This window comes from Onychomys torridus, chromosome 9, assembly GCF_903995425.1.
Source record: "Onychomys torridus chromosome 9, mOncTor1.1, whole genome shotgun sequence".
NCBI lineage: Eukaryota > Metazoa > Chordata > Mammalia > Rodentia > Cricetidae > Onychomys > Onychomys torridus.
In genome coordinates, this window is record NC_050451.1 from 58,857,102 (window position 1) to 59,141,140 (window position 284,039).

The following is a 284,039-nucleotide window of genomic DNA, read 5'->3' on the forward strand; positions in this document are numbered from 1 at the left end:
CCAATGCAAGTGTGTGTGTGTGTGTGTGTGTGTGTGTGTGTGTGTGTGTGTGTGTGTGTTTCGAGACAGAGTTTCTCTGGGTAGCTCTGGCTGTCCTAGAACTCGCTCTGTATACCAGGCTGTCCTTGAACTCACAGGGATCCACCTGCCTCTGCCTGGGATTAAAGGCGTGTGCCACCACCACCCGGCTTGTCTTTTCTTTCATTCTGAATTCCTTTCCTTTTGTTTGTTTGCAACAGTGACAGTGTCATGATATATCTGTAGCCCAGCCTGGACTGGTAATTCTCCTGCCTCAGCCTCAGGGGTTCATGTGTGCGCCACCACATCCAATTAGGAGTCCGGGTTGTTTTTGTTCCTCTTATTTTTCCGTTGTGACTTTCCACCTGCTAACCTTTCAGACTTGCAACACTATTCGACCTGTGGCCCCACCTCCGAGACGCGCGGCGCATCGCCGCTTTAAGGGACTGGCCTTTTGTGTCCGTGACCTCGCCCCGCCCCTCTGAAGGCTTCGTTGCGCCTGCGCCTCGAGCTTGAGCACTGGGGTTGGGCAGAACCAGGTTCCGTGCAACTTTCAAGTGAGTTACAAACTCCGCCCCGGACACTGCTGCAGGTGGTCAGCCACCCCGGACCCCGGCGGTCCGTGAGAGCGGAGATCCGGACCTGCCACCCCGACCCGGGACTAGCAGCGGCGCCCTCAACAGGCGAGCGCGCGGTTCTCCGCGACAGGAATTGTCGGACTTGATTCCGCGGCGCGGGGCGGAGGAACGCACCCGCCCTCCCCGCTCCCAAGTCGGTTTCCTCTTCAAGGCCCCACGTCCACTGGTTCCGGGTTCTCCAGGCTTCTCGCACTGTGGGGTAGGAGGCAGGGGTGGTGGTCTCTGCCTGCACCGAGGGACAGGTGTACTGCAGCGCCACTCGGCCCCTTGCCCCTGGTCCTGAGTGAGCGTCCCTCCGGTTGTCTCTTGGGATCGTCTCTAAGGCTATCAGGATGGTGTCCTGGATGATCTGTCGCCTGGTGGTGTGAGTATGGCCCCTGTGAGACCCCCTCTGATCCCTGGTGCTAGCCTGCCTTTGGGGTGGAAACCGGGAACGTTTGGTAAAGAAGAGAATTTTCTGAACTCCATCAGCCATTCCCCAACACACACTTAACGGTCCTTGAGCTCTGAAGTGGGACCTGTCACTGAATGCCTTGTTCCCAACCCGAATCCTTCTAGGCTGATTGGGGACCCTTCCTACTTGTGCACACACTGCAGACAGGTGCAGGCAGGGCTCAGGCTTTGCCACCCACAGCCCAGAGAGAAGGTGATAGGTGCTGCTGTGGGCAGAGAATCCAGGTGCCTCCTTCCCATCTGAGCAGCCACATGACCCACCACCACCCCTAGCTTCAGCCTCTGAAGTCTACCCCTCACTTTTGGATATCCCAATACCTGGCTCAAATGTCTCTTGCTGCATCCTGGTGGCCCTGGGCCTGATTGCGTGTAGTGGGAGGGGATGGACAGCTTGGTGCTCTCACCCACTTTGTTGTGTGTTCTCAGCCTGTCCTGTACCCATGGGCCACCAGTGCAGGCCTGAGCAGGCTTGGGATGTTTGTAAACAGCCGGGTGGGGAGGCAGCCTCCAGGGCACTGACTCAGGCACCTTGGGTTGTGCAAGCCAAGCGGGAAAAACAGGGCAGGCACTGCCACCTCGCATCCAGGTTGGGGGAATCAGCCACCTGGCAGGAAGAGGGTGGGGCATGGTGCCCCTCACACTTCCTATGCCTACTGTTCCAGGCTCATATTTGGGATGCTGTATCCTGCATATGCTTCCTACAAGGCTGTGAAGAGCAAGAACATTCGAGAATATGTGAGTGTAAAGGATTGGTGGGAAAGCTTAACTAATGTGATTAACCTTGAGGAGTCATCAGGGAGGGCCTGGTAAGACTTGGTGATATAGAAGAGGCCTGAATGGGCCTCTCAGACTCCAGGGGCTCGATGGTGTGGCCCATCTTGGGTAGAATAGTCAAGTGAGTATGGAAGGAGAGCCAGCCATTAGCATGCCCATGGAGGATCTTGTGGGTGAAGCATGCTGAGGTGGGCACTGGAATGAAAGGCAGTTTCTCAGGGGCTCCTGCCTAAGCAGACATGGGGAAATGCAGCAATGCAGTGGGACTGGCTCTCAGGAATCTCTGGGCGGGGCCAGCCGGGGGCGGGCGTTGGCACCTCAGGCTCCCAAGCTGAGCTCTGTGCACTCTGACCCACAGGTCCGGTGGATGATGTACTGGATTGTCTTTGCCATCTTCATGGCCGCAGAGACCTTCACGGACGTCTTCATTTCCTGGTTTGGCATGAGGATTGGCAGGCCATGGGTTGGGAAAGCCTACCCCAGTACCGGGCTCCTGGCTCACATACACTCCTCCCCTGCTCCCCCAGGTTCCCTTTTTACTATGAGATCAAGATGGCTTTCGTGCTGTGGCTGCTCTCCCCTTACACCAAGGGGGCCAGCCTGCTTTACCGAAAGTTTGTCCACCCGTCCCTGTCCCGCCATGAGAAGGTACCCCTGGGGGAGATGGAGGATTAACACAGAAGGGTGTGTCGGGGAGAGGGTGTCAGACAGAGCCCTGTATCTCAGGTTCAGGGAGCCTGAGATGCCTGGGTCCAATTTCCTGTCCCACTTCAGTTTTGTTATGGTCCTGGGAAAGGGGTTGGCTTTCCTCATCTACCTGGATGATACATATGAATGAACTTTAAGGGGTGTGACATGCCAGCAGGAAGTTGATGTGGCCATGGAAACATGGAGGGGACACTCACCTCCGAGGTGTGGAGTGGGTGTGTGGGTGGGGAACCCTGCTCATAGCTTTTGTTCTGAGCCTATATCTGTGGCTCCTGGGCCCTAGGTAGGAGCAGGCTAGGGATTGTGACAACCAAGGGCTTCTTGGGGTCTGCAAGGAAATGGCTCCTTTGTTGATCTGAGCTCTCCACTCTGGGTCTGCAGGAGATTGACGCGTGCATTGTGCAGGCAAAGGAGCGCAGCTATGAGACCATGCTCAGTTTTGGGAAGCGGGGCCTCAACATCGCCGCCTCGGCTGCTGTGCAGGCTGCTACCAAGGTGCTTTGGGCCCCAGGGCTCACGGTGTCAGCCCCAGTGCCAGTACCCTTTGAGCCAGCTCCGTTCTGAATCTCCTGCCCTAGTGATTAGTGGCCCGACCAGACCAGCTTCCCTGCTAAAGCCAGCCAGCACCCACCCCCCCTGTGTCCCTCTTCTGCAATTAATACAGTGCCTCCCATCTCTCACCTCCTAGAGTCAGGGTGCTCTAGCTGGGAGGCTACGGAGCTTCTCCATGCAGGACCTCCGCTCTATCCCTGACACCTCTGCTCCCACCTACCAAGATCCCCTCTACCTGGAAGACCAGGTGCCCCGACGCAGGCCCCCAATTGGTAAGTGGAAAAAGAAGCCAGAGCTGACCCTGAGAAGGTCCTCCTCTCTGAGGGCTAGAGGGACGGTGGGAGTGGCCAATCCACCCACCCACCCCACCACCCCACCCCCTCACCCCCGGCTTGGGGGGATGTTCAGCTTTGTCCTCTCTTCCACAGGGTACCGGCCAGGTGGCCTGCGAGGTAGTGACACAGAGGATGAGTGTTGGTCAGACAATGAGGTAGTAGTACCCCAGCCACCCGTCCGGCCCCGAGAGAAGCCTCTGAGCCGCAGCCAAAGCCTTCGGGTGGTCAAGAGGAAGCCATTGGTGCGAGAGGTCAGTGTCAGTGTGCCAGTGTGAGGGAAGGACAGTGTGTGAGGGATGTCGGCTGAGCTGCCATGCTCATGCCGTTCACGGTATGTTCGTTGGCTTTCTCTCCCCAAGGGCACCTCACGCTCCCTGAAGGTCCGAACCCGGAAAAAGACAATGCCCTCGGACATGGACAGCTAGATTCTGCAGTCAGGCCACCTATCTTACCTCTGGAGCCAGCAGGGGACCTTTTGCTGCTACACCATCGGTTGCCTGGGCTCCGCCCCTCCTGGCTTCTGCAGCTGCCTAAGGGGCACTCGTGATGTGGTACCCGGCATGGGGATGCACCTACAGTATACCAAAGCAGGCCAAGCCCAGGGGCCTATTTATTGCCTTCTTCAGCGTTTGCCTTTTCCAGACATGGGACCAGAGCTCCACTAGTCCCTACAGATGAAATCCAAAGTCCAACCAGTTGTGTTCATTCCCTTTTACTTCAAAGGACTTGACAGCCTTTTCTAAGGCCTGGTGTGTGTGTGTCCTGGCTGTGTGTTTCACGTTGGTGAGTGAGGTCGGGCTTGTGAATGTTTTTATAAATAAATACCTAACGGTGTTTGGCTTCCCTGATCTGTCTCTTCACTCCTCACCTCTCATAATATTGTAACTAGCAGCCCACTGCAGGCTCTGGCAGAAGGGTGGGAAGACTACCAGATCTCTGTGCTTAGAAGGGGAGGCCACCAATAAACGGTCACAGCAGCAAGTGTTCTCATGGTTGAGCTCCCTGTGGAGTCAGGCTGGAGCCTTTGATCCCAACGTTATTGGGGGAGGGGACAGGATCTCTGAGTCCAGCATGGTCTACATACCAAGTTCCAGGACTAGAGAGACCATGTCTCAAAAACAAAACGAAACAACAACCCCAAAAGAGTCAGACTCTTGGAGAGGACTCAGAGACAGTACTGGCCCTTACAGGAAGAGGCAAAGGTATGGAGACGGTGTGGAGACTGCACAGAGCCAACCTGGGAAGGCAGGCTAGGTCTTCCATAACCTGGAGGGAGGGTCCTCAGTTCTGTAACCCTTTTCTGTAAACATTCAGGTATAATCAGGGTGAATTTGCATTCTAAGCCACTAGAGGGCAGCAGCTGCCTGGGGCCAGGCTGCCCCCACCTTCCAGGTCAAGGTGGGCGGGGCTCGGAGGCTGGCCAAAGCCTCGCCCTGCTGAGGCCTGGCTGCTGATGGGGCAGGCCAAGGGAACGATGCCGAACCCAGCCGGACCAATGACAGCCCTTCTCTGCTGCTAGTGGCTGATCTGTGGCCTGCTCCATCTACAGAGACCCAGGCTCTTGCCCTGCACTGGCTCTAATCCATCTCCTCTGATGCCTGGGTCATCTGCCCCTGATGTTGGGGTGACATAGTGCCCTGGGGTGCCCCCTCCCCACACTCTCTCCCATCTGCCCATCTCTCCCACTTCAGAGCGAAGAGGTGGATGAGAATGCTGGTTGGAGGAAAGGTATGAGCTGCTAAATTGGAGCAGCCTGTGAGGATTAACTCTTGGTGTGGGGATTATCTGGGTTTTATTGGAGGGAAGGCATTTAATCTGTGTGGCTGATTTAGCCTCTCTCGGATTGGGATTCAGTGGCTTCCTCATGACATTCCCTCTCATTGTGATGCTGATTTGCCACCTCATTAATTCACTCAGATGTGTTGCTAGATAGTGTAGGGGTGAGAAGACAAGGAAGTCGATACTATTATTATAATCCCCATTTTTCAAAGGCACATAAGGGCAAATGATTTGCCCAAGGTGGCCCAGCTACTAAGTGGCAGGATTGGGCTTTGGACCAGGCAGTCTGGCACCAGAGTTGATGTACTTAATCACTATTCAGTAAATGAGCTGTTCCTTGCCTGGGAGGCAGGGAGAAGGAGCCTGGCATGTATGGAATATTTGTTGCATGCCTGACCTTGTGCTGGGCATTTCGCAGAGATGGTTTCCTTAAATTCTCTCAAATGAGCCCATACCCATTTTATGGATGAAACAGCTTTCTGCTCTACAGAGCACTGCCTGGGAGGTGGGCAAAGTCAGTCCTCCAGGAAGAACAGCCGGAGCCAGTATCCCCAGGCTCTGCAAAGCCCAGGCCTGCATTCTACCATCTCTGCTCTTTCTTCCCTGCCCGACTTTGCCCTATGCAGATTTATACTCCTACCCCAGCCCAGATATGTGAACCCTCTGCAGGCATGCCTCTGCCTTGCCTTGCTCATTGGGCGTTCCTCCCATTGCCGTTCATGAAGAGATTCTGTTTCCATCTTGAGTACGTCATAATGTTTTGCCGCTCCTCAGTCGTGACTTCAGAACCAGCCTTATTTTACTGTTGTATCCCAGCCCAGAATAAGTGGTTGAGGTATTTTTAGAACTGTGGGATTTGGTGGTAATTGTCTGACTTCTGAGCTCACACATCACCCCGTCCTCGTCCTCTTGGAAGCCTCTTTAACTCCCCAGCACAGGGTTAGAAGTCATTTGCCATCATGTTCATATCTCCAGGAGTGGCTCCTAGCCTCAGCCTAAGGCCTGACACCTCCGAGAGAGGCCTGAAGGAGGGTTGCTACTAAACCAACACAAACATCAGTGCCTTCACCCTCTTCAGGGTGGGAGTGAACTTGTGCTTTGGTGTCTGTGCCCTGTATCACCTCAGTTCCGCCACACAGCTTTCAAACCACCAGCGTCTCTGATATGGCTTGATGAACAGCTGGCTAAAATGTAGGACTACCAAGGCATCCTGAGGCCACACAGGAAGAAGTGAGCAGAAGTCCAAGTTGTAGGCTGTTCTGAGCAAGCATACATGTGAGCCTGAGACTTGGGGCACTGTGTAGCATATGGGCATACCTCGGAGCCGCTCTGCCCGTCTGAGAACCACCCAGGCACACCCCCAACCCAGCACTATCCACCTCTGCAGAGGGTCCCTGGCCCACCACTGATCCTCTGGCCTGGCCTCTTAAGGGGGTGGGTGGGTGGGAGTTCAGCTGTGCTCTTGCTTTCCAAGGGCCGCCAACCCACTTGATACCACAGTGCCTGGTCTCCTCAGGTAGGATCAAGGTTGGAAAGGACCCGACTCCATGAAGGCCAGTCCCTAGAACATACTTTCTGTGGGGTCCTGGTCCCGTTCCCACTCCTCAGCCTTCCCCACCCTTCCTGGCCGGTTACCTGGTTCCCTCTCTCCCTCCTGCCTCCCTCATGCCCCTGTCACCGGCTCCATCACTGACCCTCTGACCTGTGGCCCTTCTCGGCCTTCTGTGTCATGACACACAGGAAGCCATGACTGTATTTTTACCTACCGTTCTCAGCAGCATACTTACTAAGCCTCTAGATCCCACATGTAACCCCCGGCCCAGGCTGAGTTGGGGGGGGAACCTGGCAGGCGCTGTCCTCCACTGGAGGGGATTCAGGACATAACTGCTCGGGTCCATGTCCCCATTTCTCACCCAGCATCTAGGGCTGGGGCACACTAACAGGTGATCGTCACCTCGGAAGGCTGGTGCCTAGGGCTGGGGCGGGGGGGAGATCCTGGGGGCAGAGCTGACATTGCCGGGCACACGCGTCCCCAAGCTCAGCCTGAAACACATTGGAAGCTAGATGGCAGTGGGGGAGGGCTAGAGAGAAGGAGGGTTCCAGAAGAGGAATTAGGTCAACGATGTGGGTGGGTGGGCCAGAGGAGAGGATAGCATCTACCACCGAGCTTCCTCCTGGCTCCAGCAGCATCTCCACACTTCCCTTCCCTGTCCCCTCCCCCTGGTCCTGGGAGACTTCTCCCGGTATCCCCTCCCCTCTGCCGTGTCCCCCACCTCAGGCATGGCCACAGGGGTGGGGGTGGGGTGGGGGGAGGCCAGCCTCAGCTGTCTGAAGGATGGAGGGGCTGGGGAAGCAGGGCTAGGTGCCCAGACGGCCGCGTGTGTGGGAGGGGATGTCCTCAGATGCCCTCCACCCGGCAGTCCCCGCTCTGACGTGTGTGCCCCCCCTCTCCCCGCCCGGATTAGTGGCAGCTTGGCCTGACTCTCCGGGGCTCCTTCCCCCTCCCTGCCTGCTGCCCACCCCTGGGCAGGGGGCTACTCTGCCTGAGGGGCACTGTGCTTGCCCAGGTAAGGGGCTCTGGGGTGGAGAAAGGGCAGCCGGCTGTGAGTGAGGCTGTGCCTGTCAGCACGAGTGTGTGTGTGTGTGTGTGTGTGTATGTGTGTGTGTATGTGTGTGTGCATGTGTGTCAGTGCGTGAGGGGTCGGTGCGGGCTAGGGTTGGACCCATGAGAGTCTGGGGGTGCTAGTCAGCTTGTAGGTCCATGGTCTGGTTTTGTGACCACACAGCGGGTGGCTTTCTCTGTGTTTGTGTCTTTTCTGTGTGTCCTCAGGCTGCTCCATCTTCAGGCACAGCACAGCCAGCTACAAGGACTCTGGCCTGTGCCACAGGCTCTCATGGAAAGATGGGGAATGTGGTGGGATGCGGGTGGTACTTCTCTCCACCTTCATCTCTACTAACTCCTAAACATTCCAGAAGACTGCCCTGGGAGCTCTGGTCTAGTCCAGGCAATATAATCTGACAGGCAGATATGGCAGCTGGGAGGTGTAGGGGTGGGGATCTGTTCAGTTCCCCTGAGACAGTCCCGATTACCTTAGGGGAAGACAGCCACAGGCCCTTGGGACTCTGGATAGCCCAAGCTTCTCCTCTTGGCCACATCCAGGCCTCAAGCCACAGGACTTTCCCCTAGACGACCACTCTCCCACAGGCCTCGGCTAAGGCAGGCCAGAGGCTTAGACAGGGACCACAGGTACAGCCCAGCCCAGCACCTTGCCCAGGAGCCAGGTTGGGGGCTGGAGGCCAGGCTGAAGCCTTGGGGCTCCAGTTCCTGTTAGACCCTCCTTATTCATTCCACAGCACACTGGGGTCAGGCCACCTCCAGGGGAGTGGGTAAGAAGAGGGCTATGAAAATCTCAGTCAAGCAAACAATCCCTGCCGGCCTGTCCCCACCAGACTTGGCCTCTGGGAAAGTGAGGGGCTAGGAAGATCTGTGTCAATAAGGCCCAAGTCTGAACAGTTTCCACGGTATGGCCCTCCTCTCCCAAGTACCCATCCTGTCCTCAACAGTTGATGAAAGGCTCCTTGCCTTCATCCTTGTCCCTTGGGAGAGGAAGACCTTGGGCTCTTCATTGTACCCCTCTTCAGAGATGGTGGTATGACTTGGGACCAGGTTGTGGCTACCACAATTCATCCCTTCCCCAGGGATGGGGAAGTAAGTGGTATTGCTTCTGTTTCGGACTGGGCTCAGAGAGGCAGGGGAATAGAGGGGCAGGAGGTGGGTGCCTTCAGGGAAGGGAAGCACCCGTTGGGCGTGTAGGTTTCTGTGTGTGTCTGTCTGAATCTGTCTGTTTTGTGTGTGTGCTCTGGAACCACCCCCGCAGAAGAGCAGGGATGCTTCCTCGGGTGGAGGGTGCCCTGTTTGCCCATTTCCTCTCCTACTCCATGTTCCCTCCCAGGAGCCACTCCCATGGGCTCCTCTCCAGGCTGGGCCTGGGAGCACCAGGAACATTGAGGATGGGGCAGCCCAGTAGGCAACCCCAGCTGTAGATTCGGATGCTGGTGTGCTTCTGGTCCCATCACTTCTCTGGACACTTGGTAGAAATCAAGGCCCTTAGACCAGGGAACAGACCAGACGGCAGGCCCTCCCAGATTCCAAAGCAGAACACTTTGCGTAACCTTGTGCCCTGAGAGGGATGCTGGGAAGAGGGGCTTGGGCAGGTGAAGATGAAGAATGAGGCAGGGAAGACACCAGTCACTGGGGTGTGCCCAGAGCTGGAAAGGACAGGGAGAGAGTGGTCCAGCAGGCACGGGCCTGCTGGCGTGGGTCGCGGCACCCATCACTGACCCGTGAGAACCCGACTGCCCCTGCCAGCTCTGGCACTGACCCCTCCCTGCCGCCCCGCCCTAGCACCCCGGGGGGCACCCCGCCTCACCATGGCCTGGTCCGGCCCCTCCCGCCCTTTGCTCCAGTTCCCGGGCTTGGCACCTATAGTGGGGGTGCTGCCCGCCTGCCAGGCTCCGGGCCGGGCCCACGGGAGGGTGGGGCGGCTGGGAAGCTGGCACACTGCCCCAGGGGAGCCTCTCTCGGCAGGCGCCCGGGTGCCGCGGGGGGGAGGGGGAACAAAGGGCTCATTCTCCCCGTGCGCAGCCGGTGGCATCGCCGGGGCGTTGGCGGAAGCCCCCGGGGCTCAGAAGGGGGCAGGCCCAGGCGGGGCCGCCGAATCACGGGCTCCTGTTTCCCGCAGGGTGCTGGAGGAGGAAACCGGCGGAGCAGCTTCCCCACTCTCAGTTGCGCGTCTGGCGATGGCGATCAGAGGTCCTGCTGCGCTCTCCGCTGCGCTGTCCCTCCATTAGCCGCGCTGCGCGGTGCTGCGCCCTCGCTGGTGCCTCTCTTCTGGCTCACGGGATCGGCCCCCCACTTCCAGGCACGACCCCCTTCCCCGGCCCCTCGGCCTTTCCCCCCACTCAGCCATCTCCGACCCGGGGCGCGCGTTCCCCCCGGCCCGGTTCCTTCTCTCCCTCCGGGGACACCCGCTCCCTAGCCCCGGTCCGACCCTCCCCAAAGCGCAGCACGGAGTCTCGGCGTCCCATGGCGCAACCCACAGCCGTGGCCCAGAAGCTGGTGCGGCCCATCCGCGCCGTGTGCCGCATCCTGCAAATCCCGGAGTCCGACCCCTCCAACCTGCGGCCCTAGAGCGCCCCCGACGCCCGGGGGGAAAGAAAGCGCGAGCGCGCTGAGCAGAAAGAGGGAGAACGCCCCGAAGCCGGCCCATGGGGAGCGAGTGCCCAGCGCCGGCCAGCACGACCGCCGCCCACACCGCGCCCGGCCTGTGAAGCCCAGGTAAACGCCGAGAGGGGGCGCCTTCTGGGGTACTTGTAATGGGGGGCTATGAGCCCATCCCAAGGTGCAGGGGGGAATGAAGTGCCGGTGCCACTCTGGACTGGACCTCACTCATTAACATGAAAAAGTTAGAATGCCCAACTAGGGGGGGCTGGACCGCATGCAGGCTGCAGCTCCAAAAATTCCTGGCGCCTCCGCCAAGGATCCCGTATATCCATCCCTCTTGGGGCTTCCTCGAGCCGGCCAAGGGGACCGCTCCGGGAGAGTGCAGCTGATCCGGTGCCACCTGTCATCCTGGTCCCTCGCATGCCTGTTCAATTTTCCCTCGCTTGCGTATCTCTGGGGCCCAGCCTGCTTTCCCCGCCTCCTTCCCTCCCCCCATCCGAGCTGGAGTTCGCAGCGGTGCCCAGCACTGCCCCATCCAAGTCTGAAACCTCTTAATCCTTTCTCACAGGCTAGCTTACTCCTCCCCTTGGGAGCCGAGATCCTAGCCCCCAGCAGTTGTCCTGGTACTGTGTTGGAGATGCCAAGACACTAGAGCCCACCAAGGGGCAGGGGCAGGCAGCCCAGGTGTAGGGAGAGACACCAGCCAGCAGCCCTGGCTAGCTGCCCTGCCCAGGGACTCCGGCCTGCCAGACCTGAACATCCCAGTCTTGCAAGCCTGGTGGGGGCTGGAGATGGGGGTGGGAAAGGAGCACCCCCAAAACCACAGACTGAGGTTTAGAAAGGGTCCTCTGTGTCCCAAGTCCCACTTTTACACACGGGGACACTGGAGCCCGGAGGAGAAAATAACCCTCTGAACATCTGCAGAGCAGGTGACACAGGGTCAAATCCAGCCTCCCTGGCCTCCCAGTTGAGTCCAGCTAAGCTAGACTTTTGCAGTCTTGCTTCCTATCCATTTCCAAGACTTGTAACCAGATTTCTAGCTCCGTAAGGGTAGAACCTTTCACCCTAGAAGTGACAACCTTCTGTTGAATTTGGACCCCCAAATTCAGATAGGGGTCAGAACTTAGGAAAAGGTATTAACTTCCGGCCATGAAGCAGAATCTCTTTGGCCACATGTGGAAAGCTGCTTTGTGCCATACTGTAGCCTGGCACTTGCTTTACTGGTTTGTTTGAGTCACTTTGGTATTCCCAGGGTGGTGCCCATGGTAAAGTACGTGGGGCATGTGCCCAAAGAGTTCATGCTTTGTCCTTATACTCCAGGACCCTCCCTGGGAGAGCCCCATGAGGGCAGGAGAGTGATGGAGAGTATGCCCAGCTTCCTGAAGGACACCCCAGCCTGGGAGAAGACAGCCCCCGAGAACGGCATTGTGGGGCAGGAGCCCAGTACCCCACCACAGGATGGCTTGCGCCATGGGGCACTGTGCCTAGGAGAACCTGCTCCCTTTTGGAGGGGCGTCCTGAGCACTCCGGACTCCTGGCTCCCTCCTGGCTTCCCGCAAGGCCCCAAGGACACGCTCTCACTGGTAGAGGGTGAGGGTCCTCGGAATGGGGAGAGAAAGGCCAGCTGGCTGGGTAGCAAGGAAGGACTGCGCTGCAAAGAAGCGATGCTGGCCCATCCACTGGCCTTCTGTGGGCCAGCGTGCCCACCTCGCTACGGCCCCCTGTTACCTGAGTATAGTAGTGCCCATCCCAAGAGTGACCCTGTGGCCTTTCGGTCCTTGCACTGCCCTTTCCTGCTGGAGACCAAGATTCTAGAGCAAGCTCCTTTCTGGGTTCCCACCTGCTTGCCGCCCTACCTAATGTCCAGCCTGCCCCCAGAGCGTCCATATGACTGGCCTTTGGCCTCTCACCCCTGGGTATATTCTGGGGGTCAGCCAAAAGTGCCCTCTGCCTTCAGCTTAGGCAGCAAGGTAAGTGAGGGAATTGCGGGTGCATGGGGTTCAGTTGTCCCTAGCCCTAAAGACAAACCTAAACACTGGGCAGCTCTACCTCCGTGCCTTTCCCTGCCCTGCCCTTGGGCCACTTCAGCCATTGACTCACCCCTAGCTCACCTAGGATCAGGACTTAGAAACTGCCCGTGGAATGTGTAGCCTTACCTTGAGGGCCAAGAGTGGGTGAGAGGGGCAGTCCTCCTAGCCTGTTAGGAGGGCTCCTTCCTGACAGGCTACCCCGGATGCCTAGAATGAGATTTTTCAGTGTTTGGAGAGCAAAGATGGGCATCATAGTGTACGCCTATGAGGCAGTAAGATTGTGAGTCCTGTGCTCGCCTGGACTACAGAGAAAGATCCTTTCTCCAAAACCAAAACAAACAAACGCCCATGTGGGTCAAAGCGGAATTCTCTAGTAGGTCCTGATGTCCTGTTGCCGTGGCAAGCATTAGCCCTTCAGCCTCTGGATACTGGAGGACTCTAAGAAAGCCTGGGAGAAGATCAAGGGGGAACCCAGGGTGGTAGGGGGGCCTCCTGGAGAGGCACCACTTGCCTGCCAGTGCATGAGTTCACCGTTGATGCCTTATACCTGTATTTTATTGTTAATAGCTGCAACTGTCAGTCCTGCTTGTTTCTTTTAAGTGCCGAGAAGCTACGTTAGCATTAACTTAGCCCTTTCTCCTTTTTCAGGGCTTTTACCACAAGGATCCGAACATCCTCAGGCCAGCAAAGGAGCCCTTGGCAGTGTCAGAGTCTGGGTTGTTGGGCTTAGCCCCTGGTGGGCATCTCCAGCGAGCTTGTGAGGCAGAAGGTCCCTCACCTCACCAGAGGGATGGGGAGACAGGCACTGGCAGGCAGCAGAATCTTTGCCCACTTTTCGTGGGGTACCCAGACACTGTTCCACGGACCCCCTGGCCCTCGTGTCCCCCAGGCCTAGTTCACACTCTTGGCAACATTTGGACCGGGCCAGGAAGCAATAGCCTTGGGTATCAGCTGGAACCACCAGTCACACCAAGATGCCCGTCCCCTGGAGCTCCGGTTCCTACGGGAGGCTGTTGCTCATCCCACCTAACTGCCAGAGAGGGGGATCTTGGCCCCTGTAGGAAATGCCAGGATAGCCCAGAGGGAGGTATCAGTGGGCCAGGTGAATCCAGCGAAGAGAGGAACAAGGTTGGCTCCAGAGCCTGTCCCCCAAGCCATCACACCAAGCTGAAGAAGACCTGGCTCACACGCCACTCAGAACAGTTTGAGTGCCCAGGTGGTTGTCCTAAGAAGGAAGAGAGTCAGGCCACCGGGATCCGGGCACTCAAGAGGGCAGGCAGTCCAGAGGTCCAGGGAGCAGCAAGGGGCCCAGCTCCCAAACGCCCATCCCACCCTCTCCCAGGCACTGGGAGGCAGGGGGCCAGGGCTTGGCAGGAGGTACCAGACACATCCACAGGAAGCAAGGCGGAGGAGGCCGAGCAAGAAGAGGAACAGAGAGGTGAGGGGATGGTAGGCTGCAGGGGCCCCGTTGAAGGTGGGACAACAGGGCTGGGCCTTTACAGGGCACTGAAGTCCATAGGCCTTTGTGATGGGTCGTACTAAGATGGCAGGGTTCCTTCCTGAACCACCATAGTTCTCTGGCTCCTAGGATTGGCCATCACAGATTTCTAGCCAGCAGTTCCCATCCCCACCTTTTGGTGAGTCGTTGTTGGCAGTTCAGTGGCCTGGTTCAGAGCAGGGGCTCCAGAGACAGTACGTGCTTCCTGACATGATGGTCAGTACCTGCGACCTGAAGAAAGAAGTAACTTCATCTCTGAGAACCCTAATTCCCTCATCTGTAGTGGGAATAAAGATGGTCCCTACCTTATGAAGACTACAGGAAGGAACAGACGGCTCGTCAGGACACCGAAGATCTCACGGCACCTAGTAAACAATACGTGCTCGATGCCATGGCTATTGGACCACAAAGCCTAATTTAGGCATTACCTCTCCTGAAGGACCACTGTCAGCCTCTCTTGGCCAGCTGAATCATGGAGACTCAGTTTGGACTTTGCAGCATGACAGCCTTTTGGGTACATCATGGATTCTTCTGCTACACTGTGTCCTTCACAGAGGGTTCCAGCAATCCTGGAGCCAGATTGGTTTCTGCAGGATCACCTCATTCTCAGCCTCTTGCACTGCTGGGCTCAGAGGACTGTCTCTATGACCTGACCTTAAAGCCCCGGCACCTGGCGTGGGTCTGTCTGCATCCTTGCACGCCTCAGTCTGGGCTGGGAAGTTGTTGGCTCCTCTGCCGTCTTGGGTTACAGCACCTGTGTTCTGTGTTGAAACTCTGGCCTTCTCGCTTTCCGGTGCCCATCCATCCATGTTGGAATCATCTCCTCAGGATATCACATAGCCACTGAGCTTTTAGCCATCCTATCCAAAGCCTATACTGGCCGGATTCTGCACGTGTACAAGGACCATTGCTCAGGCTGCCCAAAGCTTTGGGTTGAACCTGCTAAACAACCCCTCAGCCTCCACCCCTGCCAGGGATATCTCCAGCTACTCTTCAGCCCTCCTGTGTGTGTGTGTGTGTGTGTGCGTGTGCGTGTGCATGTGTGTGTGTGTGTGTGTGTGTGTGTGTGTGTGTGTGTGAAACTTACACTTGCCTGGTTCTCTTTTGAGTTCAGAATTAGTCCTCACAGATCTGGGAACCAGGGACTGAATTGGCTGCACATGGACAGGGTGGGTGCTAATTCAGGGCATTGGCTAATACAAGCCTCAGAAACCAGACTCCCTAAGCAGCTGTATTGTCTCCTCAGGACCCCAAGATGGCAGGATTAGCCTCCAGGAAGCCAGGCTTCAGGATACATCTTGCCAGGCTCACTTAGCAGGTATCACTCAGTGCCAGAGTTGTGTCCCGACAGCTGGAGATGTAGGAGTACTGACCAGCCGCTCCCAGAAATCACAGAGGTGAGTGTTGCTCCTGACGGTCACAGCCAGCAATGCCCCCACCCTCCCCCCACCCATGGGCTCCCTCCTCAAGCCCCCTTTCCTCCCCTCTCCAGGTTGCCCCTGGAAGAGAAGCAGTTGGAGGAGGAGGGTTCCTTGGCCAGCTCCGAGGAGGGAGGAGGGTCTGACCCAGAAGCTCCCTTCAACAAGGTGCTGGCCAAGCACCTGCTGAGTGGTTTGGGTGACCGGCTCTGCCGCCTGCTGCGGAGGGAGAGGGAGGCTCTTGCCTGGGCACAGCGTGAAGGTGAGCTGACCCCCCTGGTGGGCCTGCTCCTGCATGCCTCTCCCAACCCATGTTTACCAGTGCGTCAGGGTTCTCTGGCCTGCTCAGGAGAGCTCCGTCCTTCTTTAGCCCCATTCCTAACTTGGACTGAGGTTTCTGGCCCTGGGTGAGGATCCTGCTGGGAAGTCTTAAAAACTTGACTCAGGCCGGTTCTCTGAGAACAATAGGGCTTGTAGGGAAACAGAGCCAGTACAAATGTCTCAAGAGCCTGGAAGGTGACAGTGACAGGCTTCAGAGAGGTGAAGGGCAGGGAAAGCCCCTAGAGTGATGAGTCTCATGGGCCTGGAAAGCTGATGGAATTTGGGCTGAGGGTAGAGACTCAGTATTCAGCTGGGTCCTCAGATCCAGGCCACCCTTTCTGCAGCTCTTTCGAGCAATACTATGATCTTTGTAAACTACAGCCCTGGGGCCCACGAGTTAGTCCCTGCACGAAGATCCCCAGGGTCATCATCGTCCTCCAGACAGGGCAGCCCTAGTTTGTTCCGTCATAAGCCAGCTCCTATAGGATCCTGCCACTCCCAGCCTGGATTCCTGGCATACATGCCACCCATCTTTCCCTTCCCGGATCACCAAGCTTGTCTGTGCCCTGGGGCCTTGGCGCTAGCTGTTCCCTCCATCTGGAATGCCCTGATCATCCCTTCCTACCTGGTGGATAAGGACTTACTCATCCTCTGGGGCCACTTGTGAAGTTCCCCTACACGTCACCCTCATCTCTCCATGGTCTTTTCGGCCAGGAGCTCTGGAGTCATGATTCTGTGGGTTGTATCCCTGAGTGGGATGTGAACTCTGGGAGGGCAAAACCTATTCCTGAGAAACTCTTGAGTCTCCTGGGCCCACTTGGATCACCTTGACTGTATGCTCGGCGGGGCCCTTTCCACCTACCAAGTCTGAACCTTGGCTTTAAAAAAAAAAAAAAGAAAAGAAAAAAAAAGATCCCTTCCTGTGGGTAAGGGCAGGAGTGGCCTCTGAGGGTTTCCTCTTTTAATCTGCTAAGTTCCCTGGAGGAAAGGCCACCTGAGTAGCTGCTATACCTTTCCATTTCCAGTAGCAGTAGGGCTTGAGGGGTGGGGAGGTGGATGGAAAAATGTACTGGAAGTGGTGGTGTGGCTTAGTAATACAGGCACACTGAGGAGATCCCTGTGGCAAGGCCGGGGTTGGGGCTGGCCTGGGGGAGCTGAGGCCACTACTGCCCTGGGAGTGTGCCCGAGAGGATGGCTACTGCCAGACAAGTATGTGGAGTAAAGTATGAGGAATAGCCACAGAGCTCAGTGCCTTCTTCTAGTGGCTCCGGGTAGAAACTGCTCTCTGCCTCTCCCGTTACTTCCGATTTGTCAGTGGTTCTCAACCTTCCTAATGCTGCCATGCTTAAATACAGTTCCTCGTGTGGTGGTGACCCCCCCAACCATGATCGTATTTTTGTTGCTACGTCATAACTGTAGTTTGCTTACGGTTATGAGTCCTAATGTAAATATCTGGTATGCAGGTGGTCTTCGGCGACCCCTGTGAAGGATCATTTGACACCCCCCCCCAAAGGGGTGTAAACGCACGCAGGGGTTGAGAATCACTGCTGCCCAGGGGGGCGTGTCCTTGAGCCCTCTGACCCTGTTCTGTGGTCAGCAGGCCAGGGGCCAGCCATGACAGAGGACAGCCCAGGCATTCCATACTGCTGCAGCCGTTGCCAACATGGACTTTTCAACACCCACTGGAGATGTTCCTCCTGCAGCCACCGGCTGTGTGTAGCCTGTGGGCGCATAGCCGGAGCTGGGAAGACCAAGGAGAAAGCAGGTGAGGAAAACCAGATTTGCTTTTTTTTTTAATTTTTGGTTTTTCGAGACAGGGTTTCTCTGTAGCTTTGGAGCCTGTCCTGGATCTCACTCTGTACACCAGGCTGGCCTCGAACTCACAGAGATCCACCTGCCTCTGCCTCCCGAGTGCTGGGATTACAGGCGTGTGCCACCATCACCCGGCCAGATTTGGTTTTTTTTTTAGATGTGTTTTATTTTATATGTATGCGTGTTTTGTCTGCATGTATGTGTGTGTACCACATGTGTGCCTGACGCCTGTGGAGGTCAGAGGATGGGGGTCAGAGCCCCTGAAACCAGAGTAAATAGACAGTTATGAACTGCCATGGGCATGATGGGAATTGAGCCCAGTCAACATGCCACCCATCTTTCCCTTCCCGGATCACCAAGCTTGTCTGTGCCCTGGGGCCTTGGCGCTAGCTGTTCCCTCCATCTGGAATGCCCTGATCATCCCTTCCTACCTGGTGGATAAGGACTTACTCAGTGCTTTTAACCACTGAGCCATCTCTCCAGCCCATTTCTTATCCACTTTTTAAAGAAGTCGAGTGCCTGGGCACCGGGGGGTATGAGTTCAGTCAGTTCTGACCAAGCAAGCAGGAGGCTCTCAGTTCAGATCCCACATTAAGTCTGGACATGGTGGCCTAGCCCTGAGGGGCCAGAGACAGGCAGATTCCTGAAGCTCATTGGCCAGCCAGCCTGGCTGAATTAATGAACTCCAGGTTCAGTGAGAGATCTAGCCTGAAAGGATAAGGTCCACACACATACATGCATTTGCGTATATACACACAAGTGCGCGCACACGCAAGTGCGCGCACACACAGAAGTCAGAAGCTCTCTGCTTCTCGCTTTGATCAGCTTCCATGTTAACACAGTGAAATGGGTGTGACTGTCTTCATTTTCCACTAAGAGTAACTCAGAGAGGATCAATGACCTGTCCAAGGCCCCAAAGCAAGTCAATATTATAGCCAAGATTTTAGACTCAGGTCTGCTGATTCAGTTTCATCCTTGGCAAGGTTTTAGCTTTCACTCCCTGGGCTCAACTTGACCACCTCAGGTCTTGGAGTTTCCCAGGGGTCCAGTAGACGTGGCTAAAAAGAGTTCTAGATCAGATACATTCTTTTTATTATTTATTTATTTATTTATTTATTTATTATTTATTTATTTATTTTTTGTTTGTTTTTTTTGTTTTTGTTTTTGTTTTTTTCGAGACATGGTTTCTCTGTGTAGCTTTGCGCCTTTTCTGGAACTCACTTGGTAGCCCAGGCTGGCCTTGAACTCACAGAGATCCGCCTGCCTCTGCCTCCCAAGTGCTGGGACTAAACGCATGTGCCACCACCGCCCAGCCTCAGATACATTCTTATATGACCACCCTGGGATCTTTAATTAAAATATTTACTTATTTATCTATCTATTTATTTATTTATATTTATTGACTTATTTATTTGTGTGTGTGTGTGTGTGTGTGTGTGTGTGTGTGTGTGTGTGTGTGCACATGTGTGGCAGACAAGAGGACATCTTCTGGGAATCAGTTCTTTCCTTCCACCATGTGAGTCTTGGGAATCAAAATCAGGTCCTTAGGCTTGGTGGCCGGCGCCTCTACCTGCTGAGCCATCTCACAGACTCCCACCTTCGGATCCTGCAAAGCATGCAGGATATGCATTCCAAAACCTCTGCATTCCAAAAGCAAAGAATTCTACGATGTTACCTAGACCCAGCCTTCCCAGCAAGCACTTGTCCTGTGGCTTGCTGAACTCCTGATTTAAATACCGTGTATTTGGCCTTCTTCCTTGACCTTAACCTGTGGTTACCTTGCTTTCTGGACCTGCAGCTCCTCTCTTCCTACCCCACAGGCTCTCGGGAGCAGCACACGGAGGAGTGTGCCCAGGAGGCTGGGCATGCTGCCTGTTCCCTGATTCTGACCCAGTTTGTCTCCAGCCAGGGTGAGCCATCGTGGAGGGGTGGGGCATGCAGTGGGTGGGTCCTGAGGGAGACAGTCATACTGTCTCTCGTTGTTCCTGCCCCTGGTGACATGGTCTCCTGGTTGGTGAGGTCAGGCTGCTCCATCTCCACCTCTCTTCTACATACTCAGCGCTGGCAGAACTGAGCACTGGGATGCACCAGGTCTGGGCCAAGTTTGACATCCGGGGGCATTGTTTCTGCCAAGTTGATGCCCGAGTATGGGCCCCTGGGGATGGGGGTCAGCAGGTAAGAACCAGGGTGTGATCTGTGGGACAAGCACCAGTTGGTGGGCCCCAGGATTGAGCAGTGTGCATGGAAATGACTGACCTCGGGGAGGGGGAGGGGTGGCCTTCCTCTGTTGGTGGGGATGAAGAGGGACATAGAAGCTGGTAGAAGCTATTTCCCACGTTTCCAGGAAGCAGGATCCTAACACTGATTCCAGCATGTGCCTTTTCCCTTCATCCCCTACCACAAATCCTCTCACCCTGCTTCCTAGAGTTCTCTGCCTCACCTGGTCTTCTAGGCCAGTCCTCACTACTTTCCCTCACCAACGCCACCCCAGCCACAGGTCCTTTCTGGCTCAGTGTCAACCCACCTTCTCAGCAGCCCTGGCACCTCACTCGTGACAGGCACTGTACAGACACTGAGAAAAAAAAAATTCACTTGAAAAAAGTTATTCACTTGAGAATTAAGGGTTAATTCTGGGTATGGACACTTTTAACATTTTTTTTAAATGTTCACGTGGGGGAGGGGCACAGCCCATGCCAAGGCACACACGGAAGTCAGAGGACAAGTTGGGAGAGTTGGTTCTTTCCTTTCTAATGTGTGGGTTTCGGGGATTGAACTCAGGCTTGGCAGGTGCCCTTACCTTCTGAGCCATCTTGCTGACCCTATAAGAGTATTTTATGAACTAGGCATGATGGCACATGTCTTAGATGGTGGAGGCAGGAGAAATAGGAGCTTGAGACTAGCCTAGTTAACACAGGGAGACTGTCTCATAAAAACCAAGAGCTGGGATGTAGCTAGGTGCCAGGGTGCTTTCCTGGCGTGCCTAAGGCCCTGGGTTCCATCCCAGTGTGGAGAAAACGAAAGGTACATTTTATTGTTGTGTGGAGTTTGGTTTTCTTTTGGGGGGGGTTGGGAGGGGTTGAGACAATGTTTTTCTGTATAGTTTTGGTTCCTGTTCTGGATCTTGCTCTGTAGACCAGGCTGGCCTCGAACTCACAGATATTCTCCTGGCTCTGCCTCAGAGTGCTGGGATTAAAGGCACGCACCACTACCCACCCATCAGAGTTTGTTTTTTCAAGATAAGGTCTTTCAGCCTTGCAGTCCACCTGCCTTGACCTCCAGAGTACAAGGATTACAGATGTATGCCACTATACTTGGCTGCAAAGTACATTTTATATTCCAGACATTGCCATATATCCATTATAGACAATTCTGAAAATATAGATAAGTAAGAAAATAATGCTGACCTCTTAAGTTGCCATTAACATTTTGACTTTTCCCAGTTACTTGTCTGTGCATTTATTTGTGTCTGTTTTAACACATGTTTAGACCATGCCCTGTAGAGAAGTACACAGCAGTTTTATTTTCTCTGTTAACGCTACATACCCTAACGTTTCACTCTCTTACAAACAACTTTAGGACTTAGAAGAACACATTGTTAATTCTTGAACATTGAATTCAGCTATGTCTGCCAGTTTTAAAATCTCTGTTTGGGTTCGGGGTGGTGCTGGTTTATGGGTTTAACAGAAAGAACCAACAGAGAAACCCCCCCCAGCTCCACAACCTTCCTGCAATGGAGATTCCAATAGGACCAAGGACATCAAAGAAGGTGAGTGCCTGCCCCTCCCCCCATGGGGAGTACAGGAGGGAATAAAAGTCTCCAGAAGAAACTTAGCAGCACTTTGGCCATCAGCTCCCCTCCCCCTCACAACACCTAAAGCAAGAATCTCCATCCCTCATCTCAAGACTTCTAACTCCTCCAACCAGGCCTCCTACTATTTGTTCATTCACTCATTCGTTTATCCTATGTGCGTGGAGACATCGGGTATCCTGATCTATCACTCTCCACCTTAGTCCCTTGAGACAGGGTCTCCCTCTGAACCTGAAGCTACTAGGTTGGTGGCCAGCAAACTTCAGCGATGTTCCCCATCCCTGAGTCACCCCCTCCCCAACTCAAGAGCTGAGGTGGCAGGCATGAACATGCCTGTTTTGGGTTTTTGTTTGTTTGTTTTGCCGTGGGTGTTGGAGATTTTGAATTTAGATTCTCATGCTTACACAGAAATGCTGTGCTTACCTGCTGAGCTGTTTCCCAGTCTCAGACTCCCATTCTGACCCTTTTTTTTTTATTTTTATAATTTGTTCATTTTTTTATTTATGTGAATTGGTGTTTTGACTGCATGTAAGTCTGTGTGAGGATGCCAGATCCCCTGGAACTGGAGTTACAGACAGTTGTGAGCTGCCATGTGGGTGTTGGGAATTGAACTGGGGTCCTCTGGAAAAGCAGCCAGTGCTCTTAACCTCTGAGCCATCTCTCCAACCCCTGAGCCACCTGTCTTAGAGGCTCTGCAACGTTTAGGAAGGCAGTGGTGGGATTACCCAGACAGAGCAGAGTAATGTTGGGGTAATGCTGAGCAGGCTTGGCCAGGGGATGAAAGGACACCTCTCTGAGATAAAGGCCAAACAGAAAGTCGCTCACCATTTTCTTCTCCAACAGAGACCCCAGACTCCACTGAGACCCCAGCAGAGGAGCGTGCTAGCCGATCACCCCTTCCTTGTCCCTCTCTCTGTGAACTGCTAGCCTCCACTGCTGTCAAACTCTGCCTGGGGCATGAGCGGATTCACATGGCCTTTGCGCCCGTCACCCCGGCTCTGCCCAGTGTGAGCAAGGGCTCAGAGGGAGGGTTAAGAGCCTGAGGAGCCCAGGCTGGGTGGCCATGCCTATGTGGCTGAATGGGTCCTGAGCCTTCTTGCCCCTCTATCCCTGCCTCCCCACAGGATGACCGCATTACCAACATCCTGGACAGCATTATTGCCCAGGTAGTAGAACGGAAGATACAGGAGAAAGCCTTGGGGCCAGGCCTTCGAGGGGGGCCAGGCTTGCGCAAGGGCCTGAGCCTGCCCCTGTCACCGGTGCGACCCCGGCTGTCTCCTCCTGGGGCTTTGCTGTGGCTGCAGGAGCCCAGGCCTAGGCATGGCTTTCACCTCTTCCAGGAACACTGGCGGCAGGGCCAGGTAAGCTGGCCTGCCTCTCCCTTCCGGGGGCTATGGCCTCACTGGCCTCAAAGGGTCCTGGTCCCCAGGCTCAGGGTGTCCTGGTTGGTCTGTCCCCAGCCCCTCCCCCACTGTTCTGGAGCTGCCACAACATGCCCCAGCCTGACTGCCATGAGCTTCTCCCAATTCTTGTGTCCTTCTGTCTTCTCCTCCGCAGCCTGTGTTAGTGTCAGGCATGCAGAAGACGCTGAGAGTTAGCCTGTGGGGAATGGAAGCTCTTGGGACACTTGGTGGCCAGGTACAGACTCTGACTGCCCTCGGACCTCCCCAGCCCACAAGCCTGGACAGCACAGCATTCTGGGAAGGATTCTCTCACCCTGAGAGTAAGTATTCCTGACTTGGGATAGAGGGAGCTGGGAGCATGTCCCTGAGGGGTCAGGTATGAAGGGAACCCTTGGTAGCTCTAGAGGCAGCTAGAAGCTAGGTTTGAGGTAGAAACTGAACTTAGGCATGGCTGCCACAGGGACAGGAAGGAGTCTCTGGGCCAAAAGATTCCAAAAGATAGGGTCACTGGCATCTGTCTCTCCCCTTAGCACGTCCAAAGTTAGAGGAGGGCTCCATCCTCCTGCTACACCGAACCCTGGGGGACAAGGACGCTAGCAGGTATGTACAGTACCAAAGACTAACCCTATCTCCCAGGCACCAGCAATCTCCTCCTCACCCTTCACCCTTAATGGCCAGGCTGTCTAAAGGGGCTTAAAATGGAAGTCTAGTTAGAGGAGGGGATGGAGGGTCTCTCTTTGGGGGAGTGATAGAAATTCCTGGGGGGGGGATGGACTTTGCCCTCTGAATGTGGGAAGCTATGATGGGTCTCAGGTGTCTGAATTGGACTTCCTATGCATGATTCCCATTCCCAACCCCTATCCCCAGGGTGGAGAACCTTGCCTCCAGCCTTCCACTCCCAGAGTACTGTGCCCACCAAGGGAAACTCAACCTAGCTTCCTACCTCCCCCTGGGCCTCCCCCTGCATCCATTGGAGCCCCAGCTCTGGGCAGCCTATGGTGAGTGCCCATCCCTCCCTCCCTACCTCTGCCCTATCTAATATCTTAGGGCACAGGAGCATCTGTGCCTTAGGGCTGAAACTACGTCTCTTATTTAATCCCAACTATCCTCGCTCTACCTCCATGTAGGTGTGAGCCCACACCGTGGACACCTGGGGACCAAGAACCTATGTGTAGAGGTGTCTGACCTAATCAGTATCCTGGTGCACGCTGAGGCACAGCTGCCTGCCTGGCACCGAGCGCAGAAAGGTAAGTCCTTGGGTTGGAGACACCAGCAAGTCAAACTGTCAGTGATAATGTGTGCCTTTGCCTACCCTGGGCTCACCTGAGCCTTCTTTCTCCTGCAGATTTCCTCTCAGGCCTGGATGGGGAGGGGCTCTGGTCTCCAGGTAGCCAGACCAGCACTGTGTGGCACGTGTTCCGGGCCCAGGATGCCCAGCGCATCCGTCGCTTTCTCCAGATGGTGAGGAGGGAGGGAGCTCAGAGCCCACCCCTTTGTCCCTGCATAGCCAGGATGTTCATTGTCCATGTCTTGTGTGTGCTCCCATCTCCTGTGACCTCGCTGCCTACCCTAGTCCTGAAGGCGAGTTAGCCAGACTCAGGTAGACAGGTGCCGAGAGAGCAGATCGGAAGTCTGATTTTCCGGTGGGGCTCCGAGAGAGGAGAGGATATAGCAGGGAAGTCAGAATCTAGTGAAGAGATGAGGCAATAACTGTAGAATGGGCATTGTGTTAGGGCCTTGGTGCATTGTCTCTGTTAATGGGTATCCTTCTCCTCTTCCTCACTTCTGAGCTAGGCAGGGACAGCTACTTTCCCATTTTATGGATGGGAAAACTGAGGCTTAGTGGTAACCCTGGGATCTGAGCTTACATTTATTCTGACTCTGGGTTACTACCCTGTATTCCTCTTGGGAACAGGAAGTCTCTCTCCCCTTGCGCAGCTCCAGGGCTAAGAGACTGGCAAACAGCTGCTCCTTTTCCTGTAATGCATACTGTGAGGAGAGACCTCTAGGGGAGACACTAGCCATGAAGAGAGCTCAGGGAGGAAGTGGGTGCACCTGCCTACCAGGATAGGTACCTAGTGGTAGAGCAGGGAGAGAAGAAGGCACAAAACTCCAGAAGGACAGGGGAGATGGGAGGCCAGCGTATGGTAGGTTGAGACAGAAGAATCATGCACTCAAGGCTAGCCTAAGCTATATAATGAAACCCTGTCTCAAAAATACATGAACGGGCCAAGCATGGTGGCATATGCCTATGATCCCAGCACTGGAGAGGTAGAAACAGGAGGATTAGAAGTTCAGGGTCATCCTCAGTCTACAAGGTTAGTTTTAAGCTAGCCTGGGCTACATAATCCACCCCCCCCACACACACACCCACACTCTCCCTGACTATCACCACCAAAAATAATAATACTAAGTAAAACAAATAAATGGTTGAGGTGGGCCTGGTGGTTTCAAAGTCCAGCCGAGTCCCAGTTGTCCTAGAGAAAAGACTAAGTGTCACCCCTGCTAAGATGCACACAAACATGCAGATGTTGATGTGACGTTGTCCACCATGCACTGCACACCAGCGCACACATCTGCAGATACAGATGTTGTGACTTGCAGAGAGGAGCCGACAAGAGCACCATCTTGAACAGATGGCCTTGTCTGCTCTGGGTGTGGTTGGCTGTTGGCAGTCCCATATGGCCCAGTGGGGTGACTCATGGGGAGGTCTGAGGGGCGCTTTCTCACTGGGTGGCCTGTTACTGCTACAGCCCCAGGATGGACTCGAGTCTTTGGAACCAAGGAACCTTGGCATCCTCCTGGGACTCCTCTAGGGGATGTTCACAAGCCTCCCACCCCCACCCCACCCCTGCCGGTACCCTCTCCATCCAGGGACAATGGCTGAGGTCCTAGCTGAAGGGGGTGAGTTTAGCTGGTGGCCAGTTGGAGCATGATGCTGGCGCTCACCTCTGCAGGTGTTCCCTGGGCACCTCTTCCGGCCCCCACTTGTCCCTACCTGCCCACGGAGCTCTGACTCTGCCTGGGCTGATGATGGCTCCCATAGCTCTGCCTGCTGCCGGGGCCTCAGCCTGTCCACCCACTGCGAGTCAGAACTTCTGTGTGGCCCTGCCTTTTCTGGATCCTGGATCATCTCCCCAGGGAAGCTACAGTCTCTCCACAATGTAGCTCATGATGCAGGCTGTTTACAAAAACTTAAGAATTCCTTGTGAATACGGTTACGAATGGGGCTTGTGCAGAACATCTTCCTGGGTTTTGAAGAAAGGGACCAGTGCAAGAACAAGTGGACAGGCCAGGGTCACAAAGGCTATGAAAGGCACTTCCTAGGAAAAGCAGAGATTCAGATCCCTCCTCCCCAGCTTGAATGTCTTTTGCTCTAAGGTTCTTTCAGCCCAACCTGGACCTACCCCCATCCTCGACTACCAAAACCTCTCTCTCCTACCTCTTTCCTCTTCTGCCTGCCCTTCAAGACAGCTTCAGCATCCTAGTGTACCTGGGCCTCCAAAGAGACCACACCCCTTCCTCTCTGGAATCCCCGCCTTCATTCCCATGGGTATTCATGTCTGTCTGTCTGTCTGTCTGTCTGTCTCTCTCTCTCTCTTGATTTATTTATTATGTACACAGAAGAGGGCACCAGATCTCATTACAGATGGTTGTGAGCTGCCATGTGGGTGCTGGGAACTGAACTCAGGACCTCTGGAAGAGCAGTCAGTGCTCTTAACCTCTGAGCCATCTCTGCAGCTCCATCTCTTTCTCTTCTTTAAGGTGTGCCCAGCTGGAGCAGGGACCTTGGAGCCCGGCGCCCCAGGCAGCTGCTACTTGGATGCAGGATTGCGACGTCGTCTAAGGGAGGAGTGGGGTGTGAGCTGCTGGACTCTGCTGCAAGCCCCTGGAGAGGCAGTGCTGGTGCCTGCTGGGGCACCCCATCAGGTGCTTCCCTGGTGGGTGGGGCTTAGCAGACGATCAGAGGTATCGAGAACAGAGAACACTGTATTAGAGTCATGATCACACAGCTTTCCATACCTGACAGAAAGCTAGGCAGGGCAGGAAGCCATGGAGATGGCAAAGCTGAGGGTCTGGAAGTCTTCAAAGCTATGTGGAGGGGTTGGGGATTTAGCTCAGTGGTAGAGCGCTTGCCTAGCAAGCACAAGGCCCTGGGTTCGGTCCTCAGTTCCAGAAAAATAAATTAATTAAAAATAAAAATAAGAAAAGCTATGTGGAACTCTCTCCAGAGATCTGATCTAGTCTTAGCCAACTCACTCAGACACCAGCATCCCCCAGGTCTTGTTCTGGCCATGTCCCATGGAATGAATGCCTGGTACTGTAACCAGGGCTACTTCTTTCTGAAAGTTGGATGGGAAAGTAGACTTCTGTGGTCAGAGGGATCAGGAGAACATAGCTTGAGCCCCAATTCACTTCTTGCCTTTGTCCCCCACGGCACAGGTGCAGGGCCTGGTGAGCACAATCAGTGTCACCCAGCACTTTCTGTCTCCTGAGACCTCTGCCCTCTCTGCTCAGCTCTGCCACCAGGGAGCCAGCCTGCCCCCTGATCACCGTATGCTTTATGCCCAGGTGAGTGTGATACTGGCCCGAAGGCGGAATGTGCCGCTGCCCTAGTCTCTTTGAGGTACAGCCTCAGAGGGCAGGACGGATCTATCTGAACCGAGTGGGCCAATAGCCTGTTGGTGCCAGATGAAGGTGTCCTTGAGAAGGGTAGGGAGTGGGAACGTGAGGGTGGGGGCTGGAACATGACTGAACATTCTGTCGTTTTTTGTTTTTTCTTTTTCCCAGATGGATCGGGCTGTGTTCCAGGCAGTGAAGGTGGCTGTAGGGACATTGCAGGAAGCTAAATAGGGGATCCTAATGCCTGGAGGGGTGGTGGGCAGGTAATCAAGTGCTCAGTCTACGCATAATTTCAACAAGGAATGGTACCGGGGAATTTAGAGGGTATGGGTCCATTCCACAAATATCACTTTGGGCATAAGCAGGGAACCCTGTTCCTCACCCTGGCCCCGGCCCTAAAGGGAACAACTTTGCCACTCGAGTGTCCTCCTGCTCCACCATGGCCTCCCTCTCCATGGTGTCAGGTTCATACTGGGGGTAAATGACTCCTTCCAACCCCTGTACTCCACCCCGGGGGATGGACACCCTTCCTTGGGGAAGCTGGGGAATTGCTTTGGCTTAATCAGCACCCTCTTCTGCTGCCTCATCCTGTGACGTCCCTGGGCCCCAGCTATGCTACAGCTCACCATCATCCACACGAAGCTGCTGGATAGCCCTTCTGACTGTAGGTCTGCCGGCTTGGGAGCCTCAGAACTCTTCCCTTATGGAAGAGCAGTGGAGCTGGGGAGGTGCTGACCTCAGTTAACGGCCCAGGCTGGCTGGAGGGAACGACATGGGCCTGCCATTGTGTTCCTGCTTCTACCTCTCTGTCCCTAGTCTGGATGAAAATCAGTTGTTTGGTGACTACTGCCAGCATAGGTTGACCTTTCTCTGTCGGCCAGAGGGCTGGGGAGAGAAGGGTAAATACAGAAATCTGCTCTGGAGCAGAGGCCAGTGGACAGGGGGGATAGAGACAGGGGACCTGGTGACAGGGACCTCAAATACCACTGCCAGCTCTTTGGGAGGCCTGACCCTGGAGCTTTCTAGGGACTGAAGATGCTCCTGACTGTCAGCGGGAAAGGCAGAGTTCTAGGGTGCACTGGGACGGCCTCCCTAGGTGGCATCAGCCTGTGGAGATTACAAATCCCCCTGCCTCTGCCCCCCCTGTCCTGTGTGCTCTGACCTGGAGAGACAGGAGAGCCCTTGCTCAGCCCAACTACTCTTGGTGTCCAGGCCCCTGAGACAGAGCTTCACTGCCTCAGACAGCTGACCCCCCTACCCCGTGGCCCTCCTGGTAACGCTTGGCTTTCTACCTCTCCCCTGTGTATCTCAGCCGCACAAACGCGCCAGCTCTTGTTATACTTAACTGTTCCTGCTGTGGTTTGGGGATTTTTTTTAATTAAATAAACATTTTTATTATAAATATAACATCTGTTCAGAGCGTTTAGAAAACAACCGAGTCACCCACAGTCCTCTCTCGCCTAACCCAAGCGTGGCTAGATTTTCCTGTATTTCCTTCTAGCGTTTTCTTTCAGGGGATCTTGACTCCTTTCTTTCATGCTGTGTTATGGATGGGTGTGATGGGACACACCTGCTAAGCCCAATAGTAGGGGAGATGGAGAAGTGAGAGGATCAGAAGTTCAAGGCCAGCCTTGGCTACTTTGTGATTCTGAGACCAATTTAAGCTTCATGAGACCCCATCTTAAAAGTTAGGCTTCTTCATTTTTTTTTAAAGGATTAAAGGAGTGGGGGAACTCTAGAGAACAGCCATGGTTTACTGTGCCCTTTTTCATTTAAACCATCTCATTCAATCCCTGGTGCTATTTTGAGGTACAGACAATCTATTTCCATCTTACAGAAGAAACGGGCAGTTTGGGACTAAATAAGCCACCCAAGGTTACCCCGCCATTTTAGTGACAGAATGGGATTTGCACCAAGTTTGCTGACTCAAGACACTTCGCTTATGTTCTAGTTTTACTGCCTCACAGAGTTTAAAGACAGGCTTTTCTGCTCCTCCATCCTCATGACTGTTCCTGACCGTGTTCCAAGTGGCACTGAATGACATGTTCTTACTTAACACTTTACCTTCTGCAGCCTTGTCCTGATGGCACCCTGAGCGCAAACCACAGTGGGAAGATGTACCACTGAATTTGGTTAATTGGGGATGGAATGGCAGGGGCACGTGGGCAGTGGACTTCCCTGGACACCCCTCCCCCACCATCACAGCCTCCCTGGGGGGTGGATTTGTCTGGCCTTTAAAAACAGCAGCTGGACCAGTGCTCATTTATTCTAGGATCGGACCAAGAATAGAGCTAGCCCAAGACGTCTCTGACCCTGAGACGTAGGCCGGGGCCCTTGGCTGGCACAGCTCCCAGCAGAGGTCCGGGGGCCTCTGCTTTTGTCCACCTTCAGCTCCAGTACTTGTCTCAGACACACCGTGACACCAGCTAAGAAGTTGGAAGTGAGCTCAGGGGTGTATCTCCATCCGTTGGCTGCTTTTCCCTTTTTCTTATAAAATTCTCCTACATTCTATCTTGAAATAATTACAGATTTACAATCAAGTTACAAATATAGCACATAGCCTACCATGATAGCACATATCTTTAAACTCAGCACTTGGGAGTTAGAGGCAGACAGATATCTGTGAGTTCAAGGCCATCCAGAGTTAAATAGTGAGACCCCTGTCTCTAAAAAAATAAACAAAACCCTCAAAAATCAAAACAAATATAGCACAGTTACTGCCAGGCAGTGGTGGTGCACGCCTTTAATCCCAGCACTCGGGAGGCAGAGGCAGGAAGATCTCGGTGAGTTCGAGGCCATCCTGGCCAACAAGGACAGCAGAGCTGTTACACAGAGAAACCCTGTCTGAAAAAACAAAACAAACAAACAAAAAGCTTTCATTACCTTTACCTAGTGTCCCCTAGCGAGGATTGCTTTTACAAAGTGGTACTTTTATCAGTACCAAGACCTTAACATTACTATAATCCTATCCTGGAAGCCACAGCTTCCTAAGAATTTCACTAATACCCCTTTTGTGTCCCAGGGTCTAGAAATGCCTGAGTCTGACCTACACTGTGTCTGTGATTCCAAAGTCTTTCAAGGAGCTTGTAGTAGAGCCCAAGGCCCATCCTCTACTGGCCTTCTGTGGATCTCTTCTTTGTCAGGACACAGGATTTGCTACATTGTAAAGGACGCTAGCATCCCAGACACCCTTGCCTCACCCTGCCTGCCCAGCCCTGTCCCAGTGTACCTGACTCTACTTCAGAACTCCCTGCTCACAAGGCCATTTACACATGTGCATGCATGCACCCTAAGATGGCCTTCCCCCCTTCGGGTGCTGGGAGAGCTATACTAGTCAGATTGTGCTTGTCCACGGCTGCCCACTCCAGGAATGTTTCCCCGCTTCAGAGAAGACAAACTTGGAAGGTGGTCTGTCTCAGTTTCCTTCCCTGTCTCGAAATCCCCTCTCTGTCCAGGACTCACCTGTCTCTGACCCCTGCTTTTCCCCCCAAGGCCCTGAGAATCCCAACCTTTTTGGTTGCCTCCCCAGGCACTCTGGGAAGGACTGTACCCTCTTCAAATGCCTCCGGTGTTTACAAGGGGCTTTTGGTGTTCTATTGCTTCAGTGTGGCTTATGACGAGGCAATTAGGCCCTCCACAGCAGACGAGTGTTTTTCCCCCGTCCCCCCCCCCCCATGATAATGGGGGAATGGAACTGCGGTTGTGGTAGCCTTTGCTCTTCCAGGCAGTTAGGCTGTCTGCTGTTTATCTTAGGACGCCTCTGCCGCTCTCCCAGCCTGCCCAGACATGACCTCACCCTCTCCCAAATCATCCCTGGGAGGCAGAATGGAGTGTACCACCAGGGCTGCCTCCACTTCACAGATGGGAAAACTGAGGAACTGAAAGATCTAAGCAAAGAGTGTTGAGGAGAGGAGAGAGGAGAATAGAGGAGAGGGAGGGGAGGAGAAGGGAGAGGAAGGGAGAGGAGGAAGGGGAGGAAGTGGGGGAGAGCTTTAGCAAGTGGATCGGCACCCTAAGGCCTGATCTTGCCTCTCTGCCAGTGACCATGGGAGGCTTTTCAGTGGCCTCAAGCAAGCAGTGTTCAAGTGCCTCAAAATACTGTGGGCCACTAGGTGGGTCCCACCTCAGATAGACGAGTCTCCAGGGAGTTTGCAATCCGCATCCGCATCAGGCAAAAAGGCTAGATGACCGGTCCTGTGGAAATGAGGTCCAAGGAGCATAGAAGTTTTTGTTTGTGGTGCTGAGTATCGAACCCAGGGCCTTACACACACTAGGTAAATTCTCTACCGCTGAGCTACACTCCCCAGTTTCACAGGGGCTCTATGGGTTGCCCTTTGTGTAGCAACAGATGCTATGGCTTTGACAGCCTAACTGGAGAACAGGTGGGCTGCCTGGTGACAGAGCCCAGATAGTCAGCTCCTCCCAGGCCATTGGCTTCTCAGCAACCAGGGACAAGGAGGGTTGTTACAGACCTACTCTACAGATGGGGACATTGAGGCCACCCAGGGCACAGAGTGAGCCAGCCAGCAGTGGCTGGCTGGCTGGCTTCAACTCCAGAGCTTTGTCAGCACCACTGTCCCCCAAAGGAGGTACACAGAGCCAGCAGGAGGGAACAGGAAAGGGAGCTAGGATGGGGTGAGGAGCCCAGACTTGGCCTGCTTTGTGGATTCCTCCCAGCTGGCCCTGCCTCCCTGTCCTGAGCCGAGGTTGAAGAAGCTCAGAGGAGGAAAGGTCAGGCTGGGAGAGAAACAGGAGCTGGCCAAAACAACCCACACCCTGTTCCCCATGGCCAGGCCCTGCATGCTGGGTAGGAGGGCACCACCCCTGCCCTCTAAGGATGCAGTCTGCAGCAGAAGCCTTGAAACTACAAGGCAAAAGCATTGAGCAGGGGGAACTGATGAAGGTCGCTTTGCCATCGCCAAGCTTTTTCATCCCCCTACTCCCTTTCCCTCGCCCCCAGTCTTGTTCCACCTTGACTCTACCAGTCCTGTCCCATCTCGCCTCTGAGCCTTGTCAATCACTTCTTTTGCCCAAACCAATCCTTTAGCCTATGACTTGCTGCTGACTTTTTAAATGTCTGTGTCCTTCGATCTCTACAGATCAGAATCGCCAAGGCAACGTTATGTGCCCCGACCCACAGGACGTTCAGACCATTTTAACGATGTCAGAAAGTTATTTGGGGCCTATGGGTCTCCAACACTTCTCCAGTTTGTTTATGATAAAAGCTGGACAGGGGGAGCTAACTGCGGAGCCTGGGCTTCCGTAATGTCATCGGACGAGTGACGCTACCGACCCTGGTCGCGGTGGCGTTCAGCACCCTACAGGCAGGATGACATCACCGTCGGAACCCGCGCGGACGTGTGCGTGCTAGGTGAATTAGCTAAGAGCTGGGGATGATGGTGAGGAGTGAGCGACTAGCGGCTGAAACCCGGGAGAGGCGGGTGGGGTGGGGGTGGAGGGGACAGAGGGCGGGTCCCCGGAGCCCCGCCCCCCCGGTAACCGCCGTGAGCTGGCCAATCCGGGCAGGCCGTGGTGACGCGCAGCCTATCAGCAGCCCGGACTCTCCTGGAGGTTCCGCGTTAGCCCTGGCCCCGAAGGCAGGGGAGGGGGCGAGGGGCTCAGCCGCCCACCGCAGCTCTGGTCCCCGCCGCCTGCCCCTGGGGGTCTGGCAGGTCCCGGCTTGCCACCTCCCGGAGACTTGATGGCCTCGGAAGGCCTGGCGGAGGCGCTGGCCACCGTGCTGGGGGGCAAGGGGTTGCTGGTGCAGAGCTGTGACTCGGAGCCGCCTGGCAAGCCGCTGTCGCCCGTGCGGCTGCGGAAGAATGTCTGCTACGTGGTGCTGGCCGTGTTCCTCAACGAGCAGGTGAGCGTCCGGCCGCCGGCCTTCAGCTGGTCTCGGGAGCGCGCCGCCAGCCCTGGTGGGAACAGGCGAGCCAACGGCCGCTGCCTGTGCGCGGCGCTTCCCAGTGTTGCAAAGCACTCTGACACTAGCCGCTGAGCGGAGATCGTCCCTAGACACTCTATATAACACAGAGGGAGAAGCCGAGGCCCCGGGGCGGTTTGTCTCATCCACTAGACCTCGCCTCCACTAGGAGAGGCCTGCAGTATACTCCCTTCCTTACTGGGTGCCTGGCGTACTGGGGAGGGGGGGTTTCCTAGCCCTTCCCAGCTCCACCGATAGTTACCGGGAGCTTACAGGCAAGCATCTGACCCCCTGGGAGTTCTTTTCAGTGAGCATCTCTGTACAAGTCAACGTAAAAACACCCTGGCCGAGTAGGGGTAGGAGGTATGGGAGGGGGGGAGAGCTGAGTTTCAAAGCGTAGACCCTAGAGTAGGGACCCACACAAGCTGATTGTAAGTCCTATGGGGAAGTGAGCAACACAGTGGCGTAGATGGGAGTCAGTGACAACGTTCAGGATAGGGCCTCCTTGGAGCAACGCCCCAGGGACCTCAGCCCTTTCCCACAACAGAAATCCCTCTGAATCCAAAGTTGAGCTACAGCAAAGAGGAGGCGGCGCTCAACCACACCAGGGACTGGCTCCCGAGGATCCAGCATCTTGAAGGTGTCTACCAAGAAGGGAGCTTTGGGCCACCATCCAGCTAGGGGGCTGCTTTTCTGAAGCCCCACCACTGGCTGGGTAGCAGTGAAGATTGCTTTGTTTCCCCTCTCAGGATGAGGTGTTGATGATCCAGGAAGCCAAGAGAGAGTGCCGGGGAACCTGGTACCTCCCTGCTGGGAGAATGGAAGCTGGGGAGACCATCGTGGAGGCGATGCAGCGGGAGGTGAAGGAGGAGGCTGGGCTGCTCTGTGAGCCAGTGACGCTGCTGTCTGTGGAGGAGAGGGGTGCCTCCTGGATCCGTTTTGTATTCCTTGCTCGACCCACAGGTACAGCCCACCTGGTGGCATTCCAGAACGTTCTCAGCTTGTTCTCCTTAGCCAGCCATACTGTGGCTTCTGCAAATTGCCATTGACCCTATTACAGTCTCAGAGCTTGGATGGGGGTGGGGGTGTCTTCCCCCTGGAATGCTTGGGTGGGGACTCAACACTTTTCATATTGACTGACCCTCTCCCCTTCCTCCAAATCTACCCTAGGTGGAGTTCTCAAGACTTCCAAGGATGCAGATGCTGAGTCCCTACAGGCTGGCTGGTACCCGCGGGTCTCTCTGCCCGCTCCACTTAGAGCCTATGATGTTCTGCACTTGGTAGAGCTGGGTGCCAGATTCTGCCAACAAGCCATGCACCCTCTCATTCTGCCTCAAGAGCTTCCCTGCAGTGTGGTCTGCCAGCGGCTGGTGGCCACCTTTACAACAGTCCAGTCGGTATGGGTGTTGGTGGGCTCAGTGGGGACACCTCACTTGCCCATCACTGCCTGTGGCTTCACACCTATGGAGCAAAGGGGTGGTGTCAAGGTGGCCACCCTGCGGCTGCTACAGGAGTGTCTCACTATGCACAATTTGGCAGTGGAGACCAAGGGGTTGCTTGGACTGCAGCACCTAGGCAAAGACCACATGGATGGTATCTGCCTGAATGTGTTAGTGACGGTGGCTTTTCGGAACCCAGGAATCCAAGATGAGCCCCCAAAGATTCGGGGTGAGAACTACTTTTGGTGGAAGGTATTAGAGGAAGACTTACAAAAACAGCTTCTGCACAGACTCCAGGAGTCTTCTGTCATTCCCCTGAGCAGATAGAGAGGTGTCAGTGATGACAGAAACTGAGCATCCACCCTCCCTCTGTGGGCAGGAAAGAGGTGGCGATCTGAGATCTCACTGCACTGTGTGCAGGGACCCCACACTGAGCCCAAAGGGAGAGTGCCTTGGATCCAGTACTCAGAGGTGTCGGTTGTTCTCAGGGTACACAGTGCTTCTCTTAAGATGGCGAGAAGCTTTTTGAATCCCAAATGGCATCATCTTATTTCCTGGTCCACTTTGGTAAAAGCTGCATGTTAATTCATCCAAGCCCTTAGGAATGTGGAGAGGGATGGGACACGGGCACTGGTCTCTCAGGGCAGAGTCCTCGTTGCTGAGTAAAAAGATGTTGCTTAACTCGCCTTCTTGCCTAAATGTCCGTGTGGGTAAGATGTGGGGCCACCGCCCCTCCCACAGCCACCCAGGTCCTACCTCTTGATGTAGACACTGATGTTATGCAGGAGTGTAGGGCTTCTAGGGTAGGCAGGGCTGTTCACTGAAGCCTCAACCCACCCAGGCTCTCTTTAGCTTTTCTGTCCTGCTGGGGTGGGTGTGGTGGGACTTTGAAGTGACCACACCCCTAATAAAAACACAGCTCAGACCTGTCCAGGTGTTGGAACAGTTTGAGCTGGTGAAATTGCATGTGGGACACCTTGGCCTCTCAGCCCAAGTTTCTTTCTCTTTGACCTTCTGGGCTCTGAGCTGTTTCCATGTGCGCTCTGGTCCTGGCTTTTTAGTTTGTTTTTTTTTGGTTTGGTTTTTTGAGACAGGGTTTCTCTGTGTAGCTTTGCACCTTTCCTAGATCTCGCTCTGTAGACCAGGCTGGCCTCAACTCACAGAGATCCTCCTGCCTCTGCCTCCCAAGTGCTGGGAATTAAAGGCATGCGCCGCCGCCGCCGCCCGGCTTGTTTTTTTGTTTTCTTTCTTTCTTTTTTTTTTTTTTCTTTTTCGAGACAGGGTTTCTCTGTGTAGCCTTGACTGTTCTGGAACTCACTTTGTAGACCAGGCTGGCCTCGAACTCAGAGAGCTCCATCTGCCTCTGCCTCCAGAGTGCTAGTATGCACAACCACTATCTGGTGACTTTTTAGTTTTGTTCAAGTGCTTTCCTCGGTTCATATAGCCCAGGCTAGCCTCAAGAACTCTTATAATGTAGCTAGTGATGACCTTGAATTTTTAAACATCCTACTTCTGCAGAACTCAAGCACTTTACCAACTGAGTTACAGTCCCAAGCCATAACAGGATTTTGTTTTCTTGAGACAGAATCTACCCATATAGACCAGGCTAGCCTCAGGTTTGTTGCAATCTTCATGCCTCTGATTCTTGAGTCCTGAGAATACAGGTGTGCTTCAGCATGCCAGTGCCAAGCATTATTTTGTTGTTATTATTATATTTGATGAAAACTTTGGGGCTGGAGAGATGGTTCAGCTCAGCATTTAAGAGCATGTTCTGCTCTCTTGCAGAGGCCCTGAGTTCAATTCCCAGTTCTTACACTGAATGGCTCATAACCACCTATAATTCCAGCTCCAGGCCATCCAACACCCTCTCTGTCCTTTGTGGACACTGCAACTCAATGTGCACATCCCCCTCCACAGATACACATAATTAAAAATAAAATTTATAAATAAAAACCAAAGGCAGTGGAAGCAAAGGAAATGTATTGTGTGTTGCTAATCACCAGAGATCCACCCACCTCTGCCTCTGCTGGGATCAAAGGTGTGCAGCACCGCTGCCCAGCTGGTAGCACATGCCTTTAACCCCAACATTCAGGGGGATCTCTATGAGTTCGAGACCAGCCTGGTTTATATACCAACTTCCAGATCAGCCAGGACTACTTAGAGAGAACTTGTCTCAAAAAAAACCACACCTTAATCCCAGCACTCGGGAGGCAGAGGCAGGTGGATCTCTGTGAGTTCGAGGCCAGCCTGGGCTACCAAGTGAGTTCTAGGAAAGGCGCAAAGCTACACAGGGAAACCCTGTCTCAAAAAACCAAAAAACAAACAAACAAACCAAAAACAACCAAAAACCAAACCAAACCAAACCAAACAAACAAAAAACAAGAAAAATGATAGTCTTTTCTATTTTTTCATTTTTGTAGTGCTGTGGGTTGAACCTAAGGCCTCACACATGCTAGGTAAGCAGGCTACCTAATGGTCCCGACCAGAAGCAAAACCCTTTATTCAGTCCAAGACTCCTCCTCCAGTTTCTATACAGAGAGAAGGGCAGTGACATTCACTCCCACTATTGAGCCTGGTAATTTTCAGTCCTGGGTACACATCACCATCACCCAGAAAGCTCCCAGACAATTCTGTCCACCCACTATACTGACTAAGCTGCTGAAGCCAGTTGGGCGCTGGCACTTTTTATCTGTGTATGTGCACACATGCGTGCCCATGTGCAGAAGCCAGTGGAGGATGATGGGAGCCCTGTTCTATCAATTTCCACCTTATTCCCTTGAGACAGGGGTCTCTCATTGAACCTGGAACGAGGCCCCAGTGAACCTCTTGCCTTCTTCACCCACAGTGCTAGGGCAGCCGTACCTCACTTTTTCACCTGGGTGCTGGGAACTCAAATTCATGTCTTTGTAAACAGTTTCTCCCACCGACTCTCCAGCTTGGCACTGGTACCTCAAAAAGAAACCTACAACAGTGGTTCTCAACCTTCCTCATGCTGTGACCCTTTAATACACTTCCTCCTGGTGTGGTGACCCCCAACCATAAAATTAATTTCACCGCTACTTCATAACTGTAATTTTGCTATTGTTATGAATCATAATGTAAATACCTGTTTTCCAGTGGTCTTAGGTGACCTCTGTGAAAGGGTCCTTCAATCTCCAAAGGGGTCTTGACCCACAAGGTAAGAACCACTTGTCTAGATTTACTCTCAAAAGAATATTTTAAGATTTCTTTTTAATTATGTGTGTATGTCTCTATGTGTGAGTATGTGCACATGAGTGCAGGTGCCCCCCAAGTCTCGAGACATCAGAGCGCCTGGAGTTGGAGTCAAAAGCTGTTGAAAGCTGCCTAATGTTGGTGCTAGGAACCAAATTTCAGTCCTCTGCAAGAGCAGTGTGTGTTCTTAGCTATTAATCCACCTCTCCAGGTGATTTTACGATGCACCACTGGAGCCCTGCCGAAGACCTGCTTCTCTAGTCTGATTGCCTGACCTGGCACTCTGGATGACTCAGAACACCCATTCCCAGACCATTTTTTTTTTTTTTCCTTAAAGCTGGGAGTTGGACATCATGGTACACACCTGTAACTCCAGCACTCAAGAGGATGAGGCAAAAAGATTGCTGTCTAGTTCAAAGCCAGCCTGAGAGCACGACCCTTTCTCAAAAAATCCAACCCACCAAACAAACATAAAAAGCAGTGTTAAGGATTGAACCCAAAGGCCTTAGGCATGCTAAATAAACACATTATGTTGTTGAGACAGGGTTTCTCTGTGTAGCCCCGACTGTCCTGGAACTTGCCCTGAAGACCAGGCTGGCCTCAGAGATCTGCCTGCCTCTGCCTCCCAAGTGCTGGAATCAAAGGTGTTTGCCGCCACTGCCGGGCTAAATAAGCACTCTTATCTCTGAACTATCCCTTCAGATCCCCTCTCCAAACCAAGTTTTCACCAGTTCCAGTTGTAACTGATGTGGTCACACAGCACACAGCCACACACAAGATGAGGCTTGCACAAGCCCTGCCACGGCCTGCTGACTATTGCTGGAAGGCTGAGTTGGAGGTGAACCGAATTGAAACAATGCTGCTCAGCCAAGAGTCAGTTCGGGGCTGGTCCCCGGGAGTATCAAATTTGCAATGTCTACCAGCTCTCTCTCCTCCAGTGCTGGAAAGGGAACTGAGTTTGTCTTCCTTGGGTGAAAGATGGGCTGGCTCAAAGGGGACAGAAGAGCGCTGGGAAGAAGCCAAGCAGGACTGAGGCGCATCGCGTCCACACAATCACACTGTTTATTGCTGTGCTGTTGTGAAGACATCATGCAAATGCCGAAGTGCATTATGGTCCAGACCCTCCAACAGTAAGAATCTCAAGAGTGTAGACCCACTCCACCAAGATCTGCTCTCACACCAGCGCCCATGTACACTGACACACACGCACAGCTAGTACACACAGGAGTGCATGATGTTCTCCGGAGCAGCAGACAAGTCCTCCCCCGCTGGGAGGAATTCGGGAGAGGTAGAGGTCACTGAGTTTCCTCCTCTTTCATGTCACCTCCTGGCAACCTGTGCCCGGCTTCGAGAGGCGGCATGGGCAGGAAAAGGAAGCAAAAGGGGCTTTGGCCTGCTCCTCCTTGCCCAGGAGCGAAGCCAACGACTGCAGGCCTGTTGTGAGGTAATGCCTGGCACCGCCCGTGTGTTCTTGCAGGTTGAGACAGATTCAGGCCGGGTGGGGTGGCGGCCCCAGCCATGAAGGACACACAAAGAACAATACCAGAGCTATCTGCTTGTGTCTCAGCCCCTCCTCACTAGGCCTCAGGGGTCTGGAGTTGGGGTACCCTATCCCATCTGTACCTCGAGTGCCTGTGCTCCCCAGGAGTGCATTTCACTGGGATCCCTGGGTACTGGGCAGGATTCAGAGGATAAGACCCACCACCCCTGGTCAATGACCTCTCTGCCCAGGTGTTGTGGACTTGCTGAGACAGGTTCAGAAGGCGCCAGAGAGGAACCAGCTGGAGCTGGAGCCTGGCACCCAGCACCCAGCTCCAAGGCCCTCGCCTGCCCTGGCTGCAGCCGAGCCAAGGCTCTTGTTAGCAGCTGCCCCCGCCTGGGCGCGGAGCATGCTTTGGGCTTCTGCCATGAGGCAGTTGGAAATTTTGCAACTGTCTCCAGGAGGGCAGAGCAGGAAGAGGGGGCTTCCCCACAGTCCCTCTCCCTGTCCCCTTCCCTACTGTTCACACCAAGGAAGCCATGAAGAAACCGGCCGAGTCTCAGCAGCTTCCATGATAGCTAACGTGACAGACAGGGTTCCTGGCCCTGTCTCTCTGGACTGGATTTCCAGCAAGCCTCAAAGGCAGCAGTTCATCTCCCTTGCCCCTAGAGTTGTCTCATGTTGTGGCCCTGGTCACAGTATAGCAGGGTTAGGGTCTAGATGCTCACTGGCCATCCTCCAGCTGCTCTAAGAAGGCCCCAAGAACACCACGGCCTTAGAAGCCAGCTCTTTTGCTCCGTGACACCACCCTGAAACCTCAGCTCACGTGGTCAACAAGTGAGGTCTCCTGCAGCCGAAGTCCCCAGTCTGGAGAACAGCGTGGCAGCATGGCCAGGCAGGAAGCCGCCCTGTGGGCAGAAGTACAGGCAGGCGTCTTCCCCCTCCGCCCATCATGCTCCTGGCTCAGACTTGCCCTTCCGGGGGTGGAGAGAAGTTCAGGTAAGGACCATGTGGGGGAAACTTGACAAACGCAATGGCGGCCAGCTCCTTGCAGAATTCCTCAAGCACTACCACGCCCTGGAGTAGGGTCTGATGGTCCAGACTGAGGAGAGACAGTGGTGGGTAGGGGGAGATGGTATGGCTGGGAGTCAGCAGGTGTGCCTATGGCATGACAGCCCATGTCTACAAGGCTTGACCCAGGAGACTCCTCAGTGCTGCCTCCCCAACCCTGGGCACCCACTTCCCTGGTCTACTTACTGCTCTCCGGGAATCTGGCCCATCAGTTGCTTGCGCACCAGGAGCAGTTTGCCCGGAAACTGGGGTACCCTCTGAATTCTTTGCATCAAGTCCCCGATCACCTAGAGTCCGGAAAGGACTAAGATGAGAACTGACCGTGTCCCACAGCTGTCCCTGGCTCCACCATTCCATAGGAGGTGAGAGACGGGATTGGAAAGCCTGCGCTTTTCCTGGCACTGGTATGGGTGCCTACTTCTCCATTCCCACCCCTTGCCCTGCTCTGTCCCTCCTGTCACACCCTCATCCTTACCCTGACAAGCACAGAGAACAGGCTCCTGCAGCCAGGGGCCAGGCTGATGTAGGGATCCAGGAGGTACTCATGGATATGGGGGTGGGGGAACAGGGCGAGCCGGGACAGGACTGAGGTCACTTGTAGGTTCAGGCTGTATGGCTGTAGAGAACGAGATGGACAACCCTGAATGTTGGCAAGGGGTGGTGAGCATTTTTTTGTACTCCCCAAGCAAGGCGCCTGGCTGGTGTGAATGTGTGCGGGGGTGGGAGACTCACGTGATATGTGTATGTCATGGATTCCCTGGGGCTGAGGGCCAGAGCATGTTAGGGCGTGTAGAGAACAGGCGAGACAGGGCTTCCCGCCTGGGGAAAGGTAAAGGGGCCGTGGAGCTGAGGAACCCAAGAGGGGTCCACCCTGGTCACCAGCCCCTACTGGTCACAAGGCCCAGCGCGGAGCTCTCCTAGGCACACAGTCTTTGTGGCTACCTGATCCAAAACCCGGGCCATGCGATCGAAGAGCACTTGGAGGAAGCGGCCTTCAAAGAAGGGCCTTTCGGGTTCGTGAGAGTCCAGGGGCGCTGGGCCCAGGGGCCAGCCCCAGGGGGCTACACGAGAGCTGCATTCCTGGAACTGAAGCAGAGGGGAGAGAGGGTCGAAGGAGTAGGCCCAGAAAGGCCTAGTTGAGGGACCCCATGAAAACAGTGTGGGGTCAGGGGGATGTATCAGGACATCGAAGAGCCTAGAGGAGGAGGGGAGCCAAGGACCTTCACTCACCAGGCCGTAGGCATCGTGCACGTATGTGTCATATCCGTTCTCCTCCAGGAAGGCTGATGTCTTGGCTTCCTCAGGGACCAGGCAAAGGAAGCTAAGAGACAGGGGCCTAGGTGTGGAGGCGCCTCCCCAGGTTTCCCCCGCTCTCTCTGCTGTTCACAGGACCCCAGTGACAGAAGCGAATTCAGGCGACTCCAGTTGCCTAACCTCCTCCCCACCTGTTGACGATCTCGGTCACCGCTGTTCTGCCGTCCGAACTGGTGGCAGGAGCCGCGGGAGGCTTTGTGGAGGGCTGAAGGCCAGAGTCAAGGAAGCCATCAGTGAAGTAGGGGTCTTCCTCCAGATCTCTGCAGGCGGGGAGACCAGCACGCACCAATGAACAGCTGGATGCGTGGTGTGCACTGTTGTGCTGAGTCCTGGGCAGCACACACCCACCCACCAACCCACCCTCCCCCCATCCCTCCAACCTTCCCTCCTTCCCTGTTCCACTTACAGGGTGTCCTCATAGTTCTCAGGCTCTGGCGAGCCCCGGGCCACATACAGGCGGCCCTCAAGGTTTTGCAGGACCAGATTGCGGATGACTCGCTCATGGGGCTTCTGCAGCAGCTCCTCAAATAGCCTCAAGGTGGCAATGCTGATCTAGAGTGAGAGAGGGGCAGCAGAGGACCCTCCTGTCACCCTGTAGGCTTCTCTCTCTTTCAAGACAGGGTTTCTCTGTGTAGCCCTAGCTATCCTGGACCTGGCTCTGTAACTGAGGCTGGCCTTGAACTCACAGAGATCCTCCTGCCTCTGCCTCCCGAGTGCTGGGATTAAAGGCGTGCACCACCACCGCTGCCTCCTCCTGGTTTCTCAGTGCCTGAGAACCAATGCCAGACAGGGGTCTCTAAGGCAGGGGTCACCTCCCTTGTCGGTCAGAGGCTAGAGCAAGTGTTCCATTTCTCATTTGATGTACCATCTCAGGCAAACCCATAGGCTTCTCTGTGCCTCCATTTCTGTACTAGAAAACATGGGACTACTTCAGAGTGCTCAGGTTTCCGGAAGGCTGAATGAATAGAAAAGCAGTTGGCAAAATATACAGAGAGCCATGACAGAGACAGCATGGCTGCACATCATACACTGCTACTGCTTTGGCCTGAGGGAGGCCTGAGGCTGAGCTATCTGGAGCAGGAGAGAACCCTCTGGAAGCCCCAAGGTTCACATGGCTGTGGAGCAAGCTGAGATGAAGGCTCTTCTGCTTTACCTCATCAGAGAGATGGTCACAGTGCATGATGAGGTGTGTGCCCAGAGTATGGGGGCTGTCCTCTGGGGCTGCAGGCTGCTGGTCAGTGCCCAAGAGGAAGGTCATGGCCTCCTGCAGCAGTGCAGGGGAGCGCAGCTGGCGCAGCAAGGCTGTCAACAGGGCAGTGGACGTCAGGATGGTCTGCTCAGATCTGTAGGGAGAGAGGGAGAGCAGAGGAGGGTGTGTGTGTGTGTGTGTGTGTGTGTGTGTGTGTGTGTGTGTGTGTGTGTGTGAATGGGTGTGGCAGTGCAGAGCCTTTCTTGTTCTCCTTCCTTTATAGCCTGGCAAATCTCTAGCTACCTCCCCATCCCTTGTGAGGTCCTAGAGTTGGGGTGGGAAGCTACTCTCCAGTCCATGGGGCTTAGAGCCATATGCATGTTAGATCCAGCAAGCATCAACAGGTAGTCCCTGGCCTTTGTTCTGGGAAGAGGCCTGGTAGGGTGGGCCAGACACAGACCACGGCCAAGGGACTGAACAAACACTTACACATGCAGGAGCTGGGGCTGCAGGGTCTCTACAAACAGCTTCTCTGCTACAGCCTTCGCCAAGGCATCTGCAACCACCTAGGAGCCAGAGAATATATCTTCTACATTCATACCCCATCACATTCATTCCTAAAAAAAAATAATGGTGTCTTCACACAGCCCCAAATATGTCAGAAGAGCCTGGCTAACCAGGGCCAAGCTGGCATCTGGTCCCAAGTCACCGTACATCAGCTCAACTCCATCACTGAGATGAGACACCAAAGGGAGCCTGCACAGAACCCAGGTCACACCTGCCCCTGCTCACCGTGTGTGCCTCTGTGATAAGGTGGTCACAGTAATCAAACCAGCCCAGGAAGGCAGCCAGAGCCTCCTTGCCGGGGAAAGAGGCCTCATCAGATGGAGCACTGGGTAACCTAAGAGAAACAGAAACAGGAGTCTGGACGATGAACACAAAGCTTCCAGGCCTTCCTGAACGACATCCGGGAGCTGGTCTCCCCTCTATCTAGAACCTCTGTTGTGCTCAGATTGCAGAAGTGAGGCTTCTGGGAGGCTGGGAAGGGTCCTAGGGACTGGCTCTCCCGCCCAGGAGAAGGTAGCTAGCAAGGCTGACTACTCTATGTAACTACTAGCCCCTGAAGGTATTTCCCAGTCTCCCCAGGCCGGGGACCTACCTCCAGCTGATGCCCTCTAAAGTGGCAATGTCTGCCGGGTCAAGGAAGGCAGGCATGGACCGGTACAGTTGGCAGAGGTGCTCGGCTATCACCACACAACAGGAGGTGCTTTGTATCAGGTAGGTGGCAGCAGCTGGCGAGGCCACGCTTACCAGCAGCAATACATTCTCCCGTGCCTTCAGGGCCACCCGACTCTTCTAGGGGATAGGGAGATGATGTCTGAGATAAGAGTTCTCTTCACCCACCCTACCCCTGCCATCTCGGGGCGGCCAGACCTTGCTCTTGCACAGCCCAAGCAGGAAGGTGATGAGATTGCTCTCCCCAGGCCCATTGTCTGGCCCCTCAGTCTCAGCAGGCAGGTCGCTGCTCAAGGTTGGGACACCACAGTGCCCCCTATCCAGTCCAGGATTCCTGCCGGGAGCATCACTATGGGGACAGTCCTTGTCCCTGGAGCCAGTCAGGTCTTCAGGCAGAGCTGTAGGTTCTCTGGATGTCTTCTTGCCTATAATTTTTTTACCCTGTAAAGAAGGGTGGGGTGAGGCCAAGGTCAGAGAGACCCACTCCATCCCACAAGGTGCTTCCCTGAGAGTGCAGGGTAAGAGCCAGGTGTGGTGGAGCATGCTGTAATCTTGGGAGGCAGAGGGAAGAGGATCACAAGTTCAAGGCCAGCCTGGGCTACACAGCCTGCTTGCTACGTGTCTTGCCAGGCATCATGTAGTACATACTGTAATTCCAGAACCTGGGAGGCTGAGGCAGGAGGATTGTGAGGTTGGGCCAAACCTGGGGTGTACACATAGAGAAAGCCTGTCTCAAAAAAAGCCAAAATAGGAGCCAACCAGATGGCTCATCTGGTAAAGGCATTTGCTACAGGAGGTGTGGGACCTCAGTACGGTCTTCAGACCCAGACCCATGTAAAAGTGGAAGGACCAGCCGGGCGGTGGTGGCGCAGGCCTTTAATTCCCAGCACTCGGGAGGCAGAGGCAGGTGGATCTCTGTGAGTTCGAGGCCAGCCTGGGCTACTGAGCAAGATCCAGGAAAGGCGCAGAGCTACACAGAGAAACCCTGTCTTGGAAAAAAAAAGTGGAAGGAGTGACTCTACAGAGTTTCACCCTGACCTAAACACACGCACACACGCATGTGCACACATAAAGGTCAAGACGAGCTGGGGATGTGGCTCAGCTGATATAGTACTAGCCTAGAACATGTGAACCCCTAGGTCCTATCCTCACCACCCCATAAACTGGACACAGTGATAGATGCCCATAAACAATACTAGTGAGATAGAGGCAGGGGGGTCAGAAGTTCAAGGTCATCCTTGACTACTACACAGTGAGTCTGAAGTCAGCATGGAGTATATGAGGAGCCGCCGCCAACCACCACCACCACCACCTCAGCCAAAAAAAAAAAAAAAAAAGTTCAAAATGCAACAAAAATACAGAGTAGGTAAAATAAATAAGTAAATAAAATAAAATTTAAAAAATGCGCCTCATCCGTGAGTGCTTGTGAGTACCATCCCCTCTTGCTTCCTCAGCAGGGATGGGAGGGCTTGCCTCTGCACCACACCCTGTTCCCCCACAAAAGCACTTACTTCCAGAATATAGGCCAGCAGCTCTGGATCCTGCTGGATCTTAGAGCAGAGGACACTGGTGAACTGAACTTCTTCCTTTTCTGTGAGGGATCCAGGGCCTGCCCCACCAAGTCGGAGAAGTTTCTAAAGGAAGAATAAGGAAGAAACCCAGAAGAATGGGGTGTTGGGAAAAGGAGGTCGGATGCCCGGACACCCCATGTCTCCTTGATCCTCACCTGCACAGGCCTGTGGACACTCAGATAGTGTAGCAGTGGGTGCTGTACCTGGGCTAGGACCTTGCTGAAGAACTGGAACACTTGCTGTCGCATGCCTGGAGGGTACTGAGATGGAACATACTGTCAGAGGTGAGGCTTCAAGCCAACAGCCTGAAATAATCCTCTCCAGAGAGCCACAGGATTTCATGCCTCCCGAGTCCTGACTCAGAGGCCTTCTTCTCTGGGAGGCCTCTTCCACACAGTGTGTAAAACAGTTCTTCCCTTTACCTCCCCAACTCCCTTTCCTGAATTAGTTCCTTTTATGACGGGGTCATTACTGAACACAGTACAGCTGGTCCTCCAACCATATCTACTGGTTTTGTATGTATAGGTTCAGTTAGCCTCAGATCAAAAAATATTCAAAACATTTACAGACCTTTTTCTTATTACCTAATTATTGTAGCATCATGAGTTTCATAGTACTTACATTTATTAATTTTAAGCAATCTAGAGATGATTTAAAGGCATTACAGTCATCCCTGGGTATCTGTCTGTCATCTACCAACCTATCCATCATCTCTTTCTACCTATCGCTCCTTATGAACCCTATTTAAATTTTTATTTATTTACTTAATTATGTGTGTACGCACTTGCACACATATGCCACGTTGCACACGTGGAGGTCAAAGGACAATCTCTAGCTCTCTCCCGCCATGTGGATCCCAGGAACTGAATTCAAGTCGTTAGGCTTGGCAACAACTGCCTTTACCCACGGAGCCATCTTGCTGGCCCCCAGATCCCGTTTTATATAAAGGACTTGAACAGCCACAGATTTTGGATCTGAGAGGAAGGGTGGTGGGGTCCTAGGACCAATCCTCTGGGATAACAAGGGCCCACTGTGTGTGACTACCTGTCCCTCAATTCCCAGCACCTAGCACCTACAACAGACTCCACAAAGCGGCAGGTTCCTCTCTGCTGAGTGATGGGGTGGGCTACCCCAGGTAACACAGCCACAGTACTTGCTCCATCAAGGGAGAGCAGCACAGACAGAAGAGCATGGAATAAGGGTTTGCCTGGCATGGAAATTTCCAGATGCCCCAGGAGCATGCCCACCTCTGCTTTGCCCAGAGTGCACAGGGTCTCCAGGATCTTGTGCTGTAGCAAGTATTCCAGACAGGGTCCAGCCTCACCAGAGGATACCTGCTGCCTCTCTTCATACACCAGGATGTCCAGCATTTGCTTCAGCCGCCAGGGAATATCTGTTTTCTTGGCTGGGGTGTTTTCATCTAATCAAGAGTCAAGACACAAGGGTAGGCGACATGAAGAGCGTTAGACCCTCTCTCGCCAAGCCCAGAAGGAAGTCACACCTGAAATGGGCTGAGGGCCACCATTACAGCTGATACTTGCGTATTTTAAAAAGGTAAGTGGTAGAGGATAAGCCCAGGATACAGCCTGCTGACTGACAGTGTGTGTTTGCCCCAGTGTGTCAATGTAGGTGTACCAAAGTGAGAACAGGGACCCCCTCATGGGCCCAAAGGAGGACATGGGTCCACAGGAGATGTTCTGAGAGCTGCCTACCTATTCCAGGTTTAAGTGAGCAGCTATGGAATCTGTCCTGTGATTGTTCAGGCTGTACTTCAGCAGCTTCCTTCCTAGCTTCTCCTGGGGCCTGCTCTTATCCCCTTTCCATTCAGGGAAGTCAGAGGAAAGCAGACAACCTGCCAGTTGACTCTGAGGCACCTCAGTATAGAGAGAGCTTTCTAAGTGGCCCAGGAGCACCCCCTAGCTTTCCTTTAAGGCATAAGCTGTTAAGCAAGGAGCTTGTTCCACCCTCTCCCTGTAACTCTGGTCTAGAGCTGACTCTGGAAATTCAAGGCCTAGCTGCACTGAGTCGGAAGACTCCAAGCTTTAGGCTGGGCTTGGTGACACAGGCTTGTAATCTCAGCTTTCTCAGGAGGCTGGTGAGACAGAAGTATAGTAAGTTCAAGACCTGCCTGGGCTACAGAGTGAGTTTGAGGCCAGCTTACACAATTTAGTGAGCTCTTGTTTCAAAATAAAAAGTAAAAAAGGCTGAGGGATGTAGCTCAGCGGGGGATGGGGTGGGAAGGCCTGCCCTGGGTTCAACCAATCCCCAATACGGAGAGAGACATACAGCATATGATTTTTAGTCTAAAAGAGTGGCTCCCAACTGGGAAGAAATTCCCCCACCCCGAAACATTTGTCAGTGTCTAGAGACATGTATGGTTGCCGTAGTTGAAAGAGAGGCCAGACAGGACAGTTATTCCCCCTTCAACACAAACAGTCCAGTCTTGGCCTTCACTGTGCCAAGACTGAAGGAGGCCTGGTCTAAACAATCCTCCAAGGCTCCCCCAAAGTGGTGCTCAAAGGCCATTTTAATTCCATGGGCTGGCTCACGATGGAAAGGAAGCCTCTAGGAAAGTCATAAGCCCAGACATGGTCTGAACTCAGGGAGATGGAAAACGAGGGATACAGAACTAGTTACCCGGCAGCCAGGCTTACTGACCACAAAGCAGCCAATCAGATTCTGACCTTTGCTGAGTCATTATGGTGGGCTAATGCATGAATGCTTTGGCCCTCAGAGACTAAGAGAAAAGGGGACCCAGGCATGCGCCACACCTCAGCTTCCCTACTTGTACGTCTTAGGGTGGCCAAGGCAAAATCATTTATTGAGCATCTTTCTCCTCTCCCTGACCTGCTCTCCAAGACAACGTCTCATGTATCCCAGGGTGACCTTGCACTTCTGATCCCCTTGCTCTCATCTCTTAAGCACTTGATCACAGGCATGCACCATCACCTGGTTTACGCACTAAGGACTGAACACAGGTCTCTGAGCTAGGCAAGCACTCTAACTAACTAAACTACATCCAAGCCCTGTTGTATTTCCTTTAATCAACAGTCCTAGTGACAAGCACTTAGGACTGAAGGCCTAGGGACTGTATCCAGCTGGAAACTAAAGCAAAGAGGGCCACCTTTACCATGCAGCCAGGCCAGTGAGGTCCCCAACCTTCTTGTCCTTACTTATTACTCACACAACTCCTCTCCCAAAAGTCAGAGTGGCGCCAACAATTTAACCATGAAGACCAGCAGTGGTTAGGACTCTGGGTCTTGCTCCCATCTGTCTGTCTCCCTGGCTCAGCCCAGAGATGTCCTGTTGTCCAGGACCCTGCCGTCACCTTCCTAAGACACCGGTGGTCACTCTCTGCCCACTCTCCCCAGCTCCCCCGCTGGGTCCCAGGCTGGGGAGCAGAAGGCTTACCTGTGCTCTCGATATAGTAGTGTGTGATACCCTTCCAGTGCTCCACAAAGGCCTGCAGCAGGTCAATGCTGGGCTCCCGCTGCAGACAGAGTAGACATGGTCTTTGTGGGAGTGCCAACCAAGGCCCCACTAGCACCCGGCACTCAAGGGACCAGAAGCCCACGTGCCTGTTCAGTGTCCAGTTGGGTGAGTTCTAGGTCCTAGAGAAAGCGTTCTGTTCCCAGCTTTCAAAGGGAAGAGTAATTCATTTCTCCAGCACACAGCATCATCGTCTCCCCAGAGGACTCTCTCTCCCAACATGTCCCCATCCCACAGGCTCTGTCCCCAAGAAGTAAGCATGCTGAAGGAGAAACAGAAGTACTTCTGCACAATCCAAAACCCACACATACTACAACAGGGAGACTGCCAACCGCACAGGGGCACCTGAGAAGAAAATGGTACACGTGGGGAAAGCTTTCAGGCCCTGCTGGAGTCTAAAAGCCTATGTCCAAGGCCATGGCAGGCTCTATTCAGATGGCGGACACTTCTACACCCTACAAAGGAGGTGCTTTACTTATGGAGTACTTCCATCTTTTGTCCCAGGCCACGGTCTGCACCCCGAACTCCTGCCCACCTCCTCTCATTGCCCTGGGGACCTCTCACACTGCTCTCTGCAAGCCTCTCCAATCCCCTTCCCCCAAAGTAGTCTCTCCCTCTAGGCACTCCAGCCAAAACTGGCCTTGAACTGAGGGTGAGCGATTGTCCTGAAAGCATCCTCTTTCCCCGTACAGTAAATGTTTACAGGCAGAGAACAAGAGCCCTGATTAATACATCCACAACATACCCCTAGACCTAAGGCTCGGGGATCACTGAAGAAGAGGGGTGGAAAGACGGGAAGAGCCAGAGGACCAGGACATCTGCTGCCACATAGTGTCTGCTATAGGACAGGGAAGCTGCGCCCATCAAATCCCAACGGTATGGTCACCTAATCAAGACCTGAACAATGACAACATCAGCTGGCATGCCAACACGGATGCGGGAAACGTTCAAAAGGTCCCACCCCCAGATAAAGAGCTGCAGACAGTTAATAGCAGCTGTGTGTGTGTGTGTGTGTGTGTGTGTGTGTGTGTGACAATAATAACTAAAGGAGAGGTCATGAATATGAGAGGGGGTGGGGCATAGAAGAAGTGTGGGAGGAGGGTAAGGGGTAGAAATTATCTAAATACAGTATTTTTTATGAAATGCAGAAAAAAGTTATTTTTTTTTTAAAAAAAGGAAAAAGTTGTTAACAGGACAGAAATGTATCAACAGTCCCTACCCTGAGTGTTTATTTCCTCTAGGTGTCTGCTCAGGTCACAATGTCCTGGGGTCCATCATTCCTTTACACTTGTCTAGCCCTAAGACTCCACAGTGAGGTCAGTGAAGGACCAGGCATGTCCAGAGCAGGACGTCCTCTACAGTCATTCATTTGGTACGCATCTCGTGAGTGCCTCCTAGGTACGGGGCGCCATGCTCCATGCCACGAGCATCTCATGATAACTCAGCCTCCAGTAAACGTGCTGCCACCAAGAAAAGAATATAAAGTTGCAAAACACTGATCTATGAAGAAGTAGCAGGAGTGGAAAGGGACCTCTTAAAAGGTGTCACCTCTAGGGGCTAGAGAGATGGCTCAGCAAAGAGCATTTGCAGCTCTTCAGGAGGACCTGAGTTCGGTTCCCAGCACCCATGTCAGATGCTCCCCAACTGTCTGTCACTCCAGCACCAGGGGATCCAACATCCTCTTCTAGCTTCCACAGGAACCTACACACGTGACATAGATAGGCATATATACAAAGTAAAAATAATAAATGCTTGTGTGTGTGTGTGTGTCTGTGTCGGGGGTTCAAGACAGGGTTTCTCTGTACACCATTGGCTGTCTTGGAACTTGCTCTGTAGAACAGGCTGGCCTTGAACTCACAGAGATCTGCCTGCCTCCTGAGTGTTGGGATTAAAGGTGATCGCTGCTGCTGCCGCCGCCGCCGCCGCCGCCGCCGCCGCCGCCAACACCACCAGGCAAAAATAGTAAATCTTTAGAGGGGCCACTAACAAGTTCCTTTCAAGATCCTGCCAAAGAATAAGAACTCCAAGGGGCTCAAATTTCAGCAGTGCAAGGAAGATGTTCCCAGCAGAAAAAACTGGGCAGAGGGCAGCGGGGGAAAGGGCGTGTGGCCTGTGGGTCTCCCAGGCCAAGCCAAGAAGCCTGTTCTGGGTTTTTGTTGTTGTTGCTGTTTTTAAGGCAGCAAGGTCAGTGTCACCTCCAAAGGAATGTTTTGGAAAGATCTATCTGGCAATGTCAGGCAAAAGAGGAGACAGAGGCAGGAAGGTATTTCGCTGGCCAGGGCAAAGTGGGTGGGTGGGTGGGTGGCGGCATGACACAGGACCCACACGGGACCAGTCAGAGACTTTGAAGCACTCCCCACCCACCATGCAGGTAGAAGACTCAAAATTAGTAGTTGCAAGGTGTGGTGGCACATGCCTTTAATCCCAGTACTCTACTCGGGAGACAGAGGCAGGATCTCTGTGAGTTCAAGGATAGCCTGGTCTACAAAGCAAGTTCCAGGACAGTGAGAACTACAAGAAGGATCCTGTCTCAAAAAACACTAAAATAAATTAGATGCAAGGTCAGTGAGTCTTCCAGAAAGGCACTGCCCAGTCCTTCAAGACACTCCACCCGAGATGGTAAGACGGCTTGTGTTAAAGACCTTGCTGCTGAGTTTGAGTCCCAGGACCTTCGACCTCCACATGCCTGCTTGTGGCATACCCCCAAACACATATATACTAAATAAATGTAATAATAAGATACCCCATCCACAAGGAGTGACTGACTGACTCATCATGCTCTCACATGTAACACTGAGTCAGGTTCCGATAGACTGAACTTCCCAGTGGCCAGGGCTGGCTTTTATCTGTAAACCCCAGAAGGGCTTTTTACCAACTCTTAGGGAGCTCCTGAAGACACTCCTGTCATACTTTCTTGACCTGGAAAGTCCTTGGAGCTTTGGCCAGCACCCCAGTGACCTCACAGTTTCTGTGATAGGGTCTCCAGCTAGCCTCAAATTTCATCTATGAGTTCCAAAATCCTTGGGCCAAACTTCATAGAAAAAAAAAGGGGGGGCTATTCACATAAGAACAGGAGACCCAGGGAAGGCAGGGCAGCCATCACAACCTGGTGCACAGAAGAAAGAGGGCCAAAATCTCTACCTGAATCTACTACTAGATACCAGACCAAAGAAAACGCTAAAAGATAGCAGTATTTTTAGAAAGAGCCACGAGGGTTTCTATTCTGTTCTGCCAGGAGGGGGCAGAAAGAAGCATTCTGAGTGGGTCATAATGACTTGGTGGTCCCCGCTGAGGGAAAACCCACCTCCACCACCAGCACCACCACACCACCTCCACCACCACCACCACCACCACCACCACCATCACAACCTCCACCACACCACCAGCACCCCACCACCACCAACAGTGGGTGGAACTGAAAAGAGGGAGTACTGTGTAGTATTAATCACACTTCCAGGACAATTGTCTATATGATGCACACTGCAGGTCACCTGCCTAAAAATATATCCCTCCACTCTGTACCTTCAGGCCCTGGTGCTCAGCTTTATGCACTCAGAGTGTAGGATCAAGGAAGTTTAGGACTGTACACCCTTCCAACCCTCCCTGTAAATCGAGCTGTGTCCAGAAGTATCAATTAGTTTATTAGACCATGTTCTAAAATGACAGTTGTTTTTATTTGGGACAGAAAGGAGAAGAAAGGGTCATTTTGGAAACTCTCCCTCTTGGGGTACCCTAGACCCTGATCCTCAGGACAGAGCAGGACAGGGGTGCTGGGGAAGGTAGATTACAGATGTGTCTCCTTCTCCTCTACCAGTTTTTCTAAGGCTGAGCTAGTTTTTAATAACAGTAATAGCCAGGCTGTGGTGGTGCACCTTTAATCCCAGCACTTGAGAAGCAGAGGCAGGTAGATCTTTGTGAGTTCGAGCCCAGCCTGGTCTAAACAGCAATTCCAGGACAGCCAGGACGACACAGAGAAACCCTGTCTCAAACACACACACACACACACACACACACACACACACACACACACACACACTAGTAATAAATGCTCTGACTGGGGAGGAGGAGCAGAGAAAGAAGGGGAGTCAAACCCAAAAGTGTTTCTCTAGAGACAATTTGATAGACTAAACTAAACAAACAATTAGAGGGCGTTCTTATACAATGAGAAAAAATAATTAACTTTCCAGATCGTTTCTTGCAAGGCTGCTGAATGAGGTGATCCACACACAGTGGGCTGCAGGGACCTGCACTCCCAGAAAATGGCCCAAACACAAACTGACATTTGTAAAAAAGACAAAAACAAAACACCCTTCCTTCCATGCAAGTCCCTCAGGCAGGCTGACCTTCCCTAACTCAAAGTCAGCTGCGATCAGTGGCCTGAGATTAAGTGTTTTGCAGAGGGCTGCTTCCGGGATCCCAGGACCACCCACCCCTGCAATGCTCTCTATCATTCTGGGGATTTAGTCACTCAGGGCCCCAACTCCCAAGCCCTGGCTGAGAAAGAGGGAACACAGTGCATGAACTCCTGGTCGCGGGAGTTCTCTAGCACGGAAGAGAGGACCGGGAAGGCTGTTTTCAATCCCAGGTGAGGAGGAATGGAAGAGGGACAGGAACGAAGAAGGAGGCTGACAGGGGCTGGGGAGGAGGTGAGGGGCAGGTCCGGGAGGAATGGGCTGGTGACAAGGGAGCGTCTGGGGAGAGCAGAGTTAGAAAGCTAGCTCTCGAGCGCAGGAAACCAGAAGCACTGCGGCGAGAGAGCAGGATCCCGAGGAGCGGGGCGCAAGGGAGCATAACAGGAAGCAGCGCGGAGGCAGGATCAAGGGATCCGTCCTCAGAACCAGGGGAGCGTGGCTCAGGATCACAAGAGCCGAGCATAGGATCACGAGAGCCGGGAGCAAGATCGAGGGAGCCGGTCGGTCGGTCTGGAGAGAATCCCGGCGCTAGGTGCTCCTGGGCGGCCGGGACTATAGACACGACCCGGAGACACAGGCCCGGAAGCAGCGTCGGGGCCCGGGGAGGGGCCCAGCCTAAGGAGCCCGCAGACCCCCGTCCCCCGCCCCCGGCCCGCGCCCTCCCCACTCCGGTCCGCCCCGGGCCCGGGCTCACCGCCCCCACGGCCTCCTGCAGCAGTGCCCCGAGCCGGCTCAGCATGATGGCGGCCCGGCCCGGCCCGGCTGGCGGCCCGGCTCCGGGTGGCGGTGCGGCGGTGGCGGAGGAGGCCGCCCAGCGGGCGGGAGGCGGGACCCGGCCCTGGAACCCCGCCCCTGCCGGAGGGCTGGGGGCGCTCTAAGCGTCGGGCTAGCTAGGTCGTCTGGGAGCCCGCCAGGGAGGGCGTCCTGGGGAGCTGATGACTTGCTAGTGACCTAGCCTTTCAAGGCCCCTTGGAGTGACACCCAGGGACCTCTCATTTCTCATGCCTCCCCACAACCCTGCCTAAAACAGTCGGCCTGGCCGCACACGGCTGTGAAGGGTTTAAAATGTCCAGGTCTTGTGTCAAGGACACTCCCGAAGGTGAAGACATAGTAGGGGGGAAAAAGATGAGAGCTTCCCAATTGATATCGATGGCGCGTTTAAATGTAATCAGTTAGGCATAGTGGGTTAGTCTACGGCTAATAATACTATCACCTGTTGTTCAGTTCTTTTTCAAAGGTGGTTATCGGACAAGACGTTCGATATGGTATGCAGTCGGATTAAGAGTCCCAACCGAATCCGACTCTTACATCCCTACAGTAGAGGGAGAGAAGACAACAAGCCCTGAATTTTGGCACATCTGTAATCAATCCCAGCACTCGGCAGTATCTAGAGTTCAAGGACAGCCTAGGCTAGATAGTCAGAGCCTGTGAGACACACACACACACACACACACACACACGGACGGACGGACGGGAGGGGATAAAGGTGTGAAAAGTTAAAAAACAAAAACACCCAAGGGCTGCATAAGGTCCTTGGTTCAACCCCTGTACCAAATAAATAAATAAATAAACAAATAAATGCCAGGCATGGAAACATTAAGCCTATAATCTCAGTCCTTGGGAGGCTAAAACACAAAAAATGGTGAGGTTTAGCATAGCCTGGGCTGCATAGTAAATTCCAGGCCAGCCTCAGAAACAGTGAGACTTCAAAAACAAAGAATTGGACATGTAAATTGGGCCTGGTGTCACATGACTTTGATCCCAACACCCAAGAGGCAGAGGTAGACAGATCTCTATTAGCTCAAAGCCAGTCTGGTCTACATAGCAAGTTCTAGACCAGCCAAGGCTACATAATGAGACCCTGACTCAAAAACAAACAAACAAACAAAAACAAAAACAAAAAACCTGTGTGTGTGTGGTCATGAAGGCACTCAGCACTCAGAAGGCAGAAACAGGTGGATCTCTGATTTCTAAGCCAGCTGAGTCTACGAAGAGTTTCAGGACAGCCAAGGAGACACAGAGAAACCCTGCCTCGAAAAACAAAACAAAACAATAACAACAACAAAACCAAAAAACTCAAAAGTAGAGTTGTCATATTTTAAAAAAATTATCAAGCCATCTTCGTTGCCCATTGATTCCATAATTAACTGTAAAGTCAACTCCTGTTTTCTTTTTTTGAGACAGGGTCTGATGTGAACCAGACTGGCCTCAAACTCACTGTGTAGCCGAGGAGGACCTTGAACTCCTGATCTCCCTTTCCTTGGCGTTGGGGTTCAGCATGTGCCTGGCTTAGGTGCTAGAGAGAGAGCCCAGGGCCTCATGTGTGGTAGGCAAGCACTCTTCCAACTGAGCTACATTCTAAGCCCTCAGCTCATCATTCTAAACCAAAACAAAAGCTTTGGAAACCACTGGAATGAAGTTTCCCAGGTTATATACATCTGCGTGTGTTTTGAGAAAGAAGAACAGAGGACTTCCCTAACTCTCTGCTTTAGGGGCCAAGAGCCTCACATGGAAGGATTCCATATTCTCCGGCTTTTCAAATCCTTTTTTTTGAGCTGAGGGTCGAACCCAGGGCCTTGTGCTTGCTAGGCAAGCGATCTACCACTGAGCTAAATCCCCAACCCTCAAACCCTTTGGGGCTTAGTATCAAATTGAGTCCCGTCACGTTTCCAGTCAATCTGATCATGTTGTTTCCAGCATCCCTTGGTAACCAGTGAACTTGACTGGTTCCACAGCGGCCTGTGAGTTCCAAATGGACCGGGTCTGCACAGGCCCCAGCACAAGGAACATCTATCTCCACAGTCAATGGATGTCTGATAGCATGTGGGGAGCCCAGTCCTGCTTCCCCTGGAGAAACAGGTATTCATTGCCAGTCTGGGCAGCTGGGGGTGTAGCCAGGTGATAGTGTATTGTCTAGCATGCCCAAGACCCTGGATTTGATCCCCTGCAGTGACCACTCGCCTGAAGCCCCTCCCCGCAAGGAGGCAGGAAACTGCCCCCTACCCCAAACACATACATTGTCTACTCATTGGTTTTATGTAGTTTTGGGGTTCAGATAAAATGTTCTCTCATTGTTGGAAGGAGTCAAACTAACTGTCCTAATTAGTCTTACAGGTTTGTTTCAAGGATAAAACAATGCTGTAGACGTAAGACAACTTTACTTAAAAATCATTCTTCAGGGGCTGGGAACGTAGCTCATGAGGCAGAATGCCTATCTAGCTAGCATACCCAAAGCCCGGGGTGGCGCCCCAGCACTGACTATACCAATGTGGCAGCATGTACCTGTCATCTCAATGCTTAGGAAGGAGAAGGAGAGAGTCAAGGCAGTCTTCAGCTATACATCCAGTTCGAATGGTAATAAAATCACTGTTTCATTTTGAGTGATTCTGATCTACTTGCTCCCTTGGCCAACCCAGTCTTCTCCGATGCGCCCGCATCCCTGGCCTCTCCTGGATCTTCAACTCAAACTGCACACTCCCCTGAGGCATCAGCTCATGGTGCTTGCAGGTGGAAGGCCTCACCCAGGCAGGCAGAGGGGTCACCACCTCCCTCCCTGGCTCCACCTGACCCTCACTCCAGTTCCTCAGTCACTCATTCTCCATTCCTGTTTCCTCTGCCTGATGCCTGGCAGTCAGCTCACCATGTACTAACCTTTTTCTGTTCAGCTCGCCCTGCTGTACAAGCACCTCGGGTCCTGGGGAGAGCAGTGTATTCGAGGCAATCCTCCGCAGAGCCCTCTCGAGTGCCCTCCAACCATGAAACACAGGTTTCTGTCCCATAGAGCCCCTGAAGAAGTGGCGAATAGCACCCTGTCTAGGCTAGCCCTGACTTTCGTGTCCTAGAGAGAGGAAGTTACTGTGGGCGATGTCTCTCCACCCTCTCTAGCTCATGTGAAACCTCTTTCTCATGGCTTTCTCAACCTGATGTCACCTGTCCCTCTAACTCAGGGCTGGTGGCTTATAAAGAAACAAATGTGGTTAGAGGTGTTGTGGGTAAAGTAGACACACAGCAAGCAGGAAGCCCTGGGTTTGATTGCCAGCACTAAATAAACCATACCTGTTGGTGCATGCCTGCAATTCCAGCACTTGTGAGGCAGGGCAAGAAGGACCACAAGTTCAGCCTTAGACACGAGGTAAGTTTGAGGCCAGCTTGAGCTACAAAAGGCCCAGTCTTAAACAAGCAAATAAATAAAGCCCACAAATATGTGGTAGACGCTTGTGATCCCAGTACTTAGAAGGCAAAAAGCTAGATCAGTTCAAGGCTAACCTTGGTTACGAGGCAAGTTCAAGGCCAGCCTTTGCTGTAGGACATTTTATCTCAAACAAAACAACAAAACAGAATAAATGAATAGTTTGGGCTGGTGGCCCAAACCTATCCTCCCAGCCACTTGATACGGAAGCAAGCTCAAACCTTCCTGGGCTGTGGAGTGACAGGTCAAGTTCAGCCTAGGCTACTCAATGAGAGTCCGTCTCAAAATTAAAAATGTCTTAAAGAGGTAAGAATATTCACTGTGAGCCGGGCAGTGGTGACACATGCCTTTAATCCCAGCACTTAGGAGGCAGAGGCAGGCGGATCTCTGTGAGTTTGAGGCCAGCCTGGTTCACAGAGAGTGTTCCAGGACAGCCAATGCTACACAGAGAAACCCTGTCTCGAAAAAACAAAAACAAACAAACACAAAAGACTATCCATTGTGGTGTGTGTCTAGCATATGTAAGGGCATGGATTTGACTCCAAAGGGGGGATGGAAACAAATAGATTTAGGGACCCAACGCAACCTTTTAATTCCAAGCAGTTATCCCTCCAAACATGATCACACACACAGTGGACAGGGAGTGCCAGGATCTGGGCAAAAACAAGACCCAGACCTGGGCAAAATATATATATATATATATATATATAATTATATACACATACATATGTGAAGAGACGGACTGGGAGTGCAATTGGGTAGGGCAGGGAGTCAGGGAAAGAAAAGCAGCAGAGGGAGCCCCAATAAATTACATTCTGTAGAGAGCACAACAGGGGATGCATGGCAATGGGGGGACCCGGGAGCCTGGCCTCCCAATCCCATCTAAGGAAGGCCGAAGCCTGGGCTCTGTGGTCCCTGGACAGGTGCTAGAAGGATGCATCCTAGCTGGTTCTGCCTGGAGGCTGGTGGTGAGGCGTTGTGTGAACAGCGTCTCTGCTCTTAGCCACAGCTTTACATAGGCCCTGGGTCTTGAGCAAGAGGCTTGAAGCTGAAGGTTGCAAAGTACAGGACAGACAAGCTGGCCAGAGGGAGATCTCCCAGCCGGAGGCCCAGGTAGAGCCTGCTTCCGCCAGTCAGAGAAGCATCAGGCCCAGGTGCAGGGTGCTGTCAGGAGTGCAGTGGGCTGGAGCCTTTGGGTGGACGGGCACGGGGGTCCCTGTGCCCAAAGCTGCCGCTGCCTGGCCAAGTCTACGCCTTGTGCAGGACAGCAGACAGACCTTACCACTAAGTGCCCCTTCATTTCTTTTCATCCTCTTCTGGGGACCTCCGTGTGGGGAGACAGACAGGAAAAGGGGATGCAAACATTGACTGTGTGCTGGAGTCCAGGCTGGGTTTGGCTAGGCAGTGGCGCCCAGGGAAAAGATAAGGCCCCCTGGCCCATGTGGGTAAGGAAGTCCATGCCTCATGACTCTGGGACGGTGCACATCTTGGCTCTCTCTCTCCCTGAGGAATGGAGCCCAAAGCTTCTGCCCTGCCTCCTGCTGCTCCCAGCCTGCAGAGGAAGAGGATGCTGTGGGGTCTCACAGCCCCAGCTTCAGGGCCTTGAAGCAGCAGAGGGAAGGTGCTGTCACACATGGCGGCGGCGAGCGGGCAGGGATGTCAGAAGAGGGATGCCTTCTTCTTGAGTTCATTCCGCTTCCACAAGGCCAGCTTGCCAAACTCCTCGGGAGACATGGCAAAGACCCTGGAGAAGTCCTCTGCAGACAAATGCCTCTGTGGGACACACGGGCATCTGAGTGACTATGGAGGTAACCTCTACAGCACCAAAACCAAAGGCCACCCCCCTGGGTGGCTCCTCTACCATCCCCTGCATCTTTCTTGCTTACCTCAAGCCTCATGCGATCAACACCTGGAGGCAGCTTAGTTCGCCCCTTGTTCGTCACCACCAGCATTTCATAGGGATAGATCTGCAGAGGCAGAGAGGGCCTCCTTAGGTTTGTAGTCTCCAGTCCTCATAACCCTCCTGACTCCCCAGGTCCCCCTTTGAACCTGCAGAGGCCACTGGGATTCATGCCATCTTGCCATTCATGTCCCTCAGCCGCCCTGCTGCCTCCCCCCTGTCATCTCCAGGAGCACCCTGAGCGCATTCGCTTGGCGGGCTTCACCACCACCCCTGAAGCCCACCCCACTGTGGTGGTCAGGTCCCCTGCCCTCACCTTCTGCTCCAGTACACAGGGCAGGGAGGTCCCCCGATCCATCCTCCCCCTCTGGCCCTCTCCGTTCTGGGGAGACCAAAGCCGCAGTGAGCCAGAGTGGGTCAGGGGGACCTTCCCAGCCTTACCCTAGGTGTCTTCAGTCTTCACCAGGCAACTTCTTGGCCCATACCCCCTCCCCCACCAGTGCCCATGCCCGGTCCTGGCTTGGGGGGGGGGTTTTCCTGCTCCCCTCCAGGGGGCACTCACCTGCAGGCCTAAGGAGACAAGAGCCATAGTTTAGGGACAGTTCCAGAAGCTGATCATAAACAAATAAACCACGACCCACACTGGACACAGGCTGCCCAGGACGTCTGTGGAGACCCCCTTTCCAGCAACAAACGGCCCCACTGCTCACCTGGGCTCCCAGCCTCACTCCCCGATGGGCTGAATTCTGTGGACTGTAGCTAGGAAATGACACAAAGACATCAGAGAGAGCGGAGGCCAGCCCTCAACAGTCTCCTTTACTCTGAGGCCTCCACACCACCGAGGGCCTCCGAGTGCTTGTCCACACAGAAGCACTGTGCGCACACACCTCCCATGCAGCCCCCGCTTGGTCAGAAGGCCTTACCCGGCTCAGGGCGGTCCTGCCATAGGAAGGAAGAGAGGAAGACTTAGATGTTCCCGAATGCAAGGCTGAAAGAGAGAGTAAGAGGGACCGGTTCAGTCCCTTGGTCGCAACAGTCCTTCCTGAGAGGGTTGCCTCCCTGGCCTTCCCTGGCCAGAACCCAGTAGGCCTCTATGGACTAACAGCGAGTGTGCTGTGGCTTTTACTGACTCTACATCTTCCTTCTTCTCTAACTAGAAATGAGCCCAAAAACCTAGTATGAATCCCAGGCAAAGCTGAGGCTTGAAGAAATGAGTCTCGAGAGCTGCTGCAGGAGACGCTAGATCTACAAATTAATGCAAGCTCTAGAGGAAATCACCCAGTTATTACAGCGGTATTAACAGCAGTCAGATTCTGGACATTTGACATTACAGTTTAGACACAGTGATGGCCTCGGCACAGTGAATGCAGTCAAGATAGTTCCCTTTGACCCTACGGAGCTGGCTCAGTGGGTAGGAAGGCTTGTTCTGCAAGTCTGAGGGCCTGGGTTTGGATACTAGCACACACATAAAAATCAGAGCATGACTATGTGCACCTATAGCCCCAGCACTGGATGGAGTGGAGGCAGGGGGATCAATGCCAGTCTAGCTTCTAGTTCAAGTAAGGCAGAGAGAAATAGTTCAGGACACCCAGTGACCTCTTCTGGCCTCCATACATGTCCATACCTGTTTAAACTACACACATGCCTGGGAGTGGTGACACACACCTTTAGTTCAGCACTTGGGAGGCAGAGGCAGGTGGATCTCTTTGAGTTCAAGGCCAGTCTGGTCTATAGAGAGAGTTCAAGGGCTGCCAGGGCTCCACAGAGAAATCCTGTCCAAAAAAAAATATCTACCTGTCTAGCCCCCCAAGTGCTGGGATCATAGGCATATGTCACCATATGTAGAAACCCATTCTTTGGGGTTTTTTTGTTTTGTTTTATTTTTTCTGAGACAGGGTTTCTCTGTGTAGCTTTGGAGCCTGCCCTGGAACTTGATCTGTAGACAAGGCTGGCCTCGAACTCATAGAGATCCTCCTGTCTCTGCCTCTCCAGTGCTGGGATTAAAGGCATACACCATCATGCCCAGATAGAAACTACCATTCTTAGTGTGACCAGCCTCTTTTTTTTTTTTTTTTTTTTTTTTTTTTGAGCTGAGGATTGAACCCAGGGCCTTGCACTTGCTAAGCAAGCCCTCTACCACTGAGCTAAATCCCCAACCCCCGTATGACCAGCCTCAAAGCTCCCTTGTCTCCAGTCATTAAAAATGGTTGCCATTCTATGGCAGTTCCTTTGACAAGCATCTTGTTAGATGTCTAGCCTAGGTACATTCAAGACCACAAGCATCAGGTCCTCTAAGGTCCTTCTGCTGGAAGTTTAGGGGGTGAGAAGAATAGGTTTGCGGAACCTATCACTTATTTTCAAATAAGTTTAGCATCTCTAAACTGAAAGCTCAAAATCTGAAATCCAGTCTGCTCTGAATTCCAAACTTCTTTTGTCTTGTTGATATGGTTCTCAGTTTTGGATTTGGAAGTGTTTGTTTCAGATTTTCAAATTGGGGGGGGGTCTCTATTTTGGTTAGATTTATTCAAATATTCTAAAATCTGGGAAATAAAACCCTCTTTGAGTCTGAAACCTTTCAAATCCGAAGCATTTCGGAGATGGCTCAACAGTTAAGAGCACAAACTGCTCTCCCAGAGGACCCAGGTTCAACTCCCAGCACCTACATGGCAGCTCACGACTGTCTGTAACTTCAGTTCCAGGGTACCCTAGGGAAACCCAATAGCAAAACACCGATGCACATAAAACAAACAAACAAACAAACAAACAAACAAACAAACCCTTTCCCTGCCAAGTTGCTTTTGACCATGGTGTTTTATCACAGCAATGGAAACTTCAACTAAGAATATCTGTGTTTGAAAGCGACAATTCCAAGGTACTGCCTGTTTGTGACTCTGAGCTGTTAAGCCTGGTTAGATCTGTCAAGAACCTACATGAGGCCGGGCGGTGGTGGCGCACGCCTGCAATCCCAGCACTCGGGAGGCAGAGGCAAGTGGATCTCTGTGAGTTTGAGACCAGCCTGGTCTACAGAGCTAGTCCAGGACAGGATCCAAAGCTACAGAGAAACCCTGTCTCAAAAAACAAAAACAACAACAAACAAACAAACAAAAGAACCTACATGACCACATGATGCATACATCTGGGGACTCGTTCCAAGGTGATGGCAAAGGAGGCCCTTGACTAACTTTACAAGGCCAAGATGGAAGTCACAGTGCTCATTTTTTTTGGCCAAATAGAATAATCTAAGGGTGGGGGGACTGGAGAGATGGCTCAGAGGTTAAGAGCACTGGCTGCTCTTCCAGAGGTCCTGAGTTCAATTCCCAGCTCCCACATGGTGGCCCGCAACCATCTATAGTGGCATCTGATGCCCTCTTCTATCATGCATGCATATGTGAGGACAGAGAACCTACACATTAAAAATACATAAATAAATATTTTTTAAAAGAAGAATCTGGAACATGGGGACTGAATCCACCCCTCAGGACGATCTTCCATCAATCTCATTCTCCAGGCCTCAATTACAGACTTTTCATCAGTGGTTCTCAACCTTCCTAATGCTGCAACCCTTTAATACAGTTCCTCATGTTGTGGTGACCTCCAACCATAAAATTATTTTCATTGCTACTTCACAACTAATTTTGCCAATGTTATGAATTGTAATGTAAATATTTTTGGAGACAGAAGTTTGCCAAGGGGGTCATGACCTGTCAGTTACCTAAGATTTTCTCCAAGCAACCAAACAACCCCCAAAATACCACTACCACCACCACCACCACCACCACCACCACCAACCAACAACAACCCCCAAAGCAGCCAGGTGGTGGGGGCACATTCCTCTAATCCTAGCACTTGGGAGGCAAAGGCAGAGGGATCTCTGTGAGTTCTAGGCCAGCCTGGTCTACAGAGCATGTTCCAGGATAGCCAGAGCAACAGAGAGAAATGCTGTCTCAAAAAACAAAAAACAGGGCTGGAAAGATGGCTCAGAGGTTAAGAGCACTGGCTGCTCTTCCAGAGGTCCTGAGTTCAATTCTCAGCAACCACATGGTGGCTCACAATGATCTGTAATGAGATCTGGTGCCCTCTTCTGGCGTGCAGGCATACATGCCGTGTACATAATAAATAAATAAATAAATAAATAAATAAATAAATAAACAAACAAACAAATAAATAAATAAATAATTCTCAGCAACCACATGGTGGCTCACAATGATCTGTAATGAGATCTGGTGCCCTCTTCTGGCGTGCAGGCATACATGCCGTGTACATAATAAATAAATAAATAAATAAATAAATAAATAAATAAATAAATAAATAAATCTTAAAAAAAAAACAAAAACAAACACCAAAAAAACCCAGAGTAAATAAATAAATGCCCAATCCTAGTGTGTCTCTGTTCCCCATCTTCTTTACCCCTCCAAAGAACCATGCCCATTGCCTAGCACTTCAGTCCCTCAGCCCTTCCTTGCCAAACACTAGCACTGGATCAGCCCACACCTCTGCTACACCCACGGCCGTGGGTCAACACCACCACAAAAGTAAGATCTTGCAGTATTTCCCAACAAGCAAGTGAGTCTTGCCATCCGTCCTCGGGCTCAGCAGCCCCAGTACTTTCTTCAACAGAGGAGGTCTTTCAGGGCTGTCTCCTAAAACCCAGGGTTCCATCTCCTCCCCATGCTCCTCTCCAGTATCCCTCACACTAGATTTTTTTTTTTTTTTAAGCAGGGTCTCGCTATGTAGCCCTGAGAACACATTGATCATTCCTGAGCACCATATCTAGGGCATCCATCTACAGGCCTGGGCATCCGATTTTACTTTCCTTTCTCCATGAATAATCTTACTTTCTCTTCCCATTTCCTACACATATTAGCTACAGACCCTCCAGCTTCTGGCTTGTCAAACTCAGTTCTCACTCATATGCTCTACATTCCTGAAACCAGTCTCTCCCTACTCCTCCCAAACTCAGCTCTTAGTTATCTAATTGTAAACTGTCATTCACTAGCACCCAGGATAAAGCCCTTAGGGCTTTCTCTTTCCCATATCCACCCCCTTCTAATGGGTCATGGGATTCACTTAGTGGCTTTGATCTGTACACTTCTCAGATCTATTCCCTCTTCTCTGAACCCCAAAAGATGTGTTATCCTTAGAATATGGTTTGAGCATATCGCCAAGGCTTCAAAGCATGAGGTTTTAGGAAGTTAGGAACAGGGCTAGTGAGATGGCCTTGCAACTCTGACAATGTAAATTCAATCCCTTGAAACAACATAGGTGTGTGCCACCACTGCCCAGCAGTAAATACATTTTTTAACAGGGTCTCACTATGTCACTCTGGCTGGCTTGGAACTCAAAACCTAGATCATGGTGGCTTCAAACTCACAGAGATCTACCTGTCTTTGCTTCTGAGCACTGAGATTAAAGGTGTATGCTATCAGACTACCCTAATAGGTTTTGTTTTGTTTTTTGTTTTTTGTTTTTTTTCGAGACAGGGTTTCTCTGTATAGCTTTGGAGCCTGTCCTGGAACTCCCTTTATAGACGAGGCTGGCCTCGAACTCACCTGCCTGCCTCTGCCTCCCGAGTGCTGGTATTAAAGGCGTGCGCCACCACCGCCTGGCTCTAATAGATTTTTATTTTGAAACAGGGTCTACTAAGTTGTCTAGGCTAACCTTGGACTCAATCTGGAGCCTTGGTAGGTGTGGTGGTTTGAAAGAAAATGGTTCCCATAGGGAGTGGCACTATTAGGAGGTGTGGCCTTATTGGAGTAGGTGTGGCCTTGTTGGAGGAAGTGTGTCACTGGTGTGTGTGTGTGTGTGTGTGTGTGTGTGTGTGTGTGTGTGTGTGTGTTTGAGGTCTCCTATGTTCAAACTACACTGCCTGCAGATCAAGATGTAGAACTCTCAGCTCCTTCTCTAGCACCATGTCTGCCTACATGCTGCCATGTCTCACCATGAAGATAATAGACTAAACCTCTGAACTGTAAGCCAGCTCCAATTAAATGTTTTCCTTATAAGAGTTACCATGGTAATGATGTCTTTTCACAGCAATAGAAACCCTAGCTAATACAATAGGCCTTAAACTAACTTTCTTTCTTTTTGTTTTCGAGACAGGGTCTATATAGCCCTGGCTGTCCTGGAACTCTCTATGTACCCCAGGTTGGCTTTGAACCCACAGAGATCTACCTGCCTCTGCCTACCAAGTGCTGGGATTAAAGGCATGCACCATGATGCCTAGATGACTTAACTGCCCAATTCTCTCGCTTCAGCCTCCTGAGCAGGGTAGATTACAGGCCTACTCCACAAGGCCTGGCCAGGCACGTCCATGTGGTGCCAGAAAGTTGACTAATAGTTTAGCTACGGGCAAGTATGGCAGGTTGTTTCCAAAGATGACTTGTAACTCTGCTCCATCCAGCTTACTTGGTTTTTGCAATGAATCAGGGGCAGAAGCTATTTCCATCTTGAGTCTAGTTTCTAGAAAACCAATTTTTTTTTTTAAGATTTATTTATTTATTATGTACACAGAAGAGGGCGCCAGATCTCATTATAGATGGTTGTGAGCCACCATGTGGGTGCTGGGAATTGAACTCAGGACCTCTGGAGGAGCAGTTAGTGCTCTTAACCTCTGGGCCATCTCTCCAGGCCCCCATTTATTTATTTATTTTTTTTAGGAGATAGGGTCTGTGGTAGTTCGAATAAGAATGGCTTCCACCCCACCCCACCCCCATAGGCTCACATATTTGAATGCTTAGTCATCAGGATTAGAAGGACTGGAGGTGTGGCCTTCTTGGAGGAACTGTGTCACTGTGGGTGAGCTTTAAGGTTTCAAAAGCCCATGCCAGGTCTAGGCTGTCTCTTTCTCTGCCTATGGATCATGATGTAGCTCTCAGCTACTGCTCCAGCGCCATGCATGCCATCATGTTCCCTGCCATCATGATGATAATAGACTAGGCCTCTGAAATAGTTAGCAAGCCTCCAACCAAATGCTTTCTTTTATAAGAGTTGCCTTGGTCACGGTGTCTCTTCACAGCAATACAATGACTACATAGAGTGGGGTCTTTTTTTTTTTTTTTTCCAGCCCAGGCTAGATTCCCAGTTCAGGGATTAGACTTGAGCCACAATGCCAGCTTTGGTGTCTTGATGGGGCATGGCTCCCAAGGTCAAGTTTTAAGAGAGCTCATAGCTCTCTTTCGGGGAAGTTAGCTGTGTTCCTCACCTTTCCAGCTCCCAGGCTCTCAAGAAGTCTAGGCTAGACAGTGGTGCCCAGGGGCCCAGCACTCCAAGCCCTCTTCACCCATTTCTCTGCCTCACTTCAGGGTCCTCGGCCCATGCTCTCTGAGCTGCCACACTGGTTCAAGCTCCCTGCCTTCGCTCCTATGCTCTTCTTGATATTTGGAAGGACTTTCTGTGCTGTTTATGTGTTTCTCTCTTAGACTCAGGGGAGCCTACCAGCCCTTCTCACTGGCCTCTCAAAGTACCCACTGATACTCTGTCTCCCTCACCTGCCACACCGCTCCAAGGTAGATTTACATGTCAGTTTTCCCCTCACTGGAGGAAATAGCTGAATTCCCCCCCCATGACATCCCCAGTGTTTAGCATGTCCTAACCCACAGTAGGTGTTCATTGACTGAAGCCAGAGTTCTCATCCTGCCTGTACTGCTGTTCTCTCTCTGTTCCGGCTACCAGCCCTAGGCGAGCACACATGTGCCCCTCACACCAGGACGGAATCTATTTTTGTTGTTGTTGTTGTTGTTTTTGTTTTTCGAGAGGACTGAATCTTTAAGTACCGTGGTTTCAAGGACCACACACACACATCCCTCCACCCCACTGCCACCTCTGGCCAGGTGATCCTGAGGCCACTCCATAGCACTCACAGGTATGGAAGGGTGTCCGGTCGGGCAGAGAGCGTGTTTTCCTCCGAATGGGCAAAGACTTTTCCATCTCTTCTTTCAAGATCATCTTTCCCAAGTTGGAAGTAACCTGTTTGGGGAGGAAGGAGAATGGTGTCAAGCCTGAGACACCAGCTCTCCACCTCGGAAAAGTGCAAAGTTGGGGTGCAATCCAAGAGGACCAGCAACTGTTTTCCAAGGTAGCTAGTCCACACCTGAAGCCCCTTACTTAGTCTTCCTGGACATTCAATCACGTTAGGTTTGTCGGAGATCCTCAGTGGTACCCTTCCAGGGCGGCTTCTCTATCCCAGGTCACCATGCCAAGAGCACAACCAACAAACAGCCTTTCCGTGATTCCTAATTCTCTCTCCTCCCCTAGCTCAGCCTCCTGGAACCTGGTGCTGGAGGACCCTCCCGTTCCCGTGCTTTGGATCACCTCTCCACAAACCGCCTAAAGCCCAGGTGTACCTGGGATCCTGGGAGAGGAGAGGTACCTCCCACCTGTTCAAATGTGAGTGCTTCTGTAGCACAAGGCTTTCAGACTGGCTTTGGGGCCAGAACATTGTCACCTAGATGACACAGCAGCAGAGGTGGGGGGGGAGGTGGGGGTAAGATGCTACCTTACTGAGTTCCTCTTTCTGCCGCTCCCTGATGGCCTTAATCTCCTCTTCAGAGTCATCGTCTGCCTCCTCCTCCTCTTCCTCTGCCCCCTTTCGAGACGCCTTCCGTTTCCTCCATTCTGTCTCTAGGAGACATAGGTCCAAGAATCAGTATGGGCACTCGGCCACTCACTCCTCCAGCTTGTGGAACAGGGACCTAAAAAAAAACACTACATATTCTTTTTTTAATTTATTTTTTGTTTTTAGAGATGGGGTTTCTCTGCGTAGCCCTGGCTGTCCTGGAACTTGATCTGTAGTCTCGAACTCAGAGATCCACCTGCCTCTGCCTCCCCAAATACTGGGATTAAAGGGGTGTGTCCCTACCACCTGGCTAAATTCTTTTTTATTTTTATTTAATTAAAAAAGAAGAGCCGTGTTGAAAGAAGAGGAGGAGGAGGAGGAGGAGAAGGAGGAGGAGGAGGAGGAGGAGGAAGAGGAGCCATGCACTGCCTTAACCACTAAGCCATCTCTCCAGCTCCCCCTGTTTATTGTTTAGTCACTTAACAGACATTTCTCAAGTTTCTGCTATAGTCCAGGCCCTGTGATAGAAGATTTGGAAAATAGAACAGTAAATGAGAGAAGGTCTTGGTTCTTAGAGCCTGGGCTACACAAAGAAATCCTGTCTTAAAAAACCACTAAAAAAAAATAAGATGGGGTCTTGCAATGTTGCCCATCCTGGCCCTGACTCCTGGACTCGGGTAACCTTTCTGCCTCAGGCTCCCAGGTAGTTGGGGTATAGTTATGTGCCACTATGCTTGGCACTATAAATTCTTTAAAAACAAGCAAACAAAAAGGACAGGATACAGGGGCTCATCATTTAAGAGCATTGGCTGCTCTTGCAGAGGACCTGGGTTCAGTTCCCAACACCCACACGACAGCTCACAACTGTCTCTAACTCCAGTTCCAGGAGAGCTGACACCTTCTTCTGGCCTTCCTCAGCACCAGGCACATAGGTACGTAGGTACATAGGTACATAGGCACATAGGTACATAGGTACATAGGCGCATAGGTACATAGGCACATAGGCACATACATACCTACCTACATACATATATCCATACTGGAAGAAACCACTCTTACACATAAATTGGAAATAAAGTTTGTTTGTTTGTTTGTTTTCGAGACAGGGTTTCTCTGTGTTGTTTTGGTGCCTGTCCTGGATCTTCTTCTGTAGCCCAGGCTGGCCTGGAACTCATAGAGATCCGCCTGGCTCTGCCTTCTGAGTGCTGGGATTAAAGGCCTGTGCCACCACTGCCCGGCGGAAATAAATATTTTTTTAAAAATTAAAAAAAAATAAGCACAGAGCTGAGAGTGCCCGGAACCGTATGTGCTTCGTGTGCAGAGGGCCCAGGACAAAAATAACGATGCTCATAAAATCAATAACCTGACAATCAAAATGAACAAACTAGATAAGAAACACATGTAAATTATCTGGGGACCAAGACCTTCTCTCATCTATTTTTCTCTTGTTGAAATCTCCTACCACAGACCTGGGCTGTGGCAGAACCTTGAGAAATGTCTGTTAAGTGACTGAAAAACTGAACAGGAGCGGGAGAGATGGCTCAGTGGTTCAGGCTGCTCAGTGCTCTCCCGGAGGACCTGAGTTCCGTTTGTAGCACCTACATGGGTGCTTCACAGCTTCCTGTAACTTCAGCCGTGGAGTGGCCCCTTGCCTCAGGCCTCCTGGGCACTGCACTGTCGTACACATTACCCCGCCCCCCCCCCCGCCCCCACCCCAGGACACACACACACACACACACACACACACACACACAGTCACACATGCGGTTCAAATAAAATAAAACCTTAAAAAAGAAGAATGAACAAGAAGGGAGGAAGTGCTTAGCAGGCAGGCCCTGCACAGCGATTCAAAGAGGTGCAGGGGAGAGATAAGCAATGGATCAGGGACAGAGGAGAACGTAAAGGCTGAGAAGTAATAGGTGGGCTGGAACTGGGTTCCCGGGACCAAGAAGGAGTAGTGAACGGGGATCCCAATCTCTTTTCCCCAGCTTTTCCTACCCACAACGGCCAGCGACGGGGGACATGGCCAGTAGTCGGTCTCTATCTTGGCTGGCTGGTTGGGGTCTGGGGGCTGTGCCGCAGGGAACTTGGAAGACTCAATGATGAGGTCCTCGATGAGGTGCTTGCTCTGAGGGCTGCCGCCCGTGGATTCTGCAGATGGATCCAGGGTCAGTCCACACACCACCCCAGCTAACCCTGCAGCCAGCCAACTTGGCCCACCCTCAGCCCCAACTCCCTCACCTCTCCCTTCCCACCCATGAGACCTCAGGTGTAACAGTGATACACATAGGAGCCTTGCAGGCCTTATGAAGTTATCTATCCCTGAATCCCTTGCAGGCTCTCAGACACGGCCAAGCACCACCACCCCACCAGTAGGTGGCAGCAGGAGAAGCACCCGGGAAGTCGGAGGAACCCTCACCTCTCTGCTTGTAGATGGGCGGCTTCTTGTAGATATTGGAATCCGGACGGGTGGTCTCTGAAAGAAGGAACCAGAGCAGATGAGAAGGGGGACATGATGGCAGGGGATGGTGGGTCCGGGAACAGAATAGAGACAAACAGAATGGGGCCGTGACAAGACAGCCGGCATCATGCCCCATGAAGTAGAACGTCCCATACTTTTCCAGATGCATAAGAGGGGAAGACATAACAAAACAGCTGTTGTTGCTAGTTCTGTCTGGCATCCTGGTACCACAGGGTCCAGCTAGATCTAAACCCACAGAGCAGGGGCTGAGAGGGAGGCGTTTGGGGGTGCTGAAGGAAAAGTGAACGGCCAGAGAAAGAACGTAGTTAGGCTGACAGTAAAACCTACCGGGGTGGTGGAAATGGGGCAGGCTGGTCCTAGGGGTCCCTGTGGTCCTTGGTGTTGAAGCCTGAGAGATGAGCCCCAGTGTCCGGCTCTCTGCCCACACCTGCGGGGAAGTATGCAGCGTCCAGGTCCTCCCACCAGACCCTTCCTGTTCCCGTGTATGTGCTGTTACCTCAGACCGCCTTTTATGTCCCCCCACACCAGCAGCCCACATCCCAACCCCAGGTCAATGTCATGGTAGAGGAAGAATGTCAAGGGCTCCATCCACCTGCTCAGGGTGCCTACCCAGAGAGAAAGGGTTAAACGAGGCCCTGGGTCTGGCTGTGTCACAGATGAGTTGGCCAGTGACCAACCAGCCAGGATTTGCTGATTCTATCATCCCCTGGACTTTGCTGAGCTGAGACTGGGCGTGGTGGGGGAGGGGAGCCGGGGGCCCCAACAGAGCAGGGACTTACCTCTGGGGACGGTGGGGGGGGATGTGGATTTGGGTGACAGTGAGCACTGTGAATGGAGAGGATTATCAGAGTCACAGGGAGGACTAAACCCTCGAACCTCAGAGGGGCCATCTCACCCCCACTCACTCAGCTTCACCTACTTTCCTAGCTAGCTCGCTCCCCTCTTGGGTCCCTGCCAATCTCTGACCTGCCTGCCTTCATCCTTCCTTTGCCCGGGATTCTCCCAGTCCTGAGTCTTTTCATAGGAAGCGCAGCTCTGGGAGCCGCATGCTTCATGCCCTGAGGGTCAGCCAAGAAGTAAATATGAGCCCGACTTCAGAGCCTGGCAGGCAAGGAATGGCGAAACCCGACCAGCAAGCAGCCATGATGGAGTCAGTTCTCCTTGGCTCCTTGGCACTTGGGTTTTCCGGTCTGACAGCCTGTCCACTCCAACATGACCGCTTTCTTTTCCTAAAATTCAAATTTTACTGCTTCAATGGTTACTTTGTGTGAGTATGGGTGCACACACACCACAGCACACGTGTGGAGGTCAGAGGACAACTTTCAGCAGTCAGTTCTCTCCTTCTACCGTTGGTTCTGGGGACCCACCTAGACCATCAGGCTTGCATGCATGCAAGGGCTTTTACCGCTGAGCCACCCCACCAGTGCATGACCCCCTTCCTCCTCCCTCCCTCCCTTCCTCCTTCCCTTCCTTCCTTCCTTCCTTCCTTCCTCCCTCCCTCCCTCCTTCCCTCCCTTCCTTCCTTCCTTCCTTCCTTCCTCCCTCCCTCTCTTCCTCCCTCCCTCCCTTCCTCCTTCCCTCCCTTCCTTCCTTCCTTCCTTCCTTTCATTTTTGTTGTTTTTTGAGACAGGATCTCACCATGTAGCCTTTGGCTGGCCTGGAGCTCATTAACCAGACCAGGCTGACTTCTGTCTCTTAGAGATCTGCCTGCCTCTGCCTCCCGACTGCTGGGATTGAAGGCGTGTGCCACCATGATCATGACCCTTTCTTGAATACAAGTGACAAGTACCTACCTAACCAAGTATTGTTCCATGTGCTACCTTCTGGGGTGCACACAAAGAACTACCATTTCTATGTGACAGAGGGTAAAAAGAGGCTACAATGTCACACCACTCCCTCAGCTAGAATTTCTGGAGCTCCTGCTTGTGTGTGTGTGTGTGTGTGTGTGTGTGTATGTGTGTGTGTGTGTGTTTCCCTACCATTTTCCACCCTTCCCCTACAAGACCTCTCTCCATGTTTCCACTGTTCAGCTATGGCTGCTCCTGCCTGTTTCTGGGCCACACCCCAGTCTTGAGCCTGGTGCTCACTTTGCCCAAAATACGGGCTCATTCCTGTGCATAGCCTGTCTCTGCCTCCAAGGTTGCCAGGGGGGTTCCCTGCTCATCACTTACCTGGCTCCCCTCAGGCCTGCACAAATGACCCCTTCTTACCTCCCGGCTTCTGGGCAGCTCCACGTGATCCAGGAGGGAATAGGTAAAGTGAGGCTCATAGATCATGAGGTCAGGTCGCTCAATGTCCAGGATGGCCTTGTCCTTGGGGATGGCAGCCAGGTCTTTGTAGCCCAACACCTGGTTGTCCATCTTGGCCTGAAGGGAAATGGTCCAAATGGAACAGAGTTTCCCCATAGTATCACCTAAGGACGGCCAATGGCCTCACTGGCTGTCTTTGGTTATCAAGAAAACATTTTCGATGTCAGCTCTCATTATGTTACTTTTAAGGATCTAGGGTGAACACTTAATTTTGAGATAGCATCTCATCTAGTCAAGGCTCTCCTCAAATCCTCTCTGTAGCTGCTGCTGGCCTTGAACTTCCTTATCCTCCTGTTCCCACTTCCCACATTCTGGGACTATAGGCTTGCCTCACCATTTTGATCTAGACCGTTCCTTTAAAAAAAAAAAAAACCTCTCTGCCTCTGAGGTTCTTTACAACTAGACCAGCTTTCCAGGGCAGCAGGAAGCTTTCACTGGGGACTCTGGGGTCTTTCCACCTGCAAGAGAGTTCACAGGACCTCTCTCCATGTGGGGGTGGGGGGTGGGGTGTCAGGGGAAACAGGGGTTAAGTGGGTCCCGCCCCTCCCTCCTCCCAGCTGAGGTGCAGGTGGCCAACACAAGTACTCACCACGATGCTGGAGGGAGAGCCCGGCACACTGGAGTCTCGGGAGGAGCTGACGCTCCCCGGGGAGGTAAGAGGTTGCTGGAGAGAGCGAGAAGGTGGCGGAGTGGGCATGTGCGTGGGTGCGAGGGTGTGGGCGTGGGTCTTGCCCTAGACCTCAGGATGGGGGGAAGGGGGTGTTGGGGGGACCCGGCATGCTGTGCGGAGGTGGCCACCAGGTGGCGCCGGCGACTCCCGAGCCGGCCCGGGAGGGCAGCGGTCCCCACCCGGGTCCGGGGTGCAGCCCGCTCACCTTCTGCAGCCGTTCCATGAGGCAGCCACTGGCCGGCCACTCCCTCGGAGGCCGGTGCGCACGCGGAGAGGACGGACGTCAGGCTCGGCCTGGCTCCTGCAGCGAGGGCGTCGCAGCGCACTGTGGTGTACTCATCCCTTGGGCTTCTCCAGGCTGCTGACCGCGGGTGGCTGGAAGGACAGGGAGGCGCGGGGCCGTGCGGGGCGTTAGGATGTCAGGTTCCGGAGAGCTGGGCTCAGCACCAGGGATGTGCGTGTGGCCAGACAGCGGCTACGCGGATCCGCTGCATTTGTTTTTTAAGCCATTGTTCTCTCTGGCTCCAGAGGAAATGACGGCAGGGGTCAGCTGGCATCCCAGCATGGACAGGCTTCCATATCCCCAAGCCTGTCACTCCTGCCCTGCCCTGCTCTTGCCCGGGCCCTCTCCCAGGCGGTGCTGGCTCCTCCTACTCCAGCCACGGGTGCCACTCCCTGCAGTTTGCTCAGCCACCTCGTTTTCCCCAGAAGGTTATCGAGGGAGACAGAGTCATTAGTTAAGATTGGAAGCATAGGGAGCCAGAGGCTGGAGGAAGAAAATCCACGGGGTGGGGGGGGGGGGGGGGGGGCAGGTAAAGTGGTGAAGCCGTGACCTAGAGCGGGTGCCGGGCCTCAGAAGCTGGCTCACTTGGACCTTTCTCTATCTACTCCCTTCAGTCAGGCAGGGTCCCCCGCAGACACTGTGTAAAATACCTCTGGGGCCTGAACCCCATCTTTGTGGCCACAAAGTGCCCAGAACAACCTCAAGGGGCTGCCATGCTGCTCCATGAATGCCTGGTTGGGCCTGCTTTCACTGTCTGTTCCTAGGAACTTAGGTCGTCAGTCTGTGTACTAGGTGGAGACCATACCCCATGTGCTCTCTCTCTCTCTCTCCTCTTTGGTCACTCCCTCAGCTACCCTCCTTTCTTCTTCTCCCAGTGTAGCCCTGGAAGCCACAGAGTGAGGAGAGCTGTGAACAGAAGAGAAAGGAAGAGAATAATTGGCACTTCCAAGCAGGGCCTTCCAATCCAGGAGGCCTGGAGCTTAAGAAGTAAACTACTCCTCGGATGCTGTGTGGCCTTGGGTGAATCCATTTGCATTCCGAGCATGCTTCCATCCTAGCACTTGGGAGGCTGAGGCAGGAGGATTGCTTTGAATTTACAGGTTGGCCTAGGTTACATAGTGAGTTCCAATCAGCTTGAATTATAGTGTGGGACCCTGTCTAAAACAATAACAGCAAAGCTGGGGAAGGTAATGATAGTTTCATGTCACAGACTTCTCGGAGAAGTCCTTAGCACTTATTTATTTTTATGTGTATGGGGGTTTGGCCGGCATGTATGTCTGTGCACCACATGCATACCTGGTGTCCACGGAGGCCAGAAGAGGCATCAGATCTCCTGGAACTGGAGTTCCAGAGGAGGGGTCGTGTGAGTGTTAGGGGCCAAACCTGGGTCCTCTGAAAGAGCGGCCAATGCCCTTCACCACTGAGCCATCTCTCCCGCATCAGAGTAGATACATTAGGGCATATATAGTACACAGAACACGATCTACTCCATGTAGAGGGTCAGCTACGAGTATTATTTCTATCTCCCCAGGGATTAGTGAATTTAGGGGGGCTTTTCTATAGGCAGTCACGAAAGAATGAGACCATTGGTTTGTTCTCTCTCTTTGGGGGTGAAGCCGTGTCCTCTTAAGTTAGTTCTCTCTCTCTCTCTCTCTCTCTCTCTCTCCCTCTCTCTCCTCACAGAGTTTCACAGCATGGTCCTCTCTCCTTCACTGCATGGCCCTGGCTACCTTCAAATTCTCAATCCTATCTTAGGTCCAGACTCTCAGATGCTGGGATTCAAAGCCTGGACCACCATGCCTGGCTCTCCCAATCCTTTTCACCTGTACCTCATCTCGACCATCCTGCTGCCCACGTGTCAGTGAACTGGTCAGCAGCCCTTGTCCTCACTCACCAACCTTGGCCCACATCTACTCACCTCCGTCCACCCCCTGCCTCCCTCAGACCACTCATCCTCCGGGATCCACGGGAAAGGCCCTGCCGTCCTGTTCTCGTGCTAACCCTTTTCTGAACAGTGACTTCACAGGGAAGGTGCTGTTTAAGCACTGGCTGATGTACTGGAGCGCTTTTTCTCCCTGAAATGAACGGGCTGCTGACTTCCAGAGGGCGGCTTCCGTACCAGAGCCGTCACTGCTGAATGCATGCATGTTATGTGCTAGACACTCTGTGCATGAGATGCCAGAGACTGAGCTTAGCGTGTTCTCCTACTGAGCCACAGACTTGGCCTTCTTTGTTTCATTATTTGCTTTGAGACAGGGCCTCAATCAGTTACTCAGGCTAGCTTTGAACTACTCTGTAATCCAGGAAAGCCTTTTATCTTGTGACCCTTTCCTGCTTCAGCTCTCAAGTAGCTGTGCTAAGTACCATATACTAGATGCAGGTAAACACTACACAAATATTATTCTACTTTATCTTACTGCCACCCTTCAGGGTAGATCCATTTCACAGATCAGGAGACCAAGGCTTGGGGAGGTTAAGGACATGTCGAGGGTCAAGTAGCTCACATTAAGTGCCTTTGGCCTGATGGCATGATTCAGGGTGCCCATCCAGTGATGTGTCCTGCAAGTTTTTTTTTTTTTTAGAATTCTAGAACCAGGGAGCTGGAGAGATGGCTCAGTAGTTAAGAGCATCGGCTGCTCTTCCAAAGGACCCAGGTTCAATTCCCAGCACCCACATGGAAGTTCATAACTGTTTGTAACTCCAGTTCCAGGGGATCTGATATCCTCATATAAACATATATGCAGGCAAAATCCCAATGTATGTTAAATAAGTTTTTTAAAAGAGAATTCTAGAACCAGAGGCTGGGTGTGGTGGCCCATGCCTTTAATCCCAGCATTCAAGACACATAGACAGGCAGAGCTCTGAGTTTGAGACCAGCCTGCTCAACAAAATGAGTTCCAAGACATAGGGAAGACCCTGTCTTGAAAAGCAAATTAAAAAAAAAAAAAAAAGAAAGAAAAGAATTCTAGAACCTGGGCATCTCCATCAGGCACACAGGAGGAATTTGGTGTTTGTGGTAACAGGATTCTCTTTCTAGAGCATCACACTCCTCCAGCCTTCTCAGAGCTGATTTTAAAAAACTTAAACCAGTGTGTCCCGATGAGCAAAATGCATTCTGGTACACACTTAAGGGCTGTCAATAGGCAATAACGGGCAGATCTCTCTGAGTTTGAGGCCAAACTGGTTTACAAAGCAAGTTCCAGTTCACAGCCAGACAGTGAAACCCTGTCTCAGAAAAAATAAACAAACAAACAAACAAACAAACAAACAAAGCTGTCGGCTCTCTCGCGCTAAGCTCTGGTTTTTACTTTATCAACAGCCATTGTTGTAAGGTCTACACCTATGGCTTAGCTCTACAGGTGAGTGCTTGTCCATCCACCCACCCCTCTCCAGTCTAGTAGGAGATCTGCTACTGACTTATCCACCCACCCACTCCGGATCATCTCTTCCCCACCGAACAGCGCGCCAGGCTCGGTGTTGAGCATCATGAACAGAAAGATGAACGAAAGGACCGATGTAGGCCCCTCCAGGAAGAGAGCTTGCCCATAGATAACTTCTACACAGTGGAGAGGCACACATCCCAGATCAGGCAGTGGGCTGCAGGAAGTCAAGGGAGAGGTGTCTGTGGGGGAACGGAGAAGTTTCTCAGAGGAGGCACTTGTTGGAGGCCTTAGAGCCGTGGTTCTCAACCTTCCTAATACTGTGATACTTTAATATAGTTCCTCACATTGTGCTGGTCCCCAACCATAACATTATTTTCATTACTACTTCATAACTGTAATTTGCTACTGTTACAAATCGTGATGTAAATATCTGATATACAGGATGGTCTTAGGCGACACCTGTGAAAGGCGTCATTTGACCCCTCAAAGGAGTTGTAACCCACACAGGTTGGAACCACCTCCTTATAAAGGATGCCCAGTTTGAGGTCATACAAAAATTGAAAAGAGGGGCTGGAGAGATGCCTCAGAGGTTAAGAGCACTGGCTGCTCTTCCAAAGGTCCTAAGTTCAATTCCCAGCAACCACATGGTGGCTCACAACCATCTGTAATGAGATCTGGTGCCCTCTTCTGGCCTGCAGGGATGTGTGCACATAATAAATAAATAAATAAATATTTTTTTTAAAAATTGAAAAGAGGAGTTGTTTGTTTGTGTTTTTTGTTTGTCTGTTTGCTTACAGACAGGTTTTACTCCGTAGCCCAGGTTGGCCTGGACTTCACAGTCTCGGAGGGCCTCTAACTTTATAACCTTCATGCTTTAGTCTCCTAAGTGCTGAGGCTACAAGAATGGGCCACTGCCACCAATCCCAGCTTTAAAAAGACAGGTGTTTTGAGACAAAGTGGAATTATGCAAACCAGCTGACTGCAAAGAGATCCACCTGCCTTTGCCTCTTGAGCACTGAGACTAAAGGTGTGTGCCACCACCTCAGCAAAAAAAGAGGCTTCTTAACAGAAAAAGGCGTGAACAGAGGTGGGGATATGGGGCACACTGGGTCTGTCTGGAACCAGCAAATATGGTTGGATTACATACAGCACTCGGGGACTGAGAGCCATTTGAGACAGGAGTCTGGTCTCAGGCTAGAATTAGAGCATATTCGGTGAGTGACTTCTGTCACTGGAGGGTTAAGAACTTTTGAGCCAAGAAGTGACATGATCTCCGCAGTGCTTGAGGCCAGTGAACCAGACGACAGACAGAAGCAGTGTTCAGTGAGGAGGTGGGCAAGGGCTAGACTTTGACACGGGGCTGAGAACAGGAGTAAGCAACGTGGAGAAAATGGAGCAGCGGGTGCAGGCAGATCAGGTACTGGCTGACTCAGGGCGTGGGGAGAGAAGGGGGGAGGGAGGGGATGGGGGGCAGGACAGGGAGAAGCATCCGTTTCTGACATGGCAGCTGGAGGACAGGTGGCTATGTGCAGAGGAAAGGAGGCACCAGGCGGGAAAGAGTGGCCTGGGGACTGTTGGCCTAGACACTGGTTCTCAGCCTTGCTAATATGGCAACCCTTTAATACAGTTCCTCATGCTGTGGTGACCCCAACTATTGCTACTTCACAACTGTGATTTTGCTAGTGTTATGAATCATAATGTAAGTGTCCGTGTTTTCTGAAGGTTGGAGGAGACCCAGGACCCACTTTTGGGGAGTGAGAGCAAAGGGGATCTGGTACTCCACAGGAAGTATGCAATAAACATTGAGGGGAGAGGAAGGAGAGCAAAGAGATGAGAATGCCAGAGAAGCCTGAAACCATCACTGGGAGGAAGTGAGGGGGCTCCCAGAGAAGTGACAGAAGGCTGTACACACAGGAGGAGTGGAGTCTGTGCAGGGCTCTAGCAGAGGGGCTCGTTTGTTTGTTTGTTTTTGTTTTTCGAGACAGGGTTTCTCTCTGTAGTTTTGGAGGCTGTCCTGGATCTCACTCTGTAGCCCAGGCTGACCTCGAACTCACAGAGATCCGCCTGCCTCTGCCTCCCGAGTGCTGGGATTAAAGATGTGAGCCAGACACCACAAAGGGGCTTTAAAGAAGGGAAGCCCTGGGCTTGTGGTTGCAGCAGGGAGGTGTGGGGTGGGGGGGGGAGGGGGGGGGGGGGGGGGGGAATGTCAGAGCCCAGGCGGTGGACAGGCTCTGGAGAAAGCACAAGCTTCTCAGAAAGAAGGGGAAAGGACAAGCGGTTGGGTAATAAGAGAGCAGGGCATTTGAGGGAGCCAGTCAGCGGGCTCCTGTTTTACCAAGGAAGTGAAAGTTTATGCAGACTGTAAGGTGGCCTAGAGCAGAGCGCAGGGGAGCTGGGAAGGGACACTCTGGAGGGCATGTACAACTAAGCACAGATTGGCCGGAAGAACGATGTTCTAGTGCCCCCCCCAACATCAGGTGTGGGGTGCATTATGGAGCAATGGCTGCCCATCGGAGTGTTGAGAGCAGGAAAGTGAGGGGTCCCAGGGGATGTGGCCATGTGCACAAACACCAGCACTGTCGTCCGCCCCCCCCCCCACTCAGGAACATGATTTCAAACACCAATGGGCAGAGTTATAGTAATAGTTGTGTTTGCAGACTGTGTCGTGAGTGGCTCTGGCCTCACACTTCACAGGCACTTCACCCTGACATCCTAGTCCTGTGAACTGACTATTACCTCAGGTCTGTAGAGGAGGAAGTACTGGGTCAAGGACACACTTAAGCCCACTGACCACAATACCAACTGCATGCAAAACTTCAGCCTGAGTTACTGTGCTCCTCCGTCCCTTCCCCCTCCCAGACCCTCCAAAGCACTGGGGTGCCTTCCTGCTTCATCGGGTCTGGGTCTGGCATCCCTTGGTGCCAGAGCACACAGATCAGCAACTTTGGGGAAACGGCTTACCTCTGTGGGGACATTTGCATTTGAATGGAAGGTTTCGTGGTGGGTGTTTTGTTGGTTTCTTTTAGGCAAGAGCTCTCTCGGTAGGCCAGGCTGGCCTCCAACTATATAAATGTAACCTTATCAGGGATGACCTTGAACACCTCAAGAATGCTGGACCCATTGGCCCCACCTGGCCTGACTTAACGTGATGTAGGAGAGCAACCCAAGGATTTCATGCATGCCAGGCCCTCTGCTAAGCTGCATACAATCCCAGGCTACGAATAAGGCTCTTCCCAGGGACATTTTAGGCTGTCAGAAGGCCAGCAGGGGGAAGATGTTTGGGGGTGGAAAATGAGAAAAGAAAGAAAGTGGGAGGGAAGGAGGTGTGTGTGTGTGTGTGTGTGTGTGTGTGTGTGTGTGTGTGTGTGATTTTTCAGCTTCTGCCAAGTCGCACTGCACAGGCATCTGCCTACGGCACCCACGTGGCGTCCTCTCACCCAAGCTAATGTCTCCATTTGCTTCTGGGCCTGACCCCTTTCCCATCCTCGGGCACAGTCCTGCTCCTCTTCAGGACACTCCTGTAACCTCTGTGGCACAGACTGACAAGCCAGGCTGCAGCAGGAAGGGAGGGAGGAGGGAAAGGAAGAGAGGCAGAGCACCATGGAGGAAGCTAGTCCAGGTGTCGGAAGACACCCTTCAACCTCCCAGGTTCAGGTCAATAAGCCAGCAGGCTCCCCATCCTCCCATCTCAGCCGCACCCACCTTCAGCTGGGCGCCCCAGCCTTATCTGAGCCGCCAGCCAGGCCCCACCTCAAACCACCCACCCTCTCATCTCCACGGCAACCAGAGCTTTGCAGCTCCCCAGGATGTGGGTGATAAGACTTGCCCAAAGGGACCTCCAAGTTTGCAGGCACCCATCCCTGGGCTTTTGTTTCAGGCAGGGATGAATCGAGATTGAGGCCCCTGGACTTGTAGAAATGAAGGTTCAGCAGGCAGGCAGATCCACCATCGCAGGTGGGCTCTGGTCCAGCCATTGCTTCCATCCTGTCCATCCTAAGCCAGTTGCTACTTTCTCTGTGTGGGTATTCGTATAGCCTGGGGGTATTTATATATCCTGGCTGGACTTGACACATTGGCGTTCTAACTCACTTTGAAATAAGGACAAAAAGGGCTGAAAGTTTCTGAACTCGCCCAAGGCCACCCAAAGGAAGCCAAGCTGGAATTCTACCCCAGGCTGTACTTAAACCAAAGGAAGTTCCTGTGCTTCCCAGTGCATCCCCAAAGATCCTGTTTTAATATGAACTTGGGCCTCTCTGCCTCTCACCTCGCCTGTAGAGCGGGAGCTGGGAGTCAAGGATTGGATGAGATTGGAGGATCTGGTCCTGGAGCGTCTGGCATCATCAAGCCACGCTGGAGAAGGCCACAGACAGTATGGAACAAGTAAGGCAAGCCGGCCACCTGGGCTGGGTCAGGCAGGTGGGAGGTCTGTCTCTGTTTCATTCAGTGTCTCTGTCTCTCTCTCTTTCTTCCTGTCCTCCCTTTCCTCCCTCCCTCCCCCCCCCCCTGCTGCCTTTCACCCTCTCCCTCCCCTCCCAGCCTCACTTGCACAGTTGCTGTGGCAACAACTCAATGCCAGAAATAAAGACAGGCTCCAGCTAGGTCACCAGTTCCCAAAACAGCATCCTAGGGTGGGAGAAGGGCGGTGCAGCCAACCAACAGGGCAGGGACCAGGCGTACTACAATGAATGTGTGTGTTGTAGGGTGGGGTGGGGACACAGGACAGCGGGGTTAGGGCCTGCATAGAGCAATGGCTCACCAAAGACCTCACTTAAGCCAAGCTTACCCCTGCCCTTCTCTCAGGCCAGCAAACTCTCTTACTTCCTCTTCTCACGAACAATTTTTTTCCTTAACCTTCTCCTAGTGCTTTGGACTAGGTGCTCCTGTTACCAACACAGTATGAGACTTGCCACATGACTGTTCCAGGGCCTGCCCACCCACTCTTAGTCACAACAGCCTGAGGCTCGGTGCCCTTTTCCTGTTGACCCCACAACTATGTCTGGATTCGCTTGAGTTTTCTTAGGTTTCTCTCTTGATCAGGCTGGCAGACCATTTCTGTTGTTGGTTTGTTCCCCCTTCCCTCCCACACACACAGGGTTTCTCTCTGTAGCTTTGCGCCTGTCCTGGAACTCACTTGGTAGCCCAGGCTGGCCTCGAACTCACAGAGATCTGCCTGGCTCTGCCTCCTGAGTGCTGGGATTAAAGGTGTGCACTGCTGCCGCCACCACCGCCCGGCTGGCAGGCCATTTCTGTACACTCTTCCTTCAGAAGAGGTAGGTCCCTCCTTTCTAGGTCCCTCATCCCTTCAAGCTTGCTTGGTCCCAGCATGTTTCTGCTCTGGCCTTACAGGCCTGAGTACCTGGGGTTCAGCTGATTTGAGAGATCTGGGGAGAGGGGAAACATCCACCCTAAATCCAGAATTTCAGGGTTCAGGAGAGGTCCTTATTCCACTCTCCTCATACATGAGCTCTGAAAGACATTTCCCATCAGTGGCTAGATGTTGTCCCAACCTCAGAAAGGCCAGGTGTCTTGAGACGAGCCTCACAGGAGCATACAAGGAAGAAGAGCTCCATGCCCGACACATGGTTGCTGACAGCACTCCTGCACACGGGTGCACACAGGGACTCTGCAGCCCTCCTTGCCAGAGAACTCGCCCACTTTCCCTGCCAGGACCCCCGCCACCCCCTCACGATGACACATAGCGCTAAGGACAACTACTTGCACCTGCCCACTGATGCCTCCCTTGGCACCCGTTACTCTGCTCACAGCCCCTGGCATGGTCTGCTGAATCTCTTCCCTGTGCTGAGCACGCGGACCCCAATACTCACAGTGCCCTCATCTGACCCATCCCCTGGGGCCTCCGCTACATCTTCCACAGCAACACTACCTTTCTTCTCCTAGACCCACAACAACCTGGCAACCAGTCCCCTGGGAGGAGACACACAGGTGTGCCTGCCCAGCAAAGGGAGCTTTGTGTGTCTGGTGCTGGGAAAGGAAGAGCCCTTAGGACCCAAAGGACCTCTAGGTCTGTTTCAGCACCCGTTCCCCTTCATCATCTCCCCCGGCCGCTCCGCCCCCCTTCCCCGCCGCCCCGACAGCACACTAGCTGTCGGGAGGCTAGGACTGCGGTCACACCCTGCTACACAGCCTCACTCTTCACTGAGTTCCCACCCCAACTTGGCTAGCCTCAGCTAGGAGGGATTCCAGAGCCGGCTGTAAACCAACAGCATTGGGCCCCTCACTGAACCTTTGCCACTCCGGAGGGCGCCTAACCTGGTGGGAGGGAGGCTGGCAAAGATTCCTTGCATCACTGAGCAAGAAGATAACAGTTCCCTCCGCCGACTGTGCCCCCACGACCCCACCCCTTGAATTCTGACCAGAGAAGCTAGGTAGGCAGGGTGGAGGACTCAGGAAGCAGGTGCTGGGGGCGCGCACGCGCGCGCGTGAGGGGGTGGGTGGGTGTGGGGGTGGGAGAGTCGTATGGACTTTTTGCATGACAATACCCTAGATCCTTCTCCCCAAATAAGGAGGGGGTTTGATCAGGTCAAACCCAGCTAAGCTCTGATCGAGCCACCTAGACCCAATCTTCCACTGACCAAAGGGTCCTCTGCTAGCATCCTTGCTACTACCCAAAGCCATGCCCCAAAGCCAGAGGTACAGCCCAAAGTACCTACGGAAAGAAAGAGAGGCAGAGGACCCTGACACCTACCTCCTCCCAGACAATGGGGCCCAGGCTCTCCAGGAGCCCCGAAAGGCAAAAGGCCTAGGCCCTGGTCCACGGGTTGCCGCCTTTTCTCAGGAATCTAGGTAGGAGGCGGCTCTTCCAGGAACCCAGCCGCGCTTTAGCAAAGCACAAATAACAGGAAGAAAGCCGGCTTAGGGTGGGTGGGGTGGGAGCTGACGAAGGAGGGGAGCTGGTCTTGGCTCAGCGGTCTGGTCTTCCTTCTGAACCCCCACCCATTTCACCCATCCCCTGCTGCTCTTACAAGCCACCAGCTTGGGTACCCAACGCTGGGGAGTCCGCGTCTGGTGTCTGGTGGGCGGGCAGGACAGGCGGTCGCTGGGCGGGCGGGCCCCTCCCCACCACCAACTGATAGTGGCCGGCCCCAGGGTGTGTGTGTGCGGGGTGTGTGTGTGTGTGTGTGTGTGTGTGTGTGTGTGTGTGTGTGTGTGTGTGTGTTTGGGTGTGTTGCTACAGCTGATCCATTTGAAACAAGGGGCGCATTAGCCGGCATCATGACGAAGCAGAATTGACCGCGCTGCCTTTTCTCCCTTTCCCACAGCCCGGCTCTGCAATATCCACACTCACAACCCTTCCAGCAGAGTTCAAGTGGCTGGGGGTTAGAGGCTGCTTCTGATAACGGAGGGGAGCTATGCCTAGCTCTCCAGGCACCTGCAACTCAAACCCCATTCATAGGGGCTCCACCATCTTCCAGCAGCGGTTGAGGCTCTGTGAGGGTCCCCACCTCTGGGATGAGGGAACAACTAGGGTACCAGAACTGATCATTCAAGGATTAACCCTCTCCTAAGGGGGGTGAATGGAAGAATGTAAGGAACCATGTTATGAATATGTAAGATTCAGAGTGGATTTTCAATAACCTTGATCCCCTGGGAACTGTAGTAGGGGCCAGTGGGTAGAATGAAGGACCTGGCTTCCCCCCAGGGAAGATGTTTTTGAAAAGGAAGCTTCCTACCAGATGGCACTCACTCCAGCACAGAGGCATGCCTTCCCTCCCTGGCAAAACTTCAACCATTTGGGGTACAACGAAAGCCTAGACACGGACCCCTATTAGCATTGACTGGCCTGGTCCGCACCTCCATGTCAGCTGCAGACTTGCCTACCTAGGCAGCCTTGCGTTGCCCTGGTAACTGCTGCCCACAGCCGGTCAGCTGATGGTATCAGCAGCTCCTGGGCAAAGCTAGGATCTGGAGAGGGGGCTCTGGGGTTCCTGAATGGAAAAAAAAAAATCTCAGGGAGAGGGGCTTGAAAAAGACAGGTAAAAATATGGCCCCGGCGTCCTTTTTCAAAGGGAGGAGGACGGGAGGGGACAGGAAGGGAAGGGATATCTCGGTTAGCAGAAGACAGAGAAGACTGTAACCTGCAGGTGGCTTGGACACAAGGAGAAATGAGGCAAGCAGTTGGCTGAGTGGCTGAGAAGGGGAAGGAGGGCAGGGAACCCAAGCTTAGCTGCCTGGGTGCAGGCAGGGTGGGTCCTGTGGAAGGTAGAGAGGGAGAAGAAAGAAAGAAAAAAAAAAAAAAAACCTGGGGTGGGGGAGGGACATCCAATCCACAGAAGCAGGGAGAAAAGGCCAGGGGAGCTGCATGGGGTATACCTTTAATGGCGGGAAGGGGGGCACAGCTTTGGAGGAGGAGCTACCAGGCTTTTTCTAGCTAGTCCTGGCCTTTGCCTAGCCTCTCATGGTTTGTCCCTTCAACCCCACCCTTGTCGCCCTGAGTCTGGGTCTGAAAGAGTGGGAGGGAGGGGAGGCCCTCCTCCTAAGCCTTTCTCCATCCTTTTGGGAGACCGGGTACCCAGGGCTCTGACACTCAGCCCTTCAGATTGCTGACTTTGCTCCTGCCTCGCTTCCTCCTCCCTTGATTACCAACCCCTTTTCAGACCCCACCCAGGGAGACATGTCTTCCAGTAGAAGGAAAGGTCTCCCGAGGCACGTTGTCAGAAAGGATGGCTGTAGACGGGAGCCTAGGATGAGGTGGGTTAGGAGCCCTGGGTAGGAGTCAACGATGCAGAAAGAGGAGTCCCTTCCTGGTGGGAGCCAGCCTATGAGGCAGGGGGAAGTGGGGAAGAGTCCAGGGCAAGGCCAGGAGGAGGGAAACTTGAGGGGAGGGTTCTCAGTACCTTCAAGGGCCTGGGGCGTGGGGCAGGAACACAGCAGCCTCCGCGGTGACATACACCTCCATCCCTCAGCGCATCTCCTCTCCGCCTCCCGTTGCCAAGACAACCTCCTGCAGCCCAGGCCCAGCTCAGCAGCGATGGGAGGGGAAGGAGAAAAACGGACTCCTATTGCTTCTTCCTCAGGGACAGAGGGAGAGGGCCTGCAGAGTCTATGATGCTGGGGCTGTGCCCCCAGCTGTACCCTACCAAGAGTACTCCCCCCTCCTCTTCCTCATAAGCCAGGATTGGCTCCAGGAGTGGCCTGGAGGGAACCATAACTCAGGGCCAGACAACAGGCTGGTTGGAAGGCTAACTGCCCTGTTCCAGGCAGGCCCTGGAGTGGGTGGGGAAGGTAAAAAGGACCAGGGATTCACAGCCCTGGTGTTGAGGGACCACATCCCAGAAGGTCACTGGCTGGGTGGGACATGTGGCCGTGGGCTCCTGCTTCTACCATTTACCTGGGTACCTCTTTCAAGTCTCAAAACCTCCCTCTCTCTCCTTGACCTGGACGAAAGTCAGAGCCTCTTCCGGTCCCTTAAGGCCCAAATCCACTCCCCCAACATATCAGTCACATGGTGTTTGGAATGTCCCCGTCCCCCCCCACACACACACCAGCCAGACACCTTACGCAGGAATAATCTAGGGTCCAGTCAGACCTGGAGCCTAAGGGTCCACAGAGTTAGGGCTCCCTCTGTCGACCTCAGGTTGTCAAGGTCATCCCTTGCGAGGAGAGATCCTGGTGTGTGTGTGTGTGTGTGTGTGTGTGTGTGTGTGTGTGTGTAAGGAAGGATTAGTGCAGGTTGGAGGTGGAGGTTCGCCAGGCCTGGAGACCCTCCTCTCCTTTGCCATTCTCTGCTCATCTCTGTCCTGCCCCATCTGTGGAGAACAGGGTCCCCTCCAGCCCAGTCCAGGGAAGGCCCAGTTTCCTTTGGAAAACCAGTTGATCTGAGGCTCCTCTTCCCTCTCTATCATGTACATTTTCTTCCCAGGGAGCTGGCAACACTGACCCCATGTGCCGGTTGACTCTGCCCAAAGTGGGCTTCTTCCATACCCTCAGCCAACCCAACAGGCAAAGAGGCCTCCCTCACACAGGACCAGTATACCTTCTGAAGCTCTCAGGTCTTGGGAGTAGGCATCTGCAATCCCAGCAGAGGGTGGAGGCGCTTGCTTCTCTCAGGAAGAGGGCTCCAGGCCCAGACACCTACTTCTGGGCTACTTTCTCCAGAAAGGTCACTGGTGCCAGACTTCCTGAGAGGACTGTGGCCCAAGCAACAGGCCTCTCTGTCCACGTCTCACGCCAGTGCCCAGGCCCCACCCCATGCACTGACATGTTGGGAGGGGTAACACCAGGGGTGCCCTATGCCGTCTAAACATTAACTCCTGGAAAGGTTGAGCCAGGGCACCTGGACACTTGGACACATGGGGAGGAAGCAGAGAGGACAAAGACCCAGGCAGAGGAAGAAAAGAAGGAGGAGGAGGAAGGCCAAAAGTAGCCATTTTAGGATGGGTGTGGTATCATATGTCTACAATCCCGATACTTGGGAGGCTGAGGTAGAAGGATGCTGTGAATTTGAGGCCAACCCAGGCTACATATGTGTTTTTTGTATTTTTACACATATATATGAAAGAAACAAATAATTATAAAGTGACTCTTTAGCTGGGCAACGTCTTTAATACCAACACTCCAGAGGCAGGTGGATCTCTGAGGTCAAGGCTAGCCTGGTTTATAGAGCGAGTCCCGGGACAGGCAGGGCTACACAGAGAAACTCTGTCTCAAACCAAACAAACAACAACAACAAAAGTGACTCTTTCTCAGCAGAGACTGGAAACCTTCCTTCTAGAATCTGGACTCCGCGTCTGAGACTTCAGAGCCTCAGCACCGCGGACGCTGCCACCAGACCACCGAACCTGTCACTCCCTTCCCAAAGCCCTTTGCAGACTCCTTCTTGCCACAGCACCAAAACCAACCTTCATCCTTTGACCGAACATTCTAGCTAATTCTCCATGTAAGCTCTCGGCTCCAACCACACTGGACCTGGGCAAGGAAGGGGGCCTTGTGCTAAGGCGTGCAGACGGCAAGGATCCGGGCGGCAGGACTCAACTGCATCCAAGTGAGAATCCTTTCCACAGCCTGCCTGCATGCTGCCTGGCATATCTCTAGAGCTTAGTACATTTCAGTTCCTTACTTCCAAAACTTTTGTCCTTTTGAGACTCTGTAGCCCAGCCTCATGGGTACAGCAGTTCTTAAGCTTCCATGTTAGTGTTACAGACATGAGGACAGTCTCAGATTTATTCCCAAAACTTTTTATCTACTCTTTTGGGATATATTTCTTTTTCTTTAAAAAAAAAAAAAAAAGACTCTCATTATATAAGTAGCCCAGGCTGGCCTTAAACTTGAAATCTTCATGCATTAACTCCCTGCTTCCCAAGTGATAGGATTACAGGCTTGTGCTACCACACCTGGATGCCTTTTTATCTTCATTTTAAGAAAGAGAGAGAATTCCAAAAAGATTCCCATGAAAGAACCATGCTTTCACGGGTTAATCCCTCCAATTAAAATTCAAGTGCCCCGAAAGCAGCTCCATCTTCTCCAACATTTTAATTAACCGGAGGATCTGCACAGTGCTGTGGTACCGAAGGGAGGAAATGAATACTTATTTAATTCACAGTGACTGCTCAGGACCCCTTCTTTCCCGAGTACACCTGAGGGTTCTGGCTTCCCATCCTGCCTGTGTCCTGAGGAACAGACAGTATGGTGCCGGGGAGCAGCCAGATGTGGGCACACGAGCGGCAAAGCTTTCAGAACTGAGAGGTGGGAACAGGATTGTGGTGCCTCACACCTGGAATCCCAGGACCTGAGAGGCTGTCAGGATAACGGCTCCACGTTTGAAGTTAGCCTGGGCTACGTAGTAAGTTCTAGGCCAATGTGCACTGTAGAGTAACCCTGTCTCATGAGACTGTGTGTGTGTGTGTGTGTGTGTGTGTGTGTGTGTGTGTGTGTGTATGCATTTGTATATATGTATGTATATATGCATAGAAAGTGACAGAGGAAGACAGCAGATCAATGTCAACCTCTGGTCTCTTATACTTACCACACACATGTCACACACATATACAAACGGACACACACTGATACACACACAAATTAATAAAGACAAGGGGCTGGAAAGATGGCTGAGCATTTCAGAGCACTTTCTGTTCTTTTGAGGAACCCAAGTTCAGTTCCCAGCACCCATCTCAAGTGACCTACAACTGCCCTTGACTCTAGCTTCAGATATCTCCCACTTCTATTCTCTGAAGGCACTAGGCACATATGTAGTACACAGACATACCTTCAGACAAAACACCCATACATATAAAATAAAAACAGATTTTTATTTAAAAAACAAAACAAAAAACAGCCGGGTAGTGGTGGTGCACGCCTTTAGTCCCAGCACTCGGGAGGCAGAGCTAGACGAATCTCTGTGAGTTCGAGGCCAGCCTGGTCTACAAAGTGAGATCCAGGGCAGGCACCAAAACTACACAAAGAAACCCTGTCTCGAAAAACCAAAAAACCAAAACCAAACTAAACCAAACCAAACCAAACCAGGACCAGTGAGATGGCTCAGCAGGTAAAGACACTTGCTGTGCAAGCCTGATGACGTGATGACTGGAAACCACTCCAGGAATGCTGTGGCAAGAGTGTCCACACACATAACATAGCATGCGTGCACGCACACACAGTAATAAACAAAATAAGCGAAACAGAAGGGGGTGTGCTTGGTGAGTGGGGGGCAAGTATTGTGCCGTATTTTGATTGCATTCTAACAATAAAGCTTGCTTTGAGTCAGAAGGCGGAGCTAGCCACTGGCTGACCAAAATTAACCATGGAGGTTTTGGACGACTGAGGATGGAGAGGAGTATCTGACTCCCAATTAGGCAAGTGTTCTTGTTTTGCTAGTGTCTGTAAGGGCTCCACATGGAGGCTGGACAGGAGGTTTGAAAACCATGTTAGTGATAACCCTCGCAGACCTGTGTGTTTGGCAAGTAAGTGGATGTGCAGAAGTGCATAGGCAGAGACTTCATTTATACAGAACCTAGAGAGCCCTGCCAAAGCAATTGTATGCAAGGGGTGCCCATGGCTTCCAAGGTGACGATACTGGGGGGAACCCATAGAAGGACTTAGAGGTTTTTGTTTTTATTTTTTCCAATTGATTTATTTTTATTTTATGGGCACTGCTGTTTTGCCTGCATTATGTCTGTGTGAGGGTGTCAGATCTTGGAGTTACAGACAGTTGTGAGCTGCCATCCATGTAGGTGCTGGGAATTGAACCTGGGTCCCTTGGAAGAGCAGTCAGTGCTCTTGACCGCTGAACCATCTCTCCAGCCCCACTTAAAGAGGAACAAGGCAGTGAAGCCAGGAAGCATAGCCTACTACAGAGCAAAGCTGTGGTCTGGAGCAAGACTCTGGCTTGGTAACTGGGAGGCCACTGGCCACTGGCATCCAGGGGACGTCGCTGGACAATGTGACTAAACTCGAACCAGCTGTGTGGTATCTGACGTGAATGGACATCGTTCCTGACTTCCTTGCACCAGCTCCTTTAGAGTTTAGAGGACAGGACGGTGAAGGGAAAAGATGGAGCAAAAGATTGATGTGGAGGTTATTCTTAGAGTGTGGTAATACCACATCACACAGGATTTGAGTTGGGTCCCTGCGGCTCCCTGCGGCTCCCCTGCACCTTCTCTCCTCGGATGGCCTCATCTTGTCCCCTATTACAAGAAGCTATTGTCAAGAGTCTGCTTAGATCCTTTAGATACCAGAAGCAGCCAGGGCTGCTGAAGTCTCTATGTGGATCTGAAATCCACTGAGAAGTCCCTTTCCTGCTACAAAACCCCTTATGCCCTCTAAAGTGTCATTACCAGAGACCAGGTCCTTTTAATCCACTCCTTTTATTCATTTATTTCTTTTTGACAGGGTCTCTTGTAGTCCAGGCAAGAACTCTCAATCTTCTTGTCTTAGCTTCCCGAGGGCTAGGATTACAGGGGAATGCCACCATGCTTGGTTCTGGCTTCTTCACCGGAACATTTTCATATTAAACTTGTCCAGAAGGCTCTGGGATGTGAGAAGCTACCTAGGGTAGGGAGCCTGTGGGCTGGGCAGAGGCACTAAGAGGTGTGGTGAGGAGTGGGTTTTGAGCCCAACCTGGGATCAGATGGATGGAAGGCTCTCTGAGATGCCCCTGGCTTCCCGTTTAGTCCTGCCCTCCAAAGCTGTCCCTTTACTCTTTGGCATGCTCTGTCCTTGCCTGCCAGGCCTCACCTCAAAAAGCAAGAAAGGAAACAGTGAGAGCTTTCTGGAGCTGGCCCCGAGAGGCTTGTCTGTGCTGGGGAGGTCAAAGAGGGAGGGAGGGGCCGGGAAAGGCCTGAGAAGAAAGCCGAGGCCAGACAAAGGGCCCAGTCCACCTTTGAAGCTGCCTCTAACCCAAGAGGAAGGGTGGGGGGTGGGCCAAGGCCCGGCTGGAGAGGCAGTCTAGAGTCTTAAAGAATGTCTCAAATTCCTGCGATAATCAGAGGGATCAGAGCCCCCTCCTTCTCAAAGTCCTCCCAGCCCCCCAAAGTCCCAATACTCCACACCTTGGGGGCCCCAACTCTTTGTCCTCAAGTAATTGCTGGGTGTTGCCCCAGTTTTAAAGTCCCATTGAACTCACCAGTTATCAGCTGCAGCCCCAGACCACCCGCCCTACACACACCCCAGAAAACTACCCCCAGCACGTCCGGCGGTCTTCACTGGGATTAAGGCTCTTTGTGATAGGGGGACAGAAAAAAAGCAACCTGGTGAAAAGCAATTATGACGAGCTGGAAGGAGAATGTCAATCCTAGGCCCGCGGGACCTCCCTCTTGGCTGTTGTCGGCTCCACCTTCTAAATGGCCCAGGGTTGGGGGGTCAGGCCCTGTTCCAGCTCTGAGCTGGTTCTGTCTGCCGCAGCCCACCTCTGGTTCAGACTAAACAAGCGCCCCGGCCCTACAACTTCTGTTCTGGACTTTTTGAAATAATTCTTGGGAGAAGTGGGAAAAAAAAAAAAAGGTTAGCTTTCATCCCTTTTTCATCTCTCTTCATAGTACTCCGCCCCAACGTTCTCCTTAAGAGGGGGAAACTGAGGCCGGAGTTTCCAGGAGCGGAAAGGAGGACTAAGAGGAGGGTCCCAGACACAATGACCTCCCCCTTGACAAGATTAAAAGCCGACGCACCGTAGGAAGGGCGGGTTTACGGCTTCCACCCCCAGGCACACCTGGAAGCTCTGGGAAAGCCCACCCCAGAAGCTCGGTGGGGGCTGGGCGCCCTCCCCCTCCATTCCCAGCCTGCGGCCGCCTCTAATTGAGGCTTGCCCTCAGGTGTGGCCCCCGCCCCCGCCCCCAGTGGGGACCGGGGAGAACAAGGGGACACATTCTCGACCCACCCGCTTCCGCTGGTCCCAGACCTCCTCCCCCTCCCAGCCCTGCTCACCGGAAAAAAGCAATCTTGCTCCCCGCGAGGTGACTTCTGGCGTCCCCGGGCCGCGCGCTCCTGCCACCGCCCCCCTCCCCCGGGCCTGGGCCCCACAGGACGCCTGTCCCCGGCTCGGGGCCGCGCCTAGGGGTTGGGTTTTCTTCTCTCCTACAGGTAGCCTGGACATCGGAGCCCGCCCGCGGAGGGAGGGGCCGCCGGTCCCCCGGGTCTGGGCGAGCCTCGGCCTCCCCGCACGCACGCACGGCACAGCGGGGACGCGCTGGCTGCTGCACCTGTGTCCCCGGCGCCCATCTTCCCCAGCTAGCATCTGACCTCTCGGTGCCGCCAGCCCCAGACACTTTGCAGTTGAGTTCTGTGCTCTGATTGCCCACTTTTCTTCAGCGGACCCGGTTGCAGGAAAATGGTTTTATTCTGGGGCTTGGGATGGGGAGGCAGGCCTGGGGCAAGACATGAGAAGAGTGGCTGTTTTTTTGTTTCTCTCCGTGTCTCTGGAAACAAACCCCAAAGTCCCTTCCTACTGTCTGGTCAGGAGTTTGGATATTTGGTTCAAACTGAGAGAGATGCCGGGAGCGAAATTTGAGAATAGTTCTGCAAGGCCTGAAATCTGCTGACCTGCCTGCCCACTTGTTTCAGGCGGACGCTGGGAGACAGGCGTTTTAGGTCAGGGAGACCCTACTTCTTTCCCCAGGATCTGGCCCTGGCCTCAGAAGAGCCTGTTCCAGAGCGTGGTGCCCACCCTGGGGTACACAAGTACTGTCTTTTCCCAGCTGGGGATTAGATGCTTCATGCCCTTTGGGTCCTTCTGGGGTCTGGCTCCCCACCTTCCACCCCAGCCCCCATCTTTGGATGAGTTAGAGAAGAGAGAGAAGGCTGCTGAGGGGCATCTACCCAGCACTTCTCACTACGGCCTCCCTGACTACGTTTGGGGCTGGGGCCTCCGAGTACGCTTGGTCCTGCGGGTGGGGGCTGAGCCCACAAACTCGAACTGCTTCTGCCTCTCGGCATGGTTGGGGAAAGGCAGCTGGCCCTGGTAGAGGCGCTTGATGAAGTGGGCCTCTCGCTGGTTCTGGCGGCTTCGGGAGGCCTGGCGCGGCCGGCCCTGCCGAGTGAAAGCCATGAACCAGCCCTCATGCCGGGCGTTCTGGAAGGCTGTGTAGTTATTCTCCAGTACGATCTCGGTGAACACGCAGTCTTTGCTCTTCCCACTGGGCTATGGAAGAAAGGAGCAGAGGAGGGCAATTTGTCCACTCACCCTGGCTGAGCTGTCTGCCTTTCTGCAGGACCCAAGTGGGAGCAAGGAGTCATTGTGCCCAGCGAACTGTCTAGTGAGACGGGCACCCTGGTTAGTGAGGCAGCAGTGAGCGGTGTACACCGGCTGTGCTTGGTCATTCAGCGTTTGTGAACCTAGAGGAAGCCTCGAGAAAGCACTGAATCTCAGTTTCCCCAAATGTAGGGCCAAGATCAGGGTAGACCGAAATTCAGTGCTGGGGGTGGGAGTGGGGAGGCGTGGACACGGCTCATGAGAATTCTAGGCTCTCTGGGTGGAAGCAGTCACAGGGTGGAGAGAGGGATCAGAAAGAGCCAGCCGGACACTTGACCCCACATGCCTTGCTTTCTTACAGGTGAGAAGTGCGAGGGTACTCGGTGAGCACCAGTCAGAGCTAGAAGTCAAGACTGGGCAGTTCTAAGGGGCGTGCAGTGCTCTGTACCCACAGTGCTTTGAGGCTTCACCAGTAAGTGCTTAGTATGCATCTTCCTAGTCACTGTCCATGAACCCCACTGAACTTAGGAGAACCATACATGAATGCCCCAACTTGCAACCCTGATCGCGTTTTGGCCCTCCACATGGGCTGCCACACCAACACATCACACGCAATATCCTGTAGTGGATAGATTCTTCCTGACCGCTGCTGGAGAAATAGTCCTTATATCAGCACCAGATTCCTGTGGCCCCTCTGTCACTTCAGCAGGCCGGGAGCCACAAGAACCCCTTTAAATAGATAGCGACTGGGAGGGGAGGAAGGGGGGGTAGAGAGATGGCTCAGTGGTTAAGATCACTGGTTGCTCTTCCAGAGGATCAAAGTTTTGATTCCCAGTCCCCACATGGAGGCTAAAAGGTGTCTCCCCAGTTCTCAAGGATCAGACACTCTCTTCTGGGTTCTACAAGCCTGTGGTGGTGCAGACGAACTTGCAGAAAAAACATCCATATACATACGAGAAAAAGAAATATTTTTAAAAAATTAATAGAGATCCAGAGCGATGGTTCAGCGGTTAAGAGCACTGGCTGCTCTAGCAGAGGACCTGGGTTCAGATCCCAGCACCCACATGGCAGCTCACAACCATCTGTAACTCCATTTCCAGGGGCTTTGATCCCTTCTTACCTCCATAGGCATCAGGCGCACATGTGGTACACAGACATACATGCAGATTAAACACTCATACACATAAAGTAAAAACAAGTCTTTAGAAAAGGAAAAGAATTAAATCAATGTTGGGAGGTGGGGAGATTGTCAAGCGAAGACCTCCCCCTGCCCCCCAGGAGCCCCAGCTCTAACCTTGCCTGCCCTTATGCTAGTAGAGAAGACACATCTATCTGCTGCCCTGTGTCCCAGGCCTCACCTTCCCAATCAGTTTGCCCTTCTTGTTCATGCAGATATACTTCTCGCTCTCCGCCCCCTTGATGCGGACCCGGCTGCCAAATGTATCCGTCTCCACGATGAGCTTGGCTATGATGAGGGAAAAGAAGAAAGACCTTTGTCTATCGGCTGCTGGCTCAGGGGTGTGCAAGGGTTCCCCCCAGGCAGTCTGTCTTTCAAAGTCAGGCCAAAGGGATGGTGTACTCTCAGGCTTGCAGGACCTACCCACCCTACCTCAAATCCCCTAACCCAGGAGCTGGGAAGAAACCTGGAGGCCAGGCTGGGCAGGATACAAGTGGTCTGGGGCATGGGCCAGGTCTCACCGAACTTGTTGCCATCCTCAGCGGTGGCGGAGATGCGACGCCCGGTGACTTGCACGTGCTTGCCACTTGTCCGGCTGTACAGCTGGTACTCACGGATTTGACGCCTGCTCAGCTGGTCAGTCATGGCACCCTGGTCCCTCACGTACTGGTTAAAATTAGGAGACGGGTGATTCTCCCCCTTTGCGGTTACCAAGGGAAAAATAGTGTCAATTTGCTTTGGGTGACACCACCATTGGTCCATCTGGGGAGAGGGGTAAGGAGGGAAGTGAAGTGGGGCTGGCTGGGTACCCTGCAGTATAGGGTGCAAGGTGAAGACTGCCTATGTCCATGATCTTCCCGGGATGCTGCATGAACCAGTTGTGACTTTTGGGGACTTGTGGCTGTCAGTCTTGGGAAACACAGTGAGACAGCATACATCCGCAGTAACAGGTTGCTAGAAGAAACCTTCAAGGTTGTGTGTCCTGTCTTTGTGTTCTGTAGAGCAGATGCATGGGACACACAACTCATAGCCAGGACTCCTTGCTCTTTCTCAGGGGTCTTGGTTCCATTAATCAGGACCACTAGATGCTCCCACCGCACCCCACTAAGCCTTGAAAGGTCTCAGCCCCAGCACACATGCACAGAGCAGATGTGTTACTGACTTAACCACTGGAGGGCATTTGGGGGTCTCTTAGGTCCTTATCCATAGATAGTGTCTTAGAGATGAGAGAGAGGAGAGAGAGAGGAGAGAGAGAGAGAGGGAGAGAGAGAGAGAGAGGGAGAGAGGTACTTCCCTAGTGTATGGGGGTAGACATAGCAGTAGAAGGTGGTACAGTGGCTGCTTTTGTGGTCCCCTGTGGGCCTGGGGCAGTTACCTAGGTATTTAGTGGCCTGCCTCCTTGGGTGGTGAAAGGGGCCATTTCCACCAGACAGCAAGCCTGTCCAGTACCATAGCTCCACATTGGGGCTCACCTTATCCAACCTTACCTGAGTAGGACAGAAACATTACTTACTGTCCTGTCTCCTCCAAGGTGCCCTCTAGGGGACAGGTGCCAGCTGCTGGTGATAGCCTCATCTCAGCATGAAAGGCTGGTGTGGGGACAGCCCTTCCCTGTTCCCCATGCTCAATTCCACCTACAAGTGTCTCAGGCCTGATCCACGACAGAGCTAGGCCCAGCTCAGCGTGTATTAGAGGCCACTCTCTCTTTACATAGAGGGGTAGGACAGATCAGGGTGGTGGTGGTGAAACCTTCATGTCAAGGCCAAGGTATAGCCTGCTCAGAGTTGACCCCTTTCAATTCTTCTTTCATTCCCAGCACCTGTTCCTAAAGGTCAAGGGTTGCCAGGACTCTGGGAGATTAAGAACATCTTAGGGACCTACCATGCATCCCACCCTAGAGAAACTTGAGGCTAGCATCTATGGTGGGGAATATGCGGCTTAACCCTCACAGGCCTCCCTGCCAGGGGTGGGTTCCTGTCTATCTCAGCCTTAGCCTCCTGGCCCAGGTTCAGGATGTCCGCCCCACTTGGCGGGCAGCCTTCTCCTGGCAGTCTCTTCCAGGTCAGGGGCAGATAGCAGCCCCCCCCCCCCAAGCCCCCTCCTCTCCTTGTCCCCCTTCAAGTCTTTCACAAAAGTAGCCCACGCCCTCCCCCAGCCCCCCACAGCCCACAGCCCACAAGTCCCTCTCCCACAGGACCTTGCCTGTTCCTTTCATGTTCCCGCTGTGGGGGGACCTCCCCTTCCACCTCGGTAGACAGCTGCTTGTCAGACAGCCCCTCAAGCATGGCTGTGGTTCAGCCTGTTGCCCCCCCTCCCAGGGGGGTGAGGGGGCACTTCAAGGGGAAAGACAGCCTTGCCACCTTCCCTCAGTCCTGAATGGGGCCTCAGCCAGGCCATAAACGCCCAGGCCAGCGGCACCATTGTGCTAATTCCCTTTCCAGAACAGGTTGGACCCACCCCCAGCCCCCTCCCTGCCAGGCTGGGGGCTTTCTTCTTACTCTCCCTAGATGTGTGAAGCAAAAGGCCTGGAACCAGCCAGAGCAAAAGGGGGGGGGGAGGAAAAAGGAGGGTGTTGTCTCTCTCCCACCCCCCCACTGCTTCAAAGGCAGTCCCTTCCCACTCCAGAGAAAAGGCATTTACCTTAAAAAAAAAAAAAAAAAAAAAGTCCCCAGTGGATGGGAAGAGAAACAGGCCTCTCTGGCCTGGGAAAGCCAGGCCATCTCTCCCCAGAGCGGTTCTGGACCAGTGCATTTTAATAGCTGCATTTTTATGGGGGATCACAAAAAAGGGTCTGCGCCTCGCCTCGAGCTGGGGGCTGGGGGGGGGGTGGGAGGTGTGTGTGTGGGGAGTGTGGAGAGGTAAACCCCGAGTTCCATCCCAAACAAACCTTTAGGCTTGACCTAGGAACGCTATGGGTAATGGGTCTCCCTATCCAGCTGAATACTCCGACTGTGCCCCAGTCCCTGGCCACCTATGGTCCAAGCACGTTGGGAAGAGTAGATGGTGGGTAAACGGACTGAAAAAGTGGTTTCAAATCCAGACCCTTCAGGTACCTGCGGGCACAGTCCTCACCTGAGCAGCCGCCCCCACTGGCTTCTAACTGCTCCGGGGCTCTATCCCTCAAATATAAACACAACACCCTTAACCATCCAGAAGCCCAGCACAAAGGGATGGAGAGAGTAGAGACCAACAGAAAGCCAGCATAGTGGTTAGTAGGGCCCAACAGGCAAACCTCAGTCTGTCTGCCGTCCAGCTTCTGTTCTCCAGCCCACCTTCTAAACTGATCCTCCAAACCTCAGCACTTTGTTGGGTTGGGAGAGGCCGGTCCTGCCTCCCCTTCTTTGAGGTGAGGTGGGAAGTGTGTGGGGTGTGTGTGTGTGTGTGTGTGTGTGTGTGTGTGTGTGTGTGTGGAAGGGGGGACTAGGTAGGGGTGCCTACCTGCGTTTGACAGCAGAGAATCAATAGCTGCAGGCACCTGTTTGGGGAGACAAGGCAGTTGCAGGTGTGGGCACCCCAGGGCACACCCGTCCCCCACCTTTTCTTGCCCCACCTGCCCGACGGTAGTCCCAGGGAGGTATAATATTCCTGGGGCCGGAAATGGCAAAAGCACACTTACAGAGTAAGGTTAGGCAGCAGGCGGGCGGCTCCCATCGCTGGAGAGACTTCTTGGGGCGGTTGCCCCTCTGCCCCCCAAACTCAGGAGCGGATGTGGGCAGACCCCTGGGGCAGAGTCCCAGAGAAGCCAAGGTCTCTCGGAGCCACAGGTTTTCAGGGATGAAAGGAGACGGAGGGAAGGAGGAAGCAAGCCGAGGGGGATGCGGGAGGGGGGTCGTAATTGGGAGACTGAGGTGCGAGGTGTCCACCTTCCGGGCCAGTGAGGCTGCGAAGCCGGAGGTGGTCCGATTGGCGTACTCGCACCCTTGGGCTGCCAACCTCGCGCGGGGGTCCCCGGGCGCAAAGGATGGAGCTACGGGAGTGTCCTCTATCAGGAGGCTGGCCCCTGCGATCTCTTCTGATTTATTCCTGACCCGCACGGACCTGCCGGCCTCGGTGAAGTGCAGGGCGTGGGGCAGGCACAGGGAAGGAGGCGCCTTGCCCTCCCCCTCTCAGGGTCAGCTGCTCCCGCCCTCAGGTTTGATGCCCCAACCTCATCTCCTTAAGAATGAGCTGCAGGTACCGAGCTGGGGCTGGGGTCTCGAGTTCTGGCTCGGGGTGGGAATTCCCAGAAGCAGCCTTAAAAGGAGGAGCCTCCCTCCAGGGAGCAGGAGTGGGCTTGGCTTGAGAGGCTGCGGGCTCCGATTCTCTGCTGTCACCCCTTGCCACCAGGAAGGAGGGGTAAGGCTATGAATAGTGGGTGCAACAGGTTGGGGCCAGAGGTGGGGAGTTAGGTGTAGCTAGAGGTTTTGGAAGGATCTCAATGGTCACAAAAACTGGTCTGAGACGGAGACCCCACGAAGAGTGGGGTGTCCCTTTTGCCTGGACCTCCATGCGGAGTCTATGGAAAAATGGGACAGTCATTGGAGTATTGGAGGACCAGATGAGATGATAGTGAGCCAGCGTGGAAATCCCTAAGGCGTCTGGGCCTTATTTTGGGGTTGAGACCCAGCCTTAGCCTCCCAGGCCCCTTCCACCAGCGTCCGCTAGCAGTTGGGATGAGGTGCCCAGCAGTATGGCATATGACCCCTAGTCCCACGTAGCTGGGTACCCAAGCCAGCTATTAACTGCAGTTTGCTGATAGGAAACAGGCACACGGGGAAGTAATTTGCTCAGAATAAGCCAGCTGGTGTTTGAAGGAGCCACATTTCCAGAATCTAGGCTCTTTATGTTCCCTGGAGTTGTGACCTCATTCCCCAGGGTCCAGCCTGCCACTGGCTTTATTATTACGATAGGGCTCAGAGACCATCCTGAGTTTTCTTTCCTTTTTTTTTTTCCTCTGAGACAGGGTTTTATTATGCAGCACCAACTGGCCTGAAATTCACCGTGTAGACGAACGAGGCTTGCCTTCAATTCAGACACCCACCTGCCTCCACCTCCCTAGCATTGTGATTAAAGGTGTGCGCCATGGAACTGGACGGGTTTAACTGGATTGGAATGTGACAGACAGCTGAGGTTCTGGAAGTTGGTGACTACTTTTTCACTTTACAGAAAGGTTAGCGGGTGGTGATCTGGAAGGAGGAGCGATTTGGGGCAAACTACGCGTCTAAATGAGCTCTGGCTCCCTGGAGTTCACAGAGCTGCATGGAGGTGGATTTATTTGCCGTTTTAAAGAGCTGACTGGGAAGGTGACATTCTTCCCTCCAGCTTCCTTCTCACCTCTCCGAGTTCCAACAGTCCACAAAGTGGTCTGTCGTTCTGCACCCCCCCCCCCCCCCCAACAAGCTAGCAGCATACCTTCCCCTGTTCCCCAACCGCAGGCTCAGCCCAGTTCTAAAGCAGGTGACTTTCTACCTCCACCTTCTCTTCTGCAGACTCAAATGCCTCTGCAGGGGGCCTGGGAGTGAATTTGAAGAGGTGTTTGAGAAGGTGGGAATTACCAGGGGGAGTTGAGGGATTTGGAATCAAATTTAAAGAAAGTTAGAATTGGGGACTGGCTGGGATTAGCTCAGTTGGTGGAAGGCTGGCCTAACATGCATGAAGTTTTGGGTCCCATCCTTAGCGCTGCTTAAACCAGGTGTCGTTGAAGCCTGTAATCCCAGTACTCCAGAGGCTGAAAGCAGCTGGGGGGGATCAGTTCAAGGTCATCATCAACCTTGGCTACAAAGCAAGTCGGAGGCCAGCCTGGGATATGAAACCATATCTTAAAAAAAAAAAAAAAAAGTCAGAGCTGGGCATGGTGGTGGCGCACGCCTTTAATCCCAGCACTTTTGAGGCAGAGGCAGGCGGATCTCTAAGAGTTCTCGAGGCCAGAGCAAATTCTAGGACAGCCAGGACTACATAGAGAAATCCTATCAAAACTGGAAGGTAAATGATACCCAATGTCTAACAGCAAGTTACCGGATGGCTGGGCCAAAGGGCCAAGGATCTGGTGCCCAGCACAGTACCGTGAAGTGACACAGTTTGATGTTCTTGGAAGCAGCTCCAGCCTGTTCACTTGTCAGCCCTGCTGGACACACCTCTACCTCCCGCCCTGCAACATTTCTACCTTCCACATTCTTGTGATCTTTGGAGACTCACTCCAGTCTTCGCCCGCTTCAGGGAACCTTGCCCACTCTCTCTCCATTAGACTCATATGACCTCACTAGCTCCCAGGCAGGGTGTATATATATATAACAGTAAAATATTTTCTTTGTAGAAAATAGTATAAATGATAACATTGTCCAATAAGCCCTTTTAAGCCAAATGATAGCTGAATTCTACATATAAATATTGATTAGATTCTGGGACACAGAAGAGACCTATCTTCATCTGTTCAGAGAGTTATGTTTTACTTAAGTTGTGTATGTAAAATTTCTGTTCATCTTTCCCTTCAACTGTTGATTTATGGCAGACATTTTTCTGTAGGCTAATCCATAATCTAAAAAGATTTTAGCCTCCTGAAAGTACGGCCAGCATGTTCTTTCATCAGCTTGATACGGTACAAATTCTTATCCTAATAGTGAAATGTTTCACTAAAGCTCCAGGCAGTGTGTTTAAAGGCCAATCCACCTGAATTCAATCCAAGGCATCAGCTGGGCTCACAGGTAAGAGGGCTCAGGTGCATGGAGGAGACAGCTAGAGACTGGAATTCAATGGTGATAGTGTCAGCTGGACGCAGAAGACAGGCATGGACCATCCCTACCTAGTGCCTTGAGCTCATTCGCCTGGAGGCAGAACTGCTCAAGGCTTCTGAGCCTGCGCACCTGTTTCCTGTCACTGGGGACAGGGCCTGTTGCCACTCGCTGGCTGGCCCCCTTAGTGCAGCCTAAATCTCCATGGTAACAGATACCAGCAGTGAAATTTGGTCTTGAGGCTTGGCCAAAGTCTGGAACCAGAGGGATATGGGGCAGCCTGCTTTATGTGAGGAATCCTTGACTCCCTGCCCCTTGTTACCTGGCACTTTCAGGCCTGGCTTTCAGGTTTGCTCTTACTGTTGGGGAGGCAGTAGCCAACTGCAAGTGGGAGGCAGCCTGGAGAGTGGGGAATGGGAACTGGGTTCTGGATCTTATCTCCATCCCTGTTGTGTGACTTGAAAAGTTCATTTCTTGCTAAGCAGTGGTGGCGCACGCCTTTAATCCCAGCATTCAGGAGGCAGAGCTACTTGGATCTTTGTGAGTTCAAGGCCAGAATGAGATCCAGGACCGTCAGGGTTGTTACACAAAAAATCTGTCTCAAAAAACCAACCCATCACCACCACCACCACCACCCCAAAAAAGTTCATTTCTCTGGCTCCAGGTTCTCTTTTAGAAAAAGGAAATGGCTGCTATCATGTCAGTTGAGACAAAGGACTCATGCTGCCCAGGAGGGAAAGGGGGACTCAGTTTACCTAACCTCTGGAAGAATTTCTCCCCTGATGGAGTGAGCTGGGGGAGAAAGGGTTTGCGAACATTTATCGGGGGCATTGAGAGGTGCTAAGCAGAGTGAGAGGTGGCTACCAACATTCTAGTTAATCTCCACCCCTTAGTGCCAAGTCCAACACCTCCAGTTGGGGCTGTCTCACACCCGTGCCCTACAGCCCAGCTGCAGTCCTGCCACCGGCCTCAGCCTAGGCATCCTTTTCCTGTAGGAACACGGGGGGGGGGGGGGGTGGGGTCAGGGCCAAGGGCACCCCTAGCAATGTGGACCGAGATCTGACCCTATTTCAGACCAGCAAATCCCGTCAGGTGGTCCACTGCCGTGCCTGTCGGTCAGTCCCGGGTGCATATCTGGTGTATTTAAGTGCCCCTGTACGTAGTGCCTTGCCTGGGGCTGCAGGAGGGAAGAAGACCCTGCTGGGTCTGCACCTAGCCATCGATAAGTTTCCCTCACACAGCCGACTGCACCCTAGCCCCTGCCCTCAGCTTACAAGATTTCCTGCATGCTGGCAGGAAGTCCTCCCACCAGAGGTCAAAAGCTAAGGCTCCGAGGCCAGGCTCTCTAGCTCCCCCTTCTGCTCCCTGACTTAGGTGCAGGCTCTGCTTTGGTTTTCTCATTGAAGAAGTGAAGCTGACATCACCCACCTCCTGGGGACAGCATGCATAGCTTGGGCTTGGCGCTGCTGCCGCCATGGCAGCCTTCCTTCAGGATGGACACCTGGAGCCTTTTCCTGCTTTAGACCAGCTGCATTCACAGGAACGGTCTTGCTAGCTCCCCGATCCCCTTCATGTCAGCTGCCTGTTCCCAGGAGCCTCCTCAGACCTCTTAGTTCCCTGTTTTCCCTCCTCCAAAGCATTTTCCACGGACCGAGATTATGGCATTGGCTTTGTGCCACCACCAGCCTGCAGGTGATTTGAATGGGAATGGAGGTAGGCAGCTAGCTTGGCTCCCCCATACCTGTGACTGACGCCACTGAACCAGGCTGGTTGAGCATCATCTGCACCAAGGGCCAAGGAGCTGAGCAGGAGTTGGATCGGCCTCCTGGGACTCATCCATGGGGGTCCTGGGCAGCTCTTGCCGGCTTGTTTCTGGCCTGGCCTCTAGGGATGCTGGGGTGGGGCAGGAAGAGCCTAGTACAGGTTCCTCCTCTGGGATTATCTTGTGATCCACTCAAATCAGCAGTGAACAGGCTCCAAAGCTACCTCGGCATGCTAATGAGGCCAGAGAGTCAGAGCGATGTGTTTTCTGTTTTCCAACTCTCGGCAGCCTCACCCTGTTACAGGCCTGTGTCCTGAGAAGTGTCATATGAGCCTTAGTCTCAACTGTAGTAGCCTAGGATGTCCCCCAGTGGGTGTCCCATTGGTGACAATTGCCTGAGAAGGGCAGAGAAAGGGAACAGAGTTTGGGCCTGGGTCAGGCCCTTCCTGGTAGCAAAAGCTGGTTGGGTCCTAGAGTTCTGTACTTGTAAACCTCATCTGCCTCAGCTCACTGGTGACAGGGCTGAGGCCAGATGCCTAGGCCTCCACTCAATCCTGGGGTGGAAACCTAGAAGAGAAACATGGGGCCAGTTTCTTGCTGGCGGTTGCCCTCTGCTGGGCACACGAGCTAGCACAGCCCCAAGGAGACCCACCCAGGGAAAAGGCTGAGGGAGGTTCTGATCATGCAAATTTTATTGTGGCTTATGCTAGCTTGTGGGGGTTCTTCTCCAAGAGCCTCTTGAAATGAAGGGCTGGGTGGTAGGGCTCCCTTGTGACCCCCACAATACTTTATTACATTTAGATTCAGGTGGAGGGGCTGGACACCTGCACCAGAGCACAGCTGGTGGACATCCTCTGGTGGACACAGGAGAGACCAAGGTGAGCTCCTCATTTCTTGAGTGCAGACTTCCTAGGTCTGGGCGTCGCTTTCCCCTGTGGAGATAAAGCGCCCTAAAGAGTTTCCCTTCTTCCTCCCCTCCCTCCCACCCTGGCAGCCTTCCCTAGGGCCAGCCCCAGCTTCTCATTGCTCACCCTCTTCCTGGGACTCTTGTCCTGAGGGCTGGGCCTGGAGAGGAAGAGGGGCAGGCAGAGTGGGCAAGAGAGCGCAGCTTCATGCCACAGCCGAGCCCTCCCAATCACTGCATGCAGGAGCAGAGCTGGGCAGTTCATCTAGACAGAGGGCTGGCCCAGAGAGAGGGAGGCGCAGGCTTGCCCCTCACCCTGGTCAACCCTCCTGTTCTGCCCCTCTTGTTATTTTGTTTGTAGTGCTAGGGATCAGACCTAAGTCTTGACGCACCGAAGGGAACGTTCTGCCACTGAGCTGTATTCCCAGCCCACATTTGAGTCTAATTTTTTGTGGTGTTGGGGAAGGGAACAGACTTGGTTTCTAGCATGCTAGGTAAGTCCTTTGCCACTGAGCTCAGCTTCAGCTTTGCTTATTTCCTTTTTTATTCTTTTTTTCTTTTCTTTTCTTTTTTTGGTCTGTGTGGTTTTGGTGCTTGTCCTGGATCTCACTCTCTAGACTAACTAGGCTGGCCTTGAACTCACAAAGACCCGCCTGGCTCTGCCTCCTGAGTGCTGGGATTAAAGACGTGCGCTGCCACCACCACCACCTGGCCTTATTCTGTCTCTTTAAGAGTGTGTTTTCTTTAGACTTCTATTGGTTTTCTTTCAAGTACATATATTTAAAAAAATGCCTTTTTCGCCTGGCAGTGGTGGTGGGTGGTGCATGCCTTTAATCTCAGCATTGGGGAGGCAGATGCAGAGGCAGGCCTAGTCTACAAGCAAGTTTCAGGACAGCCAGGGCTACCCCCAGAGAGAAACCCTGTCATGAAAAACAAAACCTGTTTTCAAATAGGAGGGAGACAGTGATAAAGGGTGGGAGTGTGGAGGTGGAGGTTCAACAGACAATATGTACTTAAATAGTTTTTCATTGTTTTTTTGTGTGAGACAGGGTCTGTCATGTAGCCCTGGATGTCCTGGAACTCACTATGTAGAAGACCAGGCTGGCTTAGAACTCAGAGAGCCACCTGCCTCTGCTTCCTGAAAGCTGGGATTAAAGGCATGTGTTACCATGATCAGCCTTAAAATATTTTTTTATTTTTCTCTCTTTTCTTCCTTCCAATTGTGAGACAGGCAGATTGAGGATGTTTTTTGTTAGACTGTGTTGTACAGGATCTTGGTACCATTAAGAGGCTTGTTGACACGATGTGTTCATCTCTTGGGGTGGGGGATGCAGAAGAGATTTGTCCTCGGAATCACAAACCAAAGAGACTCCAGAACTCCCAGTGATTCTGAACCACGCTTGGGATGTTCGTCACATAAGTGGATTGTTGATGGTTGGCTTTGCTGCTCTGCCATTGCTGGCTTTAATCCTGAACACAAGCCCAGTCTTGCTTTGGGACCTCTGTGCCTACGCAGGCAGAGAGGGAAAGGGTCTCCACCTTTCTTTCAATTTTCTCAAAATTTGCCATCATTGCAACCAATCTACCATTTACCTCTTGAAAATGCTCCAATGTCTTGTCTAGACAAACCCCACGTGACCTTCAAGGGCACCGTACCGTCCGTCCTCGTTGCGATGGCTGTTTAGGGGACTCAGCAGTTGCTCCAGTTGGCGGAGGTTTGGGCTGGATTACGTTTGAGTTTCTGGTTAGCAGAGGCTTCCACTTCCACAGCCTTGAGAACTGCAAGGCTTTGCCTCGGTGCATTCTCACGTGGAGGGTTTCTAGTCTTGGGGGGTTTCTTTCTGGTACTCATTGTTCTGTGTGCTGAGACTGGTATTTTATTTCAGCTGGTCCTGATGAATAAGCTGTCACTTAAATACATTTTAACAAGAACTGATATAATACATTTTTCACTATAAAAGCAATGTTAGCCTCACTGCACATAATTTATCAAACACATGAATATTACTTATGATCTTCATTATTTTCCAGTGTTAATCTTTTGCATCACTTTAGCCAAGCTGTTGCTAAAATACAAGACATGAAATGAACATGAGTCCATGCCCTATTCTCTTAATTCTATCCTTTTGATTGTTAACATGCTTCCAAAGCCTACATATGTTCCATTTACCTTGCACCATAGAGAAGAAAAAAAAAGGGGGATACTCTTATTGGCAGAAATTTTGAGTGCCACTATTTCCAGGACTGTTGGGTAAGGCCAGTGTGAGTTTGAGTGTAGATCTTGAACTGTTTTTTTTTTTTTTTTTTTTTTTAATTTGAGGAAGGGAGGAATTACCTCAGGTAGAGTCAGGTCAGAAGGATAGTTCATGCTTTTCAAGGACTGTGCCAACCTCCAGAGCTGTTGAATCCACATGTGTGCATGTATGTAAACATATTGCCTGTATCTGCTTCCCAGGACTATCTCACAGAAGAACTTTTGCTGCTTCAGTTCCTAGTGAGGATGAAGCAGGAGGATCACATGTCCACTGCCTGCCAGGGCTGTACAGCGAGTTTAAGGTCAGCCTGGGCAACTGACTGATATCCTGTCTCAAACAAAACAAGACACCCAAACCAAGCCAAACACAGTTTGGGGCTGTAGCACAGCTGTACCCTGTTTGCTTAACATGCCAGAAGCCTCGACTTCAATCCTTGGTGGTGGCCATAGTGGGGAATTAAGGGCGGGAATTACCTGACTGCCTCCTCCTCTTCTTTTTCTATCTTTTTTTTCTGGGAACAAAAACCAAGTGTTATTTGGAGAGTTAACCCCAAGACCCAGAACCAGAACACATTCTTGAATACTGAGCAGTCCCAACTGTGACATGCAGAACTTTAGTAGTGATGGCCTTGGCTGGTCCCAAATACCCAACCTGGGAGGCCCAGCTCAGGTCCTGGTGCCTCATCTCATTCTTTTTCCCCAACCTTAGCCAAGCTCATCTGCTTCTGGGGGGCCACCCTTTTGACTTGTTTGATAGGCGTCTCTTCTAGTGATATATCCACATCTTCATCTTCATCTTCCTCCTCCTCCTCTTCCTCCTCGCCATCTTCCTCCTCTTCCTCATCATCTTCCCAGGGTATGTCTGAAGTCTCTGTAATGGAATGGGAAGTAGGCAGGAATAGAGCATGGTGGAAGAAAACCAGAACATCTGAACTACAGGGTTAATGCCCTCCCCACCAACCCTTTCTGTTCCAAGTTTATCCCCAGACAAGCAGTGGGGTGGAGAGGGTTCACCTTCTGCAGCAAGCCATATCCTTTCTGTCCCTTCCTCCAAAGTAGGGGCCAGGGTGAAGCAAGGGACAGGAGATCTCCATGCAGACTAGGGAAAGGAGGACAGGCAGGAGAAGGATGTGTATTGAAAATTGGCTGGGACAAGGCTGAAGCTGGATGAGCAGGGGAGGGAGATGTAGATGGTGGGGTTACAGTATGGCTTGGCCCTCTAAGGTTCATGTCCTAGAAACTTGGTCCCCAGTGTGCCATGTTGAGGTGGAGGAACCTGTTCAGAGGTCTGATGTGAGGTAGATTTTTTTTTTTTTAGACAAGCTCTCTATGTAGCCCTGGCTGTCCTGGAACTCACTCTGTAGACCAGGCTGGCCTCAAACTCAAGAGATCCACCTGCCTCTGCCTACTGAGTGCTGTGATTAAAGGCGTGTGCCACCATCAGTCTGTGAGGTGGATCTTAAAGGTGACAACATGGCAAGCTGCCTAAGTTGTGGCCCATGTTATCACTATGGCTTCATACTTACTAGTAAGCCAATCTTTGAAATACTTCCAAATACTAGTTATAGTTCAGAGCTTCTCTTTTTGGAGAGAGGGTCTTGCTATGGAGCACAGGCTGGCCTTGAGCTGGGATTACAGGCTGTGCCACCATGCCCAGCAAGAGTCTTGGAAGACCCTGTTTACCCTACAATATCCTCTGAAGCGGAAACGAGGGCCACGCCACTCTCATGATACAGCTGAGGCCTGAAGCTGACATGGAAAGGCAAGTGAAAAGTCAGGGCTGCAGCCTTGCCACAGCCTTCTAGTTCAGGCTACTAGCTGCCATTTGCCTTTGGAGGAGCTGTTAAAAAAAAGTCAAGATTCTCTTGAGACCTCAGCTACCTAGGACACATCAACTTACCATAACATTCGTGGCCACTGAGGAACACAGGTCCTGAGCCAGCCCGGAGCCGGAAAGTCACTGGAGGACAAAGCTCCATACCTGTCATTGTGGTCTGTGGTGGGAAGGGACATCAGAGCAATGTAGAAGACACAGGTAACTCAGCCTGGCCCCTGGTAGGGGCTGGTCACACAATGCTGTCATCCCAGTGTTAAGGAGGCAGGAGGATTTTTAAGTTCCAGCCAGTCTGGATGACATGAGTGAGACCATCTCAAAACAAAACAACCCCAAACACACAAACAACCCTCTTCCCAACATGACCACACATTGGGAATAAATCTCTTTTCTCAAGTCAGAGTGGTGCACACCTGTATCCCAACACGCGGGAGGAGGGACCGCCAGGAGGACCACTGAGAGTCTGAGGCCAGTTTGGGCTACACAGACTCGGTCTCAAGGATCAGCAAGAGCAAGAAAACAAGAAACAAATGAAAGAAAGGGAGACCATGCCAACTGGTGGGATGGTTCAGTGAGTGAAGGCACTTGCTGAGCACGCCTGGCAGCCAGAGATCAGTCCCTGAACTCACAGAAGGCTTGAGAGAACCTACTCCACAAAGCTGTTCTAACTGCCACATGAGTGCTGTGGCAAGCACGTTCACACACTCCCCACCCCCAGGAATCCTTAAGTAAAGAAAGATGTCAGGCTGGGCTTGGGAGGTAGACGCAGGTGGATCTCTGTGATTTTGAGGCCAGCCTGGTCTACAGATCGAGATCCAGAACAGCTAGGGCCACACACAGCGAAACCCTGACTCAAAATCCAGAAGTGATGCCATCGTATTAAAGTGAATTGTGAGTTCACACGCTCAAATAAGGAACCCAAAGGGCTCAGATGTTATTCCACCGACATAATGGTATGTTAATGGAATGATGGAGGAAGAACCTGGAATCAGGGGAGTCAAAACATTTGAGAGGCTGGGAAGAAGGGCTGACTATTAAGAGCACTGGCTGCTCTTCCAGAGGAGCTGAGTTCAAGTTTCAGCAGCTACACAGTGTTTCACAGTCACCTGAAACTCTAGTTTCAAGGCCCTCCCCTGGCCTCTGTGGGAACCAAGTATGAATGTGCAGACATATGCAGGTAGAATACTCACGCATGTAAAATAAAACTAAGTAAAAATCTTTTTAAAAAAGCATTTGAGGGCTAGAGATATGGCTCAGTGAATAAGAGCACTGGCTCTTCTTACAGAGGTCCTGAGTTCAATTCCCAGCAACCACATGGTGGCTCCCAACCATCTGTAAAAGAACTGGCACCCTCTTCTGGCCTGCAGGCCAAACACTGTATACATAATAAATAAATCTTAAAAAAAAAAAAAAAAAAGCATTTGACGACATTTAACTCCCTATTCCTGAATAAAAATAAATCTTAAAGTATCAGAGGACTAGATGGGGGCTCCATTCCTTTGGTGAAGTGGTATTTGTCAATCACTTCATGGAAAGCCATCTTAAATTAAGGAAGAGGGAAGATCAACTGTTCACATTTATCTAATTACAGTTCCCAATTACTCTGGAGTTTTGACTTTATAGCGATGCAGAAGTTAAACTTGTTTAGTAGAAAACACACCTGAATTCTGAATTTTGATCTTTTCCTAGGCCTGTCTCGTTAGGGCCATGGCAATGAGCACCATGATGCTCTCCCCACCCTGTTTTCTCAAAGGCAAGCAAATGATGCTTCTACAGCAAGGCATGGTGCTAAACTAGGATGCTCCATGGGATAAGCATAGTAAAAGCATTTCCCAATTACAACATCTTCAACTTACAAGCTCAGTTTTAAGTCAGGGAGAATTTGTATTATACTAAAGTCCTAGCCCATGGAGCAATGCAGTGAGGCTGTGGGAAAAGGGCTCAGTGTGGTGGCATACACCTATCATCCCAGCACCAAGGAGGGTGAGGCAGGAGAATTATAGGTTTAAGGCTATCCTGTGATACAATATGAGACCCTGTCTCAAACAAACAAGGTCAGGTGAGATGGCTCAGCAGGTAAAAGCACTTGCTGTCCTGAGTTCGATTCCTGGAACCCACAACAGGAGAGACAACTTCTTGAAAGTTGCCCTCTGATCTCCGCATATGCTATGGCACATGTGCCTAAACACACACACACACACACACACACACACACACACACACACACACACTCCCCATCCCCAATGCATTTTTAAAAACCTCCGAACTACAAACCTGTTATTATTCACAAACAATGATTAATTGTGGACAGTATGGGATACCGGAAGGTAGAGAATTTCTAGACACATAACCCAAATAAAAGCTACCAAGAATGTCTTGGTGACTAGTAGTAAATGGCTTGAACGTGACACTGTTGGAGAGGACATTTGGCTTGTTCATGTTTGCAAGGCTCTGGGAAGCAGGAATTGGGATGGATCCCCACTGTGTCAAGGCCATACTGCCTTTCTAGCATGGCTATAAGCCCAGGGAATGAAGGCACCCACATTTACGTCCAGGCCCATTGGAGGATGAAGCTAGGCAGTGATCGCTTCCTTGGGCCTAAAGGAAGAGACTCACCATAGGTAGGACGGAGGCCCTCAGTGAGGCAATGGTGACTGGTAATTTTTTGTCTTCCAGGTTGGCTGAGGGCAGGACCTCCACACGATTTACCTCCTCTTTGGCTTTCTCCCCTAAGCAGATCTTAGGAGGGTGATGGGAGAAAGCTGTTACCTGTTGAGACCAGAAATGCACGCTTGTTCCAGCCTTCTTCCCCTTTTTGGGAGGTACCTACCGTGCTGAGCAACAGTCTACAGCTGTCCTTCTTTTCCCCTTGGGGTCTGAAGGTGCAAGTCAGTCTTTCGTGATTGAGCTCACCGCCTGTACAGAGAAGATGGCAGTGTGGGGCTGGGAGGCTCATGGGTTCCCCCGCCACACACACACACACACACACGTTAGGGGCACAGCACCCCAGCAAGCCCATTCCACTTTTGCTGGGGACAGCCTTAGCCCTTACCCCAGAGTATGAGCTTGGCTGTGTTTTCTGTCCCACTGCTGATGCTCTGGAGACTCATGCTGCTTTGCTGAGTGGCTTCGTGGTGGTAAGGTAGGGTCTTGGGTCCCTGGTTTGGAGCTCAGCTGCTATCACTGTCTCCTGTGTAATGTAAGGAAGGCTCACTAGAGGCCTGGGGAATTGTGGCTGTAGTAATAGCCATTGAAAACTCCTGGAGGCCAAGGCCAAGGCCAAGTCATTCTCCCCCATCCCCCATGCCAGCAACAGATCAGAGCATCCCTAGACCTGAGACAGAAACACTCAAATCAGCAGTGGAGAGAATGGCGGTTTTGTGTACCCCAAGTTTGGAAGCTTGCTGAGATTATCTGACTGCCCTTGGGGCCCCTCCCAGAACCCCAGTGTGGAGAGGGAGGAGACACCAGGGTATGTGTTCAGTTGCATCCATATCCCACTCACACCCTGTTCAGGCTTACTGTGCTGCCAGACATGAGTCTTACCTCCAACCTCAGGTTCTCATCTGGTTTCAGAACTTCACCCAAGGGCCAGCTTCCCACACCAGGCTTAAGAAGCCTGGAGAAGAGGAGGGGAGGGGAGGTACCTAATTAGCCTTAAAGAAGTAGCCCTTCTTCCTTCCTTCCTCCCCTCCTGCCTGGAATCACCTGGCACTTGAGTGTTGAACATCACCGCCACTGTTTCCCATTGAGCAGGTCTAGGTGGGGCCAAGAGAATTTGCATTTCCTACCAGTTTCCAGGTGAAGCTGCTGCTGTTGGCCCAGAAAGAAGTCCTACTGGAGAACCACTGTTCCTAGCCAGTGGGTACTTAGCACAAGTGTCTTTGCTACTTAGAGATGCTTTGCCATCTGGTAGGAAGCACCGGTAATGACTATGGCATTTTCAAAGTGCCTGTCCAGTTATTAAAGTTGAGTTATTTGAGATTATTTTCTTATTAAGTTACAGAGGTTCTTTATATATACTGGGTGTTTGTCTTGTGTCAAATATATGTATTCCAAAGATTTTTTCACTCCAAATTTTGTATTGTTTCTTTCCTTTCTTTCTTTCACCCCCTCCTTCCCTTCCTCTCTCTCTCTCTCCCTCCACCCTCCCTCCTTCCTTCCTTTTTGAGACAAGGTCTTGTTATGTAGCAAGGCTGTTTTTTTTTTTTTTTTTTTTTTTTTTTTTTTTTTTTTGCCAGGGCTGAGGACGCAAGCGCTCTATCACTGAGCTAAATCCCCAACCCTGCAAGGCTGTTCTTGAACCCAAGGTTCTTTTGCCTTTCCGTCCCAAGTGTTGGGATTACAGGCGGGCGCCACCACACCTGACTCTGATTTTAGCTTTGACTCTTAGGTGTACGATGTATTGAGTTCACTTTTCTGAGACGGTGCTGTGACGGCTAAAGAAACTCTCTTTTGTGCTAGGCATCCATCCTGGTGCCCACTAGCAGTTTGTCTCTGACTTCAGTTCCTGGATGATAAGTGCCCAGGAACCCTGTCTTAGTCACCCCCATGCAAAAATATATAACCTTGGCCCATCCTGGTGGTGCACGCCTTTGATCCCAGCCAGCACTCGGGAGGCAGAGGCAGGTAGATCTCTGTGAGTTCAAGGCCAGCCTAGTCTACAGAGCCAGTTCCAGGATGGCCAGGGTAACACAGAGAAAACCCATCTCCCACAAAACAAAACAACATGATTGCTGTTTGGTTTCTGTAGCTTGCTTCTGTAGGCATTCAAGGACTAATTTGAGGTCACCTGATCTTGACAGAGCAGAACAGCTCTTGCCTTGCTTGTGTAGATGCTCAGAGTCTTCTGTGGTTTTCATCTTTAAAAACCCTCCCTTCACCCCTCTTTCACAAAGCAATCTCAACCTTGGCTCAGAGATTATTGTCCTGCTAGCCACTTTAATAAATTTAATTATAATCCAGACTGATTTCCCAAGAACTTCATAACACTATCTCATGTTGTAAACAATGGCCTTGAACTTGTGAGCATCTGTCTCTGCTTCCTGAGGACATGGGACTCCGGGCATGTGCTATTACATCAGTTTGAGTTCATTTTTATTTATGTAGTAGGAAACGTTCAATGTTGATCCCTCACCTCCTGCCTTTCCCTCAAATGCATATCCAGTTCCTCTAACACCAATTCTGAAAAAGACTGTCCTTTTCTCGTACACTGACCTTGGCACCTTCATTGTCAGGTGATCTTTCTGGACTGTCTTCTGTTTCATTGGTTTGCTTGTCTGCCCTTGAGCTAGAGCCACACAGGCTTGATAGCAGATCTTGAGATCAGGCAACATGAGTGACCCAGCCAGTCTTTTTATTTTAAAAAATATTTTAAGGCTGAGGGTGTATTTTAGTGGTAGAGCACTTGACTATTATGTGAAAGGCCCTAGGCTTCATCCTGAGCACCAAAAGAAAAGATTTTGGGGGCTGGAGAGATGGCTCAGTCAGTGGTTCAGAGCACTTGTTGCTGCTACAGAAGACCCAAAGGGTGGTTCACAACTGTCTGTACCTTGTTTCAGGAATCTGATGCCCTCTTCTGACCTCCAAGGCAAGTATGTTGTGCACACATGTATGTACAGGCAAAACACTCACACACATAAAATAAATCTAAAAAAGCAAAAATCAAGACTTTTAAACTATTTCAGGTTCTTTGCATTTTCACAGACACTTAATCAACACACCAGTTTCTACAAAAAGGCCTTTTGAAATTTCTATTGAACAAACAATAACTTTATGTAGCTGGATGAAGTGAAGCACACCTTTAATCCCAGCACTTGGGAGCCAGAGGCAGGTGGATCTCTGTGAGTTTGAGGCCAGTGAAGTTTATCAAGTGAAAGTCCAGGGCAGCCAGAGGTATACAGCAACCCATCACTATATACAATGAATATACACCAATAAAAATGTAAAGCACTTACTGAAAAAACTTCAGACTTTATTGAACACAGAGGTCAGTGTCAGGGGCCAGCGATGTAATTCCATGGTAAAGTGCTTGCCTAGCATGTGTGAAGCCCGGTGTTCTGTCTCTTTAACAACAAACCACCAAAAAACCCACTATGAAGACAATCGACATCACAGCACTTTTGGAATCAGCCAGTTATGAACACATTACAGTCTAATTTCCCTTGGCTTTTAGCACAGATCTAAAATTATTCATATGTATTTCATGGTCTTGGACACCATGGAAAATGGTATATATTTTAAAATTTAATCTAATTGTTTTTAGTACATACAAATAACCTCTATTTCCCCCATCAGCAGTAGAGAACCAATGTAGGCAAATGCAGGGTCTTGGACAGGTTAAACAAGCATGTCACAAGACTGGTTTTTGTAGGGAGAAAGAGCTGGTGGATCTAGTTACCGAAGTGCCATGGAGAGGACACGTGGAGAGGACCAAATGACAACAAAGTACTGCACATGTGTGTGAAGTGCCACAGTGAAACCATTGTATGGTAACCTGAAAATGAAAACCCATGAACAAACAATCGACTTTCACACATCGGCCCTGTCTTCTGAGTTCCAGTGGCTCTTTTTGTACTCCAAATCAGGACACTGAGAATAAGACAAGGTTCACGTCTTCCTTTGAGATTTTGTGCCTTTTCTCTTTGAGCTGCATTCATTTGGTTAGGACCTTGGTAAAACATCCACCTCTTTTTGAAAGAGAGTTTGACTATGTAGTCCTGGCCAGCCTGGGACTTGCTATGCAGGCTGGCTCAAACTCACAGAGATCCACCTCCCTTTGCTGCTGCTGCTTCTCCTCCTCCTCCTCCTCCTTCTTTTTTGTTTTTTTTCAAGACAGAGTTTCTCTGCGTAGCTTTGCACCTTTCCTGGATCTCACTTGGTAGCCCAGGCTGGCCTGGAACTCACAGAGATCCGCCTGGCTCTGCCTCCCGAGTGCTGGGATTAAAGGCGTGCGCCACCACCCTTGGCCTGCCTCCTTCCTCCCCTTTTCCCCCCTCTTTCTGTCCAAGACACAGTTTTCATATATGTACACGTGTGTATACACACACACACACACACACACACACTCACACACACACTTATATATTCCCAGTCTGGCCTTGAAGTTTGAGTCTTTCTGCCTCAGCCTTCCAGGATTGCAGGTTTGTGTTACTACAGATAACCTTTTGCTTTAAGGGAAAAAGATCCCATTTTCACCTTTAAGTATGTTGTTGGTAAGTTTTTGTAGATTATAAGGTTAAGAATGTGTGTTGGGATTACATTCAACACCACATACAAGACCCCATGTTTGTTCCCCAATATCACCACTCACAAAAAGTTTCTTGGGCTGGAGAGATGGCTCAGTGGTTAAGACTCTTCCAGAGGTCCTGAGTTCAATTCCCAGGGACCACATGGTGGCTCACAACCACCTATAATGAGATCTGTTGCCATCTTCTGGATTGTAGGAATACATGCAAGCAGAACACTGTATACACAATAAATAAGTTTAAAAAAAGTTCCTTTCTATTCTTTTTTTTGCTGAGTTATTTTTGAGATGAGGCCTCATATAGTCCAAGTTGGCCTTGAACTCACTATGTAACTGAGGATGACCTGGAACTTCTGATCTTTTTGCCTCCATTTCCAATGTGCTGGGATTAAAAGCATTCATCACCATATTGGCTTTGTGTTGTGCTAGAGACTGAACCCAGTGCTTCCTGAATGCTAGGCCAGCGGCTAGCACTTTGCCAACTAAGCTACACCCCCAGTAAACTTTTTTTTTTTTTTTTTGGTTTCAAACTTAATATCATGAGTTTAGAATTTTATCGTATTTTCTATATCTACTGAGATGATCTCTAATTTTTCCTTAGTTTATGTGGTGTTACATTTATGTTTTTTGTAGAATATTTAAAATTATTGTTATGTGCTTGGGTGTTTTGTCTGTATGGTTTATCTGAGCACTTGAGTGCCTGGTGTCCACAGAGCCCAGGAGAGGTAGTTAGAGCCCCTGAAGTTGGAGTTACAGATGGTTGTGAGCAACCCTATGGGTGTTGGGAATCTAACCCAGTGATCTCTGGAGGAGCAGCAAGTGCTTTTAACTGATGAACTACCACTCCAGTCTCTTATTCTTGAAAGTTAAATCAACCTTGCATTTTAGACTCAGCCACACTTAATCATGTTGTATTATTACTTTTTATAGATTGTTGATTTTGACATGTTTACATTTTGGTAAGAATGCATCTAAATTCATAAGAGACATTCGTCTAAAAGCTTTAAATTGAAAAATATTTTATGTGTATGGGTGTTTTGTATGTCTGTGCATGTAAGACCTCACCATGAGCATGCCTTGGTTTGAGAGGCCAGATGGTGTTGAGTCCCTGAAACTGAAGATATGGACTGTTGTGAGCTCCCATGTGGGTGCTGAGGATTGAACCTGGGTCCTCTAGAAGAGCACCAAGTGCTTTTTAACTGCGGAATCGTCTCTCCAGCCCCCTAAACATTCTTTTTTTCTATTCCTTAATGTCTTTGGTTTTTGTATTCAAGGTGTATTTGCTTAGTAAAATGAAGTGTTTCCCCTCTTCTGAGTTTCTGTGTGACTGGTATTGATTTTGCATAAATGTTTTGACACCTCCAGGAGCGGAGTGGGGCCTTGTTTCAGGTTCTCCCAGTGCGCTGTCTTTACACCCCGCCCCTTAGTCTTGCCCAGTGCGTTCTCTTTCTCAGTCAGGTGACGCTCCATTCTAGAACTAGGGAACTAAAGTTGTGTTGATCCGCCTCTCAATATTCCTCAACTTCCTTCTCACAGCCCTAGCCTTGGTTCACGTGTCCTCTCCGTTAGGCTGGTCGGCTAAGCAGACTGGTTACTGGGCTGGCCTTTGGAGTTTTAGAAGCCCGGTTTTTTAGGATCAAACCCCAACCTCTTGCAGGCCCACTCTCCACTCAGACACAAAGAAAGCTACACTATCTCTTCGGCCATATTCTCTCTGCGTGCCTTCTTGGTCAGGGCAGGGCTTCGCTGGAAGCAGTACTACGCAGAGCACCCCTTTGCGTCTGCGACTCCCCACTGGTTTAGCACTCCAACTTTGGGACAAGGACTCTGTGACAACCGCGGCGGATACCAGTGTGAGGACGCGACGCAAATAAATTCAGATTTCTGCAAGCACAGGGCCCAGGGAAAGTCTTCCCGCTTTAGGTTAGCCCTGCAGTTACAGCCGGAAACCACCCAGCGCATGAATCCTTACGGCGCATGCGAGGAACAGGGGCGGGATCTGATCTGGGGATTCTGCGCAGTCCAGAGGCAACCTAGGCGCGGCGTCTCCTTCTGACGCACGGAACGCGCGGAATCACTTCCGGGTCCGCGCATCCAGAGGTTTGGGTTCCCGCTGCTCTTTTTTGGTGTCAGGTGCGGCTGGTCAAGCTGGGAATCTCCGCAGGGACTTCACTCCCTTCAGTACCTCTTTCCACCCTCCGCCTCCTGCCTTCAGCAAACGTATCTGCGGCTCATAAGCCACATCCTTGTCATCCATCACGACGTGACCTGATCCTTTGATCCTGGCTTGGAAGGAGCACATTTTGGTTGCTGGGACAGATAAGGGACAAGATTAGGATCATCTCAAACAAACAAGCAGGCTCTAAAATTTAGGGATGCGGACAGAAGGGAGGGAGGACCTTTGGGTCTCTGGGCCTGCAGATAAGCAAAGAGCATAGTTTATACATTTGACAAAAGTGGGTTTTGCAGATGTAAACGGCACGTGGAAGGTGGTATGGCTGCGGGAGCTGCTGTTGCACCTGTCTAGTTAAGTGAAGGGTTCTGCCGCAGTGTTTATAGCTTGTCAATAAAGATTGTGTCTCGATTTTGTGACTCGCGCCCCAGACTGGATTTAAGAGGTGTTTAATCATATGAAGTAATGACCGGCTGTACTCTTTGTGTTTACACTCCAACTCTCGTCATTTTCACTCTCCAGTTGAATTGGGTGTCAGATGTTTTACTAAGAGCCACTGAGAGCTGGGGAGAGGCCTGTAATTTCTGACTTTAAGACTATGTTCTCCACTCTTTACTAGTCGTGGGGAGTATCTATTGTGTAAGTGGCTCTTCTGAGCCTTTTTGTTTTTTGGTGGGGTTTGGAGGTGGGGAAGAGGGCAGTCATGTTATCTGTTCTTGATCTGATTCTTCTACTGCTCCCCACTGCTATCACAGGTGTGCACCACCTTGTGCACCTCTGACCTTTTCATAAGGCTGTTTTGAACTACAGCCAGACGTGGTGGTGCATGCCTTTAAGCCCAGCACTTGGGAGGCAGAGGCAGGCAGATCTTTTTAACTACCAAAATTATGCATATGTGCATTTCAGTGCAGGGCCAGAGAAGCTGTTGGAGCCTAGGGAACTGGAGTTACAGGTAGTTGAGAACGGCCTGATGTAGGTGCCAGGAGCTAACTCAGGTTTTCAGCAACAGCAACAAATGAATGCTCCAGCAGTCCCTCCCTTTGTTCCCCCAAGACCAGCTGATTTGGCATTCATGGCAACCCTCCTGCTCTAGTCTCTTAAGTGCTGTCATTACAGGCATGAGCCACCATGTCTGGCTTTTTACTGTTTTTCCTGTGGGCTTGTTCTCCAGACCATGAATCCCAATGCTTGACTGGCATAACTTGTGGTTCAGTAGTAGCAATTAAATGATTCACCTCTGCCCAGATTGCACTCTTTTATAACCCAGTGATGAGATGGATTAGGTTAATAGGTGCTTCTGCGTGCTGAGTGTTTTATGAAGTCTTTAACTGAAAGTATAATGTGGGGGCTGGAGAGATGGCTCAACGGTTAAGATAAGAACACTGGCTGCATTCCCAGAGGTCCTGATTCCCAGCAACCACATGGTGGCTCACAACCATCTATAGTGGGATCTGATGCCCTCTTCTGTATACAGTTGTACATGCAGATAGAGCACTCACACAAAAAATTCTTAAATTTATTGAACTTTTAAAAAATAAATGCTGCTGGGCAGTGGTGGTGCTTGCCTTTAATCCCAGCACTTGACAGGCAGAGCCAGGTGGAGCTCTGTGAGTTTGAGGACAGCCTGGTTTACAGAGCAAGATCCAGGACAGGCACCAAAGCTAAAAGCTACACAGAGAAACCCTGTCTAGAAAAAACAAAACCAACAACAGGGGTTGGGGATTTAGCTCAGAGCAAGGCCTGGGGTTCGATCCTCAGCTTAAAAACAAAACAAAACAAAACACCCCCCCCCCACAACAACATAAAAATATTAAAAAATAAGGTAATGGGGAGGGACTGGAGGAGAGGAGGGAAGGGAAACTGCAGCTGGGATGTAAATAAATAAATATAGTGTTTTTTCACTGATCTTGGGGAATGGGGTGCTGAGGATTAAAATCAGGGCCTGGTACATGCTGAACCACGGGGATCCACCCTACCCTGCTGACTCATAAAGTCAACTGTATACTATTAATGGATTCTGTGCAGAAGAGTTGGAATCAATGTTTTGACTCCACTGAATACTTTTCTGCAGCTAACTACTAGATAGGCCCTGGCTAGCAGGTGCCAATGTCATGAATAAACAGATGACAAGGACAGTCAGGTTATCCTGAGAACCATAATGCCGAGGAAAGTCATTTTCAAACTTGATTCTACACTTCCCTCTGATGGCCTCAGCCCCACTGTCTGGGAGCTGCTTCCTTTAATGGACACACTGCTCCTGAAGCACACCAAAGTGGCTGACTAGCTGGTGGTCCAAGTTTGGAAAACACTCAAGTGTCATCGATCCAGAAGATAGCTGGAAGGCTCTGTTACTAAGACATGATCTGCTATGTAGTTAATGTTCGATTATAGTTGGAGATGCACATTTTGATTCCTTCAAATTTGTTTCAAAAGTGTACTTTTTAAAGGCAGGTTAATCCAACTGTTTTTCTTCTCCCATTTCTGCTTTGGTATTTGTTTGACACATTAGTGGGTAACAACTAAATTGGTAGGTCTCATCAGAAATTCTAGTTTGGACAGAGCTGACTGGGGCACTATAGGAAAATGGTCTGTGTGCCCAGGAGAAATTCATCACAGGATATTGAAACTCTCTGGGAGAGTACTCAGAGAAAGATAACATATCCTAGTAGATTGTCACTTTCCATTAGAAAATCGACACTTTTGCTGAAAGTCATTATTTCTTATTAGCCAGGCATGGAGGGGGCACATGCCTAAATACCAATACTTAGTGTATGGAGCCAAATAGACCCAGGAATTCAAGGCTAGCCTTGGTTACAATATAAGTTTGAGGTCAACCTGGCCATGAGAACATGTATCAAAGAACAGAATTTAAAAACCTATTATTTCCACTCTGGATAAAACCCCTTCTTTGGCTTGCACTTTACTTGGGTTGAGCTAACAAATACATATGCACATAGAAAGATTTAGTAGTTGTCAGTAAAAGAATAGGTGTTCAGAATAGCTGATTCCAGGAATCACTGTGTGGACCTTGATCTGATGAACCCAGTGCCCAGGAACAGCATAGATATCCACAAATAGTTTCCATGATTTCTAAGATAGATATTGTCTCTTTGTAGTCCGGCCTGACCTTGAACCTCGATCTGCCTGCCTTTGCCTCTCATGTGCTGGGGTTAAAGGCAGTTAATACCAGTTGAAGAGTAAAAGACTTAAGATTTACAAAGTTTGGGGACTGTGGAAGATCTTAACCATGGACACTTCACTGTGATGCACCAAAGATACCATCATCCCTAGTGAGTTTCTTGCCTTGGGATCATTTTGTGGGAGAGAAGGACAGGACACTGGGATTTTGTTAACCAACTGTTACCTCAACATACTTGCCATTCTATTTGCCTTTCTTGTAGACAAGAAAACACAGTTTTTTTTTTTGCCTTTTAGGACCCAGCAGGCAGTACCAGCTCCCAAAGGCTCAAACAGCAAAGAAAGGTACTAACTAGCATACCTAAGAATGTGCACAGATTGGCACTTGGGCCTGTGTAGGTAGATATACACAGCTGTCTTCTACTTTTGTGCTTTTTAATGGGCCCGGGCAATGGAGATCCCTCCTAGTGAAGGCACTGTGTAACACAGGGCCACAATCCCAGAAACTAGTGTTCTTTATTTGCTTGATCTGGCCTGTGCATTCTGTAGTATTCCAGGAGAAACACCTGCCTCTAAACTTGCAAAGGCCTGATAAATGAAGCCCAGCCTGTATCAGAGAAGCGGACAGGAAGACTAACAAGACGGGGCTCTCTCCACCTCTTCTCTTATCTCAGGTAGTCGTCACTCCATTACCCGAAAGAGGAGGAGTGGTTTCACTCTGACAACTCTGGAGAGCATACACTATGCTTCAAGTGTGTTAGCTGAACCAGTCGTATTTTAACGGATTGAGTCAGATACAGTGAGTGAATTTTATAAGGCAGAGGGACTTCTGTATCCAGTGGCTTAAAAAAGAAAGCATGATTGATTAAATTATCTCCATGTGTTTAAGTGAGACACATCCCTGGACACACTGCACTTGACTGCTGAAACCAGGTCAGTAGAAACCACTGAAGTTTATTGGCGGTCACAATGCTTACACTGTATGCAGCAAACACCCTTACAAGTCTATCCGCAACCTGATCACGCAAGAAAAGATTCACCACACAGTCGCCAGAGGAGAAGGAAATTAACAGGCTTGTTTGTGAGGGTTGAGGAAAATAAAAATAAAACCTAATTGATTAATGTCCCGTGGGTAAGAGCTGAACTAGAGATGTGTACAACTAGCAGCAACAGTTGTGGGAAAGTACAAGGCAAATAGCTTTCTCCATTGAATTTTCCTCTGTAGGTTCACTTTTCTTTTTTAATATTCAAAACATTTATTATGGTTTTTATTTTATAAAAATGTATATTTTTCAAGGGAGAATGTTAAATACTTCATGCTAGGTAGACCTTGTTATTAAGAACCCTCCTCTGTAGTAACTTCCTCCAGTTCATACATTCATGAGTGCAGGGTACATACATAAATATCCACACACACATCCACACACACTGCCTCAAGGGCTGGGGAAGACAAAGTTATGGCCACACACATCAGGCCTCTGGTGGACTCATGCAAATTGCTCAACAAGAGAGCAAATGGCTCAATTCTCCATCATCTCCCTACAGAGACCAAGAATCCTAAGACATAAATCCAACTTTTAACAGCAAGAGGCATCTGTCTGAGGATGAGGGTTAAGTAAAATGGGAGAAAGGATAGAGATCGGAACACTAGACATTTTTAGCTGGAGTTGTTTGTTACTGCAGGAGGCTGGGGGGCCCAGGGCAGTATCCATGGATGGGGAGGATGGTGCTCCCGCATGGCTCAGAGTTCCTAATAACAAGGGTTAATACAGCAACAGGAACGCATCACTGCGGGTGGAGGTGGGAAAAGGGCATTAAGAAAAAATATACATTTGGAGTTTTTCCTTTCTTTTGCCTCTCTACACTGTGTCACTAAATATATCTCTGCACTTTCACACATCCTTGTCCAATAAAGCTTCAGGCCACCACAATACACATTTTTCTTCACTCACCATACATAACCCCTCACATCAGCATTGGTGCACTAGACTCTGTAAAAATTTTTCAGTCACACTTTTGTTTTTAAACTTGAGTCAATATAAACCTTGTTCAAAATGTTATGAAAAAATGTACATGTTTATACAAGGCAGGTTGTGGCAGGACACTGGGCTCTCCCTGCTTGGGGGGCCCCAGGAGGGGGCTGGAGTCTCAGATGCTTGTCTCTGTCTTCTCCCACCACCCTTCCCACCCAGTCCCCCAGGAACCAGCAGTGCCCTGCCCCTTAGTGAGTGCACGCACACCCCCGTTATTTCTTGGGGAAATGGCTAGTTGACCTTTGCCATTTCCCCCACACCTCTGGAGGAAGGAGCTGGGATCAGCCAGGCCCTCTCCCTTGCAATTGTTCAACCTCTGGACCAGACCAAAGGGACGCTGCTCTGTACAGGTAGAGTCCAAGAGTTGTCAGCTCATCATGTCATTGCTATTCACTCCATAAGTGGAATTCTTCATTGAATCGTTGACTTCTCGACGGAATGCTGACAGGTTCTGGGTGAACCTGCAGAAAGGATGCATGTGGTTTGGGGGAGGAGGTAGAAATGAAAGGTCTTTGCCTAAAATGTTGTTTTCCTAAGTACAGAAATAGCTACTGAGAAGTAGAACACAGGAACTGTGTCTAATCAGCTAGCCTTAGTCTTAGGACTATTAGGGAAAGGTAGCCTTGTTTACATTTCTACTTTTTCCTGGCAACTTCTCAGCAGGCCAGAGATGGTCAAACCTGGAGCTAGGGGGGCCATGCTGGGCTCATGGCAGCACCACAGGCAACGTTAACTGCTTGACAAGAGATGGGTATTAACCTTGGGAAGTCAATGCTAAAAGACTGAAGACATAGAGCCTTGTGGTCCAATATGGAAGCTGCTAACCACAGATGGTTAGTGAGCTAGTGAGACTGAGAGCTGAATCAAATGTAGTAATATTTAAATTCAGTTCCCCATCACAGTCTAATTACTCATATTAAAATGCTTTCATTAGAATTAAATAATGAAGACAATTTAGATAGTTAATTAATTTCTTAGAAAACTTCAAAGTATGTTTGGCATAACCAGGGTACAGGAAACTATCAATCTGTGTCAAGTTTATGAAATGTATTTCAGATTAGGAGTTTCTGACAAAAACTTAGCATCTCAGTTTAGATATACCATTAAGTATTTTATATATATACACACACCATATATACGGTTTTAAAGATTTAGCAAAATAAAGTTTACATTCTCAATTTTAAAACATACACTGACATAATTTTAGATGTTTTGGGTTACTACTAAAACTTGTCATGGAGAAATTTAAATTAGATATGTAGCTTTCCTCTCTACTAGACAGGACTGCTTTAGGTAGATCATATCTGGTGAACAGAAATGTTTAGGGAACTACCCTTGTTTCTCAGTAGTCTGAAAAATAACAGTACTTCTTGGCAAGACCCAGACACTTACCTGTCTCTGTTTTTCGTCAGAAGATTCCGCTCAATGCCTTCCATCAAATTTTCAAAACACAGATGCATGGCCTGCTGTTTCTCTGGAGGTTGGCTATTGACAATGCTGTTTCTTAGGTCAGAAAAATACTGTGGGTCAAGGAGCAAAACAGAAGGTGAGAGAAGGCAGATGAACGTTCTTCAAGGAAGGTAGTATCTACAACAATTCAATATATACTGTACAGTTCAAACACTTGACTCATCATGACCCTCAACTCTGGATCTCCCTGCCTCTCCGTCACTTTCTAAGTGCTTGAGTTGTAAGCACATGCTACTAGACCTGGCTTCAGACTCTCTTTCAGAGAATCACAAGGCTTTGTGACAACTGGATCTAGAGCGTAGGTCTCAGGTGCTCTGATGTCTAGGGACAACTTTCCCTTTAAAGGATTTATTTCACTACTTAAAGGAGAGTGCTCCTTCATCCGTCCCATTAACTACCACTTGTGGACTGCTTTTTAAGACAGGGTCTCATGTAGCCTGGACTGGCCTCAAACTCACTGTGTAGCTGTGAATGACCTTAAACTTTTGCTCTTCCTGCCTTTACCTCCCAAATGCTGGGATTATAGGCACAGGCTGCCAAGCCTGACTGTGTGCAGACTTCAACAGGCAAGCAGCAACAGGACACATGTAGTCAAAGCCCACACCCCCAGGCCTCCTTGCCAAGTGACAGCTGTGTGAAGGCTTATTACCTTATAAACCTCTGGCCAGGATAGGAGCTGGCATTCCTACCTTTTCTTTCTTTCTTTCTTTCTTTCCTTTCTTTCTTTCTTTCCTTTCTTTTCTTTCTTTCTCTCTCTCTCTTTCTTTCTCTCTCTCTTTCTTTCTCTCTTTCTCTTTCTCTCTCTCTCTTTCTTTTTTCCCCCAGAGATTTATTTCTATTGTTATTCTGTGTGTGTATGTGTCTGGGTGTCCTCAAATGACAGAAAAGTGTCAGATTCCTTGGAGATGGAGTTACAAAGGGCTGAGTGCCTGCCTTCACCTCCCAAATGCTGGGATTATAGGCATAGGCTGCCAAACCTGACTGTGTGCTGGCTGATGTGGAGGCTAGGAGTCAAACTTTGGTCCATCTGGAAGAGCAAACACACTTATCACTGAACCATCTCTGCAGACCCCTTTTCTTTTCAAGCTAGGGTCTCACTATCTGGTTGTCCTGTAACTTGCTCTATAGACCAGACTGGCCTTGAACTTGAGAGATCATCCTGGAATTAAAAGTGTGCACCATTACACCCAGCAATTAACACCCCGTCTCTGTCTCTCCGTCTCTGTCTCTGAGGGGTGGTGGCTGGAGGAACAGTTCAGCAGTTAAGATCATTGGCTGTTCTTCTAGAGGACCTCAGATTGGCTCCCAGCACTCATATGGCAGCTTATACTCATCTGTAACTCCAGCTCCATGGGCTCTGATGCCCTCTTCGGGCTTCCAAGAGTACTAGGCATACATGTGGTATATATATATACATGCAGACAAAATACCCATACACATAAAAAAAGATTTAATTTAAAAACAGGGGAACCCATGGCTGATATGTAAAATTAAAACACAAATATGATTAAAAAAAAGATTTAATTAAAAAAAAAAAAGTTTGAACTCAGGCTGTCAGGGTAGGTTTAAGTACCTTATCTTCTGAGCCCCTTGCTGGTCCTTGCCTACCTTTTCATTAAGTAGTATCAAGCCAAGAAGGGGTCGGGACATAGACCACTGATTTCTACAATCTTCAAAGATGATGATGTTCAGCACCGTGGACAGCATCTAGCATCAAGAAGGCAGAGATCCAGTTAGTGTGCAGCTACGGTAGGTAGCAAGCAGGACAGGCTCCAAACAGGTCTCTTCTATGCAGGGTACACTAGAAAAATATCTGTGAATCTTCATGGTAAACTTTTATTTATAGGTAGTCTTTCCCTGTACACTCTGACTTGTGGGGAATAGGATGGAGTGAAGCATACAACATTTAAAAGCTCCTTGTACTATTATTTCCAAGTACTGGTCTTAGAGAAAGGAGCTTTATGACACTTTGAGAATGTGATTAAGTTGTGAATAATTTTACTGCTACTTTCGAGAGCAATGAGCAATTGTGAAACTGGCTTGGACGTTATCAGCTTTTAAACATACACCATACTACTGACTTCTACTTCCTTATCTATTTGGCATTGTATCCCCCCCCCCCCCCCCCAACAGTCTTGTCCCAGAACTCACTTTGGAGACCAGGCTGGCCTCAAACTCACAGAACTCTGCCTGCCCCTGACTCCCAGTGCTAGGATTAAAGGTGTGCGCCGCCACTGCCCAGCTTTGTCTTATATTCTTGCTCTAAGAAAGCTAGGTGTGGCTAACTCATGCTCCGTTTCCCAGCAGTGAGGGAGAAGAGCAATTTTGATAGAAGTGAGTGCTCATGAGACAGGACACGGGTAGATGACACTCAGATCATTTCAGATATTAGATCTAGAAAATTCAAAATCCACTGCCATTTTAAGAACATGAACATAGTGAGATGTGCATCAGCTTGCTTGGCCTTCCCTCTCTTGCAGAAGTTCATCCACAGTGGGACATACCACCACTGCCAATTAACCCTCAGATTCCTTACCTGCTGGATCATAGCTGGATGCTGCTGCATGATATGCAGAAAGCAGTCACTCTCCCGGTTCAGGGGTGTTGTCCTTTTCTTGGTGCTTCGCGACAGCTGTTTGAAGAGGTATGTCACAATATGGTCCAGGCAGGAACAGCAGCCTGTGCATACCATGGTGTCTGGAAGAAAGATATGGGAAGGCAGGAATACTGAGTTGTGGATGACTTGGGCAAATAGATTAATATTGGCTGCAATCCTCTAAGATTATGTGGTTAGACTGGGACCTCAGGCAAGGTCACTTTTGAGTACACACAAGGCCCAGTTTAACTTTGAAATGGAATTTAATACATAATGTTAAGTATTAAATTATTGGCTTAATGTATTTCATTTCACTTAAAAAATATTATTCAGCTAGGCGGTGGTGGCACATGCCTGTAGTCCCAGCACTTGGGAGGCAGAGGCAGGTGGATCTCTGTGAGTTCGAGGCCAGCCTGGTCTACAGAGCTAGTCCAGGACAGGCTCCAAAGCTACAAAACCCCGTCTCAAAAAAACAAAACAAAACAAAACAATCTTATTCAACAAGTGCTATATTTGTGTCAAATACTTTGTTAAATGTTTCCCCCAAGAAAGGGTTTCTCTGTGTAGTCTTGGCTGTTTTGAAAGTAGCTCTGTAGACCAGGCTGGCCTCAAACTCAAAGAGATTCACCTACCTCTGCTCCAAGTACTGGGATTAAAGGCATGGGCCATCACTACTTTACAAATTCTTTAATATATGCTCTTGAGAACTCTAGGAGGTTAAGTATGGCTTTTGACAACAGAGACACCAGCCTGGAGAGATAGTGAGACGCATCTAAAACCATACTGCTAGAAACAGAAAGAGCTATAGAACCTAGGGGACTGAACTATGAGCCTGAGTTACTGGTGGAGGAGGGCATCGTCAAATCCAATTTTATATGGCCTGCCAACATTGACCTCGGTTAGAATGGGCTATGTACTGGCCTTTATCTCTAAAGCATCTTGGGGAGGTCCACAGCATATCTGAGGAACTGGGCAAAGTGCAGGCAGGCTCCCAAGGGGATGGACTATCCTAGATATGGCTTTGTCCTGGAAAGAAGTATGGGTGTATCACAAAAGTGGTAGTGAGGAGTGAGGTGTGAATAGTTCACAATAGGTAATTCAAAAGTCTGTTCTATCATGACTACTCAGCCTAATACCAAAATGGCTGTCAGGACTACAAGGACTAGGAGGGAACTTGGGGAACTAGCTGAGGAGACACTTCTATAGCGTCTACTATGCTCAAGAGAGAGGATCAATCTTCTAATGTGCCCAAGGGGACCTTGCTGGATGTGCACCCTGTTTCTGCTTATTTTCAGTTTGACTTTATTTCTCTGTAGCCTTGCTCATAGGCCAGCTGGATCTCCTGGTTTCTTCTTGCCTACACGTTAGTGCTTGCTGTGCCTGCAACAGTCGTGGACCTCCTATCCAGCTTTGACGTGCATACTTCGATGCCAGGCTTTCCCTGACCCCATCTTCTCATGACCAGGAGCTTACTTATTCCTCTGTATTCACCTGTCATACACATAAGGTATAATTATGGTGAACATCATGTGTCTTGTCTATTCAGGTATTTGTTTTACCCACCAGATGAAAAACTCTGTAAGGAAAAAGTTCTGTCACTGTATCCTGAATGTCTCCCACAGTGGTTCTTGCACCAGGATCAGTATGCACTTGCTTGATGAGACTATACCATGAGTATAATATCGGGTTGTCAGGGCCAACATTTTACAGCAGCAATGTTTTTAGAGACTGGTAAGTGGCACACACCAGACAACCTTGGTCCTTACCAAGTGCAGTAAGTCCTTCAGAAATAGAAGAGAGGATGTACATAATGACATGAGGTTCTAGGCTTGCAATGAAGTTCATATGGTCCTGGGTCAGGACTTCCAGTAGTGAATAGTAAGACTGGCTGAGCTTGGGGTAATCCTGGGCAAAAGAGAAGGAAGAAAATCAGTTGAATCATTTGGTACTTTAGCACAAAGGGAGAAGGTCTTTAATAAACTAGTTCCTTCAGTTGGGAAAACAAAAGACACAGTTATAAAGCAGAAGGAATGAGGTTGCAGTTTCTTGTCTGTTTGAGACACAACCTCTATATAGCTCTCTCTGGCCTACAACTTGATGTTGACAAGGCAGTTCTTGAACTCAAGAGATCTGCCTTCCTCTTCCTCCTGAGTGCTGGGATTAAAGGCATGAGGTTGTAGTTTCTTAGGAAAAACATTCAGTTGTGGTCATAGGCATAAAAAACTAACATGATCTGTGCATGATACTGCCAATGGGTTTAGGCTTACCAGGAGGTCACTGTGAGGAATAGAGAGAAGCAGTTTGATGAAAGTCTGCAGGGCATTTTCCAAGGCATCATCTCCATAGAGACGGAAGACCCCAAAATTGACGTAACTTCCACTGAGAGCAGCTTTCAGCATGGAGAAACAGATGGAAATACCCTTGAGCTTCAAAGCATAGACCTGATCTTTTGGCACCTCTCCTAGGGTCAGGATACGATTGCCTGAGAAAAAACAGGAAGTATTTATACAATCATGTTCATAATACTTTTTTGTAGTCAGGGTTGTACTATGTAGTTCTGGCTGGCCTTGAACTACATAGATCTGCCTTACAGAGATCTGCCTGCCTCTGCCTTTTGAGTACTGAGATTAAAGGCATTTGTGTTTATAGTTTAAGCATTCACAGTTTAAGTCATCCCAGCCATCCTATACATAGGCATATACAGTATACATTTCAGCAGGCCTTTGGTGACATCTAGCAGTCTCATACTTATATATAAGGAACACAGCACCCCATGGGAATGCTCTCCTGGCTACTGTTAGTCTAACCTGAGACCACACACAGTTGGATTCACTTCCAGGGACATGTCTCTTTAAAGTACCTACCATACATTGTTATCATCTTGCTGGTTTCTCGGAAAAGTAAGATACCATTGGGAGATGAGACATCAAACTGGAGTCGCTGAGATCTGAGCAGAAAATACAGAAGGACAAAAAGTCAAAGGTTTTTCTCGGTAGAACAGTATGTTCTAGGTTCTCACTGGTGCTCCAAAGGTGACTGAGCACTACTGCTGCAAACTGCTTTCTCCACTGAGGGAAGAACCACACTTTTTATTCAATGATGTTGCTTTTTCTTAAAGCTCACCATTTTAGGTTCAAGTTCTGCTCTTCAAACAATGAAAACATTAAAATAAAACCAAACCAAACTAAACAACAGGAGTGCAGATAAAATTAAGCCTTTTAAAATTCTTAATTTTCTTTAAGGTATAGCTTCTACCAATCATTTGTTGGTACTAACTCACAAGCCTTTGTTTGCATTTACCCACAAGTCTAGGTGGCAAGAGACGGAGGGGTGCAGACACTGTTACCATTTTCTCAGAGGAACACTAAGGGACTTGGAATGCTCTAACACTCAAATACCAGGCAAGGGAGAATACGTTTTAATAATCTCAGTTTGGGTTCTTGACTGTTCATGAGGCCAGAATATCTCTTTTAGCTACTCTACCTTGGAGCGAACAGCACCTGACTAGTTAAGGCCTGCAAGATCCAGAGGTCCTTCTTGGCGTCTAATCATGCTCAAGTTCACTCACTTCCTACATGTTCTCCGTTTCCACTCTTGCCTCACTACAGTCTATTCTTCACATGGCAGGTAGCTAGAATGACACCCTTAAATGAAGTAAGCAAGATCACGGACAGAATTCCAGCAGCCCAGCCTATCTTAGGGTGACTACAGCAGTACTAACTGCTCACAGCAGTTTTCACCCGGGGTCCTATCAGAATCTTGTCATTCAGGCCCAGATCGACTTCTCAGCAGGGCGGCGGTGGTGCACACCTGTAACCCCATGAGGGAGGCAGAGGCACAAAGATCTCTGTGAGCTTGAGGCCAACCTGGTCTACAGAGTGAGTTCCAGAACAGCCAGAGCTGTTACACAAAGAAACCCTGTCTCGAAAAACCACACAAACAAAAAGACCCATCAGCTTCAAGGGGAGGCTTTCCTTGACTTCTTTCCTACTCTTCTCAATTCTATTATATATACATTTTTAATTACATTTCTTGAGGCAGGGTCTCTCTGTGTAACTGCCATGGCTATCCTGGAATTTGCTCTGTAGCCCAGGCTGGCCTCAAACTCATGGAGATCCTCCTGCCTCTGCCTCCCGAGAGCTGAGATTAAAGTTGTATGCCACCACCACCCGGTTCAATTCTATTACTTTTTAAAATAGCATTCAATCACTGCTAAAATTCTCTTCTATACTTTTTACTTTTTGGGGGATAGGTCTGATACTGCAGTCCAGGCTGGCCTGCTACTCACTATAGCCTAGTCTGACCTCAAATTCATAGCAACCCACCTGCCCAGCATGTACTTATTTTCAGTGTCCTTCTCACCGTATGTTACATCAACTGAGGGCAGAGATTCTGTACACAACAGCTAAGAAGTCTCTTAACAAAGACTGGGTACTCTCAGATAATTATTTTATAAATGATTAGCTCTTGAATGTAGGCTTCATGGGAGGTTCTAGCCCCTTTGAATATTATACTCACTCACTATAGCAGTATCATGAGAAATTGATTAACATACCCACAAATGCAAAGCTAAGGCACTATTTTTTCCTTTTGCTCTAAAATTTAAGACAAATCTAAAATTTGGTGTATTAATTTTTTTTTTTATTATCTTGGTCTAGCTATAGTTAGGCTAATAAACAACTTCTTTTTTTTGGTGTGTATGTGTGTGCGTGTGTGTGTGTGCGTGTGTGTGTGTATACATGGGTGCTTGCCTATGTGTTTGGAGGCCACAGTCCTGGATCAGGGGTTCTTGTTACACTGCTTTTCACCTCTTCCCCCCTCCCCAAACAGGGTCTCACTACATAGCCCTTAGCCAAACTCAAAGAGATCCACCTGCCTTGCCCCTTGAGTGCTGTGACTAAAGGCATGTGCCACCATGCCTGGTTCCTTCACTGTATAAGACAAAGTGTTTGATTGAACATGGAGCTCAGTGTTTTGTCCAGACTGGCTGGCCAGCGCACCATGAGAATTTGCCTATCTCTGTCCTTTCAGTATGGATTATGGGTATGTCTAGCCATATCTAACTTTTATATGGGTGCTGGGAATACAAACACAGGCCCTCCTGCCTGCATAGCCAACAAGTTGCCAATGCTGTTCTGAGACAGGACTCACTTTGCAGCCTGGGTTAGCTGAAATATGTGGCAACCCTCCTGCCTTAGCTTCCTGAGGGTTAGGATCCTATGTTTGAGCCACTTGCCATACATCAAGAAAAGGTTTAAAGACAAATTTTAGGAGCTGAAGAGATGGCTCAGCAGGTAAGAGCATGTACTATTCTTGTAGAGGACCTGAGTTTTGTTGCCAGAGTCCCTATCAGGTGGCTTAGAACCACCTGTAATTATATTCTAGTTTCAGAGGTAGCCAAATGCCTCTGACCTCTGCAGTTACAGGCACTCATGTATATACATACCCATTCACATAATTAAAAAGAAAATAAAATCTCAAAAAAAAAAGGGTACTTAAGACAGTATATCTTTCTTATATATCACTACTCTAAAATATGGACAGAGTATCATTATCAAATGTCAACTTGTGTATGTTTGGGCAGGGGAGAAAACAAAATCTTGGTTGCCCAGTTTACTTCTTATTAAGAATGGATATTCTGGTGGTGGCGGAAAAAGGACAGACATCCTAGGTTGGGGATCTACCTCAGTTAGTAAGTGTTCCTAGCATGCAGGAAGCCCTTATTTGATCCCCAGCATTGCACAAATCAGCTAGGTTGGTGCATTCCTGTCATCCTAGCACCCAGGAGGAGGCGGCATGAAGATTAGGTTCAGGTTATCCTCAGTCATATTTTGTTTAAGGTCAACCTGGGCTAGTGAGATCTTGTCTCGAAACAACCCAGCCCCCCAACTAACAGACAAAAGAGGATGTCCTGAGCTCATCTGGTGATTTATTTCCTGTTGACAGCAACGGCTTTGTGTGGCTGGCAGTATCCTTCTTTCAAACAAGAACACATACACTTTTAGAAGCTTTCAAATTTGATAGCAGTGCTCCCCAATCTGCCCAGAGTAGAAGAAAGTGAATCACCTTAGGGGTTCTCAAGCAGCAGAGCAGCTACCATCCCGCTTACCTGTTATGAACTAATTCAGCCATCAGCTTGAGCACAGGTGTGGTACAGGCTGGGTCATGGTACCAGAGCTCAATTGCCCGCTGGAGAATTGGCATGTAGGAGGGATAGCTATAAAGGAGATGCTAAGGAAGATATTCTGAAGCCACAAGAAAGAGTTTCAATAATTTTCCAGTGCTCATCAAGCACAAACTCATATTACAGCTCTTTATTTTCCTGTTTTGTTTGCTAACCGCTATCCTGGGGAGTTTTTCTATGTGCGCAATCTCTCTCTCCATGCATGCACATAAGCAAACATACATCCATACAATAGGCATTGAGAGATACATTTCAATTCTCAGCGCCTTTCTTCTGAAGAACACAGTGTATTTCCTATTTTTTAAATATTTATTTTTTAAAATTTATTTTAATTTTATGGGCATTGGTATTTTGACTGCATGTGAGTGGCCATATGGGTACTGGGAATTGAACCTGGGTCCTTTGGAACAACAGTCGGTACTCTCAATCACTGAGCCATCTCTCCAGTCCCCGTATTTCATATTTTTATTTATACTTTACCACTTACATGACAAGAGATCAACCATTTCTTTTGTGGTGGAAGAAACTACTGGAAAAACACATCCTCAGATTTTGATGACTGACTGATCCAATGTTACAAAGTCAGTAAAGTGAAGACTTTCTTCCTAGATCTACCAGTTTTTATGCCTCTCTCCTGCCTTTACTTTCATTAGACAGAACTTGCTATGTTGCCCAGGCTGGCCTCAAAGTCATGATTCCCAGTCTCCCTCTCTTAAGTGCTGGAATTACAGGCATGGGAGACCACATCTGGCTTTCTCTTTTTGATTCCTTCCTTTTTTTTTTTGAGACAGGTTTTCTCTGTGCAGCCCTGGCTGTCCTGGCACTCCCTTTGTAGACCAGGCCGGCCTTGAACTCAAGGATCCTCCTGTCTCTGCCCCCTGAGTGCTGGGATTAAAGGCCTGCACTACCATGGCTTCCTCATAGTAAAATTCATGTGCAGCAGTCCCACACTGGTGCTTGGTTCCATTGCAACGTTTAGCAGACCTTTTGGAAAACCATTTTCTTGCCTCACCAAACCTCGTCCTTTGCACTCCCAACACATAACTTCACTCCAGTTACTGTCTGTGCAATAGGTTTCTAGTATGAGTTAGGATACATCCATTCGAAGAGCATCATGAAGCTGGTCTTGGCATTGAAGGCAAAAGCTATCCCTCTCAGGTCTCTCACTAGGCCAACAAGAGTTCTCTGTAACAGGATGTAGAAACAGGAGAAACAGCCCAACTATAACCCTCTGATAGCAATCTCACACAATTGCAATCAAAGTATTCCTTTCACAGCACCCCCTCCCACAATATTCTGAATCCATTTCCTTCATGCTAGAATGGAATCTTTTCACCTGGAAAATTAGTTTTGGAAATTTGATACATGGGCTGGAGATTTGATATAAGAGCTGAAATTCAAAATCCTCCAAAATACAAAATACTTTTCAGTATGTCCAGTAAATGGAGAATTGTACATTACATGATGAAACTGTTCATACAGACTTACTGGGCTGGGGAGACAGGTCAGTGCTGTGACCCCTAAGCTCCCTGCACTGCAAAAAAATAAGAAAGTCCCCATGAAATAGCAAAAACAAGTTACTTTTAGGCCAAGTGCATAAGGTGGATGTGATACACAAGTGAATTCTGTATTCAGACTTGGGTCCCATCCCATTCTCAAATTATCTCATTTTATATATATACAAATATACCAAAATCTAGAAAAAAAAAAAAAAAACAAAAACCAAAAACCCTGAAATCTCAAATATCTCTGGCCCAGATATTTCACATAAGGGACACACACTCTATACTCAGAAAAACAGTATGGCTTATGGCTCATTATTGAAAAAAATGAAGTTAAGCTATCTTACTCTCCATACTTGAGCTTGAACCCATAGCCTCTTGTCTGCTAGGAAAGGACTCTCAAGGATGGTACATTTTAAGACATTAAAGAGATATGTAAAGATAAGGAAATCAAAATAACTCAGTTTTTCAAAAGGGAAAAGTGCTACATAAAGGCAGAAAAGGCTTACGTTCAGAGTCCTTTATCTTAAAGGAACTCAAGAATACTCTACTAAGAGGAAGTAAACATAGTACCTTCCCTGGATCCTTAGTACCCAGAAACAAGCCTGATGTGTTCAACGCTGGAGCTGTAAAATGTCAGACTTTCCATTTGTGGACAAGGCCTCGGAACTTTCCCATGGTCATGCTGCTTCTCAGAGTAGGGATATAGTTTGCATCAAAATCCCCTATCTGGTGCTGCTAAGATGGCTCAGTGGGTAAAAGCACTTTCTGTGTAAGTTGGTGAACTGAATTTGATCCCTGGACTACGTAAAGGTAGAAGAGAACTGACCCCACAAAGCTGTCCCCTGCCTCCAGATATCCTCTGGGGCATGTGAAATCACTCCCTGCAAACTATGAATCTAATACTCTCTTTCTCAACAGAATGTCTACTTGGGCATCCTGATGAACAGAACTGCTTTAAACACCTATTATTGAAGTCTCTGGGAATTTGAGGACGCTGACTTGTTTAGCCAAAGCTGTTGTACTACACTATGAACAGTCTCCTTTAATTCTCTCTGAGCTGATACCATGAGCTTAACTTTCTAGCCTAAGATAAATCAATCTAAAAGACTTGTTACAAGGGCCATGGCAGAAATAAGGGATGACAACTATAGTCCACGGTCAGCCTGGTTTCTTTAGGTAATTTTACTTGCTTTGGGTGGCACTATGATGGTGGAAAAGAGCTAGCATTCACCGATATGCTTAGCTAACTGGTATGTTCTGTAAAATCACTCCCCTTAAAATGACTCAGATGCCCAAACACAAGCACAAAGTTGACAAAGTTATACAGAGTGGTATTGTTCTCTGACTACCTTGCTGTAAAGGCTCTTAGATTTCCATCTTTCAAAATTAAGGAACTTTTTAAACATTTTATTTTTTGTGTGTACATACACATGTATGCTCATATCCATGTCAGAGTGCATTTCAGAAGACATCTTGAAGGAGTTGGTCCTCTCCCTTCACTGTGTGGGCAACAGAGACTAAACTCAGGTTGTCAGGCTTGGCAGTAAATGTCTTTACCTACTGATCTACCTTGCTGACTCCTAGAGGCTTTTACAAGATAAACTGTCAGGTCAAACCTCACATATCCCTTCATCAACACCCTTTTGCTGTTTGGTGTCTCTCTGCTCAGCCTGGATGTCCTTAGGAATACTGCAGAAAGCATTACTACCAACGCTAACATCCTCAGGTCTTCCTAGTTTGGTATGGGTATCTTCAGGCCAGGAGAGTAAGCATGTATTAAGTAAAAACAGGAGAGTAACAATCAAATGATTTTGAAAGCCAGAATCAAGAACTAAAAAAACTGACTTGAAGTCTACAAGATGAAGTCTCTGAGATGGCTCAGAGGTTCAGAGCACTGGCTGCTCTTCCAGAGGTCCTGAGTTCAATTCCCAGCACCCACATGATGGCGCATAACCATTTGTAATGACATCTGGCGCCCTCTTCTGGCCTGCAGGCATACATGCAGACAGATCACTATACATGAAAAAACAAAAAGAGAAAAAACCAAAAAAACTCAACCCAAAACCCTATGCATGGACTATGGAATTTCAAAGACTAATCTCTTATTGTGTTTGCTTTGTGGTGCTGGGGTTTGAAACCAGGGCTTCTAGTACCCTAGTTAAGTGCCCTACCACGAAACCACAATTCCTAGGCCCCTTAAAAGAAATCTTCACAGAAATAAGAAATTACAAAGAACTCAATGATAATGAAATGGAATCTATCAAAATTTTGGGGTTTTGAAAATCTGTTTTGGGTAGGTGGGGGAGGTGGGAAGGATCTGGAAGAAGCTGAGGGAGAGTACACTGTGTATTCAAAACACATGGTGTGAAAACATCTTTTTTTTCTTTTTTCAATTAAAAAAGAGAAAATCTGTTTCAGGATAGTGGAGAAACACCTAACACTATACATGTAAAATAGTTAAGATAGTATAAAAACTTCTGGAAATGTGACTAGAGGGTCTCACAGTCTTACAGCTTTATAGTAATCAAGCGCTGACAAGAACTGAATTAACTCAAGGAAAGTGTGAAGACAAAGGTAGAGTAGAAAACAGATAAAATAGTCCTTTTTTTTTTTTTTTTTTTTTTTCCCAAAGACTAATTACCTGGTACTGGTCTAGAAAAAGTAGAATCACTAATAAACACCATTAAAAATTAAAGTGGGACATTATTCAAGATATAACAGTGATTCCAAAGGTGGTAAGAAAACTGTAACTTCATGTTGGTATATCTAAAAATGTATACAACAATCCCTAAACACTGTTTACGAATACGCTTTAATATGAATAGGCTTTATGATGACCAGACCTTCAACTGAAAACTCTCACTCAAGAGCACAAAGATTCATATGCCAACCAAGGGCAGTTTGTAGATAAGCTGCACTCTTCCAGCAGCTTTCGGCTGCCCAACCCCAGCATTACCAGGCTCTGCTTTTAGCTAGAAGCCAACTGGTCCATAGGTGGAAGACTCACCTTTGCCTCTTGTTCATTGAAGCTGTTAGTGCTGAACATCTGGGCCACAGCCTCAAACGCTGCCGTGAGTGGAAGCATGAATTGCTCATACTGATCTTCATCCTCTCCTGCAAGGGAAACAACCCTAGGTGTGACTCTGAGGCCAACAAGTACAAGCTGTGAACGCTTGAGAAATAAGATGGGGTGAAAGAGGAGGCCGTCCCAGGGCTTTCCACAGGCTCCCTTTACTACCCCAATGGGTGTTAGTAGTAATTAAAGTCACGTTAGCAGAGACCTGCATGTGCACAAGGTACTACACACTGTTTGGTTCGTACAAGGCTGCTGTGTCAGAACTAGGTGAGATGCTTCTTGAGGCTTTAATCACATGCACTTTCCTTAGCAGTGTTCCATTTGAATAGCAGTGGATGAAAATAGCTCAAAGTCACAACAGCAAACACCACTGAGCAGTCGTGATTATTAGTTGGACCACCAGTGCTACTCAGGTGACTGAACTTCTCTGGTTCCCACGCACTGGAGACCTACATAATTAAACCTCTGTTGACTGGGTAAGGTGGTCTGCTTATTAGTGTGGGGTGGAGGTGGTTCTCACCAACAAGATGCACTTAAGAATCTCAATAATTCTCTTATTTTACACATGTGGTTGTCAGAGAGAGAATTTTATATTCCTTGAAAAGGTTATTTTAGACAAAGATCTTATTATATTGCTCTGGCTGGTCTCAAACCCAGGTTTCCTGTCTTAGTCTCCCAAATAGTGGGATAACAGGTGCACACTACTGCATCTAGCTTGAAGAGAATTTGAAAGCCATGGCATATCAAGATTAAAACTTGGTTGCATACTGTTAACTCTATTCCAGTACAGGGAGCATGACAGCATGGTGTGTTTTTTGTGAAAAGAGGATGTTATTTCAGATGTTTTTGTTATTGTTGAAACAACAGAGAAGAGTTCCCCCATATCTTCTTCTCTGTCCTCAGAGAAAAATTTAGTACAGGGCCAGATTACTTCTTGAGCCACTGGAGTTTATTGCAGTACCTAAATCCACCATGAGGAGACGCCCAAGTGCTGTGTAGAAGGTAGTCCGACACCGCATGTCTGTCAGGTTGGACTGATTGTTAATACCCAAAAATGAAAAGTGCTCGCTCTATTAAAAAAAAGAAAACAAGTTAAAAAGGTAAAAACATGGGTTAGAGGTAGAATGGAAGTCAGTAATTTCAGAATTACTGAGCCCTTGCACGCTAGCGGCCCCATGGTCACTCTTTAAGGATACATGGATGCTTTAATTTTTAAAAGTTATCATGGCTGCTACTACTGGCTATATATCCCAAGTATATACAGCAGTAGGTGACTTTAATACAGCCCAGGCATCCTGAGCAGCTCTGATGATGGGAGTGTAATCTGGCAGAGATGCAGGATCCAGGGCCTCAACTGAAGCACCTGCTTTGCAGGGCTGAGGAGGTGCTATGTGGGAGGCTGGAGAACAGACAGGACAAGGGCTGAGATCACTCACCGTGTGATTGTTCAGCATGAACTGTACCGCGCTAAGCTTCACTAGTTTCCTCACACTACTGTATGTAGAGACAAAGGGACACAGTCAAGGAAAGTGTGGCATAAACTAAGACATGTTCAGAGTAGTATGCTTTCCCTAGATATCTGATTTTCTAAACCCCAGGAGCACAATATGCCAAACAAGGAAGTGTTTGTTATTACTTAACGGATTAATAAGAGAATACTCACACCAAACTGCTACTTTTAAGAAAATCAGTACCACAGCAATTTCTCCTCAGAGTCAGACTATCCCAGAGTAGCTCCTCCTGGCAGGATTTCAAGAGGGACTTTATGCCTTAAAGCCCTGCGCAAGCATGCACTGTGCATTGTGAACAGACTCCTCTCCTATTTAGAAAGGGGCTAGCTATGAACTGTCTTTGAAGACTGTGACAAAAAGTTGCTGGACAAAGTGTACAGTGTTTTTTGCACTTACTGGCTCCCAACTGTGGAGCAATCCAAACTTCACAGCAAGCAAACTTGCTCAGATCAAGGGTTCCAAGCCACTACTGTGGGAAAGCTTAGTGTTAGGAGGAAGCTTTGCTTCTACTGCGGATGCTAAGAGCTTAGCTACAGAGAGCATACCAGTGAGCCAGGTCCCAGGTCCCCAGATTTGTGAATTTTAGGACCAGTCAGGGATATATCTATAGTCAACTATTATAATTGTGTTGAGCCTCACTTTTAGGGACGTGGAATTATGCTAGACTCTGTGCGTGTATTGCCTTTGGCTTCTAGGAAAACAGAAGACACTTGAGTCCCAGCTACACCCAAGTTCAAGTGGCAGCAGAAATCATTTGACTTTCTAACTTGCTCAGAGTCTCACTTAAAGGATATCCAATGGAGAGGTCATTGAGAAGCTGCAGTGTCTTGGAGGTGATTGGTTCACAACGCCCCCAGTATTTCAAGTTGGTGATGCTGGAGGAAAAAAAGAAAAAAGAAGCAAGAGAAACTTTTGTTGCACCTGATTTCCTTAAGGGCCGAAAGAAGAAATTCATCAATCAAAAGTCACCACACATCTGTATCACCAATTCACAGACATCACGACCACAGGAAAAAAAAAAAAGGGTATAAAATCTCTGTACTTACATTTGGTTGACTAGAAAAATTATCCTTCAGATAATCTTCACTACTTGGTTCCAAAGCTACACTGGCCCATACCCAGGCCCTTGGAATTCTGGGGCACTCCAGGGCTGATTTCTGCAGCAAGGGTAAGAGATTTCTGCGGCAGTGATAACATGCAGACGTATGCACCTCTGCACCTGCACCATCCACTGTCAGCTGCAGAACTCTAGTAACCCTTGCTTCTGGTCTTGGCTGGCAGAGTCCTTTAGACCCCCTTGGCTTTTTCCATCTTAAATTAGTAACCAGCTCATGGGTATCAGTGTTTAGGTTGGGACAGTTGCAAGGAAGCAAAATGGTACTTTGCACACAGCCCTGGGTTATTATTTGACTCATAGTGTGTGCTATGATAAATTGAGCTCCTAAAAAGAGGAAAATGTAACCAAGGGACATAACTTAAAAACAACAGAAACAAAAACAAGAAAAGGGCCAATTAGGAGCACCAACTTTGAAGACATTCCAACAGCAGGAGCAGATTTTGGAAACTCAAGGCTCCTGGAGGGTATGATGCTTCCTGAGAAGAATAAGCCCATGGGAGAGTGAGGCTCTCCCTTGGAGGTCGGGCAGGCGTTCCCAATGGAAATCAGCACCAGAAAACAAATGCCTACTCTGGGCATCCCGGACAGTGACCGAGAGTGGGAGGACAGAGGCCAATCGCCAGGGAGGAGCTCCATTTTATGAATGCCTTGACAGGATTTCAACTGTGATTCCAAAGGCTAAAGAGAAGATTCAGTAAAATTCTACACAAGCCTGGAATGCTCTGGGGCCGGGCCATATCTCTAAGCACAGCGTGTCACACACTCAAATGCACAATTCTCTGACGCAAACGATCAAGGCTGGAAGAGCAAGGCAGTGGCAACACGGTGCCTGGGTCACTGCACAGTTGCAACAGGGCTGCAGGGCCTCTTGCTGACGGCGAGCCACAACACTTACACTTTTCCTATGAAGACACTCAGCACCATCGTCTCATCATTCAACCCCAGAACTTCTGAGAGTCGGCGGTACAGCTGGTGTCATGCAAAGTAAGAGAAGATAATCAGACGACACAGAACAAGTACAACCCTGGGCTGTCTAAGAAGCGTCCACACGAAAGGGACGAGCTGTAGGACAGCTCTGGGAAGTATGTACTGGAGGGATAGGCTAGCTTTAATGTTCTAAATACTAGGGAGACTATATTCTCTTACTGGACCCTTCAATCCTGAAATTCTCCAGACGCTGCCCAAACTGCCGGCTGTTCTCCACACTAACTCATGTACAGAGACTAAGAACTGCCAGTTCGGGAGAGGACAGCAGATGTTTCCAATGGCCATTTGTTAAGCATATGGAGCACTAGAGAAACAGGCCCAATTCATTGATGATTCTCAGAATTCTCAGACTAAGAGAAAACATTTGGATTTTCCCAAAACTGGAAATCTGGAGGCTTATTGTAACTGTGATCAACTGTTTCCCCTCCATCAGTAACTCCACCCCGGGAAGTGAGAAATGGAGCTAACTGTGAGTCTGTTACCTTCGAGGATTTCTGCACCTGGTCCCCAATGTAGATCTTACGGAACTGCTCAAAAAAACTCAGCATGGCCAATTCGAGCTTCTCATTACCCGCCTGAGCCAAGCGGGAATCTGTCAGGTTCATAAGCTGGAGTACCCTGGAGGAAGAGCAGTGATGATTCTCTCAACAGCAGGACATCCTGGGCACTCTAAACAATGTAAGCTACTTCAAAATCATCACGTCTCTCTCTCCTTATGTCCACTTTGGAAATTGTCTTCTCTGCAGACTCTAAATGGTGGTGAGGAAACTAAGTCTCTATTTCTGCTTATAAACAGTAGTAAAATATGAATATAAAGATAATTGTCTTTTTCTGGAACTCCAGAGAGATCATGGATGAACTGATCTTCTGCATTCAAATTCACCTCTGCTGATGAGTGGGAATGAACTAGCCCAGAGCTTCTCAATCTCTTTTTCTCACAGAGCCATGAAAGGAAGGTCACAGAGCCATGGTGGAAAGGTCATAGGCAAGGACCATTTTCAGGGGCAAACAGCAGATGTACTTTGTACTATGACTTTAATCCTTTGCTCTGGACTCTTCTCTCCCAAACAAGGATATGGCCAATGTTGAATGAGGAATAATGGTAATGGTACTCTTACAATTGAGTCATTTGGCATTTGATAGAATGAAGACAGCAATTATTTACGACATATCATGAGTAAATTAGACTCACTTACTATGTTGCAACACCCAAGAGGAGAATAGTCCACAAGACACTGTCTATACTGCATTTAGTATGACACACATGTGGTATCAGAAAGGTATTGGATTTCATTCTTATGGAATCTTTGTTCACTACCCTTAAAAAGTGCTCGTGAGGTAATACCATGCACACTTTTGTTATAATCAAGGTACCCAAAGTCAAAAGAACATTTGATAAACAATACGGGAGTAAAAAGACACAAATGGGATTTTTTTAGAAGGCTAAGATTTATAGACTGAGATGTCTGAGACCAATACAATACAAGACACCAGGTTCCTGTGGGTTCTCCCTAGGGAGGATACCTGAAGAGTTCAGAAGTCTTAACAATGGCAGCTCTCTATGGCTCTACAATCATTTTAAAACACATAGGAACATCTGGCCCCTTCTATCACACTCTTGCAGTAATACGATGTGTGGTACCACCACAGACTAATGCAGGGATGAGGATCTAGCTATCTTAAACATGACAAAGACTTGAAAATTGTAGATAACACTGCTCTTCTCATAACACCTTCTCTCTTGTTTATTGACTTATTTCTGAGATGGAAAGCCCCTTTGGAAAAAGGGGTGGAGGATACAGTTTGGTAGTAGAGCATGTGCCTAGCATAATACCTGAAGTCCATCTCGGAAACAAGTAAACAAGAAAGGTTATGTGAGCATACAATGGGCTTATTATAGTAAAATGAAGTACATTTTTTTTTTGATGTAAGATCTCACTATGGCCCAGAGCTTGATATGTAGACAAGGTTGGCTTCGAACTCACTGAGATCTGCTTGCCTCTGCCTCCCCATTTTAACTTAGAAAACTTTCAGTAAGTTTTAACATTCACTTAGAGGTTTTTCATAAAAGACGACGACAGATACAAACTAATGTGAAATCCTGTGACTGTGATAGGCTGCAGGAGGGACACCAAGGAACTAGTTTCCTTTTAGACCTGTGTCAGCATTGAAAATAAAACCCAGAGTCTCCAACTCTTAGATACTGCCCCTGAATAGATACACAGTTACCCTCAATAGCTTCCCAATTCCATATATAGCATTTCCTGCGGATTACTGTTAAAATGTTTTTAGTGTAAATCATAGGTAGAGTTCTTACTGCAGGCACAAAAGAGAGCTAGCTGGCTTAGCATAGTAGGTCCACATCCTCATGGGCATTCAGTTGCCTAAGAAGGATTTCTGCAATTGGCAGAAAGCATCAAGAGGGCCCCAACAGGTGCTGAGTTCTCAAGTAGAATAAAAGGCTTCCATGGGGGCACACTTACCGACAGACGAGCTCACCATCCATAGCATCTTGCTCATCGGTGCTGGCAAAAGAAACTCGTCCTCCAATCACCGCTCCAATGATGTAAACCAACCACGTCAGCCGTCCTGGAGTAGGAAGAAGACTCTTTAGTGTCCCCTGGCTAGTGCTGTAAAGATACTTTTACTAGAAGACGCTTCAATCTTTCTTCCCCTGAGACAGTCTCTCTGTAGCCCAGGCTGTCCTGGAACTCCCTCTGTAGCCCAGGCTGGCCTCCAACCCTCAGAGATCTGCCTGCCTCTGCCTCCCGAGTGCTGGGTCTCAAGGTGTGCACTATTACCACCTGGCGAGACCCCTTGATCTTAAGAGTATTCTAGTAAAGCCACAAAGTCTTCCTTTCTGATACAGGACGGCCACCATTCTAGTCTAGTAAGGCTGACATCAAGAGGGAAACTGGATCAGACCAGACTACTGTTTCTGGAGTGCAGTTCCTCCTTAAAACAACCCAATGCAGGCGTGATTTATTATCCCACCCCAGTCCCCTGTGGCATTTATTCATTCACTCACTCACTCTGTGTGCATGGAGGTGGTAGCAGATAATCCTTTTTTTTGGCCAGGAGAAGGGCACAAAGGGAGGAAGCAGGAGGTGAGGGGTCGACAGTACCTGTGCTCCCTGACTGCACTCACCCTCCTGCACTGCAATGTCCACTGGGCTGGCGCTGGCACTCTGTAGCAGCTCCTGGTAGGACTGGGCCGACTGGTCAAACAGCTGCACAAGGAGCGCACATGTCTTCTCATACTCACAGCGCCCAATGGTGGACAGCTGGTCCAACTGCTGCTGGACCAGACCTGTATCCTCCAGGGGATCTTCCAGACCATCCCTACTCCCAAGAAAGAAGGCAACCCTCTTAAAAAACATGCCCATTAATTTCCCTGACACAGCAGCCTTTTCTCCTAAACCATAGAGGATCAACACTAATTTTTCCCAAGGAAGGAAATTTAAAAAGTTCTTGTTGTCACTGAACCTTCCCAATTCCTTAGCATTTGTCTGCCATTGAACCTGGCACTTAACGTTTCTAAGTCCTTTGAGCTCCTGGCCCTTAGGTTTTCCTTCTTTTAATTATATATTTAAAATATATATTTATATTTTAAAAAGACAGGGTTTCTCTGGGTAGCCTTCGCTGTCCTGGAACTTGATCTGTAGACCAGACTGGCCTTGAACTCAGAGATCCACCTGCCTCAGCCTCCTAAGTGCTGGGATTGAAGGCATGTGCCACCACCGCCTGGCTTATTTAAAATTGTTTTAAGATTATATTTTTATTGTAACCATGTATGTATGCATGCTCAAGTGCATATATATGTAGTTCAGAGGATAATTTGTAGGGACCAGTTTCCTCCTTTGCCAAGTGGGCCTTGGGAACTGACTGGTAGTCAGGCTTGAAGACAAGCACCTTTACTCACTAAGCCATCTTGAAGACCTGTAAAGAGTAGCTTCTTTTCTCTCTTTTTTTCAAAATTTGCTTTTGTGGTGCCAAGATTGAACTCGGGCTTTGTGCATGACTGGCAAGTACTCTACTGCTGAGCTACTCTAGGCATCCCTAGCCAATCTTTCTGATTACTGTATACTTTGGAACTCTAAGTAAGTACATATTCCTGCATTTGAAGTTATTGTGGCCAAGTGAGGTCAGGGAATTCAGAAACTTTCACAAGGAAGGCAGTATGTTTTCCCCAGCAATGTAAAAACTTTGATGAACCCCATATTTTATCAAACCCAATCTTGCTATATAGCAAACACAAAACTATAATATATTTTGGTACCAAAACGGTAAGAGTTTAGTTTCCCACCTCAGATTTCAGAACTGTGGCTCTGTACCAGGTCTTACCTTATCTACTGGTTTTCAGATTTTATAACACCTTGCCCTATGCTGAGATCTCTACAGTTCTATTGTAGCATAGCAATGCCAGATGCAGCAGCAGCCAAGAGCTGGCTGCTGTATGTTTCCCACTTGCTATGTACAATGCTAGGCTATTAATTCTCATAAGATCACAAGGTGGTCTTATTACTATTGATAGTTTATAAAAAAAGGAAATGCAGAACACACTCAAAAGTATAGTTATTAGACCTGGCTTCCGGTGTCTAGAATTTCTACACATTCGTCTAGCCTCTAGCACTGCCTCCTGGAAGCCAGATGAATAGGACAAAGGCTTTCCAGTGAACTTCATGAATACTCATAGTTTGAAATGATTTGTTATAAACAGCAAGACTACAAACTTGAGCCTGTGAGATGGCTGAGCAGATAAAGGCACTTTAAGATTGATAACTTGAGTTTGGCCCTGGGGACCACATGATAGAAAAAGAAAACTGACTACACACACACACACACACACACTCTAACCAACCATAGACTAAAGACAATTGAATGTACCCACTCTGAGCAAATAAAGGACAAAAACCAAACAACCTGTCAAACAACAAAACCACAAACAAAAACAAAATACCACAAAGGCAACTTGATTTAATATCAGACATGTCTTAAAAGGCCTAACATTTCTTTTTCTTTCTTCTTGGATTTTTGAGACAGGCTTTCTTTGTATAGCTTTGGCTGTCCTGGAACCAGCTCTGTAGACCTGGCTGGCCTTGAACTAATAGAGATCGAGTGCTGGGATTTTAAGGCATTCCTCACCACTGCCCGGTTCCTTTTTATTTATTCTTATTTTATATGCATTGGTGTTTTCCCTGTAGATATGCCTGTGAGGGAGTCCGATCCCCAGAACTGGAGCTACAGACAGTTGTGAACTGCCATGTGTGTGCTGGGAATTAAACCTAGCTCCTCTGGAAGAGCAGCCAGTGCTCTTATCACTGAGCCATCTCTCTAGCCGTGGACTGACATTTCTTTAACTATGGGTTTCTGGTCCAGTTAATAGTTAAGGTATGCTAACATGACAAATCCATGATGAGTGTGCTAGAACTACATAATCCTTACAAGTTCTGAAATTAGAGTTGATTATGATCTGACCTTATAATCTCATTTAGCTATTTATTTCCTTAGGAAGTCTCACTAGATTCCATACTTAGACATTATAACTTTTACCACCTGTGTCTTATAAATGGTCCTCACATTTGAAGAAAATCAGTGGCCCGGGCAAGCACATGCAATGTGTTTCAACAGACACTGCTGGGGACAGTGGTTCAGGGGACACGAACAAGGAAGGTATCAGAGGGAAAGACAGAGACAGATGGCCATAAACAAACACAGATTTTACACATGTCTCCTTTTGTCAGTTTGGGATCTGACTTCTAGTAAGTCTGACAACAAGGCTGCTGGTTAGGGAATGTGGTGGTAGTCCATGTTTCCTTACCTTAGAATGATGTGCACAGATTCCAAACGGGATGTGATATAGGCTTTGGTGACTTCAGGAGTATATGTTTCCAGCATATGGGGCTCTGTGGCTTTGACATATGGCACGGAGGCTGCCAGCCGCTGCCACAGGCTCAGGAGATAGTGCACACTATTTGGGGCAAATTCCCAGTGCTGAGGATCAACAAAAGAAAAGGCATGTTTTTCATTTCTGTACACAAAATCCTAGGCCATTTGATACAAAGAATAACAAGATAACTAAGTTTTTAGGGGCTTGAATCTATGTATTTGGTAACTTATTTAAGGTAGCTACTAGTGGTGGTTTGAATGACAAATGTCCCAAGTGGGCTTGGGCATTTAAACACTTGGTCCCCAGTTGGTGGTGCTGTTTGGGAAGCTTTAGGAGGTGCGGCCTTGTTGGAGGAAGTCTGTTATGGACAGGGTTTTCAGAGTTCCTTACTTTGCCAAGTTCATTCTCTCTTTGCTGTTGAGGATGTGAGCTCTCAGCTTCCTGACCCTGCCCATCATGCTTGCCCCTTGCTACCCACTCTCTACCACAATGGGCTCTTTTTATTGGTTTCTTTTGAGACATGGTCTTGCTATGTAGCCCTGGATGACATGGATCTCATAAGTAGATGAGGCTCATACGGATCCACCTGTTTCTGCCTCCTGGGTGCTGAGATTAAGACATGAACCACCATGCCTGGACCATAATGGACTCATCCCTCTGAAAATAAACAAACTCTTCCTTCTGTAGGTTGCTTTTAGTCATGGTATTTTATCACACCAACAAAAAAGTAATGAATACACTAGTGTTTCAGATTTCAGAGTTTAATGAGAAAGGTGATCTGTGCTGGCTATATAAATCCAGATGACAAGGAAAGACACATGAAAGTAGGTCTGAGACATCAGAATATAGGAGAATTGCTGGTCAGCTTATCAGAAATAAGAGATGTCAAAGTTCCACTCTGGAACTAGTGAACCAGAAACTGTGGGGATGGAGACCCAAGCCATTGTGTCCCTTCAAGTTCTCAGGTGACTGTGATGTGAACCCCACAGCAAGAGACTCTCAGTGTGCTGCTGCATGACAAGAGGGAGAGTGCTCTGTCCCCTCATTCTGCAGTCCAGGTCCCAGTTCTACTGTTTGCTTTTCTCTCAGTACTGGGTTAAACCCAGCGGGGCTTTAAGTGTGCTAGGCAAGCACTCTACTAGTGAGCTATGTCCTTACCTTTCTCTCCAATTTAAATATCGCCTTATCATTTCTACAAGTTCCTTTAACCAAGGTGATTAAACTTGTTTTTCTTGTGGTGCTGGGACCAAATGCAGAGCCTCACAAATATGAGACAAAAGTTTTAGCACTGAGCTACAACTCCAACCCTTTCCTTACACTCTTATAAATGTAAATAGTCTACAATAGTGACTATTTTGAAGGGTATGTCTGAGTGTAATGAAACAATCTTTTTTCTTCCTGTGATTCTGAGGACTGAAGCAGTACCTCACACATATTAGGGAAGTGCTCAACCACCAAGCTATATTCCAACTCCAATAATATTTTTATAGGGTTAAAACCAGTATGCAAGAGATGAGAGACAAGGAGATGAAAGACAAACCTGTAGGCTGGTCACTGTGAAGTTGGCTATCAATCGGATAACCTCAGGGTAGTTTTCCACTTTTACCAATTCTCCCAGCTGGTAGTTACTCTTTAACCGGGCCAGTAGTCTGCAGAACTCATGGTAATTGTTTGGGTCTGATAAACTCTGGCAATGGCACAGGAAGAAAATAAAATGGAAAACATAATCACCACACTCCAAGAATGATATATGCTTGGCATGGCATGGGGAAGTCTATATTTCAGCTTCTGGGCTGCAAATCATGATTGAGAACAACACAGGAATAGAAGGCTTCAAAATAAGTCTTTTTAAAAAGGTTTGATCGCATTTATTTTCCCATCAGCACAAAATATTCATCCATGAGATGGATCAGTATTAGCTTCAAATGGCAGAGTAAGAAACAGGACCTAGAAGGATCACACTACTTGCCTAGGGTTGTTAAGATGATCAATGGCAGAAATGGGCACCATCTTTGATGTGCCTACTTCTTGTAGATCAAAGGGAATCTATTGATTTCTACATATGTCAAAACGATCACTAAGTGAAGCACCTTAGTTATTATAAACAAAAGTGGCACAAGTGTTTCACATTGTATCACAAGGACTAGAAGTTTATTATATCCCAGTATATAATTATATCCAGTACTACAAGAATTTAAAGGTATCAGTATATCTGTATTTCTTTAATGAATATTATTCTTTATTAGTGATCGGAGCAGAAACTTTGTTTTATTCATATACATAATCCTGACACAGTAAGTCTTAATACAGTTTTTGAATGAATAAAGGCATTTTAAAAGAAAGGGACAAAGTTTAATTATATTTTAAAACATACTTCTAGAATTTTTTCCCCAACTATAGAGAATATTTGGAAGAAAAGTGGTATCAGATGAATTTTGGGGCAAAGAGAGAGAGAGAGAGAGAGAGAGAGAGAGAGAGAGAGAGAGAGAGAGAGAGAGAGAGAGAGAGAGAGAGAGAAGGAGAAGAAAAGTCATCAAATTATGGAATGTATCTCTGAAAAAGGATTCCCCTTCTAACCTAAAGATAGCCTCATAGGTTAGGTGTAGTGGATAGCCATCCCAGCATTGGCCTGGAAGTTCCAACTCCCATTGAGGCTTCAGTAATGATCACGCCCACAAGGCGGGCAGAGGAGGGAGCGGAAGACCAAGGAGCAAGAGGAGGTGGCTCTCTTGGTTCCGGGATGCTGGACGCTGGAGGTAGACCGAGCAGAGTTCTCCAGAGAACACCGCCGGACTGCCCTATACCTTTGCCAGACCCTGCAACCTACCCCTTCATTTGTAAGTTACCCCACAAAATAAACCTCCCTTTTAACTACGTGGAGTGGCCTTAATAATTTCACCAATAGTTAGGTTATTCATATTAATGTAAAACACTGAGAAACAAAACCAATCTTTAGATTTTTAATTTCTTGAGGGAGTAAGAATCACTGGTGCCATTTTAGCTAGCTTGTATCTGATGACCTTGTTCCATGATTTCTGTATTCTAGAGCTATGGGACTCATACTCCTCTCTTGGAGCAAATGTACCCCATAATCATCCATAGGTCTTCAGAAGTGCAGCCTAAGCTGCTTCCTGGGATTTCTGCCATGGCCACGTGATGAACTTCCCTCAGACTTCAGTCACACAGATTCAGTATATACCTACATTCTCAGAAACCTTACCTGTGGATTTTCCAGTATTCGTTTAACACCATCAACAAGATGAGAGAGAAACTTGGCCCTCTCGGCATTGTTAAATAGGGACCTCCGGACCGAGGCAATCTGTACCAGGCAGGACAAAACCTGCAAGCAAGGCATAGCACAGATACACTCAGTAAGACGGGCAGCTATGGCCCCCTCTAATGTTCAGCAGCTTTATCAAAAAAAGAAGCATTCAATCCAAGTTCATCAAAGCAACGGCCATGACTACATCCAGCTTGGAAATTTCGCTTAGATAATATCTTTGACTACTTAATCATTTCTTTGATTCCTACTTATATATAGTTAAGCTGCGAAAAAAGTCAAGCAATTTATAGCTTCAATAATGCTTGAGATTTAGATTTTTTTTTTCTGTTTCAATAAAATCAAGCTCTGCTTACAGAACTATATGATAAAGTAATCAGGTCAAATCTATGGCCTGAAAAAAGTTTTTCCCTTTTCCTACAGTGCTAATTATGTGCTGTCTATCTGTACAAGCCAGTTTCTGGTCTTCTGCACGCTCTCTGCCCAGGAAGCTGGACTTGCAGCAGCCACAGCACAGCTGTTGCTCTTGCTCTGGGCTGGCCTCACCACAGGGAAGCACTCGGAGGGCAGAAGGGAGAAGACAAAGATACCCTCCTCCCTGCCCCCGGCTGGACTACCAACTGCCACAGCATTTGCTGTATAGCTGTCTCCCAGGATGCAGGCTGAGCTCTCCTAGGCTTGTTCTCCACCAGCCTTTGCAGAGGGCACATGTCCCCAGGCCTTGTTAGGTCACTGTGAGTTTGCTCAACTATAAACAGTGTTTTCACTGACTACCCCTCTTGACTGTGCTACTTTTTCCTTAAGTGACTTAAGGATGTACATAACATTGAATTTATATTTATGCTAAAGGGAAGGCCTGTGTTAATTTGGAAAAGTATAATGACCAGGAAAGTGATCCACTGAAGAAATCTCCATTACTTTACCGTGTTCCTATGTATATTTCATGTAGAATAGTATTTAAGTCCCCAAATTCCTAGACCAACAACGTTTTAGACCCTGAATGACCTTGTGATCTAAGGTACATTACCACTAGATAAGAATTCCAATGCTTTCTTGGGAGAAAGACATATTTGTCTTTCATTTTATCATTTATCACTATGTAACTTTGGCCTCAGAGACTTTCTTTTCTTCTTTCCCTCAAACTTGGTATATGGGAGATAGGATGACTTTAAATTCCCAATATAGTGGTCTCCATTTCCCATGTGCTGGGATTACAGGAGTGCCTGAAGGATTTTAAAAACATCTCATGCCAGTCTCAATGTTAAGCTAGACAAGTATCAGATGAATCCTTAAACAGTAGCTTGTGGCAATCACTAGGGTTATAGGCACAAGATGGGACAGAAAAAGCTTGACAGTTAGCCATAACATGACAATAGACAGGAAGAATTAAAAACAATGAAGACTCTGCTGTTAGAACTTTTAGGCTATAACCTCAGCATCAACACACTGGGTAACTAATCCTAGTACATACTATGACATATTTCTATCAACATCCCCCTCCCCATACCCCCCTCAAAACAACAAAAAAACCCAAACAACAACAACTGAAAAAAAAAACACAACCCCAAAAAAACAAAACACACAAACACACAAACAAAAACCCAAACACCCACAGGGTTTTCCTATGCGGCCCTGGCTGTCCTTGAGCTTGATATGTAGATAAGGCTGTCTTTGAACTCACAGATCTCCCAGCTATCATGTCTGGTTTATTTCTATGATTTTACAAAACAAAACAGACCTAAGGTTTATTTACCAATGGTACCTTCTAGAAATAGGTTTGTTTTAAAAACTGGTTCTGACTTACCAAAGGTGAGAATGAGGGAGGGATGGAATGATACAGGTCGAAGAACAGCTGCAGAGTAGAAGAATCTAAGAACGCTAGGAGGAAAAAGATGAAGGGCATGACTTGACTCTGCCGCACAGGCCTTCATGCATTTTTACAGCTTTATGTATTAGGGACCATACCTATTTTCTTAGAAAGTGATAAACTAGTGAGAGTTGTCCCCCCCCCCCCCCCCCCCCCCGGTTAAAAATTACTGATTTCAGCTCCTCTATGAAGTGTTTATCGTTTTGACTTTCAAGGAACTTTAGATAATCTTAACTCCTCTTTCCACAGTTTGTCCTTAGAAAAAAGACACTCTGAAATTCTTTCGTTTATTTTTGGTTATTTTAAGACTAGGTCTTGCCATATACACGCTGGCCTTAAACTTGCGATCTTCCTGTATCAGCTGGGACCACAGGTAAGTAACACCTTATGACACCTTGTTTTTAAGTAACAGAAGTGGGGGTTGGAGAGATGGCTAAGCAGTTAAGAGCATTTGATGCTCTCCTAGTGGCCTAGGTTTGGTTCCCTGCACCCATATGGTGCAGTTACAACTGTCTGTAACTCCTTTCCTACAGATTCAGTATCTCTTGTGGCCTTTGAGAGCACCAGGCATGCAAGTGCTTTACAGACATATACATAAGCAAAATACCCATACACATAAAATTAAAAAACAAACAAAACAAACAAACAACAACTACAAACACAAGCCCTCCTACTCCCCAGAAATCTGGTATTATTTAGTAATTACAAGTTCTCTTATGCTTGGGGGAATTCATAAGACTTCTCTATGAATCCTTACCATGTTGTAAACAAAGGCATGAAAACATTAAATTTTGTTCAAAAAATAAAGAATTACGGGGCCTCTTTAGATTAACCTATAGACACAGGGCAGGCAGACTTAGACTTAGGCTGAAGCTGCTCTGTTACCTGATCTCCAGCTGGTGGGGATCTGTACTGTACACAGGTCATCTGAAGACTCATCAGTAGATGTGCCGATGAAATCAAAGTTTAAACAGTTATGGGTGAGTTTGAGTAGCTGCATTAGCAAGCCATGCTGACTTTCATCATTCAAGTTCAGATTCTTTCCCGATGCCTGCAAAAATTGTCACATGATGAATGAGCTCCAAACAAGTCTCTTTTCCCTGCTTTAGAAGTATGCTGCTAAGTTGGAAAAGGAGGGCTGTACTTCAGCATAGTAAAATGTTTTTACTCCAGAAAGATGTTGCTGTTTTATTAACAATGTTATCACGAAAAAAAAATCTACGTTTTCTTTTAGTATCAACACATATAAAAATATGAAGCTGACATTTAGAGAAATCCCCTGGCTAACACTTCTTTTTCATATGTAGTCATAATGGCCACTGGGAATCCTAAGCAATACAGGATTTGGCGTTTGGGTGTGCGATCTTCGTAATTTCTAGGCGTGGCTTAAATAAAGCTATGGACCTAGTTCTGAATAAGCTTTACAGTTCCCTTCCTCTTTGTAGAACCATCATTATCAAATATTTTTCTAATGAGAACGAAAACAAAATTACTCCTGAATATTACATATTTATCTGCAGAGTATCTGTAGACTTAAGAGCTAGATACTGGTCCATAGTATCTGTGGCCTTAGTGATGAGTTGATAGGATTAGGGAGGATTTGATCCTTAGTTTTCTCAGAAGCTATTTCTCTAAGCAGATGTCACAGCTTTGTGGGTACTACAGCTTTGCCTGGCAGCTTGCTGGACAATGGAACATTTATAAATTTGCAGTTAATCAAGTGAATAAAAGATGGGTGTCATAAATAGGGTAACAGAAAGAATATAAATTTGTTTCTGGAGCTAAAACAGGAATATCAGAAAATGAGAACAAAAACACATAAAAGTGAACCAGAGGCTATCCCCAAGTAGCTTCCCATGTTGAAAAAGCCACCTGACCACTGTTACTGGGGATTGAACCCAGCCAGGCTCTCATGCATGGTAAGTACTCTACCTAACTTTTTTGATTAAATTTAATGCTATCAATAGATGAAATTAAAACCAGCTCTCTATTTAAAGCACTTAATTCCCTTATGTGATACTGCCTATTCCTTCAGGTTATTAAACCAAAGTGGATGCCAAAAAAATTCAAAATCTATTCTTTAAAGAAGATGCTGCTCGCTTATTTGCTGCTTTTAACTCAGCAGGGGATAGAAGACTCACCTAGTTTTGTATGGTAAGGATGTAGTCTGAACCTGCTTGCAGAACACTTAAGGAATCTAAACACCATAAAGCTAACAGGCTTCCATTCTGTATAGAGACATTTTATGTGGCTATAAAGCAACTAACAGCAAATTTCTAACTTTGTAGTAAACTAGATTCCTTGAAGATAGGAACAAGGAATAAATGTTCTCTTACTGTCTTTTACCCAGAGGAGTAGCTTTTAATCCTTTTTTCTAAGTCAGTGATCAACCTGGCTAGCTGTTTCTCTGTCTCCAGATGTGTGTAATTCGAGAGACAATGGCCTCAGTAAGGTGCTGACATCTAACAAATCCCACCCACTCTTAGCCCTGAAAAGGGACCAGGAATTATAACCGACCTTATAACCATACCTGTTTTAGTAAATTGCAGGAAAGTGTGAAGATATCAAACAGTGATGAGTCTCGGAAAGAAGAAGCTATTTTCCTGTGTTTGGTTAAAGGATGGGTGGTGTCTGCCTGTGTAGAAAAGAATAAGCCAATCCAAGTTTTAAAATAATTCCAGTGTGTGTGTGGGGAGGAGGGCATGGTTCATGCAGATTTCAAATAAACCAGAAGAATTTCCAATAATTCAATATAAACACAAAATTCATTTTTACAGCTTAATTTATTGTTAAATCAGATCTAGTAGGAAGATGTGGAGAAAAGGGTGATGGGTGTTGCTCATGGCGACCATGACCTTATTTCTCTCAAGCAAAACTACACAAACTGTTGGTATGCATTGCCAGCAATTGCTATCATATCGTGGCTCAGCTACAAAACCAGACAGAGCAGCAAGGCTGGGCTTTGGTAAGTTAACTCACCAGGCGGAAGCAACTGCCCAATTTCAAAACAATCACTAATGGCATGAACTTGAAAATAAATGATGGCCTGCAGTCTCACTTCATTCTCTAGCCTATTTCAACATGGAAATGAGATCTGAAATCATTCTAAGGGTCTCTCATTCCACCGTTTTTTCAGCTGCTATAGAAATAGTAATCCTGTATTTTTAACAGGTAGTAGACACTCAACATATGGAATAAAAGAATTATGATTGTCTACAGTATTTGTAGCCTAGCCACTTAATTGAAACTTAAATTTCTTCGATTTATTGATCAATGCACCCAAGAAGGGTTCATTTTGTTTTAGTCACACTGAAGGATCATAGTAGCAAACCTTCCAAAATGTCACCTCTAGGTTCAAATAGAAATGGTAAAGAGAAGTATACTTTCTAATTTGAATGAGCCAACCAGTAAGTATTGGAACATTACTTAGAGGTTCAAAATATTCCAGTTCTACTGTCTATGTCACTGTGCTATATGTCTTATATGATGAAGCTATGCTTTTTGTTTGTTTTTGAGACAGGGTTTTATTAGTGTTGGAGGAGGGCAATGGGAGAGGGAAGAGGGAAAGAGAGAGAGAAAGAGAGGGAGGGAGGGAGGAAGGTAGAGAGCAGAGGCGCAGACACAACCTCATGTGTGTGTGTGTGTGTGTGTGTGTATGTGTAGTTTCTTGTAAAAGTTAGTTTATCCAAATAGTTAAAGCTTAAAAGTGAGCAAAGACGAAGCTAGACAAACACTACTGTGAACCTGAGTAGGCCTTAGGAATGTCTAAATCTTGATTATCAAATATCAAGCATGTGTGACTTCCCTAAATTTTCTAGCACCTTGGTGTTAACTTGAATAGGACTAGGCAGAGTTATCATGCTCTACGGTTCCAAGGTGCTGGGGATTTCCAAAAAGAGTCACTTCATTAAAGAGGCTATCATCGTTCACTTCTTAAAGGCTGCACAGAATTTCCCATAGGGAAAGGTACAACAGTGACAATCATTAAAAATGAAAGTAAAAGGGTGCTGGAGAACTCTGATTCGAAAAGTTGAAATGCTGGAACTTTGTCAAGCAGCAATGGTCATCATATGGTCCACTCCATACCACAATCACTTAAGTAAAGCACACAGAAAATTGTTTTGTAAAAATTACCAATCTTCATGTTATTTACAGGGTGGGGAGCAAGCTTTGAGAGAGAACATTAAGCCTATGGTTTTTGTATTTGGCTAATGGATGCTCTCTTTACTGTACAGGTAACAGTGGTTGAACAGTCTGTTGTTAACAACACAGGATTCTGGTATAAGACTGACTATCTGGGCTCAAATTTAGATAGCATTACTCACTAACTGTGAAACTGTAGACAAATTACCATGCATCACAGTTTCCTTATCCAGAAAAATGGAACAGCCACAATACCTACCTTACAAGATTGTTGAGAATAAAACAAGTTAACTTAGAATGGTGGCTGCCCGTCGTAGTTACTCACAAGTCTAAGCTATTGGTAAAGCTGCTCAATGGCAACTGCACTTAACAGGTAATACAACACAGATGCCCAATCTGAACAGTTATAATCTAGAGCATTAAAAGAGTACCAACTTAACAGTTTAAAGTTCTTAGGATTAATAAAACATCTGCATCATTATTAGCAATAGCAACAATAATGCCAATGTAATTAATATGCTGGCAACTTAATGTGAGATGTTACAACTAATATCAATACTTGTTTGTTTAATAATTATATAATTTTAGTTAAATATAGAAGCAAACAACCAAAATGATAATAGCCAGAGCAAAAAGGAAAAAACATGGAAAAAAAAATTAGCCACTGGTGTTTCCTCTGTAATTCTTGGTGACATCAATGACTACTTGAAAGAATAACCAGAAAAGAAAAAAATTTATTCATTTTGAAAGATCACCAGCAAGATTTTTAGTAATAACACATGGGAGCTGACTGCTATTTACTTATATTTTAAAAACTTTACTTTACCTTTTTTTTGGGGGGTGGGGGGAAGACAGGATCTCTAGCCTAGGCTGGCCTTGAACTTTGATCATTCTGTCAACACCTGCCAGTGCTGGGATTTATAGAAGTGCACCACCATGCCCAGTGGGTGTGTCTCCAAGGACCAGGGCTTGATGTGTGTGCTTAAGCACTTTACCACTGAGCAACAACCCTAAGCCTGGTGACTGATTTTTAAATAACTTTAGCAGATAGTAATGTACACAGGAGCAGAAGGGCCACAAGCATGTAACTGATTTTACTTTTATAATTGCTATTTCATAATTAAACTCTTTCACTAGAGTAAGGCAGTATTTTTCTTTCTTTTTGAAACAGAGTCTTAATACATAGCTCAGGCTCAAACTCATGACGATTCTCTTGCTTCAGCCTCCCACACTCTGGTATGGTTTTGACATAGATGACATCATCATTCTCATCTCTTAAAAAAAAAAAGAACACTGGTACTAATAATGAAAACTGATACGGGAGCGTAATATACTTTGGTGATCTCAGAAGCAGGCCAGATTAAAAAGAGTGGTGTGGATTGCATTTACAGAGGAAAACCGAATGGGTCTATTTTGTTTGAAAAAGGCATTAATCACTTACCGCAAAAGCACACAACTGCCAAAAAACATCACCCCACAAACAGCAGAAAGCACCAATACCAAGAAAAAATGTGTCACTTACTTCAATAAGGAAGGCTGTAGCACTTACTTGATTAATTTCATTGGTGAGCTGAGATAAAATTGTGACGCCAATGATGCAGTATTCAACACTGTCCTGGTAAGCAAATGCACAGGTGGAAGTTGGCATGGCCTGGCTTTGGAATGTACTCATACTACTTAATTACAGATTCCTTATTACCAGGAAAACTGCCTATAGAAGGCAGCAAGGAATTAGTTTCAGCCTGCTGCCTTATAGAAAACAAACAACAGCCTTCCATAAAGAAAGACAGCTGCATTTAACCTTATCAAATTTGGAAGTTCTCCAAAGCACCACAGCATACACATTATTAAAATAGAAACTGCAAGACATACCTCTAGGCAAATGAATAAAATGAAATAAATAACCATGTTTTAGAAGGGTTTTTTTCCCCCACCCAACATTAAGAAATAGGTAAAGAGGTGGGCTGGAGAAATGACTCAGTAGTTTTCCAGAGGACCTGGGTTCAAGTCCCAGCACCCATATGGAGGCTCACAACCATCTGTAACTCTAGTCCCAGGGAATTTAAAGCCCTGTTCTGGCCTCTGCAGGCAGTAGGCCTGCAGACATACAGGTGCATAAAATACCTATGTACACTGGACAGGAAGTTCACAGAAGAACAAATAAAGTAGCAAATAAAGACATAAAAGTTTGTCTCACTCATAACCCAAACAATACTACTAGTTATTTTTACTAAGTTATAAAAACAAAAATGCTTAGCTTATAGGGCTGAGATACAAAAAGAGAGTATGCTTAAAAAGTGAACTTTTTTGAAGATTATTTGGAAATATCTTTGAAAGCCATAAATATTTTTATCCTTCTGATTGATTAATTTCAAGGTTAGGAGTTCACTGACAGATATACTTACTCAAGTGTGACAAGATGTGTGTGCTGTAGTAATTACTGAATACTCGACAGCCCCTAATTGAAGCAAACTAAATGTTTACCTATAGAACACCAGGTTAATTATTTTATGACATTTTAGCTTGGTACAGTGTGTAGGAATCTTCAAAACAGACAAGATTTATTTATGCTAAAATGCAAAAATGGTCACACATACGATAAAAAAAAAATGGAGTAGTTCAGATAATATTTAATGTAATGGAAAAATCAGATAAGCATCAAGTCTATTTCTGTTACAGCACCCGAGCTATCTCTCTCTCTCTCTGTCAAACATGTATGTACACTGTACCTGTAAAAACCTTGTGACATCTGTGATTGCATTTCTGAAGACATAGTCATCCTTCTGGCAGTCAAACCAGCCCAGTTTTGTGATTCTGGCGTACAACTGGATGAGTGCTTGTGTCACGAAAGTAGCCAACTTCGGCCGAGTGGCAAGGTAGTTGAGCACATAGTTCCCTAAGGAATGAAATGGTGTGCATGCTAAGGAGGCTTTAAACACAGAGGCTTGTCTTTAGAATACATTTACTAGGCAGAAACAGTAAATTCAGACTGAACTCTCTTAATTCTTCATGCTCCTGAGAAGTGAGGCTTCAGATTTCAGACCATGACAGTGACAATGATGATCTTCATAGCTCTGGGGACTGACCCCAGGGTTCTGTGCATGCTTTAGACCCTTGTAAGCTTGCCCTGCTGACCTCGGTTATGGGCAAGGGTAATCAAGATCACCAAGAGTAATTAAGAGGTTGCCAAGGACTTGTCTGACTTAATTAGAATACTGTCATTTATAAATAGACAAGATGGGGATAGTTAAAACCACAATTTTCTTTTCAGAAAAGTTATTATAAGCTTTTGAATTTAGAATTTTTCATCATCACAAATCTAAAGTACAGCAGCCTTAAATGTACTTTTACATGGCTAAATAATGCTGTATATGCAGAACTAAGAAAGTCTTAAAGTTTTCTGAGGTATCAGTGACAATAAAAAAAAAAAATGACAGAGGCTGGGTGTGGTGGTGGATGATTATAAACCTAACAGGTGTGAGGTGAGATGAGAGGAATGTAGGCTTGAGGTCAGCCTGAGGTACAGTGAAGCCCTATCTCGAAAACAAAAAATTGAATAAGGAAATGTGTTAGCAACCAAAGGGATGGTTCTGGACCCAGAACTCTGGGAAAACACCTGAATCCTAGATACACTTAACTACACTCAACTATTTAACTACTTAGTTACTATCAGCACACTGCAGACTGAATCTCTGAGACAAGCAGAAAGCGCTATACTTACGGATATCTATCCGCTGCTCCAATGGTAGTGGGTTGTTAGTCCGTGACACGAGTTTGGTAAGGCATGTCGCTGCTAGCAACTGGGAGTAGGAAGACTGGAAAAGGAGTGAAGAAAAACAACCACTGACCACTGACTCAGAAGTCAGCTGTAAGGTTTGTGTCACCTTGACATTTCTGCAGTGTTGAAGCAGAGTAAAAGGAAAACTGAACTGTTGGACGGACAGTCCACTATACTACAGAGTTCATCTCCAAACTGTATCTGTGCATTAGTACAGCTCTAGGGCGTGCATATGATCATTTTCTAGTAAACTTCAGACCAACTATTTCTGAGAAAAATTATGTCCTAATAATGGAATATCATTTTATTCTCCTGTGAGGCTTTTAACAACTTTTGGGCTTTCAAAGCACTAAAACATTCCAGCTGGTCATGACACAAGGAGGAATCACGTATGGTAATCTTACATAAAATCATGCAACAGGAACAGATTCAGAACCACTAAAAATAATCTAACTGAAGGTCAAAAATAACTGTCATGAAACTAAGTCTTAAGGACATTCACTCATGTTAGTATTTTTACATAACACCACCAGGTAGAAAAGATTCTTAAGACTAAGAAAAAAAAAAATTGTTGGTGGTGCACTTCTGCAATCCCAGTGCTCAGGAGGCTGAGGCAGGAGACAGCTGTGAGTTCAAGGCTAGCCAAATGCTATATACATCGAGATCCTATCTCAAAAAACAAAACAAAATGAGTAATACAACAGAAAAAAAAGTTACAAAAGTGACTTGGATTTATACTCATACACTTAAACACAGTTTACTGTAAAAATACAAACTGTTAAGTTTTTAGTCATAATTTTAATAGGCCTGCTGAGCCACTGAGAAGTGGGCACAGATGTAACTGTTTTCAGTACTGTACTGATTCTGCTTCTTTCTCTCTTGTTAACTGTCGGTGAGGAACTAGAGTCAACAGCTCAGAGAGTATGTGGGCTCTGGCAGCAGGAGCGAAAGGGCTGGTTGTACATCTCCCAAGACACATGCTCTGGACCAGTCTGCAAACAGTGACTTCATTCAAGAAAAAGCCTCAGTCAGACCACTATTCAACCTGACATGACTTTGTAATCTTTACCTGTTTAGAAAAAGAGCTAGAGTCCTGAACGGAGGTTTTTTTTTTTTTTTTTTTTTTTTTGAAAAAGGATGATTTTAACCAACTATTAATTATTACATAAATATTTTGACAATACTAATGAAAACTAAATAATAAGTCAATTAGAATTCTAATTTTCAACAAATTAGCCCTTTCACAATTTCATATTCTTTTGGCCTAAAGGGTATTTTTTAGAAGTAAATTATTATTATTTTGGTGGTTTTTTTTTTTTTTTTTTGAGACAGCATCTAACTTTATAGCCAAGGCTGGCTTTGAACTCATGGCAATTACCTCACTGCTATGATTAACATTTATAAACAAATTTTTTAGGGACACATTGTTGTTCAAGACACAATACTGTATCATCATTTATATTTCCACCTCCACCAGGCTCACAGTAATTATAGTTAGTATTTGCATCTTTTCTTAGTTTCTTCTTCCCTTTTATCTCTGAAAAAGATAACACAGGTATGTCTAGAAAGTTATTAGAGCATAAAAAAAAAAAAAGCAAGAAAAATAAGACCAAACTGGGTGGCACACGCCGTTAATCCCGGCACTTGGGAGGTAGAAATAGGTGGATTTCTGAGTTTAAGAATCGTCTGCTCTACAAAATGAGTTCTAAGGCAGCCAATGCTACACAGAGAAACTGTCTTACAAACAAACAAAAAAACAAAAAAGAAAGAAAAGAATAGAAAAAATAGAATGGAACTTCTGTTTATGCTATTCCTTTGTCTAAGGAAGGTTAGGCCAGGGGCTGGTCCCCCAAAGCTGGAATTACTGGTATTTGAGAGCTACCTGACATGGGTGCTGGGAACCCAACTCTGGGTCCTTTTCAAGAGCACTTGATGCTCTTAACCATTGATCAATCTGCTCAGCTTCAGTTGGCAGGGATTCGAATTCTAAAACCCAAACTTCCTAGCTAGACACGGTCTCACTTTAAATCTTAGCATGGGAGGCAGAGGCAGGACGATCAGGAGTTCAAGGTCATCCTTAGCTACATACCAAGTTTGAGACTGCCGTATACTATGTGAGACTGCCTCAAAAAACCAACAAAACATTTTAACTTCCAATGTCATGGTCATTTTCCTCAGATTTGTTCAGCAAGCAGTAAGCAGAGCTGAATAGAAAAAAAAGAGGAGACCCAGAAGTTTATCAACAACAAGGACTGACATACCCCTTATATCCCACGAAAGACAGGAGATGACACTGAAACATAAAAACAGAGAACGCATCCCAGGAATCTGGTGCAGGACAGAAATATATGTATAAAGAGTTTACTGATTAGGAGATCATTGTCAACAGATGCTTAAGACTCAGAGCAGAGACTATCCCAGTCTGTCCCTAAAGTTAGAACAGAGCATTTTCCTTAGTTCTTGTTATCCTTTAGGACTGGTTAACTCTTACGTACACTTCCCCTCTCAAGGAGCAGCTGGCACTTGCTCAGGCAATCAGGGCTGTTGGTGAATTCAACCAAGGCTTTCTCTGCCTGCAGTCGAGTGGTTGTATCTGTTGTTTCATACAACTGTTTGCACAGATTCTCTAGTTGGGCCAGGCTCTAGAAAAAACCAGTTAGAAACATGTCAGTTTAGGCAATTACTTATCTATTACACTCTAACTTGAAATTCCTGGACAGAGCTAATCATGCTAGTAAAGCAGGAACCGCCACTCATCACATGCTGAGGAGCCTTTATTTTATAACCATATGTAGCCTCTTTATTTGAAGCATTAGAAAACAATATGATAGAATGCTTAAGATTCCTATACAGTTCTGAGTCATTCCTTTGGGAAATAAACATAAGTGAAATACTTTCTCTTGCAAATAAATACCTCCTAAGTTCCTTTAAAAAATTTCACCAATCTGATAGAGGACTGATCTCCAAAGTACATAAAGAACTCAAGAAACTAGACATCAAAATACTGAACGATCCAATTAAAAAATGGGCTAAAGAGCTAAACAGAGAATTCTCAAAAGAAGAATCTCAAATGGCTGAAGACATTTAAAGAAATGCTCAACATCCGAGAAATGCAAATCAAAACAACTCTGAGCTACCACCATATACCTTGCAGAATGGCTATGATCAAAAACACTAATGACAGTCTATATTGGAGAGGATGCAGAGCAAAGGGAACACTCCTCCACTGTGGGTGTGAGTGCAAACTTGTACAACCACTGTGGAAATCAGTATGGCAGTTTCTCAGAAAATTGGGAATCGAATTACCTCAAGACCCAGCCATACCACTCTTGGGCATATACCCAAGGAATGCTCAATCATACCACAAAGATACATGCTCAACTATGTTCATAGCAGCACTATTCCTAATAGCCAGAACTTGGAAACAACATAGATGCCCATCAACTGAAGAAAGGATTAAGAAAAAGTGGTACATATACACAATGGAGTACTTACTCAGCAGAGAAAACCAATGACAGCATGAAATTTGCAGGCAAATGGATGGAACTAGAAATTATCATCCTGAGTGAGGTAACCCAAACCCAGAAGGACAAACATGGAATGTACTCACTCATAAGTGGATACTAGATATAAAGTAAAGAATAATCAGACTGCAACCCACAGAACTAGAAAGGCTACATAGCAGGGGGGACCCTAGGATGACTGTGGGTTATATTAAGTTTTGGTTTCACTCAATCACTGGGAAAGCCTCGGTGCAACATTTCACTATTAGGATAAGAATTTGTACTGTATCAAGCTGATAATAGAAAAATAAATAAATAAAAAAGAAAAAAATTCCAACAAAAATTCAAAACTTATTTTGTTGCCAATTGTAAAAGTACCAGTAGAAATTGTTGCTAAAATCAAGCACGTAAACTATAATTTAATGCAACACAGACCTTTACATGGTTTTAAATATTCCTTTTGTGTAATAGTTGCTAGCTTGTAGCTACCTACGTAGATAAAGACATCACCTCTACAAAGCTTTTAAGAGAACATTTGAGAATATGGTACACACCTTTCTCCCCGAGTCCCGCATGTCTCAAGTGCAGCACACACTTTTCTGATATATTTAAATTCTTGCTTCAGTTCCACATTTAAAGTGAAAGGGTCAAAATAAATTCAACCCTAGCATCTGCTTACTTGTAGATAAGACAAGGGAAACGCCCCCAAACAAACCTGTCTCCAAATCTTGAACCTGTTCCAGAGGCAGGAAGGGTTTGGGTGTGTGCTTTGTTTATAAGCAAAGAGATACAAACAAATCTACTTCTACTCAACAAGTATTCAAGGCAACAGTTGAAAAGAACTAGTTAAAACCACACTTAATTACCCCCTTTCACTGACTGAAGACAACAGCAAATGTTAGTCTTTAATGAATGGTTTGGACTTTAAGAACTTTGAACAGTAGTGAGCAAGGCTTGGGTTAGTCATTTGAGGGATCTGGCAAGTCGAAGTGACCATTCTGACAAGAATAAAAAGAGAGATACTGAAACAGGCTGTGGAAATTGCCTGAAATACTTTTCATTATGCTACCACTTTCACAAGGCTCTTCCACAAGGCAGGAAGGCCCTTAGGGCAGGATTTTTATTTTATTCAATGTGGTTAATAAATTCCCACCAAAGGTAGAGTCCAGAAAACCCTCAAAGAGTAAAACACCATCCTTCATCCTCAAAAGGGAACAAACAAAAGTGTCTTGGGACTACAGTGAAACTCACTTGTTGTTTCTCCTGACTTCCAGCTACTTCTCACTAGCTTCTGCTCAAAGCAGAGACTGTATCTGTGACGTCAGATCTTAAGCCTGAAGTTCTGAGTCTACTTGATCCCCCACACTCTACATGGCTCACACACATGGGAACAGAGGAGGAATCTTACTGCGTATATGCCACACAACACTTGGGATGTCACTTTTTGCTTGCCAGCACTAGCCTGAGACCCCACTGAAAGTGGAATCAATTTAATTATAAATCCCCACTTTCTTCTTTTTTGAGACAGGGTCTCTCTACAACAGGGCCCTGGCTATCTTGGAATTCCTTATGTAAATCAGGCTGGCCTTGAACTCAGAGATTCACCTGCCTCTGCCTCTGTCTCCTGAGTGCTGGGAGTAAAGGTATGCCACCATACTCAGCCAATCCATGTATTTTAAAACAAAGGATTAAAGTCTCCTTCATAAGGTTTTGTACATCAGACTTCAATTTCCTCATGTAAAATGATCCCCTTAGAACAAAAGGAACAAGTTATTTAAAACAGACAACAGGGACAACATCAAGAAGACACCATGACTACACAGAAAAGTTTGGCTTTAAATTTGGTATTAGGCAACTGCATCAACGGCCTAAGCGTCACAGCCAGCACACACTCTCTAAATAGAATTGCTGCTGCTTAAGGTATAATGAGGCTCCTGAAGGTCTGATTAATCAGTTCTAGTAGCTTCCCCACAGCAACTCTTCTATTATGTTTACTTCAACAAAGCTGGTCATTCTAGTATGGCTAAGCATCCCTTATTACCAGATCCAACATACAGGTCATGGTGGGGCTTTAGTTGCCATTTTGATTTGTTAATTTAGCAGACAAGACACACGGAGGAGTAAGACTGGTAATGAATTCTCAGGCTCATGAAACAAGACTGTTTAAAAACAACAAAACCAACCTGGCCATTTACACAGAAGTCTGAAGAACAACAGCTTCATCTCCGTGTTTCCAGAACAAATAGCTAAGAGTTTTGTTCCCACAAAATCAGTGGTGGTGTCTTAAAAAGATAGGGCTAATAGTCACCTTTTCTATGTTGACCCAAGTACCCATGGAAGGCAAGAGGAATGAGGTATGTATGGTCTTCTGTTCCTAGTGTTTCCACAGCAAATCTAGCAGTTAGGGAGACTTTAAGTCTTCTGTTTTTACATAACCTAAAATAATTTATCTCATTATTATATGATTAGCTATCAAAGCTACTACTTCCACTTTAAAATGGCAACAACCCAGCACAACATGAAAACGGATGGTCAACTTTCTCTCTACTGCTATTATACTCTTTTCACCAAAAAAGCCTCCAGAGATGAAGGGCTATTTTCTGTTTCTGAAACTGTCATGCCTATAGTCCACAGAGCAACTTCTATCTGATGCCACCGAAATAGAAAAGCAAAGTTACAAACTGTAAGGTGATCTTCAAACTAGCAAAGTACTGTTTTATTACAAGAAACTCAGACCATTAACCCTAGCCTAGAACCAGACTGATTTTGCCAATAGCCACATGATGTTAAAATACATGTTAAACATGTATTACCTACATGTCTGTATATACACACATATAAAATACAAACTATAAAATGTAGCCCAATTACTCATATTTCAACATAAGAACTACTGTTGAGACCACAGACCTTACAGTATGATGATTTAACTGAAGAGCTGATTCTACATAAGGAAAATAATTTTGTTTGTACATTGATACCATATTATACAACAAAGTAGAAATTAGCTTGGAACTTACCTTAGTTTGTATACTCTTGGTTTTCAAATACATAACAGTCAAATTAGCCTTACTGCTTAAAAAAACAAAACAAAACAAAACAAAACAAAAGCAAACCTACTTTGGAGATTTCTACTCACAGATTAGGATATATATATATATATATATATATATATATATATATATATATATATATCTATGGAAGGGCTCAATATTTTCCATAAGTATTACCTGGAAACAATGAGCATAACCCATGGATCAGATTTCTAAGTGTTTTTCTGAGAGTGTGTCCTTGACCTGACTGCTACCTGACAGAAGCCACATGGCATTACAAAATGAAGATGCAGGACACCAGTCCTAATGGGAAAACAAACACACAAACAAGCAAGCAAACACAGAGAGGATTTACTAACTTAATATCTGAACTTTCATAATTAAGATGATTCAACTACAAAAAAAGAATTTGGGGAAAAATTAGGCCATGCCCAACCCATTTAGATCCTCCTCACTGGCATTCTGCACACTGAAAAACATTAGTGTTAGGGATATTAAAAGAGAAGATATTGAACTTCTGCCAGAAAATAGGCTACCTGGGGGACCTAGAAGGTAAATGGGATAGATGGACAAGGGTATACTTGGAAAAAAAAAATTGAGTCAAGATGGTATCTTATTGTTAATAATGAGTATCCAATCAACACAGGCGTAACTAAAGAACTCTTAACCACTGAGTGGCAATTATTATTGGTAGGTTGCAAGAACAGTGGGCCAGCAAGACGGCAGGTAAAGATGCTTGCCATGTAAGCTGCTGCTGCTGTTCATTACAACCAAGCTGTTCACTCTAGGATGGCTAGGCACCTGTCATTATTAAACTCACAGATCCCCAGAATCCATATAAAAGTGTAAGGAGAAAAAGGATTCTACAAAGATGCCCTCTGACCTAAACATACCCACTGTGGCATACATACACACATACGCCAAACAGCAAAACAGAATTATATTGTCACTTGTATATTAATTTATATAAGAAAATCTGGATGAATTTATATAAAGTCATTTACAACTGAGAAGTGAGGTTATGGGAGATTTGAAAGTCCTGTAACTTGAAAAATGTAAAGGTTAGCTTTTTAAAATGGCATTAATTTGTGTGTTTTTGTGTGTGTGTGTGTGTGTGTTGTTGTTGTTGTTGTTGTTTGTTTGTTTTTTCGAGACAGGGTTTCTCTGTGTAGCTTTGTGCCTTTCCTGGAACTCACTTTGGAGACCAGGCTGGCCTTGAACTCACAGAGATCCGCCTGCCTCTGCCCAGCATTTCTAGAAGAGCAGTATGCCTTTTTTATTTTTGGTTTTTCCAGACAAGGTTTCTCTGTGGAGCCCTGGCTGACGTGTCTCTGTAGCCCAGGCTGGCTTCAAACTCAGAGATCTGTTTGCCTCTGCTTCCCAAGTGCTAGGATTAAAGGCATGGGCCACCACACCCCGGAACAGTGTGCTTTTTTAACTTCAGGTGTCTCTCCAGCCCCTATGTCAAAGTTTATAATACTCTATTTCAAGTTATTATTTTTCTTTTCTTTTTTCAAAATCAACCCCTTTAATTAGTAATGATCTTATTTACTTAGTTAGGGACAAAGACTAACTATGGAGCCCTGTCGGCCTGGAACTTGCAGCAATCCTCCTGCATCTGTTTCCAGAGTCATGGGATTACAAGCATGTGCCACTAAGCCTGGCAGAATAATTTATTAACAGCAATCAGAATTCATAAAGCCAAAGAAAACAGAAAGTATCCTCCAGAAGCTAATTAAAAATTTTATTCGTAACCAGTTTCTATTTTGTGCTTAATATTGGTGGTTTTGTTTTGTGTGGACCCGGCTGGCCTGGAACTTACAGAGATCTGTCTGTCTTGGCCTCCCAACTACTAGGATTAAAAGCATATGCTACCAAGCTGGAAAATATTGGTAGTTTAAATAAGAAGAGAAACAATACAAAAACAAACAATAAAAAAAACAACAACAAAACCCCCAAACCAAAACCAAACACTTAAAAGTCTCTTCCTAAGTAGTTAATTACCAGTCAAGTTCTCATAAGTTATTTCAGAGAGGCTTATTACACTGGAGTCAGTGGGAAAATTTCCAGCTCTCTGAATGTTTACATATGCAAATTATTTATTTTTAAAAGTTTAAGAAAAATGTTTATGAAACCAGTATAGATTAGACATTAATATGCGTTTCAGAGGGCATCCAAACAGCCAACAGGCTAAGGTTTGTAATCTCTGGCATCTCCAGGAAATCAGAGTTCAAATCACAAAGATACTCATTAGGACAGTTAAAATGGAAAGGCCAAGATCACTGTTGGGCTGCACTTCAAGAAGATTCACACACTGTTAGGCTGAGCTGATTCAAACATGTCAGAAACGTGGTAGTATCTATTAAAGCTAAACTTCAATACCATAAATGGAACGGTTCCCAAATGGAAAGCCAAATGCATTTAAAGCAGAATGGATAAATATTCTGATTTCTAGTCTGGGTGCATGTTACCCATGAATGTCTACTTTATATTAATCGAGCTTTTTATTTATAATTTGTGCAGCCTTTTGAATGTGTAGACAAATGACACAGCCCTCCCCAATTCTCCAGGTATTTATTCTGTCCATTGCTCTCTATGGTAATGGAAGAGATGTTCCTCAATATCCTGCAACTACACTAGAGATTAGTTACATTAACTCATGCATTGGAACTAGGCCTCCTGTATTTGCTCAGCAAATAACTAAGGCAAGGTTTCTGGATATATTTGGGATATCATATTTTCAAATAGTACCGAGGAGGTAACACTTTTTAGCTACAGGTGCTGTGTAATGTCTACTGACTAAAGCAAGATAAAATGCATACTTCCGTAAGAGATACTACTCTGCAGAGGGCTGCATGCATTAGATAAGGATAGTAAGAGTGCCACTGTGTGAGACTGCAAAATTCCATACTGACTCAAAATATGAATCAATTCTAATATAAAAAACACACACATGATCTTTGCATTGTGGGTAAAATATATAGCCAAAACATGTTAACAAATTATTTTATGAGGTAAACAGACTGACTACCTGGACATTTAATGTTCTTTTTAATTATATATTTAACCCATCAGCATTCACTTAATCTGTCTTAGGTTCCTTGTCACAGTCACAAACAGTACAGAGGCCTACAAGTTGCAGAATTTAGACCTATTGAGGTTTCACACAAGCAATCTGAAATGAACCAGAGACATTGCTGGTTTGGGCCTCGTAGTGTAGCTTTAATGTTTGACAAAACTGGTGAACAGTATCTGATTTTACAGCTTTACACACACACACACACACACACACACACACACACACACACACAAAAAAAAAAAAAAAAAAAAAAAAAAAAAAAAGGAGGTTGGGAAACACTGTCTCTTAGCCAGTTGTTGCCAAGAAGTGCTTCCCAGGGGGGCAGGCTCCTACACTTCCCCAGAAGAGACCTGGCTCTTTCCTTGTGCCCTACTGCAAATTCTGATTTACATGGTTCATCACAGCGTGAGAGATGTGACAATCCTGATTGTATAGTAGACTTTGGCTTAGCACAATCCTTTGAGCATAGAGGGCTACACATAACTTAATAACAGGAGCTTATTTCTCATAGAAGTAAGTAGATTTAATTATATGAGTGTTTGTTTTTTGGAGATAGGGTCTGTGTAGCCCAGGCTGTTCTGAAACTTGCTGTGTAGATCAGGCTGTCTTGGAACTCAGAGATGTACCTATCTCGGCCTCCCTGTGCTGGGAAACTGAAGGGAGGGCAACCATACTGGGCTATTACATGATCTTTGAAAGAAATTTCTAGTTCTATAACTCTATGAATAGTACTATTGTCCATTTTTTTCTTTTATTTGTTTTTGAGACACAATTTCTCGGTGTAGCCCTGGCTGTCCTGGAACTATGTAGGCCAGGTTAGCCTTGAACTCTCTGATGCCTCTGCCTCCCTAGTTCTGGGATTAAAGGTGTGTACCACTATACCCTGCTTATCTTTCTACTTTTAATTAGATGGACAAATAGTAAATGAAGTAAATGAAGACAACAATCAGGGCACTTGCTTTTTTTTTTTTTTTTTTTAAATTTAAGAGTGAATTATAATCAGAGGAGTTGGTCAGAGTCAGTAAAGTTTAACCACTAGAACTTGTGTTAAGGGTAAAAAAAGAAAAAAAAAAAGCTGGACGTAGTGGCACATGCTTAAAATTTCAGTGCTGGGGAGGCTGGGACAAGTGGATACCCGAAAGTTGCTAGTCAGCAGCTCAGTCTAGTTAGTGAACCCCTAGATCCATTCTCAAAAAAAACCAAGATGGACAGCTCTTGAAGAATGACCCCCAAGGCTGATCTTTGACCTCCACTTGTACACACACAATACACTTAATTTCTTTTTTTAAAAAGATGTACTCATTTATGTATATGAGTGCTCTATTTGAATGAATGACTGCATGACTGAAGAGGTCACCAGTTTACATTAGAGATGACTGTAAGCCGCCATGTGGTTGCTGGGAATTGAACTCAGGACCTGTGGAAGAGCAGCTAGGGCTCTTAACCACTGAGCCATCTCTCCAGCCCCCTCCATAATACACTTATACACACATAAAATATACAGAGCAAACTATACTTAATCTTATTCTATTAGCCGAAGGTGGGGAAGGAAAAGACAATGTATTCAAAATCATCTTAATTTCTCCTTTTAAAGTCATACCTACTTCATAAGGTTGTAAAAATCAATGAGGTAATAATATATGTAAGTTGCTACTGGCTATTAGCTATTAGAATAGAGCAGCCTTTACATTTGCTTGCATACAAATGCACACAAAATCTGTAATGGTTCCAGTAAAGGGATTATAAATGTCTTGTCCCTGTGGAGATACAGGTCCTTATTCTTTATGAATTCTGTTCTTCTGAATTCACCTACTCGTAAAATATATCTACAACCCACAAATCTACATTCACTCACAGTGCTTTCAGTCACTGGACATGCACAGGGAAAAGCCTGAGTTGCTGGAAACACATTTCTCTCTAAAGGGGGACTCTCACAATACAAACAAGTATATAGTCCTTTTTGTTGTTTCATTTCATACTATGTTTTGGGCTTCCACTTTTTGTAGTTTTGTGCTTTTTATTGGTGATTTCACTGCTGAAAACGAACCCCCCCCCCATACATATTGCTCAAGTGGTGGTTTCTAGCTTGTGCTCGCTCCTGTGTTTGTGAAGGCTGTGATGTGCTTTATGAAGAAATTGTCTGATAAATGAAAAATGTTTGATAAAGCTTGTTCAGGCATGTGTGATAGTGCTTTTGGCCAATGGTTCAGTGTTAAAGTGTCAATAATAGTACTAAATAATGCGTCTTTAAACAGAAGCATAGCTTATATAATAACTAGTTGATGAAAATGTGTCCAGAGGTTGGCAGGTACCTAACCTTGTATTTCCTCTAGGAGAAATGGTTCAGAATCTGCCAATTCAGTGTTCCTAGACATTTTATAAAGTATAATTCCAGGGAATAATGAGGTTACAATACAGTTGTGTTTTGGCCTCATATTTGATCAAACAGGTATTTACTATTCTATTTATATAACATCTATATTAATATCTATAATGTATTTCAAAATCTTGGACAAGTATTCTAAATGTTTGCTTCAACTGCCATTTGTCTTACATATATTTAGAATGACCTTACTGAGTACTAATACAAACATGATTGCATTAATGAATGATGAAAAAGACAAAAAGAATATGTCTAGTACACAGTAGGAATGTCATAAAAATGCCTTGCATAGACAGGTAACTAAATCTGTAAGAAGAATTCTACAGTGACTTTGGATTAAAATTGCAATTGACAACATGCTAATTTTACTTTTCCCCAAATTCAACTAACTAAAAAGATTAGGGAGAGAAAAAAGATGTCAACTCAACCCAATAAGGATAGGGAAGACAGAGAGGACTTTAAGAGTTCAGAAATGCCAGTAGTAACTGATTTAAATAACCTAAGACAGTGAAGTTCCTTTCCAGTAGGGATAACGAAGAAAACAAACTTGATTTATAATGCACGCTTACAGTAGAGTGAAGTGTGCTGTCCCAAAAAAGGACGATGCAAGCATTTAAAAAGCAGATGCCCTGGCAGTCTCTCTTACTCCATGTCTCTAAATGCCTGTCTTTTTTAGAATGGGAGACAGAGAGGCAGTAGGAGTATACTTGAGGACATGCACTCTACATACCAAAACAGGTTCACAACTGGCTGCTTCCACATGGAAATATGACCAAGCCTTCCCTCACCATGCTGGTAGATTGACCTTGCTCTTTAGGCAGGAGTTTGGAAGAATTTCACCTTCAAATACTGAGAGTTGAAGATACACTGACATAGAGTTATCCTACAAATGCACACAGACAGCTCTACTGTGATGCCCAAGTTCACCCACCTCATCCTAAGAGCTCCCATCAGCTCCAGAGTAGGTTCTTCCTCTTGATTACAAACAAACAATTGAGGATTATCAGCAACCTGCAGAAAACTTTAGCCTAGAAGGCAGAGCTAAACAAGCAACAAGAATCAATTGAGAATAGAAACTAAGCAGGAAAGGACAAGAAGAAAGGGAAAGGGATGAGCCCACCAGAGATTTAAAAACAACAGAAAAGCACAACTGTGGAATACAAGGGTGTTAGGGAAAAAGAAACATTGAAGTGACAGATCTTAGAAAATACAAATATGACACCAGAGACAGAAGGTCGGTAAAAAAAATTAAAGTTGCACAAACAACTGTTTACTTAAAATGGCTGGCCTTTCCCCCTGATCTCCAGGCAAGCTTTATTAAAGCACAAATAAAATATCACCACAGGGAATTCTCACTTTAAGCTTTCATCTAAATGTAGGGATTTCCAAATTTCTGACATTGCAACCTGTCACAGGTTGGACATACCTACCCTGAGGTGTGGTTAAAAGACCCAGTGAGACTCCGCTGGAGAAAACAAAAGATTTTCCTTGACAGTGGGTATCAACTAAAGATAGCTTCTTGGTTAGTGGTTAGAGCCCATGTCTATCTCCCCCTCTCAGTACTGACACCTGTTGGACTGAACATGCACAAGGTTTATGTGTGCTTTTTTTGGCTTTTGATTTATAAATGGTGTTATGATAAGAAAAAAAAAAAAACCACTAGTTTTTGTCACTTTCACTTCCTTCTTCATAAAAACCTTAAGGCTGTCTCTCTAATGTCTTTTATAAAACTTGATTCTGCCATGCTAACAGTACTGAAAGACCAAAACAGTATACACTGCTATGAAAATAGCAAGGTAAAAGAGTATGTAAGTCAGGAAGGTCACCCCAAGAAAGGATGTGGTCACCTAAGTTATTTGTTAGTTCAAACCTACGGTTTAAAACAACCACATGCAAATACATTTTTCTGCTATTTTACCATTTGTTATGGTGTGAGTGTGCAATGTTCCCCATATCTCATGTGCTTGAGCACTTGGTCCCAACTGGAAACACTGGTTTGGGAGGTTATGGAACCTTCTACACATGGCCCACATGGTGTAAGGCCATAGAATTCATGATTAGAGACTGAAGTCTTTTACTTCTTAGTCAGCTGTCAAGAAATATGAACCAGTCACTGCATGTTCTACTGACATAGCCCAGAGATTCTCCCACTGCCACACCCTCTCCAACACGATGGGATCTATTTCCTAAACTGTGAGACAAAATGAGGACTTCTGCCTTTAGGTTCCTTCTTTCAAGTGTTCTATAACAGCAACAAAACACAACTAACAAACCATTCGCCTAAAGACTATTTCTATAAGTAGGACTATACAGGGAAAATGATAACAGTGTCACCCCACAACTCTAACTAGTTAAATTAGTGTGATATTATCTTAATATTATCTGGTTTTAAAGAAACTTAATACTGATCTTTATTATGTAGCAAGAGTGGTTAAACAGTTGACTTTCCAAGTTCAGAAAGCGATAACCTACTGGTTAGGCATTAAAGGCGTCAAAGGGTGAATGTTTACATAAACTTTTACATCAGGTAGACTTTAGTTTCCAAGAGCTATTTGTTTTGAGTTATTAGGTAACTTATACTGTAATGGGATGCTGTTGGGTAGTATACATTGATGATTTTAAATCTATGCTTTGTTTAGGGGTGGGAAGTTTGAAACAAGGTTTCTCTGTGTAACCCTGGCTGTCCTAGAATTGGCTCTGTAGCCCAGGCTGGCCTCAAACTCAGATCTACCTGCCTCTGCCTCCTCAGTGCTTGGATTAAGGCGTGAGCCATCACTGTCCAGTTTAAATCTATGCTTTCACTAATTTTTGCATATTCAAACTTGAGTATTTTATGCAAAATCTTATTAAAATAGTAAAAGTGGAATCATTATATCCAATAGAGCAAAGGAAGTGCTCACACGTCTCTGAGGTCATTAATCACCAAGTCTCCTCATTGTGTTGGAATGACTAGAAAAGAAGGATGTCAGAAACTCCAAGGTCTCAGGGTGCTCTCTCTCTTTTTTTTTCTTTCTGAGACAGAGTTTCATCTATCCCAGGCTGGCTTAGGACTAGATATGTAGCCAAGTATGACCCTGACTGATTCGATTGTCTATATGCCAGGATCCCCACTTCTCTTTATACTTTTAATCCTTACAGTTTCTAGACTTACATAAAATACACTTACAAAGGGAATCTAACTTGCTTAAAAGAATGAAAAGGCTAGCAACAGACAGGAAGAAGAGGCTGAGGCAGGTGGACTGCCCTGAGTCTAAGGCCAGCCTGGGTTACAGAGTTCAACTCTGTCTTAACAAAACAAAATACAGAAAAGAAAACAAACAAAATAAGCAAAACTTCCTAAACCAAAGCAAACAAAAACAGTTCCGAAACAAAAATCCCCTGAAGATCAGAACAGGCAGCTCACCAGATATACAGATGGTAGGTAAGTATGTGAAAAGCAGCCTAACTTCAGTATCACCAGGGGCCTGACATTTAAAGAGTAGTGAGCTACCCTCGCACAAATACTGACAGTACAGATGTTGGTAAAGATGTAAACAATAAAGACGGCTATTGAGGGTGTGCACGGGTATGGTCACTTTAGAAGGCAGTCTGAAGTTTTTATGAAACTAAACACACTCTTAACATAGATCACCTGAGTTCCTTGGTATATACCCCTCAAAACTGAAAACTCACGTCTGCATTAAAACTTATACACAAACTTTATAGTAACTTAAGTTTATACAGTCAAAACTTGGATACTAAAAGATACTAAGAACTTAAGCACACACAAAACAAAACTAAAAAAAAAAAAAGACATACTGAATGATTACAACTGTATGTTACATCCTGGGAAAGGCAAACATGACAGCAGAAAAAGTAAAAAATTAGTTCAGGGTTAGATGGATGAAAAAGAACACAGGGGATGTTTAGAGCAGTGAAATGACTCTGTAACAACAAATATATAATATCATAGCCTTGCTAAAACCCAAACACGCACAACACAAAGTAGAAATGGAAAAACAGGAAACTATGGGGGACAGGAGATGGGAGGTTACATAGAAACCACTTATTACTCAAATTTTCAGTAATCTAAAAAAAGGTACAATAAAAACAAATTTAACAATAAAAATAAAATTAAAAACAGGGCTGTTAAGATGGTTCAGGGGTAGTGATAGCCTGAGTTCCCTGAGTTCAATTTGTGGGAACGATATAGCGGAAGGAGAGAACCAACTCCTGGAAGTTGTCCTTGGACTTCTACATGTGTAATTTCGCAATGAGTAAATGTAATAAAAATAATGAAAAATCCAGCCAGGCAGTGGTGGCACACACCTTTAATCCTAGCACTAGGGAGGCAGAGGTGGGTAGATCTCTGTAAATTCCAGGCCAGCCTGGTCTTTAGAGTGATTTCCAGAACAGCTGAGACTACACAGAGAAACCTTGTCTCAAAAAACAAAACAAAACAAAAAAAAACCCAAATAGTTCTGAAGAAAAAACAAAGAAACAAACAAACAAAAGGCAACAACTTTATGACTGGTAATAAAAATATTCAATTAAAAAATCCACAAACTCAAAATCAATTTATTGCTAAGATCTGCTTATAGAAGATGTGAAAGAACATTACAGCTTCTTCATTTTTAGCGGAATATTTGAAACTATGAAATTCTTCTACATTTAAATATAGGAAAACAGTAATTTGGCTCAAGGTAAAAACTAAATTATATAATTGAAAAAAAAAATACATCCACCCTTAGAAATCTCTAATTAGGTGATCCCATGGAGTAAACTGAACAGTGGTATTATGAAATGTGGATAGACATGATGACCCTGCCAGTGTGACCCACACTGGCCACTGCCCTAGGACTTCTCAAAGGCACTATGAAAACTGGATTGGAGATGGCATTGAGATCAGAGGCATCAAGACCATCCAGAAAATTGTCCCCAAGATCCCTTAGGACAACCTATTTAGGCAATGGGGTAACACACTTCAAAGGAGGCTGCTGTTCACAGCCACACAAGGCCTCAAAGGCTTAATTGGTGATGCTAAAATATGCTTTGAATTTTCTTTTTTAAGTGTATGGGTGTGTGCCTGCCTGCCTGCCTGTCTGTATGTGCAGGTACCCACAGAGGTCCGAAGAGGATGTTGGCTCACCTGGAGCTGGAGTTATGAGTTGCTCAGTGTGGGTGCTGTGAATCAAACTTGGGTCCCCTACAAGCAGTACATACTTTAATTGCTGAGCCATCTCTCCACTCGTACTAGCATTTTCATTAATAAACTTGGTGCAGGAAAGGATTAAACCGGCACTACATTTTCTGGACGAATTCTCACAGAGAACAGACAGGGGAATGACAGTACTAGGAGGGTACAATGTGAGGGTGGTACTGGATAATCTGAAGTCTGCCCAGACTGGGTTAGACAGTCACCAATCCTTGTGATGAACTGCTGCATCTCTAGTGCTTCTAGGGATTCTCACTATCTTGACAGCATCAGCATCAACATAACCACATGGCTCATAAGCAGATACAAGCCATTATGTATATAGTTATTGTTAAGAGCATAAAGTAAGTTTGAGTACCATAAATATTCTTTAAAAAGGATTTCTCAAACTACTGGCTAAGGATACAATACTCTGAAAAGCAGCAGTAATTCAGTAACACACCAGCTCATCATATAGCTAGGGCTGCTCTTTTCTTCAAGTGTGACCAAATGTTGAGGGCTGAATTGATATTTAAGCTAACTGGACAGAATGGTAGGCTGATGAACACTGACTTCAAAGTCCGAGGAGGGTTCTGCAGTGGCTTATGTGTAGTTCCACTGGACTACACACATGACATCAGAAAATTATCTCTTCAAAGCCCCCATTCTATCATATGGAAAAAAGGATCCATTTAATGACAGGTATGGGTGCCTACTATGTGCCAAATACCATCCTAAATGCTTGGTAATAGTGAGCAAAATAAAGAAGTTGGCTTCCTGGCGTTGGCATTAGTGTGGGAAGACAAATAATGCCAAACATGCAGCACGTTATAGAAATGTGAGAGGGTGATGAACACCATAAAAAGCAGAAAGCATCATAAGGGAGACTAAGATACCCCTCTACCTGCACTGTGATTTTGAGACAAGGTTTCTGTGTGTAACTAATCCTGGCTGTCCTGGAACTCACTCTGTAGACCAGGCAGGCCCAAAACTCAGAGATCCCCCTGCCTCTGTAAAGCATGTGCTACTACTGCCTGGCTGGAAGACTAAGACTTTATGTGAGTACACAGGGAGGCAGACAGGCTACAGTCTCGGATGGTTAAGACAGATCTCAGAGTGAGGTTTAAAAAAAAAGAGTCCAAACTTTGAGTGGCCAAGTGGGTTAGTCAAACGGGCAGATTCTTCAGTGCATGTGCCAGCACACCGAGTCTACTGAAAAGGGAGACAATTAGTTTGCTAGATGCCAACTGTGTGCTAGGCACTTTATAGATGTTTTCTTTTCTGTATAAATTTAAGATTTGTGATAATGCTCATTTAAAACAAAATAAAGGGCACACATGATTTTTACAGCAGTTAGCTTAAGGACAGTATTCTGAGGAAGACAGCAGAACGTTCTATGTACACTACCACTTGAAACTGACTTGATGTAGCAGCTGAAAAGACAACAGCCATATTCCCAGAACACAGACATAAGGTTCCTAACCATCTCAGTGGAACGTCACCAAATCTTACACATCTGACAGGGAGACAATCTGCTTCTCCTCAGACGAGCAGAAATTAGCTCCTATAGTTTATGAGCATGAAGCATTTCCTTCAACAAATGGTACTTGGCTAATTAAATCTTCAGGCAAGTGCTTCTTTGGAAATGTCCTTAAGAGTCTAGAAATAAGTAAGATTAAAGACATTTCATCCAAGGAAAGGAGGTAATTTTAGGTCCATTCAGCCCAACTGGATAAAAAATATTTTGTGTATGACTGTGAAGTAACAAAATGAAACAAAACCAAAACCAAAACCAAACAAACAAACAAACAAAATCGAACTATTTAATACACATATAATTTTTAAAACCCCAAACAAACAAAACTTAGATCCCAAATAAGAAACGATCCTAGTCAATCCTAGTTGCTGGGTGGTGTTGGTACATGTCTTTAAATGGGAGGCAGAGACAGGCAGATCTCTGAGTTTGAGGCCAGCCTAGTCTATGGAGATAGTTCTAGGACAACCCAGGCTGCACAGAGAAACCCTTGTCTTGAAAACACAAAACGAAAATAACCCTAAGACAGATTTTGTATCTTCAGTTCTTATCTTTCCATCTTGGTAATTAAAGTGCTCACAGCCAGCTACAGTTTCTTCAGAAACCCAGTACTTCTCAAACTACAATAAACTGAGTATCTGTTATCAAGTCCCTAACAAAATTAGTCAACAATGATCATTGCCCTAGGCATGGCTACTGTCGAATCATTTCATTGTACACCCTGTGAAGATATATTGCTGTAATTGGTTTAATAAAGAGCTGAATGGCCAATAGCTAGAGAGGTGGTATAGGCGGGACTTCTGGAAAGAGAGAGGAAGTAGGAAATACCAATGAGACATGGAGAGTTGGACATACAGAATGAAAGAAGAGACAAAAAGCCGCATGTTAAAACATAGATTAAGGGCCGGAGAGATGGCTCAGAGGTTAAGAGCACCGATTGCTCTTCCAGAGGTCCCAAGTTCAATTCCTAGCACCCACATGATTGCTCACAACCATCTATAACGAGATCTGGCACCCTCTTCTATATACATGATAAATAAATAAATCTTCTAAAAAACCCCATAGATTAATAAAAGCAGGTTAACTTAAGTTATAAGAGCTAGTGGGGGATGGGGTTGGAGAAATGGCTCAGAAGTTAAGAGCACTGGCTGCTCTCCCAGAGGAACCACATGGTAGGTAGCTCACAACTGTCTCTTAACTCCAGTTCCAGGGGAATCTAACACCTTCATACCAACGCACATAAAATAAAGTTATAAATAAATTCCAAAAGCTGAGGCAGAATGATGACAAACCTGAGGTGAGTCTGTCTGGGCTACAAAATCAAAGTCTGCCTCAAAAACAAAAAATAAACCCCTCATGAAGTCTTCCTGAATATTTGGATCATACTGCTGAAGAACTCAGCAATAGGTATTTTTACATCATAACAATGTTAACTAATCCTTCAATGAGTTTATACTGTACTCGCTCACAATAATCTATAATATTGAACATATAAATGCTATATACACATATGTGCATGTAGTCAATAACAGGTGCTTTTTGTCATTTTGTTTTGGGACACAGAGTCTCACTTTTTGCAGGTTAGGAGGTTGCCAGGAACTCAATAGTGAGTAGCCCAGGCTTTGAACTCACAGCAATTCTCTCCCAAAGCCTCCCAAGAGCTTGGATTACTGGCAAGAGCCACCAAGCCCAAGTACAGACTCCTTTATTATAGAGGCATGAATTTTAAATGTCTGTGATTCTTAGGGAGAAAATGAGAACTCTCATTTTAGCCTTACCCTCAAAACAGGAGGGACCAAAATAAGGAATATTGTGTCTGTGTGATAATATAACTCATCTCTTAGTACTATCAAAATTTGTTTTTCTATCCTTACATTTTTTTTCCTTCAAACATATGTACTACAGCAAACATACACTTGTGAAAGAAATGTGCTCAGCTACATCAATCCAAAGAGTAAAGGGGCTTATATGTTTCTCAGATGATGTGAAGTAGAGTGTTTTGAAACACATTGTCAATCACTCTAACACTACAGCCCTAAATATTTTATTTAAAGAACAGCCATAAAATATCAAGTTCTTAATTCCAGATGAGCCAGGGAAAACCAGTGTGTGCCAGTTCCTTAAAAAAAAGCTATTTTCAATTTTCTTTTTCTCAAAATATAACCAAGAAAAGTGGTGAATATATCAGCCAGAGAGAATACATAAAATTCTCTGGTTTATAGTTCTTAAAAACATGGTTTATGGACTCCTGGAATTTCTTGAAACTTCTGAGGGGTCTGTAAGACCCAAGCTATTGTTCACAATGGCACTAAATCCTTTGTATCTTTTTCCTGTATTGATGCTTGCACAAATGGTATGGCAAAGGCATTAAAGCAATGGCAGGCAAATCCAATGGTACTTTAGCACAAACCACGATGACAGTGACTTCCAAACATATGGATAGCTTTGAATTCTTGGCTGCCATCCACTCCTTTAAAGCAAAACAAAAACTTAGCCAGTTTTACTTGAGATTGTGCTAGATGGTGAAAACTTACTGTTATTAAGTCTCAACTGTGAGGACCAGAGAGATGACTCAGCAGGTAAAGACACTTGCTATTGAGCCTGATGACCTGGGTCTTCCACCTGAGGTGGAAAGAGAGAACCTACTCGCACACGTTACTTTCTGGCACACACACAATAAGTATGTGCAATAAAAACACTGATGTCTTAAAAACATTGCATATGACAATATGAGAATTATAAAATACTTCTGCAGACCAATAGGTTTCCACTTACCAGAGGAACGAATGTTTAGAAAAGATTAGATTACACAATGCAACTAACTTTCACAAAACTACCATTTGCAGAATACCCACAACAATCTCAAACTCTTCCCTCTCCACTATAATATTTGTGTTTGACTAGTTTTTGTTCAGACACTGTATTCAACATAATATATCATCATAGGCTAAACATGGAAGTAAACATGAAAATCCAGCTGTATTCTATAAAACCAGATTTTAAAGAAATTTACAAAAACTTGAGGTAGGTGAGAGCTTAAGGCAGTCTGGACTACATATATATATACACAGAGCCAGTCTCAAAACCAACAATTCCCCTCCCCTAACACACACACACACACACACACACACACACACACACACACACACACACGAACTCAGCCTGTTTCTGCAGCACTCAGATTATACTGATGTAAGCCATCAATCCCAGCTTTGCTTTTCATTATCAGGTGGCTGGTTCACTGCAGTGTGTGAAGGTCAGAGGGCAACTTGCAGGAGTCAGTTCTCTTTTTCCACCATGTGGGTCCTAGGGATCTGTGGTGGTTTGAAAGAAAATGGCTCCTAAAAGGAATGGCACTGGGTTGGGGATTTAGCTCAGTGGTAGAGCACTTGCCTAGAAAGCGCAAGGCCCTGGGTTTGATCCTCAGCTCAAAAAAAAAAAAAAAAAAAAAAAAAAAAAAAAAAAAAAAGGAACAGCACTATTAGGAGGTGTGGCATTGTTGGAATATGTGTGATCTTGTTGGAGGGAGTGTGTTATGGTGGAGGTGACTTTGAGGTTTCATATATGCTCAAGCCACACCCAGTGAGCCAGTGAATTTCCTGCTGCCTTCTGATCAAGATGTAGCCAGCACCATGACTGCTTTCACGCTGCCATGCTTCCTGTCATGATGATAATGCACTGAAGCTCTGGAACTGTAAGCCACCACCTCAATTAAATTTTCTTTTGTAAGAATTGCTGTGGTCATGGTGTCTCTTCACAGCAATAAAAACCCTAAGACAGGATCAAACTCAGATTCATCAGACTTGGTAGCAAATGCTTTTACCTGATGAGCTACCTCTCTGGCCTGGGTAAACCTCAATTCTTTGAATTTTAATTATGTGTATATGTGTGTGGATATGTACACACGGGTGCAGGTGCCCTCGGAGTCCACAACAGTGTGTTGGATCCTTGGGAACTGGAGTTATAGTTGTGAGTCACCCATATGGGTCCTGAGAACCAATCCCTCTGAAAACCACCCCAGATTTTTGGATCAGAATAAAGGTAGATTAAGTAAAAGAATTCCCAAGAATGAGAGGGGCTCTAGGAAGAGAATACTCAATATACACTCTTCTTAACTCACTGAGCAATCTTTCCAGGCCCATCTCAATTCTTTTCCTTGCCAACTTTCAAGACAATACATTGATTTCCTACCTTGCTTGAAGATAACCAATTAATTTATTATGCTTTTAAAGTATTAAGAATTCATAGACTTTGACTCAAATGTTTAGATAACAAACTTAGATGAAATGTGTTTCCTAATTATGTTCTTAAAAATGCCTAAATGAGTACTCTGACCAGGGAAACAGGTAGGCTAACTGCAGATCTTCACCCCTCCCTCAGCTCCTCCAAATCTGATTCCCTAGTCTCATCCCCAGCTGTGCAGATGTGGCCACTGTGGTGGTTTGAATAAGAACCCCTCCCCCCTTAGGCTCATATATTTGAATGCCTAGTCATCAGGAGTGGCACTACTTGAGAAGGATTAGGAGGTGTGGCCTTGTTGGAGTAGGTTGGCCATGTTAGAGAAGTATATTACTGGGGTTTGAGGTTACAAAGGCCCATGCCAGGCTCTATTCTGTGTCTCTGCCTATGGATCAGGATGCAGCTCTTAGTCATTGTTCCAGTGCCTGCCTGCCTGTCACCATGTTTCCTGCCATGATGATAATGGACTAAACGTTTATCTGAAACTGTAAGCCAGCCCCAATTAAAGGCTTTCTTTTAAAACAGTTGCCTTCATCATGGTGTCTTTTCACAGCAATAGTGACTAACAGTCACCCCTCCCTAAATCTTCAGGGGATCACACAGATCTTTTCCTCCTAACTCCCCCAACTCATTGCTTTATTCCAGACCTCAACTTGAGCAGGCACTCCCTGGGAGCTCGCAGGCCACTCTGGCAGGAAACCAGGTAGGCTAACTGCAGACTTTCACCTCTCCCTCTACTGCTTCAAGTCCAATCCCCTAGGATCATTCCCAGCCCTGCAGCAGCAGATGTTCTCCTGTGACCTCTTCTCACTCTCTGCCCCCATTCCAAGAGACTAAGCAGATCCTGGAGGAACAATCAGCTATCCTTGCCTCTGTGGACCCCTCAGCCCTACCCAGTCCATCCACTTTCCTAAGTGTCAGCTTGCAATACTCAGAAACATATTTTTACCTGGAGTCTTTAGTAGCCACACCTATCAGGATCCTTGAAGTACTTCCTACCAGGCAACACACTGACACCACACTCTCCTAAAAACCAGAGAGGAAACAAAAGCCAAGGAACACAACACCCACCCAACAAAGACAAGTCCAGACATCAGCTCCTAGAATTACAATCATCCCAAACCCAGATGCATAGATGCCAGTGTGAAAACACAGTCAATAACAGCCAGGACAACATGTCTCCATAGAGCCCGGCAACCACACTCCAGCAGGCCCTGAGTATTCCACCATGGTGGAAGCACAAGACAAAAACCCCAGAAGTGCCTTTCTGAATATGATAGAGGTTCTTAAAGAGGGAATGAGGAAATCCCTTAAAGAAATCTATGGAAACACAAGCCAACAGTGGAAGGAAATGAGTAATAAAACCATTCAAGATCCGAAGGTAGAAAGAGCATCAATAAGGAAAACCCAAACTGGGGGAAATATGGAAATGAAAATTTAGAAACTTTAACAGGAACCAGAGAGGCAAGCTTCACTGCCAGAATACAAGAGATGGAAGACTCTCAGGCATCGAAGACACAATAGAAGAAATGGATACCTCAGTCAAAAATAATGCTAAGTCTAAAAATCTCCTGGCACAAAACATCCAGGAAATGTGGGACACTATGTGTCTTAGGGTTTTTACTGCTGTGAAGAGACACCATGACCACGACAACTCTTACAAAGAAAACATTTAATTGAGGAGGCTTACAGTTTCAGAGGTTCAATCCATCATTATGACAGGGAGTATGGCAGCATGCAGGCAGACATGGAGCTGGCTGCATCTTGACCAGAAGGAAGCAGGAAGTTGACTGACTTTCACAGTAGCAAAATTACAGTTATAAAGTAGCAACAAAAGTAATTTTATGGTTGGGAGTCATCACAGCATGAAGAACTGTATTAAAGGATCACAGTATTAGGAAGGTTAGGAACCACTGCACTAGAAAGGAAACTCCAATCTAGAGAGGTTAACTAACCAAAAAAAACCCCACAAGGAATAGATAATCCCAGACTAGCATATAAAAAGAAGAGAAGCAAGTGCGTGTGCACCCTGCCCCACACCTACACCCACCACAACCACAAAAGGAATTAACAGGAAACAACAATCACTGCTCACTGATACCTCTCAACATCAATGGTCTCAATTCCCTAATAAAAAGACACAGACTAACAGAATGGATGCAAAAACAGGATCCATCCTTCTGCTGCATCCAAGAAACACACCTTAACATAAGGGACAGACATCACCTCAGAGCAAAACGATGGAAAAAGATATTCTAAACAAATGTACTTAAGCAAGTTGGTACAGACATTTTAATATTTGACAAAGTAGACTTCAAACCAAAACAAATCAGAAGAGATAGAACACGACACTACATACTCAAAAGGAAAAACCCACTGAGAGGACAATGCAATTCTTAACATCTATGCACCAAAGACAAGGACACCCAATTGTATAAAAGAAACACTATTACAGCTTAAATCACACATTGGGAGGCTTTATTTATTTATTTTTTTGGTTTTTCGAGACAGGTTTTTTTTGTTTTGTTTTGTTTTTCCCTGCAGCTTTAGAACCTGTCCTGGAGCTTGCTCTGTAGCCCAGGCTAGCCTCAAATTCAGAGATTCACCTGCCTCTGCCTCCTGAGTGCTGGGATTAAAGGCGTGCGCCACCACTGCCTGGCCCATATTGGAGACTTTAATACCTCAATCTCACCCACAGACAGGTCACACAGACAAAATCTAAACAGAGAAATGCTGGAGCTAACCTGATGCTGTAAACCAAATAGACCTAACATATACAGAACATTTTACCCAAACACAAAAGAATATACTTTCGTTTCATTGTTTTGAGACAGGGTTTCTCTGTGTAGTTTTGGAGCCTTTCCTAGGGCTCTCTCTGTAGCCCAGGCTGGCCTCAAACTCACAGAGATTTGCCTGCCTCTGCCTCCTGAGCGCTGGGATTAAAGTTGTGCACTACTGCCACCCGGGCAAAAAATATACTTTCTTCTCAGTACCTTATGGAACTTTTTCCAAAATGGACTACATACTTGGACACAAAGCAATACTCAACAGACACAAGAAAATTGAAATAATATCCTGCAACTTGTTGGACCACAGATTAAAGCTGGATTTCAACAATAGAAACAGAAAGCTTACAAACTCACAGAAACTAAACAATGTACTGCTGAATGAAAAATGGGTCAAGATGGAAATTAAAGACTTTCTAGAACCGAATGGAAATGAATAAACAACATACCCAAACTTATAGGATGCAATGAAGGTAGTTCTCAGGGGCAAGTTCATAGCACTAAGCACCTACATTAAAAAGGGAGGCTAGATCTCATACTAGTAACATTAACAGCACACCCAAAATCTCTAGAACAAAAATAAGAAACAATACCCAAAAGGAGTGGAAGGCAAGAAATAATCACACTCGGTGCTAAAATCAATGAACTAGAAGTAGTTATTAAAAATCTCCCAACTGAAACAAGCTCAGGACCAGATGATTTTAGTGAAGAATTCTACCTGAGTTTCAAAGAATTAATGCCAATACTCCTCAAACCATCCCACAAAATAGAAACAGTAACATTGCCAAATTAATTTTACAAGGCTACAGTTACCCTGATACTCAAACCATATAAAGACCCAACAAAGAGGATTATACATCAACTTCCCTTATGAAGATAGATGCAAAAAAAATCTCAATAAAATACTTGCAAACTGAATCCAAGAACACATCAAAAAGATCTTCAATCATGATCAAGTAGGCTTCATCTCAGAGACAGGAATTTGGTTCAACATATGGAAATTGATAAATACAATCCACTACATAAACAAATAGAAAGACAAAAACCATATAATCATCTCATTAGATGCAGAAAAGGCCTTTGACAAAAATCTAACACCCTTACATGATAAAAGTGTTGGAGAAATTAGGGATACAAGGAACATACCTCAACATAATAAAGGCAGTTTACAGAGTCCACAGCCAACATCAACTAAAATAGAAAGAAACTCAAATTGATTCCACTAAAGCCAGGAACAAGACAAGGTTGTCCACTCTTTCTATACCTATAAAATAGAGCACTTGAAGTCTTAGCTAGAGGAATGAGACAACTGAAGGAGATCAAGGGGACATAAATCGGAAAGGAGGAAGTGAAAATATCTTATTTGCAGATGATATGACAGTATATATAAGTGGGCTGGGTGGTGTGGCGTACTCCTTTAATCCCAGCACTTGAGAGGCAGAGTCAGGCGGATGTGAGGCCAGCCTGGGCTACAGGGCGAGATCCAGGACAAGCACCAAAACTACACAGAGAAACCCTGTCTCGAAAAAACAAAAACAAAACAAAACAAAAGAAAATTATGAAGTGACAGTATATATAAGTGACCCATAAAATTCCACTTGGAAACTTCTACAGCTGATAAACACATTCACCAAAGCAGGTATGTACAAAATTAATTCACAAAAATCATTAGCTCTCCTATATACAAATGACAAACAGATTTTTTACAATAGCTTCAAAAACTATAAAATTTCTTGGGATAACTCTAACCAAGCAAGTAGAAAACTTGGATGATATAAACCTCAAGTCATTTAAGAAAGAAATTGAAGAACACAGCAGAAATTGGAAAGATCTCCTAAGCTCATATGTCACTTGGATTAATATAGTAAAAATGGCCATCCTACCAAAAGCAATCTACAGATTTCGTGCAATATCCTTTAAAATTTCAACATAATTCTTCACAGTCCTTGCTTCATATGGAAACACAAATACCCAGGATAGCTAAAACAATCCTAAATAATTAAAACAAACAAACAAACAAACAGTGTGAGGTATCACTGTCCTGGGTTTCAAGTTGCACTACAGAACTATAGTAATTTAACAGCGGTATTGGTACAAAAATAGAAACATAGATCAATGGAATCTACCTGAAGACCCAGACATAAATCATATCCTATGGACACCTGATTTTTGATAAAGAAGACAGAAACACATACTGGATAAAAGATAGCATCTTCAACAAACAGTGCTGATAAATTTGGATGGCTACATGTAGAAGAATCCAAATAGATCCATACTTATCACCCAGCACAAAACTCAACTCCAAATGGACCAAAGACCTCAACATTGAAGCTGAAGAGATGGCTCAGCAGTTAAGAGCACACACATACTGCTCTTCCAGAGGAATTGAGTTCAATTCTCAACAGCCGTGTCAGGAATCTCACAACTGCCTGCAACTTCAGCTCTAGGAGATTTGATAACCTCTGGCCTTCAATAGGCAACTACACGCTCAGTGAACAAACTCACATAGACACTTTAAAGGCACTTTAAAAAAGACCTTAACATAAAACCAAATACACTAAACCTGATATAAAAGAAAGTGGGAAATAATCTTTAACTCATTGGTACAGGGAAAGACTTTCTGAACAGAACACCATTATCACAGGCACTAAGATTAACAATAAACGGGACCCTATGAAGCTGAGAAGCTTTGGCATGGCAAAGGACACCATCATTCGGATAAAGCAGCAGTCTATAGAATGGGGAAAGAGTTTTACTAACTAAACATCTGACAGATGACTAATATCCATAATATATAAAAAACTAAAACAAACAAACAAACAAACAAACAAAAAAACAAAACCCTAGGTTTATCAAGGAGACAAATAATCCAATTAAAAAGTGGGGTACAGAGTTCTCAAAAAAGGAAACTCAAATAGCCAAAAACTCTTAAAAGAAATGTTCAACATCCATACCCACCAGGTAAATTCAAATCAAAACTACTTTGAAATGTCATCTTACATCTGTCAGAATGACTAAGATCAATAAAACAAGTGGTAGCTCATGCTGGTGGGGATGTGGAATATGGGGAACACTCATCCGTTGCTGGTAGGAGTGTAAACTTGTACAGCCACTATGGTAATCAGTGTGATGATTCCTCAGGAAGCTGGGAATTGATTTACTTCAACATCCAGAGATACCACCAAAGGATGCTTCATTCTACCACAGAGACACTTGCTCAACCACGTTCATTGCTGCTCTATGCAGCCCAAAATTGAAAACAACCTAGATGTCCCTCCACAGAAGAATGGTAAAGAAAATATGGTACATTTACACAAATGGAGTATTACTCAGCCATTAAAAAATTAAATCATGAAATTCACAGGTAAATGGATGGAACTAGGAAAAAAAATCATCTTGAGTGAGGTATCCCAGGCCTAGAAGAACATCTAAGGTATTTATTTGCTTATATGTAGATTATAACTGGTAAGTCAATGATAACGAAGCTACAAGCCATAGAACCAGAAGTTAGGCACTGAGTAGGGGCCTATGGGGTACAGCTAGATCTCCTTAGGAAGGGGACAGAATAGTTAGTTACGGGTGGGTGGGGTGGGTGGAATAGGAGGATCAAGTGGGGAGGGAAGTGGAGAGGAGAATGAGGGAAGGAATATGGGGAGACACAGTTAAAGTTAAGGGTCCTTTGAGGGTAGTATTGAAACCTAATATAGTAGAAGCTTCCAAAAATATATATAGATATAAAGGCAATTTAAATGAAATTACCAAATAATGGGGGATGCAGAGTTCCAACTGGCCATCTCTCATCACCAAATGAAGCTTCCAGTTCTGGGCTTGGGTTACATCTAATTGAGTTGTTGGCCAAAGGGGTTCTACTGTTGCCAATACTATAGGGTGCTCTCCACAATCTGACATCAATCTCCATAGCTCTGAAGACATACCTATATAACCCACGTACAGGAAGGTACTCTGCACACTACCAGAGGAGAAATGTAAACACCAGCCAGCCACAAACCCTCTGATTTACAGTGCTGTCCTGCCTGCAAGATGTGCTAGGATGAGGGTGGCACAAAGCTTGTGGGAGTAATCAACCAATGTCTGATTGACTTAAGGCTCATTCCACGAGATGAAATCCATGGGTGACCAAGAACCAGAGACTAGGTAGCCCAAGGACCTAAGGTAAAACCAAATATTACTGTTTTAACACACACACACACACACACACACACACACACACACACACACACACACACCCCCAACCAAAAAAACAACACCAAAACCCAAAAAGAAACCTAGCAATAAAATGACTCCTAAGGGCATTCTGCTATATTCATATATCAGTGCCTTGCTCAGCTATCAGAGAAGCTTCCTTCAGCTGGGAACAAATACAGAGACCATAGCCAGATATTATGCAGTGTGAAAGACCTTGGGACATTCAGCCCTAAATGGAATGTCTCCATCAACCCCCCCCCCCCCACAGGGTGCAGGGAGCCCCATGTAAGAAGAAGTATAAAGAGTGTATAGGTGGAAAGAGTGTAAGAGCCAGAGATAACAAGAAAGCACGGTCCTCTAAATCAATGTGCCCAAAGCTCTTATGAACTCCCAGAGATGGAAGCAGCATGCACAGGGCCTGCGTGGGTCTGCACCAAGTCCTCTCTGTGTGTATTATGGCTTCTAGTTTAGTGTTTTGAATATGTGCAATTGAGTGGGTCTCTAATTCTTGTCCCTTCTCTTGGTCTCTTTTCCTTCTTTTGTCTTGTCAAACTCCAACATGTGAGTTTTTCTTTAATCTTATATTCTTATCTTTTAGAAGCCTGTTTGTTTTCTCCTTCCTTCCTTCCTTCCTTCCTTCCTTCCTTCCTTCCTTCCTTCCTTCCTTCCTTCCTTCCTTCCTTTTTTGTTTTTTTGTGTAGCTTTGGTGCTTGTCCTGGATCTTGCTTTGTAGACCAGGCTGGCCTCAAACTTACAGAGATCCACTTGGCTCTGCCTCCTTAGTGCTGGGATTAAAGGTGTGCGTCACCACCCCCTGGAATGTTTGTTTTCTAAAGAGAGACAAAAGGGAATGAATCTGGATGAGAGGGGAGGTGGAGGGAGGGGAACTTGGAGGAGTAGAGGGAGGGGAAACCATAATTGGGATATTATATGTGAAAAAGTCTATGTTCAATAAAAAGGTTAGGTATAAAAAGGAAAAAAAGACAACAGAACATTCGTTAAAAAAACAAAACAAAATGTCTCAGTGAGGTGCATGCCTGTAACCCCAGTCAGGACTTGGGGGACTGGAAGAAAGTAGTCTTACAAACCAGGTTTAAGGCCATCCTGAACTAAAGAGTAGACTATCTCCAAAAAAAACCAAACAAGAAATCCTCATGAATTTAATTCACTTACTTCTCCTACCACCATGTTACCTGTTCTCTCATTTTTCAGGATAGTATAAAATTTTCTAAAAGTTGTCTGCCTCAAAGATGTTATCTTCCTGACAGAATGTTTAAGAATTGCCACTATACCTGGAATCACCTCCTATCACAATTATTTTACAATTACTTGGCTCAACTGTGAAAAAAAAAATCAAGACTCAGTTGTCACAAGTGATTACTCTAGCTTTTAATAATGTCCAAAAACAAAACTAGACGAAAAAAGACAAATACTACTCTATTGTTTTCATCCACATGTGAAAGCTTAGAAAGTTATCTTGGGGTTGGAGAGATGGCCAGGTGGTTAAAAGCACTGACTGCTCTAACAGAAAGGATCTGGACTCAATTCTCAGCATCCACATGGTAGCCAGTGTTCTTAACTGTTGAGCCAAATCTGCAGTTTCTTTTCTTTCTTTTTTTTTTTTTAAAGATCGATCAATCGATGGATCTATCTATCTATCTATCTACCTACCTACTATGTATACAGTGTTCTGCCTGTATGTCTGCCTAGAGTCCAGAAGAAGGCACCAGATCTCATTACAGATGGTTGTAAGAACCATGTGGTTGGGGGGGAATTGAACTCAGGACCTCTGGAAGAGCAGCCCTGCAGTTTCTTTAAATACTTTAAACAAAATTTACTCTGCTTAGGTCACTTTTAATTGATTCAGGTTTAATTTGATTTATGTTTTAAAATTGTATTATCTTTTTTACTGGTATAACAAGGGCTCAAAGAAAATCCAAACTTGCATATCTTTTGTAGTTTTCAACATGGCCAAAGACTGTTTAGAATAACAATGATAGTTTACATAGTTATTGACAGATTATAAATTACCACTATAGAGCATAAACAAATCCATACTGATTACATTAATCAACCAACTTTATTTGGGTATATGAAACAAATTAAATCCCATCTTATTAACAGTGAAGTTAAAAGAAACACACTATAAATCCAAAAATAGCTATTTCTTGAAGACAATGGGCACATTGTATAGGTAAAATTTACATCTGTTTATTAAGCTATAAAGAATACTAATAAGCCAGGTGGTGGTGGCATATGCCTTTAATCTCAGCACTTGGGAGGCAGAGGCTGGCCGATCTCTGTGAGTTCAAGGCCAGCCTGGTCTACAGAGTGAGCCCCAGGACAGGCTCCAAAGCTACACAGAGAAACTCTATCTCAAAAAAACAAAAACAAAAACAAAAAACAAAACCAAAAAGCTAATATAGGGAGCAAAGAAAGAATATAAAGGATAAGTATAAAATCACCTCAATACCCATTTTAAAATTTCAAAATAGAGTATTTTTTCTGTTCCCAGTAGAAAAATAATTATGTAATTAAAATCTAATTTTTACCAAAATGAGAAAGAAATACCACCACCACCCCATTTAATTTGCAGACAGCAGGTCCATTTTCCTATAAACATTCAAAAGTACAGAAAGGGGTTTAGAACAGCCATCTTCCATTTTCATGAAGAAGCACATGCAGAACTTCAAGAATGACTGCTAATGGTCTTTTCTAAGTGCAGTCTTAGAGATCTGCCAGGTCTCTGTGGGCATCTATAATAACAGATTTTCATTTGATGAGTATTAAAAAAGGAACACAGTATATTCTGGATCATCTGGTATATCACTTTAAATGACTTCCTCATGCTTTTAGGATACATTCGTGTTTACTAGTGGCCTACTGACACACAGCTATACTTTAGTAACTGAGTGTTAATTAAAAAGGAGCAGAGGTAGGCTTGGTATGTAGAAGACATGTCTGTCACATAATGGTAACATTACATCAGGAACGAGAGTTGGGTCATTGCACGGTAGAGTACTGGCATGCTGAACAGCATTTACAGTGACTGCTTAGTGGTCATCGTTTAAGTATGATGAAAATGTTCTGAACTGAAATCAGATGGTGCTGATGGGTGCACACCACTGTGACTGTACTGCAAGCCTTACTTTCTAGTGGTGAATTTTATCTCAGTAGAAAAAAAAATGAACGTACAGCACTGCGATCAGTACCATCTAACATGTTAAGTATATGCTGCTAATTCTAATGCAATTGGCTTTATTTAAAAAAAAAAAAAGTGGGAGCCCCATGGAATTCATACCTAGTTATATGTTCGTTTATCTATCACATTAAAATCTAAATACCAGGTCTGTGAGACACCACTGGCCCTTTAAAAGGGGCTGCATATTAAGAAAGTTTGAGAAAAACTGACAGGAAACTCATGAACATTATCTTTATCCTTTTCTGACATTCAGTAAGAAAAGTGGGAATTTTTTTCTAGATTTATTTACTTGTTATGTATACAGTGTTTTGCTGCATGTATCCCTGTGGGCCAGGAGAGGGCACCAGATCTCATTACAGATGATTGTGAGCCATCATGTGGTTGCTGGGAATTGAACTCAGGACCCTTGAAAGACCAGTCAGTACTCTCAACCTCTGAGCTATCTCTCCAGCCCTGAAAGTGGGAATTTAGTGCAAAATTTATAATTCCTTTATAAATTACTCCAAGGTCTCAGAATTTCCTGCATATCTATTTGAACACGGTACCTTCTTAATGAAGTCTCAATGTTTTATCAAAGATACCTATAATTAGGCACCAACTTTCTTGTTGCTTCAGGGTACTTTAATTTCTGCCTGATCCTGTACAACCAAGTCAAGTTATTAGGCAGTAACTTCTAGTGATTTTAGCAGACCCTTCAGTAACCAATAAATTAAAAAAAGAAATAACCATGCCACCAGCTGGTAGTTATTGCAGAGGGACACGTCAGTGACAAGGGCAGTGATGGGAACAGAAGGACACAGCTAGAAGTATCATTGCAATCTAAAGGAACTAGACAAGCACAGTTTGAAAAGGATACCAAACCCAGCTCCTGCAGAGTCTGCCAGCACAACGTCAATTAAATGTTAGTTACACACGAGCACTAACAAGTTTCTTCTTTTGAGGAGCAAAGAGTTTCATGATGGAGTTCAAGTTTTGGTTTTTTGTTTTGTTTTTGAGACAGGGTCTTACTATGTAGCTCTGGCTGTCCTGGAACTTAGTATGTAGATCAGGCTGGCCTGAACTCATAGAGATCTGCTTACCTCTGCCTCTCAAGTGCTGGGACTAAAGGTGTGTGCCATAATGCTTTGCTTTAAGTATGCTTTAGAAATAACTTTCTTATACCCAAATAAAATTGATTGATTAATATAACTGATATGTATTTATGTATGCTCCATAGTGGTAATTTAGAATCTATCAATAACTGTATAAATTTTTTTAGATTTATTTATGTATTTTATATATATGGGTACTTTGTCAGTATGCACATACATCTGCACACCAGAAGAAGGCGTCAGGCAGTTGTGAGTTCCCATGTGGGTGCTGGGAATTGAACTCAGGACCTTTGGAACAGCAGTGAGTGCTCATAACCACTGAGCCATCTCCCCAGTCCCTAACTGTATAAATTTAAAGACATTATTCTAAACAGTTCTTGTACATGTTGAAAACTAATGAAGACATGCAAGTCTGAATTTTCTTTGAGCCCTTGTTACCCTCACCATTAAAGAAGATAATACAATTTGGAACATAGATTTGATGAAGCCTGAGTCTATCAAGACTGACCTAAGGCTGGAAACGATCCCAGCATTCAGAGGCAGAGGTTGGCAGATCTCTGTGACTTCAAAGCCAGCCTGGTCTACACAGTGAGTTCGAAGACAGGGCTGTTACACAGAGAAACCCTGTCTCGAAAGACCAAAAAGACTGACTTAGGATTTATGACCAGTAAGTTTTGTTTTAACCACTTAAGGGACTGCAAAGTTGGTTCATGGGTAAAGAGCACTAACTGCTCTTCCAGAGGACCTGAATTTGATTCATAGCATCCATAACGTTAGCTCACAAACATCTGTAAACTAGAATCCCAGGGAATCTGATGTCTTCTTGTGGACTTCAAGGGCATCAGGCATACACATGATACAGAGATATTATAAATATCCATACACATAGAATAGAAACTTAAAAAGTTGCACTTAATTAAAAAAAATTATTTATGTATGTGTACCCATGTGCTATAGTTTGCAAGGAGGATCAGAGGACAGCTTGCAGGAGTCAATTTTCTCCTTCTGCTGTAAGGGATTTGGCACCAAGTGTCTTTATGCCCTGAGCATCCTACTGGCTCCACAAAAGTTTAGCCTGTGCTAAGTAAGAAACATGTCTTGTGTAACAGGTATTGAATTAGATAGTGAGCAGAGCACAGTAAACCACTCAATGTTCACCTCTCTCAACTCTCACCTGCATTTGACCCCCAACACCACACAGTAAGGAAGGTATTAGCCTCTACACTCAATGGAAACAAAACCAAACACCTCTAGAAAACTTCACCTACAGAACAGCAAGCATTCCACATTTGATATTATGATTCTGTGAATCAAAGAAACTGCCAAGTGAAAAGTAGAAGCAGTTTCAAACTAAAGCATGTTTAAGGTTCTTTAGCATGCTAATACACATCATGACTTTTTAAGAGATACACAATATGCAGTTTCCCAGTTTCTATGACCTATGAGGCATGAAATACTTAGGAAACACTGCTTTTCTGGCACCTTTGGAGATTAATCTTTCCAGATTGTTGACTGTATTATTGAATCCTGGCAAGTTAATACTGGTGAAGAAAGCACTGTATATGATCTTTCTTTACAGGGCAGAAAACTAGTGACCTGGATGTTATGCAGGACCACAGATTCTATGGCTCAAACTGTCCTGGAGAAACAAAAAGATAGAATTTCTCCAGTGGTTACATCTATTGACATGGAGTGGTTGTGGCAGAAGAATAATTATCTAGAAGCACCTGAGGGTACAAATTTAAAAAATAAATTAAATTGCCACAATGAAAATTCTCACTTGCGTCATGGAATTGTGATACACACCAATTCCAGCACCTGAGAAGCCAAACTGCTGTTATGTGGACCAGTCTACCCACTAGTGGTCAAGAGTAGATGTTACTGTGGATCAGTCTACCCACTAGTGGTCAAGAGTAGATGTTATGTGGACCAGTCTACCCACTAGTGGTCAAGAGTAGAACTGCCTGAGGAACGAAGGCCCTGTGAGAAACCCTACAGTTGTTGGGTTTTGTTTTTGTTTTCTAATCACTAGTGTTGTGTTTGGAAAAAAAGTCTCACTGGAGGGATAGCTCAGTGGTTAAAAGCACTTGTTCCTCTTGCAGAGGACCTGAGTTTGGATCCCAGCACACATGTTACGTAGCTCACAACCACCTGTAACTACAACTTCAAGGGGATTCAAGGCTCTTTTCTGGCATCCATGGGCACCTACACATATGTAGGACACATTCAAATAAATAAATAAATAAATAAATAAATAAATAAATAGATAGATAGACAGACAGACAAATAAATAAATAAATAAATAGGAAAAGGAAGTCTCCAGGACCACCTAATATGAGTTAGGTAAACAGACAAGGGGTAGAGCAGGCAGGTCAGCTAGTCAGACCTCATCTTCTACACATTCTCCTTTCTGGGACCATGACAGGTATAACGGTCCTATGGATTTTGTTAGTATAAAGCTTCAACACTATTTTACGTACAAGAAAACTAAAGCTCCAAAAGCTACAGTTACTTGTCCAAGGTCATACCCCTATTAAATGTATTAAAACCTAGGTCTTTCTTCAAATCCAATGCTTGTTCTGCTGGACTACACTATATAAGTAATCTCCCTCAAAGTCCTAACTATGAGAAAGAAGAAGAGTTTGTCTTCACTAAAAATAGTGTGTACATACCAAATATATGCTATGCTACAACCCTGTGCTTTTAGTGGAAAGGAGGGTGCACTAGACCGCCATACCCCCAAACCTCCCAAGATCACCAACAACTGACCAAGTACTCAAATGCCATAGACTATGGGATATTTCTTACTTAAATCACCACGGAGTTTGAGATTAAAACTTTAACTGCAGTTTTCTTTGGTTGTATGACTTTGACTAAAAATGTCACTTCCCAATTAGTTTGTTAATCTGGAAGAAGCTTGAACCTTAAAAGAAAAAAAGTGAAAATTAGGCTGCAAATTAGGCTGAGTGAGTCAGGCATGGTGGTGCACACCTTTAATCCCAGCACTACGTAGGCAGAGGCAGGTAGGATTTCTGAGAACATGAAACCACCCTGATTTACGAAGTAAGTTTCAGGCCAGTCAGAGTTACACAGCGAGACTCTGCAATAACAAACAAACCAAACAAACAAATAAGGTTGAGTAAATTTTTGGTTCCCATATTGGCAAACTAGTTAGCTTCACTTTTTCCCACCACAAACCTCTGCAGCTGGTATTTAAACACTATAAGAATCCTTTAGGGGTTGGGGATTTAGCTCAGTGGTAGAGTGCTTGCCTAGCAAGCGCAAGGCCCTGGGTTCGGTCCTCAGCTGGGGGGGGGAACCCTTTAAAGTGCACAGTAGCACTAATTAAAGCATAGGATTAAACAACTAGGTCCCCAAATGAAGAAGAACTAAAAACAAGACTGCAAACACTAAAGCTAACCTGTGACTATTCTGATGTCACAGAGAAGAGTGCTGCTCTGAGGTCTAGGTAACCAGGGGCTTGTGTTTTGGGAAGTCTCTAAGGACATGTTGCTCTGCATCTTCCAGAGAGGTGTGAGCAAATCTCTAAGGTTCTCAATTTGTCAGAGAGAAAAGTATTCTCAATAAACAGGTCACTAAGAAGAAAATTATTCTGAAAGTGTTAAAATCTTCTTAGCAGCTACAGGGAGATAAGAAAGTGTGTGTCTTGATCTGAATTCTGGACAAAGGGAAAAAACAAAAACAAAAACAGAAGACAGTGGAAAGCCAGGTGTGGTAGCACACATCTGCAATTTAGCTCTCTGGAAGCAACAGGGTCTGAAGATTGCCATCCCAAGCTACATAAATGCTAGCTTGGGTTTTACAGAGAGACTCATGTCTCAAAAAGACAATAAGCCATCACATCACTGGGTGAGAGAGTCTGACAACTGGTCTTCCTGTTTCTATACCCAACTTTACTACTTCTCTAACGTGAAAGCTAAATTAAAAAAGTTCCAGACAAAGGAAGACAGTTTCTCAAATATGCCTGTAGAAACAAGGTGTAAAAGCAGACACATACAAAAAAGGGAGTTCATTCTTGTGAAAGTAAAGGAGAAAAGAAACAACAATGGTATAAATATGACTGTTAGAAATCTTTGAAAATACACAATAACTTAGAAAAATACAACTTATTATAAATAAAGAAAACAAAACCTGAACTAATCTATTGACTCACTTACAAGGAGGAGGAGAAGAAGAAGAAAAGAAAATCACAGGTATAGATCTCTCTCTCCTCTCAGAGCAAATACTTGTTTGTAGTAGGTGGTTGTTTGTGGCATGCCTTGAAGCACCCACTGCCCCTAGTGAGGTCACCAGGGACCCTTAAGACCTGCATGTGCTCTTTTCTCTTCGCTACCTCTTGGTCTTGGATGCTGGTGCAGATCAAGGTACAGCTCTCCTGAGAACCACGCCCCTCCAGAATCCATGACCAACTCCTTTATTCTGGTTGTGAGTTAACCCCCAAATAAATTCCTCTGATCATCAAATAAGACTCCAGGATTTATCCCATTAAATAACAAGAAAGGAAACTCTATCACAGGGACAAAGATTCAGATCCCATACAAAGGTTAAGAGGACTGCACTACTAAAATCTGACAAAGCTCCTTGGGGTAGGGAAGCAAGACTAAGACCAGATCTTGACTCAACATGATTTCAATTATAAACATACATTTCTACTTTTTTCATATAAAAAGCAATGTAGAATAGATTCAATCAAAGAACATTAAATATTCTTTCTGTTTTTTTTTCTTTCTTTCTTTCTTTCTTTCTTTTTTTTTTTTCAAGACAGGGTTTCTCTGTGTAACCCTATCTGTCCTGGAACTCACTCTGTAGACCAGGCTGGCCTCAAACTCAAGAGATCTGCCTGTCCCTGCCTCCAGAGTGCTGGGATTAAAACCATGCACCTCTGCCTGGCTTAAATAATTTTAATAAGAACAGTTTGGGTTACTGTAAAACATCAGAATAGATATTAAGAGCTATTTGGAACTAAAAATACCAAGTTGTATTTTTATGACATAGTAAGTTGTGTGTACATGCATCTGCACTTGAACACACATGTGCCAACATATAACTTCAACTTAAATATGCAGATGGGCCATGCCTAGTCTGAAAACCCAAAAAACAACTTTCTGAATGCTGATATGAACCCACAAATGGAAAATTCTGTAAGTGACCTTATGTGAGGGGTCACAGCCCAAGTACACTGAAATTACTGGATAAAATTATAATTAGGTCATATGTAAAACATGTATAGAACAGATTTCATGATTAAACTTCAGTCCCATCTCTAAGATCTCATTATGTATGGCCTAAATTCCAAATGAAAACAAACAAACACCTCCCTAAATCTCACATCTGAAATATCTCTGGTGCTAAGTATTTTGGAAAATGGTTATCATAACTAGTGCAGTGCTAAGAGAGAAATCATCATGAGGGAAAATGGCATTTTTTTTTTCAAAGACAGTTTATTAACTAATGCAAATATTCTTTTATTCATTCATTCATTCATTCATTCATTCATTCATTCATTCATTTACTTATTTATTTTTGTCTTTTGGAGACAGGGTTTCTCTCTGTAGCCCAGGCTGCCCTGGAACTTGATCTGTAGACCAGGTTGACCTCAAGATCAGAGATCCACCTGCCTCTGTCTCCTAATGCTGGGATTAAGGGCAGGTGCTACCATGCCCGGCTTTATATTCTTTCTTTCTTTCTTTTTTTTGGGGGGGGACAGGGTTTTTTCTGTGTAATTTGTATTATTTCTTAAGAGCAAATTCTAACAAACTTTCTTTGGTTAACCACAAAGATAATGATGATCTGCTTTGCTATATACTTTCTTAATCTTTTTGCTATTATAACACCCCTGCAACTGAAATTCAGGTGGCACACAAATGGGCTGGAGAGATGATGGCTCAATGGTTAAAAAGCACTGGCTGTTCTTCTGGAAGACCTAGGTTCAGTTCCCAGTACTGACATGGCAGCTCACAACTGTCTAACTCCAGTTCCAGGGGATCAGAAGCCCTCTTCTGGCATCTTTGGGCACCAGGCACACACGTGGTAATATACATTAATGCAGAAAAACATATACATAAAATAAAAAAAACCTGTTTCATTAGCCTGATAGCTATTATTCAGATAAATACAGGCATGCAGCAAAATTACTGCATTCATAAATGAAAGATTCCAAATATTCAGGTCTAGATAAACAAAAAAAGAACAGCAGATTGGCAGAGAAATATTTACTTAAAAATGCTCTCTTAGCTCGCCCTGGTGGCAAAGACAAGGGAGAGCTGGCAGGCTGACCAACCCTGCAACTACCTAAGCCCAGAACCAGGGTTATTTGTTGGCCTACACCAGCAACAACCCCATCTGTAATCTGCTGGAGCCCCAGGTTGATCCTGCAGATCCAGGGCTGTAGGATCTCCAAGATACATGGCAGGAATGGGATATCCAAGTAGAGTCCCAATGAGGGCCCAGCAATGATGGTGAAGCAGAGACCACAGGCCTCGAACCAGACCAATGATTCTTTGAGATAAACACCTATGTGTAAAATGTATGGATAAAGGGGTTTACTGTATGACTCACTGTAGCTTCATGATGAGAGTTTTCCCTTTTTTCCTCCTCCCTCCTTTTTTCTCTCACATTTTATTTTGCTTTGTGTTTTGCGGGGAGGAATAGGTGGGATTGAGAGGCATGATGTGAAAGACACAAAGAATAAATAAAAACAGTTAAACAATGTTCTCTTAATATATCCATATAGTAATAAAAATGCAATACTCACCATGAAACAAGCTACTGTTCTGTATGATTAGGGCTTTTAAATTTTATTTGTATTTTATGTAAATAGGTTTTGCCAGCATGTTAAATGCGTGTACTACGTGTGCAGTTGGTGCCCGTGAAGGCCAGAAGAGGGTGTCAGATGGCCTGGAACTGGAGTGAGACAGTTGTAAGTCACTACGTGGGTGCTGGGAATGGAACCTAGATCCCCTGGAAGAGCAACTAGTACTCTTTAATCTCTGAGCCATTTCTCTGGCCCGTCTCTGTTGAAAAAGAAGTCAGGGCCAAGCACAGGTGGTGCATGCCTTTAATCCCAGCACTCGAGAAGCAGAAGCTCATGTATGTGAGTTCAAGGCCAGCCTGGTTTACAGAGTGAGATCTAGGACAGGCACCAAAACTACACAGAGAAACCCTGTCTTGAAAAACCAAACCAAACCAAACAAAAACAAATTTAAAAAAAAGGTTAGGACAATATTCCAATGTTAAAACAAACATGTACACATGCCTAGGGAACTAATGATTTATATAGCTTTGAAGCTTCAAAGTAGTAGAAATTTCAAATTATAGTACATCATCTATTAAAGAACAGTAAAAAATCGAACATATAATCCTAGCAAAAAGATGGGAGTTAGGAGCACTGGTTGCTTTTCCTAAAGACTGGAATTTGATTGCTAGCAACTGCATGGCAATTCACAACTTGCTCTACATCTAGTTCCAGGAGATCTTTTGGCCTTTGCAGGCTCCAGACATGCATGTGGTGTAGAGACAAACTTGTAGGCAAAATACTCATACATATAAAATTAATTATAAAAAAAAAAACCTTACCAAAATGAGAAGGCAATTTCACCTATCTTATAAAGTCCTAGGTTGTGATCTGTGCCTACAATCTTGGCAGTACAGTGCAACAGGATATCATACATAAAACAATACTTTCTTGTAATACAAGGAAACGTGTCTCCTTGATTCCCTAAGAGAGGTTAACATATAGCCAACTTTCCTTAAATGCTCTCCTTTTGGATTTTATGTCTTTAGACTCATATACACACATAATGAACAACCTATAGTTCTGAGACTACCTGCTAGTATTTTAAGACTTAGATCTCCTCTGGCCTACTTACGTGTAGCCTAACTCCTGATACAAACATTTCAAAGTTTGAAGAATGAGAGAGAACATAGGAGATATAGGCACAGAAAAAGGACACAGAGTTCTTACTGACATAAAATCCACAAGAAAGCTTCTCATCTCTCCTTATCTCTTCCCACCAGAGAACCCTGAACACACTCTGAACCCTTTTAGAAGGCTCAACAAGGCAGTCATAAGAAAATCCCAAACAGAACATTAAAGAGAAAAAGATAAAAGAAATCAGAAATACTTAATCTTGGAGTCCTGTACTTTGATTCTCAGGGAAAAAAAAAATCATAGTTCCATATTTACTCTCAGGAAAAAAAGTAAAAGAACTATAAGTGGGTATTTCTTGAAAGGCTTTGGCATGCACACCCCACACACTGCTGGTTTTTCTCAGTCTCTGGAATTCTAAATTTTCAATTCATTTTTCAAACTTACACTGCTGTATAAATTATGAAAATACTTTTTAGGAAAATTAAGTCAGCAAGTAAGAAAGAACAGACACATTGTGATGTAAAATTTAGAATACTCTTCTAACAGAAGAAAAAGAGTTTTAAAAAGTCTTTTCTGAATATTCCCAAAACAAATTGATGGGGGATAAACAGATGAAGTAAATATAGAAAAGGGAATCTGTTTTCCAAGAGGAAAAAACAGGATGGGGAGGCTTGATAGTGTTCTTGCCTACAATGTGTAAGGCCCTGGGTTCAATCCCAAGACTCCAGAACTAACCACATCCATCCATCTATAGAGATAACACAAATCAAGGGCAGTTTAATGTTGAATTACTTTTAGTTGCTGGGCATAATAGCACAGAGGCAGCAAGATTTCTGTGAGGAAGTAGCTAGCCTGGTTTCTACAGTGAGTTACAAGCCAGCCAAGGCTACATACTGTGACCATCTCACAAACAAACTTACTCAAAACAAAACAAGAATTGCTTTCACTTGTCCTAACATAAAAAGAAACCTTTAAGAGGTGGTAGTAGCCGGGCGATGGTAGCGCACGCCTGTAATGCCAGTACTTGGGAGGCTGAGGCAGGTGGATCTCTGTGAGTGTGAGGCCAGCCTGGTCTACAAAGCGAGTTCCAGGACAGACTCCAAAGCTACAGAGAAACCCTGTCTCAAAAAACCAAAAAAGAGGTGGTAGCAATCACACTGGTCAATGTTGTATAGTTTATGCAAACCCCTAAGAATATGAGCTCTTCTTGCATAACTGCATGCCACTTTCAATACTGACTGTCACAAAGGTTTCGCTCTTACCAATGTTAACAGAATCTGAGTTTACTTGTGCTGGCTGGTTTTATGTCAACTTGACACAAGCTAGAATCATCAGAGAGGAGGGGGCCTCCGTTGAGAAAATGCCTCAGTAAGATCCAGCTGTGGGAGGACATTTTCTTAGTGATTGATGAGAGAGGGTCCAGCCCATGGTAGGTGGTGCCACCCCTGGGATGGTGGTCCTGGGTTCTATAAGAAAGCAGGCTGAACAAGCCATGGAGAGCAAGCCAGTAAGCAGCTTCCCTTCAAGGTCTTTACATCAGCTTTCTGCCTTCAGGTGCTTGCCTTGAGTTCCTGTCCTGACTTCCTCCAATGATCAACAGTGACGTGGAAGTGTAAGCCAAATTAAACCCTTTCCTTCCCAAGCTGCTCTGGTCACAGTGTTACTTCACAGCAATGACAACCCTAACAAAGCAGAAACTGGTACCAGGATAGTGGGGCATTGCTGTGAGGGATGTGAACATATATTTTAGGGAGGACTATGGAAGGACTTGCTAGAACAGCCACTGAGTGTTCACAGCTGGGCCAGCTGTTCTGTGGGAGCCTGGGGGACTGTTGAGAGGAATGCAGACAACGGACTTGGCTCGTCAAGTTCCAGAGAGAGAGGCGGGTGAGCTACTGCAGCGGAGCTACTGCAGCGGAGCTGCTGCACACATTTTGAGTTACAAATGTGTGGTTCTAATTAGCTGAGGCTGAAGAGTCAGCTGTGATTAACAAGATACCAGAATCACTCAAGTGAAACCTTTGCTTTAGTGGGACAATTAATGCTGGTTAGCTGGAGTTAAGAAATTAGTGCTGGGTGGTGGTAACCCATGTCCTTAATCCCAGCACTTGGGAGATGGAGGCAGAGGCAGGCAGATCTCCGAGTTTGAGGCCAGGCTGGTCTACAGAGCGAGTTCCAGGACAGCCAATCCCAGCACTTGGGAGGCTGTCTCTAAGTTCAAGGCCAGCCTGGTCTACAGAGTGAGTTTCAGAACAGCCAGGGCTACACAGAGAAACTCTGACTTGAAAAACAAAAACAAAAGCAAGGAAATAGACAACTATACAATGTGACCAGTTAACACTTAACATATTTATAACATCTAAGGCTACTGAACTGGCCTTTACTATGAAATTGTGGGTTCTAAGCTGAACACAGGTAGCACATGGCTGAAATTACAGAAACTAGAGGGCCGAGGCAGCACCATGAGTTTGCAATTGGCCTGGGCTCACTCCATAGTGAAAACCTGTCTCAAAACAAACCACATACGGAGAAAATATGGATTCTAACTCAATGTGGTAATTGAAAAACATAATGCCAACTGGACGTCTTTGTGCTCAAGTGTATCTAAGTACCTCAAACTCTGTTCTTGACACTCACTTTCTCCTTGCTTCAGTATTTTCTTTAGTCACTCTCCACTCAGCAGTCCAGAAATGTGGAAGCTTGCTTTCGTTCCATTTGTATCACTATTAATTGGTTCAGAGACAGTCTTAAAAGATAAGGGAGTGAGGGACTGAGAGGGCTACCTGACATCGACCTCTGGTGTACAAATACCTGCAACTTACACATGTGCACGCATGCGTGCCTCCCCCCACTAACACATACATAAACATGCCTGTCAAATGACTCCTAGCGGATTTAGCGTCTATTTTCTACCCCCAGTTACTAGTTCCTTCAAGATCTATTTGTTTCTAGCATATACTATTGCCTCACTTCTTGCTTCATTGATACTGAGTTAGTTTTTCCACATTTGCCAGTTAGTTATTCTGCCGCCAGGATTCTTCATGTTCCGGTCTCCTACCGTCAGCCTCATCCCTCACCATACTTCTCTTTTTTTCCTGCAATGATCAAGGAACAGAATAACTTTGCATATGGTACTCTCTCTGCATAAGGGTTGACAGTGTGTGCACATCAACTTGGAGAATTCCAGGTATTTTTAGAGCTAGCTCGACCATAGCTCACTTTAGAAGAAGCAGCCTTTCGTGGCTCTGTGAAGCAGGACGGACACCTGTGTCTCATGTTCTATGTGTACACATGTTGAAGGAATTTAGCAGTCACTATATCTGGGGTAGATATCAGAAGGAACAACTGTTTTTTAGAAGTACTTTGACTTTGGAGAATCCTTGTGGAAAAACAAGCTGAAGGGGCTTTGCAGCTATCCCATGATTTTGGTCACACGAAGCCTCAGGCACACTTGAAGCTCTTGGGATTATTGTGCATTGCACATGATACATAATAAGGACTAAGTCATGGGAGCATGTGATACTCTCCTTCAGTAAGACATGTAAATTAAATTAGGGACCTTGGTATGAAGAAATACTTTGTGTAACTTTCAATAAATATGCCTTTGTATGGCTGTTTAGGGTTCAGTCCATCAGAAGAGGCTAGACCTTCCTGCTGCCACATAGGCCTTAAAATTTCATCTAGGGAATACATTCTTTCTTCAACTGACCTGCACTACACGGTGCACCTCAACATACACGTGTCATATTTCTGATACCACTTTATAACCATTAGTGGCATACATCTCTAGCTGTTAAGGTCTTTGAGTTATCTCTTATTCACATTTATATCCTCATATGCCTAGCAATCTTGATGCAGAATATGATCTTAAAAAACTGATTAATGAATGCTTACTGATGACTTTATTTAGCTACCATTTTTTCACCTTACCAAATCACCAATATAATAATACTGTCCTAAACAATGCCAGTCTGTTATTTTCAAGCCATGTAATAATGTGACAAGTTATGTTTGAAATTGGAAATGGCTGGAGCTGTTTTAATGTGTACCTTTCTAGAAGCCTCTAAGATACCCTATGTTTGTGTGTATTTTTATTTACACCTATTTTATAGAGTATCATCTAGGCTTGCTTTTGTTAAGTGCTCTGGGCAAAACATTAAGTTGACTTTTTTCAAGTTATTAAATTTTGTTTATATGTACACTGCTTCTTGTCATTACTGGGCTAAGAGAATAGAATGCAGTGTATAGGCAGTAAGTAATCCTTTAACCCCCTCTCCCCCCAGAAAGGGTTGACAAGGTTTCCCTGTGTAGCCTTGGCTGTCCTGAAGTCATTGTAGACCAGGCTGGCCTCAAACTCAGAGATCCACCTGCTTCTGCCTCCCAAGTGCTGGGATTAAAGGCATTCACTGCCACTGCCTGACTGGAAGTAATCTTAAATAAGTCACCCAATATGTCTGTGTGTATCACACCCATTGGAAAGGATAATTTAGCTTATTTTTATTGGCAGGTGAGAATGCAACTTTCTAATCCATACTCCATTTCTGCTTGTTACCTCTTTGGTTCAAAAGAAATGTCAATGACAGGACTAGGGAGGTGGTTCAGTTGATAAAATGCTGCCATGCAAGAATGAGGACCTGAATTTGGATTCCCAGTGCCCACATAAAAAGCCAGGTGCAGTGGGAGGTACCTATAATCCCAGTGTGGGGGAGACAAATACAGAAGGATCCCTGGGGCTTGCTGACCAGCTATTATTGCCAAAATTAGTGAGCTCTAGATTCAGTGAGACCCTGTCTGAAATATAAGATGGAGTATGGAGAAAGATACCCTATATCTACCAATGTAAATATTTTATATCTGCATGTATTATGGCAACCATTATCCACAGAATACGACTAAAGAACTTAAATTTTAATATAACTGAAACAGTGACTTATGGCCAGCGATTATCATTTGGACAGTCTGTAGAAATCCCAGAATGGCACAGCAAACAAAATTTATCAAGTAATTTCTGAGTCTGGTTCCTACCAATCTGGGCTTCGGTTCGAAACATGCTGGGTTAGTACTCACCTCTCCCAAAATTCAGGCAATGGATGGGACCATGAGTGACATTTTTTCAAAGAAGATCTATTTTAGAAGTCTGCAAACTACTGTGAAGGGACAAATGATGATATCCTCCTTTCCCCAACGCCATTAAGTCTGATAGTTACAACTACCCTAATCATATCCAAATCTTCCAATAGTTTTCCAGTCTTCTAGGGATAGCAGTTCTTTGTTTAGTCAACTCGATTCAAGGAAAATTCCATTCCTAACATCTCTATAATACCTATCTTAAGAGAATGGCTCTGAACCTTAAATGGCAAGCACCTAAAAGTCCAATTAGTGCTAATGTGTAGTTTCTAATTCTGTTTTCTCAAAAGTATATTCTTTTCATTTTGGGGCAGTAGGAGTGTATGTGTGGGCATACATAAGAGTACATATGTATGAAGTGGGTAAGAGCCAAGGATGCAGATATCAGGATAACTAAGGGTCTAGTGTTTGTGGTTAACAATTCCTTTCCCTTCCTTATGACTTTAATATATGCCTGTCCTGGATAGTTTTGTCAACTAAACACAAGTTAAAGCCATCTGAGAGAAGGGAACCTCAACTGAGAAATCCCTCCACAAGATTAGGTTGTAAGGCATTTTCTTAATTAGTGACTGATGTGGGAGGGTCCAGCCTATTGTGGGTGGTGCCACCCTGGGCTGATGGTCCTGGGTTCTATAAGCAAGCTGAGCAAGCCAGTAAGCAGTACCTGTGTGTGGCCTCTCCAGGTTCTTGCCCTATTTGAGTTCCTGTCCTTATATTTTCCAATGATGATCTGGAAGTGTAAGCCAAATAACCCTTTCCTCTCCAGCTTGCTTTTTGGTCATGGTATGTTGTTTTAACAATAGAAACCCTTACTATCCCCTTATACTATCCTCATTCTGTTAAGCATTTCCTGCTTTTTAGGAGGCTGTAAGCTAGGCAATGGTGGTGCATGCGTTTAATCCCAGCACTCAGGAGGCAGAGGCAGACAGATCTCTGTGAGTTCGAGGCCAACCTGGTCTACAGAGTGAGTTCCAGGACAGGCTCCAATGCTACACAGACTTCCTTTTCCTCTCACCAGAATACTAACATCATGTTCTCAAAAATGAGTAAAAATACTTGGGAGGCAGACGCAGGCGGCTCTTTGTGAGTTCGAGGCCAGCCTGGTCTCCAAAGCGAGTTCCAGGAAAGGCGCAAAGCTACACAGAGAAACCCTGTCTCGAAAAACCAAACCAAACGAAACCCCCCAAAAATGAGTAAAAATACCCTACATGCTGAGTAAGTACTACCTTTTCGCTGGCTTCCAAGTTGACATTCTCAAGTTACTCAGCCGGAGTCGTGAAAGCCTATCTAAAAGCTAAATGACAGGCTAGAAGTTATCCTGGTGGTGGTGAGGTGACAGAGTATGAGTAGAGGCATCAGGAGGCCTTCTGAGTACTGAATATTAATGTGGGAGCTGCTTACAAAGGAATATTGACTTTATGAAACTTCATCAAGCTGAAAAATGAAAATTTCTAAATCTGTCTTTAGGTAGATCACGTTTCAGTAAATCAGAAAAGGGATTAAAGGTGGTGGTGGCGGCACTTGCCTTTAATCTTAGCACTCAGGAGGCAGAGGCCGGTGGATCACTTTGAGTTTAAGGCCAGTCTGACCTACAAATCAAGTTCCAGGACAGCCAGAGCTGTTACACAGAGAAACCTGGTCTTGAAAATGGGGGTGGGAGAAGAAGAAACACAGATGAATCACTTATTCCGAATGGACATCATTGGAGTGTTTAAAGATGGTGTACTAGGTGAGGCTGGTGGTGAACAGAAGCCTCCAGACACAGTGAGGAACTAAAAGCCCTCACTCCAGCCAACAGCCTACCAACAACTGAGCCTATCAAAGAAGGTGCATTTGATAGCAGATTCACCATCATCAATCAAGCTAGGGCTGCACTTTCAAACCTTGTAAAATAGACCCTGAACCAGGACCATTTGAGATAAGCCACTCCCAGGTCCCTGACCCTGAGGAAAATCTGTGAGATAACAAATGTCTGGCTTTAAAAATAAGAAAAAAACACAAACACTATCTTCTTTACACATATTGAAGGGAGCAAAGTAGCTGTACCTAAAGAGAGATACTAGCTAGATACTAGATACTTACTGGTTTAAATGGGCTACTCTCCTTTCTTAAAGGGTAGTGGTACAGTATTACTTTCAAAATTCAACCAGGACAGAAAACCTAGCTGATAACTATGGAAGCTATTTCCTGTAAGACACTGTCAAGGATCTTTCTGATGCTTCTATTACCGTAAACTAAATTAGAGATTATTTTATCTTAGTCATATACTTTCTGTTTTACTGCTCAAGTATTCGCATGATATCCACATGCACAGATACATCCTTTAACTGTTCCCAAGGGTTTTCTCACGAGAGGAAATCTACAGATATCAGAGTTACCAAGTAAATATAAACAGATGATTTGAAAACAGACATATTTGCCTAGTAGAGTAGCATACTCCTGTAGTTCCAGTCATTTAGGAGGCTGAATGAGAAGCACTTGAACCTGGGAGTTCAAGGCCAGTAAGGAAAACACAGGGAGATTCCATGACAAAAATAAAATAAATCACAGACATTATTTTGTAAGTCCACATTTGAAAGGGATTTGGGGAAGGGAACCATGCATGGAAACAATGAGTTCCCTCTGTCTACATCTATGAGGCTGAAGCTTGCTTCTGAGGCTGTGAAGAGAACACAAGAATCCAGCACTTCAGCTTCAGGCTCCGGGACTTTCTCATTCTGCATCTTCTGCACAGTAAACAGTAAGAATTTTCGTACCAATTTGTCTAGTTGAAAAAGTTTCTAAAGTTAGCCAGGCAGTGGTGGTACATGCCTGTAATCCAAGCACACAGGAGGCAGAGGCAGGGGGATCTCTGTGAGTTCCTGGACAGCCAGGGCTACACAGAGAAACCCTGTCTCCAAAAACAAACAACAACAACAACAACAACAACAAAGTTACTAAAGTTGTTGTTTACTTAAAAAAAAAAACCTGAAACAACAATCACTTTTGCTATATAATCAGGCTAATTTCTGGACTTTGTTAAATTTTAACCTGCCAGCTGTAATGATTCTTCTAACTCCCTAGAGTTACACCGGCAGTCAATATTTAATTACTGCACCTGAAATTTAAAACAAACTATGACTACTCTGCAAAGTCTTTCCTGTTATAAAGCAGAGCTCTGTCAACAAAACTCCAGAATTATTCTATTAGATTTATATGCCTAACATATGTACATATACTCAACTAATTATACTGGATTCCTTCCTTTTCTTCTCAAGTTCCTTTTGGCAAGATCCTCCTTAATCTTTTCTTTTTCTTTTTGGTTTTTGAGATATGGTCTCTCTGTATAACAGCTCTGGCTGTCCTGGAACTCTCTCTGTAAACCAGGCCCCGAACTCAGAGATCTACCTGCCTCTGTCTGCTGGGATTAAATGAGTATACCACCACTGCCTGGCCCTCCTTAATTTTTTTGATACCACTGTTCTCTGAGTAATATTCATCTCTTTGCATTCACTGGCCAGTATGAGAAGATACTGAATCACCATCACCTTCACTTAACTTTATATAACACTCTGTTTCTCTCTCTGCCTACCTATCTATCTATCCATTGTGATTGCAAAAACATGAGTTTTAGTCTATCTGCCTGCCTGCCCTACCTACCTATCTATCATGATTGCTTAGTTTTAGTTTTCTCCCCAGGTAATCCTTTGTAACTATTCTAATTCAAAGTTAGATCACACCTTTTAAGTAAGAAAAACATTACATTAGGACCACTCTTCCAAAGGTCATTGACTATGACAATAACAGGGCTCACAGACAAACCAACCAAGTATTATAATTTTTCCATGACTAAAGTTTCATGGTACTTAAAATTCTCAATAAAACACATCCTGAGTTGGGTGTGGTGGCACACACCTATAATCCCAGCACTTGGGAAGTAAAGGAAGGAGGATCAGAAGTTCAAGGCCAACATTGGCTACATAGGAAGGTTGAGGTCAACAGGCTCCGTCTCTCCCCCCACCACCACCAAAAAAGAACCCCAAGCTCATACAAACCTTACAAAATTAATGTCTTAAGATTTCAGAAGCCTGAGAAGATCTGACAATCATAACACTTAATTGGCATTAAAAAAACTGCCCAACCTGGTTTCAGAAAAGTATAGATACTCAACTACTCTGCACAGGCAGCTCCCCATCATCAGTGGTAGAGTCCTTTATTAAGCGGTGTGCGCAACAGTGCTAACAGGTACCCCCGTTGGTGTTCTGCAGACTAGTCTCTAACCAACCTGGGGAAGAATGCATCTTTTTCTTTTTCTTTTTTGGTTTTTAAGACAGGGTTTCTCTGTAGCTTTGAAGCCTGTCCTGGACTAGCTCTGTAGACCAGGCTGGCCTTGAACTCACAGAGATCTGCCTGCCTCTGCCTCCCGAGTGCGGGGATTACAGGTGTGCGCCGCCGCTGCCGCCGCCGCCGCCACCACCACCCAGTGAATGCATCTTTTTCATGGCAAGGTTTTATATTAAAATACTACCATAAAGGGTCTAAATATCCAATACTAACACTTAGCTTGGTTGTCTAAACAAAACAAAATCCAGCATGTCCCAGCACTCCAAATTAATTCAGAGTGACACATTAAAGTCTTAAAGTAAATAAAAAATAAAGACAAAATACCTAAGTATGCTTTCCTTCATTTAGAGAGGTTGATTAATTCTTTCTTTGGTCTAATTACTTTTGGGTGGGTAGAAAAAAACCAGCCCACTAAAAATGAGACCTTCCTTGAGGCAAAAGACGATGTAGATAGATGGCTTTGTTTTTGCATTTTGACCTTGTAAAGCAAAATGACAACAATATTGCTTAAAAAATACTGAACTGGATGTGAAGAGATTCTTCTTTTAGAGACAGAACCCATAGATACACTATCTAAAAATTAAAAAATTTACATGTATAAGTGCTTGTATGTATGTATGTGTTCCATGTGTGTGCCTGATGTGGAGGTCAGAAGGTGTCTGATCCCCTGGACATTCTGGGTAGTTGTAAGCCACTTGGTGGGTGCTAGGAGCCATCTCTCTATGTACGTATGTGAATACATCATGTGTGCACTCTGAAAAGTTATGACTTCTGTACTCCCTGAAGCAGTGTTCAAGAGATCTATTCTCAAAGTCTTGGATTTAATCCCTAGTACCATCAGAAAGTTCTAGAATACTCACTGCACATTTCCCCCCTTTAGCAAAAAGACTGGACTCAAAAACTTTGGTTCACTTAGGTTTTATCCCCCACCCCCTTCCCAGGCACGGTTTTTCCGTGTAGTCTTGGCTGTCCTGGAACTTGCTCTGTAGATCAGGATGACCTCGAACTCGAAGATCTGCCTGCCTCTGCCTACGGAGTACTGTGATAAAAGGCATGTGTCACGACCACCGGGCTCACCTGGGTTTACTTTAAGCAAGTCTCAAGCCAGTTCTGTGCTTTGACTCTGTTCCTTTAAGTGTAAGAGCTAATCTTGAACTACCCACTTTTTAAAGATGCAAACATTAAAAAGAAAATCGTATGAATACCTTCATGCCTTTACAACAGAAACAGCTACTACTGAAGCTTCTAGGCTATTACTGTTATCATCAGTCTGTCATGTTTACTTCTGAATTAGGCCACCACACTGCTGCAGAACACGAATCTTGTGGTCTTCCATTTGTGGTTAAGTTTTGCGATATAATTCTATCCCGATAAGTTCAGCCCACTCCAGAGTGCAGCTCCACCAAGCTCAAGCTTGTGAAGTGAGTCTTTAATCAGTTTCTTCTGTCAAAGAAACGACTAGAAGTCCCACCATCCCACTTTCTTTGAACATACTCAGAATACGATTACTCTTTGAACTTGGGGAAAGATGCCACACAGCGTGCAAAATAAAGGCGGCTCTGCTATCTAATCTTTACTTCCCACAACCCCAAAGCTGTGGGGTTTGTTACATAGAAAATCCAAAGATTCCTGACAATGGATTTGCATCAGTAACTGCCATAGAGTATCAGAAGCCCCAGATAGCAAAAACTTTACCTAGTTTGCAAGAAACAGCAACTTGCACTTGCTCCAGTTACTGGGTTAGGTGTGGGTTATCCTTTTTTTTCCCGGGTCTGGCTGTATCTATGAGGGGGAAAAAGTGGCCTGGCCCCAAAGCACCCACAGTCAGCTCTGGAGCCGGATCAAGACCCTCCCGAGTGCTGTCTGCACCCAACCCTGCAGCTCTGGTTTCAGACACACCCCCCTCCACCCCGTGTTTCACGGGAGGTGTGGGCGCTCGACTCCTAGGCTGTGGCAAGAGGGATGCGAGGGGAGGCGGGCCAAGGCCTCAGCTCCCATTTTGGAGGACGGGGTGCTCGGGCCTCCAGGTTGTGCCAATGGGAAGTGGGAGCGGAGGACGCTTCGGGGCCGGGGGGTAGTGGGCCGGCCGGGGTGTGGGGTGGGGTGGGGTGGGGGTCTCTCGGATTCGGGGGCGTGAGGAGGAAGGCAACAGGAAAGAATCGGGAGAGAGGGGTCCGCGAGGCGAGGCTCTCTTTTTGCGGACCGCGGAAGGCCGGCGGTGTGACCTGGGGGGCCCCCCAGGACAGTCAGCGAGGGCTCCTCTCCTTCCCGGCTTGGGGGGTGTGGGGGGCTCCCCGCGGGCTGCGCGGAGGCCTCGGGCCGCGGCTGTGCGCGCCAGCTGACCACTCTGCCCTTCCAGCGCCTCGCGCGAGGCGTGGGGCCGGGTGGGAGGGGATGGCGGAGGCCCCCGGTCCGGGAGGCGGGAAAGGCCCCGAGCTGCGGGACGGGCGGCGGCTCGGCCTCTCCGAGCGGCGGCGACGCGGCCTGTCGGGCCCCGGGCGGGCTCGAGCCCTGGGACCCGCGTGCGCCCCGCACTCCGTGGCCCCGCTCCCGCGGCCGCCCCCTCCCCCGCCGCTCGCTCACCTGCACATGATCCGCCATTTTGCTCCATTCATGCTCCTCTCAGGCCCCCCCTCCCCCCCAGCGCGCACCTCGGCCGGGGCCGCCGCCGCCGCTGCCGCCGCCGTCGTCGCCGCTGCGCCTGCGCGCTGGGGCCTCGGCGCTCTACGCTCGTGGCGTAGCGCCGCTCGGCTGCGCAGGCCCCGGCCGGCCGGCCCAGGTTGGAGAATGCGCAGCGCAGCTGGGACGGCGTAGCGGCGCGGGCAACGTCAGCGGCCCGGAGACGCCGGGTGGGAGGAAGCGGAGGGCCGGGGGAGCGCAAGGGAGGGGAGCTGGGGGAACAAAGCTTTGTTTACATGGGTTTTTAAAGGGGCCGCGCTCGCTCTCGCGCGCGGGCGGGCGGGCGGGCGCCGCGTGGAAGTGGACCACGCTGCCTGCCGTGCCGTGTGCTGTGCTGTCAGGGCTACACCCGGAACCCTGCACCCTGCTTCGCCTGTCCACGTGCGGCCTGCTTGATTTGCCGCTGGACGTCCCTGCCCCAGAGCCAAAGACCTCCACCTGGGTTACCTGCACCGCTCACGCCTTCCCAGAACACTGTTCTTAACCAGGCCGCGTTTGTGTTTTTCTAGCCTGTTCTAAGGGGACCAGGGTCATTGTTTCCTGATCCGGGTTTCACCAGCGACCCCAGTAGCGATCGCCTTGTTTTTATTAATGTCTTTTTCTCCTCCACTAACAGCTATGGATATAGCCTCCAATTAGCGGTGATCAAAATGTAGAGAGCCGCCGTTAAATTTTACCAAAAAAAACGATTGCTATTTTGACCATGCTACAGGCAGTCTCCGGGAGGGGTCTGATGCTGGGAGAGGTACTTAGGATCCCCTGTCTGAAGGGAAAAGCTATCCCTCTTGGCTTGGGTGAGGTCAATATCTGCACGCCGAGGCCCGAGTCCCCACCAACAATTTTCTGTGCTAGAGAATGTCGATTCCTATTTTCCATTGGATTCCACTCGGGTTTATATTCAAGGCTCCCAGATTAAATCGGCAGGATTTCGACAACATTAGTTATTTTAAGTTTGCTAACAGAGCTAAACCTGCCTTGTTACTGGGGCTGCGGCTTGCGGTGCAAATGAGGATGGTAACGAGGCCCACAGTATTTCTGTTGCGGATATATTGGGCTGGTTTTCAGCGGTCGTTTCAACCTCCGTCTACCTCCTAGGGTGTCTTCTGGTTCGCAAAGGTAGGACAAGTAGGAACTACATTACCCAGACTTCCCTGTAGCTGGGATTCAGCCTGCAAAATTGGCTCAGTGAATGAGACTGACTCAGAAGATTTAGGACGCAGAAGTAAGGCAGAGCTTACTGTTGTTTCTGGCAAGCTCTCCCTGTTAATCTCTTTCTCGCCCTCTTTTCTCCCTCTCTTCCCCCTCTCTTTCTCCAACCTTCCAGTGGCCAATCATTAGTTCCTTGAAAGTAAAGAGGCGAAGGTGTGTGTAAGGAGAGGTGGAATCAGGGGCTTCCTGCTTTGTGTCGCTCTACAGTTGTAGATTCTTGGGGTCTTGGTGGCAGTGCCATTCTTTGGCTTCCCTGCTTGGCTGATTGGGTAGACATTATAGCTTTCTGGTGGGCTAAACTACTCGGGGGTCTGTCCAGTCTCTCCTGATACATTTGGTTCCCCCTTTCTCTTGCCCTTCCGATGGTACCTCACCCAATTTACCCAGTTTCTCAAAATGAACTCAGGAATGATTTTGATTATTCAGCCTCATAGTTCTCCACAGTCTTCACCTTCGTGTCCAGATGAACATATATCTAATACACACCCCACTCGACTCCTATCTTCACTGCTGATATCCTGGTCCAAGGCTGTTACAGTTCTTCTAAGCCCTTCTTTGGTCCCTGCTGTGGCTTCCCTTCTTCCTGTGAGTCTCCATCCCTCTGCGACATTAACCTTAAATACAGATAATTTGCACTACTGTTTAAAGTCCTTAAGGGGACTCTCACTGAATAGATGCTGTGTGGTCTGACTTCATCTCTTCTATACCCTTCTCCCTCAGTTCTGTTCAGTTCTGGCCAGTTTGCTCTTAAAGTTACTTGGTGCCTTTCCTGGTCCAAGGCGCTGAGAACTGAACCCTTTTCTTCGTGCAATAGGCCTCCCTTATCCTTGGGAGATACATTGCCTGAAACTACACAGGAGGAAACATCTATATGCAGTTTCCCCATATATACAAAAGATAAAGTTATAAAGTAGCCACAATAAGATGCATAATGATAGATAATAAAGTAGAACAGTGAAATGTGTCATTACACTTTTTTTTTTTTTTTTTTTTTTAAGGATTGCTTGTTTCTGGAGTGTTCCATTTAGTAATTTTTGAATTACAGTCTATGAAACCATGGATACAGGAGGACCATTGTACATACTTAATGGGGAAAGGGCAAGGGTTAACAGTGAATCCCGGGATGTGTATTATCCTACCCTCCACAGTCAGGAACCACTGGAGCTGAGGTGGCAGGCACCTGTCCTCATCCTCACTTACTTTGCCCAGTCCTTTATCCTTCTCATGTCCACATCATTTCTCTGCCCATTTTAAACCTTTCTCTTGTGTGCCCAGAGCTGCCCATTGTGTAGCTGCCCTCCCCCACCTCAAAGATCATTTGGAGTCGCCTAATCCCTGAGTAAGGAAGCCAAGGGCTAGCCAAAACCCCACCAGTCCCTCAGTATGAACCTTGGGAATCCTTTCCTTTGTGGTATTTTTGCTTCCCGACACTGGGGCCTACAGACCCCAAAGCCTTCTCATTCTCTACACCTCTGTTGTATGTGGGAATGGAGTTTTGATTGCTGCTCTGTGGTTCCCCAGAGGCCAGGCAGAAGGTACGGCGGTTAGTGTTTCCACTTCAGGATTCCCAACCTGGCCGGGCGAAGTTGAACGTGATGGAAGACGTGTGTCCTCTTAGTAGCCTCTAGCTCCTTACCCCTTTCAGACTATGGCTGTGGGAAGAGTGTCTCTCCAGCTTCGGCAGGCCAGGGATAGGATCCTGTGTTTGGAATATGTGAGGCCAGGTTTAAAAAGTTTCCGAGGAATCTGGTAAGCCTGGGCGCCCCCCTGTGGTTCTGAATGGGATAGACCCGGTTTACCTTCAGGTTGGAAGGTTAGGGGCTTGGTTGAGAAAGAAAGCATTCTTTTCTGCACACCTGTGAGGCATGTGCTGGCCCACTCCACAGCAGTATCTCATCAGAGCCATCCAATAAGAATCTGTTCTTTTTAGGGTTGATTTTCTTTTGATGCTTTGAGACACAGCCTTGCTGTGTAACCCTTGTTGGCTTGGGACTCACCATAAAGACCAGGCTGCCCTTGAATTTATTGTAATCCTCTTGCCTCTACCTCTCAAGCATTGGGATTATAGACATATACTCCCACACTGCTCAGAACCACAGGGTTTCCCTGTGTAGCCCTGGCTGTCCTGGAACTTGGTCTATAGACCAGTTTGGCCTTGAACTCACAAAGATCCATCTGTCTCTGCCTCCCAAGTGCTGAGATTAAGGCATGAGCCACCACTGCCGGAACCTGTGCTTTTGATAAGATCAGCCCATTAGAGTTTGAAGGCTATTGCTCTGCCTGCACTCAGGGTGACTCCAAACCCCCATCTCTCTCCAAGAGGCAGAGGCAAAGACCACATAGGTTCCAGGTAAACTGGACTCTCTAGAGCCTGGGGTCTTAAACTCTTGAGTCGCAACCCCATATGGGATCATGAAACTGAACATGGGGGATGGAGTAGGGAAAAAAAAGGCCACTGTAAAAGGTCTCTGACCATGCAAGACTGACAATTAATTCTAAACCAAATGAGTAATGAGTCTAAGGGGATTCTGGCAGTGCTTTCCCTGTGTTGCTCTGCAAGACTTCATTGTAGCCATGCTTCTAAACCGACAACATGCTCACTGTTCGCTGTGCATACTGTCAAACCATGGAATTCCAGAGACGCTGCCTGAAACAGCTTAGCTCAGATCCAAGGTTATTATAAGCCACAAATTGCTGTACTTTTACTGCACACACCAAGTTCTCTGCTGCTATAGAAACATAACGGCTTGATAATAGGAAAAAAAGGAATATTTTCCTACAATCATTCCTCAACACCTGTAAAATTAGTATGTCCTTGGGTTGTATTGTTAGAATATTGGATTTTAAAAACCGATCTTTGAACTGGGTGGAAGTGGCACATGCCTTTAATCCCAGCACTTGGAAGGCAGAGGCAGGTGGATCTCTCTGAGTTCGAGGCCAGCCTAGTTTACAAAATGAATTCCAGGACAGCCAAGGCTACATAGAGATACCCTATCTTGAAAACAAACAATCAAAAAATCCCCCCCCCCCCAAATTCCCAAAACAACAACAAAACACTGCTCTTTGAATTGCTGACTTGTTTCACAAAAGATTATTACATGCATTTTGGCTTGGGATTTGCATAGGATTTTCAACAACTTCTGAAATGACCCTAAACAAATTATTACTGCCATTTTATACTTTGTATGTGTATATGTATGTATGTATGTATGTATGTGTGTGTTTTTTGAGGGGGAGGGATCTTTTGTTTCCAAGGCTTACCTTGTGAACTAGCTGTGTAGCTAGGGATGACTTTGAACTCTGATCTTCATGGCCCTACCTCCCAAGCGTTAGTATTACAAGTGTGTGCCACCATATGCTCAGCTGTACTGTGGGAATGTGAAGTGAATTCTCAGCATTGATGATTGTAAAATCAGAGTATCAGTCCACTCTGAAAAGCACTGAGGACAAGTGTTCTGTAAGTTGGTACTGTAGTAGCATCTGTGATCCCTGCAGTGGAGATGGGAGGCAGGCAGGAGAATTTCAATACATGGCTCAGCTTTGCTCGAGTTGGGAGACTTGGCTCTGGTCTGGTAGACTTGCAGGAGCCCTCCAGTGTCCCTCGTTTTCAATGAGGATGTTGGGATTGATTAATGAGGTTTTCATGTTATACATTATCAAATATTAAGCCAGCATGTTATTTGTGTAAAAATGAGCAAATGTACTCATCTAAGTATGGAAATTTGCTTCTTTCTTTAATAAACAATAACACATACACCAAGGACTTCTTTTTAAAATGTTCCTTTATGTTTGATTATCAGTAAATGCTTGATTTGTATACCTGTTTTGTATACCTGGGTTCGAGTAGAATTTCTCAGGTGAGAAAGGAAGAGAAGAGTCTCTGATGCTCTAAAGACAGAGGAGGCCATCCATGCCCTGTTCCATACTCCTAGCCACTTCCCAGGTCAGTGTTCTCACCACAACATTCGTGATGCTCCTTGATGTTTGTTCCAGCCTGCTCAAACTCTGGCAGCAAGGCTGATGGTAATGAGCTAGAGTAACACCCTCTTCCCCCCCAAAACCCAGAAAAACCCAGAGCTGTCCCATTCATCTTTCGGAGCTGCTTTGGTCTGCACATGACATCTACAGCAGACGGCATGAACAGTGTGCCACTGAAACCCCGTGGTAGAAGAAATGGGCTGAGTTATATAAACACCTTTATGGGATTACCCCCAGAAGTATGGTCTAATTCTCAGTTTCCCTAACTATTCCAGACTGCTTCTTCAAGCTCTCAGGTGAATTTCTCCATGGAACATGACTTTTCCCAAAAGTGATTCTCTTTCTACATGGCATCTGCATTATGATTAGGGACCGAGAGATGTTATATTACCAAGGTTGCATTGGGGCAGGGAAGATGAGTCAGTTGCAATGCAGGCATGAGGATGTGAGTTCATATCTCCAGAACTTAGGTAAATCCTTATTAAATTAGTGCCTGCAATTCCCGCAGGCAGGGAACCTCCAGAAGCTGCCTCCTGTGGGCCAGCTACTCTGGCTTATAAGGAGCAAACAACAAGAGACCCTGTCTCAAACAAGGTGGGAGGTGAGGACGGATACCTGAGGTTGATGTCTGACTAACACAGGTATGCTTCACACACACACACACACACACACACACACACACACACACACACACACACGGGATTTTAAAAAAGTTGCATTAGTTAGGCATGGTTACACATGTATTGGAGACCAGCCCAGGCTACTTGAGACCCTGTCTCAAAAACATCAAAAGCCAACCAATGAAACAAACAAATAAACAAAATTGCATTGCATTAACAATCTACCCCCCTCCATCTCAGTTCTATGATCTCAGGTAAGTTGCGAACAGATGTGCTCCTGCCTGGCCTGCCTTTGCCAAGGCGTAAAATATGGCTGATGAAAGAGAATGAGGAATTCCGAAGCTCCTGCGATTTGAGGTAAGTTCCACATGAAACCCAGTGTCTGTGGAACACCCGTGAGGAAGATAGCCAACAGCTGAGCTGTACTTGGGGAGTAAATTTTCTCTAGAGGGAATGCTGTTATCCTAGACTATCCACAGGGCTGTGTATTGTTGGTAGGTAGGAAATACTTTTATATAATGGGACTGGTGCAGGGGTGTGTGTGTGTGTGTGTGTGTGTGTGTGTGTGTGCGTGCGTGCAGCTGGCTGGGGATCCCCTATTGCTAGTCTTATATCTGCTTCTGAACATTACTGGATATATGGCTTAGCTTTGCCTGAGTTGGGAGATGTGGGATCTGGGCTGGTAGCCTTGCAGGCCCTTCAGACCATCCCTACCTTTAGTTTTCTCTTTGCAGTGAGTAGGTTGTGTGGACTGATTCCCGAGGTCTCTTCCAGCTCCGATATAGTCAGCATCCTGCCTGCAGTACAGAGCCCTCATTGCTGGCTTTCTTGTACCACTTGATTTTGGGGCCTCTTTGTTCTTATGTTTCAGTCCCTCACACCAGCTTCAGAAGAAGTGTGAAATTTTGCTTTTTTGGAAATTGTATCTTACTCACTGGAAATGCAGGAAGGAAGCTTCAGCCTGAAGTGTACTCATAAAAAAAAAAAAAAAAAAAAAAAAAAAAAAAAAAAAAAAAAAAGCACACACAGAGCAAGAAACCACAGGGCCTATCAGCCTGTCGTCATCAAGCAGACTAGAATAGTGTAGAAAACTCTAGGCAGAGAGGAAATGAACTAGAGAGAAGGGGGAACAGGCCCCGAAGAGAGAGGAGAGAGGGCAGAGGCCATGGCTGTGGGGCACTGAACCGTGATGGTCAGGATGGAGGAGGGGGCCGTGAAGCAGGGCTTCCTACATCTTCAGCAGCAGCAGACCTTCGGCAAGGTAAGAGCTGGGCTGGGTACGGGCTGGGCAGAGCAGCTTGGGGGTGGGGGAGGGTACGCTAATTCCTGGGCTAGAGGGGATCTTAATGTCCTTGACCCTCTTGAGACCATGTGTTCCACCAATTTGGACAAGAACTTGGGGAAGATGCCTGCCTTTTTCAGGTGCTTTGCCTCCTAAACCAGGTCCCAGGTTACCCTCTTTGCTGAGGGCTGTTTGTCCTCGTGTGTGTGTGGTGGGGAAGGAAGCAGATGCCAACTTCATCTTTTTCTTTGTTTTCTTGCTCCCCATTGGGTTGGGGGGAGGTGAGGTGGCAGGAAGAGGTAGGGGGCCAGTTGGGGATGGTGTGGAGGTTCCTTTCACCTTTGACTGCTAGGAAGCTGCGCCCCCAGGGTGTTCCAACCTCCTCCTTCCCTAGCCTCTTTGAAGGAGAAGATCCTCTGCCTCCTGCTGTCAGCAAGTCCCTGCCTCTCCCTGTGTGGGTCTCTAGCTCTTGGTTTCCTGAAAAGGAAAGTTGTTGGAAGTCCTTGGAGTCAGAGCCTTCCCATGGAGTGCACACTTGTCACTGGTCTAGCCTGCCTTCCCCTTACTGCCTTCTCTGGGCTTCTGTGACTCAGGCTCTTCTCTCCAGTACCTGACAGATGGGCCTGTTGTCTTCCTGCATTCTACATCCATAGGCCATGAACTGTGGTCCTTACTGGGCTTGCCAATCTTGGTCTCCTGGCTGATCTTTAGCTGTCTTAGTCCCGTTCCACGGTCTCCGCTGTCCTCACTGCCTCTCTGGTTCTTCTGTGATGTGCACCTCTATTTCTCCACATCCCGTGTTGCCGCCCCACCCCACTCCCTCTCCCACGGCCCCTCTTCTCCCCTTAATGACTGTTTCTCCACCTCTGATGGCTCCCTCTTGGCCTCTACCTGTCATGCCTGGGCGCAGAAGTGGCGCCGGTTCACAGCCGTGTTATATGGAGAGTCTGGCTGTGCCCTGGCCAGACTGGAGCTCCAGGATGGCCCAGAGAAGACACGGCGAGGAGAGGCCACTCGGAAGGTTGTCCGCATCAGCGACTGCTTACGGGTGGCTGAGGCAGGCAGTGAGGCCAGCAGTCCCCGGGACACCAGTGCCTTCATCCTGGAGACCAAGGAGCGTCTGTACCTGCTGGCAGCCCCCTCAGCGGAGCGCAGTGACTGGATACAGGCCATCTGCCTGTTGGCTTTCCCGGTGAGGGGTACAAAGCTGTGCATGGGCACATGAGGGCTACGTTAGATACTTCCTGCAGGCAGGGGGCGTTGAAGAAACAAAGCCCTCTTTAGGGGAGTTCTTGATGGGAACCCAATTTAAAGTGCAGTCAGAGCCAGCAGGCTGGGTGCGCATTGAAAGAATGTGGGTCAGAGTGGCCTTGGGGTGGGGTTTGGTGGTAAGACCTGGGACCACCTCTTCAGGGGCAGAGGAAGGAGCCCTCAGGACTGGAGGAAAAGAATGACAGGCCCTGCATGGAGGAGAATGAATTGTATAGCAGTTCTACTAGAGGTGAGGGGGAGGGGCGGGGGGGGGGCGCTCTCTGGGGCGGGTGGGTGGGAGGGGGGGTGGAGACTGGCTGCAGGGTCAAGCCTTCCTGTCTTGTGGTCACCCCTGGGCCCTGCTTAGAAGCGCCTCTTCCTGGCTTCTTGGTGTGGCCCAAAGGTGGTTGGAGACCAGCTTGTCACCCTTGGCTCCCCCTGTCCTGATGGAGGCTGAAGGTCTTGGTGGCACCGGAGTGGTTGTATGAGGAAAGAATTGCTGTCTGTCTGGGCTTGGCTGTGCAGGTGTCCTGTGAATAGAGAACTCAGTGCAGATAAGGGAGGCCTAGTTCTTGCTTTGTGGGCTGGGGATGAAGACATAGGGGAGAGAGAAGGAGGGGGGGGGGCTCTTCCATTTAAGCTCCACCCATGGGGAGGGACATCAGGCTTTACCTGTAGCTTTGACAGCAGGGACCAGGGAAGAGATGGAGTACGGAAAACCAAGCTGTGGCTCTGGAATACTGGCAGGAAGGATGTGGGCCCAGAATTAGGGTGATGTGGCCAAGGGCATGAGTGATGCCTTCTAGGGGAAGAGGTGAGGTCAGCAGCCCAGGCTTTAAGATCCGAGGTGGGGTCATAGGTAACAAGTTTTCCTTGAGAACTTCTGGCATGCTTCTCTCAGATGGGTAGTGGAAGGAGGCCCACTGTTTCCTGTAGCTGCCTCTTTCTTCTCCTCCCCAGGGGTGACCTGTAAGGAATATGCTGTGACCATGAGGCCCACAGAAGCCAGTGAGCGGTGCCGGCTCCGAGGCTCCTATACTCTCCGTGCCGGGGCGAGTGCCCTGGAGCTGTGGGGTGGCCCTGAGCCAGGCACACAGCTGTATGACTGGCCCTACAGGTTTCTTCGGCGCTTTGGGCGTGACAAGGTGAGTAAGGGGCTGAACTGGGCAGGTTGAGGCCAAAGATGAGCTACCTGAGAGGAAGAGCCAGAAAGGCCCAGAAAGCCAACAAAGAGAGAATGGAGGGAGGGGAGGGCCAGCCAGAGAGACAGCAGGGAGCGGCTGACATGTCTTGAGTGTCAATCAGTTCACACGAGTGGAAGGGAGGGAGAGAGAGTGAGCGTTCTTGTCAGGAAGAAACTGTCGGCCAGATGTAGTGGCACACAGCTGGAGTGTCAGCACTAAGGAGGCTGGGGCAGGAGAAAGTTGGAGGCCCTGCCTGGGCTACATAGCGAGAGCCTTTCCCTAAATAATCACCAACCAACAGGGCCAGAGGGATGAGAACTTGAACAGAAATCTCTGATGGAGGGAGACCGGGGCCAGAACATCTATGTTTGAGTGGACATCCAGAAAACAAGGGTGCCGAAAAAAATGTCTTCCCCCTTACCACAGGTGACATTTTCCTTCGAGGCTGGCCGACGCTGTATCTCTGGAGAAGGCAGCTTTGAGTTTGAAACAAGACAAGGCAATGAGATCTTCCAAGCCCTAGAAGAGGCCATTGCTGCCCAGAAGAATGCCGCCCCTTCTGGGCCTCCAACCCTGCCAGCCACAGGGTCCATGATGCCCACGGGGCTGCCTCGGCCCGAAAGCCCCTATTCCCGGCCCCACGACTCTCTGCCTTCTCCTTCCCCTGGCACACCGGTGCCTGGCGTAAGGCCAGGGGGCCCTGAGGGAGAATATGCTGTACCATTTGATACAGTGGCTCTCTCCCTGGGGAAGAGCTTCAGGGGCATCCTGAAAGGTCCTCCACGGCCCCTTCCTGACCCACTATACGACAGCATCCAGGAGGGTCCTGTGGCCCCTCCACCTGACCATATATATGATGAGCCTGAGGGCATGGCTGCCCTCTCCCTATATGACAGACCACGGGAGCTCCAGGGGGAGACATGGAGGGAGCAGGCCACCACTGCTGATGGGGGTCCCAACCCACTCCAGCAAGACTCCTCTGTGCCTGGCTGGCCACAGGTAACTGAGTATGACAATGTCATACTTAAAAAAGGCCCAAAGTAAGGGAGTAGCCGGGAGATGGGGGATGTGGTTCCCCAGAGAGGTCTTTGGGAGCTGTGGAGGGGGCTTCTGCCGGAGTCCTTTGGGTCACTGTCCCATCCTGAGCCCCAGGCTTGGGCTGCTGTGTTTGCTTACAGTGTGAGTCATCAGCCCAGAGCAGGAAGAGGGCCCTGGAGGGACCCACCCTCCTCCTACGACTTTTCCACTTCCTCTCCCTGCCTTGGGTCTAAAGGGAACTTAGGCCATTTCTGTTAGGAGACAAAAGGATTTCCACAGATCCCCTGGTTTCTTGGCTTGTGTGGGCCTCCCACCTACAGACGTTTCCTCCCTGGGACAACCCTGGCTTCCGGTTAGCAAGGAGGGTGGCTGTTGTCCCTCATCTTCTAGCCATTAAACTAATTTTGAACTGCTCCTTTGTAGCGTGCATGCTGAGAGGTGGGGTGGATGCTTTCTGTCCTGACTTATATTACTAACGGAACTGTCTTATAACATCTTTCAAATTTATACACTTACACCTCTAGTGAGTTTCTTTTCTGAAATTCCTAACAAGGAAAACTATAACTATAACTAACTGATCCTCAGCTCTCTCAGAGACCCAAGAAGGAAATAATACTACCTAATAAAAAATAAGAACAGGAAGTGCATGCAAGCAGCTTCAAAAAAAAAAAAAATGTGAGTTGACAGAAACAGCCAGCTGCTTGGACAGTCACCTGAATTCAGTGGCTGGCTCACTGAATGCTTTTTCACCTAGCCTTGAGGTCTTTCCTGGGCCTAGGCTGGGTCAGAGGCCCTAGAAGATCTGGGTGCCCTGAGAAAATGTTTATCTTGATGTTTTCTGTTGCTATAACTGAATGCCACAGGCTAGGTAGTTTATGAAGGAGAGACTTTTTTTTTTTTTTTTTCCAGCTCTTGAGTCTTCAGGCTGCGGAGTCCACAAACACAGAGTGGGCATCCAGTGAGGGCCTTTTCTTCTTACATGATAATACCACAGAGGACACCAGGTGCCAAGGAGACACCAAGTATATCAGGAAGAGCAAAGCTGTTCCCTGTGTAGCCACGCATGGCTTAATCCATCAACAAAGGCAGTCCCCTCATCACCCAGTCACTTCTCAAAGGCCCACCTCCAAACCCATGAGCTGTAACTTTGGAGACTTTGTTTCCAACCCATGAAATGTGAGGTCCATTGAATGCATGAAAATCTTCAAACACGTCTATTTTTTGCAAGGACAAAAAAAATGGCAGTGGATGGGTGAAGACTTGGTGGGAACACTCAGCAGTTAACATTGTTTTACATTTATTTACTTGCTTTGTGTGTATGGGCAGGCAGGGCTTGTGCCACATTGCACACACAGAGGTCAAAGGACAACTTGCCGGAGTCAGCTCTCTCCTTCATCGTGTCAGTTCCAGGGATTGAACTCAGGTCATGATCAGTCGTGGTGACCTTTACCCATGAACCATCTCATCAGCCCCAAGACTTGGGATTACTTATTGTGTCTTTTATGCACTAAGAATAAGACTTAGCTGTTGTGTGGCCCTGGCCAGCTTTTCCTGGGACTTGACCTGGCCACCTCCTTTTTCTGCATGTACGTATACCACATTCATGCCCAGTGCCTGCAGAGGCCAGAGGAAGGCGTTGGATTGACAGGCAGTTGGGAGCTGCCATGTGGGTCCCCTGGAGGAGCAGCAAGTACATAATAGCTGAGACATCTCTCCTGCCCCAGACCTGCCCTTTGTAATTTGAGGGTGCCTGTGATACCATGGGAGCCAGGAGCCCTTCCAGCCCTGCAATTTCCCCTAAACCCTTAGGGCACGAGGCCCTCCTGTGTCCTGTTTCCCCACAGACTTTGTGTCCTGATGGTTTCTCTCCTGATCAAAACCTGAGCTGCTGGAGAGGAAGGGTCATGTATTTCTCATCTTAGTCCAGCCAGCCCATACAATGGAACATGAAGGATATGAAGCTGTAGCCTTTCCCAGCCTCAGGGCATGAGAAGCTCAGAGAGACAAGGCACAGGTGCCCGTCCTTGAGAAGGGGACATAAGTGCCACACAGAGCAAAACAAGGCCATGTGCCTCAGAGGAGATAAGCATTGGGAGACCAAGAAAGGCTTCATAGCCAAAGGTGGTATTTACGGTGGGCCTTGCAGAGTTGGAAGGAGTTTGGTGGTTCTTCAGGGGTCTGAGGAGATAGGATCTTGGCTGGGGAGAATGATGATGTCGCTGAGGAGGAGGCTGGAAGCAGTTGGAGACTCGGGCAGGAAGGCTTGATTGACACTATCGAATCCCTGATCCATCACCATTCAGTTGGAATTTTGACTTAGGGATAACATGGATATACATCCAGTGGAAACCACATTTTTGAATCTTAAACTTTGATCTCTTCCCTGCTTATCAGTATGGGTAGGCTGCTTTTCCCCAGTGCTGGGCATTGGCAATGACCTCCGATCTCCATAGGTCAGGTGTGTCACATGCGATTATGACTTAGGTTAGCTTGAACCTTGGGAGATCTTATCAACACAGAAACCTACCATAAGTGAAGGAGTAGCACCTTCATGGCAGACTCAGAATTTGTAAGGGGGGTGGGTGGGATAAAGGTCAAGGCTTTTGGATAAGGAATCCCACTGGGCCAAATCTTTAGGACAGTAATCCCAGAAGCTGCAGGAAGTGGACTTGGGGGTGAGAGGTGGAGCTTAGGTCCTCCAGTGGGTCCAAAATGTGTTGGAGAGTTAGCTCTGGTGGAGCATGGGTGTCTGCAGGATGTGGCCCATGAAGAAGGGGTTTCCAGCGAGGACTTAGCTCCTCACATACTGGGATTAAGATGGCTGCAGTATGTCCAGTTAGAGCTGGGCTGGAGCTAGAGGAGGTTCTAGAATTCAGGAGAGCAATGAGCAACAGACTCACAGATCAATGCCCTCAAGACCTCAGGTGTGTGGCCACCTAGGTTTTGTTTTCTGGGAGCTTTTGCCACTTAATGAAGGAGTAGGTAAGCTGGAGTGGGTGAGAGGCTTCTCTGGCCCTTTTGCTTCCAATCTAAGTTCCAAGATCCGGGTGAGTTCAATTCTCCAAGGGGCCCTGGCGCCTCAGGTTATGGGTGAAGGGCATTGGTGAAGGAGTGGGGTAGACTCGTCTCAGAGCAAAGGACACATTACTACCCCACATTACCAATTTCCTCGGGTGGCATTTGACGTGGTCATGCTGGATATGACCAGCAGGGGGCAGTGTCAGCCTGTGGAAACTGCAAGCAGGGGCAAGGCTTGCCTGGCGTGGTGGGTGCCTAGTCCTGAGGGACGAATTTCCCTGTCTGAAGCCATCTGGGGGCAGTTTCAGGAGTCTGCTTTATAGAGCGGGTCCCTTCAGACCTTCAGAATTCTACTCCGGAAGTGTGTACACGCTTTCAAGCTACGGGATTCTGAGCCGATCCCTGTCCCATTGCGCCCTTCACCTTCAAGAGACAGAACTTTCTGGTTGTGCTACTCTGAGATCACGTGATCTCACAAGGGGAAGTGGTGGCCAGCTTGACTGGGGAAATGTGGGGTGAGGGTTGGTAGCTGCGGAAGCAGAGCATTTAGGGAAGCTGGGAGGGGCAATGAAAGTCTTTAGAGGGCTGTTGAGGAAACGCTGACTAGGCTTTCAATGCCCTCTGAGAGGAAATGAGCCAGTGGGTGTGCCCCATTCTGCAAGGGAGCTATGAGTGCCTCCTAGCCAGCTTTAGCTGCGTCTGTGTCGCCATGATGTGTGCATCGTTCATTCAGCAAACATCACAAAGCATCTCCATTGTATGTCCCCGTCACCCAGAAGCGGGGATTCTGGAACTCCACAGCCCCAGACAACTCCACAACCCAACTCAAGGAGTTCTCAGTGGAGAGCAGTGAGCCCAGATGGCTACTGATGGGTCAGGGAGATAAGCAGCTTCAAAGAGCTCAGGCAGACACCTGGAGGCAAGGCCTCCTTGAAGAGCTGCTGAGCCAGCTAGGCTGCTAGGGACAAGTTCAACAGATCTGCCTTTGTGGGCTAGGGCAATGAAATTGCCAAGGACATCATCAGCCCAGAGAGGGTCTCTGGGCTCAAGGCAAGCTGCTTGGTATCCATTGATACCACGAGAAGCATAGCTGTATCTAGGACACTTGTAGATGACCTTAATATTTTAATTGCAGTCATAGGTTGCTTACTGAAGGGACTTGCACTGAGAGAAATTTGTCACTACTCGTTGTCACCACTGAATTTTATACCTAGATGACATCTAACTGCATACCTGGGGTATATGGTATGTGTGTATGTATGCTTATATGTGTCTCTGTGTTAATATAATTGCTATATACTAAATGGCATATATATGCGTGGAATGTATAAATTATATACATTTATATAATCGTATTATAGCTATAATATTTATATTTATATGTATAGCATAGCTTGTTTCACCTAGGATACAAACATGTAGAGCTTATTTATGTATGAAATAGTACATGCAATGGTAACACAATGGTATTTGTGTATGTAAACATCTGAGCATAGAAGAAGAACCATGAAAATACCAGGCTGCAGTGTGGTGGCTCATGCCTTTAAGGCAGAGGCAGCAGATCTCTGTGAATTTGAGGCTAGCCTGCTCTACAGAGTGAGTTCCAGGATAGCCAGGTTACATAGAGAAACCGTGTCTTGAAAAACCAACCAACCAGCCACCAGCCAGCCAACCAACCAACCAAAACAAACCAACCAACCAACCAGGCAGGAGGAATTTCTTCATCTGCTTTATTCTTACAGTTGTATATAAAGCTTGCAGTTGACTGAGAAGTCATTGTGTGACACACAACTTAACTATGCAATGGCTGCAGGTCAGGTCAGAACACAGGTCCCCCAGCTTAGAGGTGTGTACCCAAATTCATGACCACCAATGTGCTATGCCCCTCTCTCTCTCCTTTTCTTCTCTGACTCTCTCTTTTCCCATTGTTCCGACTTTCTCCAGAGCGTTTTAAGCTGTTCGTGTGTGTTGGGTGTGATCTGCATAAACCTGCCCCATGCTGACAGCGGGGCGTCTCAGGAGGTTCCACTGTGGACTTTCTGCATCTAGAAGGACCCAGATTGCTTGGGCCTCTCTGGCTCACTCAGGCTCCTCCCTGGTGACTCCACTCAAGCTGCTGCCGCCACCACTTTTTATCCGTGATGCTAACCAGCCTCCTGCCTCTTGCCTCCTGGGCGCTGATTCAATTAGCCAAGGTGCCCACCTCCTGCAAGGGCCATTTATAAAATCAACCGGGGCAGCTGCAGACCTCAGGCAGGGTAGAACTGCTGGGAGGGAGGGGGAGAGGAGGAGCTGAGAGGAGGAGGAGGAGGTAGAGGAATGAAGGCCTGGGAAGGGTGTCTAATCCGATTAGGTGTTAGGCTGGCTTCCCCTTGGCAGGCGGTTGTACATCGCTGCTTGGCTCCCGTCCTCTACTGCCCAGCACAGAGCAGAGCCCATTAATCTAGCTGTGGCCAGGACTGGTGAGGAGAGGGAGCGGTATGCAGACTGCCTGCAACACTTCCATGTTTGTAGAGTGCCTGGGACAGCTTGGTGTTGTGGGCTGGGCACACAGGCAGCAGCCTGACTCCCTGGGTTCAAGTCCCACTTCTGCTCAGTGGCAGCTGTGTCTTCTGCACACGCGTCAGGATTTACCTATAGGAAAGGAGAGGGTAACGCTATACTTCTTTGAGGCTTATGGCAAAGAGATGAAAGAAACGAATGAAAACGTAGATCCCAGGACCGCGCCTGGTACATGCGGAGCTCTGATGTCACCTACAGTCTCTTTGGCACCCCTGCCAGTTCCCCAAAGCAGCAGGCTCGTTATTCTCCTCTTACTAACAGGGTCACTAGGTCATAGACAAGCAGATTTCCCCTGGTCTCTGCAGAGTAGGCTTGGGCTTTGTAGAGGTGGGAAGATTTGCTTAAGAGAGAGACCTAAGGTTCTAAAGAGCAAAGAAAAGAGGAAGCGAGGTCAAGAAGAGGTCAGGAAAGGTGCCTGTGCCGGTGGCCTCTCCTTTCCACAGCTTGATGGAGGAGGGGCATTCCTTTGGGTGAATCTGATGTGCACATGATCTGTTGCGCCTCCGAATGGCGGAGCAGGGCAGGCGAGCTGCTGCAGAGCCTAGAAGGCCTTGGCTGGAAAGCAAGCCCGGAGGCTATGTAGCCTCAGGGTAGGCCTTTTGTACTCTCAGCATCCACTCATACCAGGCAGTGAGCACTTTAGGGCAAGGGAGCTGGCCTCTGTCTGGGAAGAAGCATCAGGTAGTGCCACTTGCTAAAGGTGTGGTCAGTGCGGATCCTGGGGCCACTGCCCTGCAGCAGGAAGAACTCTGGGCAATGAAGGAGGACATTGAGGAGGAGTGGTATAAACCCAGAGACTGTTGGAAGCCAAGTATGGTAGGCAGGCCCACAATCCCGACACATGGGAGGCTGAGGCAGGGTGGTTAGTTTGAGGCTAGCCTGGGCTACATAGTAAGAATTTGTCTCCAAATGAATAAACAAATTGAAATGAAATAAGCTGTCCAGAAAACAACACGATGTAACTTCTTTCTTTTTCTCTCTTCCTCCCTATCCCTTCTTCCTTCCCTCTCTCCTCTCTTCTCTTTTGTTCTCTCTCTCCCCACCCTTTCTTCCTTTTTAGTCACAGTCTTACGGTGTAGCCCAGGTTGGCCTCAAAATCACCCTCTTCCTGCCTGAGCCTTCCAAGTAGCTAGGAGTGCAAGTGTGTGTGACCCTGATTGAAAGGATAAAGAAAAACTCAGTTTTTTTTCTTGAGGTGGAGAAATACAGGTGTTTGTGAATAACGTGCAATGATGTGTGGTGCTCTGGAGGATGGCCCATCTAGAAACTTCTTACCTTCTATTCCTGCCTGCTAAAAACCTATGCTTATCTTGCTTAGTGCATTGTGTGTGTGTGTGTGTGTGTGTGTGTGTGTGTGTGTGTGTGTGTGTTTGGGGGATAGAACCCAGGGCCAGCATGTACTCTCCCAGCCTCTTAAAATTCCCTCCTGTGAAATATTTGGAGTGTCCAACTCCTCAGAGTAAATGAGGCCCCCAGAGCTGCCTGGAGGTGATGAAGGGGAGGATGGCCATTTCCTGCTCCTGGAGCTAGGGTCTGAGCAGAAAAAAACAAAGCAAAACAAAAAGCAGCCTGCTCTGAAGCTGTAGAAGGCACACACAGATAGAACCCTGGGCATAACCTGCCATGTTTGCCTTTTGATGCTCACCTTTCTCCCCAGTCTCCTCTCTTTGCCTTATGCCTGCTCAGGCTAGAGCTCTCTGGAGGCCCCTGGGGCTGAGGAACACCTTACCACTGGGAATGCCAGGGACAGGATGCCTGAGCCTGAAGAGGCTTTAGTAACCCCCTGGCCTACAGCCTCATTTCCTACCCAAGGAAACAGAGGCCATGTATGTGGACTTTTCCATCTCTCTCAGCCATGTCTACATTTTATGAGGATCTATGCTGGATGCAGAGGACAGAGTCTCTAGTGTGGAGGCTTTGGACATCCATAGGGAGTTGCTTTGTGACTTTGCTCATGGATAAGAGGGACACCACAGGGAAGGGGGTGCCTGGTCTCCTATTCCATCTCCCTAAATGGATAAGCCTCTGTGAGCCAGTATTTCTTCCCTCCACGACATCACCCTGCAAGTCCCTAAGCAAATGCCCAGGGGTGTGGGTGAGGCTTGGGTTAATTAAGGGCTGCTGAGATCCAGGCTGCTCATTTCCTGCTGGCCACCTTACTGATCTGCACCAAAGGCAGCAGGTTGGACAGCTTTCCTCTGGGAACGACTGCCCTGTTATCTTGTGCTCTAGTCTCCAAGGAGCTCTGCTTTGCAGGCATTTTGGAAAATGGTGCAAGAGCCAGCCCGTTCCTCACTAACTTGATCATCGAGTCCAGGCGGGTGGCACAGGCTTGGTGGAGAGAAGGCAGGGGAGTAGAGAGGTGATTTGGGACGAGTCCAGTTGAGAAGGACAATGTGAACTCATGAAGAACGGGCTTGGATCACAGAGAGAAACAGGGACTAGAGGAGCCTGGGACTGCAGCAGGCTAGAGAGTAGCCGCTGATGTGGAGGACTCCGCCTGATTCAGGCCAGGAGAAAGCTCAGGGGCTCTTTCTTCCTTCTCCTCCTCTTCTGCCTCTCTCTACCTCCTCTTCCTTTTATTCTCATGTTTATCCTTATTTGTGTGTGTGTGTGTGTGTGTGTGTGTGTGTGTGTGTGTGTGTGCGCCCAGGCATGAGTGTGGAGACTGGAACTCTTAGGAGTTGGTTCTGTAGAGACAGGCTCTTTCTCTTGTTTTTGCTGCTGTCTACTCTGGACTAGCTGGCCCTTCAGCTTCTCTTGTCTCTGGCTTCCATCACACCTGGTATTATAGACACTTGCCACCACATCTGCCTCAAGAAGATGTAGGTCCTGGGGATTGAACTGGGGTCATTATCTCCAGGGCTGCTTCCTTTGAGTAATAGAATGACTTCTGCAGCCACCAGGCAGCCAAGGAGGATGGATTGTCTGAACCTGAGGGCTGTATTTGTCAATGAGGAGAGGGGTCTTGATATCACTGTGACCAAAATAGCCAACAGAAACAACATACAAGAGGAAGAATTTATTTCAGCTCAGGGTTTCGGAAGGGTCAATCCATGGTGTTGGTGGAGTGGGGCAGAGGAGAACAGCACACATCATGGTGGGCCTGGGATAGAGGTAGAGGAATGCTGGTTCTTTCTCATGGTGTTGCTCTTTTAATCTGTCCAAGCGCTGTGAGGGTGATGCCACCCACATACAGGTTGGCTCTTTCCCTCCCAGTTCTTTCTGGAAATGTTCCCAAAGACATACCCATGATGTGCCCCCATCTCCTAGGTGATCCTCACTTGGATTATTATTTTTTTTTATCAGTTTTCTTTTAGTTCTTTATATATTTTAGATGCTAACCTTTTTTTGTTGTTGTTTTGTTTTGTTTTGTTTTTTCGAGACAGGGCTTCTCTGTGTAGTTTTGATGCCTGTCCTAGATCTCGCTCTGTAAACCAGGCTGGCCTTAAACTCACAGAGATCTGCCTGCCTCTGCCTCCCAAGTGCTGGGATTAAAGGTGTGTGCCATCACTGCCTGGCAGATGTTAACCTTTTATCAGATGTATAATTGTTAAGTATCTTTTCCCATTCTGTGAACTGGTCCTTTGCCAGAATGATGGTGGACTTTGTTGTACAGAAGCTTTTCAGCATCATGAGGTACCATCATTATTAATTGCTAGTCTTAGTGTCTACACTGTTGGTGTCCTGTTAAGAAAAATTGTGGGGAGTTTCTTTTCTAGTCTAGTCTATTTGGTGTTCTGTATGTCTCTTGTACCTTGATAGGCATCTCTTCCTTTAGATGAGGGGGGGGATTTCTTCTATAATTTTTGTTAAAATTATTTTCTGTGCCTTTGACCTAGGTTGTTTCTCCTCCTCCTCCTCCTCCTCCTCCTCCTCCTCCTTCTCCTCCTCCTCCTCCTCCTTCTTCTTCTTCATCTATCATTTGTAGGTTTTGTCTATTCATAGATTTCCTGGATGCTTTTTGCCTGGATTTTTTTTAGAGTTAGCATTTTCTTTGACTGAAGTATCCATTTCTTCTACGTTGTCTTCAAGACCTGAAATTCTCTCTTCCATGTCTTTTAATCTGAGGGTGAGGCTTACCTCTGAGGTTTTGTTTGAGCTCTTGAGTTTTTCATTTCCAGTTTTAGTTCAGTTTGGGTTTTCTTTAGTGATTGTTTTTCTTTGTTAAATTCTGTATTTATGTCTTGAATTGTTTTCATTATTTCATTTGACTGTTTGTTTGTGGTCATGGTCTCATGAAGGACTTTAGTCATACCCCTTTTAAGGTCCTTAACATAACCCTAATTGTTATTTTGAAATCTTTGTTTTTGCTCCAGCTAAATTGCTTTTTTCTCAGGGTTTATTGCAGTAGGGTTGCTGGCTTCTGGAGGAGGCATTTTGTCTTGGCTGTTCATGTTGTGTTCTTTTGTGTATGACATTTGGAATGTTTTATTGGGTGGGTGTTCTATTCTTTGGTTGCTTGTTGCATACATACTCTGGGTCCTAACCAGGTGCGGTGGCTGTGAGGTCCCTGGTAGAGAGTGTTTTTTGTGAGCCAGCAGGAATCACAAAGGAGTGGAGATGTGCTGGAAACAATGTCTGAAAGGGGTGGTGGGAAAGAACTCGGGGGACTCAGGGTCCACACCAAGAAGCAAGATCTCTAGGGGTGGGGGTGGGCTGGGGAGGTCCGTCCGGCCTTCGTGTTTCATCTCTCAGGAGCCATCTCTCATCCTCCACGAGGTTAAGTAAGGTGAGGGGAAATTGTGTCCCTTTATTCAATAGCAAGTCATCATTGTCCCCCAAAGCATCCCATGACAATTAGATGGCAATGTTCTCAGATCTCAGGATAGTCTGAGTCTCCATGAGTCATCAAGTAGAACAATAGAAAGAGAGGACAAGATGGACCCACAAAAGGCACAAACAACTCACGTTCACTGCTTCTCTTTGTTTCTTCATCCAAGCTGGCCTCAAATGTACACTCCTTCTGTCTGGGGTGATAGGCATGCACCACCTTCCTGGATAATTCACCTATTCTTGGCTCCACTGGCTCTCTCTGGGGCTCAGCCAGAAGCTGCAGGAATAGCCGAACCCTGACAAAGCCCCAGGACACTTTGCTCCCTCTTACAGCTGACAGGGCCTGGGGGCTAGGCTCTGGCTCCTTTAAGAGCTTGCCCTTTCCTGCTGGTCCAGGCAGGGAGATGGATGATGGTCTGAGGAGGAGGGATGAGAGCTGGAAGAAGAATTGATTGCAGAACAGACCAGTTGGCAAAATCTCTGGCAGATCAATGGAGACCATCTGCACAGTGGGCTGTACTTAGAGACTAAGCAGTGAGCACCTGGATTCTGGGCCTGGTACCTAGCGCCCTACCCCTGCAGAAAGGAGCAGTGCTGTCCTCAGTCCTTTCCCTGATTCTAGAAAAGCCCAGAAGCCCTTCCCATAGAGCCCACAAGAAATGAGGCTCTCTGCTCCAGACCCGAGAGTGTGGGTAGCTGTGGTCCAGAGTTCTGGTAGCTTAAGGGATGTTCTGCTCACATTGGGCAGGATTGTGAGGGGATCCTCATAGTGTATCGTCTAGCTAGGATTCAGTGTTCTGTGCCACCAGGCAGGATTGTGAGGAGGTCCTCAGACTGTAGTGTCTGCAAGCAGACACCTTCTGAATGTCTATAGACATGCCGTTGCTGGGATCTGTGAACACCCATAGGTCTCTGCTAGAGGTGGGGTTACATCCTGCTACCTCACCAGCTTCTCCTCCAGGAGCTGTGTGTGGATCTTTACACTGTCCCCAAAGTGGGGTAGCATTTTGCCCATCAGACTGGGGGTCCCTAACTAAGGAGAGTATCTCATGAAGAGGGACAATCTACAGCACCCCACCCCCCTTTTCAGAGGTGCTCTGCCTGAATCTTCTAATGTCAATGCCCTGGCCAAGATCAGAGCTGGAGAGGGTAAGGGACAGTTAGCCTAGGGCCCTCTTGTGTAGGATAAACTCACTGGTAGGCAAGCTAGATGTGTAGCTATGAATGCAGTCCAAAACACAAAGTCACAAACTTACTCAAGATACCGGGAGATTTTTTTTCTTTTTCTTTTTGTAACTTGATTGGTGAGTTCTGCAGCATGAACTTTGTAGGTGACAGTGTCATGTCATTATGTTAAACATTGGACACTCCTGCTAAGGTCTCTCACTTTGCCTGTCATCACTGTGGCCCTCAATGTGGGGTCTACTGCTCAAGGCCGGTGTGCTAATTCTTCAGTCACTTGAGGGTCCTAGCCTCATGACTTTTCGCTGGAGTACCAGGAGCTTGAGAAGCTGGGGACAAGGTTGCTCTCAGCCTGGCTGGAGCCCTGCTTTAGACAGCCAAACTTCCTGGTGTTCAAACTACAGGTTTGACATAAGTACAATAGCTTTGAACAAAGACAAAATGAGTCTTCATACGGGGGTGGGGGGGTGGGGGGGTGAGGGGGTGGGGAGGGGGAGCCCTGGGGAGGGGTAGCAGGCTGGGAACATGGGGGGGGGGTTAGAACTGAGATGTGTCTTTTCTAGTAGTTGAAGACCTATGTGATTCCAGCAAGGCACGGAGGCCGGATGTTTTGTGACTTGGGGGCCTGACTCCTCTGTACAGACCTTCTCGAAGGCACTTTGAGGTGGGGACAGAAGGATTACAAAATACCTCTGCCATATAATTCATACATGATGGCTTCCCTCCACAGGCTCATAAAAAGTTTTACCATTCCTAAAAGCCTACCTTATAAAAGGCAAATGCCCCGTAAAGTGGCCGTGCCTGGAGTCCATTACCAGCCAACATCCCAATTAGGATCATTTCAGTAAGGATTAGGTGGCACCCAGAAATCTGATCTTAATAGTTTACATGTGTGCATGTGGTTATGTGCATTTGACATGTATTTGGGTATGTGTGTGCATACCTTTGAGTTGAGGGCAGGCGATTTTTTTTTTTATTCATTCAACAAATATTGATCAAACAGTAATAAAATGTCAAAAGGTAGTCTTGGTTCTGTGGGATTGGAGAATGAACAAAGAAACAAAACACCTCTGTCCCCACGGAGCTTACTTTCTTTCAAGGTAAAAGGGCAAGAGAGAAAGTAGAGCTAGCGGTGAAGGTGAGCCAGTCAGATGGCAGCAAGTACAATGGAGGAAAACGTGGCAGGGAGGGGGAGGGTGGGAGAGGTGCCAACTCTCTGGCGGGGCTTGGCTATGGGGGAAGCACAAGTCTGTGACTGCAAGTGCCAGGGTGAGGAGAAGGCCAGCGGACACCTGGGCCGTGGCACTGAAGGAGACCCTTACTCCATGTGAAAGGTGCATGCACCCTCTTGCTCCACCCAGTGTTCCAAGAGTCAGAGAGCTCTCAGGGCCCCACAGGAGAGAAGCCATCGATGGGGTGTTTCCTGGGCAGGGAGAGTGACAGAGGAGCTTGGCAAGCTCCAGAGCAGCCAGTTCCTGGATGTATTTGTTGCTTTTGGTAGCTGTGACCAATATACGAGTGAAAGGAAGAAAGGGTGGTTTTAGCTCACGTGTTCAGAGGGCTCAGTCCACAGCCACTTGTTTTGGCCCTGTGATGGGACAGAACAGTATGGCAGCAGAGGCTGCTTACCTCATGGTGGACAGGAAACAGAGACAGAATGCAAGAAGGAGCCAGGGTAAGACAGAGCCTCAAGGACACAACCCTGTGACTTACCTTCTTCAACTAGACACCATCTCCTACTTTTCACAGTTTCAACAATGCTGCTGTCTTATGAATCTGTTAAGAGACTGATGAATTCATTCATTCAATCTGATGACATGATCACGATTTCATTCAACCCTGGTGACGTGATCATCTCTGGAAACACTGTCACACACAATCATGGGTGTGTGCCCCTCCCATGCACACAGTTTTCAATCCAATCAATTCAGTAACTCAGAGTTGCTACCACACCAAGGAATGAGGTGCCAGTTTACCTTACCTCACAGGGCTGTTGTGTGACAAAACTTCTGGAGAGACACAACACACACGTCTACTCACCTCAGGTAGGGATCCCACAGCAGACCAAAGTATGGATACCACTAAAGTCCAGCTTGGTGAACCAATGAGTTTTATTGGGGTTACTTACAGGAATAGGGGTGAGGGGTTATTTACAGGAGCAGAAATGACTCAAAGACGGCTGCATCACCCAGACCCATCCCAGCATGGGTGACAGCTCACAAAAGTTTGAGCACACTGTCTACAAGCAGCTCAATTGATTGGAGTGTCCTTTCCAGATCTGAATCTGAATGATTTCTCCCCCCCCCCCACTAACATTCGCAGCTTTTGGGGAATCACACCAAGTTGAGATGGTGTGAGGACAGGCTGGAAAGTGGGGGCTTGTTTCACACAGTGGCTGGACCCCCTCCTTACTTCATTCTGCTGTTGAGGGTCTTCTGCAGCTAGGTGACAGGCACAGAAGAAAATAGCGTAGAGCCACCCAAAGTGTCTAATGGGGGGAAATGAACAGCTCCCCAGGGTATGATGTGATACTACTAGAAGATGATGGAGGAAATAGCTCTGGCGTACTGTGGCCCAGAGGAAGGAGGCCCAACTCCCCGCGTGAGCATCACAGGTTTCCAGGGATGGTGACATAGAAGCATCCCCAAGACAGAGGAAGAAAATACAGCATTGCAGGCTGAGAGACCCCGTGCTCGGTCATTTTAGCACGTCCTTTGAGTGTGGTGAGGAAAGGAAGGGTGCCAAGCCACAAGAGAGGCCGCTGTGGAGAACGAAGGGGAAGAGGACATTGTGGTCTACTGTGAGAAAGGCAGAGGTAGCCTGGGTTGGACATTTTATTTAGTGTGGTGTTCATTGTGAGCAGAACCCAAATGATGGATCAAAGGATCTTGGCGCTACAGAAGGAGAAGGCTGGTTGGATCCATTCCCCTTGTTTATAGATATAGAATCAGGCATAGAGGGGGAAAGATCATTGCCCACGATCCCAGGGTTACAGGTGGACCCAAAGCCTCATGCTTCAGGACCCTTAGCTCAGTGTAGCCGTAGCTACCATACTGCTCTGTTCTAACACTTTTCAAGTACTAACTCATTCGTTCTCACTCCCTACCAAGAGAGCAACAGGGGTTATTACTCCCCCATTTTTCAGATGGAGAACCTTAGGTGCAGCAGTTAACTTATGGGGAGCAGGGGCAGGAATTCTGAGTTTGCTCTAGGGCTCATGGTCTTCCTCCTAGAGGTAACACGGAGTCATCTGGTGTCTCGGGTAACTAGGAGTGTGGCCAGTAGCTCCTGTCTAAACATGACAGTGCTGTTTTTGAGATCTTCACAGTTCCCCTACCCTCCACACTGTCTGTCAATGCCTCAGTGTCCCTGTTGCTTATTTATTGTTGTTGTTATTATTATTGTTGCTGTTGTTGTTGTTAATGCTTCCGTTCCGGCAGAGATGAATATGGCGAATGGGCAACTCTGGGCAAGTGAGACGGCATGCTACCATTTGCAGCATGTGGCCCACTTGAAGCCCTCCACTGAACATCAATCAGTTCAAAACCCTGCAAACCCTGCAACGGACTCTCACATCCATCTGGCTCCAGCATATCCCATAGCAGCACCCCCTTCCTCCCCACTTCTTCCTGATGCCCCCTTCCCCACCCCCCTCCTGCCTTCTTACTTCTCATCTTTGATTAAACGAGGTTCACATAAATGGTTTGGAAGTTCTCATCTTAGGGTGTTTATTTCCTTTACTCCAAAAGAAATAATAATAAAAAATTCATGGAGTTCTGCCCACTATAAACATTTCCTAGAAGGGGCTTTGGTGATTTAGTTCAAATCTTGGTTTGACAGATATGGAAAGTCTGCCTGGAGAGTCAAGGGACTTGCTCAGAGGCACACAGCCAGTAACTTACCACGCTAGAAGCCTGGGTTCTGACTCCTGGTCCCTGGCTTGCTTTTCTGTCTGACATACCTCAGTGTCCTTCTGGGGTGTGTGTGTGTGTGTGTGTGTGTGTGTGTGGTGTGTGTGTGTGTGTGTGTGTGTGTGTGTGTGTGTGTGTGTTGATCCAAAAGTAGGTAAAAATTGCACACCTTAATTGAGAAGATAAGATTTAAAAAAAAATGAAACTATTGGCGTGGGGGAGGGGAATCCTACAAAGTAGTTTGGATCTGCCTCATCAACCTGTAACTTCGAGTCAGAATCTCAAATGCTTTGAGTGTTAGCTTTATCACTTTGGAATGCAGATATTATGAATATTTGCCTCGTGGATCTCACAGGGATATTATGGAGATCAAAGGAGATAAATGGCTAGCAAAGTGTGTCTAATGCAAGGAAACACAAATGGTTCTTAAATGTAGATGACTACTCACCACCTCATTTAGAATAAGAGAAATGTAAATTAAAATCACACCATGGTAAACAATTTTCTCACCTATCAGATTGGCAACAGGCCAGAAAGTTGGTAACACGACTGTAATGGCGGCGCCGGGAGGAAATGGGTACCCTCATCTTTCTCATGGGAAGAGAAATGTGTCTAACCTCTACAGAGGGCAATTTGGTAATAGTTGTCAATGTTTTAAACACATAGCTCTTCTGACCTAGTGATTCCACTTTTGGGAAAGTATCTTATAAATATATTTGCATAAGTGCCAAGGATCTGCTTACAGCTCTTTGTTATAGTGATGTTTGCAACAGGCAAAAATTTGAAATGTTCAGTGTTCATCAAAAGAACTGGAGGTGTGGCTCAATGGTGGAGCACTTGACTACCCTCTCAGAGGATCTGGGGTCCATCCCGCCCCCAGCAGTGAATAAAAGGAGATGTCTCTTTAAGATGTTCTCTCTTCCCATCTTGCCCTGATTAGGAGCCATTAAGATACCATGTGACTTGCTGCCTGGTCAGAAGGAAATATCTCTAGTCAGGGGGGATCATGTCTCTTTCCAGAGCACTGTTTGTGTGGCTGCTCAGCCCACTGGACTTCTTGCTTTTGGGGGCTCCCTATCCTGCTGCTTTCCTGCTCCTCTCTGAGGGGCACCTGCCTATTCCACCCGAATCTTGACAGCCCAGAAACAAATCCTAGCATCAGAGGCCTATCATCAATTAGAGATAGGCAAGGGACTTACTATCTGAAGAGGGATCTGCAGGAGGCGGGGCTGTTGGCAAAGGAAAAGCATCCTGTCTCCAATTAAAGTTCTAAGGATTCATCTTCCACTCAGCCCCCCTCAGAAATTGACATTTATTAGCTTGTCAAAGCTTGTTTTCCTCCTGGCCCTTTCTTGCCCTCAATATTCCCCCCCCCCCCCGACCTCTTTCTCTCTCTGTACAGACACCCAAGTGACTGAAATACCTGTTTTTGTGTTCAAAGATCAAAGCTTCTGCATTTGGCCTGGTTTCTTGGTTTTTGATAGAGGGGATGGTCATACCTGGGCGAGGGGGTCATGGTGGGGTAGATGGGTGGGTGGGTGGGTGGATGGGTGGCAGGGGCACAGCTCTGCTGAGGAGGTAGGGGTCTGAGGCTCATGGTAGGCCCAGAATCTAGGGTGAAACAGGTCTTGTGTAGAATCAGATTGCCAACTGTGTGATGGGAATGTCCCACCCCATTACCGTAAACAAAAATCTCCCATGTGCCATTCAGTCTGAGCTCCATCACTGGGTACACACTCCTGTGAATTTATTGAGCCCTCTTCCAGGTCTCTTTTCAGTGAGCATATTCTTCTATGAGGGAGATCACAATATCGCTGATGTCCTAGGAACACTGAACTCTGAGCAGAAATTCGAAACACAGTCTGAACTCTTGCAGAAAGGAAGCTGAAGACCAAGGGATTTGTCCAACATCACTCAGCATGCTGGCGACAGTGATGTGGTTGTCACCTGGGTCCTCTGACCCGAAGATCAGTGGGCTTCAGTTTATCACAGTGGTTTTCTTTGGTAACAAGAGGAAGCCTGGCTGGATGTGAGCTCAGGGCCCCCAAGAGAGAAGAAACAGGAACAGGCAGGGCTAGCACGGAGGCAGCTTGCCTACACCGTCATTTTCCTAGTTGCTGCAGATGTTGTCCTTTGTGGTTTTATTTATTTTGAGTGTATGATTTGGGACATGGACTATGGATAGCTGCCTTTGGCTTTCCTCAAGATGCTTACTAATTCTTGCGATTTGTGTGGGTTGTTTTCTGGTTGGTTGGATTATTATTCATTCTTTTCTTTTCCATTAGTGTTAGATTTGGCATAACGAATTCCTTCCTGGCTCTTCTTTGGTCCTTTGGTTGTCTATTCCTCTCCTGAAATCTACTTTCTTTCTTCCTTTCCTTCCTTTCTTCTTTTCCTTCCTTCCTTCCTTCCTTCCTTCCTTCCTTCCTTTCTTTCTGAGACTTTCCAAGATAGTTTCTCTGTGTAACAGCTCTGGCTATCCTGGAACTCTCTTTGTAGACCACGCTGGCCTCGAACTCACAGAGATTCATCTGCCTCTGCCTCCCGAGTGCTGGGATTAAAGGTGTGTGCCACTGCCGCTCAGCTCTGAAATCTTTCTTTCTTGTGCTCTTGTGGCTGAGACTATCTGTCTTCCTCCTCAGTGTATAGTACTCTTTTAAGCATCAGTGCTGGCTTGGTGGCTGTGAGCCGCCTCGGTCTGTGCTTGTCTTGCAGTGGCCTTACTTACCTGTCAGTTTCTCAAGATAGCTTCGCCGGCTGCAGCAGTCTTGGATGGAAGTCTTACTTTCAGGCTTTGACATCCATTGTTTTATGTTCTTCTGGCTTTTGCAGTTGCTGGAAAAATATAGAGGAAGCACAATGTTGGCAGAGAAATGGAGGAAAGGGCATTCAAAAGGAACTCACCCATCTCTTGGAGCAGCTTCTTTGTGGGTCTCTGACACTTATAGACCAACTATTGCATGCACAGGGCTGTGGAGCAGCAGTTGAATTTGTGGATTCTCATCTTTCCTGTGGTTTATGCTGATGTTGAGCTCGTCTTGGACAAGTATCTGATGCCTGCCAGAACTGTTTATTATCCTTACCTCTTTGCATAACAGGGGCCTCTGTTGGCCACACTTAGCTTTAGTCTGTGAGCTGGGCTGGTTCTCTTAGGCTCTGGAGATTCCTAAAGCTCATTGCCCCTGGGGGATGACTTATATCTCAGTTAGAGGCTATTTCCCAAGGGGAAGCAACCATGGTGCTGTGATCTGTATAGGTGGAGGACATGTCTTGTGTTTTCAAGATGTCCCCAGTATCACTCTCCTTGACGAAGGGAAGGGATGCACTTCAGAGTTCTGAGCTCTGCATCAGTGGATGGCAGATGAGTGACTCCATAGATTGATTCCCCCACTGGCCTCAGGCTCAAGGCTACCACGTTTCAAGACTAGCCTCAATTGATAAGGTCTGTTTCCAGCCTTTGAGGACAGGAATATGCACTACTCTACGTGAGCTGATACTCCTGATGTCTGTACTTTCTGGCTTGTCTGTGCTAGCCCTCCTGCTGTTCACAACCACCTCTCAGGACTGTCTCAGTGGCAGGATAGATTTGTGGTTGTCTCTGTTTATTGGTCTCTCAAGATAGCTTAATTCCTCAGTTTCAGATATTAGGACCCCTCTGAAGATGATGCTAGGCCACTGTCTTGCCAGGAATACAGAACGACACAATGGGATTCCACTCCCCTGCTGACCCGTGTGCTAGAGGAAGCACTGTCTCATTAAAACTCACAACTGTATGGGGTTTGTGTGGGCTTGTGACGAGGGTAGGATTGCCAGTCAGGCTCTTTCCCCCTAGGCTGCCTGGCTTACCTTCTGGATAGCCCATCTGTTTTCTGTTCCCTCCCAGGGGCTACACGACTGGACCCCTCTTCAGCTTGGCTTCTTTTTGATGTGTGGTCCATCTTTTTCTGGGTACTTTTGCTCTTTTAGCCCAAATTTGTGGATCATGGAGGTTCTTCTTCTTTTTTTTTTTTCCTTTGGAATATTCTTTTTTCATTTTTCCTTCCTTCCTTTCTTTTTTTGAGACAGAGTTGGGCTGGCCTGGAACTCAGAGATTAGCCTGTCTCTGCCTCCTGAGTGCTGGGATTGAAGGAGTGCTCTGCTACACCAGATCTAGTCTGTTTTTTTCTTATAGCAATACTTCTTCTTCTTTCCCCCCTTTTTTTCTGAGTCAGAGTTTCTCTGTGTAGCTTTGGAGCCTGTCCTGGAACTCACTCTGTAGACCAGGCTGGCCTCAAACTCACAGAGATCCTCCAGCTTCTGCCTCCTGAGTGCTGGGGTTGAAGGTGTGTGACACCACCTCCTGGCACGAATCTTCTTACCTGGGTCACCCGGAGGCTGTGGAGCTGACTTAATTTTAAGCATCTCATTCTGTTGCGCTGAGGATAGGTTTTGAGAGGCATGAGTCGAAGTATAGGGGGGCTCCTGCAGTGAAGTAGATAACATGACGGTGGTGAACATGACGTCATGCTGTTGAGAAATGACCAGGTGCTTGATGGTCGGATGCATTGTGAGAGTGGTTTTGGGCATGGGAGAACAGAGCAGTGATTGACACCAGCAAGGCTGAGGGAGGAGTTGACCTGGTGGGAAGATTCAGGGGACATACCTAAGATGTGACTTCCAAGTGTCTATGGCGGTTGAGCAGTCGCAAATACGAGCCTAGAATTCAGGAGAGTCTGACTTAGATATAGGATATCTCTCAGTATTCAAAAGCCACAAGACAGAGGGAATTTACCTAGAAAGCGAGTGTTTGTAGAGAAGATAGTCAGTCAAAAGATAGTCCCTGGGGCAGTCTAGACAGCAGGAAGAGGAGGACGGACCAATCAGCAAAGACGACAGAGAGCATACGGCCTCCAGTCTGAGTGAAGGAAAATCTGTGTGTTACCCCGATCGTGTAATCAATCCTCCTGTTCATTGGTTGTTGCTGGTGAGTCATTTCAACAGAAAGAGAGGCAGAATGCAGAGCCACAGAAACTTCTCTTTCCTGAAGTAAACCAAACTCTCGGGCTGAGTGGGGAATCGAGGGAGTGCTGTAAGTTTGAAGAGAGAGGAGAGACAGGGCTTCCAGGAGAGTAGGGAGTTTGAGCAGCACAAGGGAGCAGTGGCAACTCCAGAATTTCCTTAAAATGTTTTTTTAACATTTATATTTTTAAAATTGTGTGTATATTAGCTACTTTTTCTGTTGCTGTGATAAAATACTATTATCATAGCAACTTAAGGAAGAAAAAAGTATTTTGGCTTATGGTTGCAGAGGGAGAATCCATCATGGCGGGAAAGGCCAGAAAGCAACCGGCAGGTACTGCAGGAGGAGCAGGAAGCTGAGTGCCCATCTCCTCAATCATAAGCATGATGCAGAGAGTGACCAGGCTGAGACTTTTAACTTTCAAGGCCCACCTCCACTGATGTACTTCCTAAACCTCCCCAAACAGCACCACCAACTGGGGACCAAAGTGTTCAAAGGCTTGAGCCTGTGGGGAACATTCCTCCTTCAAACCACCACCACAAGTTTGAATGCCTGTGAGTGTGTGTGTGTGTGTGTGTGTGTGTGTGTGTGTGTGTGTGAACAGCTGGAGGGTATACCACAGCATGGAGGTCAAGAGGAGATTTGCCTAGTTAGTTCTGTTCTTCAACTATGTAGGTCCCTGGGAATGAACTCAGGTCACCAACCTTGCCCATAGGCATCTTTCTCAACTGAGCCATCTCATTGGCCCTGCAGTCCTAGAATTGCTATATAGGAGGTGCTGAGGGGCATGAGTCAGCTCAGAAGGGAGCTTGACAATGGACTCTTAAAATACGTAAGGTCCTCACGCCTTTAATCCCAGCATTCGGGAGGCAGAGGCAGAGGCAGAGGCAGGTGGATCTCTGTGAGTTCAAGGCCAGCCTTGTCTATAGAGTGAGATCCAGGAAAGGCTCCAAAGCTACACAGAGAAGCCCTGTCTCTAAAAACATACAAACAAACAAACAAACAAACAAACAAACAAGCAATACGTAAGGTCAAGAAGACCTCAGTTGTTCATGTAAAGGATAGGATAAACTGAAGCTGGGGCAGAGAATGTACTAACCCTGAAGTTCTCCCATGACCCACTAAGGGTAGGTCTTACATAAGCAGCTGAGGGGAGAGAGGGGCCTTCTGGGTAAGGTGAACCTTTCATCTTGGAGCTAATTCCTTTGCTCCAGCTGTGTTCTGTCAGTGGGGTGAGAAAGGAAGGTGCTGAACCAGACAGGAGTCTGCAGAGACACGGCTAGGCCTCTCACGGAACAGGAAGGAAGTTTGGTAACACCTTTTTCTTGCCCTCTTCCTTCTTGTAGACACTTAGGCAAGTCTGGGGGTGTAGCTTCTATCTCTGACTTATTTTGGTTGATGAAACACATACAGACCCATACATGTGCACACACATCTGCACACATGTGCATACCCTTCCCCCTCCAACACACAACATGTGAGTTTGCACATCAAGAAATCTTTTTGGAGGGGGAGGTTCAAGGCAATAGAGCTTAAGGAGAAAAGACACTTTGTGCCAAGCCTGAAGACATGAGTTCGCGCTTTTTCACGAGGTGGAAGGAGAGAATGGATTCCTGCAAGTTGTCCTTTGACCTCAATACATAGGCTGTGGTATGTACACACACACACACACACACACACATTTTTTTTTTTTAAGGTTAAACAAAACAAAACCCAAAAACATCTTAGAAGACCATGAACTTTTTGTAAAGATGTTACCATGGAATAAAGCATTTCTAAATTTCCTTTTGGAAACCTCAGTTGTGCATGTGATACCCTCTTCTGACCATTCTCTGTCAGGGGCAGACCATTCTTTGCATTTCAAAGGTAAGTCTGATTTCTGGGAACAGCCTAGAGTTGTTGAAAACCAAGTATGATGTCTAAGAGATTAAGGTTCTTATGGACTCTGATGAGGCTTGATACAGCTGGGATAAGGCTTCCTTTTTTTTGTTCAAAAGGGGACATTTCTTCTTTCAAGCATATACTAAGGAATAGTGGGTGAAGCCTCTGGTATAGTTTTTTATCTATAAGCATCCATAATTGATAATTATTAATATTCCTAAAACAGGGATCCTGAAATGAATGGGAGCATTGTTGAAAGAAATGTCATGTCCCCCAAGGTGAAGGCTTTGAAGGGACAGTCTTTATCTAGAATTAGAAATTTTGCTAAGTGTGTTAAAAAATAGCAGATTCATAACCTCATAATCTTATCTGTTATTCTCCTTTATCGACTTCATAGGCAGGAGGACTAGAGGACTCCAGGTCAAAGAAGAGAACAGCTGAAGGAGATGACACGGGGAAGGAGGAAGTCAGTCCCTAACTCACTCCTTAGGACCACCATGTCTGCCCCAGGTGACAAAGAGGCTGCACACGCTCTCCCTGCAGGCTGGGATGCCTTGACTGGGGACTGAGATGCTGCTATAAGAAGTTCTTGTGTCGGATGTAGACTTTTAATCCTTCAGGACAAGAGCACATTGCTGTGGAAAGGAGAGCAAAGGAGTAACTTACAACTTCGCATCAGAAGAGACCAAACAGTCCTTCCCTGAGGCCAGGTCTTATAGAATGAGAGTGGAGTCAGCAGGAAGGCTATGGGTGTTTCTCTAGAAGGGATATGCAAAGAAGCAGCTCACCAAGGAGGCACTGAACCATAATCCCCTCCTGCTCAGTCAGATGCAGACTCAGCCTGCTATTTGGCTCCCTCCTCAGGGAGCACAAGGATGAGCTGTGCAGGGTGAAGGTTCCTGGGGCCACCTTGCCTCCACAGGCAGCAACTGCAAGATCCTATCCTCATCTGGACTCTATTTAAACTCTGGTGACTTCCTTATCTAGGCTTCCATTTCCTACAAAAGGGGCAGATGGATTGGGACTTTATCGGCATTTCCCATGCTGTCTGTTTTTTTTTTTTATTTATTTGTATTTTTATTTCAGCCTACAGATTTATACCAAGACACAGTATATGTATCCATATTTGTATGTGTACAGCCATATGCTACATGAGGATGTTTCAGTCAAAGATAGATACAATACTGGCAGTGGACCCTAAAGATTATATGGGCTAGGGTGTCACAACATCCTTGGTTTGTGTAAGAACAATGTACAATGTTTGTATGGTGATGGTATTTTCTAATGACGCATTTCTCAACATATCTCTCTTATCAAATGATGTATGACTATATATATATGCTATATATATGTATGTTGTACATGTACATTTGTTAATATATATCATCTACCTATCTTAGCTATCATGTATCTATGTATGTATGTATGAGCCTATACCCTTTCATCCATCCATCCATCCATCCATCCATCCATCCATCCATCCATCATCCATCTTCTTTCTATGAGTCCAAAATTATAAGAATCAAAGTTTTAAAATATGAAATTGGGTGATGAGTAAAACTTTCCAGTTCTGATTTTTTTTTTTTTTTTGAGACAGGGTTTCTCTCTAGCTTTGGAGTCTTTCCTGGACTAGCTCTATAGACCAGGCTGGCCTCGAACTCACAGAGATCCACCTGCCTCTGCCTCCCGAGTGCTGGGATTACAGGCGTGCACCACCACCGCCCGGCCAGTTCTGATATTTTAAGACTATTTTTTTAATATTTTAATTAATCCTTTGAGAACATACATGCATACAGTATGTTTTGACTATATTCGTCCCCTGCTCCACTCTTTACCCCTCCATCCTCTCTCTTAACTTCAAATCCTCTTAAAAAATACTCTACTGTTCAATTCATACTATCCATGTACATGTGGTGAGTACATGAGCATGGCCAACCTACCAGGGACCACACCTCTAAAGAAAACTGACTCTCCCTTCCCCGGAAGCCATTAATTTTCAATGGCTCCTTAGCTGTGGGTGGAGGCTGTGAGCACCACCCCTCTCTATGCTGAATGTTGACTGGCTTGGTTTTGTCTAAGTGACCACAGTGGCTGTGAATTCCTGAGTGCATTGGTCCTGTCAGGTCAAGAAGACACTGTTTTCTCAGGTCCTCCCAAACTTATGGCTCCTTCAGTCATTCCCCATCCCCGAGCCTTGGGACCAGCCGGTTCACTGGTTTAATGCACAGGTCAATGTTATAGGGATGTCCACATAAACTCTCAAGTGCAGAGCCCAATCAGAACAGTTATCCTGCGACTGTTACTTGTTAGTTACTCTCATGATCTGGGATTGGCTGCAGAGGGTTACAGCCCATATTACTTTTTCACCTTTGCCCTTTCTCTACAGGTAACTCTAAATTAAACAAAATATTTATTATTACTATTTTGTCTTATGTGTATGGATGTTTTGCTGCCTCTATGTCTGTGCATCATGTGTGTGCAGTGCTGGAAGAGGCCAGAAGAGGGCACTGAATCACTTGGAACGGGAGGTACTGATGGTTGTGGGTGTTGGGAATTGCACCCAGGTTCAGTTTCCAGCTAATGCTCCTAACAGCTGGACCACCTCTCCAGGTATTCTTATCTCCTGTTATGCCTTATAGTTTTTGAGAGTGTGAGTTACAAATATGATTCACCTGTCTCCTCAGGTCTTTATCTGCTGAACTTTTCCCCTTTATATTGATCCACTAAAACTCAGGTTCTGGTTAAACAGTGGTCATGTGACCACTCCTCACTCTTGGAAGTGGGCTTTCAGATGATGATTATTATTTTTCTTAAGCCTTTGGGGATTTTTTCTTTACTTTTCTTTTAGCCCAGGGAAATACTGATGATGTTAATTTATTTTTTTCATCAACCCTTTGTTGCTCTTTAGAGAGAAGATCTATATTATGGACACTTTGTCATTTGATCTGAAAAATGAGAGGCTTTCTTGGTTCTTCTTGATAAAGAATCCCTACATCTTAGAGCAGTGTTTCTCAACCTGTGTGCTGCAAACCCTTGGAGGGGGGGTGTAGGGTGGTGGTGGTGGTGCCAAATGACTTTCACAGGCATTGCATATCAGATACCTTGAATATCAGATATTTATATTCAAATTCAAAACAGCAACAAAATTACAGTTATGAAGTAGCAATGAAATAATTTTATGGTTGGAGTTCACCAGAACATGAGGAACTGTATTATAGGGTTGTTGCATTAGGAAGGTTGATAATCACTGCCTTGGAGGCTATGGGAAGCTACAGGCTATGGAAGGAAAAAGACATCAGATAACTGGGTGGCAATACTCTTCATTTGGGTGTGTGGTAGGGTGTGGGAAAATTATGTAACTCTCTCTCTCTCTCTTTTTAGATTTTTTTTTCAATTTGCAATTTAACTTGTAGTTTTGGTTGTGAGCCTAGCTTTTTCTTTTTTTTTTTTTCTCTCAAGACAGGCTTTCTCTGTGTAGCTTTGTGCCTTCCCTAGATCTCACTTGGTAGACCAGGCTGGCCTCGAACTCACAGAGATCCGCCTGGCTCTGCTTCCCGAGTGCTGGGATTAAAGGCATGAACCTAGCTTTTAATGGCTGAGCCATTTCTCCAGCCCTGACTTTTATCTTTATTTATTTTTTTCCAACATAATATTTTTTTATTGATTATTTGGGAATTTCACATCATGTATCCTTACCACATTAATTTCTCAGCCTTCCCATGTCTGCTCCCACCCTTGTGATTTCCACCCCCCCCAAAAAAAAGAAGAAGAAGAAGGAGAAGGAGGAGAAGGAGAAGGAGAAGGAGAAGGAGAAGGAGAAGAAGAAGAAGAAGAAATAAAATAAAATAAAACGACTCCAATTTGTTTTGTCCATATACACACTGGAACATGATCAAATTCCCAGTGGCCTGTAGCAGAATTATTAGAAGTTCTTATTAATAAAATAAACTCGAAGCCAAGTATTGGGGTGAATGCTGGAAAATCAGAGACACAGAACAAGCCACAGCTCCTCACCTCACCAGTTCCTCAGCTGGTCTTGTTTCCTCAGACTGCAAGCTTTTGAGTCCTCATCCAAATGAATCTCAGCTGACCTGTGCTGCTCAAAGCCTAAAAGCTTAACCAGCCAAATGCTTAGCCAGCTCTGGTTCCTGGTTTTCACGACTTACGTATCTTTCTGTTTTCTGCCAGCACTCCCTGGGATTAAAGGCTCTCTTTCTGGGATTAAAGGTGTGAGTCACCAAGCCTGGCTGTTTCCAATGTGGCCTTGACCTCACAGAGATCCCAGATGGATTTTTGCCTCTGGAATGCTTGGATTAAAGGTGTGAGTGCCACCATTTTCTAGCCTAAGTATCTAGTGGCTTTCCTGTTCTCTGACCCCAGATAAGTTTATTAGGGTACACAATATTTTGGGGAACACAATACCACCACAGTGGCCAGCCCCTTAAAGAAAACTGAGTTCTTCTCCACCTGCACCCTCACCAGAAGCCATCATTTGTGGAGAGCTACAATTCAGCATCCTTACCACAATTTTTAAGAGTTCTATTTGATGGCTTCCTTTTTAAGCTGTTACTTTTGGGGTTGAGTTGGGGTTAGGGGTTGACACAGAAACCTTCTATGTCCCTCTTTCTCAACTCTGAGTCTGCAGTCATCAATACCATTGCAAAAGTAGGTAGCTTCCTTGCCCTTTACAGTCAGTGAGAGCACAGAACACAGGCTTCTACACAGTTTCTGGGGATAGCACAGAACTCGAACATCCACATGGTCTCCAGCATCAGCTTGTGCCAAGGATCTCTGCTTTGATTCTGGTGGCATCAACACAGTCCTCTGCCAAGGCATGGGCCACGGACACCATAATAGCCTTTAGTGGCAGTGTAGGCCAAGGACATCAATATGGCCTCTGGGTAACATGGGCCACAGACACCAATATGGATCCTGGTGGCTACACAGGCCACTCATATCAACATGGCCCCATGTGGCAGCATAGCTCACAGACATCAACATGGATTCAGGTGGTGGCACAGACCACGGACATCCCCACTGCTTTAAGTGGCAACCTGGGCTGTGGACATCAACAATCCTGCCAGCCACATCAGGACCACAAACCCAGATATGGCCCTCGGTGACAGCATAGACCATAGACATCTACACAGCCTCAGGTGGCTGCACTAGGCAACTCTTAATTAAGTATGGCTGCTGACAGCTGGATTCTTGGAGCCTTATCCATTACTGGAAAGAATTGTCATCATCCAGTTATAATGCCTAGAACCATGCCCAGCATTTGCTGAACTTTAATGAATTTAATGAACGCTGGCTGCTTTTGTTTTCTCTCTTCCTTTTTTAAAGATTAATTTTATTCATATAGTGTGTGTCTCTCTCTCTTTTTTTTTTTTTTGGTTTTTCGAGACAGGGTTTCTCTGTGTAGCGTTGCGCCTTTTCCTGGAACTCACTTGGTAGCCCAGGCTGGCCTCGAACTCACGGAGATCCTCCTGGCTCTGCCTCCTGAGTGCTGGGATTAAAGGCGTGCACCACCACTGCCCAGCTAGTGTGTGTCTCTTATATATGTGTGCCTGTGGAGGATAGAAGAGGGCATCAGATTCCCTGGAGCTGGAGTTACAGACGGTTGTGAGTCACATGAATGGGTGCTGGGAACTGAACTCAGATCTTCTGGAAGAGCAAAAAGTGCTCCTCACCACTGAGCTATTTCTCCAGCCCTCTTTTCTTTCTTAAAAAAATTTATTTCTATTACTTTCATTTATATGCATGTCTGTGGAGGTGTGCTATGTGTGTTTGTACCCGTGACAGGCAGAAGAGGGCATTAGATCCTCTGGAGGTGGGTGCTGGGAACTGAACTTGGGTCCTCTGGAAGAGCAGCAAACCAGGGAGCCATCCCTCCAGCCCCTTCTTTTCTCTTTTCCTCCTTGTTCCTCTGAACAGGCCGCAGATGCTGTGCCAGGTGTCTGGGGGTCCAGGTCACTCACTGCCTTGCTGTGAATGTGAGGACATGTCACTTCACTTCCCGGTTTCCCACACGCAAACATTTCCCACCTCTGTAAGACGAGGGGGTGGACTAAGTGATTTCCAAGTCTGCTTCTCACCCACACAGTCTGTGATGCTAGCTAGCACCAGCGGTGTGAAAAAGCAAGCCAGACCTGCCCCTCAAATAGCACTTTCCCAGGCAGCGCTCCGTGTGGAACTGACTGCAGCTCCCAGGCCTGATTTGTTGACGTTGACTCTTTGGGATTTGGCAAGTATGTCCCCACGAGAGTTGCCTTTTAAGTGGTGGTTGGCTTTCCAGGGCCAGCTCATAAAACATTGCTTACTCCATGGCGAAGTAGAAACACTGTTCATTTGCATTGGAAATGGCAGGAAACAATATTGTCACCATACTAGTAATTAAACAAAACAGAAAAGCAATTCAATTGAACAGGCACTCATTTTTTATTTATCTGGAATCATGGTGCTTGAGGGAGGCAGGTTAATGCAGAAGGAGGTGTGCCCATGGGAATAAATTATGGAGAGGTGTGGGGGGGAGGATGGGGCAGCTGTGACTTTCCTTCTGGTCTCTCAGAGGGTTTACCCCGAGGCCAGTGGTGGTGTAAGTTCTTGATGTTTCTTCTGGGGTTGGAAATGAAAGGGTTTCCCCTGTATTCACTTTATCCTTTCTTTCTTTCTTTCTTTCTTTCTTCCTTTCTTTCTTTCTTTCTTTCTTTCTTTTTTTTAAAAAAAGATTTGTTTATTTATTATGTACACAGAAGAGGGCGCCAGATCTCATTACAGATGATGTGAGCCACCATGTGGTTGCTGGGAATTGAACTCAGGACCTCTGGAAGAGCAGTCGGGTGCTCTTAACCTCTGAGCCATCTCTCCAGCCCCCCACTTTATCTTTCCTTTAAGATTGTGTTGGCCTAAGTCTTTCTCAACTTTGCCGGCTATTGTGACAAACCGGACCAGACATGGTCAACTTTTGGTGTGTGTCAGGATGCTGTCATCCGTGTTTTCCTGAGAACAGTGCAACGTAGCTGCAAAAACAAACAAACAAACAAACAAACAAACAAACAAACAAACAAATTTGCCAACAAGTATCATCATAGTTTAAGGAAGTTTGTGATTTTATTTTGGGCTGCATTCACAGCTCTCCTTGGCCCTGGGTGGGTCACAGGTCGCATGTGCTTGACGGACGTACTAATGGAAAGAAGAGAGGGAAAAAAGAGAAGAGGCAAAAGGTGAATTGATCCGAGACATTGCAAATGAAAGGTCCTGCAGGCTTTTGTTGTGCTGTGCACCTAGCATTTTAAAGTTTAACCTCCTCCCTGCCAATCCCACAAAAATCCAGCTAGGATTAAAACAAAACAAAGCAAAACAAAACAAAAAAACAACCTAAGGTTCCTGGTATCATGATGCTGCTGAATGGTGACAATGGCACTGAGAGACTAGGAGTCAGACTCCCGGGTGGACAGACAGAGGGGGAGGGGGGCCATGACTAGGTGGCTTTCAAGATGGCTGGCATCTTCCCAGCCTCTGGACCTCAGGCAAAGCCCTGGACCTTAACACAAAGGCCTCTAGGCTTTTCCAGTAGGGCCCCTGCTGATAACTGACTCAATCAGTTCGAGGCTGAATCAGGACCTGTTTACATAATAGTAGTGAGCCAATCAGCCATCCTGTCTTTCTTCAAACTCCCAGCCCTCAGGAAGAAGCTGGGCTTCAACACACACACACACACACACACACACACACACGCCGTCTCCCCATGCATTCTGTCTGTGTGCTTCCTCACCCCTACTAAAAGCTTTTCTTCAATTGCACATCCTGTCGGCTCCTGCTTGTGGTGCTTGGGATTTCTCCAACTGCTTCCTGCCTTTTAATTCTTTAACTGGCAGAGGAAAAGAATGAATAAGGACCCCTAGATAGTAACAGAGAGGACCAACCATTGCCCTTGGAACTTCTCCGCCAACCAGGCACTTTATTACACAAAGCCACTTCCTGTTTGGGCCCTGTAAGCACCAGAGTGTGAAAATGTTCCAAGGGATGTAAATGAATAAGTGGCAAGAATCGAGACAGTGTGGTGTGATAACACAAGGGGAAGATTGACAGGAGCCAGGGAGGCAAGGAGAAAAGGGAGTCAGTTCTATCACAGAATGTTTGTGCTTTAGATGGGCTCATCTCTAAAGTCCCTTCTAGCTCTGCAGGCTGGAAATGCCATAACTCTGCCTATGTTTAAATGACTTCTCACCTGTGGTTATTCATTCTTACTTCCGGCAGGCTGGCTCCTGATGAGGTTGTAAGGCAGCAGCTAGGGGCACAGGGGGCTAGACCATGTATTGATATGGATTCTCAACACGCCCCCACAGTTGGGCATGGTTGCCCATGCACTGCAGGACCTAGTCACTTCCGCCTAGTCATTTCCAGGTCAAAATGTCTTGTGTGACCAGGACCCTGTGGCTTTGCATGGTTGCGTAAAGCGAACAGCACAACCATGTGATCTAGGCATATGCGTGGAATAGCCACATGGGCCTGTGTGCACAAGCACGGCCCAGTCTTTATAAGCTGGCGCCATGATTCCTGGCCCCATCTTCACTCACATGTCTTTCCACAGGCCTGTGCACCTCTGTCTCTTTACCTTATCTTAATAAAACTCTTGTTAGTGGATTCTGTTGTGTTTCGTGATGTTTCCTCACAGGGTAAGAGCACCGCAAATAAACCAACATGTGTTTCTCTATTTTCGTCTTCCAATGTTGAGACAGAACCAAGAGGGAAGGCTTTTGGGAATCTATGGTACAGCCTGAATCTTAGCCTTTCCTTTTAGGAGTGTGTGATATAGGCTATAGCTTCTTAAGCTCAATATGAGATTGGGTAACTGAATGTGAACTTGGGTCTATGTATCATAAGATATGTAGCCCGAACTGGCCATCCCCTGTGATCAGATCGGTGACTTCCCCAACTGTCATCATAGAGCCTTCATCCAGTAACTGTTGGCAGAGACCCACAGCCAAACATTAGGCCGAACTTGAGGAATCCTGCTGAAGAGAGGGAGGAAGGATTGTAGGAGCCAGAGGGGTCAAGGACATCACAAGAAAGCCCACAGAAACAACTAACCTGGCTCTTAGGGACTCACAGAGTCTGAACTAACAACCTGGGAGCCTGTTCGGGACAGACTTAGCCATTCTACATGCGTTGTGACAGTTGTTTAGCTTGGTCTACTTGTGGGACTCCTAACAATGGAACAGGGGCTGTCCCCAACGCTTTGGCTGGCTCTTGGGAACCTATTCCTTAAACTAGTTTGCCTGGCCCAGCCTTAATACAAGAGGAGGTGCTTAGTCTTCCTGAAATTTGATATGCCATGCTTTGTTGATACCCATGGGAGGCCTGTCCCTTTCTGAACAGAAATGCAGGAGGAGTGGATTGGTGGGGGAGAAATGCGGGAGGGAATGGGAGGAGAGGAAGGAAGGGAAACTGTGGTCCAGGTGAAAAATAAATAAATAAATTTAAAAAAGATCAAATGTCAAAAATCAAATGAGTAATGTATAAAAGATGTTTCTGGCAGCATGCTCCTGTGTTGTATCCTGTGACTTCACTTCAGCCTTGGTTCTGAACACACAGTATGCACACTTTCTACATGCATGCTGTCATGTCATATAACACCAATAAATGCTGCCTGAAGTACTTTGGCTCAGTCCAAGACTATTACATGCTAAGAATTTCTTTTTTCTTTCTTTCTTTCTTTTTTTTTTTAAACTGAACACACAGTTTTCTATTCTTACAGAAACATAATGATTTGATTATGAAAATAAAGAGTTTCCCTACAGTCTTTCCTCAGCATGTAAGTATCAAAGCAGTATGTCTTTGGGTTGTATTGTGTTAGGATGTTTGAGTTTAGAACTTGCTATTTGAGTTTTGCTGATGAGTTTTGTAAAAAATCATTACATGATTCTGGGCTTGCAATTAGGCTAGAATCTACAACAATTTTCCAAAACCGTCTTGTTTTTTTGTTGTTTGTTTTTTTTGTTTTTTGTTTTTAATTGCTATGATGGAGTGCTTGACAAAAAGCAGTTTAAGGAAGGGTTTATTTTGGCTTACAGCTGGAGGCAAGTCCATCACAGTTGGGGAGGCATGGCAGCAAGAACAGGAGGCTGGTTGGTCATTTTGTAAAGGTAACAGGTAGCAGAGCATGATCAGGAAGTGGGGCCAGACCCTGAAGCCTCAGAGTCCACTCTCAGTGACATACCTCCTCCCTCAAGGCTCTACCTCTTAAAGGCTCCACAACCTTCCCTAATAGCATCCCTAGCCAGGGATCAAGTGTGCAAGCATGCAAGCTTATGGGGGACATTTCACATTCAAACCACAGCAGGTCCTAAACATACAAACATATGCCTGCCATGTTATACTCCGTATTTCTCAGTGGTATTTTGAGCACTGATGATTATAAATTTTAAATATCGATCCACTTGAACAATGCTGAAGACACTCTGCATTCTGCAGGATCCAATATTCAGCCAAGATTTAAGTCTTTATGTAAAAATAAATAAGCATGTTCATTTTATTAGTATCCAACTTTGTTTTAATCTTTGATAAATGATAACATTATATATCTACCAAAGAATTATTCTAAAATAAATTTGATTTTTCTTTTTTTAACTTTTAAAAGTTTTATGTGTATGTATGCCTATATGCATGCATGTATGTGCAGTGTGTGCATGCCTGGTGCTTGTGGAGTCCAGTCAAGGGTGTTGGGTGCCCTGGAACTGGAGTTACAGATGACTGTGAGCCATCATGTGGGTGCTGGCAACTGAACCAGGTTCACTGTAAGAGCTGAAAGTGCTCTTCATTGCTAACAATCTTTCCAGCTCCTATGAATTTATGTATGATTTATTATTAGTATATGTGTGATTTGTATACCTTTTTATATGCTTATATACCTGGGATTATGGAAAAACTTCTTGGGTAAAAAGGGGCCGTGAGTGGGAAGGTTTATGAAGCTGTGCTGTGACTGCCACATGTGAGTCCATGGGTATGAGGACTCACACACTCGTGAGCACCCACACACATGCACACCACACCGTGCACACACATAAGACTAGACTTGAAGTCTGGCACCCTTGGTGGAAACCAATCTTGTTGTTTTTTGGTTCAGCTGTCTTAGGCAAGACACTCAGGTTCATTACCAGTGAGGCAGCAAGGGTGGAAGTGTCCTTCACCCTTCACACCCAGGAAGTGTTCACACCCGGGCTGTGAGGAGAAGGGGACAGGTGTGCACACCCTTGTGAACACCACAGCTGTCACAGATAGGACTCCCGATGCTCATCTTCCTAAGGCTGTGTGGCCTAGCCCTTCCCAAGGAAAGCCCCTTCTTCCTGTGGATTTTTGAGTCTGTATGTTACTTGCTTTCCAATCACCGAGACCGTAATCAATACTTGACAGAAACACCTTGAGGGAGGAAATGTCTACTTTGGCTCATGGTTTTAGCCCATAATGGCAAGAAAGGTGTATCCGTGTCTGAGGTAACTGACCTCTGTCTTGTAGGTCCTCTGATTTGAAAGTTCCACAACCTTCCAAGCTAGCTGGAAAACAAATATTAAAAAAAAAAAAAAAAGAATCAATAGAGCTCATATCATATCGAAACGGCAGTCCCCTGGCAACCAGAGTGTTTCTTCTACCAGACTTGGGCTTCCAGGACTGTAGGTTTTCTCTTCTTCCCCTTTGCTTGGACCTGATCCATGCTGGGTGTACAATAACTTTCTCTGAACGCCTGCATGAATGAATGACCCATTGTATGAATGAGTGGCACAGTGAATGAGACTCAATATTCAGTTATCAAATAAATGAGGTGTCCTGAGCCGGTGGTGCCCATTGATGCGTTTAATCTTGTACCTGTTCTTGGAACTGAGATGGGAAGATAAGGAAATGGCTTCCTTCTTGAGCAGCTATCTGCCAAAGACAGTAACAATCTTGCGCCATTATTTCAGGGTCAGAGGAAGGGAGAATTTCTCTGAGAATGGATGTGAGTCTCTTGTGTCTCCTGTATTAACAGGAGGAAGAAGCAGGTGATTGGAAAATGGTCATATATGGTCCTCAGTGGCTTCTCTTTGTTGAACAACTATTAGGTGCTGAGAACATGCTGGTTGCTGGGGCTAAAAATCACAACCCAAAGATAACATTGTCTCCCAAGAGAAGCTGTCTCATTTAATCCTTAAAGCAACTGTTGGAGGATCAGATGAAATATTGCCCAGGAAAAGGGTTTATAAACTATAAAGTGCTGTAAAATGTCACGAATTGTTAAGAGGATGATTAGTTTCCGCCCCCACCGTTGCAGCTTGCCCAGCAGCTTCTCCGTGCAGAGTTGGCACTCACCTTACCTGTCTCCTTCCCAGCTAATTGGGGAGGCTCTCCAGGCCTGATTTATGCAGACACTCACACATTCTCCCACTGAATATTATTCTAATCAGACACCTCATTATTGGAAGCCAGCCTCCTCGGGCTGCCTGGACAGGATTATTACAGGATATTATACAGACCATTTGCATGGTCACCTTCAGGTCATTTCCATCACTTTAAGCTACTTACAGGCCCATTTTCTTCCCCATAATATTTGCCTAATTCGATTACTCTGCAGCCTCTGCTGACTCCAAATGGAATCAGAAGTTACAACTGGGAGCAAAGTCAATTGCGTCTGGACACACCCTTAGTACCCTAGACCTACCTGATTCCTGATAACTGTGTTGGAACTAGGTTTCCGGACCCAAGGGGATTTCAGAGCTGGGATAGGGTTGGATGGGAAGAACCCAACTTGTTGGCTAGATCAAGACTTTATAAGCGGGGCATGGTGGTTCATGCCTTTGATCCAGTACTTGGGAGGCAGAGGCAGGCATCTCTCTGTGAGGCCAGCCAAGTCTACATAGTGAGTTCCAGGACAGCCAGGGCTACAAAGGGGGACTCTGCCTCAAAACACACACACACACACACACACACACACACACACACACACACACACACACACACACCAAACAAACAAAACAAAACACCTCAAAAGGATGTATTTTGTAAGGAAAGATCCTGTCTTTGCCCTGGGTTCACGTGTGTGTGTGTGTGTGTGTGTGTGTGTGTGTGTGTGTGTGTGTTCATCAATGAGTCTTATCTGAATACCTCTTCTTTTATTCTGTTGGCATTCTCCTCTGTGGGTTCTGAAGGGTCCCCTCTGATGCTTGTACTCACATCCCAGTTCCGTACAGGGTGAAAAGTCTGAGCATACAAAACTAGAACTGGGGAGGGTGAGATGTGGAGATGTTCCTCAGAGGGAATTGAGTTATAGACAGGTGCAAGATGTTCTGGGTGCTGTTGCACAGCTGAGCAATTGTAGGTGACAGTCATTTACTAGACATTTCAGAAAGCTGGAAGGATGCCGATGCCACTATAAGGAAACGATGGATGTTTGAGGGAGTCAGACATATTTGACTTGATTTGAGTATTGCAAAGTGTATCTACATGCCCAGCACATGAAACCCTGTTTTATAGGAACAATTTTTACATTGTTTTAATCTGTGTGTGTTCATATATGTAAGTATGGATGTACATGGAGGTCAGAGGATAGCCTTAGGTATCAATCTTTACCCTCTACCTGTTGGAGACAGGTTCACTTGTCTGTTGCTACACACACCAGTGTAGCTGGTCTGTGAGCTTATGGAAATTCTCCTGTCTCAATATCCTACCTTGCTAGGAATGCAGGGATTACACATGGATGCTACTGTGCCTAGCTTTTTTTTTTTTTTTTAATTCTATATGTCTTTTTGTTGTTCGAATCTTAGATGGTCTTTTAATAGAAAAACCCAGAGCCAGATATCATGATGAAAGCTGAAAGATCAGAGAAGCAGAACAGCCAGTCACTAGTTCTTACCTCTATGAAATCCTCAGCCTAAAGAGAGTGAGTTCCTGTTCCCTCATGCCTTACATACCTTTCTTTGCCCAGACATCACTTCTTGAGATTAAAGACATATGTGCTTCCCAGTACTGGGATTAAAAGTGTGTGCCACCACTGTCTGGCTCTGTTTCCAGTGTGCCCTTGAACTCACAGAGATCCAGACAGATCTCTGCCTCCTGAATGATAGGATTAAAGGTATGTGCCACCACTGCCTGACCTCTATGTCTAATCTAGTGGCTGGCTCTGTCCTCTGATCCTCAGACAAGTTTATTAGGGTGCACAGTATATCACCACATCTTTTACACAATGTATCTTGATCCCATTCATTTCCCCGTCCCTTCACATCCACCCTTTGCCCCTGCAACCTGCCCGCTAAATAAAACAAAATTTAAGAGAAAAATGGGGAAAAAATTAAAAATCTCATCATGGAAGCTGAAGTGTGACACAGTGAGTCACACAGAAAACCCCTTTGTCCATATATCTTTACTTGCCCATGGTCACTGCAAAGAGTCATTGGTCTGTTTCGAGGCCTCTGGTTTCTACTACACTATTGATGCTGGGCCCTCACTGGGACTCCTTGGATAACCTGTTGTTGCCCTGTGTCGTGGAGATCCTGCAGCTTTGGGTCTTCGGGTCGGGTCCCTTCATGTGCTCCACCAGCAGATCATTGATGGGATGGATGTTGCCGTGGGCCCAGTCATAACTCTGGTTCTGGGACTGGGCAGCTCCAGGGTTGTGTGTCCAGCTTTTAACTCAGCTCTCATACTTGGACACCAAGTGCTTTGTCGACTAAACTATCCCCACAGCCCAATTTTATGTTTTTATGTATCACATAAAGGAAGAATAAAAATTACACAAATGGTTCTCAACTAAGGGCCTCCCAGGAAGTTATGGACACTGTCTGGAGATGTTTTTGATTGTTACTTGGTCGGTTTTCCACTACCATACTGAAATACTTGTTCTTTTATTTTTTTAAATAAATATATTTACTTATTAAAAAATTTTCATTTTACATACCAACCCCAGTTCCCCCTCTCTCCCCTTCTCCCCCCTCCTCACCTCCCTCCCACTCTACCCCCATCCACTCCTCAGAGTGGGTGAGGCCTCCCATGGTAGTCAACAAAGTCTGGCATACCAAGTGAAATACTTGTTCTTGGGTATCTGCGGTGAATTGAATGAGATGTGCCACATAAGTTCAGGGCACGAATGCTTGGTCACCAGTTGGTGGTTGTTGGGGAAGGGTTAGGAGGTGAAGTCTTGCTGGAGGAGGTGTGTCACTGGGGGCAGGGTTTGAGGTTCCAAAAGACTCATGCCATTCCCAGTGTGCTCTCTGCCTCCTGTTTGTGGATCAACATATGAGCTCTCAAATGCTGCTCCAGCTGCCTGCCGCCTGCTGCCTCTGTCCCACCATCATGGACTCTAACCCTCTGAAACCATGAGTTCAGTTAAATGTTTATTTATTTATTTATTTATTTATTTATTCTTTTTACTAAAAATAGACTTTTTTCCCCCTCACATTGTACATTCTGATTATGATTTCCCCTTCCTCCACTCCTTCCATCTGGATGCCACTTCCATTCTCTTTGTCATTAGAAAACAAACAGGCTTCTAAAAGATAATAATAACATGGCATGGGATAAGAAATATAATAATGAGGTTGGGGATTTAGCTCAGTGGCAGAGCATTTGCCTTGTATCTTTAGATTGTTTTTGGTGGGGTGGCCATTTTTACTACGTTAATCCTACCAATTCATGAGCCTGAGAGATCTTTTCATTTTCTGATGTCGTCTTCAGTTTCTTTCTTTAAAGACTTGAAGTTTTTGTCATACAAGTCTTTCATTAGCTTGGTTATAGTTACCCCAACATGTTTATATGAGTTGAGCCTATTGTGAAAGGTGTTGTTTCCCTGATTTTTTTTCTCAGTCTATTTGTCATTTGTAAATAGAAGGGCTACTGACTTTTTTGAGTTAATTTTGTACCCAGTTCCTTTACCGAGAGTGTTTAATCAGCTATAGGCATCTCCCAGTGGAGTTTTTAGGTTCACTTATGTGTACTGTCATACCATCTGCAAACAGATTCTTTGACTTCTTCCTTTCCAATTTATGTCCCCTTGATCTCCTTTACTTTTCTTATTTCTCTAGCTAAGAACAAGACTTGAAGTGCTCTATTGTATAGGTATGGAGAGAGTGGACAATCTTGTCTTGTTAGTGGAATTTCTTTGAGTTTCTCCCCATTTAAGTTAGCTTTGGGCTAACTGTAAACTACCTGTGTTATGTTTAGATATGTTCCTTGTATCTCTAATCTCTCCAGAACTTTTATCATGAAGGGGTGTTGGATTTTGTCAAAGGCCTTTTCTACATCTAATGAGATGACCATCTTTTTTTTTTTTTCTTTCAGTTTGTTTAAATGGTGGATTACATTTATCTGTTTATACATGTTGGACCATCTCTGCATCTCTGGGATGAATCCTACTTGATCATGGTGGATGAACTTTTTGATGTGTTCTTGGATTTGGTTTGGAAGCATTTTATGAAGAATTTTTGCTTCTGTGTTCATACGGGAAGTTGATCTGTAATTCTCTTTCTTTTGGGGGTCTTTATGTGGTCTTAAGGGTAACTGTAACCTTGTAAAACCCAGATCTGCTTAGTCCGCTGGGAATGAGGCCAGAGAGTGTGGAGAGGCCACAGCAGCAGGTCTGCTACAGAGCTGAGGAAGAGACTGGGGATTGGACTTGGACGAATGGAGGGAGGGTTGAAGTTCTGCAGTAAGCTTACTTGCTTCTCTGGTCAGAGTGGCCTGTGGGTTCCCAGGGAGTGCCTGCTGGAGTTGGGGGCTGGGACAGAGCAGTGGGCAGGGGGATGGAAGTTCAGAGGAGAAGATTTGTGTGAGCTACTGGAGACAGGTGTAGTCCTTGCTGTCCTGGAACTCGCTCTGTAGACCAGGTTGGCCTCAAACTCAGAGATCCACCTGCCTCTGCCTCCTGAGTGCTGGGATTAAAGTCTTAATGCTACCATAGCCCGGCTTCACAGTCATAATTTTATAGTTGGCAATATGTGTCTTCCTAGTGGTTTGAGGATACCGCCCTGTGGTAGAATGTTTTTCTAGCATGAGTGAGATCTTAAGTTAACCCCCCAGCACCAAACACACACACACACACACAAAGTAAACAAACCATATATGTATTTTGACACAGTTGTTTGACATTTCCTGTGGGGATGTGAATATCTATTTATCTATTTATCCCAGATAGGGCAGACAGACTATAGAAGCCCTCCCAGCATTTACTGGAGTTACAGGAGCATGGGTGGGGGGTTGTTAGTAGGAATGGGTGAGGGGTTACTTACTTATAGACATATGAGAATCTCAAAGGCAGCAGAACCACAGACAGGCCCATCTCAGAACTGGTAAAGACTCTTAAAAGCTGAATTTCTGGAGTTCCCTGACCAATTCACAGGTAGAAGGGACTCTCTTCTCCTCCAACAATTGTTTACTACTTTCATAAGGGGATGGGGCCTTGTGAATCTTGTGGCTTTCTGAACTTCCCAAGTCTTCTAAGTTTCACAAAGTTCGTGAGTGTATCAGTTACTTTCTGCTGCTGTGATAAAACGCCACCAAGTCAATGAAGAAGGAGGAGTTGATTTGAACTTAAGAAGCGTTAAGAGTTCACTGTGGTAGGAGACGTGGCAGCAAAGGGCAGGTTTGGTGGAGGAACAAGAGAGTGGGAATGGGGCATGGAGACAGAGATAGACAGAGACAGAGACAGAGGCAGACAGAGAGAGACAGAGACAGACAGAGACAGAGAGGGGAAGAGAACTGGAAGCAGGGTGAGGCTTTGGACTCTCAAAGTCCATCCCCAGTGATTACTTCCTCCAGCTAGTCTGCAGCTCCTGTAACCTCCCCAAAGCTCCGCCAGCTGGGGACCAAGTGTTGAAATGCCTGAGCCTATGGGGCACATTTCTCATTTGACCTCCCATGCTTAGCCCTGTAAGTGTCCATAGCTTCCTGAGTCTAATGAGCTTCCCTCCTCCTTCTAGGTGGGGATGTTTCAATCTGGGGGAACTACATACACCGTGTGTGTGTGTGTGTGTGTGTGTGTGTGTGTGTGTGTGTGTGTATTGATGTATAAAGTTTACATAGTTTTACATATTTTAAGGTGTTTCTATAAAGTATCACATAAATGTCCAACTTGCTTTTTCTTCCTTCAACATTATTGATGATTATTCATGTGATTCTTTTTTTAATTAACATAGTGCTTTTTTTCATTGATTCATTGGGAATTTCACATCATGCACCCCAATCTCACTCATTTCCCAGTCCTTCCATGTCTGCCCTACACCCTTGTAGTCTCTCCCCCAACAAAGAAAACATAAAAAGAAAGAAAGAAAGAAAAATACTTTGCTCCTCCTCTGTCTTTCCTGCCTCTCTATCCCATATTCATTTGTTGTAGTGGCTTTGGGAGCCGCACTGTGTCACATAGTATATATGCTCTTCTGCCCAAACAGCTGTACTTACAAATATTTATTGCAATGTGTTGTTGCTCTGGTTCAAGACCTCTAGCTTCTGGTATACCTCTAGCTTCTGGACCCACACCTAAACTTCTCTTGGAGATCCTGTGGCTATGATTCTGAAGGACTGGTCCCTTCATGCACTCCAGCAGGTCACAGATGGGGTAGATGTTGGGGCAGACCAAATCAAAGCCTTGGATGTGGGCCTGGGTGGTAGCTGAGTTGGTCAGTCTGGGCCTCCACCTGGACTACCCATCTCAGGGCTGTGGAGGGTCTTGGAGCCAGCTCTCCCATGCCCAGTTCTGTGGGGGGAGGTAGCTCTCCCTCTGAGGGGGTCAGTGAGGGTGGGCCAGCTCTCTAGTGCCCAGGTCACCGGTGATAACACAGGCCATGGGCATCATCACAGTTCCTGGCTATAGTAGAACCATGGATCCAGACATGGCCCTGGGCTGCAACTCAGGCCTGGACACCCCCACGGCCTAGGATGGCAGCACAGGTCATTCAGATTACTATGACCCCAGTGGCATCATGGTCTTCAGACATCAACATGGCCTCAGGCAGTGGCTTGGACTTTGGGCATCTGTATGGCCCTCATTGGAAACGTGGGCCACTGACATCAACATGGAACCTAGCTGTGGTATGGCCACAGACCCAGACATGGCCCTCAGCCGAAGCTTAGGCCCAGACATCGCCATGGCCCTGGGTGGCAGTGCAGGCTACTCAGATTGGTGTGACCTCAGTGGCCATGTGACCCTTGGACACCAAGATGACCTAAGGCAGTGACCCAGACCCTGGGCATCCCCACAGCTTTTGGTGTCAACACAAGCCACAGACACCAACACAGACTCTCCACAGACCCAGATGTGGCCCTCAGCTGCAGCTCAGGCCTGGACACCACCATGACAGCGCAGGCTCCTCAGATTAGCATGGCTCTAGTGGCAGCACAGACCCCAGACATCAACATGGCCTCAGACAGGGGCCCAGACCACTGGCATCTCTATGGCCTTTGGTGGTAACATGAGCCATGGACATTTATACAGACCCCAGCTGCGGCAGGGCCACAGGCATAGGCTCGGACGTCACATGACCCCAGGTGGCAGCATCACTTCTGCTTCCCTCCATAGGGCACAAACTGCTTCTCCTGATCTCCCATTTCCCCACCACATACCTGTTTATCATAGTGGTGCCCACTGGACCAGTGGCTGTCTTCCACCTGCCCAGGCCACTTAGCGCTGGGTGGGTCAGTCTCACGTGATTCTTATAATTTTGGCCCATTTGTCCTAACTACATATACTTTTCATTGTATGACAATTCCAAAGTCATTTGTTCACTGTTTGCCTTTTTCTTATTGATCTGAGTGTTTTGTGTGTGTCTTCTCACTGCCCCGTGTGTGTGTGTGTGTGTGTGTGTGTGTGTGTGTGTGTGTGTGTGTGTGTTCTGATTATTAATCCACCTTGGGCATTCAGTTAACTTATCTCAGGCTCTGACCAAACTTCATGTGTTCATGGAGCCTCTTGTTCCACATAACCCTCCTCCTCTCTCACATTTAAATTAATCCTCTTCCTTTTTTGGGGCAAGCTAGGACTTCTAGAAGATTCTGTTAAGAGGGAAACAGGATGGTGTACTGGGAGAGAGACTTCTGGAAGGAATGTAAATCTCAGTTAATCTAGGTGGAAAAGCTCCTTTGAGGAGGGCTGGGAATTGCATGACCTCAGACCCTAAGGGTCTCTTAGAGGTTTGTGGATTCACTGGGTGGCTATTAAAAAATCCTGCTAGCTCAAGTGGTTACAGAGTCTTCATTCAAATTTGTACATGTGAGAAATTATGAGAAATTACAATGGGATAACAGAGACCAGGTCAACCAGGCCATAGGTCCCCTGCTTCTAGAGTCTGAACTCCTGATCCTTGAAGTCAGTATATCTTTGCTGGTTTCTGCAAGTGCTTCCTCTTTTCCCATTGCTCTGAAGGATTTGGGGGTACCAGTCACTGAAGGACCTTACCATCACCTATGCTGGTTAGTTTCATGTCAACTTGACACAAGCTGGAGTCATGTGAAAGGAGGGAGCCTCAATTAAGACAATGCTTCTGTAAGACCGGGCTGTAGGCAAACCTATAGGGCATTTTCATAATTAGTGATCAATGTGGGAGAACCCAGTCTATTGTGGGTTGGTGGTCTTGGGTTCTATGAGAAAGCAGGCTGAGAAAGTCACGAAGAGCAAGCCAGTAAGCAGCACTCCTCCATGGCTTCTGCATCAGCTGCTGCCTCCATGTTCCTGGCCTGTTGGAGTTCCTGTTCTGACTTCCTTTGATAATGGACAGTGATATAGAAGTGTAAGCCAAATAAGCTCCTCCCTGCAAGTTGCTTTGGTCATGGTGTTTTATGGCTACAACAGAAACCCTAACAACATACTACCAAACCTACTTGTAAGGAATATGTAGCTTTCTTTGGGAAACTCCCTGTCTACACAGGTCTCCTCTTGTCTACTTGAATCGAGAGTTGAATGTCCCCTGAGTGCCTCACTCAGATATTACACTTGTAACTTTATGTGAGCATTAGTTACTGTTTGCATTGCTGTGGCTCACTGTTTAAGAAGGAATGCCATCCATCATGGAGAGCTTGGTGGCAGGAAGGTGATGTGACTGGTCACATTGTGTCCACAATTGGGAAAGGAGGAGCAGACAGGAAATACAGTTGGGGATTTCAGCTACTCACTTTCTCTGGCAAATCTGCATCTCCTAAAAGTCTGATAACTTTCCAAAGCAGTGCCACCACCTGGGGATCAAGAGTTCAAACCCATGAGCTTACAAGGGACATTTGACATCCACACCACAACTGTGTACATCACCTCCTATAGCAGCTTACCAGGGTCTTGGAAACAGGGGTGTGTGTTGTCTTTCTCTGCCTTTGTCCTTTGAGGAGTAAAAACTGCTTTTACACTGAATTGCCCTATCTGGTTTGGTGCTGAGGTCGGGGTGGGGGTGGGGTCTTTTCTCTGTGAAGCGAGTGGTTTTCTTTTTAATCTTCTGTACCACGTCTGATCCATCTCTGTCTTTGTGCATATGTGTCTCTTGTGTCAAGGCTGTTTTGGAGAGTGTTTTCTCAAACCAGGCAGTTGAGCACATCAGCATGTCATGGTGGATATTCTAGCTTGGAGATACACATCTAGTCATAATGCCAACAGAAGCCTCTAATTTCGTGGATTCAGACACACACTGTGGCATAATTAAGAGAGGGTTGTCCTTGGGAAAGATTTGCAAGAAGGGTTTGTAATTGCAAGGACACAGAGTTAGTCTGAAGGCATCTTGACTCATGGTGATCTCTATGGCTTCTTTATCTATTCATGGCTAGGTCACATGATTCCCAAGTGGTAAGCAATTGGCTTCTCAGGACTCTCTGGCATCTTGTAACTGCATACAGCCTCTGTGGGGTGAGATGAAGCATCACTGGCCAGAGATGGATCATGTTTACTTCACTGCGGTGCAGACTTAGAGGTTGATAATGACATGACATTGTTGGAAGTGGCCTCAGGATGCAGAGTCCAATACCATGGGATATTTTCCTAGTAGAAGTTATGTTAGATTTGTGATTGTTGCTTTTTAAAGCCAGAACACAAAGAAGAATTAGAGTAGCCCCATGAAGGCGGAAGCTATTGTTTTGCTTTGAGAGAAGGTATGCTTTGTCGCAAAGACAAATGTGGTGAGAGAGGAATAGGATTGGCGGGTAAGAGAAGCTAGGGAGGTAACAGTGAAGCCTATCCCGCACTTTTCTTCACTCAGAACACTTGATATGTGGAGCTTGTGTGGGATTTTTCTGAGGCCCGTGAGAAGTTTGCCTACTGCTGATTTTGCAGTAGGGTAATTTTGAAATCGGGCTCCCTACCTGGAGGGAGTCACTAGGGCAAGTATGAGTCCTATATTTTACAAAGCTTAAATATAGATGTCCTTTAGTGACTGGCAATTGTCTGAGAGTCCCTGAAAGTATCTCTGTCAATTCATTTTCAAAAGATTTGGGTAAGACACTGCCAAGTGGGCAGGTGGTTTGCTGTAGCAAGTGTACATGTGTTTGTTATTCTAGATGAAACATTAACATTTTCTAAAAAGAATAATTTATTTAATGCGTATGTATGTTTTTGCCTGCATTTATGTCTGTGTACCATGCATGTGCCAGGTACCCACAGTGGCCAGAAAAGTGCATCAAATCCTCCAAGACTGGAGTTACAGATGTTTATGAGTGGCTATGTGGATGCTGGGAATCAAACCCAGGTCCTCTGGAAGAGCAGCAAGTGCCCTTAAACACTGAGCCATCTAACCCCTAAGCGAAACATTTTGATCACAGAGCAATGTGGTCACCACAAAATCTTAGCAAACCTGCCAGCATTAGTATAGTAGTTAGTTAGTAATGCTTTCAGATCACCTCATTCAATAATCCCCATACTTTGCTCTTTCAAACAAAAGTAACAGTCTGTATTCTAGAGTTAGGCATTTACTCATTCACTAAAACAACGAAGGCGGGTGCTAGGTACATAGGAAAGAGAAAATCCAACATGGGTCCTGACCTCAGGAGCTTGCAGAAGCCTGATGATGGTCATGGAAAGGAAGGTGAACTGTGGGTACCTATTGGTAAGCAAGCCTTCGATCTTGTTTGACTTCCAAATGTCCACCTCTCGGAGGTATCTCCTGGCACTGCCTCTACTTCTAAGGCAAACCGAGGCCTCTAATTCCTTCCCAAGAGGCTCTGTCCTTGTCTCTTGGCTTCTGGAGTTCACTCTCACTCTGCTTGTTTGAGGTCAGGCCAACAACAGGAGCCCCATCAATGCTGCAGTCCTGAATGTGCGCGCTGGCCTTTAATCACTGCTTCAAAGGGTGGTGGGCAAGCCCTAGAAGGGTATGATGGCTGATTCTTCTGAGCATCTAAGCTCAGCTGGAGGCCACTTGGGAGCCAAATCCCATCTCGGTGTCCCACACGCTGACTTGGAGCTTCATAATGTGAAGATAAACCTGTCATTTCCAGGAGCTACAGGCTGCCCCAGGCGACCCTGCATTCCTCTGATTTCTGAGCAGTGGTTGCTCTTGGATTTTCCCTTCCTCTGCAGGAATCTGCTCTGGAGCTGTAAGAAGGGCATCAGGATGTCTGGGTCATTTTTGGATGCAGACACTGACACCTGGAGTCCGTGTTCCCCTAGCCTGTGGCCCAGGCCAGCAGATGTTCCTTTGTACTGTGCAGAAGAGAGAGCAGAGGCCACTTCTGGCAAGTTGGCAGAGTTGTCATAGGAATGAAGCACACTTGTTGAGGACTTTTTGTGCTGTGCAGTGTGCCAAAGTGATATGTATAGAATTTTATTTCCTAGATTATAGGAATAAACAAACTTATATCTATATTACATATACACATATATTATTCTTTCTTCCTGTGTGCTCACTCAACAATCCACATAGATATCTGAAAGCAAATGCTGGGGGACACACACTTATTTCTGCGGCTTGATCTGGCTGAGAAAGTATGGTGGGCTCTGCATTAGTCAGGGTTCTCTAGAGGGACAGAGCCCATAGAATATTCAATGACATGTATAATTATATTCAATATGTCAATATATAAAATCAATAATTTGTATACTATATATCAGTATATCTCAATAAATTCATAATACTGTTAATTATGCAGCAGATACCATCCAGATTCCCAGAATTCAATTCTGTTCTGACACTCTACTGGGTGTTAGTGTCAGATCCCATGAATCAAGGGCTCACTCCCACAATGCTGTTCTCACCCTACCTGTACTTTAGATGACATTATAAATTTCAGGTCTTTCTATTTGTGGTTCTTATCAACCAGCTACAAATGGGGATTTCCATAACCCCCTCGTGGGGGTGTAATTTGTTAGAGCAGCTCAAGGACTTCAGGGAAACACCCACTAGTTTATTGTAGCTACATTACAGCAGACAGAGTTGGAGAGCTGTGTAGGCAAGACATTTGTCTTTGGGCCCATGGGTTCAGTTATCTGGAAGCTGTCCTTTTGAGACTCTAGGGAGGTTTCATTACAGACACATTATTGATTAAATTAGTAGACTATCTCTACAGCCTGGAGGTTGTCAGTGAAATAAGGCTAAAAGACCCAACCCTTTAGCCCTGCCTAGGTATTCCAGTAACCAGCTCCCTCATTTTGCCCAGGGCTGCCAATCCCCAGCTCTTCATTTAGCATACAAAAAGACGTGTATCACTTTGGATATTTTAATGATTTTAGTAGTTGTATGCCAGATAACTAGAAGACCAAATACATATTTCACACGATCACACCATTAAATCCCCACCTCCTTTGATGTAGGAATCTCTCGTTAGCACTACTTTATAGAGGAGGACCTTGAAACTCATCCAGACTAAGTTACTTGCTCTAGGCACAGTAACCCGTGCCTGCTTGACCGTGACCTGACTGTAGGCTGGTCTGTGTCCACAGCCAGTTCTTCCTGTCACTTACCATGTGGACGCGCTCTGTAGTTTTCCTTCTCCCCGGCTTTCCTCAAGCTCCATAAACGTCAAGCTTGATTTAGTTGAGAGATGATGTGCCAGTCGGTTTGCTGCCGCTATCACAAATTCCTAAGACAACCAACTTAGAAAGAATAAAGGTAAAATTTGGCTTTGTGGTTCTAGAGGCTTTAGTATAAGGTCAAATGAAGTAGTTGCATTTAGGTCTCTGGTTGGCATGCTAGGTGGCAGCGGAGAGGAGCATGGTGGAGCAAACTACTTACTTGTCACCAGCCTGGAAGCAAGAGAATGAGGTTTCACCATCAGTTTTAAGGGCATACTAACAATGATCCAAGACCTCTGGCTGTTTCCCACCTCCCAGAACTTCTGTCATTTCCTAAGTGTGTCCCATTGGAGACCAAGGCTTTATTAACACATGGATCTGTTTGGGACACTCATTCAGACCATACTAGATGGTAATACAGGTTTTTTTTTTTTTTTTTTTTTTTTTTTTTTTTTTTTTTTTTTTGTTGTTTGTTTTTGTTTTTGTGATTTCCACAGCCAATGAGGATTGGCAATGTATCAGCCAGGAAGCTGGCATAACACCCATCCTATAGTCAGACACTGGGCTTTACCTTATACTAGGTTTACCCACCAGGTCAGGAGAAGTGTGGATGATAGCAATTCCTCTCCTGTGTCCTTGGTGAATCCTTGGTGTCCCCCAGTAACCAGAAGCTCTTCTTCCCTCAAGCCCTGCTAGGCACAACAGGTCCACCTGACCATTAATGGAGCTTGGTTGTTTCAGCCCCTCAGGGGCACAAGGCTCTGTCTTAGCCTTGTTGTTCAGAAAATTATCTTCTGGGAATTTTTTTCTTTTTAAAAAAACTGCTGAATGTTTTCTGTATTTTCGGAATGATTTTATTTTATATTTGTGTGAATGTGTATCTGGGGGTGTATATACGCATGTGTGTGTCAGTGCTCATGGAGGCCAGAAGAGGGTGCTGGATCTCATGGAGGTGGAGTTGCAGGTGGTTGTAAGTTACCCAACATGGTTGATGGGAACTGAACTTGGGTCCTCTGGAAGAGCAGCAAGCACTCTTAACTGCTGGGCCATCTCTCCATGCCCATGGCTATTTTTTAGTTCTTTTGAAAGTCAGACATGTTTTCTGCTCTTTTATGCACTAGCTAAAATTCTGCTGAAACCCTGACAGACCTCTCTGAAATCAGGTAGAACTCCTGCTGGGAGACCAGATCCACTGGACTCACAGACATCAATAGTAGCTTGATTAGAATTAGAATTAGGCTTTGTGATTTGGGCCCAGGAGTGGGGCTCTGCTTCTGAGTCCCTTCCCTTAGATCCTAAATTGCCCTCCTCTCCCATATGGCCCTTTAATAGCATTCCAGCATGTCTTGCATCTGAGGTCCGTGGATTTTACCAGTTGATTCTATAACAAGGTCCAAATTTCTTTTTAGGAAGCGATGGTCCCCTGGGGAAGTGTGATTGTAGTCATCTTTTAGCAGTTCATCAGTTGTCCTGGTCTGAGATGAGGTGAATCCAAGAGGTGGTGGTGGGGGGTGGGGGGTGGGGTGGGGGAGTGAGGGTGGGGGGGTGGGAGGATGGGGGTGGGGGGTGGGGAGCCCTGGTACAACAAATGTCTGCTCCATCTCTTGGTTAGGCTTGTGGCCTGTTCCACCACTCCCCCCGACCCCCGACCCTGTACTCTTTGTGTAAGGCAGTAGTCTGCAACTGAGAGAGGTTTTTACCTCTCTGGCGTTTAGTAATATCTGGAGACATTTTTGACGTTGCAGGTAGGAGTATCTAGTAGGGTATACATGGCTAGAAGCTTTGTCCTCTTTCTCTCCGCAGGCTCTACCAAGGGAGATGAGGAAGACCTGTTAAGGTAAGGAATTAGCAAAGGAATCAGCAACGCACCCCACCCCCACCCCCCAGCATGTAGTGGTTAGAAAAGCCAGAACAAAACTCAATATCCTATAACACACAGGGCAGTCCTCACGGCAAGGAGGACCCCAAATGTCAGTGGTACCTGGGGTGGAGGGAAGGCTCTAAGTTCATGGTGCAGCATTTGTCCTTGAGGCTGTGGCCGGCATGAACCCCAGTTCCTTTATGTAAAGCACTCATGAATACCTTGCATGGCCTAGGGAGGAGCGCTTGGAAACCAAGGAGAAACTTAGTGGGTAAGTTCTGTCTGTGGTCACCGCTGTCTGTGGTCACAGTGGTGGTCCTAGGGGCGGGGCTGGCTATGTGCTGTGCTGCATGCTCTGCTAAGCTGAGGCCCTAGCTCCTTTGGTGTCTCCTTAGAGCTCGAGGTGGTCTGGATCACCTGACTTGGCATTTTCTGAGTCCTGGACTGTGCTAGTGACTTTTCTGCTGCTGTGATAAAAAACATCATGACCAAGAGCAACTTGCAGAAGAGAGAGTGTATTTTTGGCTTATGGTTCCAAAGGGATTAGAGTTCATCACGGTGGGAAGGTAGGGCAGCAAGAGACAGGGATGGGGACAGGAACAGAAAGCTGAGAGATCACATATCAACTACAAGCGCAAATAGAGAGAACAAACCGGAAGTAGGGCTACTTTCAAAGCCTGCTCCCAGTGATACACTTCCTCCAACAAGGCCACACCTCTTAAAATTCCCTAAGCAGTGTCACCAACTGGAACCAAGTGTTCAAATGCCTGCGCCAGAGGGGTGGGGCATTTCTCCTTCAAACCACCATATAGAGCATCAGTAGAACTTCGGGGAATGGGACACAGTGACTCAGATGCATATCCAAGGCCCCTTCTTGTTCTTTTCTTCACATTCCCCAGCCTTTTACACTATCTTTCTTAGGCCTACCCAAAAGTACAGTACCTGTGTCCTCCAATTTGTCTCCTATTTGAGATTTGAGAGCTGGACAGAAATGTCTCTGACCCTGCACCACTGAAAAATTACCTGCAACTACCACGTTCCAGGGTCAAACTGGCCCAGGTCTTAGGGACAGAAAGGGCCATCCTCTCATCTGTGGAGGGAAGTGATAATGTAGAGGAGAATTTTTTACCAAAGCAGCAAGAACTAAACCTAGACCAAGTTTTCATGGGTCACCATGGGTGAAAAGTGCAGCAGGATCCATGCTCTGCATAAAAAAATCTAGGCTCCTAGACGTGACTGGGAACCACATAGATCCATGCTCTCTGTGAGGTGGAAGTTCAAAGGTAACTTGTTTAGGGCCATGAAGGTGATGGGTGTCAGAGCTGGAAATAGAAGACATATCTGACTTGTAGACCATTTGGGGTTGACCTCACCCCACATCACTGAGTCTGGGAGCTCAGAGGTGGAAAACATTTAGGAATGAAGCCCAGTACATCCCAGCACATCTAATTGCTTTTGTGGCTAGGAAGGCTCTTACCTTCAGGCCCAACTCTCCACTTGATTGCCTGCTAGGAAGAAGTGTAGCCCTTGATAAATCAGTTTACATCCATTATCTCATGAGAACCTTGGTTGTCCTGTGGAGGGGGGCGGGCTGGTATCTCTCTCCCCTGCTTGGCCAATATTGAAACTAGGGATCAGGAGGTTAAGTGGCTTGCTCAAGGTCACATGCCTACTACAGAGAGGGCATTAGAACCCATGTCTTTCTATTCCAAATCCCTCGGAGAAGCTGCTCTATTAGAAGGCTGGTGAGTAGCTTTTCCTGCTCCACCTCTGTTCTGTTTCTGGAAAATTCAGCAGACTCTGATCTAGACACCTTTTCCATTTTGCATCTGGCTTCTTTGTATTCCACATCTACTCACCTACTCTGATGACTTTCTCTGACTTCTCCCTGGTCCCTCTTTCTGGCTCTTTCATCCTTTAGGCCCCACACTTGTGCAGCTGGTTGTCAGCCAGGCATCTTAGCTGATTTGGCCAACCTGGTTTGGCATCTTGTCTCCTGGGGTTTGGGCTGTGAGCAGTTTACATAGAGGCAGGGAGAGGCTCTGGCTGGGGTATGGATGCCCTTTAAGTCTGAGAATGCAGTTGCTTCTCCTCTGTCGCCCACTCAGATGCACCGCGTGGCTGGGTCTGTCTTCCTCTCTGCAGAATGGATGCTGCCGCTCCATATTCTCTCAGCTTTTTGACATTCATTCTGTAAAAAAAAAAAAAATGGTTAAAAAAATAAAACTGAACTTAATCTCAACAGAGATTTGGTATGTTCATTTGTATATGAGCAACTTCTGGGCCCCCAGCCCTGGCAATTTACATCTCATTATCTGGTTCTCTCCTTGGTGAGCTCCCCTTAGACTGACCTGGCTAGGTTATGCTCTGTCTTCTCTTTGGTCCCTCCTGGCTCTAGAGATGCTCCTGGCCTGGACCTGCCTCTGTCATCATAGCTGCAGGCTTGTTTCCTAGGTGCCTAACATGACCCCTGCAGAGCTGTTCCCAGAGTTAGGCCAGGGAAAGGGAGGGAGGGCCTGTACAAGGGACAAAGGAGTGTGTATGTATGAGCACATGCACCTGTGCACAGTGTGGGGTATGGCTACCTGCTGATGCAAAGCCAAAGCCCAAAGTAAATTTGCATGTTCATACACACATTCAAATATACATGTGTTCTGTGTACCTACGTACATTGGCTTTGGCCCTTCTGTCTCCTTGCTCTCCAAGCTGGGGCGTCTTCAGGCAGCTGTCTTTTTCACTTCAAGACAGTTCTTTTTTTTTTTTAAAGATTTATTTATTTATTATTATTATATATACAGTATGTATGACTGCAGGCCAGAAGAGGGCACTAGATCTCATTACAGATGGTTGTGAGCCACCATGTGGTTGCTGGGAATTGAACTCAGGACCTCTGGAAGAGCAGTCAGTGCTCTTAACCTCTGAGCCATCTCTCCAGCCCTCAAGACAGTTTAATATGCACTTTACATGATGACCTAGGCAAAAGCTGGAGAGTGAGGGAGTAGGAGAGACAGGGACAAGTTTTGAGCTTTGTCCCATTCCTCCCCCCCCACCCCCGTTCCCCAAGGCCAGACCCTGGGACCCAAATTCTCTCAACAGGTTCCTGCATTTCCTAACATTGATGTCTTAGAGAGAAGCCAGCCTCTCTGTGTCTCTCTTTTGTTTTTCCCTGCAGATCCAGGAAGTTAGGGTGGAAAGCTGTCATCCTCAAATAGAAGGACCTAGAGAGTGAGACAGGGATCTGTTGGGGGCTCTACCTGCTGAGTTAATTCTCTCACCTCCTCCCATTGCCTTTAAAGGTGAATCTGAGACTGTGTGCCGGTACAGCTGGCTGAAGGAGAGGGAATGAGGAGATGCTTGTGGGGCTGTGTACTGCATTCCTGCCTTGGATCTAGCAGACCAAGAAAGGGAAGTTTTTTTTGCCTGCCTCATGAAGCGCGTGACCTCGTGGCATGGTGGCTAAGATGAGTTAATGTGGAGTCAGACACAGGCCAAGAGGGCAAGGATCAGGATCTGATGGAGTGCCTTGGAAGGGTCAGGGAAGTCCTGGAGGACTCTGGCTGAGCTGCAATGTGTCTGTGGTTAGAAAAGAGAGGCAAGGACATCGGAGGCAGATGCGCTGGAGAGAGGTGTGGACCTGTGGCAGGAACTCGTTCTGGGACTAACCAGCTTCAAGGCCTGGCTGAGGGGTAGGGCTTGACTTCCAACCACTCTTTGAGACCTTGAAGGAGAGTCCCAATGACCTTCAAAGAACATCAGGGCTGATACAAATGGAGCAGTGGAAGGACCAGCATGGTGGCAGGCGTGGTGGCTGTGTGAGTATTCTCTAGGGACAGCACTTGTCAAATGAACCCCCTTAGCATTGTTGTGAAAAGCGTATGAGATGATGGGGGCCTTAAAGAGGAGTGAAATGACAATGTGATGCGTGCCCTCTGTCCCTTGTCAAGAGCAGGAGGGAGGGGACAGGGCCTGAGGGAGGCAAGTAAACTTCCAGATGTAGCATTTAAGGATCTCCCATCTCTCCTCAATTGCGTTCTGACTGCTCCTCCATCATGGGCAGGGGAAGACCTACCAAGGGGTATCCCTGATAACTCTGCACCTCGAGGGTCTCCGTCATGCTACTCAGCAGGTCCTGAAGTTAAGAGCTGGCCTTTGTTCATGCGGGAGAGTTGAATACTTTGTGGCCAGTGGATGTAGTGTCCTCTGAAAGGCCTGATGGGTTTTTACAGGTCATGCCCCATGATGATTGGGAGGGCCTGTTCTGAACCCAGGCGTGCTCAGACCTGCACTTTTAACACCACCTGGGAACTTGCTAGGTATATGGATTCTCCATCCTACCCAGACTTACAGGATCAGGGATTCTAAGAATAAGTGATTCAGATTTATGAGAACTCTGTAGCCTGGGTTGCCCATTGACAAGGGTAAGGGTACCTTTGTTGACTGACTGAAATAATTTATCTACACAGGAAATGATTTTTTTTTAAAGGTTCTGCTTCTTCCTTTCATCACTTTTTCTGGAGTTTCCCTCATTTTTTCTTTTCCTCCTGTTCCGAGGGAGGATGTGGACTTCTAGCCAGTGTGGTCCCCAAACTTGCATGTGCCGGAAACGCATTACTAACACATCTTTAACAAAGACCAAATGACAACAAGTATTTGAAAAGTGGCCCAAGTGCCATGAATTAAAGAATATAGGTGCAATGGTAGAAACTGGCTCCATCGGGATGACAGAGGTTGACGTGAGGTCAGGACCTGGAGCTGTTGGGGACGTGAGTGAGCCAGACTTGCTGATTCAGCTGCGAGTGTGAACTGCCCTACTTGTTTTAGAAAGCAATCTGGCAAATTTGGTGCTAGTTATCTATTTAACTACGTTAGTTGTAGCATGTATAATGCCTTTACAGGTGGATCAGTGCTGTCACGAAGGGAATGGGTTAGTTATCTCCAGAATGGATGTCTGTTGAAAGGATGAAGGGATATGTTCCCCTCTTCTCGCTTCTTCTCACACGCCATCTTATCTTTCTGCTTCTGCCATGGGGTGATGCCATGTGTGAGACTTTTCACCTGGAATAGAAGGTTTCTGTTTCTTTATAGTGGGATTCTGGTATAACAGCACAAATAGACAAAGATGCCAGCTCAAATAATTACGAATTTATTGAATTGAGTATACATGTGCCTGCGGCCCAATCTTTATGCTCCTGGGGATGAATCCTGCAGAAAGTCCTGAAGAGAGTCCCCCCCCCCCCATGGGTGAAGGGGGCATGTGGTGAGTGCATTGTGTGTGGTGGAGGGGGCTAGATGGGAGAGAGATGAACAGACTATGATGGGTGTATCACTACAGTGTTAGAAACAACTAGCCAGGTATGAGAGCAACAGACAGTGATGACTGATAAAAACAAAATGTAGAATAGTATTCATATGACAACATTCCTATGACAATTTATGAACATTCCATACATTCAGAATGATTGATTCTCCATGGTTGACAAGGGTATGTGTGTACTGAATGCTGCAGACACATCTGAACAGGTGCCTGTGAAGAGGAGATGGACTTATCTGGTGTTAATATTCGTTTTAAATGTCAACTTGCTACAACATAGAACCATCTGGGAAAAGAGCCTCAGTGAGGAATTACCTAGATCAGTTTATTCTATACATAGGCTTTGAGAGGAATGTCTTAACTGTTCATTGATACAGTAAGACCCAGACCACTGTGGGTGGCACTATTCCCTAGGCAGGGACTCCTGAACTATGTGAGTGAAGAGGGAGAGTGAGTTTTCTTCAGTGATGAGGCAGGCCCCTGAAGGGCTGCCCATGCTCCAGTAGATGGCCCTACATCCATGCACATGCTGACTACACCGAATGGACTCCGTGGGTTAAAAAACAATAAGAAGAAAAGAACACACGGAATTGGGAGGTGATAATGGCGGTGAACATAGGGGAAGAATTGTAGGGGAATGAATGGAGGGAATGGGGGCAGACTTGATCAGAACCTATTATATGCATGTATGAAATTATCAATAAAAGAAAGAATCCAAGAAAAGAAAAGCATGAAGAAAACTAGCTTCAGCACAAAAGCAGAAGGGAGCAAGCAGGCAGCACAGGCCCATTTATTTGTCTTTCTCTGTTCTCTGGGTGTGATATGACTAGACGCCTGAGTGCCTGCCGTGGCCTCCCCTCAGCGATGGACTTGTAACCTGGAACTATAAGCCGAACGGCCCTTTTCTACCTTATGTTGCTTTTTTGTGAGGATGTTTCATCACAGCAACAGCAATGAAACCAGAACAGATGGAGTGGGTACAGGGGTGAAGGGGGGAAAAACAGGACACACAGGGGTCTTCCATAGATCAGAAGCAATCTGGCAATGTGTTGTACACAGAAAAATGAATGGCCTTGCCTCGGTGGGGATATGTTCAGAAATAAGAAAGGAGAAAGGAAGCTGGCGTTTCTCTGAAGATGGCTTAAAGCTGGAGAAGAGCCTACTATAAGAAGAGTGAACTGAGCTCCCAGAGGAGGGTGTTTGTTTTGAAACTGACTCCAGTCATTCTGTCTCTGGAAAATGGGAACAACACAAAGGAACTGTGACTACTTATTACAGGGTGACTAGCCTGTTGTGAGCATCCACAATGATCTGGTTTTCATTTCCTTTTGGTAACATCTACAAAGCTGTTCGGTGTTCTTCAGAGGAGCACATGTACACTCAGCCACAGGTCAGAATCAAAGTGGGCAAGGCTGGCGGACACTTAGGTACATAGCCTGGTGTCTAGGCTTATTTTTCAGGAAATAAGTGAGTTTTTTTTCTCTCATAGCCCAAAGCAGAGATAACAGGATCATTAACTCCACTGGGTCTCAGTCTCTTCAGCCATGGTAATAACAGTACCCAGGCCGAGGCAACAATATTCATTTCATATAACTCATGGAAATCCAGGATCAAGGTGCTGGCAGATTCAGTGTCTAGTGAGAATTTGCTTTTTGTTTCACAGATAACTATCTTGCTGTGTTTCAACAGGGAAAAAAAGGCAAGTAAACTCTCTCGGGACTCTCTTGTATGGACATTAATCTCATGGTGAGGCTCCACCCTTACGACTTTGTTGCCTTCCAAAGACCCCACCCACTGATGCCATCCCACTGGGGCTTGGGATTTCAACTTGTAGATTTTGTAATAACATAAATGTTCAGTCTATAGCACATCTATGCAACTTTAGCATTTATCAGCATATGCACATTTGGAAGTGCTATTTATAGGAAGGACCTGAGAATAAGAATTTCTGTAAACTAGTTCCAAAGGCTTAAGTACCACATGGTTAGGTGTGGTTATACCAATTCCACTTTTTGAACCAGTCAGCTATCTACCTATCTATCTATCTATCTATCTATCTATCTATCTATCTATCTATCTATCATGTATGTATGTATGTACGTATGTATGTATGTATCTATCTATCATGTATGTATGTATGTATGAATGTATGTATGTATCTATCTATGTATCTATCATGTATGTATGTATGTATGTATCTATCATGTATGTATGTATCTATCTATGTATCTATCATGTATGTATGTATTATCTATGTATCTATCATGTATATATGTATGTATGTATCTATCATGTATATATGTATGTATGTATCTATCATGTATGTATGTATGTATGTATGTATGTATCTATCTATCTATCTATCTATCTATCTATCATGTACGTATGTATCTATCTATCTATCCATCTATCTATCCATGTCTTAGTTGCTTTCCTCTTGCTGTGATAAAGTACTGTGACCAGAGCAACTTATGGAAGGAAGCGCTTATTTTGGCTGTGGTTCCAGGGGTAAGAAGAGCCTGTAATGGTAGGAGAGACAATGCTAGTAGATGGTGGGAGCAGGAAGCTTAGTGATCACACTTTTAACGGTTAACACAAGAGGCAGAGAACTGAGGAGGAACAAGGCTATGGCCTCTCAAAGCCTGCTTCGGTGACCCACTTCCTCCATCAAGGCTCCATCTCCTGAAGGTTGTACAACCTCCCCAAACAGTGCCACCACCTGGGAGCTGGTTGTTTAGATACATGGAGTTAGGGTGGGGGGTGGGGGTGGGGGAAGACACTTTTCATCAAACCACCATGGTTAGTTACTTTTATGTCACTATGACCACAAAATAATTTAAGGAAGGAAGGATACATTTTGGCTCACAGTTTCAGAGTGTTAGTTCTAGGGTTGCCTGGGCCCCATGCCCAAGAGAAGAAGGTCACAGCAGCTGGAAAGCATGGCATAGGATGACTATTCAGAGTCTAAGACAGACAGGAGGCAGAGAGTGATGGGAAGTGGCTAGGGATAATATACTGCTAAGAACCTACCTCCCTAAGGAGTGACCTACTTCTTCCACCTCCCAAAGTTTTGAGAACATCCTAAAATAGTGCCACCAGCTGGGGACCAAGCATCCAAAATGTTAGTCTGTGGAGGATATTTCAGATTCAAGCCATAGCGGATAACAGTACTTTATATCTGTATAGAAGAATAAGTCTTATACACACACCTTTAACATGTATTTCACTCAGTTCTCCCAACCACCAGGAAGGAGATATTATTATTCTCATTTTGGTGTAAAAAGACTGAAGTCTGGGGAGGTGAGGTGTCTGATGTCACATTGTCTGGGTTGCTCTGGTTTCTCAGTGTGCCCTCTCCTCTGTGTTAAGCAATGGGAGTGATGGACATCATTCCCACACCCATCACCCAGGAGGGTGTTGGTCTACTGTTTAGTTCCCTTCAGAAGAATACATGGGTCTTACTTGCTGGGTTCTATCCCTAGATGCCTCTGGGAGAGAGGGGACCAAGACTGTAGCCTCCATTCTATGAGTCTCACCCTGTCCCTCTCGAAACTTAGTCTTAGCTCTCCATGGTGTGTTCCACTTATTGGGAAATGAAGCAGTTTAGAAGCAACCCAGAAAACAGAGAGAGGCCCGTACAGTTCCACCAGGCCCATGTCAAGGCTCAGCCTTGGCTCCCAGGTGTGCTTCTAGGGGGAAAGACCCATGGAGGCCATGATGATGGAGTAGGTAGGTAGGTAGGAAGGGCCTTAGACTTTCCTGATTGCTGCTAAGATTTTTTTTTTTTTTTGTCTGCTTAGTACATGTATGGAGTTCTATGGCCCCTGTCAGCCTGAGTGAGATTTCTGGGTCTTCCCTAGGGGATATTCAGCTCCAAGGCAACCAGCTCTAGGTTCCAGAAACAGATCTTTCCTTTTTTAGCCACCCCTCCATAGTGACCCACTTTTGCTTCTAATACCCACAGGTACTTTGGCCACTTCACTGAGTTGATTTTCTGA

General features: G+C 47.0%; 9 protein-coding genes across 22 annotated transcripts; 4 read left to right on the top strand and 5 right to left on the bottom strand.

Annotated features, from left to right (window-relative positions):
* The first annotated feature begins 530 nt into the window (after positions 1–530).
* Positions 531–4,312, top strand: Reep4 (receptor accessory protein 4). The gene is made up of 8 exons (XM_036199424.1): positions 531–1,020; positions 1,772–1,844; positions 2,242–2,318; positions 2,411–2,531; positions 2,973–3,086; positions 3,280–3,415; positions 3,572–3,729; positions 3,838–4,312. The coding sequence occupies exons 1-8, from the start codon at positions 989–991 to the stop codon at positions 3,901–3,903; spliced, it is 777 nt and encodes a 258-aa protein (XP_036055317.1). The 5' UTR covers positions 531–988; the 3' UTR covers positions 3,904–4,312.
* Positions 4,313–7,668: 3,356 nt separating this feature from the next.
* On the top strand, positions 7,669–28,801 carry Hr (HR lysine demethylase and nuclear receptor corepressor). Of its 2 annotated transcripts, XM_036199085.1 has the most exons (20): positions 7,669–7,824; positions 10,000–10,595; positions 11,802–12,451; positions 13,160–13,949; positions 15,256–15,406; positions 15,502–15,689; positions 17,346–17,513; positions 19,381–19,470; positions 19,620–19,735; positions 21,245–21,326; positions 22,212–22,375; positions 22,493–22,729; positions 22,926–23,091; positions 23,302–23,371; positions 23,639–23,769; positions 23,899–24,018; positions 24,117–24,232; positions 26,537–26,701; positions 27,215–27,343; positions 27,563–28,801. In XM_036199085.1, the coding sequence occupies exons 3-20, from the start codon at positions 11,840–11,842 to the stop codon at positions 27,623–27,625; spliced, it is 3,558 nt and encodes a 1,185-aa protein (XP_036054978.1). In that variant the 5' UTR covers positions 7,669–7,824; positions 10,000–10,595; positions 11,802–11,839; the 3' UTR covers positions 27,626–28,801. The 2 variants fall into 2 exon arrangements, with proteins under 2 accessions (XP_036054978.1, XP_036054977.1); XM_036199084.1 differs by lacking the exons at positions 7,669–7,824; positions 10,000–10,595 and having other exon boundaries at positions 17,349–17,513.
* A 3,714-nt stretch (positions 28,802–32,515) lies between these two features.
* Positions 32,516–35,442, top strand: Nudt18 (nudix hydrolase 18). Its single transcript, XM_036199352.1, has 3 exons — positions 32,516–33,257; positions 34,067–34,280; positions 34,488–35,442. Exons 1-3 carry the CDS (start codon positions 33,096–33,098, stop codon positions 35,081–35,083), a joined length of 972 nt encoding a protein of 323 aa, XP_036055245.1. The 5' UTR covers positions 32,516–33,095; the 3' UTR covers positions 35,084–35,442.
* A 3,566-nt stretch (positions 35,443–39,008) lies between these two features.
* Fam160b2 (family with sequence similarity 160 member B2) lies at positions 39,009–54,545 on the bottom strand. Of its 2 annotated transcripts, none has more exons than XM_036199389.1 (17): positions 54,426–54,545; positions 49,242–49,320; positions 47,078–47,250; positions 45,986–46,090; positions 45,771–45,893; positions 44,458–44,700; positions 44,183–44,379; positions 43,816–43,924; positions 43,513–43,589; positions 42,988–43,177; positions 42,241–42,386; positions 41,966–42,094; positions 41,751–41,841; positions 41,463–41,606; positions 40,996–41,136; positions 40,707–40,807; positions 39,009–40,551 (listed from the first exon to the last, which is right to left on the bottom strand). In XM_036199389.1, exons 1-17 carry the CDS (start codon positions 54,468–54,470, stop codon positions 40,413–40,415), a joined length of 2,232 nt encoding a protein of 743 aa, XP_036055282.1. In that variant the 5' UTR covers positions 54,471–54,545; the 3' UTR covers positions 39,009–40,412. The 2 variants fall into 2 exon arrangements, with proteins under 2 accessions (XP_036055282.1, XP_036055283.1); XM_036199390.1 differs by lacking the exon at positions 54,426–54,545 and adding an exon at positions 50,065–50,139.
* Positions 54,546–58,487: 3,942 nt separating this feature from the next.
* Dmtn (dematin actin binding protein) lies at positions 58,488–93,137 on the bottom strand. 10 transcript variants are annotated; one of them, XM_036198890.1, is made up of 17 exons: positions 86,357–86,862; positions 84,208–84,338; positions 74,041–74,210; positions 73,755–73,829; positions 73,067–73,222; positions 71,636–71,681; positions 71,184–71,283; positions 70,794–70,850; positions 70,373–70,525; positions 68,315–68,439; positions 67,680–67,785; positions 60,744–60,808; positions 60,531–60,579; positions 60,383–60,390; positions 60,137–60,202; positions 59,807–59,887; positions 58,488–59,693 (listed from the first exon to the last, which is right to left on the bottom strand). In XM_036198890.1, exons 5-17 carry the CDS (start codon positions 73,123–73,125, stop codon positions 59,580–59,582), a joined length of 1,029 nt encoding a protein of 342 aa, XP_036054783.1. In that variant the 5' UTR covers positions 73,126–73,222; positions 73,755–73,829; positions 74,041–74,210; positions 84,208–84,338; positions 86,357–86,862; the 3' UTR covers positions 58,488–59,579. The 10 variants fall into 10 exon arrangements, with proteins under 10 accessions (XP_036054783.1, XP_036054792.1, XP_036054786.1 ...); XM_036198899.1 differs by having other exon boundaries at positions 71,184–71,296; positions 71,650–71,681; positions 86,357–86,480; XM_036198893.1 differs by lacking the exon at positions 86,357–86,862 and adding an exon at positions 84,485–84,564.
* A 132-nt stretch (positions 93,138–93,269) lies between these two features.
* Positions 93,270–99,478, bottom strand: Fgf17 (fibroblast growth factor 17). 2 transcript variants are annotated; one of them, XM_036198901.1, is made up of 5 exons: positions 98,934–99,478; positions 98,756–98,792; positions 95,839–95,983; positions 95,499–95,605; positions 93,270–94,089 (listed from the first exon to the last, which is right to left on the bottom strand). In XM_036198901.1, the coding sequence occupies exons 1-5, from the start codon at positions 98,966–98,968 to the stop codon at positions 93,796–93,798; spliced, it is 618 nt and encodes a 205-aa protein (XP_036054794.1). In that variant the 5' UTR covers positions 98,969–99,478; the 3' UTR covers positions 93,270–93,795. The 2 variants fall into 2 exon arrangements, with proteins under 2 accessions (XP_036054794.1, XP_036054793.1); XM_036198900.1 differs by having other exon boundaries at positions 95,839–96,016.
* Positions 99,479–104,673: 5,195 nt separating this feature from the next.
* Npm2 (nucleophosmin/nucleoplasmin 2) lies at positions 104,674–111,888 on the bottom strand. Its single transcript, XM_036198577.1, has 8 exons — positions 111,831–111,888; positions 111,609–111,694; positions 111,395–111,517; positions 108,845–108,938; positions 107,649–107,815; positions 107,419–107,456; positions 104,818–104,851; positions 104,674–104,718 (listed from the first exon to the last, which is right to left on the bottom strand). Exons 1-8 carry the CDS (start codon positions 111,886–111,888, stop codon positions 104,674–104,676), a joined length of 645 nt encoding a protein of 214 aa, XP_036054470.1.
* Positions 111,889–122,268: 10,380 nt separating this feature from the next.
* On the bottom strand, positions 122,269–215,067 carry Xpo7 (exportin 7). Of its 2 annotated transcripts, none has more exons than XM_036199006.1 (28): positions 214,946–215,067; positions 163,268–163,414; positions 160,716–160,809; positions 159,724–159,890; positions 158,544–158,609; positions 155,382–155,486; positions 153,737–153,902; positions 152,789–152,862; positions 150,925–151,044; positions 149,245–149,391; positions 147,636–147,808; positions 144,963–145,156; positions 144,298–144,403; positions 142,297–142,432; positions 141,723–141,796; positions 140,505–140,585; positions 139,636–139,699; positions 139,161–139,269; positions 138,131–138,237; positions 134,715–134,803; positions 133,544–133,651; positions 130,299–130,381; positions 129,702–129,916; positions 129,201–129,339; positions 127,375–127,535; positions 126,447–126,545; positions 124,761–124,888; positions 122,269–123,829 (listed from the first exon to the last, which is right to left on the bottom strand). In XM_036199006.1, exons 1-28 carry the CDS (start codon positions 214,961–214,963, stop codon positions 123,736–123,738), a joined length of 3,264 nt encoding a protein of 1,087 aa, XP_036054899.1. In that variant the 5' UTR covers positions 214,964–215,067; the 3' UTR covers positions 122,269–123,735. The 2 variants fall into 2 exon arrangements, with proteins under 2 accessions (XP_036054899.1, XP_036054898.1); XM_036199005.1 differs by having other exon boundaries at positions 158,517–158,609.
* A 6,924-nt stretch (positions 215,068–221,991) lies between these two features.
* Dok2 (docking protein 2) lies at positions 221,992–225,988 on the top strand. Its single transcript, XM_036199678.1, has 5 exons — positions 221,992–222,109; positions 223,041–223,322; positions 223,544–223,631; positions 224,342–224,526; positions 224,992–225,988. The coding sequence occupies exons 1-5, from the start codon at positions 222,038–222,040 to the stop codon at positions 225,607–225,609; spliced, it is 1,245 nt and encodes a 414-aa protein (XP_036055571.1). The 5' UTR covers positions 221,992–222,037; the 3' UTR covers positions 225,610–225,988.
* The last annotated feature ends 58,051 nt before the right edge of the window (positions 225,989–284,039 follow it).

What these genes read in the sequence shown, in the direction of transcription:
- Reep4 (XM_036199424.1), top strand. Translation starts at nt 989, where the DNA reads ATGGTGTCCTGGATGATCTGTCGCCTGGTGGT. An exon ending in ATGATCTGTCGCCTGGTGGT is followed by an intron (nt 1,021 to 1,771) that starts GTGAGTATGGCC and finishes CTACTGTTCCAG; the next exon opens with GCTCATATTTGGGATGCTGT. An exon ending in CCGACGCAGGCCCCCAATTG is followed by an intron (nt 3,416 to 3,571) that starts GTAAGTGGAAAA and finishes TCTCTTCCACAG; the next exon opens with GGTACCGGCCAGGTGGCCTG.
- Hr (XM_036199085.1), top strand. Translation starts at nt 11,840, where the DNA reads ATGGAGAGTATGCCCAGCTTCCTGAAGGACACCCCAGCCTGGGAGAAG. An exon ending in AGGATTCTCTCACCCTGAGA is followed by an intron (nt 23,092 to 23,301) that starts GTAAGTATTCCT and finishes CTCTCCCCTTAG; the next exon opens with CACGTCCAAAGTTAGAGGAG. An exon ending in TCCGTCGCTTTCTCCAGATG is followed by an intron (nt 24,233 to 26,536) that starts GTGAGGAGGGAG and finishes CTCTTCTTTAAG; the next exon opens with GTGTGCCCAGCTGGAGCAGG.
- Nudt18 (XM_036199352.1), top strand. Translation starts at nt 33,096, where the DNA reads ATGGCCTCGGAAGGCCTGGCGGAGGCGCTGGCCACCGTGCTGGGGGGC. An exon ending in CCGTGTTCCTCAACGAGCAG is followed by an intron (nt 33,258 to 34,066) that starts GTGAGCGTCCGG and finishes TTCCCCTCTCAG; the next exon opens with GATGAGGTGTTGATGATCCA. An exon ending in ATTCCTTGCTCGACCCACAG is followed by an intron (nt 34,281 to 34,487) that starts GTACAGCCCACC and finishes AATCTACCCTAG; the next exon opens with GTGGAGTTCTCAAGACTTCC.
- Fam160b2 (XM_036199389.1), bottom strand. Translation starts at nt 54,470, where the DNA reads ATGCTGAGCCGGCTCGGGGCACTGCTGCAGGAGGCCGTGGGGGCG. An exon ending in TGCAGGAGGCCGTGGGGGCG is followed by an intron (nt 49,321 to 54,425) that starts GTGAGCCCGGGC and finishes CTCTGTCTGCAG; the next exon opens with CGGGAGCCCAGCATTGACCT. An exon ending in TTGGGCTGTGCAAGAGCAAG is followed by an intron (nt 44,380 to 44,457) that starts GTCTGGCCGCCC and finishes CCTATCCCCTAG; the next exon opens with AAGAGTCGGGTGGCCCTGAA.
- Dmtn (XM_036198899.1), bottom strand. An exon ending in GCTCTCCCTCCAGCATCGTG is followed by an intron (nt 73,223 to 73,754) that starts GTGAGTACTTGT and finishes ATTTCCCTTCAG; the next exon opens with GCCAAGATGGACAACCAGGT. An exon ending in GCCCATCTACAAGCAGAGAG is followed by an intron (nt 70,526 to 70,793) that starts GTGAGGGTTCCT and finishes ATCCATCTGCAG; the next exon opens with AATCCACGGGCGGCAGCCCT.
- Fgf17 (XM_036198900.1), bottom strand. Translation starts at nt 98,968, where the DNA reads ATGGGAGCCGCCCGCCTGCTGCCTAACCTTACTCT. An exon ending in CTGCTGCCTAACCTTACTCT is followed by an intron (nt 98,793 to 98,933) that starts GTAAGTGTGCTT and finishes CTCCCCAAACAG; the next exon opens with GTGCCTGCAGCTATTGATTC. An exon ending in AGGGCAAACTGATTGGGAAG is followed by an intron (nt 94,090 to 95,498) that starts GTGAGGCCTGGG and finishes TTTCTTCCATAG; the next exon opens with CCCAGTGGGAAGAGCAAAGA.
- Npm2 (XM_036198577.1), bottom strand. Translation starts at nt 111,888, where the DNA reads ATGAGTCTCCAGAGCATCAGCAGTGGGACAGAAAACACAGCCAAGCTC. An exon ending in GTAGACTGTTGCTCAGCACG is followed by an intron (nt 111,518 to 111,608) that starts GTAGGTACCTCC and finishes CACCCTCCTAAG; the next exon opens with ATCTGCTTAGGGGAGAAAGC. An exon ending in GAAGAGGAGGAGGCAGTCAG is followed by an intron (nt 104,852 to 107,418) that starts GTAATTCCCGCC and finishes CTTCCTCTCCAG; the next exon opens with GCCCAGCCCTCAGGACAAGA.
- Xpo7 (XM_036199005.1), bottom strand. An exon ending in GGAGCAGCGGATAGATATCC is followed by an intron (nt 159,891 to 160,715) that starts GTAAGTATAGCG and finishes TTCATTCCTTAG; the next exon opens with GGAACTATGTGCTCAACTAC. An exon ending in TCAATGAACAAGAGGCAAAG is followed by an intron (nt 134,804 to 138,130) that starts GTGAGTCTTCCA and finishes ATCCTGTTACAG; the next exon opens with AGAACTCTTGTTGGCCTAGT.
- Dok2 (XM_036199678.1), top strand. Translation starts at nt 222,038, where the DNA reads ATGGTCAGGATGGAGGAGGGGGCCGTGAAGCAGGGCTTCCTACATCTT. An exon ending in AGCAGCAGACCTTCGGCAAG is followed by an intron (nt 222,110 to 223,040) that starts GTAAGAGCTGGG and finishes GCCTGGGCGCAG; the next exon opens with AAGTGGCGCCGGTTCACAGC. An exon ending in TCTGCCTGTTGGCTTTCCCG is followed by an intron (nt 223,323 to 223,543) that starts GTGAGGGGTACA and finishes CCACCTCTTCAG; the next exon opens with GGGCAGAGGAAGGAGCCCTC.